The following is a 288,358-nucleotide window of genomic DNA, read 5'->3' on the forward strand; positions in this document are numbered from 1 at the left end:
AAGCTTGGAGTATTGTTTTGTTTGCTCTTTTAAATAATTTTTTTCTATTTAGATATATGAATTTAGGAATTGTTGATCTGTTTTAATAAATTTAGAAGTATTGATTATAAGATATGTAGTAGGTGATACTGATTTGGATTAATGCATAAATTAAACCCACCTCTGTCATCAGGCATGGGGGAATTGAGATATTCCCTTCCCCCTAGGCTTATAAAATTTATAAAATTTATGCATGGTAGGTCTGTTTGTATGATTTGTTATATTTGTCTTTTTTACTGCTGTTAGCCGCCCTGAGTCTGCGGAGAGGGGCGGCATACAAATCTAATAAATAAAAAAATAAAAAAATAAATGGAATTGAATTTAGAATTGCTGGGAAGATGAATGATATTAATTATTTTTACTTGATTGAAAATAGAGAATATTTAGATTTTTTTCCTTTTTTTTCTTTTCTCAAATTGAAATTTAAGATTAATAATTAAGTAAGAAATGTAGATAAGTATTAATTGGCTAAATGTTAGATGGGCTGAAATAATTTTTAAAATTTTGGATTAGATAAATGTATTATTTAGAGGGGGGGGAGTCTAAAATTTGTACATGTTTATGTTTTGTTTTTAATTTTCTTTTAACATCTGATTGGCTATACAAGGTTTTCTTGGTTTATAGAAAAATGTATAAAGAAGGAAGCACTTTGGCATAATGGTTAATAAGTTAGAAATATAATTGGTGTTGTACTTTTTGAAGGAACATTAAGGAGGGAATTTAATTAAAGGAAAAGTATGTACACGGATGACAACATTAGAAAAAAAACCTTTTGCAACTTTTTTGAAGATTGATATTAGTTACTAACAAAATTCCATATTTTATTCATGGAAAATTAGATGGTACACTGTATTATTTGAATGTATGTCGAGAGAAAAATTTAAAAAAATTTAACCCCTCCCCAAAAGTCCTTCATTCCTCCATCCCTCAATTCATTTCATTCTTCCTTCCTTGTTCCCTCCATTTCTTTTTCTTTCCTTCCTTCTTTCCCTCCTTCCTTCCTTTTCCCTTCCTTCCTTCCCTCCTTCCTTCCTCTCCTTTTCTCTTTCTCTTGCTTTCTTTCTCTCTCTTTCTCGCTTCCCCCTCTTTCTCTCTTTCTCACTCTATCACTCTTTTTCTCACTCTTTCTCCCTCTCTTTCTTTCTCTCTCCCTCTCTGTCTGTTGCTTTCTCTTTCTCTCCAAACTGGGAGCAACCTACCACTGTTTTTTAAGTTTATGATCTATATTGCCCAGAAATCAAATAGCTAAATTAATATAAAATAATATAGTAGCAAAATATCCTAGCAACCACACAGGATCTGTAGACCAAAACAATGAGGGGAAATTGAGACTGGGAAGGACAAGGACTGACAAATTCTTTCCTCATTTAGAATTTATATTGGCACCAAAACATTCTAGAAATTCCAGTGTTCACTATTCATGACAATACAGTACTGGCTTTCTTATCTCTCCAGCAAATACAATGTTTCTCAATAGGCTGGAGTGTGACCATTTTTTTTTGCTTAAACTCACCCACTGTGCCAAAAATGTCAAATAAATCATTTCCTTTTTTTACAGTGATTATCAGATGTCTCTGTTGATAGAAAATAACCTGCAGAATTGTTTTTGTATAGCAACAGCAAGAAGCAAAATAAGCTGGAAGCAAATAGCCAAATTGGTAAACATTACAGAGTTATGATTCATCATTATTAGCAGGTATTTATTCCATAATAGATTTAAATTGAGAATATTCTACCTTTTGAAATCATATAAAAATATGTTGAAGAATCTATACACCCACATACAAAATTAATTCACTTGAAATTAAGATTGATTTCAATAACTGTTTCCTTTACTCCCAATCTGCACTTCTATTCTACTACTTTTTCTCATCATTCCTATCACCCATTTCCTCCCATGTTGACTGTATGACTGTAACTTGTTGCGTATATACTAAGATTTTTATTAATATTGCTTCTTCATTGCTTATTTGACCCCTATGACAATCATTAAGTGTTGTACCACATGATTCTTGACAAATGTATATTTTATTTTATGTACGTTGACAGCATATGCACCAAGACAAATTCCTTGTGTGTCCAATCACAATTGGCCAATAAAAATTCTATTCTATTCTATTCTAAATAGCTTTTGTGTTTGTGTGTGTATATGTGTCTGTCTGTTTGATTCAGCTTTGTGACTGGTGACTGCCTGGCTTTAACTGGACAACCTGCAGGCTTTTTGGCAAAATTTTGGATGTGGTACCCAACTAGCTACTACTTATCAAGATACATAGAAAATATGGTGCTGCTTTGTATATCTTTAAAATCTTATCACAATAAGACTACATTTCTGCTCTGAATGAAAATAAAAACCCATACTATTCAGTTTTGATTTCCAGCTTCTATTCTGGCTGCATTGACAAGTCTTAATTTATAAATTTCTTTATAAAGACTGTTGTAGATTGTTTTTCTTAGTATTATAAGGAATATTTAAAGTAATTATTCCATGAAGTAAACTTTGTGCATAGATCACTTAACTTTTGAAGATATACAGTACAGTACTTGCTTTCAACATTATTTCTACATCTGTGGCACACTGTTTATTAATAATGTTGAGCTAGATGATTCTTTATGTAATTCAGTCATGTGCCAGGTGAAATTTGAATGAAAATAGTAGCTAAAATAATTACTAAGGAAAAGTGGCAGTAAACATCTTCAGTGCATAATTATCACATAAACATCTAATATTAAAAATAAATATAAAATGTTAACCAAAATGAGCAAATGTATGTTTGCAAAATGTCTCTATACTCATTGGGAGTATGTGAAAGAAAAGAACATAGATGAAGTAACAGAGACTACCACATTTTTGTTATTAATTATTCAGCTAAACACTTGAGAAATTAGTGTACATAGTATTTATAATGGATTTTATGGGAAATCAAAATCACTTATTAGAATTATTCTGCTAAATTTCCAAACAGTCCTTAGCCATAAGAAATTGCAAGATGGAAGTTCTTTTTCATTGTCAGAATTATGCAAAATTATTATACATTAATCTTAATTTTATCTCCTTGAAAATACGGAAGTCAGTACAGTTGACAATTCCATTTCTAAATGTTGAGGCTGAAAAATCTTGATAGACCATTGTAATGGATGTAATTCCACCTACAGCATTTTTTAGCAGCCACATCATCTGTGAGACTTTTGTTCCAAATTTGGAAAGGCTTTTATGGTAGAATAAAACTAGTGTTGCTCTACAAATACTGGTACTATTTCTACATTTGACGGCAAGCAATAATGTGGACTAATGGTTCTCTGCATTTAAGAAAGCAGGTCTTGTTTCCTTCCTTTTTTTCCTCAAATGTAAATTCATAATCCATCTGCACAAGCACATTATCTGCTGAATTTTTTTGTGTGTATATGTGAGTCAGTTTCAATCTGTTTTTGTTTATGTACTCTTCTGCAGTAAATCAATGGTTTACTCTTGACATTCACTAAAGTAAAGCTATGGTGAGAATTTCCTCAAGCTGCTCTTTTCTACTTTTGTTTTGTTAGAGCAGTAGAAAGGAATTCTTCTTAGTTTTGAGGAATACTACTTTTTCCATATATTTCTCCCTGCAATTACCCAAATACAAGCCACCAGACATAGTTCTAACTTCGAAGAAGTAATTTTGCACTTATTCATGTATTAACTTATTTTTTGTCTAAGCCAGTCCCTGCAATTTGGCTATTTTGCAGAGAGAGAAAGGGATCTCCACTGCACATTCCCTACTTTTGTTGAATGACATCTGCTTTAAACTTTTCCATAGGACAACAGAGCTTCCTTATTAGCACAATGGTTACAACACTTGGCAAACATGCAAAATGTCCCTGACTCAAAATGCAGCAGGATTTATTTTTCAATTATTATTTTTCTTTTCCCAAAGTATTACTTAGTCTTTCCCAGTGTATTTTGTGTGGTTTTGTATTGGAGAAGCCTCCTGAGGATACTATGGATGGCCAAGAAAACAAAAACTAGACCATTGAATAAATCAACTCAGATTTCTTATGAGGTGCAAATAACCAGACTCAAATCATCTGACTTTGGATATATTATGCAAAGACCCAATTCTCTGGAGAAGGCTGTAATGCTGGGAGAGGTGGAAGGAAAGAAAAGAAGATGATGATCAGCAGCAAGGTGGATGGAATTGGCAATAGGCACTGTAAAACCTGCATTCTGATGCTTTAGTATTTTTGGATATTGACCCTTGCTTCCTTGCAGGAAATTAGACTAGATAAGTTTAGATTATGTCAGATTCAGGGCGTGTCACATTGCTAAATTGGCTCTGCTGCAGACTCTACACAGGAATCATTTTTCTGCTAGGTCAGACATGTGAGGCTAATCCAATTTCATTTATCTTGCTGAAAATTTTCCTTCATTCTCAGGATCAACAAGGTGACAAGATAGTATATCTTGACATGAAATCATAGGGATATGACACATTAATTTACACTACTTGATAGTTGAAAAAATTCAGTACATTCAAAATTGCTGTCAGACTAATGCACAATCAATGCAAACATTCAAATAAATTAATTCTGAGGAGATGAAAAATATCTTTGCCAGCAAATCTGTCAGCAGCATTTGTTCACTGAGCATTCAGAAATGTTCACAAAAGAGCAAAACAAACAATTATGCTCTTTCCTTAATATATTAAAAGCAATATTTTATAATGAAGAGTTTACACTCATGTTCGAAGCACTGAGGCACTTCAAAGTTGAAAGGATTATCTAGTGACATCATTGTTGCCCTGAGGATGCCCCATTGGGGACTCCTTCCCAGGAGCTGGAGTGAAGGACCAGAGCTCAACTCCACCCCATGGCAGCTCTTGGGTCTCAAACACAAGCTTGCTAATTTCCTGCCCAACATTTCAGCCACTTGAGCCATTGTGCTCCCATAATGAAGAGTAAGCCATAGTCAACTATTTGGAGAAGCATAATGTTACACTGGTCTCATTCTTAAAGTTTACATTAACAAAGTAACGCTAGGTAGCCACTGGAGTAAATTCCACGGTTCTCGTCATGATTTTTAATATTTATATGCAATGCAAGAAGTCTGAGCTGGTATGTCGGTGATAAACCAAAAGTACATAGTTCTAGCAGTCCTATCAATTAGAAGTAGTGGAGAAGCTATGAAAGACTTAAAAAGGTGTTACAAAGCAGTTTGGGTATGGATGAGAGGGACTAGGCTAAAAATAATAGTTGAGATAAATAACTATAAGTAGAATAATCTGCAAACCTGAATGGAAGTTATTCATAAGGTCTGAGTGTGCAATTGGGTGTGCAGGGTGTGCATAGCAGGAGGTGGTAGTTTCAAGAACTGATTGCAGGAAGTACCCTGCTGATGGCTACAGATCACATTTAATATGGAGAGAGGAAATTAATACTCACAGCATGTGGAGTTAGGTTGCAAACTTGGAAAGACCCAAATGTTTCATGCTTAGCTAGGTCAAAATTACATATTATTTTCTCCTGTTGGAGCAGAAGTTAAAAGATGTTTTTCTAATAAGTATATTTTCTGGATTAGAACATGCAGCTCCTGTTTGAAAATGTAAGGAAGTATATCTCTTGGCAGTTAGGAAATATGAAGAGTGAATGAGTGAGTAAGTAAGTAAAACATACCCACCCACCTATCTACCTACCTACCTACATACATACATACATACATACATACATACATACATACATACATACATACATACATCTGGTTGTGTATAATAGAGACTCGGGTGGACTGTGGAAGCCCTAGGTGGGGGTTCAGCTATACTCCCAAGTGTTGCTCTAAAATTTAGCAGAACACAGATTGTTTTGGGATATTGCCTATTAACACCTAAGAATAATGCAAAATAGAAGGAAGCCTTGCCACTGAGCTTAGCTTTTTGTGGTTGGAGAAGATATGGAACTATAAAAACAGTTCAAATAGCCTGGGAACTAGATTGTCTACAAGAGGCCTACTGTCATCACTTTATATGAGACCACTTTTGAACTATTTTTGGAAGCTTCAAATGAGGTAAATAGTAAGTACAAAGTTAGCTGCACATGGAGGCTAAGCTGAGAAAATATGATATTTAATCAGCATCAAGTACTTTGGTTGGTTGTTACTTTCCAGTTCCAATTCAAAGTGCCAGCATCCTCATTTAAAGGCTTAAATGACTATTGCTTATATTGCTAGAAATCACTTTTCATAAATGAATCTCTCAGAGCCTTATGATTGTTTATGAAAGCTTTATTCACAGTTTTGAATAAAATCTGTCAAGATATAAACATGAGAGACAGGTTGTCATTTGTGAGAATTAAACTGAGAGTCAGTGATTCCCAAGACAGAGAAGTAAGTTACATAAACAGTCAACAAATCGCTCACTCATCCTCAAGGCCATGAAATATGCAAGAGTCTGTTGAAGTATAGCAGAAAAGGAGGGGTGGATTTGAATAGTTGTGGGTATCAGAGGGAATGTGTAACTTCACTCAAATGGAAGATAATTAACTCTTTATCTGGCTTCCTTCTGTGTCTAAGAGATGTAGCTGAGTTTAAACCTAGCAGCCAAACCAAGTTGTGCCAAAAGTCTGGGAATTTCTACCAGGTTTGCTAAGAAACCTTAGTTATCAATGATACCATTCCTTGCCTCATCAAGATGTGTAAAGTGTTGTGTTTTTGCTAGGCCAAAGGCCTAACTAGCTTAGCAATCCATTCTTAGGATCTACATAGTTTCCTGTCTGTGTTCCCAAATGATCTGTACTGAGACATCTTGCTCTTGAGATTGGAAAATTGGCATTACAAATAGTGGCTATTGATAATTTCATCTTCCATCATTTGATTCTGTACAGTGCATCAGTTGTGCCTGGGTTTTATGCCCTGCAACAGACTCAAACTGTTTTTAAATACAGTAATGAAGTATAGTAGTGAAGACTGATTGGTAATTGAACCATAGTAGGTCCATGCTCTGGAGCATGTGAATGAGCCCATTTGCTGGCTGTACTAGTGACTGTCAATTATAGATTAGAATAGAATAGAATAGAATAGAATTTTATTGGCCAAGTGTGATTGGACACACAAGGAATTTGTCTTGGTGCATATGCTCTCAGCGTACATAAAATAAAATATACATTTGTCAAGAATCATGTGGTACGACACTTAATGATTGTCATAGGGGTCAAATAAGCAATGAAGAAGCAATATTAATAAAAATCTTAGGATATAAGCAAGAAGTTAGTCATACAGTCAACATGGGAGGAAATGGGTGATAGGAATGATGAGAAAAACTAGTAGAATAGAAGTGCAGATTTAGTAGAAAGTCTGACAGTGTTGAGGGAATTATTTGTTTAGCAGAGTGATGGCGTTTGGAAAAAAACTGTTCTTGTGTCTAGTTGTCTTGGTGTGCGGTGCTCTGTAGCGACATTTTGAGGGTAGGAGTTGAAACAGTTTGTGTCCAGAATGTGAGGGGTCAGTAAATATTTTCCCCGCCCTCTTTTTGACTCGTGCAGTATACAGATCCTCAATGGAAGGCATGTTGGCAGCAATTGCTTTTTCTGAAGTTCTGATTGTCCTCTGAAGTCTGTGTCGGTCCTGTTGGGTTGCAGCACCAAACCAGACAGTTATAGAGGTGCAGATGACACACTCAATGATTCCTCTGTAGAACTGTATCAGCAGCTCCTTGGGCAGTTTGAGCTTCCTGAGCTAGCGCAGAAAGAACATTCTTTGTTGTGCTTTTTTGATGATGTTTTTATGTTAGGTGACCATTTTAGGTCTTGAGATATGATACTGGTAGAACCTAGAAATTTGAAGGTCTCTACTGTTGAAACTGTGTTGTCTAGTATTGTGAGAGGTGAAAGGGTGGAAGGGTTTCTCCTAAAGTCTACCACCATTTCTACGGTTTTGAGTGTGTTCAGTTCTAGATTGTTCTGGTCACACCACAAGGATAGTTGTTCAACTTCCCATCTGTATGCGGATTCAACATTGTCTCGAATGAGTCCGATCACTGTTGTATCATCTGCAAACTTCAGCAGTTTAACAGATGGATCGTTTGAGATGCAGTCATTAGTGTATAGAGAGAAGTGGTGAGAGTACACAGCCTTGGGGGGCACCTGTGCTAATTGTACATGTATCTGATGTGATTTTTCCTAGCTTCACCTGCTGCTTCCTGTCTGTTAGGAAGCTTGTGATCCACTTACAAGTGTGTTCAGGTACCGCTAGCTGATTTAGTTTGGTTAAGAGAATGTCCGGTACGATGGTATTGAATGCTGAACTGAAGTCCACAAAGAGGACCCTAGGTAGGTCATTGGAGATTCAAGATGTTGAAGGATGTAGTGTAGAGCCATATTAGCAGCAGCATCTGTTGATCTATTTGCTCGGTATGCAAATTGCAGGGGGTCAAACAGTGGATCTGTGATGGTTTTCAAGTGGAACATCACTAGCTTTTCAAAGGTTTTCATAACTACAGATGTTAGAGCAACTGGTCTGTAGTCATTCAGTTCCTTGATGGAGGGCTTCTTCGGCACTGGGATGATAGTTGAGCGTTTGAAACAGGATACTTTTTTATGATACTTTCCTCAGCTTTTATATAAGTTACTTGTTGTATTGTTGATTGTAATTGCTTCAATTTTATTTTAATATTTGTTGCCATCCAAAGTTGTTATTTGTTGACACAGACAGCCATACAAATTAATTGATTGAATAAATATATGTTAAACAATGCTGTGGGTTTTTGCAGCCTTTGTTAATATTCAACTCTTATATCTTTATAATAGTTTAGGTTTTTTTTTATTACCCTAGCTGCCTGTTAAGGATAAATATGAATGAAGGCTGCACAAATTATTGAAAAGCTCTTCTGAGTACATTGTGTCAAAGTGGCTGCATATTCAGCCATATCTTCATCAAAGATTTTAGGGTGAGATTCATAAAATGCCAGTAACAATAGAGAATATCATACTGTCTATGAAACAAAAATGAAAGTATACTAACTAAAAGTATACAGCAATTTCTCACAGTATTGTTCCAAATTCACCCCTTTGGGCCACCTGAGCAAACTATTTTTGTTTTGTTTCTTTAATTTTGTTACTATTTAAGCAACTATGGTCAACCAGGTATTTGTCTGTTTGAATTATGAAGTAGCATCTTCATTTTCTATTACTTTCTCTATTTTATGGTCCAACTAGTTCTTGCTCTCAGATAAATGGTATATCGTTGCTTTGTCATGTCATTTTTTTGGAGTTGGTCTGTGCAGTGTTCTTACAACGGTAACCAGTTTGTCCATTGTTTCTTCAGCTTCTTTGCACAAGTGGCACTTGTGTCTATCTGTCTTCTCACTTTTGCTTTTCTATGCATTTGTTCTTAGGATTTGGCCTTGTGCAGTCAGAATTAGCCACTCTTTCTCTTTCAACTTTCCTGCTCTTAAGCATTTCCAGGTCTCGTTATTATCTGCTTTGTCTGCTATTTTAATTTATTGGCCTCATAATACTTTATGTTTCCATATCTCTTTTCTGTTCTTCATTTGGTCTCTTGTAGCCCAGTGTGGTCTCTTCAGTATTCAGTAGGCCTTCCTGATCTAATAGCTTTAGTGCATCTTCTTTACTATCCTTCAAATATTCTTCCAATACCCCTTTTTCTTCTTCAGTTGTCTGGTGTAGTTACAACATTCCACCCCACCTATTTTTCTTGGTAAATAGAAATTGTCAACAAAGTTTGAAAGGATAAAGGGCATGATTCATTGGCATTATTTTTCTGATTTTCCTATCCAGGTCTTTTAGTTCTGCTTGCGTCCAGTTCACTATTCCAGCTGTGTATTTAATGACTAGATTTTCCAGGTGTTAATTACCTTTATGTATTTCCTCTACTGAGTTTGGACTATAAAATCTTCACTCTCACTTGTTATCTTGACTTAAGTATACTTGATATTGTCAGTTTGAAAGGTGCCCAGCTATTTGTAGTGATTGTCTTCAAAATATCTCCATGGCAATGAAACATCATGATCTAGTTCATTACCATATCTTTTGTTATGCAAAGTTCATCAATTAGGTGCATCTGCAACAGTAAACAGCAAACATTCCCATGAAGGACTGGTCTCTTTAATTGCCTTAGTGCAAATTTAAACCAAAACATTTTTGTTAAAAGAAAAATGATAAATATAAAAAATAAAAAATAAGACTTCCACCATATATTTTTTTTAACTTTTAAAAATCTTCTCTTTTTAAAAAAGATTCTTGAATCTTTAAATCAGTGTTTCTCTTTTTTGTTTAATTCTCTGCAAGGAATCTTATCTTTGCTGCAGAATATTACTGTAAATTACTTACTTCCCAAAGTGATTAAAATAGGAAAATGGGAGGTTTAATGTCTATATACAGTAGATTAGACCACAATTAGGAATGTAGATGATATTTCAGGACCTTTGGCAACTCAACTCCTGAAATGACTGCAGAACTCCTGTTTCTGAAGTTTATCACAAGGCATCACTGTCTGGAATGCAAGTAGTTTATCTCATGATTTCCCTTTGATCCAGGAAGATTATGTTTGCCTGAATCCAACTTTTAGCCAGTATTCTGCTTTGGATACATCACTCTGATAAAATTTGCAATTGAAAGCTCAATTTGAGGGAGGTTTGGCACACAATTAACGTTTTATAATTTTTCTAAGTATATTATTTATGTTTATTGTTTAAAATATTCAGATTATAATAATGGACAAAGAAAACACAGAATCTAATATTTTAATTCACTATATTGTATTGTATTGTATTATCTCTACCAGGCAGCATTTTTCTTTCTTTCTGTGATTTAGTGCCATAATGTTTAGCTAAATGCTGCCTCATACATTAATTAAGCAATATAAAATCAAATGAGGCTGAATGATTTCACAGAAGCATTCCCCTGGAATTTGTTTTATTGATCCAAGTGTCAGCTCTTCTTCCTTTCAGGATCTAGGAAAGTAAAACTCAAAGTCCATTGGAGCTTCAAAGAGCACTTTTACTAGACAAGAAATGAATGCAGCAAAAGTGAAGCGTTCATAGGTGTGTTCATAGGTGTCAGGTGGGCACTTTGTCCATTTGGTGTCACACATCTGGAATGCATGGCTGTTGACCTTGAGTTAGTGATAAGCAGGTCTGCTCTGCATAGCTGTACCAGGCAATGATGCTAACCCCCTCTTTCAAATGCTCCCACCCTACTGGCCTTCCGAAAGGCTACAAAGACCTGGCTTGGCCGGCAGGCCTGGGGGCCATGAAACTCACTTCTACCATGGCCAAATTATACTGAATGATATGCATCTGTGTTGCCTGGATTGATTGAGTTGTGGGTTTTTAACTGGGGTTTATAATTTTATAATTTTCATATTTGACTTTCTATTGTATTTGTATCTTTTATACTGTTGTAAGCCACCCTGAGTCCTTCGGGATTGGGCGGCATAGAAGTTGAAACAAACCAACCAACCACCCTATTCCCCCCACTATCATCATTCCTATCATCCGTTTCCTCCCACTTAGGAGTGTATGATTGTAACTTGTTGCTTGTATCCTAAGATTTTTATTAATATTGTTTCTTCATTGCTTATTTGACCCCTATGACAATCATTAATTGTTGTACCACATGATTCTTGACAAATGTATCTTTTTCTTTTATGTATGCTGAGAGCATATGCACCAAGACAAATTCCTTGCGTCTCCAATCACACTTGGCCAATAAAATTCTATTCTATTCTATTCTATTCCATTCCATTCTATTCTCAGGCAGTTTTTCACAATAAAGTCCATGGATATTTCCTCCCATGGTGCTCCCGGTCTCGCTATGAACTGCAACAGTCTTTGTGGCTGTCCCAGAGGTCTCTTTGCTGCTGTGCATACTGGGCAGCTGGCTACATATGCTTCAATGTGTTTTTTTAACAAAGGCCACCAAAACTGCCTCCTTTACTAGATGTAATGTTTTCACAAAACCAAAATGCCCTGCCACTTTGAAATCGTGGGCTCTTTCCAGAATGTTTTCTCTAACTGAAGCCAGGATGTGGAGTTTAGATCCAGACCACCCAGACCAAATTGTCCCTTAATGTACACTCCGATTAATGGACTCTACACCATTAATCTGTCTTTAGGGCTTCCACCATTTGGGATTTTAGGTTCCCCAGTATTTCTGCTTTCCGGTCCTTCTGTGCCCGGGTAACCACTGGGCATGCTAATTGCTGGGTGGGCATAACTGGCTGGATCACCTCCTGTCTGGTGCTATTGTACTGGGGCAATCTAGAGATTTTTCTAAGGCAAAGTGTTGCACCCATCAGGCCTGCCTGAGTGACAATTTCATAGGGGTTTTCAACCCTTCTAAATTTTTATTTATTTATTTATTTATTATTTGGATTTGTATGCCGCCCCTCTCCGAAGACTCGGGGCGGCTCACAACAAGTGAAACAATCATGATAATCCAATTAATTAAAATATTTAAAGATTTAAGAAAAACCCCATATACTAACAGACACACACACAAACATACCATGTATAAATTAAACGCGCCCAGGGGAGATGTTTAATTTCCCCATGCCTGACGGCAAAGGTGGGTCTTAAGGAGTTTACGGAAGGCAGGAAGAGTAGGGGCAGTTCTAATCTCCGGGGGGAGTTGGTTCCAGAGAGCCGGTGCTGCCACAGAGAAGGCTCTTCCCCTGGGGCCCGCCAACCAACATTGTTTAGTTGACGGGACCCGGAGAAGGCCCACTCTGTGGGACCTAATCGGTCGCTGGGATTCGTGCGGCAGGAGGCGGTCTCGGAGATATTCTGGTCCGATGCCATGAAGGGCTTTAAAGGTCATAACCAACACTTTGAATTGTGACCGGAAATTGATCGGCAGCCAATGCAGACTGCGGAGTGATGGTGAAACATGGGCATACCTAGGTAAGCCCATGACTGCTCTCGTAGCTGCGTTCTGCACGATCTGAAGTTTCCGAACACTTTTCAAAGGTAGCCCCATGTAGAGAGCATTACAGTAGTCGAACCTTGAGGTGATGAGGGCATGAGTGACTGTGAGCAATGAGTCCCGGTCCAGATAGGGCCGCAACTGGTGCACCAGGCGAACCTGGGCAAACGCCCCCCTCGCCACAGCTGAGAGATGGTTTTCTAATGTGAGCTGTGGATCGAGGAGGACGCTCAAGTTGCGGACCCTCTCTGAGGGGGTCAATAATTCCCCCCCCAGGGTGATGGACGGACAGATGGGATTGTCCTTGGGAGGCAGAACCCACAGCCACTCCGTCTTATCCGGGTTGAGTTTGAGTCTGTTGACACCCATCCAGGCCCCAACAGCCTCCAGGCACCAGCACATCACTTCCACCGTTTCGTTGACTGGGCATGGGGTGGAGATGTAAAGCTGGGTATCATCGGCATATTGATGATACCTCACCCCATGTCCTTGGATGATCTCACCCAGCGGTTTCATGTAGATGTTAAATAGCAAGGGGGAGAGGCCCGACCCCTGAGGCACCCCACAAGGGAGAGACCTCGGAGCCGACCTTTGACCCCCCACTAACACCGACTGCGACCGGCCAGAGAGGTAGGAGGAGAACCACTGGAGAACAGTGCCTCCCACCCCCAGCCCCTCCAACCGGTGCAGAAGGATACCATGGTCGATGGTATCGAAAGCCGCTGAGAGATCGAGGAGCACCAGGACAGAGGATAAACCCCTGTCCCGGGCCCGCCAGAGATCATCCATCAACGCGACCAAAGCGGTTTCCGTGCTGTAACCGGGCCTGAAACCCGACTGTTGGGGTCCTAGATAATCGGCTTCTTCCAAGGACCGCTGGAGTTGGGGTGCCACCACCTTCTCGACAACCTTCCCCATAAAGGGAAGGTTGGAGACTGGACGATAGTTATTAAGTACGGCTGGGTCCAGGGAAGGCTTCTTGAGGAGGGGGCGCACGAGCGCTTCTTTATAGAGTGTTGGAAAGACTCCCCTCCCCAAGGAAGCGTTGGTAATCTCCTGGGCCCAGCTCCGTGTCACCTCCCTGCCGGCCGAGACCAACCAGGAGGGACACGGATCCAGTAGACAGGTGGCGGAACTCACAGCTCCAATGGCCTTGTCCACTTCATCAGGTGTCACCAGATCAAACTCTTCCCAGACAGGTGGACAAGTACGTGCCCCAGTCACCTCGACTGACTCGTTGTCAGTCGACTCTGTTTTACAATTGGAGTCGAGGTTGGCCCGGATCTGAGCGACTTTATCAGCGAAAAACGTGTTAAACTCCTCGGCACTACTCTGCAAGGGCTCCCCAACTCCCCCCTGATTAAGAAGGGAGCGGGTCACCCTAAACAGAGCAGCCGGGCGGGATTCCGCTGAGGCAATCAAGGCGGCATGGTACGCGCATCTTGCCGCCTTGAGCGCCACTTTGTAAGTCTTAATAAAAGCTCTTACAAGTGTTCGATCAGATTCAGACCTACTCTTCCTCCATCGCTTCTCTAGACGTCTCTTTTGGCGTTTCAACTCCCGGAGCTCCTTGTTGAACCATGGGGCTCTACGGGGTCTAGCGCCACGGAGAGGTCGCAAAGGCGCAATCCGGTCAAGAGCCTCCGCAGCAGCCGTATTCCAGGCCTCCACAAGAGACTCCGCCGAACTGTGGATGATCAGTCCACACTTCAAATAGATGTTTAGCCCCCTCTAGGAAATGCCTTCAAGTTAGTAAAGCCCACCGCTCTGCAAAAGCTTCTTTTTCCCCCACAGCCCATCTTCTCTCAGTCTCGGTTAATTTCCGAGAGGTGTAAGCACAGGGGTGCAAGATTCCCTCTGCATCTAGTTGCAGCAATACCGCCGCCACTGCAACATCAATGGCATCAGCTTGGACCACAAATGGGACATCCAGATCAGGATGCTTGAGGATTGGCTCCACCGTGAATAGTCTTTTCAGTTTCTTGACAGTGGCTTGGCAATCCATGGACCACTCCAATGTCCAACTTGGCTTGGGCTTAACTCTGCCCCCGGTTTTTAGGAGATTTGTGATTGGTAATGCTATGTGGGCAAAAGAAGGAATGAACTGTCTGTAAAAATTTGCAAACCCCAGGTAACTGTGAAGTTTTTTCAGGTGTGTGGGGTCACCCATTCCAGGACAGCCCTTACCTTCTCCAGATCCATCTTCATCCCCAAATGCGATATACAGTACCCTAAATAGTAAATTTTGCTTTGATGGAACTCACACTTGGATAGCTTGGCATGCTTGGCAAGCGCCAGAATCACATGCTCTTCCATAGTTTGGGTGTAAATAAGCATGTCATCGAGATTATATAAATGCTCATATAGCACCTCATTGATCAATTGCATGAATATTGCTGGTAGGCCAAACGGGAGCACACGGAATTGAAAACATCCCAACGAGCCATTAAAAGCAGTCTTCATCTCCTTCCTTGATACGGACTCTATAGTATGCCTCACATATAGTTTAGTGAAGATTCTCCCCTTTTCTGGGTGGGCTAGCGTGTCCTTCATGAGAAGGGGATACACATTTTCAAAACAGATGGTATTAATGTTCCAGTAGTCAATGCAGTCTCAAAGAGCCATCCTTCTTGCCCCTAAAGAGGATTGGGGCAGCCACCTGTGGACTAGCCAGTTGGATTATCCCTTTTCAGATTCTTGTCAATGAATTTTCATAACTCATCCAGCTCACATGAGGTCAGAGAGTACATTTTGGGTTTGGATAGCTTCACCCCCAGCAGTATTTCAACACTGCAATCTGTGAGCTGGTGGGGTGGCAGCTTATACAAAGCCCTCTCATTAAAGGCCTCCTTCAAGTTCCAATATTCCTCTGGTATCTTTTCTTCCATGGTGATCCGTTGTTCTCTGACAGTCCCCTCTACTAGAGAACCCCTTGCACCAGTCCACGGGACCCCCCTTCACCATGAGAAATGCTCACCACACTAGTGCGCCAATTGACATCCAGGTTCCATTACCTCAACCAGGGCAATCCTAATATCAAGGGCTTGCCCATCCCTGGGCCTACAATAAAACTAATAGTCTCTCAGTGGGCCCCAATTCTCATCTCTATAGACTCAGTCTGATATCTAGATGGTTTCCCCCTGGCCGCTCTTCCATCCAACTGGCAAAAGGCAATAGGTTCTTCCATGGGCTGAAGCTTAAGTCCCATCTCCTTCACCACCTCTGGGCCAATTATGCGACGGGTACACCTTGAATCCATAAAGACTAACATTTCCCCTCTCTTGTCATGGTCAGATCATTTCCTGCTGAGGTTAGACTTTAAGGGACCCTTCCGCCACTGCAATGAGGCGGAGCCAATTTAAGTGGTTGCACCCTAGATGCCTAATAGACCTTGAAAGGTTACAGAAGGAGTTTGGGGAGATACCCGACTCCCTTGTCTACAATCTGGCTGAGTCACTAGTGGCTACCTGGAATAGGGTGGCATCTGGGGCACTGGACCGGATAGCACCTTTGCGACCTCTCCCTGGTGGTGGATCCAGGAGAGCTCCCTGGTTTACCGAGGAGCTCCGGGAGGTGAAATGCCAGAAGAGACATCTAAAGTAACACTTCTGAGAGTCTTTATTAGGACTTATTTAGTGGTGATTCAGATGGCTAAATGCTCTCATTTTTCCAGTTATTGCATCCATTGATTTGTGCACAGCCACCTTTTTAGGGTGACTCATTCCATCCTTTAATGTACAGGGAATGGAGGAGCCCATGCAGGATAGAACTGAGGAATTTGTGCAGTTTCTGTTAGATAAAGTCACTCGGATTTGGATGGACGTGGACTCTAATTGGGCAATTTCAACTGAGATGACAGGAATGGGTCTTAGTCCCATTGTGTGGGATGAATTTGAATCTGTGACTCCTGAGGAAGTGGATAAGGCAGTAGGAGCGATGAGTTCTTCCAATTGTCTATTGGACCTGTGCCCCTCCTGGCTGGTTTCAGCCAGCAGAAAGGTAACATGAGGCTGGCTCCAGGCATTAGATAACACGTCCTTGAGTGAGATATCATTTCTACAACAGGAAGGAAGTGGTTGTGTCACCCCTTCTCAAGAAGCCTTCTCTGGACCCAGTTGAGTTAAAGAACTTTCATCCAGTCTCCAATCTAACCTATATAGGGAAGGTTGTTGAGAAAGTGGTGGCATTCCAGCTCTTACGGTTATTGGATGAAACAGATTATCTAGACCCTTTCTACCTGGCTGCAGCATGGAAACTGCTTTGGTTGTGCTGATGGATGATCTCTGGCAAGCCTGAGATGGAGGTCACTCCTCAATCTTGGTGCTATTTCTCAGCTGCTTTTGATACTATTAATCATGGTATCCTTCTGGGACAACTAGGAGAGCTGGGACTGGGAGGCACCTTTTATGGTCGTTCCCCTCCTTATCTTTCTGTTCAATATCAGTGTTAGTAGGACAGAGATCGACCCCTAGACCCCGTGTTTATGGGGTGCCTCAGGACTTGGTCCTCCCCCCCATTTAATATCTACATGAAACCACTGGGTGAGGTCATCCAATGATTCACGGTGAGATATCAGCAATATGTGGATGGTACCCAGTTATATATGTTCACTCCACATCAATTCAGCTGCTAAGCACTTTGTTGCTTTACTGATTAACTAGTATTTCTTGTCCCAAATTGTCCATAAATTACACATCAGCAATGACCAAATGTGGCCCCCAGACACAGTATCCACAAATCCACTTTTTTCATCCCTTAGTCTGTTTTATATCGACAGTGTTATCTTGATTTTCATAAAATGATGAAACAATGAATCTTGCTAGTCAAATGGTATTGATCTAGGGGTTGTAATAATTCAGTACAAAGGGATTTTATCCTTTTGATCTTACTTTATTTTCACATTATTGTGCTGCATGCATTCAATTCATAAAACTATTGTTTTTAATACTAGTGTTTTTTTAAAGGAATCTGAGGCTTTGTTTTCATTCCTCATTTTATACCAGTGACAGTAAGTTCAAGGGCAATTGTTTGTATTTCAAAAGAAATTTGTATGAAATAACAACTGATGGGAGTACTCCTCCTAAGTGTCTGTTTGTACCAAATATTGTCACCACTGCTTGTTCTGAACTGCCTAGATTTTAAGAGCCAGGTTAACTGTTCTAGCAAAAATAAAGTAACAAATAAGTGGCTACATGAAAGAGAGATGTGCATATTAATTACTCTGATTTACACTTAGGCAGGAGAAGAAATGATAAATGATAGTTGATACCAAAAAAAAAAGGTTACTTACTAAGAATATTTGAAGGTGAATGGAAAGATAGTAAATGCATGGAAATTGCCTTTTTGAAACTTCATTAAAAACAGAGCATCTCCACTTTTTAAAGAAAGGAATACATGGCATCCGAAAATGCTAAATGCTGTATCACAGTGATGGAGAACCATTTTTTGCTTGGGTGCCAAAAGGGCCCTCAGGTGCAATAACGTGCATGCACATGCCCACACCCATAGTGCAACCCCCTCTGTGCATGTGTGCACAGTGCCCCCCCATGCTGCCCCCCCCCCCACGTGTGTAGGCCTCCCTGGAGCCTCCAGACTTCTAGTAGGCTGCTGGGACCTTTTTCACCATCAGCAGGCTTCAGGAAAACCTCCTGAAGTTTGGGGACAGTGAGAAATGGCCCAATTGACCTACCGGAAGTTTGTTTCTGAACTTCCGGTAGGCCCGTTGGGTCTGTTTTTCATCATCCACATGCTCTAGAGCAGAGGTGTTCAAACTTTGCAACTTTAAGACTTATGGACTTCAACTCCCAGAATTCTCCAGCCAGCTATGCAGGCTGGAGGATTCTGGGAGTTGAAATCCACAAGTCTTAAAGTTGCCTAGTTTGAAGACCCCTGCTCTAGAGGCTTTCTTGACGCCTGGGGAGGGAGAAAATGGCCTCCCCTCCCACCTGCTGGAAGCCCAAAATTCAGCTGGCCAGCATGCACCTGGGAGCCCTCAGATATGACTCCATGTGCCATAGGTTCTCCATCATGGCTATATCAGAATATTTCAACACTTTTCAGTTTGCTTTAAGGCATTTTATTTATGGAGTCTAGAATCTCTCATCCTAATAACAGGAGGCATTCACAGTAGTCAGTGCCTTGATCTTAGCTTTGTGGTTAATATAATACTGCTTTTCTGTTCTTAGCAACTGAATAGTATGAGAATAAAAGGTACAACAGAATGGTATTGTTCTGTATTCTTTTGTAAGAATTTCAGGGTTCCCTTTTATCAACAACAAAGAACAAATATGGTATAGAGCTTCCAGATTGAGGAATCCTGCCCTCCCATTCAAAAGGAAGGTTATTTATATTTCCTTCTAGAAAGTCAATGTGATAAAAGAAAAAAGATGGAAGAAAGGGTGGGAAAATGAGATTACAAATGCAATATACTTCTGTCTCGCTAGCTTTGGATATTTTTAATTGAAGAAATGGTACTGCACAAGTCTTTTGAAGACACTCCCTTGATCACTTTTCATTTTAAATATAAGATGATTTTGCAACCTTCCTTCAGGTTTATGGATAGATTGGCTGGCAATTCTGAAAGTTCCAGCCTCATCGCATTTTGGAGCACCTCAGATGAGGGTGAATATTAAGAATTTTTATAAACAGTCACTTTCGAATCAGATGGAAAGGGGAAATTAATTATAAAATATGAGCTACAAGGTCAAGGTCTATTCTTGTCCCTTATCTTTAGATTATAACCCCTGTGAAATAATTTTAAGACTATGAAGCCTTGTAATGGCATTTAGAAACAGCTTTTGTACCATTTTCTCTGTTGATTTTTAAGAACTGAATTTCTGCATATTTTGTGTTACTTTTTGAAAGATTTATGACTCCAATAAATATTTTAAGTCCATTATCAGAAGCTCAGAAAATACCAATTGAATCTGACTTGCTTAGCTTTTTCAAAAGTCAAGACAATTTGACTATGGGATAGAAAATAGAAATTAATGTCTGAAAGGGCTGTGCATATTCAGATGGTGTTCAATCTATTTATTTACTAAGAGTCTCCAATCAGATCTGTTTTCTATTCTATGTAGGGCCGCTATAGATTTGGATTGAACAGAATAACATGGTGTTGCTTAAATAAGTCTGTTTCAATCTTTCCAAAATGATTTTCTTTTATCAAATTTAGAGGTTATGCTAAATAGAAGCAGACTGTTTTTTATGTCTTCATTACTTAAATTGTACTTAGAGTTTTACAAGTAAAGTTCAAACACAATGTACTATTATTGATTACAGTTTTATTCTATAATTATACAAAACTACTAACTAGTGGTAGAACTTTAAATTTACAAATATATTTCTAAACAAATTTTTGAACTGAGCTATATAATTTTGCATGAAAACACAAATTTATTATGTTCAAAGGGATTAATTTCCTTCATCACACTACATGCAGCATGATTTGCAAATAGAAAAGTGCAATAATAATAATAATAATAATAATAATGGTATTTTACATGATAGGCAAAAATAGGAAACTTATAGAAATATGAGTTTCCTACATACATACACATTAGTAAATGTTTTCACATTTTTTTTGTTACACGTATTATAATGCATTGGACTAAACACTGGTCCTTAACATACAATAGCCTATTTTCAGTTAAAAATGTGTAGCAGTATAAAAATCCAAACAGTGTGTTAAAATGAGAAGGGCAAGAGAATTAAAAATGCTAACAAGTTTATTCCAGAAACTAGAAAAAACAACAACCAAGATTTCAAGAAGAGTGGAAGGCTACTCATTTAAATAAGCAAGATTTACATCCATTACACAAGTGGAAATATCAGAACAGGTCTTTTCCATTGAAACGTTGTACGTTTTTATTTTCATCCTCAGTCATTTTGCTCAGAAATCCACATTTTATTAAAGCAATAAAATGAAGCTGGTTGTCAGTGGTTCCAATTTTATTATGGCTATTTTTTTAGTATCAACAAACAACACTGCAGTTTCAATGTACAATAATATGTACTCCAATATTGGGTTCTTCATAGTTATCAAAAGAAAAAAACCGATAGATCTTTCTGTAATTATACATCCTTTTATTTCCCCAAATTAGTATTGAAAGTAACAGATACCACAACATTTTGAATAGATATGGTACAATCTTGAAAATATACTTATATATACATACCTCATTGCTGTGCGAACTCCATCAAGGCACTGTTACAATACTCAAGTATCTGATCACCCACTCTCAAAAGATGCCAAAAAATTGAGGAAAGAGAAGAAACACAGTAATCACTTAGTTCACAGTTAGATGTCCTATATATACAATAGGATTAAAAATCCAAAAGAAGAAACATCCATCAAGACAAGGAATAACATAATGGTGAATAAAACAATGTTAACTCTCATCCCCTTTCATTAATGTTGAGTTGGCAAGATCTTCCTGAAGGCACAGGAGGAGTGAGCTGTAAAATCTTTTTATATATTTTACAGATTAGTTGTCAAAACCAACTTTTTCATGAAAAATGAGTATGTTGTCATCTTAGGTGATAATTAAAAGTTAAAAAGCAGCCCAATTTAGGATACAAGAATTATATATTGCAAGTAGTCTACTTACTATTTTACATAACACATTTCATTGTAGTTATATTGATGATTTACATGGTGTATTGAAGGCTTATAGTGCATTTCTTTTAAACAAACTCACAAACAAGTCAACACACAATTCTGAATATTTTCTACTTTTAAGTACTAATCATTATAGGGAAACTATTGTCCTTAGATCTATACAAACTGTCAGGTCACAGCTTCCTTATTAGAATACACAGACAAAAATCTAAATGAAAGAATGTAGAATCATATTCATAAAACTAAATATCGCATAAACAATGCATTGGCTGGGCTCATACAAAAAGTAGTTAGGCAACAGATTCCTCAGTTCACACAAGGAACTTACTTGAAGATGCAACAAAAATGCTAATCTTTTGAGCTGTGTTTGACAGAGGAGTGCTTTAGATTCCAATAATACAAACAATGTAACTGAAAATGCAATTGCTTTGGGAATTTGGAAGGAATAGAAATCTTTAAAAGAAATACTGTAATCTAAATAATAGTTTGGTTATAATTGAAGATATATCAGCAGACAGAAATATGGTATTTATATTAGGAGACATTGTCAAAACAATGAACAATCCCTGAACACTTATGTACAGATAGGTAGTTGCTCCAAATGCATATAAATAAAAGTCAGAACAGATGTATTTGCACTTTATGCTATTTTTTAAATAAAATCATACATATCAGTAACTGCATTTTAATCAATTTATAAAGCATCTGAATTATGGCTGTATTCAACCAGTTTACTATTACATTTCTTACTCTAAACTGTAGCACTTTTAAAACATAATAATTTAAGGCAGGCAGGAAACTACAACTGTTGGCTACAGCTACCTTTTTCATTCTGGTATTGTCAGAAGATATTTGGAAAGTAATTCCCAGGTGTTATAAATCTCCATTTTGAAGTATTCCAACATCTTTTAAAAAAATTAGATTTGGGATGGGAGTATCAGAATCCTGAATTGAGCAAATGTAAATTATGTATCTCTAAATGAAAATTTACTATTTGGTGTAAAATATATAAATCATGTAAGATATATGCTTCTTGCTGCTCTGCAAATTGACTATAAGTCTTCAATAAATACTATATAAATATAAAAAAGCAGGAAAGTAAGTATAATGTAGCTGTGAATTGATCTATCTTTTTAAATATAATGCATGCCAATCCTGATTTGCTGAATTTACTTAGTCTTGGTAAAACATCTCAATATTTTAGCATAAATCAAGGTAAATGTGCTATATTCTAAGGCATTTGAAACCAAATATTTCTTAAACAGAAACTGAGCAGCAGATGAACCTTCCAGAGTCACTTATTTTTGGAACTACAATGTTGTTACCTAAATTATTTTTTATACAGTACAAATATTCAGATGCAGTTATGTTCAAATTGTGTAACCTGAAAGAATAAAACCAATATTAAGATACTTTTAAATTACAGATAGGATCTCATAGGTCAATCATTAAGAATTTCATGGTTAACTTAAAATAGCTTCTTTTTTTATATTGCCCAAATAGTGCACTTTATATTCCTCCGCATCTCATTATTATCATTCCTAAAGTTAAATAAACAGTTAACAGTCAACAAGAGTTTCAATTTGGGAAGGAATCGAAATACTGCTTGGCACAAAAGTGGTTTACTTTTCTGGACAGATGAAATGTTTTTCTCTCAAACAGACTAATACTATTAACGACGATACACTATTACAAACTAAGAAAAAATCCATTTAACTATCCCTGAAAATTGATGCAGTTATTACAATGTTGATTAATAGCTCACATGTTCTTAATGACCATGAACAGCTGAGTAGTTTCGTTTTTCTGCAATTATTGAATTTTATGAATTAATATCCCTTGGCATTATTTTCATATTGAAGTAAGATTAATTAAACTAAGGAAGAAAAGTCTTCGGTCAAAATTTACTTCTTTTGTTAGCATGTAGGGTTGATTATAACAAAATAGGGTCCTCAAATTCCAAACTGGTACATTCTATATTGATATTTATAATAGTGTATGACACCTTAGAACATGCAAGGCAGTTATCCAGCATTTGGAAGATGTGAAGAGGAAGTACTGGCACGTAAGCATTGTCCATGTCCTCTGGCTAGAATGGAATAATAAACTATTCCATCTGAGCCCAATCTTTTGAGTAAGGTCTGAATCTTCTGGGCCCAGTAGATAACATTGCCTCATTTGAAGCCAAACCAAGCTATAAAGATGGTCCCATGAAGACCGTAATAATTCCATTTCATAGATATTCTTCTGTCCAGATAGTCTATTTGAATAAGTAATTGATTATAAGTTGCAGGAGAACCATCAGCAAAATGAAGACATAGTGCTTGAATTGAAAGAAGTTATTATCTGGCGTTGGCAAACTTGAAGTCATTCGTGTTCTTAATGCTGTAATATCCCTATTTTTAAAAAAAGAATTTAGTTAAATCCAAAGATTGCAAATTCTTAAGTAAGCATTATAGACCCATCAAAAATTTGAAGAATGTTTATTATTATTATTATTATTATATTATTATACTATGGTAAGATGTTACAAAAATAATGTAAGAAATATTTAGAATAATTGTACAGTATACATATTAGTATATATAAAAGTAAAAAACTATAAATACATGAAGAAAAAATAGTATTAAAAATGTTTTTTTTAAAATAATACTGGAATTATAATTTTATAACAATGACTTCTCAAGCAGGGTAATTAATATACTGGAATCTTAAAATGATGAGCTTTCAAGTTCATTGGACTTTGCAATAATATGGGTCTCATGTTTATCAACTTCTAAAGTAAAATAATAAAAATAGTACAAATTATTCTAGCAAGGTATAAGACATGCTAGTTGATATGGATATATGTAAAATAAGAAGAGGATGACTGGATAGTGGAAAACTGAAAAGAAGTTGTTGAAGCATTGATCCTGTAAATTTCAAAAGGATTGTGTGGGGCAAAACCCCCCACGCTGGACTGATTGCTTCTTTAGAAAGCTAGGCAATCTACTCCATCTTTTAATTGTAGCATTTACTACATTTTAAAAACATATTCATGCAATTCTTCTCTATATACATTCAGCAATTTTTAAAAACTACATCTGATTTAGTTTTTAACCAGTGATTTATTTTCATTCCAATTATGTTTGTTTTACTATCAAACACATACTGTACAGTCACATGTTTATTAATTATAACACGAATTGGTGATAGTGCATATCTTGACCCTCAATTCCAAGTGCCTTAAAAGGGTTTGACATATAGAGGATCAAATTTTAAATATGTAATTATATAAATATTAAATATATTAAAGGTAACATAGAAATAAATGTAGCCAATAAATTGCTATGGGCTTGCATTTCCTAAAAATCCACAAATTCATTAAACCCTTACCTATCAGCATCACAATTGTTCAAAATCACATCAGAAAATCAAATAAGCATTCTGGAAAACTGCCTTGTCTGGATTCCAGAAATAACTCCCTATACCTCATTATCACTACAAGTATAGTCAATTCTGACTGGGCTCCCAGATCAGAAGCAAATTCAGATTTTAAAATAATAATATTTTGTTCTATTAGTTAACATTATAAATTTAAATACTGTATGTTGTTATTATTTTATTTCATTGGAGCATGATAAACATTTCAACATTTCATTTTGAAGGGATTAAATATTCCAAATGTCAGAGAAGATACTGAATACTGATTCAGTGTATTGAATAAAGATTTGACAAGCATACCAATGTTTCTTCTGGGGGATGTGTGTGTTAAAACAGCCAAGATAGCGTAGCAGTAGTGTGATCAAAATCCTACTCCTTTGTACACATCATAACATACAAACAAAGAAGAGCTTGAATCAAAGCCCTCAATTTTGTCTATTTTCATCCCCGAAGTGGGCATCACTGCAGTACAGTATTTGATTGTTCAACAAGGATTTTTTATCTATTAACAGGATTTTAGTTAAGTTTAGATAACAATTTAGGTTATAATACTGCAGGAGGGTTCACAAACTATCTTATTGTTGTAATTATGTTTTATGTCTATTAAAGTGTATTTAAAGAACCAAATTCATACTGTTTTTCTTTAGGACAGTACAAAGCATTTGGATCTACTTTGGAAGCTAACAAAGCAACATCTTTGGCAGAAATAATACTCATTACAAACTCAGTTCTGGATGACATGATGTCCCACAAAGCTTCTGAATGCTTTACTGAATCTGAAAGTTCAAAAGTCAACTCTTAAATTTATATGGATATTAACTCTTACTAAAAATAGTATATGCATTTAGGAAATAGTATATGCATTTAGGAAAATATACTATTTTCTATTAAAATATTTGGGAATCTCAGAACATCTCATTGTCTCATGAGAAACTTATATAAAGCCATGAAGGACAGAATATGGCAAACAGACTGTTCTAAGTCAGCAAAAGATTAAAACAAGGCTGTCTATTCTTCCTTTATTTATTTAACTATATGCTGACTCTACATTGGGAGAAGCTGCATAGCAAGAAGATGAGAATTGTTTTAAAACTTAAGGAAGAAAAATCAATAACTTGTGCTATGCTGATAACACTATTCTGGTAGTTGAAAATGTGAAGCATCTGTAAGCTACAGTAAAGAAAGTCAAGAAGAATGATTAAAAAAAATGGGTCCAACATTTAAAAAAAATCTTTAATGACAATAGGTACAGCAAACAGTTTTGTAAGTGACAGTAAAGATAAAGAATAGCTTCTCCCTGTAGCAGCAACAGTAAAGGAACCAATAGTCAAGAAATATGCTGTAGAATAACACTTGCCAGAGTAGCAGTGAAGGCCTTGGAAAAAGCTGGGATGTATCTTTGCCTACAAGTACAAAGATCAGAATAATATACATAATGGTATTTGGAAGCCACATTTGAATTTTGAAGAAACAGATAGAAGTATTTTAAAATTTAGTGTGGGAAAATAATTATGTGAATCCCATTGTTAGCCAAACAAACAAGCAAATGGATCATTAAACAAATCAATCTATAATTCTCACTTGAGGGACAAATGAGCAGGCTTATAGTATCATATTTGTGCAAAGGCCTAGCTATCTTAAGAAATTCATATTGCTGAGAAAAGTGGAAGAAAAGAGAGGACAACTAGCAGCAACATCAAAGGACTCATTGAAGGCATGATCAATTAAAAAGCAAGTTATGTTTATTTGTGCTCTCTGAGCTTGGTTTGTTTTCTTGCAGATGTTTCACTATCCAACCTGGTAACATGTTTAGTGTTGTTATCAATTTGGAAGAAAAAGAAATTGATCTCAAAATATGAAAGTGAAATCCCCATAAAGGAGAATTATTAGATGGTATAATACATATGAATGAAATTAAACAACAAGCAGCATGAAGTATTTGTGATATCATATAGGATTAAGGGAATAGAATAAAAATGCTACAAAATAAGGACCTTCAAGGAATATAAAGATATATCAAAGGTAGTGTACTTATTACCTAATCCATCTATGCTAAATCTTTTTTCCCTTCACTCCACACATTTTGTTTTGCAATATATTGAATAATGAAGGGGGAAATTTTGAAAGTCTTTGCTTTCACACCAAGATATTAATATTTATGTCCCCGTATATTCTTTTATTAAAATGTTACCTTTTTTGGCATTGATCTCTGATTTTCAGTAGTTTTGCATTTTGGAACTGAAAGGCATGATAGAAATGTTTTAAGCAGTAACTTAAAAAAATATCATGAAAATGTGTATTTTAGTCATATCTTATATTGATTTGGAGAATATAACTGCAGTATTATCTCTCACTAGAGTTTATTTAGTTATCTAGATATTTAAAGGGTCAAGGTTTGCTCTAAATCCCAGATCTCTAAATTGGCATCTTTAAGTTTTTAGTTAGTTACATTTATATAAATATACACTTAGTTATATTTCCCCCTTAATGCTCACAAGATTTCCTACCCCATCTGATTTTATTTTATATAAATAAAAAGGAGGCAGCCATGCATCAAAGCAACACTGTCAAGCACAATCTCTGTTTTCAATAATATCTCTGTAGCTGATGTAGAATCCAGAGATGTATGCTTTCAGTATAACATGGTAGATAAGGGTAGCCTAATGCTTTTTTTGGATATGTGTCCAAAAGCTCCAACAGATGTTATGCTGAGGTAGTAGAGAGCATTTTACTCTCTTTAGAGAGAATTTAGAGAGCGCAGCACGGAGCAACATCAATAGTTTTGTTATGGAATGTGATTTTAAAAAAGATACTACAAACATACCTCCGGATATCTTCCTGTGTTAACTTTATAGATTCAATGGCACTTTGCAGTTCAGCAAGATCTACTGTTTTCTTTCGGATTCTTGTGCAATGTTTGAGTTGTGCTTCAGAAGTAATTCAAAATTAGTCAAACAGATAAAATATATAAATCATATAGAAACCAAATTATTTTAGTTTACCAGATATGAACAAAAACTATTTTTCCATTTGAAAAACGATTTTACAAACCAGGACAGAAAATAACATTAAATACTAAATAAATTTAACATGAAAACCCAGTTTGGTGTAATGGTTTACGGCATTGGATTAGAAAATTGGAGACTGAGAGTCTATTTCTGCCTTAGATATGAAGCTAGCTGGGTGCTTTCAGACAGTCATTTTCTCTGAGCCCTAGGAAGAATGCAATAGCAAACCACCCTGAAAAAAATTATCATTAAACCTGCAGGGGCTAAAACAGGCAATTTCCAGGAATCAACAATAATTTGAAGGCACCAAAAGAAAAATAGTATTTTTAGTTTACAGATAATGAAATTTAGCCATGCTTGTACTTTATTCGTCATAGTTTTAGAAAGAAGGGCACAGCAAACCAATGTAGCATTTACCTTCACTTCCTGATGAGTCTGGATTATCAGGCTCTGGTGAGGAGAAGCCACATTCTTCTTTCTTAGATTTAGCAGATCGTTTTATTTTTGCAACAGTGACCTGTAATACACATTTTTATCAGCTTTATTGCTCAGAAACAAAAAAAATATAGTTATGTTTAGCACCTTTCTGCTGATATGTAAGAAACGAGTGGTAGAAATATTTGTTTACACTATCTTCTTGCAAACTCACTTAAGTTGCCATACTGGAGAACAATAGGTGACACTGAGAGGAAAGATAATTGAGATAATAAACATTCTGGCCATTTCAGCATAAAGAATTTATGAAAAGCAAATATCCAATTCTAATCCAGAAAAACAAATATCCAATTCTATACAGCAAAAATGGGCAGGGCTTGCAAATCATTTTAAAAAATTATTCATTTATAAATGATTAACCCATCTTTCATAGTAACAGTGAATCTCAAAGTAGTATTATCTGTGGCCCTGTTTAATTTTAATAGTGCAGTTTACAACAGAAAACCAGTAACAAAACTTTCCTCTATTTTTAGTTGTGAAAAAGAAACTTTTGGTGGGGAATTATGGTGGGATGAAAGAGAGCAGCTAAGAACTCTGGCTGGAAGGCAGATTCTGGATGTAACAATCTCCCTGGATCAAAGGAAAATCCTGAAATAATCCATGTGGACTCCAAACCGCAGCTCTTTCTGTGTAAAAAAGTGTAGATCAGGGGTCTTTAAAGTTGGCATCTTTAATATTGATGGACTTTAGCTCACAGAACCCCCAGCCGATATGGCTGGCTAAAGAATTCTGGGAATTGAAATCCACAAGTTTTAAAGGTGACAAATTTGGAGACCTCTGGTGTAGATAAATAAAGTTTTGCAATTTTCTCAGGATTTGACTTGCTGAGAGTCCTGGGATTCCCTGCACAGTGACAACTGCAATATATCCCATGTAAACATTAAGTTCTATGTTCCTCATTTCTTAGACACATTGGGAAGTAATTAATCTATAAATAGATATTTCCTCTGCAGCAAAGATAAAGATGCCTTGCAACATTCTTCTGCTTATTTCTAACCCTCACAATACTATTCCAGTGATGCAAACCACAGAAGCCTAATAAAGTAGCAGAATATTAACTGTTCCAAATAGAAAATGCCAGTAGGTAAAAATGTGGTTATCAATATTATATTTGTACGCAACTATTGAACATTTAAATATGTGCATACTGAAATACATACCTCAGTAACATTAGACATAAATTCAATAACTAAAGAGGTTTCTTTAGATATGGATAAATGAGAGTCATCAAACTCAACCTTTGAGGAAAGGTGAATATCTAAAAATAATATTTCTCCAAATTAATTTATATTCTGGTAGGTATTTCTGTTCAAATAACTGGAAAATATTTCCATAACAATAACTATTTATGTTATCAATAAAAGAAATCAATATAAAACTGAATTATGAAAAACAAGAAAATTTGAATTTGTGAATAAACCAGGGAAATAAATTCTTGATTTGTAAATTGTGAAGAGAAAAAGAAAAGAAAGTGATATTGAAATTATAAGTGGCAGATAGTATATTAATGGATAATGTGGCTGTTTTATTTTTTATCTGTATATTCAATTTGCATAAAGAATATGAACATCCTTCTCCAAAAGACAGGAATTTTTAAACATAATTTTGTATGTAAGATGCAAAAAAGAGAAAAAAAGATAAGGTTGTCTATCCTTTCTTATCTATTTTAGCTCCTGAGATAGGGAATAGAGACATGATAAGATGAGAGGATTGTGGTGCTAAAGATTAAATGCTGAGATATAAATAAAGACCTTTTGCAGATGATCTAGTCCCTTTAAAGAGAACTGAATTATTAATGAATAAATTAAAGAATATGATGCATAAGGTTTAAGATTAATAAACTGAAGTTAGAGAAGTTATCAAAAACATGGAAATACCAGATCAAACAGAATTGATAAATAAAATATGTTTTAAGATTGAGAAGAAGGTCAAATATTTGGATATTACTATGAGAAATATAAATTGTATACTATAAAACCTTATATTATAATTGTTATAAAACAATTATATATAGAATAAATTGATGTTAAAAAAGTTTTATTAAGGTCAGTAAAAATAGAATGGTCATTGCTGGGGACAATTTCTCTGATTCAGATGAATGTTTTACCAAGAACTTTATATTTGTTTTAGACAATAGCTGTTTTGACAACTGATCCCTTGTTTTAAGAAGAATAAATCTAAGGCAAAAAACCCACTAGTTAAATATAAAGTATTACAAAATGCTAAGAAAGGGGAGGACTGGATATATCTGATTTGAAATTATAATTTGGTGCTTGTTGTTTAGCTTGGATGAAGGAGTAGGTGTTGCTGAGAAACAGAAGGTCATTGGAGTTAGGAGGATACAATTTGAGATTTGGGTGGCACAAATTATTGTGGTACAATAAAGCTAGATTTTTAAAGTTATTACTTTAGACATGACACCACTCTGAGAATATTGAATAAATATGAATCTAAATTGTGTCCAGAGCAAGAAACATTTTATATAAGAGAAATATACTGTATTTTTCAGAGTATAAGACACACCTTCTTCTTCCCTAAAAGAAATTGATAATTTGGGTGCGTCTTATACTCTGAATGTAGCTTCCCCTTCCCCCCACCCCTAACTAGCTGCTAACAATTTCCCCAGCTCTTACCTTGCAGGCTCTTTCATTATTTCTCTGTGTGAAGAATGTTTTACAAGCCCTAAGTCTTTGCAGGGTTTTTTCATTGCTCTAACTTGCTCTGAATAATTTTTTTTCCAGGCCTAACCAGGTGCTAACAATGGTCCCAGCTCTTACCAGCTTGCAAGCTCTTCATTGTTATTCTCTGAGAAGAATGTTTTCCAAGCCCTACGTCTTTGCAGGGTTTTTCCCATTGCTCTACTTGCTCCAAAAGTTTCTTTCCAGGTGCTAATGATTTTCCCAGCTCTTACTGGCTTGCAAGTTCTTTTCTTACTGGCTTGCAAGTTCTTTGGTTGTTACACTCCCCTAATAAAGTTTTTTAAAGCCCTAATCAAGGGATAAAATAATGTGCTGAAGCTGACCACATTAAGGATGCTAGCCAGATGAATACCTAGTAAGCAGATTCTTTTCCCTATTTTCCTCCCCAAAAACGAAGGTGCATCTTATACTCCGGTGCATCTTATGCTCCGAAAAATACGGTTAGTAAGCATAAATCTGATCATGTTAAAATATATTTTATTATATTTGGTGAATGTAGTCTGAAAATGTTGGGTACAAATTTATTTATTTATTAGATTTGTATGCCGCCCCTCTCTGAAGACTCGGTGCAGCTCACAGCAACAGAACAATACAGTTAAAAACAATTTAAAACCCTTAATATAAAAAACAATCATACGTCTCATACAAACCATACGTAAAGTGGGAACGGCCCAGGAGAATCAATTTCCCTATGCCTAACGGCAGAGATGGGTTTTAAGGAGTTTGCGAAAGGCAAGGAGCAATCCTAATCTCTGGGGGGAGTTGGTTCCAGAGGGTCGAGGCCGCCACAGAGAAGGCTCTTCCCCTGGATCCCGCCAGGCAACACTGTTTCATCGACAGGACCCGGAGAAAGCCAACTCTGTGGGACCTAACCGGTTGCTGGGATTCGTGCAGCAGAAGGCGGTCTCGGAGATATTCTGGTCCGATGCCAGGAAGGGCTTTATAGGTCAAATACATTCACTATATTTAGAAGATTTTAAAGATAAATGTACTACTGAAAACTGAACCTTTTCTTTCAGGACATAGAGCAATAGGAGGGGGAAAGTCACAGAACTTTGCTTTTAGATTTGATAAATGCAGTAAAATTATATGATCAAAAGTTGAAAGATTCAGAACAAACCACAACAAAATAATGCTTGATAAAGATGATGGAACATGCAGATAATTTTTTTTAGAGAAAGACAATATCTATATTTATTGCTGGTTATAGACATTTTGCACGGAACAGAAAAAAAATAGAAAAAAATGAACTTTTGATTTGTGATGATTATAAAAGTAGATATTGGATAAAAGTGTGTTTATAATCTCAGATTAAGAGATATGTATATGTGTGATTTGTAATCATATTTATGTTTGCTGCAAAGGAAATCAGATGCTTCTATTTCTTTTGGTACTTTTCCCTTATTTTCTTCCTTTACTTTGTATTAGTTTTAAATTATTTTAAAAACTTTTAATAAAGCATATTTTTAGTAATAAAATATATCATTTTTTTTGTTGGAAGACACATTAAAAGTCGTGCAAACTATAGAATAAATAGGATTGACAGATTCCTTTATCTCAAAATACCCTATCCAAATCAGAAAAAATAAATAAGAAATCCTGGTCTCCCATTTTCTTTGCATTGTCACACTTTGTTCAGTATATGCCTTGTATCCTAACATAAAAACATAAGAACATAAGAAGAACCTTGATGAATCAGGCCAAAGCCCATCGAGTCCAGCATTCTGTGTCACACAGTGGCCCACCAATTGTACATGGGGACCTTGAGTAGAAAGTGAAGGCAAAACCCTCCCTTTCCCTTGAACCCCAAAAAATGGTAGTCAAGGGAATCTTGCCTGCCTCAACCAACATAGAGGTGGCACATGGACATCCGTTTCAATAACCACCGATACACTTGGCATCCATGAATCTGTCTAATCATGCCTTGAAGCTATCAAGGCTGACAGCTGTCACCACCTCTTCTGGAAGTGAATTCCATAAACCAATGACCCTCTGGGTGAAGAAATATTTCACTTTATTTGTCGTTGCTTTCTTACCTATGAGCTTTAGGGAGTGCCCCCTCATCCTAGTATTGTGTGATAGAGAAAGGAATTTTTCTCTATCCACCTTTTCTATCCCATGCATGATTTTATATACTTCGATCAAGTTACCCCTTAAACGCCGTCTTTCAAGGCTGAAGAGACCAAGGCGTTGCAACCTGGTTTCATAAGGGAGGTATCCTCTCATAAGCATGAACTGCAAACCCAGATCACCCAAAATTAATACTATCATTATTATTTTATTATTATTTATTAGATTTGTATGCCACCCCTCTCTGAAGACTCGGGGCCGGCTCACAACAATAAAAACAATACAAATCCAATATTTAAAAGAATTTAAACCCCTTCATATAAAAAGCAATGATACATCTCACACAAACCATGCATAAAACAAAAACGGTCCAGGGGAATCAATTTCCCCATGCCTGACGACAGAGGTGGGTTTTAAGGAGTTTGTGAAAGGCAAGGAGGGTGGTGGCAATCCTAATCTCTGGGGGAAGTTGATTCCAGAGGGCCGGGGCTGCCACAGAGAAGGCTCTTCCCCTGGGTCCTGCCAGACAACATTGTTTCGTCGACAGGACCCAGAGAAGGCCAACTCTGTGGGACCTAACCGGTCGCTGGGATTCGTGCGGCAGAAGGCAGCCTCAGAGATATTCTGGTCTGATGCCATGAAGGGCTTTATAGGTCATAACCAACACTTTGAATTGTGACCGGAAACTGATCGGCAACTAATGCAGACTGCGGAGTGTTGATGGTATTATAAAGGGTGTGCTGTTTAACTTTCTTGTTTTAAAAGCTAAATATGAAATAAATAAGTCCTCTAGGTTTTGGATAAATTTATGCAGCTTTAGAATACAACTAGTGTCATATAGTTTCCTTAATCTGTTACATTCAAGACAGACAACTTTTTGATAGAGCTCAGAATATTATTTAAAGAAAAAAAAGCTATATAAAGAAAAAATGGGCATAGCTAGAAAAAGGTTATATCTAAATATCAGGTTGAATTATAATTAACAAATTATTAAATAAAAATATTGTTTGTATAGTACAATATACTGTACATTTTACAAATATAAAGCTTGGAGCCCAGAAGAAAAAAAACTGTAAGAAAAACAAAAAGGCATAAACTTTAAAATAACTCCTGCAAGCAGTCCAGAGGTTGGGCTCCTCATAACAGTATAATTCACTTGTCAAAAAGTGGCTATTTCAAGGGAATTCCCTGTCCCTAGAGTAGTGCTTCTCAACCCATAGGTCGCGACCCCTTTGGGGGGTTGAACGAGCCTTTCACAGGCGTCACCTAAGACCATTGGAAAAGACATATTTCTGATGATCTTAGGAACTAAGACACTGCTCCTCTATCCGTCTCCAGGCAGGTCCACCCACATGCAAATAGACTATGCAAAAATAATACCTGTACCATGGGAATTTCTGAGCATGCACAGAAGTTGAATTTCTGGCATTGCGCATGCATCGCCATCTTGTTTTTGAGGGTTTTTTTGCAATTTTGTTTTAAAAAATTTGGCACTGTGCATGTATAGTGCAAGCGCACTCATGAGGCATAGCCATGCAGCACAAGAGGAAGCGAACTGGCAGTGAGGTAAGTTAGAACCTACCCCTGAGTTTCCTAATAATTTTATTATTTTATGGTTGGTGGTCACCACTACATGAGGAACTGTATTAAAGGATCAAGGTTGAGAACCACTGCCCTAAAGAAATCTCAACTTTTTAATGTAGTAATAAAAATAAGGCCAAGAACATACCATTGGTGTACGATGTCTTACTTTGGTTTGAATAATGCCATCTTTTTCAAACTGTATCATGTCATTCAGTGGATCCCATGGTCTTGTACTATACACAAAAAATGTGTACACACTTTAGATAAAGTAAGTGAGATGATTAATATGTCAGGCCCATTACTTTCAGTAAAGCAATATTTATAGTATTTTAAAAATATAGCATTTTATATAGATATTTGGCTGTTGTTAGATGTTGTTGGTCAACCTGTAATAAACATTTCCTCATCCACCCTTGTGAATGAGGCAGTCAAATTTGTGTGCATTACTGAAGCATATGCATGTACAGTGATATCTCATCTTACGAATCCCTCGTCATACGAACTCTTTGAGATACGAAGCCGGGGTTTAAGATTTTTTTGCCTCTTCTTCCGAACTATTTTCACCTTATGAACCTGCTGCTGCCACTGGGATGCCCTGCCTCCAGACTTCCGTTGCCAGGCGAAGGCTCCCCTTGTTGGGAAACCCCACCTCCGGACCTTCCATTGCCAGCGAGGCGCCCATTTTTGCGCTGCTGGGATTCCCGAGGCTCCCCTCCATGGGAAACCCCACCTCCGGACTTCCGCATTTTTGCAATGCTGCAGGGGAATCCCAGCATTCCAGAGGTGTGGTTTTCCATGGAGGGGAGCCTCAGGGGAATCCCAGCAGTGCAAAAACGGGCACTTTGGCTGGCAAAAGGGGTGAATTTTGGGCTTGCACACATTAATTGCTTTTCCATCGATTCCTATGGGAAACATTGTTTCGTCTTACAAACATTTCACTTTACGAACCTCGTCCCGAAACCAATTAAGTTCGTAAGACAAGGTATCACTGTATATGTCTTCATAGAGATACACCAAGCTGGCTTCCATGGGTAGCTCCAGCACAAACCCACAGCTGGGACAAATATGTAGCTATGTTATTTGAGAAGCTCTGATGTCTTCCAGGGGGTGTTTTTCTGCAGATAACACCTCACAACACAAGTTGTAAGGTTTGTTTGTGAAGTTGGGCTGTAGGGATCGAAAGAGATTGTTGCAAGAAACCTCCCTGCCTTAACTGCTTGAATCTGTAGCAAGATTGGCGGTTACCAACCTCCCTGCTGCAAAGAAATCTCTCTACTTGAACTGTTTCAACCTGTGGCACAAGTTATGGTAGTTGAGGACATCGATCTACCTTTCCTGCATGTAGAATGGAGAGCAGTTCAAGAATTCATGGCAACCATGGTAAACATGGACCTGATTCAATTTATCTCTGGCCCAACTCAGTTGAGGTCATACATTGGATCTGGGCAATGGTGACACAATCTGGAATTGGAAAACATTACCATCAGTTATGGACAGATTACTCCATGTTTTCCTTAGAATTCTCTGTGACTTCACACACTTTTCTACTTAAGAACCTTAAAAACAGGGAGACTGTTTTTCCGAGCTTTTTTAGTTTGTTTACTTGGAGGCATTTCACTAATTCACTGATGATGCTATCAAGTTGGGTAAGGAAACATCAGCAAGCAAATATCCAAGCAAATTGGATCAGAGAGACCAAGGACTCAAGAATTCCAACCTGAACTACTTGAATTCTTTCAGCCAGAACTGTGGAAATGGAAAAGTGCTACACCTACACAAGAAAATTTTCTTGAAGGATAAAAGCTACTCCTCTCTAAACCACCGACAAATTATATACACTGGTACAGTACCTCTACTTATGAACTTAATTCGTTCCATGACCAGGTTCTTAAGTAGAAAATTTTGTAAGAAGCAGCAATTTTTCCTGTAGGAATCAATGTAAAAGCAAATGTATGTGATTGGGGAAACCACAGGAGGCCCTGTTTCTTCCCAGGAGATTCTTGGAGAGTCCCCACAGACTGGTTACAGTTTTGGAGGTTCGGGTTTATGAGTGCAAAATGGTTCTTGAGAAGAGGCAAAAAAATCTTGAACACCTGGTTCTTATCTAGAAAAGTTCATAAGTAGAAGCGTTTGTAGGTAGAGGTACCACTGTACTTGGTTTATATTATATTTAGAAGGAACATTCTAATCACAATATAGAGCTTTGCTTGGTTTTTTGACTGATACAGGTAGAATAAATATTACAGAAACAATATGTGATGGAAGATATGTATGAGCCAAGTGGTAATGTGTATGTAATTGAACACCCACACACACACGTTATTATCTGCAGAAAAGGGGGGGAAACTCTTCTCCTCCAAGACTTACTCTGCATAACGGTAACTCCATTCTCCTGTAAGTGGATCTGGCTCAAATAGTCTACAGACCCACACTTCATCTAGCGCCTTCCTTTCCTTGGCAGCTTTCCTTTGTGCTTCTTCGAGAATAAATTTTTCTTGAGTTGCTTCTGTTTGGTCTTTATTATTTATAGCTCGAGTCACATGTTGCCAAAGTCTAACCGGTAATAATAACAAGAGTAAAAAGGTCAGATACTGGGGAGAAGAGCTTTGCTGGAAAAAAAATCCTTTGTTGTATCATTAGAATAAAGGTCTAATACAATTATAATATTTCTCCATTGGCATCTTACTTTCTTGGAATTTCTTTTCAATTCATACTCATCAATACAATCCTAGGGCAGATATACAAAGGTATCAACCAAATTATGCCTCTAAATAAACATAAAAAGCCCAAATTAAAAACAACAAAGAAAGCTACAAAAATTAATTTAACTTGAAATAAGAATTCTTTCTTAAAAGGATAAGAAAACTTATCCTTTTTGCTTTATTCTCTAACCTGATAAACCGGATCTTAGAAGGCTAGAGGGAATATAATAGAACACCATCTTTATTCAAACACATCTGCCATAGGAGCCATTTTTATGAGGGCATCCATAAAATGCTCTCAACTTTCTAAATGTGTCCAAGAAAAGCTTAGGACCTCTGCATAATCAATCAGAAAAAAAGTTTTAGAATGAACTTACTTCTCTGATTCAAAGTCACCTTGTTCCTCAAACTTCACTGTGTATCTTCTTAATCTGTGCTGCCTGATCTCAGGTGTTGGATTCCAGAATGTCTCTGAAGCATCTGTCTTCTTATCCCTAATAATAACTTCACTGTCCTATAATGTTAACATATTGGATTACTTGAGTAGGCAAAGCATTTTTCGAAGTCAGGAGAAACAAGAGTTCCTTCAGAAAGTCACTTTTCACAATTAAAAGATTTGTACTACGGCTGTTTGGCAAAAATAGTCAGGGACATCTGAAAGTCGTACTTGATATTCTATTTCCTTATTTTAGCTCCAATCATTTGAATTAAAGTAATGAATTTATTCATTCTCAGTAATATTTTGTGCTCAATTACTTTTTTCCACTGGAATTTGGTTTTATTTGCATGTGAATCTCAACACATTTCTTCAAATTTATTGGGCTACAATGAAACATATGAATGTCTGTGGAATTACTATACATTAAAAACATAGCTTTGTAATTAGTAATAGGATGGGAGAACAGCCAGGAATATCAAGACTCTATAAATTTTTAAAAAGCTAATGAAAAAAACATTTTTGTCTTATTGCAAAGACAACTATATGAATTCAGACTGGAATTATCACATTCTGGAGTAATAATTCTGAACTGAAGCACTGTCTAAATTGAAATATTATGAAAATCTGTTCATTAACTGTAGTGTAAATAACATAATGTAACATAAATAAAAGCCCATCAAGTCAGCTATTGCCTAGCCATTGATATTAATAATAATCAAAATGCTTTATCACTTCAAGATGAGATGAATTAAAAAATTATTAGTGCTTCACCTCATGCTCTTGTTCTATTCCCTGCCTGCCACCCATATTTAAATGAGGGTTTTTTTCAGAATCTTCCATGTTCTTCAGAACATTCTTCTTATCGCATCAGCAGACCCTCACATAGCGTATTTCTAGATTTTCACAATATTTTCTGGTCTATTTTTCTTTCCAACTAAAATTTGCTTTAGTAAAAATCCAGTTATACAAAAAAATAATGATTAATGTCAATAATTATTTATTTTGCTTTAGTGTTATATTAACAACAATTTTAGCTAGTTTGAAGAATAGCATTATATATTTTAAGAGAATAGGTCTGCCAATGGCTATTCATGTCAAGTTTTTACTCTCTCCTAGGCTAATGTAAATTGCCTAGAGTTCTATGATGCACTAAGAAGTGGTATGGAAATCTAAATGCTATTGCTATTTATTGTGTGTTTAATATCAATCCATTGTACTCTTATCAGTTTTATGTTTCTTTATTTGATATTGTATTACTGCATGGTAAGGACAAGAAAGCTTGGAAGCATTTCCATTTATTTATTCATATGGCAGACCTATAGCAAATGAGTGAATTTGACTTCAGAAGTTTAGTGCTGGTCTAGTCAGATTTCTGAAAAAAGTATAGAAAAATAAAGAAAAGGCTGATGCATATGTCATAACCAGAAACAATGTATATTGAACAATTCAAATATAAAAATACTACATATATCAAAATACAGTGGTATCTCAGTACTCATCAGTAATTGGTTTTGGGAGGCATTACAGTGATAAAAACAAGAAGTACCAAATAAATGATATGATCCTGTCACCCTTTGTTTTGACTAGAAGAACAGTTCAACTTACCTGAACGGTCTTTTCGATGCACTGCAAAGAAAGTCCAACATGGGTAATACTTCAGCATGTTTGGCAGGGACTGAGTTAAATTTTAGTATACAAAACAGGCTCCATCCCCCCTTAGATGCCCTAGTGGGCCAGTCAATAAAAAACGTAGGACTAGTGTAATGAATAAAGAATAATTTATTAACCACAAGTAAACCAGTTAACTCCTTGACTCAAACTAAAGGTTCAGGAAAAATATGCAATCATTAACCAAAACTCTGCGCACCTGGGCCTTAAGAGGAAGAACGGCCAGGTGGGTTTGGGCTCTCCTTGCAGTGCATCGAGAAGACTGCTCAGGTACGTTAAATGGATCTTCTCCACTGCACTGCTATGGAGAGTCCAACATGGGATATACCCAATCATATTAAACTAGGGTGGGAGAAGGTTGTACCGGGGGTGCAGGATGAACGTACACCCTTTGTAGTACTCTATGCCCAAAAGCAGCTTCAGCCGAAGCGTAAGAGTCCAGGCGATAATGTTTAATGAAGGTGGTGGGGGCGGCCCAAGTAGCCGCATGAAAAATTTCTTCGATGGGAGCCTGCATAGCCCATGCAGCCATGGTAGCCGTGTTCCTGGTAGAGTGAGCTGTGACCCCCGTTGGTAGGGGGGGTAGATAGTGCCTCATAAGCTGTAGTTATTTAGGAACGGATCCACCTGCTAAGGGTCTTGGATGAAACTCTGGACCCCTGAGACGAAGGGAGGAAAGACACAAACAGAGCTTCTGACTTCTTGAATGGTTCTGTACGATGAACATACACTTTCAGGGCTCTACGAACGTCCAGTTTGTTCCATTGCAACTCCAAAGGATGCGATCTGTGAGTGCAAAAGTCTGGTAAGATTATTTTTTGGGCAAAGAAAAGATGTATTAACTTTGGTGAGAAAGGCTGGATCCAGGCATAGTACCACCCTGTCTGGGAGGAAGATGCAAAGGTTAGGTCTTATGGATAAGGTGGAGAGCTCAGATACTCTCCTAGCTAAAGTAATGGCCACCAAAAAGGCCATTTTAAAGGAGAGAAGCTTTAGTGAGATATGGCATAGTGGCTCAAATAGCGAGTTGTAAGGGCCTGTAGGACTAGTGGTAGGTCCCAGGTAGGGAAACGGTGAATGGTGGGGGGACGGAGATTAGATGCCCCACCAGGGGAGGGAACGCTTGACCTTTGTGATAATCAAGACAATCCTTCTGGAGTGGCTGATACATGCTCTCTGGAATGGGAGCAGAAACCACTGCAGTGGTCTGGTGTGCAGTCGGGCCCAGGGGATAATATCTATACAGGAGAGGAACATCCCCAGCAACTGAGATAGGAAAGCTAGTGGTACTATCCTTTGTTGTAGTGCATGTAGTACCATGGACCTGATCCGCTCCCGGTGGTCAGGAGAGAGGTAAACCTTGCAAATTCTATGATGGAGCCCAAATGAGGAAGATGTGTTGTTGGGGTCAGATGACTCTTCTGGTAATTTATAGGGAAACCATGTCTTTGCAGGGTTTTGATGGTCTGTTGAAGGTGTTTGCGTGCCTGTTGTGGACACCTGGAAAGGATGACGATGTTGTCGAGATATGCCATCAGTCTCATTGAGCGTGTTCTGAAGTCCGCTGTCAGCACATCGAGTATCTTTGTGAATGTTCTTGGCACCAAGGACAGGCCGAATGGCATCGCCTTGTACTGAAAATGGGGCCCCTGCAGACAGAAGCGAAGAAACCCTCTGTGGTCTGGATAAACCGGTATGTGCAGATAGGCCTCCTTGAGGTCTATAGATGTTAGCCAGTCGTGCCGTCTGACGGAGGCTAGGATAGTCTTTAGTGAATACATTTTGAAACACTGGTATCATACGTAAAGGTTTAGTTGCTTGAGGTTTAGGATTAACCTGCAACCGCCTGAGGCCTTGGGTACTATGAAAATGATTGAATAGTAGCTCTGGCCCCTTCTGGCTGGTTGGGACGAGTTCAATTGCTCAGATGCCCAGAAGGTGCTGAACCTCTAGAGTCAGCATGTGTCTCTTCTGAATGTCTAGTACTTTTGGGAAGTTTAGGAATCTGGATGGAGGAGTGCAAAGAATCTCTACTCTGAGGCCTTGAGCTATGGTTTGCAAGGCCCAGGTGTCTGAGGAGATGAAATGTTGAAGACGGACTCCAATGGGAGACTTGGTGAGTCACTTGGACCTATGGTAGCCTCTGTGTTGTTGCTCTTGAATGGTCGTCTGGACTGTTGGAACTGCCTGTTTCTGTCAGTGAAGGCAATTCTGTCCGATCTGTAAGTAGACTAGCCATAAGCCCCTGCTTGGTATGGGCAAAAAGGCTGTGAGGCGGCCGTGCCAGCGTCAGATCGAAAGGGCTGTTGTTGCTGGTACGGGTTCTGCCTCCAGGTTCATCTTGGGAGAACCTTCTTTTTGTCCTTATCCTTGATAAGGACAGAGTCTAAGGATTTTCTGAAAAGCTTTGACCCCTGAAAGGGTGCAAATGCCAACCACCAATTTCATTTGGTCTCTGCTTGCCAGGAATGAAGCCAGAGCAGATATCTGGAGGACAAATTGGCTGCCAGGGAGTGAGATGCCAACTTTGCTGCTGTCAAGGTGGCATCTGCTGAGAACTCTGCAGCCACTAAGACCTTATTGATGTCTTGGCGTAAGCGCCCATCCTCTGGTCCTAATTTGGAAAGCATGTCTCTGAGCCATAGAATGGAAGCCCTGTTAAAATAGGAGGCTGCAGAGGCCGCCCTGAGGGCCCAGGTGGATGTCTTGTGTGACTTTTTTATCATGTTCTCCGCCTTCTTGTCATCGGGCTTCAATCCATTTGCCATGTCAGATGGAGCTAAGGCCATGGAGACTAGGCTTACCACAGGAGGATCCACGGTTGGAAATTGGAGTAAAGTTTCCATCTCGGGATCAAAGGTATAGAACTTTCTCTCTGAGGCCATTGGGCCCAATGCCACTGCTGGGTGCTCCCAGGGACGTTTAACATTGTCCAGGAAGATAGGAGACACAGGTATGTTATCTTACTCCTTCTGGGGTTCTGTAAGGAGTCGAGTGGCAGGTTGAATGCCTACTGAAGGTTGCTCTGGTTGACTAGCATTGTCCAAAGCCAGGATCTGTTCGGCTTTATGCAGCAAGATTTGAAAGAGGGTAGGTTTAAAGAGGCCTGTGAAGGCTGGCTGATCTGAGGGGGTGGCCTCATCCTCTGAGAGGTCATCGTCCAGTTCACTCCCTGTTTCTTGCAGCCCTGGGTCCTCGTTGAAGGAGTCATCGGGGGAATGTGTTGGAGGTGGGGCTGCCCAGACATCTCTACGCCCAGGCCTGGATGGCGTGGCATAGCATACTGTTGTGCCCCTGTGCCAACCCCCTGTGTATAGACTGTAGCTATCATCTCTTGAATGGCTGGAGACATAGCTTGCCAAGTTTCCTGGGGGTCACGTAAGACAGCTGCCGTTGGGGTGAAGGTGGCAGATGATACCGGGGGCCTCTGGTTACCTTGATGCTGAAGCCAGGTCTGCGGAGGCAGGCCTAGATCAGTTCTCAGAATATCCTGTCCCTTGGGAGACCAGTCCCTCTCGTGAACAGATGTGGCTATTTCTGGGAAGGCGGGGGGGGGCATTGGAATCAGGAGGCCCAAGTGCTGCCCTGGGGGTAGATTGGTGGGGAGGTGGCTGAGGCTTGTTTTTGAGCCGCCTCCAGTTGCCCTTCCAGGGCCTTGATCCTTTTTCTCAGCCTCTTTAAGGGCTGCAAATGATGAGCCTTGGATTTAGATTTGGTTCCTTGGCCTTTTTCTTTGGCCTTGGACCTTGTGGTATCGGAGGGGGGGGCTTGTGCTTGATCAGCCATTGTTACTTACACACTCACAGAGCAGAAAGGAAGCTGTTTATTCACTTCGTAACGGTAAGAAAATGCGATCGCAAGATGGCAACCGTGAGTGCACTCGCGAGTTTGCCTTGTTGGTGCCCTCCAATAAGGTTGCTGTCACTAGGAGAAATAGGCCTAGAAAATGGTGGGCGTTCCTTCGCCCCGCCTCCAAAATGACAGGTGTGACACTCTCGGAATGTGAGGATTACTAGTGACTCCTTATGGCCTGGCCGAACGGCATCAAGCCAATCCTGTGGCCGGCGCTCTGCTCCCCGTCGTCTCTCCCCAAACTGAATCTCTGTAGGCCATCTGTTTGGTGCTCGGGATGTTTCTTGCCCCTTCCATCGCTCCTGAAGCTGCGAAGACGAGGGGGAAATGGGGGGGCTGTGAGGCACACGTTGCAACACGGAGGCCTGGGGAAGAGCAGCACTGATTTCCCTGTGCGTGGTCTTTTGGCTCCACCAGGTGTGTCCTGCAGGACAGTGGCCTGGACCCGTGGTTTCCTGGCTTCAGGGCGGTACTCCTCAGAGCAGAGGCCCCCAACAGGAATGCAACTGATGTCCTGGTGAGTTGGAAGGCGGTGGAGGAGTAAAGGCCCCAAGATTCGCCCTTTTATCTACCCCCTGCAGCAAGACTTCTTCCTAGAAGAGAAGGGAAGAAAAAACAAAGACAAAAAATCAATTTATTATTAATGTAAATTTGAGGACAGAAGAACCCAGCATCCCTACACTATGATTGAGTTTTTGAGACTGGCCCACTGGGGCATCTAAGGGGTGGAGCCTGTTTTGTATACTAAAATTTAACTCAGTCCCTGCCAAACAGGCTGAAATATTACCCATGTTGGACTCTCCATAGCAGTGCAGTGGAGAAAGGGTAGCGAGTCACAAAGGAACTGACAATGACAAGTTCTAGCTTTGTGCATCGAGTAACAAAAAACAAGTACAGGGACAAAATTTTCACATCAAAATGCATAGATTATCAAATTTGATGAGTTTCAAAGCAGTTAAGTACCAAGGTACTACTGTGTACCCAACATTTAGAAAATGAAACAAAGCCAAACTTATTTTACTTACCCAATGGCCTTCTAGAGTGGCTAGAACTTCTTTCCCCAGTTTAATTTTTCCTATTATTTGATTTACATTTTCATTGTTCCCCAAAAATGGCTATAAAAAAAGTGAGATTTTTCTTTTTAAAAGCTGTGTAATATTCAAAAACTTAAAATTAATAATTTCCCAATGCTCATTTTATAAAAAGAACAAGGAAACTATTAGAAATTCATAAACTATTGCATCGAATATTAAAGTGGAAAGAACATTTTATTGAATTAGTTCTCCCCTCACAGCTACTACACAAGTTTGTGGGACAATCCAGAGACGCCATGAAAGGAGGACTTGGTGAAAACATATTTTCCGGAAATCTTCTGGCAATTTTCTGAAAATCAGTTCTTAGAATCAGATGACTGTTATTAGAATGTCCAGGGCTTCTCCAAATGAAGGTTTTGAACTAAATTGAGTACCGCCAACATTTTTAAAAAAATATGGCAACAAATTACATACTTCATTTGTCACATAGAGTTAGTGCAGATCATAATGCTGCCGGTACTATATGAAAATAACATGATTCTGAGAACTAGTAGAGATATTTTAATTGATTTATTTTGTATTGTTTTAATCAGCAAAATCTTAGGTTATTGCATATGCTTCAAAAAGGGAAAGTATTCATATTATATATAGTAAGACAAAGCACAAAGAATTCAAAGAACAAAATTTTTGAATAGTAAGCATCTGTTCATTTTTTAATTTTAAAATTTCTAATGCATTTGAAAAGATTCTACTAACCTTTAGCTTGAATTCAAGAACTGCACTGTATCCAGTTTTCTCACATGCGATGCTAACAGTTCCCCCGAGCTCCAAAGTCATTGTGCCATATAGAATCCCTATAAGATCAGTTGGGGTTTTTTTTGTTGGAAAGTATTCTTATATTGGATATTTCTTTTCTACAAATAAATGACTATGATATACCAAAGTCCCAAACCATTAATTACTATGTAAGAAGATGTAATTAGTTGTAAGTAACATTACTATAGAAAGTTTGTCAACATAACATCACCGGAAAAGGTAGTAAAATCAGGACATTCTACTAAAGAAATAAGGATAAAATAAGACAGTCACAAAAAGTGCATGTTTTGATAATTTCAAATAATGATTTTTTTTCAGGTAAAATCCATTAGTAAAACCTTCAAATAATCAAAGTGTGAAGTACTTCATACTTGAAGTATGAAATTCCTTTTCAGCAATTAAATTAAATATTGTCTAAAAGACTATTCATGGTTCAGAAACCCAGAATTCAAAATTAACAATTCTGCATTTAAAGATAATAGAAAAGTAAAAGTATTTTCCAAATCACATAAATTAAACAATCACTTAATTCTAATCTGTCTGAGGGGAATAATCTCAGACAATGCAAAAATAGTTAACTCAACTAGTTGGGTGTCATTGAGAAGTTATGCAAAATAAATTTAGCTTTTAGAAATGTATGAAGAACATGTAGAAATGAAACATGTTCATTTCCCACTAAAATAAGTTTTCTAAGCAACACAAGTTTATTTATTTATTATTTAGTACATTTATATAGCTGCCTATCTCACATATGTAACATATGGCGTCTGTAATATGGTAAATGATTTAGCTTTACTAGATAAATGGTCTAAGCAATGGAAACTGCAGTTTAATGTTTCCAAATGTAAAATAATGCACTTGGGGAAAAGGAATCCTCAATCTGAGTATTGTATTGGCAGTTCAGTGTTGGCAAATACTTCAAAAGAAAAGGATTTAGGGGTAGTGATTTCTGACAGTCTCAAAATGGGTGAACAGTGCAGTCAGGCGGTAGGGAAAGCAAGTAGGATGCTTGGCTGCATAGCTAGAGGTATAACAAGCAGGAAGAGGGAGATTATGATCCCACTATATAGAATGCTGGTGAGACCACATTTGGAATACTGTGTTCAGTTCTGGAGACCTCACCTACAAAAAGATATTGACAAAATTGAACGGGTCCAAAGACGGGCTACAAGAATGGTGGAAGGTCTTAAGCATAAAACGTATCAGGAAAGACTTAATGAACTCAATCTGTATAGTCTGGAGGACAGAAGGAAAAGGGGGGACATGATCGAAACATTTAAATATATTAAAGGGTTAAATAAGGTCCAGGAGGGAAGTGTTTTTAATAGGAAAGTGAACACAAGAACAAGGGGACACAATCTGAAGTTAGTTGGGGGAAAGATCAAAAGCAACATGAGAAAATATTATTTTACTGAAAGAGTAGTAGATCCTTGGAACAAACTTCCAGCAGATGTGGTAGATAAATCCACAGTAACTGAATTTAAACATGCCTGGGATAAACATATATCCATCCTAAGATAAAATACAGAAAATAGTATAAGGGCAGACTAGATGGACCATGAGGTCTTTTTCTGCCGTCAGACTTCTATGTTTCTATATGTGATTCTTTGGAACCTTTTTGACACACGGGTGGAACCACAGCAATGTTCCCAATTCTTAAAAATGCCACATAGTCTAGAACAGGGGTGTGATGGACAAATACGTCACACACAGGCCATGTCCACCCCAGCTCTGTGAAGGGGAAAACATTACAAAACACCACATGATGCCACAAATTTGACAGCTGTGGTCTAGAAGAATGCCTTGGTGAATGGTAACAAAGACCATTTGACTTAGGTAGTCTCAACCCTCTAACGTCCCTAAAGCTATTTTGAAATTTTTATAAAGCTAATAAACTTTATTATAGGTCTATGTGAAACTGAGAAGTCATAAATATCTACAAACACCTCAAATCCTGGACATAAATTGTTTCAACTTATACCCTCACATTATTGCATCTGTTCGAGTGCCCACAGCCATAATTCAATGCCTGATGAGGGAGAAAATTGCCTCTCCTGCCTCCCAGGAGGCCCTCTTGAGGCCAGAAATGGCTCATTCCCCCACTTCTGGTGGGCCTGGTAGGCCCATTTTTCACCCTCTCCAGGCTCTAGAGGCTTCCCTGAAGCCAGGGGGGGGGGATGCCTTCCCCCTCCCCCTGGAGGCCCCCCGGAAGCCAAAAATGCTCTCCCAGAGCCTCTGTGAGTGCCAAAAATCAGCTGACCGGCGCACACATGCATGCTGGAGCTATGCTAGGGCAACGGCTCACATGCCAGCAGATATGGCTCCCCATGCCACCTGTGGCATCCATGCCATATGTTCACCATCACTGCTATAGGGCACTGCACACTAGAACAACTAGTGAGTTTTCGGAGAGGGGCGGCATACAAATCCAAATAATAAACTAGACACATGGACAGTTTTGCCCTGAATGCCTTCACTCTGCTAAACAACTAATTCTCACAACACTGTCAGTTTACTAAGACCGTAATTACTATTATTCTTCTCATCCTTCCTATTACCTGCCACTTATGACTATAACTACATTGCTTGTATTTTTACGATTTATATTGTTGTTTGTTTCCTAGTATGATTTGATTGCTTATTAGCAACTTATGATTGTGTTGTATCTTATGGTTCTTGATGAATGTATTTTTTTAAATTTTCACTGAGAGCATATGCACCAAAGACAAATTCCTTGTGTGTCCAATCACACTTGGCCAATAAATAATTCAATTCAATTCAATTATTCATTGTTTGCTTATCTGCCCCTGTAAAGGAAAGATGATTCTTCTGCTTGTTATAATAAACCACTTGCAAGAACACTTTATTTTTTTTCAAGACTGATGTTTAACAAGTAGAAAATTGGTCCCAAGTATTGTCAGAGGCCTGATTGATAAGCCAAATAGGTATTTAAAACACTTAATAAAACAAAATACCTTTACAGTGTGCGTATGGCATGGTCATTACATAGTCTTCTCCTCTGTTTAGGAACATTAGTCGCCCTTCACCATCCAGAATGGCAGATAATGAATTTCCTGAAATACAAAAATGAAAGACTCAAAAAACTACATTCTAAAAAATGAAGACTAAAGAATTGTCATCTCACAAACTATGTAATCACTTAAATTATTAATTACTTAAAAACAAATACCCCCTATTTTAGTAGTGAAAAAAATCAACTGCATTCATCATAAAATCCTTCACAGAGAACTTATTTTTGTATTTCCTGAACATAGTGAAAGCTTTTAAGCACTTACCATAAAACTTGGATTTGGCCAAAATATTAGCACTAAGGCAAAATCCATCTTTTCGATTGCTTACATAGAAGGCAGATATTGGAGGATGATGAGACACCTGTTAAAAGCAATAGTGCAAGTTACTTGCTGTGAAAATCAGTAGAAATAAGCAAAGGATGTAAATTCTATAATAATTTAAGACATCAATGAAACACGTCCCAAAAATATTGATGAAAGCTACTTTGTTTAAAACATTTCCCTTGACTACAGGTAGGTTAGTTGTGATTCTCACATATCTAATTGTGCTTGCATTTCAGGCATTACTTGTTTTCAATTAAATCACTAACTAACATCTGTATTTATTCATGCACTTCAATAAACAAACCCATTTTCTCAGTTTAAACTGAATGTTCAACATAATTTACAGTTTAAAACAAAACAAAGTACAAATACAGAATCAAGTAAATACAAATCCTTATAATGCTATGCTGGTTAAACAGAAATATCTACAGATTTTCTGAAGGCAAATAAACTGATGCCTAAAACAGTTTTCAAATGAGTCAGGCCCAGACAAGATAACTCCTTCTTGCTTAAAAGTCTATGCTGATCAATTGGTCCACATCTTCACCCAAATCCTCAACAAATCACTAGAGATGTGATATGTTCCTTCTTGCTTCAAATGATCTACTATCATCCCAGTGCTGAAGAAGCCCTCCATCAAGGAACTGAATGACTACCGACCAATTGCTCTAACATCTGTAGTTATGAAAAGCTTTGAAAGGCTAGTGATGTCTTACTTGAAAACCATCACGGATTCACTGTTAGACCTCCTGCAATTTGCATACTGAGCAAATAGATTGATAGATGATGCTGTTAATATGGCTCTGAACTACATCCTACAACATCTTTAATCTCCAAAGACCTACGCTAGGGTCCTCTTTGTAGACTTTAGACCAGCATTCAATACCATTATACAGAACACTCTTCTAATTAAACTAAATCAGCTAGACACTTGCACACTTGTAAGTGGATCACAAGCTTATACTATAGAGCACAGCACACCAAGACAACTAGATCCAAGAACAGTTTTTTCCCCAAACGCCATCACTCTGCTCAACAAAAAATTCCCTCAACACTGTCAAACTATTTACTAAGTCTGCACTACTATTACCACTAGCTTTTCCTCATCATTCCTATCACCGATCTCCTCCCACTTATGACTGTATGACTGTAACCTGTTGCTTGTATCTTTAAAATTTTTATTAATATTGATTGTTTCCTGATTACTTATTTGACCCCTATGACAATCATTAAGTGTTATATCTCATGATTCTTGATAAATGTATATTTTCATTTATGTACACCGAGAGTATATGCACCAAAGATAAATTCCTTCTGTGTCCAATCACACTTGGTGAATAAAGAATTCTATTCTATTCTCTTCTTATATCACAGCACATGAAGGCAGAATCTGTCTTAAATATGATGTACAAGTATTGACTGTACACATGTGCCCTGATATATACAGGGGTAGACAAAAAAATGGAAACACCTTGAAAAATCAAATACAGCCTCAATTCTCTGAGTTATTGATTCATACAAATTGTGAATTGTTTCCAAAGGAATTTTAGCCCATTCTTCAGTTAAAGCACCCTCCAGTTCTTTTAGAGACGATGGTGGTGGAAATCGACTTCTTACTTGAATCTCTAAAATCGACCATAAATGCTCAATAATGTTGAGGTCTGGTGATTGTGGTGGCCAGATGAGATGCTGAATTTCATTAGAATGTTCCTCGTGCCATTCTTTAACAATTCTTGCTCTATGGATTGGTGCATTATCATCTTGAAAGATGGCATCCCCCTCTGGAAATAGTTCTTGAACCATAGGATGAATTTGGTCAGCCAAAATTCATAAATAGTGATGGCTGTTAATTCTTCCATGAAGGGAAATCATTGGCCTGGTGAATTTCCAAGAAATAGCACCCCAGATCATCACTGGACCCCCGCCATGTTTGACGGTTGGGAGAACGCAGTCTGGATGAAATGATTTTTTTGGCTGTCTCCAAAGGGTAAATGATGATTCGTCAGAGAAAAACACATTTTACCACTGCTCAAGGGACCATTTCTGATGGTTTCTACACTACTCTAAACGCTTTGAAACATTTGTCTTTGAGAGCAGAGGTTTTCTAATTGCAGTTCTTCCGTGGAATCCAGATTTGTGAAGCTCCCTTCGAACAGTTTTTGTGGAAACTGGGTTCTGTATGTGTCTATTGAGCTCTGCAGTGATTTTAGGAGCTGCGGTCTTACGATCCGCTCTAACAATTCACTTTAGAGTCCGACAGTCTCTCTCAGTCAACTTCGACTTTCGACCAGACCTGTGCTTGGTGGAGAACGTTTTCCCTTCTCTTTCAAAAGCAGTCATTACTTTTGAGACATTACCTCTTGAAATGCCAAACATTCGGGCACTTTCTGTTACACTAGTGCCTGCCATTCGAGCACCAACAATTGGCCTCTTTGAAAGTCTGAGAGGTCTGCCATTTCTAGAAGGTTATAACCAATTTCCTTAAATTTCTGGGGGGGGGGAAAGGTAGTTTAAAAAAACATCAAATAACAGAATTAAAAAAAACATTAAAATATGTCACATTTTGATTGAACATGTTCAAACATTATGATGCCAAAAAAAGTGTTTTCCTTTTTTTGTCCACACCCTGTATCTAAGATGATAAGTTTCCTGCTCTTCCTCTGTGAGTAAAAGCTTTTATAAGATTGTTATTTTCGGGTATCCTGTCTTCTTGTAAACAATATTTATACTATTCCCATGCTGGCTCTCCTACTTCTGAGTTAATCCTTTTGCATTTTTATGAATTTGTACAAACATGATCCTGCACTTGAAAAAGGTACCACCACGCTCCTCTGTTTTTACCACACAGATCTGCATCTCCCCTCATCTAATATCCAGAAACCTGATGTCTGCTCAAGTAGATCTTGGATAACTTTTCTACTGTTTTAATTTTGACTCTTCCCCATTGTTGCCTTCTATTATTGATCATGACCTCATTGGTTTTTTGTTGTTGTTAGGAAACTTTATAGCATTGTCATTATTTCTTACAATGTTCTGAGTGTGTTTTGTTGCTATCCTTTGTCACTGGTGTTGTCACTCACTGCCTGGCCTTGAGATTATATTTGGTTTTGACAAAATATTATTTTATGAGTCTTTCTGACATGAGTATTTATTTATTTATTTATTAGATTTGTATGCCGCCCCTCTCCGCAGACTCGGTTTACCTCGATTTCCCATCTGTGGTTTGAGGTGCTTTTCCCAGTCTTTCATATACATACTAAATCCACATAGACCATCTTCAGTCACATGTCCTAATGCCAGCTAAATACAAAATCACATCAGAAAAACTCATAAAATATTTTGTCAAAACCAAAGGGACTAATTTGGGTATGGGCCGAATGCATTAAAAACCAAATGATAAACTTTTCCGCTATCTTTGCACGTTACAGATTATTCTGTATTTCAAATGCCACTGTCAGCAGATAATACGGGAAAACCCACAAATGCATTCAAAGAGTGTTAAATCTATTCCCGTAGCAATAAATGCATTTACACTGATCTTATAATGGATAACATTCCAAATCTTTTCTAGATTAGCTGAGATGGCTGTAGCTCATTTTCAACTATATGAACATCATCACCACAGCAAAATCTGCTCATTTTCATTACCATTTGCCCCTATGTGACTATAATAAAACAATCTGTTAAGACAAAGACAGGAGGGGATGTGAAGTCACACTGACTGCTGTAATATTCAGAGTGATTGGCAGGCATCTTTCTGTTATTCAGTGTGTAAAACACTGATAGCAGAATAATGATAATTGCTTAATGACTGCATGATTTATTTAACAACTGCAGTAATGGCAAAAAGGTCATAAAATTGGGCATGACTCACTTAACAACTGCCTTACTTAGCAGTGGAAATTCTGGTCCCACTTGTGACCGGAAGTTGAGGACCACCTGTAATTGGAATCATAGTGAATTCCTTGGCTTTTTAAATCATTCTAAATAACATGAAAATGCAGCATACCTAAAATAATGGTTACTTCAATCTAATTAATAATTTTAGAATAGGGCAGGAACAATTTTTTTTTAAATCATTATGGTATTGTTTTTGAGTTAATGTAATCAACTGTAAATGTTGAAAAATGCTGGTATAATTTTTCACATATATTTCACATATTTTTTATTACATTTTCACAGTACCTGTTCAGCAATATAAAAAGTCTTGCTGTTTGTTTTTGGATGAATCCATAAACAACGAAAAGTCTCACCAAGTATAGGATTGTAAGGTTTTTTAAGTCCCTGAAAGATAGACAATATTTGTAATATTATATATATATAGGAAATACATTCTAATTCCAAGAAAGTTTAATAAGCAAAACAAGCTTTCATAAACAAAAACATTTTGAAGACCCTAACAAATTGCTTACAATTATTGTATTTACTTAATGGGAAATTGCCTCCACAACCCATTAATTTTAAACTAAATGGGAGCATTTTACTCTACAAATATGAATAGACGCTGCTGAAAACTAAGGACTAGATAAAAAGTATTACCTTTGGTTTTTTGTAGAATCCTGATAAGTACCACTTCACGACTTTTTTCATTCGATTGTAAGGATTCTCTTCAAGGGCAGCTCTAGAAAAAAAATTACACAGACTTATAATCAAAATATATTAAATTTTAATTTATGAGAGTTTATGAGAGTTTCATATTCAAACATAGTGATAAAAATATATACACCATAGAATACAGAACATAAAATAATAAGTGTTGGAAGTCTTGGAGGTCTTCTGGTCCAACTCATTGCTCAAACAGGAGACTCTATACCATTTCAGATAAATGGTTGTCCAGTCTCTTTTTGAAAGTCATGGAACACCCATAGCTTTTGAAGGCAAGGTGTTCCTTTGGTTGATTGCTCTCACCATTAGAAAATTTCTCCTTAGTTCTATAGGTTGCTTCTCTCCTTGGTTAGTTTCCATCCATTATTTATCGTTTTGTCTTTTGGTACTTTGGAAAATAGTTGAGCCTCTTGTCCTTGTAGGAACCCCTCAAATATTGGATTACTGCTATCAATTCTCCCGTAGTCCTTTCTTTATTAGATTAGAATTTAGACATACCCAATTCTTTTAACTGTTCTTTGTTTTAGCCTCAAGGCCCTAATCATTCTTGTTTAACTCTAATCATCAACTGATTTTAAAGTGACTGATTTAATCAATATATTTTTTTCTGAGGCTTCAGAGGCAACTGTGGCTAGCATCTTTGGAGACAAAGTGATCTGCTGTGCAGACCACAAGCAACTGAGTGGACTCCAGCATTTTAGAGCTCCTGTCTAATTTGGTTGCCAAATCACCAAATCCAGATGTAAACTCAACCAGTTTACACAGGGGTGGGTTCTACTTACCTTTGCCACTGGTTCACATTGTGACATTTCACACGCATGTCCTCGCTCTGCTTATGCGCACACAAGTGTCCCCTCATGCAATTCTGCTTCCCCGTATGCTCAGTAGCTATAATCAACCTGAAACACAGCTGAGAAGCTAATCAGCTGTGCTTTGGGCAAAGGAATAAAGGTAGGTATAAAACTTACTTGCTTTATACTTACATTTATTCCCACTTGGGTGGGAGGGCCCATTTTATTTATTTTTTATTTTTTAAATAAATTTTATTGATTTTCATAAAATGGACAGACAGACACACATACATTTAACATAAAAAGTGGGGTTGTATTTTCCCCGCTTATCTCAAAAGTATAAATTTGAATACAGAAAAAAGAATACATATTTAAATGCAATTCATTATTGTAATTGTTAAGAAATAATTTGTAAAACTTCTCATTAAAATTTTTCATATTTAAACTAATTCTAATATAAATTCAAAATTCTTCTCATAATAATTCTTCATATATAAACTAATTCTGATAAACTTCTAAAACTAACTTATTCTAGCTAATTCTATTATAACACATAAATCATGTCTTTGCCGAAACAATTTACTCATTTATTTATTTATCTTAACCTTCTACTGTTTCTTCTTATTTATCCATATATAAACTTTGTTCCATATTTCATAAAATTCTGTATCTTCTTGATCATTTAAGCGTCTTGTCATCATATCCATTTCAGCGCAATCTAATATCTTTGGAGTGGGAGGGCCCATTTTAAAGCAGCAGCAGCAGAGGAAAAAACTTCCAAACAGTAAAAAAATTCAACAAAAAAGATAGCGGCGCTCATAGACTGGCACCAACCGAACAGGATCTGTGACGCCATTTTGACATCACCAGTGGGTCACTACCAGTTCAGGATCTGGTCCCAGCCCACCCGAGTTTACATCTGCGAAATATCCCAGGATCAGGAAAGGCTAGGAAGGCTACTCTACTGTTTCACATCTTGTGGAAATGAACCAATGATAATTTTGAAATCCATGCAAGTAGAAAATTATTTCAAGAATTACTACAATATATTAAACACTATTCAAAGTATGGCTGTATTTTTTTGTACACAAATTATTTTTTATCTTAATTGTCAAAATTCAAAGAAGCATTATATATTTATTTTACTTTAACTTATTAAATATGTTTGCCAATATGACTCCACAGAGGAACTATAGTTCTTTAAAATGGGATAAATAATAGATCATTGCAAGCTGAATTATGCTTTAGTTCCCTTTAATTTCATCTCAGTTAATCAGAGATAAGCCTACCTGAGTCCCTTTCAAGTACTTGTTTCCCCACCTGGACTTAAGGAATATTTCAGTCCTTATACAATGGTTCTTGCCTATATTTCCCCAATTCTCTATAACTAATGCTGAAATCTAGTCAGCTTGATTCCATTTTATTTCTGCAGGCATACTCTGTTTTATTTTGCAATTTGAGATACCTTAAAAGAGGATCTCAAAGAAATGACATAAAGTGTTGGTTGAACTACACCAAAATCCATTTTATAAAAAGTGTGAACATTGTATTTCCACAGAGAAACTCAAGGATGAGTAAGTAGTTCCTAAATAACTGACTTATAAGAACATTTTGACAATGAATGCCTTAAGAGGCAACTTTTTGACTGTCACTTTTTTCAGATTCAGGAACTTATGTGTCCATCAAGTAAAAACCATTACATCCAAATTAAAATATTTCTAAAAACAATGTGCTGAACTAAAGACATACAATAAAATAAAAGGAAAAGTAAAGTGATAAAAATAAAACTGGATAAAAGAACACCAACTAATTCAAAAGTTATATAACACTATTAAAGTATTCTAAATTACTAATATAGAAGCAAAAGAATTGCATCTCATCCTGAAACATGAACGGAAAATATATTTTCCTCTACAAGAGAGAAAAAGATAAGAGCATCATTTGTGATGTTACTTTTCAAAGAGTCATCCTTCTGTGTTTATTGGAGAAGAGAGATTGGTCTTCACTTAGAAAAAGAATTCAAAGTAGATGGGTTGCTAATTGTTCTGTTTGAATATCAGAAGCAACATTTTCTTTGAAAAATCAAACGTATCAGCGAGATAGAAAAATGGCTATGTAGGAATGATTCCCTCCACCTTTAGTCACTTATGGAAATAATCAAACTCTTGCAAAATTCTAAGGTTCCAAGGAACACAGTTTTAAAAACCCTGCTATATATTTCCCTAACTGTGCTGGTACAATGCTAGTTATTTCCATGTTTTTCTACTAATTATTGTACAATTCCTTATTTTTACCTGCAAAGTTAAAAGTGTTCTATGTACATAAGCTCTTACATGCTTCCTTTTTTCATTCTTAAAAAATTTACTTTTCCCAAGCAATAATAGGCTACCAAGAAAGGGATATATAGTATACACAAGAGCACAGTGATACTTTGTCTTACAAACTTAGTTGGTTCCGGGAGGAGGTTTCGTAAGGTGAAAAGTTCGTAAAACAAAACATTGTTTCCCATAGGAATAAATGGAAAAGCGATTAATGCGTGCAAGCCCAAAACTCAGGAACCTGGAAGCCGGGCCGCCAACACCAAAGGAGGCTTGAGCCTCCCGGTCCTCCCTGCCCCTTTGCCGTGCATGTCATCCTGGGTGAAGCGCTGGGGGGAGGGAGTCAGGAAGGTCCTCCTGCTCCTCCCCAGCTGAAAACACAATGGAGGTCTGCGGCTGCCGGCGGCTTGAGCCTCCCTTTGCTCCACGCCGCTTTGCCCTGCCTGTCATCCTGAGCGAAGCGCTGGGAGGGGAGAGTCAGGAAGGTCCTCCTGCTCCCCCCCCCAGCTGAAAACACAACGGAGGTCCACCACCGCCCGCTTGAGCCAGGATGACAGGCAGGGCGAAGCGATGTGGAGCAATGGGAAGCTGAAGCCACTGGCGGTTTGAGCCTCTCTTTGCTCCATGCCGCTTCGCCCTGCCTGTTGTCCTGGGCGAAGCGCTGGGAGGGGAGAGTCAGGAAGGTCCTCCTGCTCCCCCCCCCAGCTGAAAACACAACGGAGGTCCACCACCGCCCGCTTGAGCGAGGACGACAAGCAGCGTGAAGCGGTGTGGAGCAATGGGAAGCTGAAGCCACCGGCGGTTTGAGCCTCCCTTTGCTCCACACCATTTCGCCCTGCCTGTCGCCCTGGGCGAAGCGTTGGGGGGAGGGAGTTAGGAAGGTCCTCCTGCTCCCCCCCCCAAAAACATAAAGGCGGTCTACCGCCGCTTGAGCCAGGATAACAGGCAGGGCAAAGTGGCATGGAGGAATGAGAGGAGGAAGCCGCCGGCGGCAGCGACCCACCTTTGTGTTTTCGGCTGGGGGGCAGGAGGGCCGGCCTGACACCCCGCCCTCCAGCGCTTCGCCTTCCGCCGGCCAGAAGGAGGAGGAAGGGGGGCATCTTGGCCAGCTGCTGGAAAGCCAGGGGAAAATCCCAGGCGCTTCAGCTGGCAGTCAGGAGGCGGGGAATCTCGGCGGGGGCGGGAAACGAATGGGAAATCCCATCGGGTGTAGTCACAAGGCAGGGGAATCCCTGCATCAGTAAGTGAGCGCACGCGCAGTAAGAGAGCCCAGAGACCTGGGCTCGTGTTCGTAAGACGGAAAGGGTTTTTAAGACGAGGCAAAGAAATCTTAACCCCCGGATTCGTATCTCGAAAAGTTCGTATGACGAGGGGTTCGTAAGACAAGGTATCACTGTATATGAATTCCTCATTTGCAGTCATTTGAAATTAGGCCAAGAAGCATATGGCTCTAAGTCCCATTATTTTATTTATTTGAGGCATTATTTTATCTAAGAAACCAGAACTTTTAAAAATTGAGATCTGCTATTGTTATATCACTGAACTCCTCTTGAAAATGCTTTGAAATAATAATGATATGATGCATCAAAGTAGTTCTTACTCCAGATGAATAAAAACAACTCACTCAGATAAGAAGTCTGCATGATAGTAGTAATCAGAGAGTTTGTCCAAGAAAGAACGTGTTTCCAAAATAAATGTAGGTAGTACCACTTTGGAGAGATCCATTCCAGGGCGCACTTGCTTCAACAACATCCAGATCAAACTCTTGTTCTCTTCTGAAACTATTTCTGTTTGAGAAGCTTCTCCTGCCTTCAAAATGCAAGCAGAATGAAGTAAGATCGTATATTAAAATGTATTAATGCATTTAAATAAATTGTAGGACATTTTTAGTTTGGTATATAAACATTTGCCAATGCTATTCTGATATGGGATTCAAAGATTTTTTTTTAAAGATTTTTTTTTATTTTTTTCCCCATCTTTACATAAACATCAATAAGTATACCATAATACCAAAACATAATTATTTATTTGTCCAAAATGCCATAAACAAACATCCTAAATTTACATCCTTTGTACCTTTATCTCCCATCTGTTTCCTTCAATATTTATACTACTCCTCTCCCTCTATCTCCCTCTCTTCCCTCTTCCTTTTTTTATCTTGCTCTCCCGGCTGGGAGACATTCCTTCTCCAATGGGCACTCTTTTGGCCGGGAGAAAGAGAGGAAGAGCAAGTGAGAAGTGGGTACACGCACACCCCGCAGGACTAGCTCGGCTCATCTGGGCTCTGCCTACGTCAATTTGAACACACACTTCTGTCTGCGAGGGGACAGCGAGGCAGGGATCTATGCTCTCGTCTCCTGTTCTTTGCAGACAGGAGCGCATTTCAAACTGATGTAGGCAGAGCCAAGATGAGCCAAGCTAGCCTGCGGTGTGTGTGTGCACACCATCCTCTCGCTTGTTCTCTCTCTTTCCTGGCCAAAAGAGTGCCCACCAGAGAAAGAACAAGTCCTGACTGGGAGGGTGAGAGCAAACGAGAGGCGGGTGCACACACACCCCGCGGGACTAACTTGGCTCATCTGGGCTCTTCGTACGTCACTTTGAAACGTGCTCCTGTCTGCAAAGAACAGGAGGCAAGCATAGTTCCCTGCCTCGCTGTCCCCTCGCAGACAAAAGTGCTTTTAAAACTGACTTGGCAGAGCCCAGATCAGCCAAGCTAGTCCTGCAGGGTGTGAGCATACCCACTTCTCGCTTGCTCTTTCTCTCGCTTTCTCCTGGCCAAGAATGCCCACTGGAGAAAGAATAGCTCATGGCCTGGAGAGCAAGAGCAAGTGAGAGACTGGTGCGCACATATGTTGCAGGACTAGATCGCTCCTCTGGGCTGGTTCTGGCAGCGTTTTGAAATATGCTTCTGTCTGCAAGGGGATGGCGAGGCAGGGATCTATCCTGTCTCGCCTGTTCTTCACAGACTGGAGCACATTTCAAACTGACCTAGGCAGAGCCTATATGAGCCGAACTAGTCCTGTGGTGTGTGTGTGCATCTGCCTGTCACTTGCTGTCATTCTCCTGGCCAAAAGAGTGCCCAAAACAGCAGCTCTCAGCATGTCCCCTCCTTTCCGGAGAAAGTAGTTGGAGGGTGGGCTTAGTTTCAGGGTGGGGATTATTTCAACGCATGTCCTGAAAAGCCTTGTCAGGTTTATTATCAGGACATGTCTTATTGTCAGGGAAACATGGTACCTTTTCCCCCCCTCTTTACTGTTTTTCTTTACTGTTATTTACTGTTATTCTAATGCTGCCTCCTTACCTCCTATTTCTATCACTTTTCATTTTCAATTTTCTTCCAAATCAATCGCTATAGCTTATCTTCCAGACATTCTCATTATCTCTTGTATCTCTTAATTTTAGACCGTACTCCTCCCTTACCTCAAATTATATTATCATTTTTTAATATTCTGTCATTTCTAAATGCCCTAAATTTCTGATCTCTTTTCCCATATTATATCTCCCTTTCAACTTTATTACTCAATTTTTTCTTTTAATTCAGTCTCCATATTTAAACAAATTCTAATCTCATCCCTACTCTTCCATCTGTTATTATTATTATTATTATTTATTAGATTTGTATGCCACCCCTTTCCGTAGACTCGGGGCGGCTCACAACACAATAAAAACAGTTCATGACAAATCTAATAATTTACAATTTAAAATATTTTAAAAACCCCATTGTTAAACAGACGTACATACATACAAGCATACCATACATAAATTGTATAGGCCCAAGGGAGATATCTCAGTTTCCCTATGCCTGACGACAAAGGTGGGTTTTAAGGAGTTTACGAAAGGCAAGGAGGGTAGGGGCAGTTCTAATCTCTGGGGGGAGCTGGTTCCAGAGAGTCGGGGCCGCCACAGAGAAGGCTCTTCCCCTGGGGCCCGCCAACCGACATTGTTTAGTTGACGGGACCCGGAGAAGGCCCACTCTGTGGGACCTAATTGGTCGCTGGGATTCGTGCGGCAGAAAGCGGTCTCGGAGATATTCTGGTCCGATGCCATGAAGGGCTGTAAAGGTCATAACCAACACTTTGAATGCAGACTGCGGAGTGTTGGTGAAACATGGGCATACTTAGGGAAGCCCATGACTGCTCTCGCAGCTGCATTCTGCATGATCTGAAGTTTCCGAACACTTTTCAAAGGTAGCCCCATGTAGAGAGCATTACAGTAGTCGAACCTCGAGGTGATGAGGGCATGAGTGACTGTGAGCAGTGAGTCCCGGTCCAAATAGGGCCGCAACTGGTGCACCAGGCAAACCTGGGCAAACGCCCCCCTCGCCACAGCTGAAAGGTGGTTCTCTAATGTGAGCTGTGGATCGAGGAGGACGGCCAAGTTACCAACATCCCCCTATATACAATAATAAAAAAAGAACCCATAATTATCTAAAATCTCTGCAACAAAAATCCATTTTATAAATATATAATCTTATATGAGGATCTTTAAAAATGATAATTATACAGCTCTTATTACATTCCAACAATTTCAATAATTATCTAAACCCTTTTCAACATTAAATCAATTTTATAAGATATACAAATCTGTGGTTATTCATTTATAACCTTCCAACAACTGACCCACCATAGTCTAATTTAATTCCCTTTTCTTTATTCTTTTTTACCTTTCATCATCATCAAAATTTCATCATCATCAAAATTTAACTCAAACCATTATGTAGCACTCTAATATAGAATTAACCTAAAACAACCTTTAACAAGATAATTATACTGATTAATTATACACACTTATACACAACTAATAGCATTGACACCATTAAATATAAAATAATAATTCTATTTCTCCCTCCCCTTACAATTGACCCTTCCCTTTTCATCCACTCTCTTTTGGTCTCTCAAAAATTCCACTTCTTGTAGGTTTTTGCCTTCCAACTCCTTCTCTTGACTTTTTCTTTCCTTTATTTTTATGCCAATAACTTATTTTTTCCAAATTTCTTTTTTCCATTTTAAGTATATTATTTATATACATCTACTCTCAATTCCTCCTAGTCTCTTCTCCCTATTACCCCCTTATTTTTTAATTGCTTCTGATACAAATGTTCCCCTTACCCTTTTCTTATCACTGTAAATCCCAGTGTAATTATTAATCTGTTCTTTATTTTCAGTCGCTTTTTCATCTGTGTAATCTCCTTGCTCTTCATTTCCTTCATTTTTCTTTCCCATCATTGTAAATTCTAAGTGTTCTTTATGATCCAGCTTCATTTATTTTATTTATTTATTCAATTTTTATGCTGCCCTTCTCCTTAGACTCAGGGCGGCTTACAACATGTTAGCAATAGCACTTTTTAACAGAGCCAGCATGTTTCCCCCACAATCTGGGTCCTCATTTTACCCACCTCAGAAGGATGGAAGGCTGAGTCAACCTTGAGCCGGTGATGAGATTTGAACCGCTGACCTACAGATCTACAGTCAGCTTCAGTGGCCTACAGTACAGCACTCTACCTGCTGCACCACCCTGGCTCTTTTTCTATTTTCTTTCCCTCTCTGATATCCAGAAGGCAAGAATTTATGTCTTCATAGATGTATTTTAACATCCCAGTCAATTCTTCATAGATACATGCCTCCATCTTGTTAAGTGCACAATTCACAAAGTTGATAGATTTTTTTTACTTGCAGCTTAGGTCCATATAAATTTCTTTGTTTTCAGTTCGAACCAGTTCAAAATCCTCTTATCTCCTATCACCAAAATAGTGTACCATCAAAGACACTAGCACGACATGCACTACTTTCAAGTCCTTTCAAGCTCCTAGTTATCTTCTTATAGGCAAGGTCAATCTCCAGCTGTCAGCTAGTTTGAGCTTTCCAGAGTGTTGCAATATTTTCTTTTAACCAGCAGATGGCGTTATGTTCCCAATATACCAAAACAGCACTTTTACAAGAGACTCCAAAGTATTTCAAGTCCACTTAGCACTCATAAGATAAATTCTTTACTCTTTTTCAGTCTCTATAACTTCCACCAAGTCCAATTATAAAGACATCCTCAAATTTTAAACTTGTTCCTTTAATTCTCTCTATGGCGGTGGTTCTCAACAATGTTCCCTCTAATTTTTTTTTGGTGTGGGCGGAAAAGTATAGTGTCTGAACGGCATAGAAATAAATAAATAAATAAATAAATAACAAATGCCTTCTTTTTAATTAAGACATTAATAATTTAAAAAACCCAAAATCCATTACAGTCATACCTCGTCTTACGAACCTAATTGGTTCCAGGGGGAGGTTCATAAGATGAAAGGTTCGTAAGACGAAACATTGTTTCCCATAGGAAACAATGTAAAGTCAATTAATCCGTGCAACCAAAAAAAAAAACCCGCAAAAAACTGGCATTCGGCGACTGCTGGGAAGCCGCACGGTTATTTTAAAAGGTGACAGCCGGGCTGGGGGGCTTCCCAGCAACCTCCCGAACCCCGAACCCCGAAGTTCGGCAAAGGTTCGGGATTCGGGAGGTTGCTGGGAAGCCCCCCAGGCCGGCTGTCACCTTTTAAAACAGCTGCGCAGCTTCCCAGCAGCTTCCCGAAGCCGAACGCCAAACCCGAACTTCCGCGTTCGGCATTCGCCGACTGCTGGGAAGCCGCGCGGCTGTTTTAAAAGGTGACAGCCGGCCTGGGGGGCTTCCCAGCAACCTCCCGAACCCCGAACCTGGAAGTTCGGCAAAAGTTCAGGGTTCGGGGGGTTGCTGGGAAGCCCCCCAGCCCGGCTGTGACCTTTTAAAACAGCCGCGCGGCTTCCCAGCTATCTCCCGAAGCCGAATGCCAAACTCGAACTTCCGCGTTCGGCGTTCGGAGACAGCTGGGAAGCTGCGCGGCTGTTTTAAAAGGTCACAGCCGGGCTGGGGGGCTTCCTAGCAACCTCCCGAACCCCGAATCCGGACGTTCGGCAAAAGTTCGGGGTTCGGGGGGGGTGCTGGGAAGCCCCCCAGCCCGGCTGTGACCTTTTAAAACAGCCGCGTGGCTTCCCAGCTGTCTCCCGAAGCCGAACGCCAAACCCGAACTTCTGCGTTCGGCGTTCGGAGACAGCTGGGAAGCCGCGAGGCTGTTTTAAAAGGTGACAGCCGGCCTGGGGGGCTTCCCAGCAACCTCCTGAACCCCGAACCCGGACGTTCGGCAAAAGTTCGGGGTTCGGGTGGGTGCTGGGAAGCCCCCCAGCCCGGCTGTGACCTTTTAAAACAGCCGCACGGCTTCCCAGCTGTCTCCCGAAGCCGAACGCCAAACCCGAACTTCCGCGTTCGGTGTTAGGAGACCGCTGGGAAGCCGTGTGGCTGTTTTAAAAGGTCACAGCCGGGCTGGGGGGCTTCCCAGCACCCCCCCGAACCCCAAACCCAGAAGTTTGGCAAAGGTTTGGGGTTGGGGGGGTGCTGGGAAGCCCCCCAGCCCGGCTGTGACCTTTTAAAACAGCCGCGCGGCTTCCCAGCTGTCTCCCGAAGCCGAACGCCAAACCCGAACTTCCGCGTTCAGTGTTAGGAGACCGCTGGGAAGCCGTGTGGCTGTTTTAAAAGGTCACAGCCGGGCTGGGGGGCTTCCCAGCACCCCCCCGAACCCCAAACCCAGAAGTTTGGCAAAGGTTTGGGGTTGGGGGGGTGCTGGGAAGCCCCCCAGCCCGGCTGTGACCTTTTAAAACAGCCGCGCGGCTTCCCAGCTGTCTCCCGAAGCCAAACGCCAAACCCGAACTTCCGCGTTCGGCGTTCGGAGACAGCTGGGAAGCCGCACGGCTGTTTTAAAAGGTCACAGCCGGGCTGGGGGGCTTCCCAGCAACCTCCCGAACCGAACCCGGGGTTCAGAAAAATTTTGCCTCTCCTTACGAACTTTTTTCGAGTTACGAACCGGCGTTCGGGAGGCTGCTGGGAAGCCCCGCCGCCCGGCTGTCACCTTTTAAAACAGCCGCGCGGCTTCCCAGCAGTCTCCGAACGCGGAAGTTCTTGTTTGGCGTTCGGCTTCGGGAGACAGCTGGGAAGCCGCACGGCTGTTTTAAAAGGTCACAAACGTAACTCGAAAAAAGTTCGTAAGAAGAGGCAAAATTTTTCTGAACCCCGGGTTCGTATCACGAGTTGTTCGTAAGACGGGGGGTTCGTATCTTGAGGTACCACTGTACTATTAAAACTAAAACAACCAGCAAAACCAAAAATATAACTATTAATAAAAACAAGTGAGGGCTGGGGGTTTTTTCCTCTGTTATTATTTAAGTGGTTTTACCATATGCTTTAAATCAAGAGTCACTTCTCTCTCTGTTTCTCTCTCTTTCCTGTCATTCTCTGCCTCAATCATTTTCTCATTTCTCTTTTTTTCTCCCCTTTTTTCTATCATTTCTCTCTCTCTTCCTTCCACTCTTCTCTCTCTTGCTTTCTCTCTCCCTCTTGCTTTCTTCCTCTCTCTCTTCCTTCCTCTCTCATCTCTCTCTCTCTTTCTCTCTCCCCCCTTGCTCTCTCTCTTTTTCTCACTTTCTCGTTTTTTCTCTCTCTCTCTTGCTTTCTCTCTCTCTCTCACTCTTGTTTTCTTCCTCTCACTCTTTCTCTCTTGTTCTCTCTCTCTTGCTATCTCTTTCTCTCCCCCCTCTTTCTCTCTCTCTCTCTTTCTCACTTTCTCTCAATCTTGCTCTGTTGTCCACACTCTCTCTCGTTCTCTCTCCGTTCTTCTCACAGCAGAGACCGGCGAAGGTGATTTTCAATGTCGGGCACGCGGGCAGGCGCGCGCACTCCCCATCCCCCTGCCAGCCCGCCCGGAACATTCAAAGCACGCCCGACATTGAAAATCACCTTCTCCGGCCTCCGCTGTGAGAACACCTGCCCCGCCTCTCCTGCAGCCCCCTCGCTGAGAGCCCGGGGCAAAAGCGCCCTCGGTGAAGGGACTGCGAGAGTGGCGGAGCGGGCGTTCCCAATGCGGGAGGAGCCGCGCCCCAAGGCAGGAAGCGGAGGAGAAAGAGAGGTGGATCAGGCGGGTGGGCGTGGAGCAGCGGTGAGAAGCCAGGGGCATGAGGGGGGCCAGAGGCGCAGGGGCGGCCGTGGCTCCGTGCGTGCCCTCGGAAAAGGGTGCGTGGGGGGCGTTTTTGGGTGTGCGCACACAGGTGCGCGCAGATTACGGGGAACAATGGTTCTTAACCTTTCTAATGCCGCGACCCCTTAATACAATTCCTCTTGTTGTGGTGACCCCCAACCATAAGTCTAGTGCCAATTCTCCCAACAGAGCTTTAAGCTGATTGGCAGGAAGGTCAGAGGGACACCCCCAATGTAAACGCCTGATTGGTCAGATTGTAAAAATATGTTCCAAGGTGCCAGAATAGAAGCTTTAGTTTCTAACACTGTGGGAAATTTGTCTTTTCCCAGGGTCTTAGGCGACCCCTGTGAAATGGTCATTCGACCCCCAAAGGGGTCCCGACCCCTAGGTTGAGAACCACTGCTCTATGGTATTTCCAATTGCTAGATAGCTGCTCACTCCATTTTAGAGTCTCCTTTGTCTCCTTTTGAATTTTAAATTTCTTCTTTGGTTATTAAATTGGCTGTACACTTATCCAATTTCAGCACTTCTTCACCTCTCTCCAGCACAAATGCTTAGATCTTATCACCCAGGCAATCCATAATCTCTCCATTTCAATCGTTCCGATCATGGCCGTCCCAGCTAATGGCGACAGAGTTGTCTTTCATAGCTGCTGGCCAAGAGGCTGGTGCTGGCTCCCACTGTGGTTTGCAAGCCCCCCCCTCCAGGTCTCCAAACAGCTGAGATTCGGGGTTTCCCACAAAACATGGGAGACACCCGAAGCGCTGCAACACTGGCCACGCCCCCTCCTGGATTCAAAGATTCTTCATCCCTGCAAACCCATATTTTTCCAATAGTTTCTTATCCATCCATTTTCTAAATATGAAACTTCAGATGAAAAAAAGATGATATGCAAATCCATGTGACTTTAATATTGAAGAAACAAATAAAGTGTGTCACCATACAGCATTCTGGCCCTACAGTTGATTGTGGTTAATAATGTAGCATGTAAAACAATGCATAGTAAGAAAATATGGGATGTAACAGCCATATCATAACATTTATTATTTATATCCTGCCTTTATTATTTTAAAAAATAAGTTAAGGGAGGGAGAGGGGGAGGGAAGGAGAGAGAGAAAAAAAAGAGAGGGGAGGGGGAGAGAATGAATGAAGATCAATCTAAGACAGTAACTGAAGAAAAACCAGAAATATATATACAGAGAGAAATATATGTAAAGGAACTAACAATGACTGAACTTAAGATAAAATGCGTAGCATGAATCATGACCAATAAAATATAAATCAATTAACAGATTAACTGTAACTTGCAGTAAGTTAGGCTTCATAACATTGAAATAGAAATTCTATATAAAGCCAAATTTTGAAGGTGATATCAATCCACAGTGTAACATAACAATGATAAAACATATTTTACTATCTCTTTATATTCATATTAATTTAATTCTATCAGTTTTACCAGAAGTTCTAAAATGAGCATACTATGCAGCAATAGTAGATAAAAAAACAAAAGGGAACCAAGCCATTTCACAATTCAAATATTGTAAAGTAAAAATATAACTTGTTACCTCCCCCAGTTCTTCACTGTCTTCTTCTATGTAAATTGTTTCCTTTACGTGATCAGGTTCAGGATCAATATATGAATCATCCTGTCTCTCTGATGTATCTGTGTCACTTTCTACCAAACCATCATTATCTGACTCATCACGATCATGGTCATTTTCTCTATCTGATTTATCAGAGTACATATCTGAATCTTTAAAATGATGTCTTTCAATTTCACTGTCATTTAACCTATTAAAAAGAAACATGTTAATGTTTTATATAGTAAATAACAATACATTTAGTTAATTTGTTACTTTACTAAAGTTTTGTTTACCTGAAAATTGTTTACTGAACTATTTGTTCAGAAAATATCATTGAATGTCAATGAAATTAAATGTAAGCACTTTTCATTCAAATTAATTTTATTGGGAAAATTGAAGCACAGTAAAATCATTAGGACTTACAATTCAATGAAATGTATTCAATTTGATTACAAGAATACCTGAACTTAATTCATATTATTTCCTATTCTCATTTATATCTTTATCACTATTTTAAACAGCATCTTACAGCATTCTATTTAGTTGAACATATAAATATACTAAAGAATGCAAAAACTACTGCATAAATGCAATCGAATATGATTTTCTTTCTTAGATATTCACCCTACCTCAGAGAGTGAATTTATTCAGGATTTGGGAAAACAATTCATACTCTCAGTTTCAGGTATTAAAAACACCGTTACATTTTATATGCAGTATATACAGGTAATTACCTAGAAATGCCCCTAGTTTAACAATTAGTGAACAAAATAATTTCTTCCTAAAAACATTAATATTAGTGAACATACAAGTATTATATAGAAATAACAGGGTATTTAAAGAAACCACTGTGATAATTTCTCTTTGAACTGAATGATACAAGCAGGTGAAATGACTGGAAAGTACTTGCATTGTGACACAAAAGTTAACTTAACCAATCATCACAACTATTGTCCAGACTGAAATAAAGAGCTGATACAGATTGAATATAGGCCAAATTTGTTTCCTGTTGACAACTTATTTGCAAAACAAGAATGAATTATTTATATACCCTGAGTCATATTTATTCACCTTAATTTTTGAAGTGTTTATCATAGTTTTAATCTACCCTTCATTTTCACTCCAAGTTTATCAAAATAAAAATAATTTAAAAGACAAGAAACAAGAAAAAATAATGTTAAGCTAAAAAAAAACCCTCTAATAAACTTGAAGCAGGGATGCCATAAGACAAATTCCTAGAATTATTTTCTGGAATCTATAGGGAACAATTAAATTACTTTACAATGCCTCCAGTTCTAACCATCGCTCTACCATGGAAAGATACCATAGCATTAAAAGCTGTAGTCTTAGTTTATATTGTAGCTGTGCAACATTTTGATGGCCAAAGCTGTATACTATTCATTCATTCATTTATTTTATGTCATTTATTTGCAAGATTCTATGCAGGTTGTTATAGACTTACAACCAAAATCCTGACTTAAAACCTACTATTATTTTTCATTTAATACAACTCTCCACATCAAAGGCTCTGTAGAACAGCACCATTTTAATAAGGGGCATGCTGCTACAGCTGCTACTGAGAATGTCATCCTCCAGGCCCCTGTCCCTGGATTTCTATGCTTAGGGACCTGTAGTTCTCCCTCTAAGCTGACATGTAGTTGTCAGACAAATTTCAACTAAAGATGATGGTCCTGAAGCTAGCAAGGATCCAAACTATACAGGCTTTATATACTTTGAGATAGAACTGAAAACCTAGTGGCCATCAACACAATTTCTTAGCATAGACTGCTAAACTGGTTCGTATCAATCAACACTTAGGGAGATATTCCATTCCAGCTGTAGCTTCCAAATTATTTTCAAAGAAAGCCCCTTATAGATTCAATTGCAGTAGTCTGTTGTGCTTTCTTGCCCAACAGATCACAATGGCAGCCCAGTTTTGATGATCACATTAGTACCTGCCGTTCTAGCAAGAGCCTAGAACTGAGCATAATTTTCTGATTTATTATTGGTCTTTCAGGATGGAACAAGATCACAGATATAACATTAATGGTCGTTTCATTCCACCCCATTCAAGACTCTAGAAAACACACAAAAACTGAAGAAAAATTCAGAAGCAAGCTGAATTCTGGAGTAGTCCACACTGAAGTACCCAAGGATTCTTTTTATTTCTCCTTCCCATCCTCTAGTCTCATAGATTCTCCAAAAATTACCAGTAAGTAACCATGCTTTTATTTCCTTTATATTCTAGAACATGATTCGTGCCTAATGTTGATACTCACCTGACTGCAGGGAAAGTACTCAATTTAATCTTATGGCATCTACCATGCAGAGATTAACAGAAGGTGAGTATGAGTGATCTGACTATGACAAAAGAATAATATTGTCTTCTACCTCAGATCATATATTAATTGCTTGAAGGCCAAAAACATATCTAAGAAACTGTCCTTTGTATGTTTCAAATACATGTTGGCTTGTAGTAAGAACATGTTTGTCAATTCCCATTCTATTCAGACTATATGCCCAAGGAATTGAGATCCTTCAGCATAGAGAATCTGCAGTAGGTTGGAAGTAATAGGTGAAGTACTTCACTAGTAGAATTAGTTGGTTTATAGAATCCAACATAAAATACTGCACCTTACCTCTGGCTACCTATGGAACAATTTATTTGGCTATCACCAAATTTTTCTACAATATCAGCACCAGGCTTTTTCCTTGATCTTGGTTTTAAGGCTACTTCAAATTCTCCAAGAGCCACATGGGCAGATTTCAGGTAGAGGAACCCCTCCATTCTCATTCAATCAACTCTTGGTGCCTATTCTGTTTTCTCTTCCATCATGGAAGATATGTATTTGGCACAATGCAAGTGTCCGAGTTAGGACTTACTGGGAAGAATAAAGAAATACCCTGTTTCCCCGATAGTAAGACACCCCCAATTGTAAGACGTATCGGGGGCTTCAGGGGGGTCGGCTAATATAAGCCGTACCCCGAAAGTAAGACATATGTCTTACTTTCGGGAAAACACGGGGGTATTGCCGGGGGAGGGAGCCCGATGACGTTGCTTCCAAGCTCCCCGCGCGCCCCTCGCCTTCGCCTCACCGCGGCGCCACCGCCTCTTCCCCGGCTTGGCAAAGCGAAGGACGGCGCTGGTCCGAAGCGAGCCGAGCGGGCGGTGGCTTGCAGCGAAGGCGCTCGTCCCAGCAACCGAGTCCTGCCGAGGCTCGGCTGCAAGCGGCCAGCGAGGCCGACCGGCTCCGAGGCGAGCGGCCGGAGCTGCGCCCTCCTTCGCCCGCCTCCTTTCCGGCAGGCAGGTGAGGCTGCCCAACTGCGCAGAGCGGCTCCTCCCCTCCAGACACATGCTTCCCCGACACGCGTCTGCGGCTCCACGAGTGCACGCCGCTGGGAGCCCTGAGGTTGAACTTGGAAAAGGGCTCACGAGGCTCCTATCCCACGGCTGTCCTTCTGGACTCTGGGGAGATGCCTTCGGGAACGCGACCCTTTCAATTTTTTTCCAATGTAAGACATACCCTGAAAGTAAGATGTAGTGGGGCTTTTGGGGGTAAAAAGAAAGTAAGACACTGTCTTACTGTCGGGGAAACACGGTAAGTATAGATAAAAAGCTATAGCTTTACTACAGAATAACTATAAAATTATAGGTTATCAGCATAGGATAGAAAATAAAATATTGCTTTGGAAATCACAGTGGTATAAATTAAATAGCTACTTATACTGAGAACCATTACTGTTTTTATCCTTATTTGAGATTCATCAGATATTATTTGGATGAGTCATGGATAAAGTAAAACTGGTCACATATTGCCTCTTATTGATCAATATAAGTAAAAATATTCCACAGGATTTAAACTGACTAAAAATAATATCCCACCTTCAGCTCTGGAATGGGGGATAGAGAAATCATATAAACCTCATATATGAGAATATGATTTAATGTAACACCAATATTTCTCTACCACTGACAACTTAAGAAAAGGGGCAATAACCATGTCATTCTAAAATGTGGATTCTATACTTAAAGTATAGTAAATAATAGAAAATATTATGACACAGAAATAGATGAAAAATTACCCTTGGAGTAGGGCTAAAATGATTTCTTGTGTGATTTTTATAACAAAAATCTAATTTGGAAATTCAAAAAAAAAAGTCCCCAATACAAAACCTCTACTCTTAAAAGATAATTCCTATGAATTGTGAAGGGCAAGCTATGTTTTAATAAACAAACAAACATTATGGACTTACGGGAAACTTTCAGTGCTGTGAACGTTGTTTGCACGCAGCAGGCCATAGAATGAAACATGTGTACTATCTGCTAAATTCAGTTCATGTTCTTTACCTTCTCTAATCATTGTACGTTTGAGCAAACTTGAACACTTTAAAGCTAGCTCCAATGCATCCATCCAACATCTACCTAAAGATAAATATGTTTTAAGGTATAATATTCAAAACAGGGAAAGCACAACAGGGGAATTTGCATTTCAAGTATTTGTCAGTTTTATGTATAACAGGGGTACCAAACCTGTGACGCACAGCCCACTACAGGGTGGTGGCCTATTTGCAACCAGACTTCGTGAATGGTGGGTTGGCATGTGTGCACGCAGCTCCACTTGCGCAAGTGGGGGGCACACGTGCCTGCCACTCATACAATTAAAGCTATGCACACTCCCCTCTTCCTGCAGGCACCAGGCTGCCAATCCAAAAGTTGGTGTACATCCTACACTGATGTATAACATTGATTAAAGCTTTTTAGTACTAGAAGAGACTTTTTGTTTGCTCGAATTACGTACAAATTCGAGTTAGACTGAATCAGCAACTCATTCTTACCTCTGTGTGTTTTACAAAAATTAACATAATCATATATGCACATTATATTTTACAAGCTCCAATTTCAGCAAGCTTTAAGTAAATAGTAGGTAGTATCCCATAGAGATAAATCCTCAAGTCAAAGTTAGCACTGAAAAACTGGAAATGTTTAAAAAATCAGTACAATTGCCCAATATTCTGGAAACGGGAGAAAGGATGGTAATGGTTAGGACATCATTGTGGGTATGTAGATTTTTTTCCATGAAGCTAAACATTAAAAGGAACATATGCATAAATTGGTGTTTTTTAAATTATTTTCTTTGTTTGTTCTTTCAAATATATATTTTAAAAATATATTAAAATTGAGATTATAATTGAAGCGGAAAACAGAGATTTAATGTTTCAATAAAATAATGAATTAGGGGGAAAAAAGAAAGATGGATATATAACATTAAGGCAATTTACCAGCAAATAATTTACAAGCAAATTCCTATAAGGCTATATAAAAGAATCAAGAATCAACTTGCAAGAAAAGCTAAAACAACAAAAAGTGGTTTTTCTGACCATGTCAGTAGTAAAATGAAGGAAAATGTAAAGATGGGCTTACTTCTTGGAGAGCATAGTAGGACAGTAATATGTGACAAAGAGAGGGCAGAATAACTCCTACTTTGCTTTAGTATTCTTCCTAAAGTGACCTTAAGCAGAACATGCATCTAAAGTCAATGATCCCCCATCAAGTTGGAGAAATCTCAAGTAACTCTATTCCAGTGATTTTCAACCTTTTTTGAGCCGCGACATATTTTTTACATTTACAAAATCCTGGGGCACAACACCAACCAAAATGACACAAAATGATACTCTAACACAGTACATATTATACATATAGTTAATAATCTATATGCACCATCAGGATAGACATAACTAGCTGAGGCTGAGGCTTCATCTAGTGGTGGCAACATTTACCTTCAGTCCTGACCAGGATTAGAAATCTGGACCATGGGGAGGAGTAGCAGCTTCAACTACTTGCCGCAGCCACACAATGACAAGTGTGCGGCAGCCCAAGCAGGGACCTTCCTGGGTGTGGATGAGAAGCGGCCTGCTACTGGTTCATTGACAGTGGTCAGGATGAATCCTAGAAGGTGATTGGTCAGTGAGCGTTCCCTCTGCCTCCACTCTTCCTGTTGCTGATAGCTGGAGGGATTGTGAGGGGGAATGTTTATGTTTGGATGGAGGCAGCTGGTGGTGAGCCGGATAAATGGCCTCCGCGGGCCGTATCTGGCACTCAGGCCGTAGTTTGGGGACCCATGTTTAATTTCCCCATGGCACACCTGACCATGTCTCATGGCACACTAGTGTGCCGTGGCACACTAGTTGAAAAACACTGCTCTATTCTATACCCTATGCAATTCAAAATATTTATAAATGATTTACATGGTTAGAAAGTAGAATTATCAAGTTTGCAGACAGCAGAAACAGGATGACTGCAATCACATCAATATTCTCAAAGATCTAAAAAACTGAACATAGAGCAAAAACTAGGAAATTGAATTTCCACAGAGACAAATGCGTTATCCTAGGAAATATCAAAGCCATGAATATAGAATTCATGCGGGGGTGGGTGGGCAGGGAGAAGGAATAGATGTCTTGATGGATCATGTTGCTTATGAACCAATTCTGTAATACAGCTTAAAACAACCCAAAAGCAATCCTGGATTGCATTAACTGAAGTATAATGTCAAATGGAGAGAAAATACTAATTCTTTTCTATTGTGATTGGTCAGAATAAACTTTGTTTCTAATTCTAGTTCTTCATTTTAGTAAGACTACTATAAAATGGAGTAAATCAAGATGATAATAGACTCTAAAGTAAAAAAGTAATGAGGAATTGCCAGAGGTGTTGGGATATGCTTAACTTATAGAAGAAAAGACCAGAGGGGGACATGATATTAGTTTTCAAGTATCTGAAGACTGTCAGGTAGAAGAAGATGGGCAGAATTGGACTAAAAGATGGGGAAAAGAAACAATGGGTTTAAATGAGAAGGAAGCAAACTTTGGTAGGATATTAAAAAAATTCCTAATAAGAACTGTTCAATGCAGAGGCATACCTCAGCGATATTACCACTGCTGTTCCAGACCACCACAATAATGCCAATATTGCAATAAAAAGTTAGTCATAATTTTTTTTCAGTGCATATACAATTTATATTTATACTATACTGAAGTGTGTTATAAAATTATATCCATATCTATATGTATACTTTATTTTAATAACTACTTTATTGCTAAAAAGTGCTGATCATAAACTGAGTCTTCAGTTGGTCATAATCTTTTTGCTGATGGAGTATATTTATATATATGGCAGGTCCGCTTGCCCTTTGTAGATAATATATTATCTACAAAGTGCAAGGGGACCCTGCCATAGTGCAGGAATACTAGGAAGAAGTACCGTATTTTTCTGATATAAAACGCATTGGAGTATAAGACGCACCTTAGTTTTTGGGGAGGAAAATAGAGAAAAGAATCTGCTTACCAGATATTCATCTGGCTAGCGACCTTAATCTGGTCAGCTTCAGCATATTATTTTATCCCCTGGTTAGGGCTTTAAAAAAAACACCCTTATTCGGAGAGAGTAACAATGAAAAAGCTTGCAAGCCAGTAAGAGCTGGGAACATTGTTAGCACCTGGTGAGGGTTGGAAAGAAACATTTGGAGCAAGTTAGAGCAATGGGGAAAAAATCTGCAAAGACTTAGGGCTTGGAAAACATTCTTTGCAGAGAGTAACAATATAAGAATCTGCAAGGTATGGGAAGATCGTTAGCATCTAGTTAGGGCTGGAAAAAAAAAGCTTCCCAAAAAGCTACATTCAGAGTATAAAACACTCCCAAATTTTAACCTCTTTTTGGGAGGAAAAAGGTGTGTTTTATACTCCAAAAAATACAGTAATACGTGAAAAGCACAATAAAGTGAAGTTAAATAAAACAAAGTATGGCTTTAGGGGGGAAAAGCCATATATATCCAATTTCCTAACAACGTTCTTGTGTTAAGAAGAATTGTGCTTATGTGCTATAGATCTAATTAGCTTATACAGTACTCCAAAACAAGGATACAAATACAGTGGTACCTCTACTTACGAACTTAATTCATTCCATGACCAGGTTCTTAAAAGTTGAAAAGTTTGTAAGAAGAAGCAATTTTTCCCGTAGGAATCAATGTAAAAGCAAATGATGTGTGCAATGGGGAAAACCACAGGGAGGGTGGAGGCCCTGTTTCCTCCCAGGAGATTCCTAGAGAGGCCCCACAGAGGCTTCTCCATGCCTTTTCTGGTTACAGTTTCGGAGGCTCGGGTTTTTAGTAGAAAATGGTTCTTGAGAAGAGGCAAAAAAAAAACTTGAACACCCAGTTCTTATCTAGAAATGTTCATAAGTAGAGGCGTTCTTAGGTAGAGGTGCCACTGTACTGACCTGATATGTTACTTTTATCATCCCTCAATTCTAGTAATTTGTTGGAATTAAAAATGATTCACTTGCTTCTCCATTTGAAATAAAACATATCACTTAAGAATACGTAAAACAATGTTCATAAAACATACACATTTAGAATTCTATTCTCAATGGCACTTGGCTCAAATAATCTCAAATAAAAAATTGTTCATGAGAGACAAAATAAATGCTTACCATCTGATTCCGAAGCTGCTCGAATGATTAAGTAACTACTAGGTAATGGCTGTGTTATAGAGCCAACAGCTTCACCTTTAGGGCCCTTAAAATACAAAACAACATTAATTTGATTGTATTTTAGGTCAACGTGCATTCAATCTATTCATAAATTATCTGCTTTTAAAAAATATTTTATCAGCAAGCAGTAGCTAATGAAGACATAACTTTTCGTTAGGTCTTGTAAGTGTCCTTTTCCTAGTTCACCAGATGGCAGTACAAGTAAACCTTGTATGTTATTCAAATGCTAAACAAATTATATTCAAATTAAAAACTGCATTTGTGACTGCTGACTAAACATAGATATCACAACTTATAGTAAATTGCAATATTTATTCTATGCTGCTAAAAAAACCAAACACGTGGATATAGTCATCAAGACTTAAGCTCAGTTGAGAGTATTTTGTCTTTAATTTCCCATTTACTGCACCTCCAAAAGCAAAATGTAAACATTTAAAAATATCTTCCTTCTTAACATAGTGGCTTTAAGAAACTCTATATTGCCCATTGAGTTTTGGATGAAAAATAAGTAGAATATATTAGCAATAATACTTTTAAATAAACAAGCTGATGGAAAGAACTGCAAGGACAACTCCATCTGAATGCTTATTTCCCCATAGAAATTGAGAAGCAGCTCAATCATAACAGAATTAGCAAAAGGGAATTTGCATTTACAGAGACCTGAACCCAAATAAATATGGATGCAAAGAAGCCATAGATGCAAAAGACAATTCTACTTTTTATTGTCCAATAAGCAGAAAGAGGAAATTTTGTTTTCCAAAATCAGATGCAATGTAATATTAGTAACTTGTCTGATAGAAATTTAATAAAGCAATGATAAACAGTTTAACACTGGAAGTTTTACACTATTAAAATCTATGATTTGCCATAATTGGAATACTGTAATAAATTAATAGAAATAAAAAATGCTAATAAGTGTCTGCCTGCCATCGATAGTAAAAAGTTAGATCTTCCTTTTCTAACATTTTATTGTGGGGAAAAAAAGAGTTAGATCTTCCTTTTTAGGGCCAACTGCTGCTGCGAGACGGAGTTTCCTGCACTCCTGCGGGGGAACCTCCAAATCCCTGTCAATCAGGGGTGCTGATTTTTTTGAATCAGCCCAGAGTCTCACTGAAAGGGAGGTGAAGAAGGGGACTTGGCAGGCAATATGTTTTGGGGTCGGCATACCCCACGGAGTCTCCAATGGCAGCTGAGTGATGCAGCTTCAGTCACATTAGCAGCGGGCAGCTACGTGTCAGAAAGAGTTCAAATGAAAGCTGGAAATCATCCAGAAAGAAAAGAACTGTAAGTTTTGTGCTGGAGGTTGAAGTGAAAAAGAGTACATAAGACATAGTGAGCTATTGTGCTAGAGACAAGAATTTTCTAAAGAACTGTCCTTTTGGATTTATGCAGTAAAGATAAATATAAGAGAGGGGAAGCAGCTAATTAACATCGGAAGTATTCAACTATTACTGAAATGGTTCAGAAAGCTATAGCTAAAACCCAGGTTGTTGGATTATTTCTTCTTTGGATTTATAATTTGGATTAAAAAAAGAAAGAATTAAAACAAGAAGCTTAAGATCTTTTCTTGGACCTAAAGTAAAGAAAAAAAGGCACTTATTTTAAGTAGCGATGTCATCTGCTGGTGGAGAATTTGTTCTGTAAGAAGTGAGCTGAATTTTGCTGATTTGTGGACTGTTGGACCAGATGTGGCCTTTAAGAAAGAAACTAGTGTTGATATGTAATATGTGATAAAAACAGGAATGAAAGATTGGGGTGATCTATAGGCCTCCAGGGCAATCTGAGGAATATGACAACAAGATGGTGGATGAAATTACCCAAATGGCAGTAAAGGGAGATATTGTGGTTATGGGTGATTTCAACATGCCTGATGTTGACTGGAATATCCCCAGTGCCCTTACATGCAAAAGAAAAATATAGTAGAGGCTTTTACAGGAGCAGCTCTGGCACAGCTGGTTAAGACACCGGCTAGAGGGGAGAATATTCTAGATTTAGTTTTTACGAATGGGAATTGGATTTCAGAGGTTAAGGTAGGAGAAAATTTAGGTTGCAGTGACCATCTATGTTTGTGGTTTGATGTAAAAACTGATTGTGAGCAATCCTATACCTCAACCAAAGTATTGGATTTCAGAAAAATAAGTTTTAATGTAATGGGGGAATATTTAAATAATGAATTAAAGGGGAGGGATAAAATGGCAGGAGCAAGCACCCAGTGGACTGTATTAAAAAAGGCCATCTTAAAAGCCACTGGACTGTATGTAAGGCAAATAACTAAAGGTAAAAGGAAGAAGAAACCGCTATGGTTTAGCAATGATGTAATGTTTAGTTTAGTTTAGTTTAGTTTAATTAGATTTGAATGCCACCCCTCTACGAAGACTCGGGGCAGCTCACAACAGCAATACAATATACAAAGTACAAATCCAATATAAGTTAAAAGCAATTTAAAACCCCTAAATATTATAAAACATTCATTACTACACAATCATACCATTCTCATATATTACAGGTGGTGCTAGGGGAACAAAATAGTTATTCCCCCCATGCCTGGCGACATAGATAGGTCTTCAACACCTTGTTGAAGGCGGGAAGAGTAGGGGCAGTTTGAATCTCCGGGGGGAGTTGATTCCAGAGGGCCGGGGCCGCCACAGAGAAGGCTCTTCCCCTGGGTCCCACCAAACGGCATTGTTTAGTCGATGGGACCCTGAGAAGGCCAACTCTGTGGGACTTGATTGGACACTGGGATTCGTGTGGCAGAAGGCGCATATATCCATCCTAAGATAAAATACAGGAAATAGTATAAGGGCAGACTAGATGGACCATGAGGTATTTTTCTGCCGTCAGTCTTTTATGTTTCTAAAGAAGATATTGTGCTTTTTGAATTTGAACTTTGAACGAACTCTGAAAAAAAGAGAAAGACAAAACCATTTTATAACAAAAAGAATAATATGACTCCTGCAGATGACGATATGTTAAGTTGTTGTAAAATTTGTTTTTTAGACAGCTGGAATAGTTACTTTGGCAGATATTGAAAAGATGGAAACGCAGGAGATAAAGGATTTGTTCAATTATATTCTTATATGCAAGAATGGAAATATTCAATGTGATCATATTGAATCTACAACTGAAACTAGTAGAAACCTACAGGAAGCTGTGGACTCAAAGGAGACTTATAGTGAATGTGGCAACAAAGTCACTAAATACAGAGATGGAGAAGAAAATGTTACAGAATTAGACCAATAGATGGTGGAACTCATAGAGATGGAAACAATGTTAAAATTGAATCTGGACAGATTATTTTGGACTGTGTGGAAGCTTTAATTCCAATCAAGGATACTCTAGGGAAACTGATGGGGGTAAAAGAATAAATGAACTTAAAGACTTAAAACTTTAAAATGGTCTGGTTAATGAATGGGCTATGGTCACGTTTAATTATGAGTATATTGGTATAAGCACTAATAAAAAAACAAAAGATGTGAGCAGAAGCATGGGATTTGGCAGATGATGGAAGAAATTAAGAAAAAGGGAAGGCAGAGATTGTTAAAGATTGGTTACTTGAAGAGGGGAAGAGGCAAAAAGAAGGGAAAGGGAATAAAATGGTGGTACAAAAAGACAAGAAAGAAAGCTATTAGCTTTAAACAGAAAGCTTTTGATTTAAAAAAGGAGACCAGCACTTTGAAAAGGGATAAATAGTTGGGATTTTTTCTTTTCTATAGCAATTTTTAGAAATTGTTTGGAATTTGTATTAAGTATTGGTAGTGCTATTGAGATTAGTAAATTTGTTAAACATATATAAATTGATTTGTATGAGTATTATAAATGAATTTTTAGTGAGGTATAAAATGATATAATGATAAGTATTAATAATGGCTATGAGATATACTGATTATTAAGAGAAATGGGAAAGATTTGAAAGTTGTTTGGTCTGTATGAGTATCATAAATGACATTTATTAATGAGATATAAAATGATATACTGATAAGTAGTAATAATGGTTATAAGATATATTGATCATCAAGAGAGATGGGACAGATTTTAAATTTGCTTGTTCTTTTTTTTTTTTTGTGCTTGTTAGTTTTAATAATAGTTGGTTATATAAGGGTTTTTAGCTTTTTAGAAAAATATATAAGTAGGGGAGGAGGGCTTAATATTGAAGATTTTAGAGACATTGGTGTTTTTTAAATATGGGAGGGAACATTAATGGTGAAATAATTTAGAAGACAATTGATTAATCTGGATGACAAAATTAGAAACCTGGCAACAAAACAATTGATACCAACATTAAATTTGATTTAAGATTTTTTTGTGATTATACATGATGTACTAATCAAATCGCCTTTTATTGTACTAAAAAGAGAACATATTTTGTATTGTATGTTTTATGATGGAGAGGAGAAAAAAAATTACGCCCCCACCCAAAAAAAGATCTTCCTTTTTAATCTTCATTAACTATTCAAAGCAACTGAGCAGCTGAACTTTAGAGTTTTATGCTGATCAGACAATTTTATAAAATAAATATTATTTTGGACCCATCTATGACAACTGAAAAGCATTTTGAATTAATTAATGATGCAGAGAGTTTTAATATTTATTATTTATGGGACCATCTCCTGCCACATACCTCGCAGGGACCTATAAGAACACACAGAGTTGGCCTCCTCCCGGTCCCATTGACCAAGCATGCGGGAGGGCCTTCTCTGTTGTTGCCCCAGCTCTATGAACCTAACTCCTCCCCAAGGTCGGTACTGCTCTCACCCTGTTGGTTTTTCGTAAGGCCACTAAGACCTGGCTTTGCCAGCAGGCCTGGGGCCCATGAATTTAACAACTATCATGGCCATTTATATGAATGTTATGTATGCATGTTAATGGGACTATGGTTTTTAATTAAGATTTTATAGTTTAGTGGTTATATTTTACTTCTTTTTACTGCCTTTGTAATTTTTACACTGTTATGAGCCGCCCTGAGTCCTTCGGGATTGGGCAGCATAGAAGTCTAATAAATAATAAAAATAATAATATGACAAAACATTCTGTTGACACCTACTCCATTAATAATCTTCACCAAGTCCATTACGCTCACTTACCTTAACAGCCCAGATAGATTGTTCCAAAGGATGGAAAAGTTTGAAACAGAATCCATCCTTTTTTGAAGGCCGCTCAATGAGTTCACAAGCATTCAGAAGTACAGTTCCCACCCACTGGCCATTTTTAGGTGTTTTATAAATTAGCAATACTCCTGGTTTCAACACGCACCAAAGTTTGGTCCAACTTTTCAAAGTACCACGAATCTTCCCAGAAAAAAGAAAAGGGGAAAAAGAATAAGATATTTTTTTATTATTATTTCTAATATTTTTCAGTCTTTTACTCTCAGATAAAAATATGATTTTAGAAAATATATAACAAGTTCAGAATTATAAAATTGTTTTAAATTCTAGGAACAATGCTTATAAAGCTACGCTCAGATACTACATTATATTAAATTATAATATAATTAATTATATTATTATATAATTATATTAAATTCATACAGCAGCTTTTCTTTATGCAGCTTCCCAGAGGTGGGTTCTAATTTATGTTGCTGCTGGTTCTTTTCGTCCCGTGGTGCGTGGGCATGAAGAAAAGAACCTGCAGCAACATAAAAAAGCCAAAAACAAGAAGGCAACACATGCACAGTGCTGGAAACTCAGATTCTGTGCATGTACAGAAGGAAAAAAACCCAGAACTAGCTCTGGAGCTCCCTAATAAGTGCTAACTACTAATTAACAAACTCTTCCTGAAATTAAGAATTCAGTAACAACATGAAAGCATTTGCTTCATAATTGACTGGTGACTCACAACTGTGGGGGCAGCACATTCCTTTCAATGTGTATTTACCACTGGGTGCCTGTTTACTTATTTGTACTCCCTTCCTCTCCAATGAATTTAAATATAAACATTAAACAGTGTGTGTTCTTCTTTTCCTTCCCATTTACTTTGCTTTGCAATTGTCTATGTTTTTCTTTCCTAGTTCAGATATTTGGTAAATCTTGAACAATTGTCCTAAGCAAATCTCTCTTTCTTACTCTGAGTACTGCTGTAGAAATAAAATTGTGCCCTGAGTGATCCGAACAAAGAGTAGGGAAGAAGTGTAAACACTTTTTTATTTTAATCTATGTAGAAAATTATATTTTGAATAGTAATATCCCAGATTAAATATTTATGTATTTATTTATTTTATTTATATGTAATTGACTACTATTAATTATTATTTTATATATTAATATTTTTATGATATGAAAAAAGCATTAATACTAAACAGCTTGGATTATCTGATCCCCATATTCCCTTCATAATCTTCTTATTTATTCATGCCATCTGTTAGGTTTGAGCATTTAGAAAAGAAAGACCCTTGACTTCGTTTTTTGAATTGAAAACTTTACTTTTACCAAAACCATTACAGCACAAGCAAAGCTGGGTCTGAATATTCCCACACAAAGCCTGCATTTCCCCCTTTTCCCTGGCCTTCCCCCTTGGCCAGTCAGTGCCCAATTATTGTTGAATTAGATGTTTTGGGAATGGCTTTGAGGTTTAGCACTTTTTTGGTGGAGTTTCGCATTCTTTTTCTCACAGCTCTACCCTTGATCAGCCAGTCTATTTTGGACTGACATTTCTGGTTTTTGTCACTCTGTCATTCCCCCATCCTAACTCCCAATCTCTCCCCCCTCCACCATATTTTATGGCAGGATGCCAGCAAAGCAGAGTAGGCTGAAGATGGTAAATCTGACAGCATCACTGATTTTTAGTCACTGAAAACCATAATGTTACACTATGACAGGTAAACAAGAAAAGGAAACAAGAAAAAGAAAGATAAGGAAACTATTTTTAAATTTCAGTACATCAATGATATTTCAGATGCTTGTTATTAAGGAGAATATCTTTCTGTTAGTATAATACTTAACAGATTATCAACACAATTAATCACTGTAGATTTGCTGTAACTATGGCAACCATGTTAAAGCAAACTAAATCTCTCCCTGGGTTTCTATGTATTGAATATTAAAACCTCTGGGATACAATTAATATATTCCCTAATAGTAGTAAACAGTAGCAGTTAAATACAATTTTAATTCTTTTGTTTTCTTATAGATTAAACATTCAGCAATTACAGCTTTTTATTTATCTCAATTTCTCACCTTCAGCCAATCAGCCATAACAATGACTGATGGGTCTGTGATAGTGCTAAGTAATTCTTTTGTAGCCCTTTTCTTTTCTTCCCTGTAATTTTTCTTTTGAACCTGTAAAGAGTGAATAAGAAATGAAAAAAGAAAGCAAATAAATGGAAAGAAATTAGTGAATCCAGTCAGTTTGAAAATAAAAATCAATGTCCAGCTAAAAATAGTTAAAATAGGGGGGGGGGGGGGGGAGGTGTCATTTTTTTTAAAAGTCTAACAAAAGAACTTTTTTCAGGCAATTTCACATAAAAGAATACATGGTTTTAATTTTCAGATAGGTTTACAGCTTTTGAACAATACATAGTCAATTTACATGAACTCTAAAGCTGGGGTCTCCAACCTTGGTGACTTGTGGACTTCAAGTCCAGGAATTCTTCAGCCAGCTTTCTGGAGATTAATATTCCATCAATATTCCATTGTATCTGATTAAATGAGCTGTTGGCTGAGGAATTCTGTGAGTTGAAGTCCACAAGTCTTAAAGTTACCAAGGTTGGAGACCCCTGCTCTAAATTATGGTTAGTCCAAGGTGAGAAATCTATATGCTTTCAAATTGCTTATATAAGCATATAGGTTTACCTAGATTACACATTTATCAGGAATCTATAAGAACATACCCATTTAAGTATATTTGAATTTAACACAATTTCTCTGTAGTACCTTCTATAAGTTTGAGGATTGCCCCTTCAATAGCCCCTACCAGTTTACTGCTGGTTCCACTTAACTGTGTTGTTATCCCACTTATTTACCGGTACTCTTTTTTATAAGAGGATATCCCTTTCTGAATTATGAAATCTAACCTCCAACATGATTCTAGCAATTTGATTACAAAAGTAAGCACTCTAAAATATTTCTAAAAATCTTTTAAAATTTAAATAAAAAGTCAAAATTCAAAGAAAAACAATCGTCTTCAACTGTATGTGATTGTACGTAAGCAAAAAACTTATAAATGTTTCTACAACTGTAAAAAGAGGATGAATTACTTTATATTCTTAACACATAATAGTCTAATCACCTGTGGTGTTTAGTAATATCCATGAGTGAAAATGGAATGTTTGTCGTAAATTTAGTTTTTTTAAAACTATAGGTTTCTATGGCTAAATTGGCAAGTAACCATATTTTTTTTCCTTAAGAGAATAAGTGAGACCAACGTTGTCTGTGGCCCTCCTAAGGTGAAAGAGTAATATCTGATATTACTTCAGACAGCAGATCTAACAGGTTTAATCTAATAAATAAAACTAGTATTGTTGCAAGTTACAGTTCATTTTCCTGTCCCACAGATTCGTCACATGGACCCTCAATCTTCTGCTACCAAGACTGTACACGCCCATCTTCTTCCAGCCCAGTGCTGACAAAAGATGACCTTGAAACTCTAAAAGGAATTTATTTTGTCTCTCTTTAACTCCTCATGCAACTGCCTCTCCCTTCTTCCCACAGCAAGAAACATTCCCAAAGAACATAGCATAATGTGGCAGGCCTAAACCTCTAAGCCAGTGGTTCTCAACCTGGGGGTCAGGACCCCTTTGGGAGTCAAACAATCATTTCACAGGGGTCGCCTAAGACCATAGGAAAAGACAAATTTCCCATGGTGTTAGGAACTAAAGCTTCTATTCTGGCACCTTGGAACATATTTTTACAATTCGACCAATTAGGCGTTTACAGTGAGGGCATCCCCCTGACCTTCCTGCCAATCAACTTAAAGCTCTGTTGGGAGAATTGGTGCTAGACTTATGGTTGGGGGTCACCACAACATGAGGAACCATATTAAGGGGTCGTGGCATTAGAACCAATGCTCTAAGCATTCTGGCTACAGCCTGACACCAAATTTATTAGAGCAATTCTCCAGATGCCTCATTGTTTGTGCTTTAAAAGCACTCCTACACTTGGAGGACAGAATTGATAAAAGGTTGAAGCTGCAGTTTCTTTAAATATTGGCTAAACTTAATTTCTTTCCTTAAGATCTTCTACCATTAATCCCCCAAGATAAATTCTCCTCTTTAGGGATTAAGGCTGTTGAGTTCAAACTTGCTCAACTAGATTTTCTCCATCCTCAATTGGACAACAACCAAGCAAAACAAACCCTGAGACAAAGGACAGAGGATATAGTGAAGCAAGTGGACAGAGAAAAGTCCACTGTTTCTGACTCCAGATTATATTAGATATACTGCCACCTCTGACAGTTACCATAGCTAGTTAGAGATAATGAATCATTGAAAAGTCTTTTCACTTGCATGATGTTATGTATTCCCCTCAACTGTTTCTTGATGGAAAATGTAACAGATTCTGTCCAGTGATTCTGGAAAGATGGAAAACTCTGGACATGCCCTTCTTCACCACTCCTTTTATAGAGACATTTGAGCAAAATGTATTTTCCCTGTAATTACTGGATATCCCTGGCTGTTCTGATATCATTTATCTTCAGCGGTTGCTTGAAGATGAATGGAATGTAGTCACGGTGCCAGGTAACTAGATTCTGCACAGCAGCACTAAAGATTAATCCGAGCTTGATGAATAAATCAATCATAATCACTTTTTATAAATAATAATGCACCAAATATTTTGATATTATCATCTTGTTGTATTTTAGTATCTAGTAACTATAGGCGTTCACAACCTAAGGATTAATATTTCATAACATTTTCAGTCGCACTCCTGTTTGTGTGCAGTTAAGAAATAGGCTGCCAAATTAAGATTTTAACATAGATTTTATTTGTTATTATTTTATTGTAACATTTTTGAATTTGATACACTTAAGTATTTTTAATTCTATTGGTCCTTGACTATAATAAATATTTGATATTTGATTCGATACAGCTTTATCTAATGAAAAAAATGGTTAAGAATATGTTGCACAACTTTTATGTGACATAATTATGTGAGAACCAGTTTGGTTTAGTGGTTAAGCCACAAGAGGAAAAAGCCATGAAAGTCAGCTGGGCAAATTTGGACAGGTCATTTTCTTTCAGCCCAGCTAACCTCACAGGGTGGTTGTTGAAGGGAGAATAGGAGGAGGAAGGTGTGTCAGATATGTTTGTTGCTTTGAGTTAAAAATAATAAAGGCGGGATGCAAACAAATAAATATTTGCTGAAGCATCAGAGTAGAGGTTCCAAATCTACAACTAATTGGGGCAGATGCAATATGAAGATTTGGGTATTCTGATCCCTGAAAATAACTCACCTTAAGGGACTCCTTCTTTGTGAGTTTGGTGGTGGGAGAAGAAGCAGACATGTCCTTTTCTGATCCATTATATATCTTAGATTCTGACTGAAAATACAAATTACACAAGAAAGCTATGAAAATGTCCCACTGTAGTACCAAATCTCCCTCACCCCAGTCTTTCTGCAAATACTCTCTGCACATAAAAAGAAATGAAAAAGGTCTAATTAATTCTCTGAATAAGAATATGCTATTTTTGAATTTAATAATTCCATTGTCCTTTTCCTTTTAATTCTTTTCCTGGTTAGATACAACATCCCTTCCACTTTTCTTCATCATGTTTTCCTCCAACCCTTTCTTTCTCCCTTTATCTAGTACTGTTATTCCTTCCATTTGTTTCATAAACATCTTGTTTACTTCTTGGCTCTTTCTACTCAAGAGGGACCTTTATAATGGTATACTTGGGAACAGTTTCTCTGTGTAAATGAAGACAGAGAATCCATTGATTTGAGAAAAGGGAAATATTTTAATTAATAAATTACCATATGATTTCATTACAAAGCAGTGTACAAATAATTCAAAATAAATATAAATATTAATTTCTTTTTGTATCCTGTATCTGCCTTTTTTGATCCCTGAATAAAGACCAAGACAGATACACTGGGGGGAAAGAGTATTTAGTCAGACACCAATTGTGCAAGTTCTCCCACTTAAAAAGACGAGAGAGGCCTGTATTTGACATCATAGGTAGACCTCAACTATGAGAGACAACATGAGAAAACACATCCAGAAAATCATAGTCAGATTTTTAATGAATTTATTTACAAATAATGGTGGAAAATAAGTATTTGGTCACCTACAAACAAGCTAGATTTCTGGCTCTCACAGACCTGTAGCTTCTTCTTTAAGAGGCTCCTCTGTACTCCACTCATTACCTGTAGTGATGGCACTTGTTTGAACTTGTTATCATTATAAAAGACACCTATCCACAACCTCAAACAGTCACACTACAAACTTTTGGTCAGACTTTTGGTGAAGTCCAAAAGAGCTGTTGAAGGCCACCAGAAACAATATTGTAGCCCTGCACCAAATTGGGAAGACTGAATCTTCAATAGGCAAGCAGCTTGGTGTGAATGAATCAACTGTGGGAGCAATAATTAGAAAATGGAAGACATACAAGACCACTGATAATCTTCCCCGATCTGGGGTTCCATGCAAGGTTTTACCCCGTGGGGTCAAAATGATCACAAGAACAGTGAGCAAAAATCCCAGAACCATACGGGACCTACAGAGAGCTGGGACCAATGTAACAACGGCTACCATCAGTAACATACTATGCCGCCAGAAGTTCAGATCCTGCAGTTGCAGATGTGTCCCCCTGCTTAAGCCAATACGTCTGGGTCCGTCTGAGGTTTGCTAGAGTGCATTTGGATGATCCAGAAGAGTAGGTGGGAGAATGTCATATGGTCAGATGAATCCAAACTTGAACTGTTTCGTAGAAACACAACTTGTGTTTGGAGGAGAAAGAATGCTGAGTTGCATCCAAAGAACACCATACCTACTATGAAGGATAGAGGTGGCAACATCATGCTTTGGGGCTGTTTCTCTGCAAAGGGGCCAGGGCAACTGATCCATGTATCTGGAAAAATAAATGGGGCCATGTATTTTGAGATTTTGAGTGCAAATCTCCTTCCATCAACAAGGGCACTGAAGATGAAATATGGCTGGGTCTTTGAGCATGACAATGATCCCAAGCACACCACCAGGGCAACAAAGGAGTGGCTTTGTAAGAAACATTTCAAGGTCCTGGAGTGGCCTAATCAGTCTCCAGATCTCAACCCTATAGGAAACCTTTAGAGGGAGTTGAAAGTCTGTGTTGCCCACGACAGCCCCAAAACATCACTGCCCTTGAGGAGATCTGCATGGAGGAATGGGCCAACAGACCAGCAACAGTGTGTACCAACCTTATGAGGACTTAATGAAAATGTTTGACCTCTGTCATTGCCAACGAAGGATATATAATACAAGTATTGATATGGACTTTTGTTATTGACCAAATACTTATTTTCCACCATAATTTGCAAATAATTTTGTTAAAAATCAGACAACATGATTTTCTTGATGTCTTTTCTCATATTGTCTTTCACAGTTGAGGTCTACCTGTGGTGTCAATTACAGGCCAATTGTTGTCTGACTAAATACTCCCCCCCCCCCACTGTATATGTATAGACAAGTAAATGCCTCACATGCTGTAATTAATGCCATAAAGAAATAAATACATCTAATTGGTAGGGTAAAGATACATACAGTAATTGTACTTACCTTACTTTTTGTCATTGATTGTGAAGAATCATCTTTATTCTGTGAAGCATCATCTTTCCCTCTATCAAAACCTTTAAAAAATGAATGAGCTTACAATTTATACACAATAAAATTATAATTAGCAAGTATACATTCTTTAAAGACAAAAGCATTAAATTCTGATTAAGCATGTTAGAAACAACATTCAAATATCCCAATAGTAACAACAATTTTAATCCTCTAAAATATTGTTTAGCAATAAACAGTGTTTATTGGAAAGCGCGCCCCTTACTACCTCAATTCAATCCAATTTCAATTCAACTCAATCCAATTTCATTCCTGAACACAAATTCAATCTCAAATGTAAACTAATCAATGCAAGAAGTATAATCAACAAGTTGTCTGAATTCCTCCCACTACTTGACACCAACATATTTGACATAATCTTTGTTTGTGAAACATGGCTGAATACATCCTATCCCGACTCCATCATCACACCAAGTAACTACCTTGTTTTCCGGTCTCACCGTGAATCCTGCAGAGGAGGTGGTGTAGCTATATTCTATAAAAATTCACTCAATCTAAAAAACATCCAAGTTGCACATGATCTTATCCTTTCTAAAACCTTAATATGTTATCTTTCCCTCAATACTACACTCCGCTTCCTACTTTGCTACAGAGCTCCAAATTACGACATTACTCATGCAACAAAATTAACCTCCCTACTAACGTGGCCAATCTCCTGCCCCTATCCCATTATCTTCCTTGGTGAACTCAACCTACCACACATCAATTGGACCCTAAACGAATGTTCCACAGAACCTATACATACTGCCCTTTACAATGCCATCACCAGCTTGGGACTTGAACAATTAGTATCAAACAATACCAGACTCAACAGCTGTCTTGACCTCATATTCTGTAATAGCAAAAGCGCTATCTATGGACTGCATATAAAAGAACCCTTCTCCAACAGCAATCACAGTATGATTAACTTCAACCTCAATCTACACCATCCTAACACTCACCTGAATAACATGACACCTAAGTACAATTTTAGGAAAGCCAACTATGAACTCATTGATGCCAATCTCTCAATTCTTAACTGGCAATCTTGGTTCTCTAACTGCAACACCATTGATGATCTCTACAACACGTTCTTACTCCAAATTAAAAGACTTATCAGACTACATGTACCACTCATGTCATCCAGATGTAAAAGAAAAAATAACTTACCTGTCTCGACAAAGAAACTACAAACCAAACAAAGATCTCTCTGGCATAAAAGCAAAAAAGGCCAAGTAACCAACTTCAAAAGCCGATGTAAAAGCATATGCCAACAAATAAAAGCAGAATGTTTCAACTATCACAGCAAACAAGAGGAAAACCTCCTTCGCACCAAATCTAACCGAGCCTTCTACAACTTCGTCAACAACAAACTCAATGACTCTAGACCTATTCCACCTCTCATAGGACCCAACAACAAAGAATACCATGATGATGCATCCAAAGCTAACCTCTTCAACTCTTTCTTTGGCTCTGTCTTTGTTAACAGTAATGGCTCATCCCACATCTTTGCAAATTGCACCTCAAACTCTCTCAACCACCTAGTCCAAATCGACTTCACTGTAGACCGCATTAAAAAAGCAATCCGTGACCTCAAACCTTCCCTATTAGTCGGACCAGATAGTCTTTGTGCATACTTCCTAAAAAAGCTTTCTTCTGCTATAGCTGAACCTCTAAGCATTATCTTCCAAAAATCCTTCAGGACCAGCACACTCCCCAAGCTATGGTCAAAAGCAGTAGTCATCCCCATCTTCAAAAAAGGAGACCCTTCTCTCGTTGACAACTACAGATCAATATCACTATGCTGGGTCTCATGTAAAATCATGGAATCAATTATAAATCAATCAATCAATCACCCTTTACTTAGAATCTAATAACCTACTCTCTAACAAACAATTTGGATTCAGAAAGAAATTATCCTGCAACCTACAACTACTTCACTGCAAAAACATATGGACTACCCACCTAGATCAAGGAAAATCCATTGATGCAATTTATATTGATTTTTGCAAAGCCTTCGACTCAGTGGTCCACGACAAACTATTCCTAAAACTCAAATCCTATTACATCTCAGGATTCCTCCACAGCTGAATTACTGCATTCCTGTCAAATAGGCAACAAGTTGTCAAAATTGGAAATGCCATTTCCACCCCGTCCCTGTTAAAAGTGGCATTCCCCAGGGCAGCGTACTAGGTCCTACTCTTTTCATTCTCTACATCAACGACCTCTGCGATCATATCACAAGCAACTGTGTTCTTTTTGCCGACGATGTAAAACTTTTCAACACCACGGACAAACACGGACCTTGACTTTGTCTCAGATTGGTCTAACACCTGGCAACTTCAAATATCAACCAACAAATGCTCTACCCTCTAGATCGGCAAAAAGAATCCAAACCTCATATATAAATTGAATAAACAAAATCTCACAGCCAACCCCCACTCAGTAAAAGACCTTGGAATACTAATATCAAATGACCTAAGTGCTAAAGCCCATTGCAACAATATCGTCAAAAAGGCTTCTAGAGTTGTTAACCTGGTCCTACGTAGCTTCTGCTCTGGCAATCTCACACTCACTAGAGCCTACAAAACTTTTGCCAGATCCATCCTTGAATACAGCTCATCTGTCTGGAACCCATGGACCTCAACACTCTCGAAAACGTCCAAAGATACTTCACCAGAAGAGCCCTTCACTCCTCTAGAAACAGAATACCCTATGAAAATAGACTAACAAGCCTGGATCTAGAAAGCTTAGAACTACAATGCTTAAAACATGATTTAAGTATTGCACACAAGATCATATGCTGCAACGTCCTGCCTGTCAATGACTACTTCAGCTTCAACCACAACAACACAAGAGCACGCAACAGATTCAAATTTAATATTAATTGCTCCAAACTTGACTGTAAAAAATATGACTTTAGCAATCGAGTTGTCGAAGTGTGGAACTCATTACCGGACTCAGTAGTGTCAACCCCTAACCCCCAACATTTCTCCCTTAAGCTATCCACGATTGACCTCTCCAGGTTCCTAAGAGGTCAGTAAGGGGTGTACATAAGTGCACTAGTGTGCCTTTCGTCCCCTGTCCAATTGTCTCTCCTTATCTTATATATCATATATCTTTTCTTCCTTTCATATATCTTCTCCTCTATTTTTATATCTTTTCTTCTATCTTTTTCTTTATATATAATATACTTTATGTCTATTCTCTTCAATATGTATTGTGTATAAATAAATAAATAAATAAATAAAGTGTTTGAGTCAACACAGTTAAGGAGTGTGCAGAGTGACCCCCGAGTTGTCAAGAATGTAAATGCACAAAGGAAACGTGGAATTCCAGCAGATATTCAAGAGATATGAGTAATGATTCAGTCATACAAACTAGATACATTAAAGTGTATAAAATAGTGTTTACTTTTAGAAATAGTACAGTCAAGTTAAACAGTCAATATCTCTCAATACAATAATAATATTACAATCCTATCTTTGTCTTATATATCAGACATACATTACAGCTTACAAATCCATCAAACTAACACAGAGCTTACTACATCAGTCACAGGGAATCAGCAGAAAGAATAGAGAGCAAAGGGAGAGAATCAGGCTTTCTGGCTCCCTCTTATGGCAATTTGCAACACTACCTCTTAAACTACAGTACTTCAATGCAAACAAACATTCATTGTTAGTTTGTTTATATATTGCCAATCCAACTGTTATGTACAGTGTACTAACATTCTCCCCTTTGGGTGGTCAATATATAACACTTTACGTTTTCAGGTAATAATTTTCACAACATTCTTTATGCTTAATAGCACTTTGAACCTTTGTAATTGATCTGCAATATTGTTTTCACTTGTACAATATTCTAACTTTGTCATATTATTTTGTACACAGTCTAACATTTAGATACCTGATGTCAGTATGTTATGATCTTGTTTTTACAGCTAAACTATTAGCCATACTAATTGCCGATCGATTGTCTTCATACACAGTAAATGGCTCTTGTACAGTAATTCTTGTATCCTTTAATAATTGTTTATAATACACCAATTCTGTACACATTAATGATAAACTTGAGAATTCTTATTCCATAGTAGATAATCTAATATTTTGTTGCTTAATAGATTTCCATCCTATTAAAGCAGGGGTAGGCAAAGTTGGCTCTTCTATGACATGTGGACTTCAACTCCCAGAATTCCTGCGCTAGCATGATTGTCTCAGGAATTCTGGGAGTTGAAGTCCACAAGTCATAGAAGAGCCGACTTTGCCTACCCCTGTATTAAAGCATTAACCAACGTTACCACTGTACCTGATGTTGACTTTCAAGTCATTGTATCAGTAACAAAACTTGCATCAGCAAATACAGTTAATACTAGTTCATTTCTTGATTCTAAATATAAAGAATAATATATTGTGTGCTTTAAATATCTAAGTATTTGCTTAGCTATTTGCCGATGCCTTTCATGTGGTTCAGCATTACATCTAGGCAATTGATTTAGGCTGTAAAATATATCTGGTCTAGACCAATTACTCAAATGTGAGAGACTACCAATTAGAGATTGATACATTTTCTTATCAAATAAAGGACATTTAATATCACTATGTGTAAATCCCTGATCCATTGGTGTTATAGCAGATCTACAATTCTCCATATTATATCTGTTTAGCAATTGGCTAATCTTTTTCGCTTGCTAAATTTTGAAAATTTTATTTGTCTTTATTATATCAAGACCCAAATAATGTTTAATCTCCCCTAAATTTCTAATCCTGAACTTCCTCTGCAATTCAGAAACAATATCATTTGCTTCTTGTTCAATCTTTGTTATAATTGCTATATCATCTGTAAATAATAGCAACAGAGAAATTAAACCATCTTTCTTTCTCTGAAATAAACAAGGATCAGCTATATTAGCTTTAAAATCCATAGAAACTAATTCTTTTACAATACACTTATTTATTCATAACCTGATTGCTTTAAACCATAAAGATTTTTCTTTAATTCCCAATAACCAGTTTCTCCATCATCTTTAAAACCTAATGGCCTTTTCATATAAATGGTATGTTGTAAAGGTGCGTGTAGATATGCAGTTCCAACATCTACATGATTTACAACACATCTATTCTTGGCTGCCCACACCAATGCTGCTTTCAAACTATTTGCTCTTAGACTTGGTGCAAATACCTCATCATAATCCTTGTCTGACTGAGCAAATCCCTGAGCAATTAATCTTGCTTTATGGGAAACAGTGCAGGTAACAGATTCATAGCTTCCTGTCAAGCTTTCTTCCTTATTCATAGCTTCCTGTCAAGCTTTTTGATCCTTTTCAGGATACAACCATATCTCATTAAAATTAAAAGATTCTACATTTACTTGGCAAACAATACCAGCCGGAAATCTATCAGGTGGTCGTCTCTCTCTAGCACCTCTCCTAGGCAAATTGGTACTTGTACTAGGAATTTCCTCTCCTTTCCTTCCATCTTTACCTCCCCTATCGAATCTCTATCACCATTCACAGACGATTCTCCTACTGATGAATCTTCAATTGAAGAGTTCTCTTCAACATTATTTTCAACATATCTACTAGTAGCATTACTATCTTTAAACATTGAAGTCTCAGCAATAACACTATCCTTCATTCTATTATCTTCCTGTTCTAGCCTATTCCAGACAACATACTCCATAAACTTAGCACTTACACTAATATATGTGGTTTTTAGTACCTTTCTCCCAAAATCTAAATACCCTATGATTTTTTTCCATAGCCAACAAAATACAATAGCCTAGCTCTATGCTGTCCTTTTCTTCTTATCTGAGTAACAATATGCACCCAAGCTGGTGCACTAAACGTATGCAAATAACTTAAATCAGGCTTTCTTCCATACCACCGAGTGTATGGTATTTCTCCACTTGTTGCATTAACTACATTGTTAAGAACATGGTTAGCAGACATAACAGCTTCACCCGAAAGCTGGTCTGGCAAACCAGAATCAGAAATCATAGTTCTAATCATAGCTTGCAATGTCTGACTTCTCCTCTCAACATAAGCATTATGTTGAGGTCTGTAAGGAGCAGAATACCTATGTTCTACTGCAGCTCTTTGCAACCTGGTTACAAACCTATTATTAGTAAACTCTGAACCATAATCAGTGGCAACACTTATAGCTTTCTTATTCATTTTCCTTTCCACAAATCTTAACTAATTGGAAAAACGTTGGTACGTTTCTGCTTTAGATTTCATCAAATAACAGAAGTCAAATCTGGAATAATGATCAACTGTGCTAAGTATATAACAGGCTCCTCCTAAACTAGGTTTCTTGGGACCAATGATATCAGCAAATACTACCATTGTACCTAGTAATGTAACCTACTTTTGTGACAATAGAAAAAATAGAAAACAAACCTTGAAAGACTGGTGAGAGTTCACTGCATCCTCCAAATGAAGCATTCCGGACAAGCTTTCGGCTATCAGTTCGTGGAGAAAGTGAAATCCCAGCACCTAGAGAAAACCTACGCCTCATAGGACCTTCTTCCTTTATGAGTTAGATGCTTTATATAATTATTCTTGGCATTCAAAATGCTGGTAATGAGAATGTTGCAGAGAAAGCAGTTGCAATCATTAGCAACCTGCAACTAAGAGAGTAATGTATGTATTTGAAAAAAGGAAGATGGTATTTAAGGATGTTGGTAATAATGTCAAGTTGTTGCCATTGCTCTATCAGTAATATCTCCTATTTTAGTTAGTATGCTCTAACTCTAACACAAGCTGTTACACTACATTGTTTTAAAATTACAGAGAATTGGCATGATCAAGTACCTCAACTGACCGAAATAATTCTTCTATTCCCTAATCATTCAAATATCTTAAACCACACAGAGCAAGCTCTAAGGGATATATTTCCAATATTGTGAAAGAAACAGAAAATTACAGTTACTAAATAAACTGAACTTTTCAATAATAAAAAAATGTCTAGCACTTCATCTTAATAGTACTTCATCTTAATACAGCAAACCAAATAGCAAACCAAAATGTCTAAGAATACTAGATCACAAAAAAGCCAACTGGAAAAATGTCCATTGCGTCTTAAAATATTACAAAAATATTAATAATGCAGATTGAAATTTATATTTTAGAAAAAGGTGCTTTATTATTTAAACAATTATCATTCAATAATAGAGATCCTTGCTAAACTAATTTCAAATAAAAAGACATGGCTTTTATATGAAGATTGGAATAATTGGAATAATTAGCCTGAAAAAAAGACGGAATCTTTCAGCTTTAGGATTTCTTTCCCCCCTCCCCCCGCCCACATTAAACAGTCTGATGTATTTTCAACATGCAGGTAATTACTAGAAGTAAACTATATTAATTGTTCAATAAATAAAAATCAACTATATTTTAACAGGAATGTAACGACACTGTTACAGGTAGTCCTTGACTTATAACAGTTCATTTAGTGACCATTCAAGGTTACAGCAGCACGAAAAGTCACTTACACCCATTTTTCACAGTTACCTTTTCAGCATCCTCACTATCATGTGATCAAAATTCAGATGCTTAGCAATTGATTTATCTCTATGACCGTTGCTATGTCTCAGGGTCAGAAGGTCATACCTTTTGTGACCTTCTGACAAGCAAAGTCAATGGGGAAGTCAGATTCACCTAACAACTAGATTACTGACATATCAACTGTATTGATTCACTTAACTCTGGCCAGAAAGATCATAAAATGGGGCAAAACATACTTAACAAATGTTTCACTTAACAATAGAAATTTTGCTTCCATTATGGTCATAAGTCGAGGACTACCTGTATAACCTCTCAGTGAAAGTTTAAATATCTGTTAATTTAACTGATTTGGATGCTGATCATCTAAATTGCGTATTTAAGTGGCAAGGATGTATACAGTACTGAAGAAAAAAAAGTAAGAATGTGAGCTGACTACAAACAACTAAAGCTTTGCCCTCTTTTAATATGTGGTTGGTAGTCAATTGCTGCTTTTCATGAAAAACATAACATTTTCATTGGGTCAGCTGTATACACATAATCTGTATACTAAAACTCTCCTATTTATGTGCAACCTTTAACTAGCAAAATAGTGTATCATAAAGCAACAATTTTGAATCAAGGTATCTCAAATGTGCTAACTTATAGAATGTGTTCAAAATCTGGGACCCATGACTCCCATGAATTAAAACTTTGCAAATTTTATAAAACATTTTATAATATAAAAAGAATCATAAAACATTTTATGACATAATGCAAAATGTCATAAAACATTTCTTGTTTTTCCTCCTGATGTTATGCTATACAGTTCAACATGGACTATTTTTGATACATCCCTGAATGTCTCCCTAAATTTTTATAAACTTTTGCAATGAAGATAGTAAATTAAAAGCTATGCCATTGTTGATATTGAGGAATCTGGTAAGCAATTGTTTCAAAAAATGACGCAATATATTGTCTAGAATTTTTAAAGCTGTGCCTTCCATAGCCATTGTTTTTTCTGCCAGATATTTTGGATAAAAGGCAAACTCTTAATTTTCTGAGATTAGATGGTTTAAATCATGGGTGTCAAACTGGTGGCCTAATGGCTGGATGAGCCACATGAAAGCCAGGCCCACCCAAACTCTGCAAAGGACAAAACACCATGATATGGCAATGTGACAGTGTGAGTTGGACACCCATGGTTAAAAAGCATACACACATACAGTACACACACCCATTATCTATATGCTCAAAATGAATGTCAGCAAAATTTCTAAAAACTTGTTCAAGATAAAGCTGAGCTAACAGATATTTTTTCTAATCAATTCTTTCATAATTCAATCAAAAATCTAGCTCTTAGTTTTTTAAACTTTATTAATCACCATAATACATACTTCTGTAGTGAAGTTCACAATTAGTATAAAGACTTAGATTTTAATATCACTGTTTTCTTATATGTTGATATATTCCCTATATTAGAATGAATAATTGTTTTAAAACAATAAGGAAAATAATCCACATTTTCTGGCATCATGAGACTGTATCATAATTTCAAATTACAAAGGAAAGCCAACCAAATTCAGCCTCTTCCTTTCCTTCCATAGCTGCAATAAGGATGCAGGACAGTGCTAAGTATTCCCCATCAAAATCTGCTTTTATTCCTGTTTTACACTTTCTTTCTTATATTATTTCTATAAACTAAATTGTGTACAGAGCTTACCGCACCATAAACACTAACTGGAGCTATAGTAAATTTCATTTCTTTTGCATGTAACTTTCATACCATGTTCTCAGGGATGGGCTGTAATGGGAAAATGTACTATCTGAAAAAGTTCACAAATTGCTGCTTTGTCATTAATATGATGGCACACATTCATAACAAAAAGAGAGAATCTGTTGTGTAGAATAGGAATCTAAGGGTTGTGCTAGATGTTACAATGGAAACAATGGTTTCCCTAGTAACACTGAAGCAGATGGGTGAATAACTTCAGAAAAGAATCTGAGTAGCATTGGGGTAATATACTCTTTATTCATGTAAACTAAAATTTTGCTTATTCTAGTAATTTTCATTAGTATTTCCCCAGGCAATTTGAGAAACTGAAAATTCATCTAAAAGAAAATGGAATCTACCAGAAAGTATGTAATGAATATAAGGAGTAACAGTGGTAATGCTGGTTAAATGTCTTGATTTCTTCTCAGCTGAATATGTCAATCCAATGCCTTCCCCTCCATTTCATTCTGGTTCTTCTGGCAAACATACTTAAACACGTGTGTTCAACAAATAACACAATCAGCTATCTACAAAAGTGTGATAGTGTGTTCAACAAATAACAAAATCAGCTATCTACAAAAGGCATTGGTTAAGGCACAGCACTAGAATAAATTACATATTGTCAACCAACAATGTAGTATTATTATTTTTGTAAGCAATACTAATATTTTCTATAATCATCAAAACAAATATTTACTACGGTCAGAGACTACCATATATGCATTATAGATTATATATCTATAAAGAGTATAAATATCCATTACAGTGGTACCTCGAGATACGAGTTTAATTCGTTCCGGACCTGGGCTCTTAAGTCGAGCAGCTCTTATCTCGAACGACTTTTCCCCATAGGAATTAATGTAAATAATTTTAATTGGTTCCAGCCCTCAAAAAACTCACAAAGTTAGTCTAAATTATGCAGAAAGACATGTTTTTAATGAAGAAATGTACATGTACATATAAATGAATAATGAAGTTTCTTTCACTTAACTTGTAAACTTTCTTAAACTTTTAAATTTACATATGTTCAACTTCTCTGCCACCCAATCCTGTAGGACAGAGGTCCCCAACCCTTTTTGCACCAGGGACCGGCTTTAAGCGATCAAGAGAGGAATGGGTGAATGAATGGACGGAGGGTGGGAAGGAAGGAAGGAAAGAGGGAAGGGACAGGAACAGAGGAAGGAAGCAAGGAAACTTATGAAAGGGGAGAGTAAGAGAGGAATGAGTGAAGGGAGGGAGGGAGGGAAGAAGGTGGGAAGGAGAAAGAAAAGAAGAAATAGAGGAAGGGAAGGTAAAAGAGAGAAAGAAAAAGAGCAAGAAAGAAAGAAAGAAAGAAAGAAAGAAAGAAAGAAAGAAAGAAAGGGGGAAGGGACAGGAACAGAGGAAGGAAGCAAGGAAACATGAAAGGGGAGAGTAAGAGAGGAATGAGTGAAGGGAGGGAGGGAGGGAAGAAGGTGGGAAGGAGAAAGAAAAGAAGAAATAGAGGAAGGGAAGGTAAAAGAGAGAAAGAAAAAGAGCAAGAAAGAAAGCTGCAAGCACCCCCCCGAGCCCCCCAGGCCGGCTGCAACCTTTTAAAACACGCGCGCCGCTTCGCAACTGTCTCCTGAAGCCGAACGCGGAAGTTAGCGTTTGGCTTCAGGAGACAGCTCCTTGGCGCTTGTATCTCGAATTTGGGCTTGTAAGTAGAACAAAAATATCTCTCCCCTCCCAGCTCTTATCTCGAGTTGCTCTTAAGTAGAGCAGCTCTTATGTCGGGGTTCCACTGTACTGTAATATTTCTTTAGCATGTTATGTAATAAGACTCCATTGTATAATCCTTCTCACTTTACAGAGTTGCTGTGATTTGAGGAGAGGTAATTTTTTTTGCAGGGGCTTTATGAAGTTACCTGAATTGAGCAGTTATTCCTTTGGAATATTTAATAGTGTAATGGATTTTTGATATGTAAATAAGAAACAACTATTTCTGGTAATGTTTAATATTTTTTAATGTTCTTTTTGCAATGTTTAACTGTTGAGATAGGGACAAATGGAATTTAGACTAAATAGAAAGGGGGATTGTATTCTTATAAAGTATTCTTTTTAATTTGTATTGGAGCTTTTTCGATTAATGAGAACTGAAGATTTAGAGATGAGCTTATAGAAAATAGAGTTAATTTCATAGTATGGGTATACTGTGTATATATGTACAATGACAATAATAAAGTAATAAAGTAATTAAAATTAAGAAGTATGGAATGAAGACGTATTTGGATGTATTTTAAAAGACAGTGATGAACTGTTAGGGAAATGCTATACCATACTTCTTAGGCAGCTTAGACAGACAACTATTTATTTCTGTCCTACACTTTGAAAGAATGTAAAAATTAAGATAAAATATTTACATTTGAGAATGTTAAAAATACAAGAATAAAGGTTTTGGAAGTATGATAGCAATAAGCCACAAGTTAAGCAGGCAGACAGATTCATCTGAAGAAATATTCACTGAAGGGCATGGGGTAAAACTTCTTCACTACAAAATCTCATTGTAATTTGAAGAAAATGCTATTGTAAAGTTATTTTTTCTATCTATTCTTGGTAGGTTTTTTTAACCAGCAACCATGACAACTTAGAAAATCTATACATAAACTTAAGAGCACTCCTCTCCAATGAAATCTAGTGTTTTTCTTTTTATAAATACTGTCATTGGAAAAGCGTAGCAAATGCTTTTCCAAACTACATTATATATTTTTTCAGTTATGCAAACATCCCTGAGGAAAATTCTACCTCTGGAGATTAGAACTGCCTCTGCCCTTTTGGCTATTGGCTTGATACCTGGAGGGAGGGAGCTCATGGAGTAAGACGAGGTAGATGGAGGCAGCTGATGGAGTAAGACGACCTCACTGCTTTCTGTCCATCTCAAATTTAGGTTTTAATACAGTTTTAATAGTATTTTAATCTAGTTTTCATATTTTAATTACTTTTTAATTGTATTGTAACTTAAAATCTTCCCAGAGTCACTTGGTAAGGGAGATGGAGAGCATAGCATAGCATAAAATATTAATAAATAAAATAAATAAACAACATAAATTTGCAGAAGTCTTCCTTAGAGGATATGTACACACATTCAGTATTTTTCATATACTGAAAGCAAGTGTATGACTTAATAACTTCCTTCAGTGTTAACAGACTAATTTGCCCTACAGGAAGCTGTGAGATTTAATACATTTATATTTTTAAATCAGTCAGTTTTATATAATAAAACTTTATATTGCGATGTGTTGAAATAAAGTTTATAATTGATTATCAATGTGGATTCAGACAACGCGACAAGTCATACTTAATCACAGATAAAAGCGAATGCTTCTGAAGTCTTTCTTGTGTGCATGCTGGAGCAGATGAGACAAGGCTGAGTTCAGTAATGTATGATTTAATTGACATCTAAATTCAACTCTTACAAGTAATACTTTCCTACTTTTTGCTCATTTATTGAATATCCTACTAGCTCAGGAACTCTGTATCTTGTGTTATCTCTTCAGAGGTACAACATATCTACTTCCTTGTTCAACCACTACATTTCCACCTCCCAATGAAATACACATATGAAGTACGTGGAAGCCTGCTATCAAAGGCAGCTTAATGAACTGATATAGTGCATGAAAATGGCGGCGCCGGACTTACCCGGCAGCAGGCTTTGCTGGAGGGACCGGGAGACACCGGACCCTCATGGCGGCCGCCATCTTGGATCCCGAGCGAAGTCTCGCGAGGCGAGACTTCGCTCAGGAGTTCGGGCCTGACTGGCCCGGCTGCTGATTGGTCCGGGCGGGGCCTGCTTGCCCTATATAAGGGCGGGCAGGCCCGAGGCTCAGTCTTTTCGCCCGGACAGCAGCCATGAGCAGACACTTGTCAGTCTGCTCGCGGCTGCCATTTTGTGTCGGCCTCGTGCGGGCCGCCATTTTGTGGCCTCGACTGTCGGTGGAAAGGCCTCCCGAGCTAGTGGAAGCAGCGGACCCAGCATCGGCTGGGCTCCGCTCTGGTTTGGAGCTCCGTTGCCCCAGGGGTGTGGGTGTGGGGTGTTTCCCTTCGTTGGCCTCGGGGGCATACAGGAGTCCTTGGGGGAGGGCGGCCTTGGGTATAAAAGGTCTGGGGTTGCAGTGGTGGGCGGTGAGGCCTTGCTGCCACCGCTTTGGAGGGGGGAGAATTGGGCCTCCTAGGGCTGCATTGTGAGGCCTACTGCGTAGGGTAGGCCTTGCTTGGTGGGTACAGGCTCCTTGGGGGTTAGTTCCCCCCCACACTTTTTATATTGTTAATAACAGACCTATTAACAACGGGTCCCATGGCCCCTAAAAAGAGGCAAGCCCCGGCCCTTCCGGCCCAACCTGTGGTGCGGCCTAGGAGGGCGGCGAGGCCTTCTGCTCGGGCTCGGGCCAGTGCGGAGAGGCCCCCGGGGGTGGTCCCGGCGGCAGGGGGGTGGGATTCATGCCCACAGTCCCTCAAACCGAGGTTTCTCCTTCTCTCTCTTGGGCCAGGGTCCTGGAGAGGCTCGATGAGCTGGAGCGGTGGCGGTCAGGAGCAGGCCCGGAGGGGCTTCCCATGACTGCCTCCGCAGCATGGGGTAACGACCCTGAAGAGGAACCAGCCCAGGATGGGCCGATGGCCCACACCGCGCAGCTGGCCCATACCGGGCAGAGGGCCCATACCGGGCAGACGGCCCAGTCGGGGCAGTGGTCATCATTCCAGGGCCCAACTAGGATGGGCCCCCCGTGGATGGCTTCCACCCCTTATGGGGCAGGTGAGGTTGCACCACACTCTGGCACTACACCGCTCCTCCCCGTGCAGGGTCCAGGGTTTATCCCGCCCGCATTGGGGAGTGGCACTAGCTTTCTGGGGGCCACTGCGGGCACATGTGGGCAGGTTTGGTCCCTGCCGGCCCCGCCGGTAGTGGCGCCAGTGGTATCTTTCCCACCTGGGGCAGGGGTGGGGGGTTGGATCCCTCCTCCGCCGGCCATTATGCCACCGCCCCCTTTGGTGTACCCACCGGGGCTTGGAGTGCTGGGGACGGGGGCCACCACGGTGTGGGACCCGTTCGCCAGCATCAAGCCTGGGGCCATCCCTTGTGGGTTGCCCGCGACACCATTGGGCTATCATCTCCATCCATCGGTGAAGGAAGCGATCTGGCGGGGGGAATATGTCGACCTTTTCTCCCTTTTAAATAGGGAGGTCCCCAAGCAGGACAAGGAGGTGGTGCCTGGGGAGAAGGTTAAAAAAACGAAGGTCACAAAGTGTTTCAGCTCTTGGCTGTACGCTTTTTTGACCTTCGCTTCGGTACTGATTCAGAGGCAGCCGGGTAGGGCCGCTGCCTTGCTGAAATACATAGATCTAATAGCGAGAGCCCACTTTGAGTACGCAGGTACGATCTGGAGGCACTACGATAAGGGGTTTAGGATGCGTATCGACCATGACTCCTACTTGCCCTGGTATATGGTGGTCCCGGACCTTTGGTTCCAGGCCACTCATATGTCCGGTAAGGAAGGATGTGATAGGACCGACAGCGGTCATTTTATGGAAGAGGAGCCCATGATGCCCGCGCCGGCCAAGGCCGCGGCGGGTGGAGCAGGAAAGGGGGCCTCCCCGGTGTGCCACGAGTTTGCCGCAAAAGGGGCGTGTTTTCGTCCCTTTTGCAGGTTTCGTCACGCATGCGGGAATTGTGGGGGGAACCATTCCTCAGCCGTGTGTCCCCGCCCCAAGAAGGGGGCGGAAAAGAAGGGCGGGGGTCCCCCAAAGCCTCCCCCACCTGTTGGGGGTAAAGGGGCCCAGTCCAATCAATTTACAAGTGCTTGAGGGTTGGTTGGGTGACTACCACCCTCGCTCGAGAGCGGCCGCTCTCTTGCTAGGATTCTTGAAGGGATTTAGGATCCCTTATATGGGTGTTAGGAGGGCCTTCATGTCTGACAACCTTAGGTCGGTTGTTGGTCATGAAGACATTGTTAGGGAGAAGATTCGGGCCCTTCCCGGAGCCGCCCTTCCCGAATCTTCGTGTGTCTCCCTTAGGTGTGGTCCCCAAAAAGGTGAGTGGTGAATTTAGGTTGATTCACCATTTGTCTTTTCCAAAAGGGGAGCCAGTGAATGACTTCATTCCTGACGAGCTTTGTTCAGTCCGGTATGCATCCTTTGATGCAGCCGTGACTATGGTTAGGAGGTGTGGGGTGGGAGCCCTTATGGGTAAATGCGACATTAAGTCGGCATTCCGGCTCCTCCCCATACACCCAGATGACTTTGAGCTGTTGGGCTTCCATTTCAAGGGTGGTTATTACGTGGACAGAGCTTTGCCTATGGGTTGCTCTGTCTCGTGCTCTCTTTTTGAGAGTTTTAGCACCTTTTTGGAATGGGCGCTCAGGAGGCACAGTGGTCTGGGTACGGTCGTTCACTACCTTGATGATTTCTTGTTGGCGGGGCCTGCGCATTAGGAGCAATGTTTCGCTCTAATGTGGGACTTCGAAGCCCTTTGTGCTCAGTTAGGGGTGCCTTTAGCCTCGGAGAAGACCGAAGGCCCCGCCACCAGGATTACCTTTCTGGGTATTGAATTGGACTCGGAGGAGCAATCTTCCAGATTGCCCCTAGAGAAGTTGCTCAAGATCAGAAGAAAGCTCGATGAGGTGCTGGGCTGCCGGAAGGTTACCCTACGGCAGCTTCAGGAATTGGCAGGCATTCTTAATTTTGCCTGTCGGGTGGTTGTTCCTGGTAGGGCTTTTTCCAGAAGGTTATACGACGCGATGAAGGGGCTCCGTTTGCCCCATCATCGTACCCGCCTCTGCGCTGGGGTCAGGGCTGACCTCGGCGTGTGGCGGGATTTCTTGGTCAGGTTTAATGGTTTGTCTTTCTGGAAGCACGAGCTTCTTTTGGAAGCTGAGTTGCAGCTCTGCTCTGATGCCGCGGGGACTTGTGGTTTCGGGGTAGTGTTAGGTGACCAGTGGTGCTGGTCGGCATGGCCTCCGGAATGGAGTGCCTCTTCGTTGGTTAAGGACCTTACGTTCTTAGAGCTCTTCCCCTTAATAGTGGCCTTAGAGCTTTGTGGGGAGCAGTTTAGGGACAAGACCGTGCACTTTTGGTGTGACAACCTAGCGGTTGTCCATGTGGTGAATGCCCTGTCCTCTAAGAGCGACAGGGTCATGCGGCTTGTCCGCCATTCTGTGCACAAGTCCTTGTCCCTAAACGCATTGTTTTTGGCTAGGCATGTCCCCGGGTTGGATAACGGGGTCGCTGATGCCTTGTCCCGTGGTCAGTTGTCCAGGTTTCGGACCCTGGCCCCGTGGGCCCGAGAGTTGCCAGAGGCGTTCCCCGGCCACCTCTGGAGTCTGGGGGGGATCCAGAGTGGTGGAGAGACGAGGCATCCAGGGCAATCTCCTTGTCTGTAGCGCCCGGCACCCTCAGGGCATACCAGCGTGCAGGTAAGGAGTTTGGGGATTTCAGGCAGGGCAGGGGTTACCAACTTAGTTGGCCTGTCCCGGTAGAGCACCTGGCCGAGTTTTGCGTCCAGCTTAGGCAGCGTGGCCTGTCAGTTAGGACGATCCGTTCCAGGTTAGCCGGCCTCGCCTTTCTGTCCAAGGCAGGAGGGTTTGCGGATTTTTCGGGTGACTTCCGCATCCGGAAGATGCTGGAAGGCTGGCTGAGGGAGCAAGCGGGGGCCCCTGGTGACACTCGTCGGGCTCTGACGGTGGAGCAGCTGTCTTTAATTAACGGGGTTTTTGACAGTCTGTGTGCCTCATTGTACGAGGCCCGTCTTTTTAGGGCAGCGACTTGTGTCATGTTTTTTGGGGCCCTCAGGGTCAGCGAGGCCATGGCTTCGTCTCAGGCTGACACTTCGCTCCGAGCCTTCCAGTATGCTGATCTGGCCTTTAGACAAGGGTGGGTGTCCCTTGTAGTAAGGCAGTCTAAGACAGATCAGCTACACAGAGGGGTTAGCATCCAGCTTAGTGCGGCCGCCGACCAGTCGATGTGTCCGGTGGCCGCCCTACAGCTTTATTGTAGCTTGCGGGGGTCGGGGCAAGGGTACCTGTTTAGGCATTGGGACGGTACCCTTCTGACCCGTTACCAATTTTGGGTGTTAGTGTCCAGGGCAATGGCCCGGGTAGGCATGGATCCCGCCGGTTATGGAACGCATTCGTTCCGCATCGGCGCCGCCACTAGCGCGGCACTTTCTGGTTTCCCGGCCCATCGGATTTGGGAGATCGGCCGCTGGCGGTCAGCGGCATATTTGGGTTATGTTAGGCCCGCTGAGGATCCTAGGCAGGGCTTAGGCTAGGTAACCTCTCTGTGTGTGTCCTCTTGCAGGTCCCCAGGCTAACGCGAAACCACAGCATGATATTTTGGGCCGGCCGCTCAGCAGCCAGGAGCGCCATCGGGACCCAGCTGTCCTTAGGGCGGTGGGTCAAGGTTGCCTGGATGGGCCGGAGAGGTATGCGGTGGGAGGGTCTCCTACCGGCGTTGCTGGGTGGTCAGCATTCTGGGGCTGCGCCCGGCAGTATGGTGGGGGCGGCTCCTCGGGGTTGTGCCCAGGTGGGTTTGGGTGGGCAGCGTCCCGTGGCCGCACCCAGGTGGCTGGTATTGCACTTAGGAGGCAATGACCTGTGCATGCTGGGAGGCCTGGCGCTGATCATCCAGGCACGCGAAGACCTGCGAAGGCTTCGTGAGGTGTGGCCCACCACGCAAGTGGTGTGGTCGGAGATCCTACCTAGGATCGTGTGGAGGGACGCCACTTCCCTTAGGGCCATTCACCGGGCGAGACGTAGAGTGAATAGGGCCCTGGGCAAAACAGTTAGGGAACTAGGTGGGGTTGTAGTGGCCCATCCCCTCATCACAATAGACCGGCCATGGCTTTACCGGGCCGACGGCATTCACCTGTCAGAACAGGAGAACGCCATTTTCTTACAGGACCTGCAGCAGTCTCTGCGTGAGCTGGCACAGCTAGAGGGGGGAGTCGGGGGCCCAAGATAGAGATCTGACCCCCGCTCCGTGGCAGGTTAGGGGCGGAAAACTGGGGGGTGGTTTAGCAACCGCGCGTTCTCCCTTGGGCATCTTTGGGGATGATTGACAGGTTCTCCGCAAGCTCATGGAGGGAGCGACTGCCTGAGCAGCTGGGGGGAACCTGTCTTTGGGTCCTGCACCTTTAATTCCCGGATTCGGGTTAGCCGGTGGGACCCCCCTCATGCAAAGCATGGCAGGGTCGCAGGTGATGGAGTGGTCCCTCACCTGGACTTGCATCGAGATACGCCCATGAGTTGCCCAGGAAGTTTTTTGTCTTAACGTCATTTCCGCCCCGGAAGTATTTGTTTGACCCTGCAGGTCCATTTCCGGGCCATAGTTGATTATGCTAATATATGCAAATTTAATGAATAAATTATGCAAATTTATGTTAATAAAAATGACCCAGTTTAAATCCAGCTCTTGTGTCCGTGTTGTTACTCCGTCTCTCCAGCAATGGCGGCGCCGGACTTACCCGGCAGCAGGCTTTGCTGGAGGGACCGGGAGACACCGGACCCTCATGGCGGCTGCCATCTTGGATCCCGAGCGAAGTCTCGCGAGGCGAGACTTCGCTCGGGAGTTCGGGCCTGACTGGCCCGGCTGCTGATTGGTCCGGGCGGGGCCTGCTTGCCCTATATAAGGGCGGGCAGGCCCGAGGCTCAGCCTTTTCGCCCGGACAGCAGCCACGAGCAGACACCCGCCCGCCCTCCCTATTTTGCAGTGTGCTTAGGGGTCGCCCTTAGGGGGCCGAATGGGAATTTTTTGCAGTTCTGCCTCTTAGCCGGGCTGTTTTTTCGCCCATTCCACACTGAGGAGATGGATGTACGGTTAGGGGGTGCTTGCATTTATTAGGTTAATTGGCTTACCTTTGGTCATTTGGGTAGGCAGGTTAGGGGCGGAAAACTGGGGGGTGGTTTAGCAACCGCGCATTCTCCCTTGGGCATCTTTGGGGATGATTGACAGGTTCTCCGCAAGCTCATGGAGGGAGCGACTGCCTGAGCAGCTGGGGGGAACCTGTCTTTGGGTCCTGCACCTTTAATTCCCGGATTCGGGGTAGCCGGTGGGACCCCCCTCATGCAAAGCATGGCAGGGTCGCAGGTGATGGAGTGGTCCCTCACCTGGACTTGCATCGAGATACGCCCATGAGTTGCCCAGGAAGTTTTTTGTCTTAACGTCATTTCCGCCCCGGAAGTATTTGTTTGACCCTGCAGGTCCATTTCCGGGCCATAGTTGATTATGCTAATATATGCAAATTTAATGAATAAATTATGCAAATTTATGTTAATAAAAATGACCCAGTTTAAATCCAGCTCTTGTGTCCGTGTCGTTACTCCGTCTCTCCAGCAAAAGACTTACCCATACATTCAGCATTTTCCCAACTCCTTTATTACACAATGAAACCCAGATACCTTTAACCACTTTTCTTTTCCAAATTAGAGAAATATCTCTGCTGATTTTGGGGCAAGATACAAAACTAAGTTATGGTTTCTATAAAACCAATTCTCTTGAAATTGTCACCTGTACAGGAAGTGTTCTAGGGTACTTTATTTGATACTTTATTCAACAAAATGGCACTTACCATGGACTTGCCCTGGACTGAAAGAAAGTTGGTGTAATTCTTTGGTTGGAGTAAGATACCCTTCTTTCCCATGATGCTGACTCATCTTTCCTGGAGTAGAAGTATGAGATTCATCACTGCTTGCTACTGTAGCTGTAAAATAAACATTAAAAATGATGAGTTACGACTTTACACTGAATATAGTAGAAATTGTCTCCACCCTAAGGAATTTACATAGTAAAATGCAACACAGAAAAAGGAAGGAAATGAAGGCTAAAGTAAAATGGCAAATATATGATTCCCTCAGCTACCTACTGTAAAACTAATTTGTAATAAGGCATCTATTGGGGAAAAGGTTTCACTGTAAAATATCAGGTTTAAAGATTTGAGAATGTATAATTTACTTAGAAAGGGTGAATAAAGAAGTAGACTGTTAAAATGGTGCCGAGGCTCCATCAGGAAATATATAAATAGAAAGAAGGGAGAACATAGTTTTAAAAGTGTTTTGAAAATAAGACATTGCTTTATTTGTTTATTTTGTCTTTTATGTCACCCAATCCCACAGGATTCAGGACAGCTTACAACAATATAAAATTACCATATAAAATTACTTTATGTTTGACAATGGTAAAAATGTTATGTAGAAATAATATTCATTAATATCCATTCAAAAAGTTTAGAAGGTTGAATGGTTTTGAATATTTAAAGTAGAAAATTGAGATCATTTTAAATTATTTGATTGAAAAAATTTCAACATAAGAGCTACATGCTGTGCTTCCACATTCAAGCTCCTCTCCCTTTCGTTTAAATCATTGTACAAAGGTCTGATTAACTGGACATGCTAGCTTTGATCTAATACATCTGGAGAGCATGAAAGAAGATTAACATGGGATAACATGAAGCAATTGCAACATGACTTCTTTTCATATTATAGTGGCAACTTTTCCATGATCTGCAGGTCCACTTTAAATCATTATAAAAACAGCATTTTAATCTTGCTTCATGTCATTATTTTATGGTATCTTTAAAACAGAAATTTCCTAAATTTCTGAAAATTATCAAGCTGTATATACAGTATAGCCATCATGCATACTCATCTTTCTGACTACCAATTCCAAACATAAATTTCCTTAAGCAATGTATTTGAGATTCTAAACTAAAAAGCTATATGTTCTATAGATTCACCAATCCAAAATCAAATTCCTAAACATATTTATTTCTGATTTTTTTTGAGATGTTAATCCTCTTTTTCTCTCAATGATATTTTACAATCACAGAGCCCTCTAAAAATATTGTTTAAAATGTAAGCTTTCTAAATTCTCAATTACTAGATTGGGCTCCACAGATGGAAAATCTCACAACTCTTGAAGCTGTCATGCCTAATATAATCCAGGAGCCCTATTTATAACAACAACTAGCAAATTAAATAGTAGAGGGAGTATTAGCAGACAAAGCAACACACTATCAGTCTACTCTGCATAACCTCTCCTCTTTCTTTTCAGTCTCATCGCTATACTGCAATGTCACTGCAAAGTAGTCAAAGAAGATTATGTATACGACTTTTGGGAATCTATGAAACAAATTATTCCAGGGAAATAATGATTTAAGAAAAGGACTAACCAGACCACTTTATTCTTCATTCTTACATTCCCCTAAAATTATCTTGACAAGTTGCAGTAATGCAGAAGAAAGCTAAGACATGCTGGGGGAGAAATGCATTTCACATTACCAGAAAAATTATGTTTTGAAATGTACACAAACCTAAAGTATGTATGATTTATAATATTTATTTTTACAAAAGGACAAAATGATAGATAAAGCTAAGAGTAATGCAAAATGTGATGGTAGGTGATGATGGCAAGTGAGTCAATCAGGGAAGTCATCTCTTTTACAAACAGAAATTCAAAGTTCAAAAACTCAAAAGAAGGCAATAGCAAATCTGTAGTCCTGTGAGGAAAATATATGGGCAAGGCTAAATAATGTAATCAAATTTGGGTACCAGATGCCTTTCCAGAAGGAATACTTTCTACCGAGAAAGCACTTCAATGAATATACTTGTAGATGATGCCATGATCAGACCAAAGCATAAGAGAGTACAGGTAGTATTCGACTTAAATACAGTTCATTTAGTGACCATTCAAATTTACAATAGCACCAGACAAAGGGACTTATGACCATTTTTTACATTTACAACTGTTGCAGTATCTTCATGATCATGTGATCAAAATTCAGACACTTGATGATATATGATGGTCACAGCATCCTGTGATCATGCGATCACCTTTTGTGACCTTCTGACAAGCAAGCCAATGGGGAAGCCAGATTCATTTAAGAACCACGTTCCTAACTTAACTCCTGCAGTCATTCACTTAACAACAATGGAAAGTAAGGTCATAAAATGGGGTAAAACTCACTTAACAGATGTCTCACTAAACAACAGAAATCATGGGCTCAATTGTGGACATAAGTTGAGTACTACCTGCACTATCAATGACGATGCCAGGATTAAATGAACTTTACACTTCATTTCATGTATGTATAGGTATGTATTTATATAGTATGCATTTGTTTGTTGTATTTCATTTCAGAAAGGTCAATATAATTGGAACCTTAAACTTAAATATGAACCTAGGAAAACTTGAAACCGTCAAGTGGAAATGAAGAACATTAATTGAAAACAGATGACTAGATGATATACTATTAAGGACATGAGAACATACAAAGAAACAAAGAGGCACTGATACTGTAGATCTGTGATAGTGAACCTATGGCACGTGGGCATGCCAGCTGTTACCCCAGCTCAGCTCCACCATGTATATGCACAGCTCCCACCAGCCAGCTGGTCTTCGGGTCTCTGCCATGCATGCATGGGGGTGGGCCTTTCCCAATCCCTGCAATTCCACCCTCCCAAAGTGCCTCTCCATGGCAGGAATGCAGGAGAAAGCTGCGGGGAGACATGCAAAAATCTGGGAAAGCACAGAAGGCAGGAATGCAGGAGAAAGCTAGGAGCGTTGGGAGGAGAAATCAAAGATCTGGAAGGTACACAAGGCAGGAATGCAGGAGAAAGTCATGATGCCCTGGAGGGAAAAATGCAAAGATTGGGGAAGGCACGCATGCAGAAAAAATTGTGCTTCACTTTCTGCACACAGTGCTCTCCAAGCACAGCTGTGCTTTAGGGGCGTAGCAGGCAGCACTTCCACCAGGCAGGCTTATGCAACAAGGCAAGCTAACCGTCCAACTCACAGAGTCGGCAGAAGCCGCACATTTCAGTTCCTCAGAAGTGGCAATTTTGGCATATGGCAGGGTTCTGAGGAGTTTAATCCAGTTCTGCACAGAGAGCTTATTACTGTGGTGAGGGCTTATGAAGGGCAGAAGAACGTACATCAGTTTCCTTTTCATGGCAACTATCTTAAGAGCTGGGTGCGAGAGAACAGAGAAAAAAGCCTCTTGATTCCTGTGCATGTCTTTTCACTTTTCATGCCTGGGGGTGAAGGGGGCATCACATGGGTGTGGGCACGTGGATGTGCAACCCCACCCCTCACGCTCTCCCTGCTTTTGTCACACGATGACAAAAAGATTAGCATCACTGCTGTAGATGGTCCTTGTTAAGTATATGCTGGGTTACAGAATCTTACCTGTTAGAATTACTTAGCACTCAGAAAAAAACTATATTAAGCAAGTTTATGTCATTGCTAAAGAGACAATAATATAAGGCACTGAGAAAACTGTAGGACAAGCAAACAAAATGGGAATATAATGACTAACAAGTAACTGGAATGTTAAAGCTGAGAATTGGAAGAACCCAAAATTACAGGAAGTGAATAAAGTAACTGCAACAATTTGGAGATATATATAAAAGAGCATTCTTTATGTACTATCTATTCATTTTCAAGCAATTTAAATGCAATCTCCACATCACTAGAGGAGCAATATGTGTGAACCAAATAAACTACAGAAAATAGTCTAATTCAGTCCAATAGGATTTTCCTTTTTAAAAATATTTCTGTAGTGTTTTAACAATAACTAGACAATCCATTTCTTGTTGGGTCCTTGTTCTGGAAATATTTCCTTATCTAAAAAAGTAGTTGGGACAGGAGCCAGTTCCTTTTCTTGTGGGAATCTGGTGATGGAATTTCCTTTCCCTTTCCCTTCTCTTCCCTTCCAGCAGAGTATTTTATTTAATTTATTTAGTGTACAGCATTTATAGAGGTCATGCAAAAATTGATATACAACACTAATAAAACACATTATATGTAAACATTATACATACAGACAAAAATAAGTTGAAATAAAGTACTGTACTATCAAATAAACAAACAAGTGAAACTCGAAAAATTAGAATATTGTGCAAAAGTTCATTTATTTCAATAATGCAGCTTTAAAAGGTGAAACTAATATATGAGAGAGACTTATTACGTGCAAAGCAAGATAGTTCAAGTCATGATTTGTCATAATTGTGATGATTATGAGGTACAGCTCATAAAAATCCCAAATCAACCTCAGAAAATTAGATGTAACTAATTACATGTATTAATTACAAGGATTGCACCTAGAAAAATATCGGACCTCTGAAAAGTATAAGCATGCATATGTACTCAGTACTTGGTTTGGACCCCTTTTGCAGCAATTACTGCCTCAATGTGGCATAGCATGGAAACTCTCAGCCTGTGGCACTGCTAAGGTGCTATGGAAGACCAGGATGCTTCAATAGTGGCCATAAGCTCTTCTTCATTGTTTGATCTCATGTCTCTCATCTTTCTCTTGGCAATGCTCCATAGATTCTCTATCGGGTTCAGGTCAGATGAGTTTGCTAGCCAATCAAACATAGTAATCCCATTATCATTGAACCAGTTTTTGGTGCTTTTGGCAGTGTGGGCAGGTGCCAGGTCCTGCTGTAAAATTAAGTCAGCATCCCTATAAAGCTCATATGTGGAAGGAAGCATGAAGTGCCCCAAAATTTGGTAGATGTCTCTGTTGACCCTGGACTTAATGAAACACAGTGGGCCAACACCAGCAGATGACATGGCTTCCCAAATCAACACAGACTTTGGAAACCCCCCATTGGACTTCAAGCATCGTGCAATTTGTGCCTCTCCATTCTTCCTCCGTACTCTGGGTCCTTGGTTTCCAATTGAGATGCAAAAAGTTGCTCTCATCAGAAAAGAGGACTTTGGACCACTGAGCAACAGACCCGGTCTGTTTTTCTTTAGCCCAGGCAAGACACTTCTGATGTTGTTGGTTGTTCAGGAGCGGTTTGACAAGAGAAATATGACATTTGAAGCTCATGTTCAGGATCCATCTTTTTATGGTGGCTCTTGATGCACTGACTCCAGCTTCAGCCCGCTTCTTGTGAAAGTCTCCAACATTTTGAATGGCCTTTTCCTGACAATCCTCTCCAACATATGGCCATCCCTGCTGCTTGTGCACCTTTTCCTTCCACACTTTTCCCTTCCACATAACTTTCCATTAATGTGCTTTGATACAGCACTTTGAGAACATCCAACTTCGTTTGCAATTACCTTTTGAGGCTTTTCCTCCATATGGAGGGTGTCAATGATGGTTTTCTACACAACTGTCAGGTCAGCAGTTTTTCCCATGATTGTGATTCCTACTGAACCAGACTGAAAGACCATTTAAAGGCTCAGGAACCCTTTGCAAGTGTTATGGCTTAATTAGCTGATTAGAGTGGGACTTCTGAGCCTGGAATATTGCACCTTTCCATAATATTCTAATTTTCTGAGATTGTAAATTTGGGGTTTTCATGAGCTGTACTCCGTAATCATCATACTTATGACAAATCACGGCTTGAACTATCTTGCTTTGCATGTAATGAGTCTCTCTGATATATATTAGTTTCATCTTTTAAGTTTTATTACTGAAATAAATGAACTTTTGCACGATATTCTAATTTTTCTCGAGTTTCACCTGTATGTATATATACTATGTACATATATGTATACATATACATACATACATATATAAACACATACACACACACACACACATATATACTGTATATGTATAAAATATGTGGACAATTCATGAGATAAAATATTAAATAAAGGTAAAACTGTAAACATTATAATATGGTGCCTGTGGAGTCATAATAGGATAGATGTCATATTTCAATACCTAAAGATGTTAACCGTCTAACTGCTTCTGGTGTGGCTGCTATTAAGTTTATACTAGATGTGACTTCAGTTCTTTATTAAAAATCTGTTCAGGGTCAAACAGTTACGCTTATAGTTGCATAACAAAGCTGTATCTGCAGGCATGTTTTCTGAAAGTTGATAAAAAATTAGTATTTGCTGTTTCTTTGGACATTCCATGTGTGCTTGAGGAAAGTATATATTTGTCATTGTAAGTTTACAATTATTGTTTATAATTACTATTTTTATTATCGCTATTATTTAATCCTGTCTTTTATACCATTCAAGGCAGCATACTTAATATTCCTGTCTCCCATTTTATATATTTTATTTCTTTCTGAATTTATTAAATATCAGAAATTGCTAATAATATGAAATAAAGATATGGCCCTATGGAGAAAATAGTTCTTTCAATGTTCTTGCAGAAACTACTTACCTGATGTTCCCTGCCATTCTTTGATATCACCATGATGCTGCAATTGAGTACGGAGAATGGCAAACAAAAGTATCCAGGCCAAAAGAAAAAGAGAAGGAGGAACACAGCAGAAAAAGAACAAGGAAAATAGCAGATTAGTTTAAAACTAAAAAGACAACATGCATATCAAATTTGATAGTTATTTTAAAGAAATACTTAAATTAAAATTTTTAAAAAAGAATAGGCAAGTATATTTAGCAAAGCTACAGTAATTATTAGCTTATTATTTTAACGGTAAGGCTAATACTATTTGGAAATTCATATTTTTCCTAAAGTTCTTGTAATTTATTCATCATACAATATTCCTGTTCCAAGTATTACCTCTCACAGGAAATTAGGAATGAAGCATGGCTACACTTGTTTTTAGAAACTTGAAAGAAAATATTTCATCAACGGATGAAGTTAAAACCACATTAAATATATATTAAAGATAATGAATGAATGAATGAATGAATGAATGAATGAATGAATGAATGAATGAATGAATGAATACAAGCACTTTGCCTTCAATTTAACAACAACCAAGTCAGTGTTGCTACTTGTATATATTTTTCGGTTGCCCCAAATTTAGCAAGTAAAGATGGAAATAATATAGATTGAATAATTAAACTGGAAGAAAACAAACATCAATAAATGGAAGCAAAACGCAAACCATTAAACAGAAATCTTCAAAATATGCAAACCCTACAATCCTATGTTTGAAGATTTAGATACTTTTCAGTTAATACCAACCGCAAAATACAAACTCCCAAACCTGAAAAGGAATTTCTTTGTGAATTTCCAATATGTACTAAGGGTAAAGAAAGAGAAACTTAACTGTGGGAAAAGATAATCAACCTTGCTAAATTTCAAATAACTTATTTTAAGCACTCCATAAAGAGGAAATAGGATTTGGTAACATTCTTTATAAATGAAAAGAAAATAATCCTCCTTGCAAAGAGGGCTAGCTGGAGACTGGATAAAATGAGGCGGCTTAATGCTGAGCAGTATGAAGATATAAGAGTCACATGGCTCAATTTCCACTCCAAACTATCCTATGAATGAATTCAGGTGCCTTGGAGAATATTGTCAGTACTGAATTAAGATTTTATTGCCAATATATTCAATTTTAAATTAAATTGAGAGATTGAAATATAATGAGGAGGACACAGAATTTAGAAAAGAGTTGGATAGCTGGATGGATAGATGAAGTAAAGCCAAGATGCAAAAACACAGTTATAGAATACAGTGAACCAATAGGCTAACGTGGTGAACTAATTTAGATTACAGCTAGTCTGTGCTTAATGACCAATCATTTTATGACCGGTAACTTAACAACTGCCATATTCACTTAACAATAAAAAAGATTATTTATTTTACTTTATTTTCTCACATGGGGAAAAATCATCTGGAGAGAAGGCTATATTGAAAATAGAATTGCAAAAAAAAAACCCCAAAACACAAGAAGCTGAGCAGTTGTTTCCTTGATATTCCTCTGCTGAAACTGACAACTTGCACTGACTATTGGGGGTAGGGAGGCAAGAGGGACAAGGAACAGAAATAAGAAGCACAGCTAACTGTACTGAATTAATTTTTCAACAGCTTATGTTTCAATGGATGTTGAAAACATGAATAATGTAGAGTTACTACATAATCTGAACTTTCTAAACATGTTTATGTTTAAGCACTGAATATGTGAGCCTTGTGTTTTTTATTCTGTTCAATTATTTTCATTACTTGCAGATCCTTTGCATTTTCAGCTATTAGAGTATAGCAGTTTGCTGAAGTCCTGTCCTCCAATTTTAAAACAATGTTCACTTTCTTCCAGCTTCCTAAATATACAATCATGTGAAAAATCAAAGAATACCCTCTTTGAATTCTATGGTTTGTTTGTCAGAACACTGCCAGTATATAGGGGTTCAAGAATTAGAATAGACATGATAAAAGGTCAGCCAATGGGGACTGTTTGGTGACAGCTCAGAGCCTGGGCATGGCTTACCATATATATATATACTCTGTGTGTTTTTGTGTTTTTGTGTGTGTGTGTGTGTGTGTGTATGTGTGTGTATCAAGTCACCCTGGTATATGGAAGGAGCATCACAGCTTTTTGCCTTTCAGCCCCACAAGGGGCCATATTCCACGGCAGATAAGCTTTTTTATAGTCAACAATTACAATCTATAAGTGTAACATATTTTTGCTTTTCATTATCATTTCATAACACACACACACACACACACATATATATATCATATATATAACACAGTTAGTCTCTTCAGTCTTTCTTTGTGCTCTGGGCCCATAACCTGTCAGAGTTTGCAGCACATCTGACCATCACACAAGTAAATGAACTTCAGCAAGATTCAATTATATATAAGAATTTTTTTTATATACAATACCATACAAAATCCAGTAGTACAGAATCAATGATCACAGAAGTAATATTCACAGAAGCAAGATATAATACAGAGGCAATATAATAATACAGAGGCACTCATAAAGAAGTTTCTTATATATAATTGAACCTTGCTGAAGTTCATTTGCCAAGAGCCAAGAGACTAACTGTGTTAAAAAAGAAACCAGGCAGAGAAGGCATGCAGGATGGCTGTTGGTTTTGAGAACTTTCTACATCGATTGGGACAGAACAACTATATAATTTGGGCTGCAAAGATGGAATGTTTCTTGAGGGCTAAGAAGATCTGGGATATTGTTGTTAATTCACCCCAGAGGACATTGGCAGCTGCAGAGCAAAGGCAACATGATAAAGCAATGGCCTACATCATCTTCAGTTTAGAAAATGAACAATTTATCTATGTGGCTAATCTAAAGACTGCAAATAAAGTTTGGCTGCACTTGAGAAGTGTGTGTGAGTGTGTCAGCATGCAGTATTGTGCAATTATCAAGAAAGTTATACAGAACAGCTTGAACCACATGATTCTGAGGTGCAGCATCTTGTAAAATGGACCATTGAAGTCAGCTTCTCCATAAAGCTCATCTGCGAAGGAAGCATGAAGTGCTCCAAAATCTCCTGCCAGACAACTGCATTGATCCTGGACTTAGTAAAGCACAGTGGACCAACAGCAGCAGATGAAATGGCTCCCAAAATCAATACAGACTGTGGACACTTTTGCATCTCATTTGGAAACCAAAAACCCAGACTATGGAGGAAGAATGGAGAGGCACACAGTGCAAGATGCTTGATGTCCAGTGGGAGGTTTCCACAATCTGTGTTGATTTAGGGAGCCATGTCATCTGCTGGTATTGGTCCACTGTGGTTCATTAAGTCCAGGGTCAACACAGTCGTGTACCAGGAGATTTTGCAGCACTTCATGCTTCCTTCCGCAGACAAGCTTTATGGGGATGCTGACTTAATTTTCCAGCAGGACCTGGCACCTGCCCACACTGCCAAAAGCACCAAAACCTGGTTCAATGATAATGGGATTACTATGTTTGATTGGCTAGCAAACCCATCTGACCTGAACCCCATAGAGAATCTATGGAGCATTGCCAAGAGAAAGATGAGAGACATGAGATGAAACAATGAAGAAGAGCTTATGGCCACTATTGAAGCATCCTGGTCTTCCATAACACCTCAGCAATGTTAAAGATTGAGAGCTTTCATGCCATGCCACATTGAGGCAGCAATTGCTGCAAAAGGGGTTCAAACCAAGTACAGTGGTACCTCTACTTACAAACTTAATTCGTTCCGTGACCAGGTTCTTAAGTACAAAAGTTTATAAGAGAAGCAATTTTCCCACAGGAATCAATGTAAAAGCAAATAATGTGTGCGATTGGGGTAACCACAGGGAGGGTGGAGGCCCTGTTTCCTCCCAGGGGATTCCTAGAGAGGTCCAACAGAGGCTTCTCCCCACCTTTTCCAGCCCTGTTTCCTCCCAGGAGATTCCTAGAGAGGCCCAAAAGAGGCTTCTCTCCATCTTTTCTGCCCGTTTCATCCCAGGAGATTCCTAGAGAGGACCCATGGAGGCTTCTCCCTGCCTTTTCCAGTTACAGTTTCGGAGGCTCGGGTTTGTAAGTGGAAAATGGTTCTTGAGAAGAGGCAAAAAAACCTTGAACACCCGGTTCTTATCTAGAAAAGTTCGTAAATAGAGGCATTCATAGGTAGAGGTACCACTGTACTAAGTACATATGCATGCTTATACTTTTCAGAGTACAGTAATACCTTGTCTTACTAACTTAATTGGTTCCGAAACGAGGTTCGCAAGGTGAAAAGTTCGTAAGACGAAACATTGTTTCTCATAGGAATCAATGTAAAAGCAATGCGTGCAAACCCATTTTAAGGCTTAAAAAAAAGCGGCAGGCAGACAAAATGAAGGCTAACGGAGTGGAGACAGACAGCGAGGAGAAGTGAGGAATGGAGGTCCTAATGAAGGCTAACGCCGCCCCAAATCTCTCCAAAAATTGCTCTCCCAAAAGCTTCATTTCTTGCCCCATATCTCTCCAAAAATAGCTCCCCCCAAAGCTTCATTTCTTGCCCCAAATCTCTCCAAAAATCGCTCCCCAAAAAGCTTCATTTCTTGCCCCAAATCTCTCCAAAAATCGCTCCCCCAAAAGCTTCATTTCTTGTCCCAAATCTCTCCAAAAATCGTTCTCCCAAAAGCTTCATTTCTTGCCCCAAATCTCTCCAAAAATCACTCTCCCAAAAGCTTCATTTCTTGCCCCAAATCTCTCCAAAAGTCGCTCCCCCAAGAGCTTCCTATCTTGTTCCAAATCTCTCCAAAAATCGCTCCCCCAAAAGCTTCGTATCTTGCCCCAAATCTCTCCAAAAATCGCTCCCCCAAAAGTTTCCTATGCCAGCTAAATCGAGGTCCTAACGAAGGCATATGGAGTGAAGAAAGGCAGCAAGGAGAAACTAGGCATTTTGAAAGGAGAGGTGAGTTTGGAAGACTTTGGAAGTGATTTGGGGTAGCTTAGGAAGCTTTTGGGGGAGCAATTGGAGAGATTTGGGGCAAGAAATGAAACTTTGGGGAGAGCGATTTTTGGAGAGATTTGGGGCAAGAAATGAAGCTTTTGGGAGAGCGATTTTTTTGAGAGATTTGGGGCAAGATACAAAGCTTTTAGGGGAGCGATATTTGGAGAGGTTTGGGGCAAGATACGAAGCTTTTGGACTGGTGATTTTAGCAGCGAGATGGAGTGAAGGAAGCGGCAGGCTAGGGGGGATTTTGGCAGCAGGATGGGACGGCTGCGGGGAGCAGAGGAAGTGGAGGGCAAGAGGGGAAAGTGGCAGGGAAATGGGGCAGCTCCGGCATTCCCCGCCTCAGATGCAAGCAAAAGGGGGCAAGGAATTCCCATGCAAGCAAATGGGAAATCCCGATGGTGACAGTCACAAGGCAGGGGAATCCCTTCGGCAGTCAGATAGCTCTTGCGCAGTAGGAGAGCCCACGGACCCAGGCTCAGGTTCATAAGACGGAAAGGGTTTTTAAGACGAGGCAAAAAAATCTTAAACCCCGGGTTCGTATTTTCAAAAGTTCGTATGACGAGGTATCACTGTATATGTACAATCCTTGTTTTATTGATCACCTGTAATATTCTAATTTTCTGAGGTGGTGAATTTTGGGTTTTCATGAGCTCTACCACATTATCATCACAATTATGACAAATCATGGCTTGAACTATCTTGCCTTACATATAACAAATCTCTCATATATTAAGTTTCACTTTTCAACTTGTATTCAAGTTGAAACTCCATTTAGAATGTGTTCAACTTCAGTTGGTTTACTCAATCAACATACTTAGCCTCTGATTTGCCAAATACTGTTGCAATAATTATATTTTGAATTAATGGGGAATTCTTTTACAACCAATAGTTCAGGCTTTGCTAGGAGTTCTCTGAAAGGAATTTTGGAATTAAGTTAAGTTCATTGCCAAAAATAAATCCAGTAACATTTGACAAGATCCAGTTAAATACTTCCCCCCTCTTTATTTGTTGTATAAAATCAACATTTTATGAGATTCATCAATAAAATACGTCTGCTTTGAATGGAAGAATCTTAAGATAGCTGTGGAAATATGTTGGACAACACCTAAAAGTGCTTAAAAGAGGTTAAAATTAATTATGGAAAGGAATACAGTGATCCCTCGGTTAGCGCGGGGGTTACGTTCCAAGACCTCCCGCGCTAACCGATTTCCGCGTTATACTGGATGCGGAAGTAAAAACACCATCTATGCATGCGCGCCATTTTTTTTCATGGCTGCACATGCGCAGATGGTGGAGTTTGCGTGTGGGCGGCGGGGAAGACCAAGGGAAGGTTCCTTCAGCCGCCCAACAGCTGATCTGATCCGCAGCGCGGAAGCAGCGAGGAGCCGAAGATGGGGTAAAGGCAAAGGGGAAACTGAAGCTTTCTCCTGTGACAGGGAGGGAATTCCGGACAGCCCTATCCCTTCAACAGGAAGGCGGGACTGGCACCGCTTCTTCTTCTTCTTCTCGCTCGGGAAGATGAGACAATCGCCGTCGCCCGTCCTCGTTCCCGCCCTTTCCCACCCCGTCCGTCTTTTCCTATCCAAACGCGCTCTAGTCACGAAACTTCTGGCAAGTCGTGCTCAGTTGGCAGCCTCCGATGCCCCCGAAGGTGCAACCCCGAGACGGGAATTGTGGAGGAGGTTGGACGTCCGAAACAAACGTGCTGTGTGTGCGTGTGAGGAGAGGGTAGGTGGTGGATGGTGCGCGTGCGTGCGGGAAATGATCCTCGCAAGCTTTTAAATTAAAGAAACATAGAAACATAGAAGACTGATTATTATTTTGATTATTTTATTATTAATTATTTTTTAATTAATATTTTTTGAAAAACCGCGTTGCAGCGTTTCGCGCTAATCGAGAACGCGCAAATCGAGGGATCACTGTATATGGTGGTACCTCTACTTATGAATTTAATTCGTTCCGTGACGAGGTTCTTAAGTAGAAACGTTTGTAAGAAGAAGCCATTTTTCCCATAGGAATCAATGTAAAAGCAAATAATGTGTGTGATTGGGGAAACCACAGGGAGGGTGGAGGCCCTCTTTCCTCCCAGGAGATTCCTAGAGAGGCCCCACAGAGGCTTCTCCCTGCCTTTTCTGGTTACAGTTTCAAAGCCTTGGGTTTGTAAGTGGAAAATGATTCTTGAGAAGAGGCAAAAAAATCTTGAACACCCGGTTCTTATCTAGAAACGTTCATAAGTAGAGGTGTTCTTAGGTAGAGATACCACTGTAGTTTTGTACATATGCATATATTTTAGGAAATTCCTTGTCTATGGATATATTTCTTGCCAACTACTTTGTATAGAATTACTCACCAAAGCTCTATCAGAGTCCCCCTCAAATGAAGCAATTTCCATCCTGTGGGCACAGCTTTTCTTTCCACTAAAGTTCTTCCATTCTTCAGTCTATAAAAAAAATATGGAGGAAATAATGATAGAGCTTCTTTGAAGGATAATGGTGTAAGGGAAATCACCAAAAAAAGATACAGAAGTATTATAAGATTTCCTTCAAGAAACCAATGATATGACAATGTAAATAACATATATTTTCTAATTGGGACAATTAACATGCTTTAGTTTGGAACATGTAAAATTTTACAATGCTAGAGCTTTCTGATTCTTCTAAAAGATCCAATCAGATTAGTTAAATGGGTTACCTGCATATCACCAAAGTTTATTGTCAGAACTGCAAGCAATTCAAGCAAGAGGAAGCTGTTTGCCTTTCCATCACCACCACATAAATTTTCTCTCTTCCCACACACATGCATATACAACATCCAATTTCTTGCCTACTTCTGAACTATAACAAACATGTTCCAAGGCATTAAGTAGAAAATGCTATTTTAAAGGGCAGGTGAGAAAGTTAAAAGGAACTATGGCTTTCGGATGGTGAGAAACATTAATCCTAACCTCACAGGGAGAACTTAAAATCCAGCAAGTGTTTCTGATTTACTTGGCTGCATAAAACCAATCAGGATTGATTGATTGATTGATTGATTTCATTTGATTTGATTTGCATGCAGCCCCTCTCCATAGACTCGTAGGATGAGTCCCTCTTCCTGTGTAAATCTTTTTCCTGATTTAAATCTTATTACACTTTATCCTAAAAGAAGTAAAAAGAGACAATATGGTTTTAAAAGAAAAAAGAAAAAAAAGCCCAAAAACTACACATTTCTGTAAACAATGTATCTCTCTTTACCTTGCAGACCCATTTCTGGCTAGTGTATATGTGCTTCAAATCCTATAGTAGTGAAATTTCCTCCAGAATAAACATACTGTATATCAAAACTGTATTTGCAAATGATGGAAGAGGATGAGTGCTTAAGTGGCTTCAGCAAGGAAGTTATAATGAGGGGGGAAAATCCAATTTAGTTTCGCTACATTAATCCATTATTTCTGATTATGCTGCATGTCATGTTTATGCATGACATACTATTAGCATTTCTAAGTAAAAGAAGTTTTCTAAGTGATATCACCAAATGATTCGGGTGCATAATTATCAACTTCATAATATTAAACTGTCTTAAAACCCTTTTTAAGGACATATCTGCTAAATGTTGGAAATGTCATCAGATACCTGGTTCATATGATCATATGTGGTGGATATGCCCAAAAGCAAAATAATATTGGACAAAAAACATTTCTGTTTGGAAAAAAAATGATAAAGCAACATATAGATTTAAAACCAGAAATGTTTTTTTTGAGCATTTTATCTGATAAGTATAACAAGGGGAATACATATTTGATTTTACATGTATTAACTGCAGCTAGAATTGTATTTGCACAACAATGGAAAAGTCCAGAGATCCCTACAGATGAAAATATGATTAAAAAATAATAGAATGTGCATAAATGGATAGACTAAAACTTACAATTAAGGAAAAGAAAGAAACTGAATATTTTTTCATGGGACTTATTTTATCAATGGCTAGCTAATAAAAACAGAAGTTAGAAACACATAAATATAAGAAAAGAACTAATGATACAAGGGAGATTTGTTAAAATGAATAAACAATTATCTTTTATTCATTAAACATGAAACTCAGTCAACTGAACATTTAAAATGTATTACAAATATAATTGACTGGTGCTAATGGTTGTTATGGGTTGGTGCCAGTGTCCTAGGTATCAACAAAATACCTTCTTAAGATGTATCATGTTCCTAGTAGCAATGTTTTCTGCAGTTCTGCTGGTGTTATTACAGGAAGCTTCAATTTCTTTATGTATTATATAAAATTCTTGGATATGGTATCACATGTTTCATCCATAATCAAGTAGTTTTGATGTCCAGGTTGCAATATTTCATGATTTTTCCCCGTTCTTTTTCTTCGACTCTGGCGTACAGCGTCCTGCTACAGTGCTATCAATAAATTGTATGCTTCTGTTTTCAATAACTGTGATATCTAGCATGTTGTGTTCCAAATGATGAGCCATCTGTATTCAAAAGTTCCATAAGATCTTCACCTCATTTTCGATAACTTTTTCAACTTTATGTTCCAATCACTTTTTGGATATAAGTACCGGTAAATTGTATTTTTTACTTACTGACTAGTGGATTAATTTAGCAACTCCGTCTTGTCTAACTTTGTTTGTGCAATTTTGCTGCATTCACATATTAAATGTAAAACACTTTTGACTTTGTCATTGCAAAGTCAGCAGTTTGGATGTCAGTGGATTTTTGTATCTTCACTTTCATGGCATTAGTTTGTAGTGCTTGCTCTTGAGTAGCAAATATTAAACCCTCCATTTCTTTCCTGATAGTTCCCATCTTAAGCCATGCACCCCTGTCAAGTTGTTATCACATTTTCCTTCAATGTTTTTCAAGTGTTGTCCATGCAAAGCTTTGGTTTTCTATCCATTTAATCTGTCATCTGTTTTTCCTTATATTCTGCCTTTTTTTCTGGTTTTTTTTTTTGTTTTCAATTTTAGAGCCTGCAGCAATTTTTCTGTACTTTGACTCATATAGTTATTCAAACTTCATTTTTCTTCTTCTACAATTCGATGGATTTGCAATAGTCTTTTGCTCCTTATTCTTCTTAGCAGGCTCAACCTGTCAATGTCACTTTGTGGATGTAAAGCATGGTACATATTCAAAAGTTTGCTCATTTTCCAGTCCAGGTTTTCCAGTTCCGCCAAAATCCAGTTGATAATTCCAGCTGGGTATCATATCACTGGAACTATTCATGTGACTTTAATTATGTTTCCAGCATTCAGCTTTCATTTTAATATTTTGCAGACCACCCTGGTGTGTTTATTTTGTGTTTTGACTTTTCCATTCAACAGTTATCTGCTTCCAATATACCTAGGTATTTGTAACCATCATTCTTTGCTAATATTTTCACTATGCTTCCATTTTACAATTTTATTCATTCTATTTTTTCCATTGTTTCCTGATTGCATGTATAATATATAGCACATTTTTCAAGTCCAAAGTTCATTTTGATGTTGCTGAACTGTATTAAGTATTGATGTAAGTTTAGTGGGGCTTTTCACATAAATTTTTAAGTCGTCAATGTATAGATGATTTATGTTGCCATGTTGACTTGAGATTTGTTATTCCGGTGTTATGTTTCATAGGATTATTGTCAGTGGAATTAATGCAATGTTGAACTGTAGTTAAAATGAGTCCCCTTGGAAGATTCCTCGTCTGATGTGACTTCACCATACATCCTGTATGTTGTTTTCCTCCGCTAGTTGGCCAGTTTGTTCACGTGCTGGAACAATTTCTTCAACTTGTTCATCATTACTTGTTGTTTTATTTTAGCCAATGTTTCTAGATGTTGCATTTCCACAACTGTAAAAGTTTTATTATGGATATTGAAATGTCTTTGATCCATTAATTGTTGTTCAGTTATGTCACTTTCCAGGTGTTTTTCCTTTCACAGTTACATCATTTTTTGGGAAATCCCCTTGCTGTTGGTTCTGCCTGGTACATTTGATTATTTCTCAATTTTCTTTACTTGTCCAGGTTTTGCGCTTTTGTTTCAGTCATTTTACAGTTACACACCCTGGTTCCCCAGTAGAAACAATTGAGCCCTGTAGCCCATTTTTTGACAGATTTATTTATGTATTTATTTATTCAATTTTTTAATGCAGCCCTTCTACTTAGACTAAGGGTGGCTTACAACATGTTAGCAATAGCATATTGCCCCCACAATTCGGGTCCTCAGATGTCCAGAGCCACAGCATCTGACGCGGCCCTTATTGACCTGGATGACAACTGATCTGGTGTGGAATTTTGTTGTTTTCTTCTCATCACTGATGATGGTAGATGCCAGGGTTGGTTCACAGTGGCTAAGCCACTGCTGATCTAAAGACAGTAATCGCATAACCATAGGAACCGCACCAGATAGCCATCCATGCCCAGCCATGGCAGTCCAACTGCCCTTTGGTATCAGGAAGGCAGGGTTATGTATGGGTGGGGGGAAAGCAACCTGACTGCCCTCTGGTGGTTATTGTTGGTTATTATAGAACTAATGCCAATGTAATGAACATTGTTGTAAACACTTTATTATTTCCTAAAACTATTTATACCCAGACCATACACCGTTTAACGGAAAGTCTATGGAGAGGGGCGGCATACAAATTTAATAAATAAATAAATAATATAAAATAAAATAAAATACTTTTTTTGTATGTTACAAAAATAAAATTTACAAAATAAAAAATATTTTTAAAAACCTTGTTCTAAATCTAGAACAATGCCTTCATCTTCAGCAATTTAAAATGTGTGGACTTCATGCTGGCTGGAAAACTCTGGGACTTGAAGTTCATACATCTTAAAGTTGTTGAGGTTGAAAAATGTAGTTCTGGAATATTAACAGTAAATATAATAATTAAACAGGACACAAATAAACCTACCTTGCATATACTTCTTTCCACACAATTAAACTTAGTAAAACATTATTTATAATTATGAGTTTTCTCCATATAATTAATTATAAAAATGAAAAAGAATAAATGAAGCAAGTTTATTTTTCCATAATAAGAATATTTCTCCCATGCTCTTTCCAACTTTTGTTATATTAATACTAGGTATAAAGGAATAAAATAAGTGCCTCCATAGCACATAATGCAACAACAAACTTGAGCAAAAAGTCATTCAGTAACATTTCCTGTGTTAACTTGCTATTTCAGTTTTGAGCATCCTGTTTACTGACTTCAAAAGTTGACTCTGCTATCTGCAGTCATAGGAAATTGAAACGTATGGCATTCTCTGTATCAAACAATGGTAATATCAAACAGCATTTAATATATGGTACTTCACTATAAACATAGTTTGCATGAGTCATATGCTGGTAATATTTAGTACTACAGTACATTTTCATCCCAAACATTTTAAAGCAATATCCAAAGGAAATTATATTACATAATCTGTTTCATCATGGCAATCATAGTAAAAAGACAGATCTCAGCAGGAAATCACTGCATGGCACATAAACAAAAACATGTTTATGAACATGTGAGTAGATTAAATTGAGTAGATTAAAAACAGACTACAGTAATACATTTTTAAGGAGCAGATTAATAAATAGGCAACTATACATCTTTTTCATAGGTAGTTCCCTTCTTGACTAAAAGTAACCAGTGCAGTTGCAATTGAGATGTCGGCCACTTAATCCAATACAGCAGTAAAATGAAGAGAAAATATTTTCTCATCTTTTTAATATCTGGCCATATAAATTTGCTCATATAAAATAGCTAGGTGCTGTCTTCTTTTCAAGTCATTTCTGTAAGTTCTCCACTATATGAGCTATCAATTTGTGCTTATACTTCCTAATTACTAACAAAACTAATTATACTATAAAGGAGCAGATAATTCAAAATGCATATTATATCCCATTTTGGGGGGAACCACAAATTAATACATGATCAGTCATCAAACTTACTGAATAAACCACAGCTTTAAATATTTAGGGATTTTGTTTAGATAAGAAATTGCTAATATTTAATGGGGGGAGGAATCCATCTATATATTTTCCTGAAAAAAATTGCTTTGTGGTGGCAAGGATTTATCTTACCTCTGTGATATATCTAAAACAAATACAGTGGTACCTCGTCTTATGAACGCCTCATCTAACGAACGTTTTGCGATACGAAGCCAGTGTTTAAGATTTTTTTGCCTCTTCTTCCGAACTATTTTCACCTTACGAACCCAAGCCACCGCCACTGGCATACCCCGCCTTTGGAATTCCGTTGCCAGCCGATTCCCTTCATGCTTTGAATCCCAGTGAGGGGAGCCTCAGGGAAATCGCAGCATCGCAAGAACACGGAAGTCTGGAGGTGGCGTTTCCCAGGGAGGGGAGCCTCAAAGTGAATCATAGCATCGCAAAAACAGGTGCTTCGCTGGCAAGAACACGGAAGAACAGAGGTGGGGTTTCCCAGCGAGGGGAGCCTCAGGGAAATCACAACATTACAATAACACAGAAGTCCGGAGGTGGGGTTTCCCAGGGAGGGGAGCCTCAGGGGAATCCCAGCAGCGCAAGAACAGGTGCTTTGGCTGGCAATATAAGTCCGAAGGCGGGGATTCCCAGCGGCATAAGGCAAAAGGGGTGAGTTTTGGGCTTGCACGCATTATTCGCTTTTACATTGATTCCTATGGGAAAGATTGTTTCATCTTACGAACTTTTCACATTACAAACCTTGTCACGGAATGAATTAAGTTCCTATAGGTTCCACTGTAATTCTATTTATAAAAGTAGGCATTCTAGATGTTACATACAGTATTGTGTATGGCAAGGTGTCAAACTCAAGGCCCACGGGCCGGATTCAGCCTGCAGGCTTAGATCTGGCCCACGGGGCCACCTGGAAATGGACTGGCCTGTGGTACTTCTGCCAGTGAAAACGGAGCTTGGGAGGGCTGCATGCAGGTCCTTCCAAGCTCAATTGGGTTGCAGGAGGCCATTGCAGCTAAAAATGGAGCTCAGAAACCTGTTTTCTCTGGCAGAGGGTTGAGGCCACCGCAGGCACCCCAACATGAGTGATGTCACACCCACCCTGGCCATGCCCATTCCAGCCCCCACTCCCCAAAGTCAAACCCAACCCTGATGCGGCCCTCAATGAAATTGAGTTTAATACCCCTGGCTCTGCTCCATATGAATTGAATAATAACTATCTTCATTATGGAGCCTACTTTGCTTATGTAAGCTCTTTTCTTTATCATGAAAACCACTTATCATTTTGCATAGAAAACACAAAGTTATAATTGTTTATAACAGTACAGGAAATGTAAATCAATTCTCGGATCGCAAAAATGAACTAGGAAATTACTATGAACACGCTTAAAGCAAATATTATTAACACTTTTCTTCCTAAATAACTTGTTAAATTGTTAAAAATGGTGTAGTGGAAATTTATTTATAACACAAAAAACCCCTGTTTTAAGATAATTTTTCTTCCTGTTTAAAGCAGGAAGAAAGAAGAATCAGAATCAGAAAATTTATAGAATGCTATCTTTTGATAAGTGTCAGTCTCCACACTGCCTGCTTGCTATAACTGCTACAGAAATATTGGAGGGGGGGGAGAGATTAGGTATTTGGGAGGGAGGAGGCTGTGCAGGAGATGTCTCTTCATATGCCTGATTATGAGTTTAGGAAGGAAAGTTCTCATCACATACTGCCAGGCTGCATAAGAAATTGCTAATATTTAATAGGATTTAATGGGGAATGCTCAAAGTCAACAGCTTCAACTGACCAGATGTGGAGGCTCCATCTGGACCTGTGCCCACATGACATCTTGGAGTGCCAGGATTGAATGATTTGGCAAAGGGGGATTATGTGAGGAGAGATTTAGGATTATTTCCATATGCAATTTATGCATCGTTTGCCTCAGATCTTGCTTTCATTTTGTCACTATCAATTCTTGTCTAGTAAAAATGCTCTACTCTATCATCCTGAAGTTGGGGTCTTTCTTTCCTGGACTTTGAAAGAAAGCACATCTGACATTAAGTAAGTTCTAAGGCAAAAGGCACATAAAATACATGCCTTCTTTTACCCAGATAGAATTATAAAATTGTTAATACTACATATGCACAGAATCAGAAAGAGAGATTCAGAGTATCTTCAATATGTTGCCACAATGTTATCACTTAAGTTAGAGTTACTTAACCACCTAGCTGGTGGGCTGTTGGCAACATTACATTGGTTTGCATGATAATCTTTAAATTAGAAAACAGAATGAGCATGTTTTGAGTAAGACAGGGCTTTGGAACATTATGCAACATTAACCGGAATTTAAGAAAAACATTATGCAACTTTAACCAGAATTTAAGAAAAATGACTGTCACTATGTTGTGTTAGTACAAAACGTAGCAGGTGGTTTTGATATACCTAAGTCTGACAACTTAGTTCTTTCTTTTATTAAAAATATATGAAGGGTTTGGTTCAACAAACCTATAAAGGTAAAATGACACTAATATTAGTAGGTCCATCTGCAGACAAATGAAAATTATGTAAGATATGTAAGAATAAATGCTACTGAGAATGGATGAGCAAAAAAAATGGAAAAGAAAAAATAGGTATTAGAAATGGAAAATATTTGTAGATATTGGTGGTGGTTTGTTCTCCAAGCTTCCTGTTCAGTTTCCGAACAGTTCATCACCAGGCTAGATAATATCATCAGAGGAACTTTTCCTGAAGTGTCATTTCAGTTCTCTTCTGCTTTTATATGCCTTATATAACTGAAGGGAGTGAACCATGCCCCCTCTTTGAAACATTGTCATATTTGGATACTGAAGAAGCACACATTTTCTTTCACAGCCCCTCCCCTATGGAATAACATGTCCACCATAGATGCCAATGGCTCTCACTCTCCAAATGTTCTACAAGTCTCTTGAGACCAGACCTTGTTTCTAGGAATGTGTTAGGGCATTTATGGATATTCTGTTGAATCTTCTATGAATCTTATTGATATGGTTTTGTCGTGTTTTTTAAGCTATGTATTTTAAATATTGTCGGCTATCCTGTTTTTGGAATTGGGTAGCTTAACACTCAATAAACTAAATTATATCAAATTATATTACATAAAATTGTGTAGAATATATACCTGAAAAAGAAATAATTAGTGATGGGCGAACCCAACGGTGTTCGGGTTCGGCAAATTCGGACAAACTTCACGCAAAATTTGGCAGAACCCAAACCGAACCCGAACCCGGAATCCCACCAAGAGATTCTGGGGGCGGAGCTTTGACATCACATATACCGGCAGGTTGCTAAGGACACCAAGATGATCACTTCCTGGATTCCATGGAATCCAAGAAGTGATCACCTTGGCGTTCTTAGCAACCTGCCAGTATACGTGATGTCAAAGCTCCGCCCCCGGAATCTCTTCGTGGGAGGGATTCCCCAGCTCCTTTTGTGCCTCCCTCCCATCCTCCCAACCTGTTTGCCTTCCTCGGCCGCCACCGGTGCCCAGCTCCTCCTCCTCTTCTCAGCAGATGGCAGCCAGGCGGTGGCTTTTGCGGTGTTCGGCACAAACGCTGAACTAAATCTCGAATTTTTTTAAACATTTGGGTTCGGGTCCAGCATGCCGAACACCACAAAATTCAGTACGAACCCAAATTGTGCGGGTTCGGTTCACTCAATACTAGAAATAATCTTTTAATCATGAACAAATACAGTACAATATATGAAGCTATACCATCTAAACTGTAGTGGGTATGTACGAAAGAAGTAATTTTTAAGTTGATAATCACATGTTATACTCTCATGAATAAGATGGAAAGAAAATTGCCCAACATTGTGAATGAATGCAGTCAGGAATGGGGATACTATCTTTTAGCTTGCATACGGATTGCAAGGATGAATGGGAGAGATGATATAGAAGAATGATCGAGTGATTCACAAAACTAAGAATAAATAAGAATATTAATAGAACAAATTGTGGTGACCCGAGGTTCTACTGTAAATGTGTAAATTTATATTTAAACTAGGTATTCAAATAAACCTTTTACTAAACAGATATATTGCTACAATGTTATCATTTAAGTTAGGGTAGCAACATATCTGTTTTTTAAAAGGTTTATTTGAATACCTAGTTTAAATATAAATCTGCCCATATACAGTAGAATCTCGGGTCACCACAATTTGTTCCAAAACGTTGGTTGCAACCCGATTTGGTCATGACTCGAACCTAATTTTGGAAATTTGGTGCTTACAAAAAAAATGGCAAACCCAATTTGGTCATGGTCAGAAGTGTTCGTGACCATAGGTTTTACTGTACATTGCAAATAAATGAATGTAACAGCATAACTGATTTGACTAGATAATTAATGAAGCTAGATAATTAATGAAGGTTAAGAGTAGAGTACAAAGTTCTGAATATGAATAGATCATTATTTGGTAATGGGACAGGATGAAGGAAGGAATACACATTAAAAATATTTCTGAAGGAATGAATGTCAGAAAAGAAAGTATGAGTCCAGAATGAAAAACATCAATTTGCTTCCCTAGAATGAATGGGAAAGTTGATTTTAAAAAGATATGGAAACTTCTTTGAATAAAGTTAAAATATTGCAGAGTACCACACAAAAGTGTCAAGTCATATTAAAAAAATATGTTTGATGTCTCTATGAAGTGAAAAGAAGCTGTGGGTAAAAATCTTGAGTATTATTTCTGCAAAAAGTCAGTATTAAAATGTGTATATAGAGAAAAACCAGAATCAAAGACATTAAAATGATAAAGAGTTGTCTAAAAGGAGGTTAAAAGGGCTATCCAAGGAGCAAAAAAAAAATTAGAAGAATTAAAGTAATGACATCATTTTGGAGGAAAGTGAAATGGGAGAATGGCAGATGGAGTATTTTATAGAGATTTTGTATGGGAATGATGGTGCAATGTTTGAAGAGTAACCACATTCCTAGCTCGATATTTTTTCATATATCTTTTATACTTGTGGTCTTAATGTTTTTCAACTTTCTCATAGCAAATTACATCTTTGCCAGAAAATAGAAATCTGTTATCACTGTTTTCTTATACAGGTAATTCTCAACTTATAATCACTCATTTAGTGATCTTTCAAATTTATAATAGCACTGAAAAAAGTGACTTACAACTTATGATAACAGCAACTCCATAGGCATATGATCAAAATTTGGGCATCAGATAACCAGCACGCATTTTCTATCTGGCTTCCAAAAGCAAAGTCAGTGGAAATAGCTGGATTCGCTTAATGACCACATGATTCATTTAACTGCAGTGATTTGCTTAATAATCATAGCAAAAAAGTTATAAAATTAGACATGGCTCACTTAACAACTGACTTGTTGGTCTTAAGTTGAGAATTACTCATACAAATGGAAAAGTAACAAGAGCATACAACAGCAACAACAACAACAACAACAACAATAATAATAATAATAATAATTTATTAGATTTGTATGCTGCCCCGCTCCAAAGACTCGGAGTTCTTTGGTAGACTTCCCCTTTCATAATTTTTCATTAGAAAACTTTGAGAAGTACAGTGCAACTTCATATTCTAGTAAAATAAATCATACTACATGCCTCCCTCTTAGAATTGTTCTATTGTAGAATAATACAATGAGGGTACTATGCTAAAAACATTAAGAGAATTAAATACAAATATAATGTCTTGTGTAATCATTAATACCAGAGAAAAAACAAAGAAAATATTGTATAGGTGGCCAAATCTACAAAAAAATTACTAAATGTTTTTACAATTCATTTTAGTGGTATAACTAATTTTCTCTGGAATTCTTTTTCTTTCATTTTTGAAGTTATATTTAATCATAAAAATAAAGCAATAAAAATAGCAATAGTCCAATTTAAAATTGTAAGGACATTCTAGAAAACCAAAGAATAACCAAGTTCAGCGTACCTTTATGAAAAATCCTATAATTCCTCAGCAAATCCTTAAACCGAAAGTTCTAAAAAAATAAGCCTATTTTCCACTAGGCAAGATTATTAATGTAACAAAGCATATGTATTCAATAAGAAAATTAAGTAATTCTATCTATTGTACAGAAGACATGGCATTTCAAGAATTATTCTATAAATAAACAGATAATTTACATTCCATTAAAATATCTGTAAAGTCTCCTGAAAACCGCTGAAAGGATTAACTTGTATTTTTTTAAAGTGTGTTACCAAATACAACGCTCAATCTGATATACTTGAGAAATCTAACAGGAAAAACTATTAAACTTATTTCTTTGAAATCTCTTTATTGAAAGACATTTTGACACACATCTCAAGAATGCAATTCAGCAAAGGATGATGGGTACTTTTTTATTCTTTATATAATGAAGGGCAAAAAAGTATGTAAATGCAATCAAATAATGGAAGGTTAAACTATATCCATATGATTTTAGATGTATGGACCCTTCTGTATGTTTTTAATAATTGGATAGTAAACAAAACAATGTTTCTAAGAACTCTTTTCATACACTGTACTGCATAGAACTATGCAGTTTAAAGCTATACATGTGGAAGATTCTAAGCATGTCTGATTCTAAAACAGTATTTAAAGTTATAGAACATAATACAATGAAAGTAACAGTCTTTGATTAATTTATTTATATTATTATGCAAATATTCCAAATTGTGTAGCAAAAGTTATTATTATTATTTATTATTTATTAGATTTGTATGCCGCCCCTCTCCGCAGATATAACATTTAAAATATGAGATTTCTTAATCACTTCAACATGATCTTGTTTATAATCCATTTAACTAAAGTTTCTGATCTACTGAACAATTGCACACAGCACAGAGCAGGAGATATGAAGTGCATATCACAAACTTTAACAGGGATGAAAAAAAAGGAGAAGACAGACAGAGATAATGAGACAAACATAAGTCTCCCAAAAGCTAAGAAGAGGAAATATGATGTAGCGCTTAGACTTCACTGTGACTACAGTGGGAGACGAGGAAAGATCGGTATGTTTACTTGTCTAAAAAAGTTGGCAGCGGACAGATGAAGCAAAATAAATTAAGGTGTCACTTAAATACATTATACCCCAATCACGCTGATAAGCCACTTGAGTTTTTTCAGTGAAAATGTGCTGAATACTGCAAACAATCCTCTTGGCAGAGAGTTGGAGGCTCCCAAAATGTTTACTTATTTCTGGGGGGAGGGGGGAGACTAACAGAAAATAATTGAGAAACCCTGGCCTAATGGCCTACTTCAACCCACTCTAGCCAGAGAAGAAAAACGTGGGACAGGCAAAATTCAGGGTCTCCTTATATTCCATACTATTAGACAGGATGTAAGCAGATTTCTACTTCAGAAAAGGGATAGGAGGCAGCATGTTGGCCAAGTCTTCAAGAACTTGACTATGAGGGGAAGTGTGATTCCTTGCATGAAGGAGGGCAGAATCCCACCTTCACCCAAACAGCAGGAACACAGATGCACTCCTGGTACAATTTCTGCAAGCCAGCAAACTACTGTTTGGAGCCTGCAAAACTATCACTTTAAGACTCAGGCAACACTTGGGAGCTATGCTCAGATAGTCCCTAAGCACAACACTGCCCTCTCTTTTTTTCTGATACTAAATTACCACTTCCCCCTATAAATTCCCAAGGGACTGGTCCCAGTTTCTATTCTAGAATGCTCACTTCCCAGAGATGACAATCTCTCAGAAGTTTAGGCTTAGATTTGAAACTTGATAGTCTCCCCTCCAAATCTGCAGACATCCTTGTTATTATCACCAAAAAACACCAAATCCATTGCTGTTTCCCCCAATGCATTGTATTTTATTAGTAATTTTTTACTATGAATTTTATTTAAAGCAATCAAAAAGTGAGCTGGATTTCCCTCATCTTATTAGTTGATAAGTAAAAATTAAAGACAAAATATTTTTTCTTTGTAAATTCTCAATATCATTTTTATTTTTTGATGCAACTAGATATAATATTGCCATGTTGTTTCTCTTGAGAGGATAAATGTTACCACATTTTACATTACATTCAAGTTTTTTATCTTTTCCTCATATTACATTGGTGTTGTGGCTAGTGAAAAAAAAACATAGCTAGATAAGTGGCCAAAGTGTGTATTTAATGCATTTATCTTTACTTAATAGTATAGTGCAATGCTTTTCATCTTTGATTCAGTAGACATTGTTATCATGAAAAGGCTTAATTGTTGTTGCCTTCAAGCTAATGAACAATTTGAGTTTCAGCTACATGATTTAGTTTAGATTATAACTTCAAATTTTCCTGTGCTTCCAACTCTATTAAAATGTGCTTTGAATTATGGCTAACATGGAAACAAGAAGCACAAAAACAAAAGCATTTGCTTCTGCGTACATTACCATGCAATCAACAGCTACATGTATCCATAATGATTTACAAAAACTGCCATGTATCTTGGAGAATAAGCTATTTGTAGTGATGCAGAACTGGGCAATGATTAATAAAAAGGAAAATAGTAGTACTGTAAGTCAAATTATATGACTGACAATTTTATCTGGTATTGGCAATAATAGAAACATAGTCTGCTGCTTTTGTGCAATTGCACAATATACCTGCTTGCCTAGTTCATTCAATGCAGCAAATTAATGTACAGTCATTTCTGAATTATAGTTTTGTTAAATTGAAATGCCCATTATGGCTTTAAAACGCCCATTATGGCTTTAAAAGCTTGTCTCACACATTTAATAGGGAAACTATTAAACCCTACAGTATCTATAGTTATCAAAACACCAGGGCGAGAATGGGGTCACCTTTATTTATTTCCACAACAAAAAATTATTAACAGGAAACCAATCTAAACGAAGGGATGGGAGAGCTGTGGCATTAAACTCTCTTTCACATCCCAAGCCGTCACAGCTTGAATCATCACCAGCATCCCAAATATTTTTCGCCTTGATAGCTATCAGAGCCGTCAGAACCAAGAGACGTGCCCAAGGTCATGCAACACAGCACACGCGCCAAGACTACAGCAAAAAGCTCCGCTCAGGAACGATTCTGCCTCGCCGCCCACGCCTCCTCCCTACCGGACCGGGCTGCGACGCAGCTTGGTGGGGCAGCACTTCGCCTTCTGAGTAACGACACGAGATTGGTGCTACGCTTCCCTCCGTCCCGCCCCCTTACCTCTCTTTCTAGGGGTCCAGAGGCAAGAGGGAGGAGTGATCCACCGGTTCCGGACCCTCCGGCTCCGGAAAGGGGCAGGGCCACAGCGCCCAGATGCTTGAGAAACGGGCAAAGCTTTTGTAAGTCGAGAGGATCCCGTTGGCGCGTGTCGGGATGCTTGCTCTTTGTCCCTTGCGGCTGAGAAACCGAGCACGCGTCCCCCCACACCACGTCTATCTGGCGCGCACGCAGCACTTCTCGCCTTCTCCCTCGCTCGCTGCCGTTACTGCTCAGGACGTCGCCGCTTGATTCTCTCATCAACGGCCGCCACAACTAGCCCTCGTCTCCCGCTCGCGGACACCGCGAGTTCAGTGCTGGAAAAGGGTGGTCTTTCATACCCAACCACGCCCTTCTAGAAAGTCACGTGACTGAAGTAACAGCTGGGAAATGCCGCCCTCTGCTTCTGCGGAGCCCTGAGCGGAAGGCCTTCTCTGCCTCGCTCAGCTGTAGTGAGTTTAGTCTGTCGAGCGGTTTTGCATCTTTCCCTAAGTCAACGGTTATTTCGTTTTTTAGATGAACGTAGTGTTTCAGAAGAGGTTGTGCAGTGCCACCGCAATGTGTATGTGTATGTGTGTGTAGATATAGATATAGATATATAGAGAGAGATATATAATGTATGTATGTTTGTGTGTGTGTATGTATGTATGTGTGTATATATGTGTGTGTGTGTGTAACCCTTCCCTGGTGCAGAGCTGAAGGGATTGGATACTGTAGCCTAGAGGATAATTCTCTGCCTTACAAGTCCCAGTGGCTAGCTGATGAGGCCAAAATAAGGCCAAAATAGATCTATCCTACTCTCCCTTAATTTTCAAATTCAGCAAAAAGAACATGTCACACACACACACACATATATATATATATGTTTTTAATGTCAAAAAACATGTGAGAGATTATATATATATATATATATTTGTTTTCGTAAATTTTCACGGGTATATGTATGTAGATTGTTCTAAGGAATACCTCTCAGGCCAATAGTCAGTTCTACAGGCTCCCCTCTACAAAACCTTGCCAAATTTTTAGCCAAATACCTTCAACCATATACAGAAACGATTACCTCATATGTTCAAAATTCATTCCACTTTACACAAATAATTAAAAAACAAAACCTACAACCCGATGACCTACTTGTGAGTTTTGATGTCGTGTCCCTTTTCACACAAATACCTATTAAAGAAGCCTTGACAGCTATCCAGGACAAACACAAACCCCCCAAATATATCCTAGACCTTACCAACCACTGCCTGACCAATACATACTTCATCTATAACGAACAAAGATATAAACAGATAGAGGGAGCCCCCATGGGATCACCTCTCTCACCGGTCATCGCCAACCTCTATATGGAATATTTCGAAAATAATGCATTAGAGCAATCCAAATACAAACCTAAACTCTGGCTGAGATATGTTGATGATACCTTTGTAATTTGGCCACATGGTAAGGAAAAACTAGACAATTTCCTCACACATCTTAACAGCCTACACCCCAAAATACAGTTTACTATGGAAACAGAAATCAATGATCAACTTCCCTTTCTAGATGTACTGGTCTATAAAAAACCCAATGGCAGCCTAGGACACACTATCTACCAAAAGAAAACCCATACCAACCGTTATCTAAATGCACACTCACACCACCACCCCGCACAGATCACCTCAGTGGCCAAAACTCTCATCACCAGAACCAAACGCTTAGCTGACCATGAGCACTTAAAAACTGAATTGAACAAACTCAAAGATGTATTAATTTCTAATGGATTCGAAGGGAAAACAATCACAAACTTAATCAAAAAAGAGACACCCCCCAAAAAACAAGATCAAGAACAGGACAATGGTACCACCATCCTCCCTTACATCAAGGGCACCACAGACAAAATTAGTAAAATTCTGCACAAACATAACATCAAAACTTCATTTTGCACTAACCAAAAAATATCTAATATCCTAAGGAGCCCCAAAGATAAAATCCAATTGGAATACCAAGGAATCTATGAAATCCCTTGCAAAACATGTGCAGCCACATACATTGGACAAACCAACCGAAGAGTGAGCCAACGCATTGCAGAACATGTGAATGCAGTTAAAAAAGAATAAAAGACTTCCTCCCTTGTCCAGCACATTAAAAAAACAGGGCACGAAATTGACTTTGAAAAAACTAAATTACTTCACAAAACAGAGAATTTATATAGAAGAATTGCTCTGGAAGCCATAGAAATTGAGAGGAGCCCCCTTTGCATAAATAAAAGAGATGACACGTCCCGCCTACCAGAAATTTGGAAACCAGCCTTAAACAAAAAAAACACTTCATAAAAATCACCATGTCAATCCTTCTAATAATTATGATTTTGGAATTTTGAAATTTGAAAACCAGCCTTAAACAAAAAACACTTCATAAAAATCACCATGTCAATCCTTCTAATAATTATGATTACACCAACCAATCAGATCACTAAAACATAATCACCCAATCTATTTGCTACATTCAAACCAAATCTCCACCCCCACACTATATACTAGGAAGAAATGACAGTTGCAAACATTCCATTTTACAACAGCACGAAGCTTGGAACTTCAGCCTGATGATGGTGAATGTGATTTCACCGAAACGTCGCATAGACATGCAAAATATTACACAGGGCAAAACCCGAACTCAGAACAATCTACACACACATATATACATATACATATACATATGTATATGTATATGATGTATATGTATATGTATATGTATATGTATATGTAAAGGGAACACTCAAATAACACATCCTAGATCTGAATGAATACTGTATTTTCATTGAATACTTTGTTCTGTACAAAGTTGAATGTGCACAACAGCATGTAAAATTGATTGTCAATCAGTGTCACTTCCTAAATGGACATTTTGATTCCACAGAAGTTTGATTTACTTGGAGTTATATTGTGTTGTTTAAGCATTCACCTTTTTTTTAGCAGTATATATATATGTACATATTTGTTTTCGTAGATTTTCATGGGTACAGGTATGACGGTCTTGGTATATTCGGGTTTCTTCCCGTGTAGGATTTGGAAATTTCTGGCGACGTTTCGATGAGGTCCCACTCATCATCTTCAGGCTGGTGTTTCTGTCCTTGTTCTCAGGCGAACACTGCGAGACCTGAGCTGCCTTCCTTCTATAAATACTGGTGGCTGGGTGTGGTTTGATGGCTCAGCAATTGCCTGCTGTGTAGAAACTTCCTGGTGAGTCAGAGGGGTAACAATTGGGGTCGTTGATGTAGCTGAGGTATGCTGATTAGTCAATGGTTGTAGACTAGGCGTGTACTCAGGACATCACGCCTAGTCTACAACCATTGACTAATCAGCATACCTCAGCTACATCAACGACCCCAATTGTTACCCCTCTGACTCACCAGGAAGTTTCTACACAGCAGGCAATTGCTGAGCCATCAAACCACACCCAGCCACCAGTATTTATAGAAGGAAGGCAGCTCAGGTCTCGCAGTGTTCGCCTGAGAACAAGGACAGAAACACCAGACTGAAGATGATGAGTGGGACCTCATCGAAACGTCGCCAGAAATTTCCAAATCCTACACAGGAAGAAACCCGAATATACCAAGACCGTCATATATACATATATATATACAGTATATATACATACACACAGAATATATATATACACACACACACACACACATATGCATACATAAGTGTACCACCGTGCCTTCTGTCCCCTGTCCTGATGTTTCTCTCTTACTAGTACTGTATTATGTATATAAACACTGTTATTTCTTTGTTTACTATCAATAAGTACTTGAAATAGCAAATGTTCGACTATCTTAATAGCATTTACTTATATACTGCTTCACAATGCTTTACAACCCTCTCTAAGCAATTTATTGTCCCCAACAAAATATATGGTAATAACAAAACTATCTGTCGGACAAGTGTGGGTTCTGAAATATTAATTAGACAAAGGATAATCAATGTTATGGTTATTTGAATGTGTAATATACTAAAATGCAGTCACATTTTACCTTACTGGTATATACATATGGATCTAGCCTTTCCCAAGACTTTGAAACTCATTTGGAACCTTAAATTATTACAGAAAGTTTACAAAAAATAGAACATTTAGTTACTTGAAACAAGAGTACCTCAGATTAGCTAATTGCTGACAGAAGGGAAAAATAATTTAGTGTGTGTTCTATGTCTTTAAATATACTTCTTGGAAAGATGTTTGATTTGATATGGTGCACCAACCACAATAATAGGTAGGCAAACAATCAATACAAACTCAAGGTAAACCACTCCTAACTCCATTTGCAGAAAATACCACTTTAGCAACAGAGTGGTCAACATCGACTGTTGTTACAGCATCAAACCCTCACAGCTTCAAGGTCAGACTGTCTACCTTTGACCTCACCCAATTCCTAAGAGGCCCATAAAGGGGACGTGCATAAGCGCACCAGCATGCCTACCATCATTGTCTTACTGTTTCCATTTATCTATACAGTATTTACTTTGTTTATGATTATACCTGCTATCTTGTACATATTTGACAAAATAAATAAATAAACCAAATATTTATTCCTTTGTTGCATTCACTTGTGTTAGCTATACATCTATTTTTTAACTCTTCTCTTTAGCTGCACACAGCTAAACTAAAAAGTTTTTAAATGAGCATCTGGGATTGAGTTACAAGTTGAATGAATGATTTGATAGAATGTTTAAGTTCTAATGCTGTTAATTATAATTTTGCAATGGATTGCTATGATTGGAACAGTTTATAACACTGATTAGCAGAACTAAAATTAAAACATCCAAGCTGCTTGTTTTAAAAATGTGTGCAGAGGCATTTTGTATGTTACTTTAATGCTTCTCCATTTACACCTTTTAAGATAGCCTCAAGAGGCTATTGTACATGAATAAAAAGCATTTTTGTTAGGCTTTAAAAGAAAAATGTGTTGCATTTAAGATGCCAAGTATCTTCCAATTACTTCTCATGTTAGCGTAAAAGAAAAAAAAAGTTTAATTTAGTAATATAGTAAAGTCTTTCGAATTAGCATTTTTGTTGCTATAGTATCTGTTACCGCTAATAATATTTTCAGGATTAGCAATAATGTATTCAGAATAGTGGTATGTCAAAATACTTTTACAATAATGTTCATTGACCTTGTCCCAACAAACCACAGTTCATGTTTAAATATGCTATTATACAGCTATCTAAGTAGGACTATAGACAAAAGAATTCTACCAAAAAGACAAATATGTAGCAAATATGAGATTCCCTCTTTAAGAAATATGAAAAGATTTGCATCTAATTGTCTCACCATCATAATAAACAGCACATCTGCAATTTCCCTTTATTTAGGAAGCTGTTAACTATGAGTTCTTAGAGAATTATTAATACAACTTTCTTGATCCAGCATTTGCTGACTCAATTCAATATTTTCCATTTACCTTACTTAGAACTCGAAGTTGAGATTCCTTAGCTGTGAGAACTATCTCCTACCACTTGTACCTGACTAGATCAGCCATACTATGGTTTAATTTTTGCTGTGCATGTGTGGTAAAACGATTTCAGCTATTACCTTAATTTACATATTGAAGGAAACTAATTGGCATAAATAATATTTTTTTGATAATTAGTTGATTTGCATAACATACTTAACTATAAATAATTTTGTTCACATAAAATATTAAGCCATAGCAAACCATGTTCTTGAGGCCCTAGTTCAGTGATGGCGAACCTATGGCACATGTGCCAGAGATGGCACGCAAAGCCATATCTGCCAGCATCTGAGCCGTTGCCCTCTCAGTTCCAGTGCGCATGTGTGCACTGGCCAGCAGATTTTCGCCTTGCACAGAGGTTCTGGAGGGGTGTTTTCACCATTTTAGCCCTCTTTAGACTCCAGGAAAACCTCTTGAGCCTGGGGAGGGCAAAGAAATGGGCCTACTGAGCCCACCCGAAGTCAGGAAATGGGTTAGCGTGGGGATTGTGCAAGCATGCATAGGGGACAGGGCAGCATAGGTGGATCACATGCGCATGGGCAGGAAGGCATTGAATTTTGGGTGCGGACACTCACGTGTGCAATAGTGTGTGAGCACATTATTATTATTATTATTATTATTATTATTATTATTATTATTATTATTAATTAGATTTGTATGCCGCCCCTCTCCGTAGACTCGGTGCTTTTGGCACCCAAGTAAAAAAAGGTTTGCTATCCCTGGCCTAGTTGGCCTACCCTTTTGGCAACCTGACTACCCTATTAGCAGCCTATTAGAGGCGCTTATAAGTGAGACATGAATTAGCCTCAGCCAGAACTGTTCCATCTTAATAATTTCATCTCTGTTCTTGCCTGATACATCCATTGTTAGAATCAACAGTTAGTTAGCACGTGCTTTAACACTTTAACTAAAGAAGTTGATCACAAACATCTCCTACATCAGTATCAGTCTACCTGAAGATTGGGGTATATTATGCACCTACATTTCTCCAGCATGAAAATTTGGGCTTTATTTTACATTTTTGCTGATGCAGTGCTAACCTTCTAATTATAAATAACATTTACAATCTAAGTATTTAAACCACCCAATTAGAATTGTGCCAAAAGCAATGCATTACAAGCATAGATGTGAACTCACTGAGACAGGTACATACCCGACATCACAAAACAAAATACAAGTTGATTCAAGAATAAATGGAATCCATCAGCCTCCATGGTGGAACAAACTACAATTTTGCTCTTGCCCATCTCCAGGCATCTTACCCCAAAAAACTTTAATCTTATGTGATTTGCAATCATTTTGGAATGGAACACTCAACAGGGAGAAATAACCCAGTCATATAATGCAACGTCTGCATAACACCCACATATGAAACTATTGTCAAAAGTATTATTGTTAAGGTATAGTCATCCATAGAAAGATTAAAGTCTATATTAAAGTGTGTATGTACATTAAGGTATGGATGGAAACCATATTAACTCTTCCAGTCTTCTGATAATTCTCCGGTGCTCCAATACCTTTGAAAGATATTTTATTTATTTATTTTGTCAAGTACACATTTGATAATATACATAAGTATAACATTATTTGAATACATAAGATGGGTACAAACACAAGGGAACATTTGGACAGTGATAGTAGGCATACTGGTGCACTTATGCATGCTTATGAATATCCAGTGGTTCCAAGATCACATGATGTAATTGATCTGGTCCTGGAGATTTGAACTTTAGAATGGATATTCTTGCCTATTTTAACTTTTTAAAACTATTTTGACTTTATTTTGGCCATTTTTATCGTAGTTACATCAATATTACCCTTGCTTTCTATTTCTAATTGCACTAATTTTCATTTGAAGTGTTCAGTTTTGGGAAGGGTTGTTTCCACTCCTACATAATTCATTTTAAAGTTTTCATAGTAATAATTATTACCATTTTGGTGAAGGATATGTTTATTAGGCCTTGTGACATGCAACATATAACAGCAGACCATCATCTACAGCGCGGGTCCCCAAACATTTTACACGGGGCCAGTTCACTGTCCCTCGGACTGTTGGAGGGCCGGATTATTAAAAAAAACTATGAACAAATCCTTATGCACACTGCACATACCTTGTTTTAACTCTGCTGTTCTGTTCGAAAAAACTTCCTAATATTATGTTCCCGGGTCTATTTGACCCGGACTGCAAATTGATCATTTTAGGTACTTATATTTGGTCTTTTTGAAAGCTTTTTTCACCTGGAAACATGTTTGAACATTTCTGCACACAATGGAATGAAAATTGAACTGAAAAAATTAATCCTTATTGGTTTATTTTGCACATAAATGTGCCTCCCCCCCCGTTTTTGTGAAAGTTTTTTTCAATTTATGGATAGTTTTGCTTGCAAAATGCAGTCTATTTTACTAAAGTTGGTGTGGGATTGGTAGCTTGAACATTTCTGCACACAATGATATGAAAATTGAACTGAGAAAATTAATCCTTATTGGTTTATTTTGCACATAAATGTGCCTCCCCCCGTTTCTGTGACATAGTCTTCACTTTATGGATAGTTTTGCTAGCAGAATACATTCAATTTTGCTAAAGTTGGTGTGGGATTTGTAGCTTGAACATTTCTGAACATAATGATATGAAAATTGAAGTGGAAAAATTGATGCATATTGGTTTATCTTGCATATAAAGTTATTTTAATTTATATAAAAATTATGCTGTTAATTTCAAACTTACATACTTTTTTTAGTAAAATGGATTTCTTTCATAAAATTAGTTATCTGGCTACAATGTGGTTGATTTTCAAAAGGATATTCCAAATATTTCTAGACAAATATGTATAAACAGTGACAATAATGGCACACAGCAAGGCTGGGGGGGGGTCCCTTTTGTGGCAAAAATAAACCAATAAGAACCATTTTTTTCAGTTCATTTATATTTTTCTTATATTCAGAAATGTTCAATTTAGTATATCAAACCTTTTGGGGGAAAATTCCTTAGGGATTTGTAGCCTTAAAAAATAGAAATTGACACGAAATTCAGAAAGGATGGGGGGAGGGGCTTTTTGATCAAAATAAAAATATAAGTCTCAATTTTTCCAGTTCAATTTTCATATCATTATGTTCATAAATGTTCAAACTAGTTTTCCAGTTGAAAAAGTTTTCAAAAAGATCAAATTCAAGTACCTAAAAAAAATATTTTTGGTCCGGTCATATACGAACAGAAACAGATTCGAAGTTATGATTTTTTTTTGCCCAGAAAACAATTAGCCACCACCCCAAAAATATTTTTTGATGATCAGCATTGTTAAATTGAGTAAATGGATGCCTAAGATTTTAAAGAATATTTCGGATTTGGAGCATTAAAAAAAAAAAGTGAAAATGGTTGCAAGCAGCCGAGGGGGGGGGGGGCTTATTTCTGATGTTAAAAAACCAGTAAGAATCATTTTTTTCAGTTCCTTTATATTTTTCTTATATTCAGAAATGTTCAAGGTACCATTCCCACACCAACTGCAGTAAAACAGACTGCATTTTGCAAGCAAAACTATCCATAAATTGAAAAAAACTTTCACAAAAACGGGGGGGAGGCACATTTATGTGCAAAATAAACCAATAAGGATTAATTTTTTCAGTTCAATTTTCATTCCATTGTGTGCAGAAATGTTCAAACATGTTTCCAGGTGAAAAAAGCTTTCAAAAAGACCAAATATAAGTACCTACAATGATCAATTTGCAGTCCGGGTCAAATAGACCCGGGAACATAACATTAGGGAGTTGTTTTTTTTTCAGCAAGAAAGAAACCTCCCCCCCCCCAAAAAAAAATTCTCATAGAGAGAACCCCTGAAATGATGAAAACTCATGAAATTTCAAGTTTCAGATATGCAGGGAAAATTTTTTACAGGGACTCAAACTTGGCTTCGGGTCACATACGACCCGAACAGAACAGCAGGGTAAAAAACAAAATGGGAACGTACTATTTAGAGGGGGGGGGAGACGTCTGAAATTCATATATGTTTATGTTTTGTTTTTAATTTTCTTTTGTTAACATCTGATTGGCTATACAAGGTTTTCTTGGTTTATTGAAAAATGTATAAAGAAAGAAGGAAGCACTTTGGCATAATGGTTAATAAGTTAGAAATATAATTGGTGTTGTACTTTTTGAAGGAACATTAAGGAGGGAATTTAATTAAAAGAATAGTATGTACCTGGATTACAACATTAGAAAAAAAACTTTTGCAACTTTTTTGATGATTGATATTAGTTACTAACAAAATACCGCATTTTATTCATGGAAAATTAGATGGTACACTGCATTATTTGAATGTATGTTGAGAGAAAAATTTTAAACAATTTACACCCCCCTAAAAAAGTCCTTCCTTCCTCCCTCCCTCCCTCCATTCATTTCTTCTTCCTTCCTTCCTTCCTTCCCTTTCCCTCAATTTCTCCTTCCTTCCTTCCCTCCCTCCTTCCTTCCTCTCCTTTTCTCTGTCTCTCTCTTGCTTGCTTTCTCTCTCACTCACTCTCTTTCTCTGTCTCTCTCTTGCTTTCTTTCTTTCTCTCTCTCTTTCTTTCTTTCTCTCTCTCAATTTCCCTTGCTCTCTCTCACTCTCTCTCTTGCTATCTCTCTTCCTCCCTCCCTCACTTTCTCTCTCTTTCTCCCCCTCCCTCCCTCCCTTCCCTCCCTCCCTCCCTTCCCTCCTTCCTTCCTCTCCACTTCTCTTTCCCGCCTTCTTTTTCCCTTCTCTTTCCCTTTTCTTTGTTTCTCGGCACTGGAGGGGGAAGCTCCTGAATCTCCCATCCACTCACTGCGGTCTGCTGCTGAGCGTCTGGCAGTGGCGAAGAGAGGTGGATAGCCAAGGGACGGGAAGGAAAGCGGGCCTGCAATTGGCCCCTTTCTTTCTCGCCTTTAGGGAGAAGAACTGTTGCTGCTCTGCCTGTATTTTTATATATACAGAACTTCTGAAATTTGAAAATAAATTACAGTATTTTCGGTGTATAAGACGCACCTTATTCCTCCCTAAAAGAGGCTGATAATTAGGATGTGTCTTATACTCTGAATGTAGCTTTTTTTCAGCCCTAACTAGCTGCTAATGATCTTCCCAGCTCATATCTTGCAGGCTCGTTCATTATTTCTCTCTTCAAAGAATGTTTTCCAAGCACTAAGTCTTTGCAGGGTTTTTTTCATTACATTAACTTGCTCTGAGTAAGTTTCTTTCCTGCCCTAACCAGCTGCTAATGATGTTCCCAGCTTTTACCAGCTTGCAAGTGCTTTCATTGTTACTCTCTGCCAAGAATGTATTCTGTATCCTGTCTTTGTACGGGTTTTTTCATTGCATTAGTTGTTCCAGATATTTCTTTCCATCCCTAACCAGGTGCTGTTCTGGTTTCTGGTAGAAGTAATTACAATAACTCTCATTAAATGCATCATTTAATGAATAAAGCAATTCCATTTATTTCTCTGCTCTCTTGTACTTCAACACATTTCCGACATCAATCGGTCCATTATCTCTCTTCTAGCCGCATTCCTCACATTCTTTTTCCTGCTTAACTTAGACAAGATTTATTACCTAACTACATAACTATAAAAAACAGCCACTCTGACTAAATACAATACAAAATACTTTGGATTATGTTAGCGTGGCGAAAACCCCCCTCCATATTTCTGTTTGGCAATGTAGAAACTCCACCCTTCTTCTCCACTAGCCCCCTAACATGCCAATTACCTCACTAAAATATTTAACCCATTCCTCTCCTTAATATCTTCTTCCAGACCTTTGCTCTCTATGTTTCTGAATTCTTCTGAATTTAGCATTAACCCAGCATGCATCTGATTCTCCCTCGCTAGATCCTGAACTCATAGCCCCATCCTGTGGCTGGCCTCCCACCTGTTCTACTACCTGTAACCCCGGAGCCCCCACTACTTCATAAACACTATCTGAATCTGAGTCCTCAATATCTTCATCATCCTCCAACTGATCAAGAGTATGTACAACAGGTGCTATTAATGTACCCAAGCTCTTTCATTGTTACTCTCCTTAAAGAATTTTTTCTAATCCCTAAGTCTTTGCAGGGTTTTTTCCATTGCTCTACTTGCTCAGACTGTTTCTTCCCAGCTCTTACTGGCTTTCAAGCGCTTTCATTGTTACTCTCTCAAAATAATTTTTTTAAGCCCTTAACCAGGGGATAAAATAATGTGCTGAAGCTGATCAGACTAAGGATGCTAGCCAGATGAATACCTGGTAAGCAGATTATTTTCCCTATTTTCCTCCCCCAAAATTAAGGTGCATCTTATATTCCGGTGCGTCTTATACTCTGAAAAATACGATAATCGTATTTCTTAAAAATTCCACAATGCTAGCAAAGAGAATGAGGAAAACTAAAGCTTGGTAGAAATTGATATGCATATGTATTTGAACTTTAAATTTGAATTTATATTGGCAAATTGCTATTCTACATTTCTAGAATACACTTTTATGTTTGGAAAATTTGTTAAAACTGTGAATTTACAGCACAAGGAATCTCTGAAAATCATTGCAGTCATTAGTTTAATTTTCAAAAGATAGCAACTTGGTGCATACAACTTCCAGTCGTATTATGCAACGTAGAAAGGATTATCTAGACTGTGAAGAGAATATTAGAAAAATCAAAATGAGATGCTTCTGATTTTGGTTGTTTGCAAAGGGAAGGATCTTCCCCATGGTCCCACCAACCAACATTGTTGGCAGACGGGACCTGGAGAAGGCCAATTCTCTGGACCCTTATTTGCTGCTGGGAAGTAAGGGATAGCAGGCAATCCCATAAATAGACAGATATTAATGACGGACAGATGGTATGGTCTTTGGGAGGCAAAACCCAGAGCCACTCAGTTGAGCTTGAGCCTGTTGATTCCTATCCAGACCCTTACAGCTTCCAGGCACCAGCACATCACATCTACCACTTCACTGAATTGATGCAGGATAGAAATGTACATCTAAGTATCATCAGCATACTGCTGGTACCTCATCATCCCATACCGTTGGATGATCTCACCCAGTGGTTTCATGTAGATATTGAAAAGGAGAAGAGAGAGGACCGAGCCCTGCGGCACCCTGCAAAGGAGGGGTCAACCTCTGTCCTCCCACTAACACTGGCTGCGACTGACTGGAAAGATAGGAGGAGAACCACCACAAGGGGGTTCCTCCCACTCCCAATCCCCCCAGTCGTTGCAGAAGAATACCGGGTCAATGGTATTGAACACTGCTAAGAGGTCATGAAACACCAGGATAAAGGACATACACAAATACATTTATAAAAATCTGTTAGAGATTTGTGTTTTCTTATACATCTTTAACCTCAGGAAGATTTATTTTTCACGATAGTTGAAATGTGCAAAATGCAGAAGTAGTTCTCTCTGTACTGAACACACATGCATGCACACAGACACACAGACACACACAAACACGATGCAATATTATGCTAAAATCACCAGCTGCTATTAGACAGGCAGGTTTAGACTTCCTTTCTGTTCTACATGAGGCTGCACTTAAAAAGACTATTCAGAAACCGTAACTACTCCAGAATGCAATGGCCCACATACTTGCTGCCTTCAATGGTTGGGGGCACACAACAGTTTCTGCAGGGCCTGTACAAATTGCCATTTGATTTCTGGATAGAATTAATATTCTGATATTGATTTATAAAGTCCTTTGTGGATTGATACCTGAGTATCTGCAGCACCATTTGCTCCAGTCAGAAGCACTTATCCCTTAGAACTTCTATGGAGAAACTGCTGATAATAGCACACTTCTGGCAAGTGGGGGAGAATGCACAGTTAAAATGCCCTAATTTTCTGCAGTAAAAATGGTACTGCTCTTTTTATTCTTCATTTTAAGAACATTACAGTACATTGATCTTAAAGAACATTAAAGAACACAATGCTGTTTAAAAAAACTAATGTTAAAAACATTAAGTTGTTCTTAAGGTATTCTTACTCCTTTTAATCATATTGTGGATCTGTTACTTTTTGTATATTGTATACCCTGTAAGATGCTGAGATTTCAATGGGGATTGAGCTACATTTATGTAATTTATTTTATTTAAGTATAGTTATTAAATAAACTTATATCCCACTGTAATCAAATCAAAATAAAATGTTAGAAGTTTTGAAAGAAGCCATGTCCTTTGTCAAATACGTAATTTCCAGAAGGCCTGGCATCTACAATTCTTTATATAGCTATTTCCATGTTCCCTTCCAACGCAGATAGACTACTGTAACTTTTATGGAAATATTTTCAAAGAGCACAATAGTCCAATTTCCTCCTCACAGTGTTGTGGCCGTAATAAATAGATTTTTGTGAACACTGATTATATCTTTCCATTCTTTTTGTTTATTCAAAAAAATGTTTCTGTCAATGGCTTGATGGAATAGCTCAAGGACCGAAAAAACCCTTTTATGTAGCAATGATCCTGGAGAAACAGAAATTGAAGTAGAGCTGACAAATTCAGTAAGAGAATCGGGGTTTTTTCTGCAATATGCATTCTGTGTAGCTAAAATTAATATCAATTCTGATTCCCCTTTAGTAATTTGGGGTAATAATTTATATTCATTTAATTCCCCTTCTCCTTGTGATAAAAACAAGCAACTCCATCTTTTACTAGCTGCTTCTGTATTTAGCTCACAGTGAGTTCTGATTCTGAGTTTTAAAAATAATAATTACTATATTCAGAATTAGACAAATTGTAGCTTATTACCTCCAATGTCCTTCTGAATTCTAGTGAAATTATTTCACATGCTCTTCCTTATATTTTCAAAAGGACTCAAAGGTCCATTCATGAGCTGAAAAAAACTTTTATTTCACTGTATTTTGTGAATATGCTTAGCTTCCTATTATCTATTAGCTTACTCAATACATGTCCAATTTATAAATTATTTTTTTCTTACTGTTCTAGTTTTGCCTAGCCTTCTTATTTTCATTGTCCCAACTAAATTTCAGAGCAGAATTCCATGTTCTGATTCTGACAGAAACTGAACCACAGTAAATATGGTAATTATAATAGTGATAAGTTGAAACTCCTCACTCCAGCTTTTCTGCAAAGAATTTCAAACTTGATGTTAGAAAATTTTAAAATCACCTGAGATATTTCTGTCAATGCCCTGATATAAAATGAAAAAAAAAATGATGTGAACATCCTAAGAACATAATAGATAGCTGTACAGATGTAAAACGCTATATCCCAGGAAGATTTCATGAGATGTTCTGTCTTTTTACCAATGAAACCAAATCTCTAAATCTAAATAGAAGTTAATTGAAAAAATACAGAATACCTCCCCCCAAAAATATCTTTAAAAATTTAAATAATTTTTAGCATGCAACATTATCTTCCCAATTAAGATCTCAGGTTAAGATTAAATTCACATATCATGTCAAAAGGATGAGGCATGAGCTGGGCTTTATGCTTGGATGCTGTTAAGCAGGCTCTTGCTTCTGATGCCAACGAGGGTCTCCCTTTATTATGTTGTATCCTCAACTTTAAGCTAGGATTACTTCCCTGGCAAACCAGTACTTATCTGCCCAACAGCTTTTTAATGATCCTCTAATTCAAGATTTTCCAAGCTCTGAGGTTGAGGGAGATGTAGACTGAATTTAGAACCTTTTGCTTATACATTGTTATAGTAAATTCTTTTCCACGCTTTTCCTTGTATTGTTTTCATTGTTCATTTGTATTAATTTTGGTATTTGGATTTTTGGAGGAGTTAAATTAAGATTACCCTAATGAGAGTAGTGGGTTATGAACTGGAGGAAATACAGGGTGCATTCCAAAAGTAATGCAATTATTATTTTTAACTAGTTTATTGAACAGATTTGCACAAACACTTAAAATTTTTCAAAGTACTGTCCTTGGGCCTCTACACATTTTTTTCAGCGACTCTGCCATGACCGGTATGCACCCTGGAAGGTGTCTTTGGGGACCTCTCGCAAAGTTTTTGTCACGGCTGATTGGATCTCATCTATGGATGAAAAATGGGTTCTTTTCAGGGCTGGGAACAAAAAGAAGTCTGTTGGGGTGACCTCAGAACTATGGGGGTGGGGGGGTCAGCGTTGGCATCTGGTGTTTGGCCACGAACTCGTGGACTCGTAGCGCATTGTGGCAAGGCACATTTTTTGTCTATAGAAGAGATCCAATCAGCCGTGACGAAGACCTTTGATAATTTCTACTATGTGGTTGTTGAAACAAGCCACTTTTTAGATCTTAATCTCCCCAAATTGATGGAAATCCAACAAAAATATTGTGGCACTTTATTTTGTAATATAATTTTCTTTTGTACAGGTTTTAGGTTACTAAAATTGCTTTCTGGAAAAATAATATTTTGGGTCAGGCTAGGAGAAGTAATATAAAAAGAGATGAAAAGAGGAGATGCAAACATCCTAGATATAGTAACCATTCACAAAACAGTCATGATATGAGATAAAGATTGTGTTCTATTTTTTTTCTAACAAGCCATTTGTGTGCTGTAAATCAGTCAATTGTGATTTGTAACCCTAACCCAATATGCCCAAAGATGACCAATTCCCAATGAAAGGAAGATTGTTGCCAAATGTACAGATAATAAAAATAAAAGAATCAGATTTTGAAGTACAGTATTTGTAAACAATTTTATAAAGAGAATATGTAAGTAGTAAAAAGAAAAATTCAAAACAGATGACAAAGAAAGCCGAATTCTAGTTTACAGAAATTCAGTTCATTACATTTCTCCGTAGCTATATTTTGCATTCATATCTTTATCTGTCTGTCTGTCTGTCTCGCTCGCTTGAAAATAGGATTATTATTTTTATTAATTATTAATAAAGAGGAAAGAGAACAATACCAATGCCATGATATATGTAGATATCATTATACAGCTATTTTTAACAGCTGTATTATTAGGATAGTTTCTCTGAACCCAATATGGGATTGGTTGCTGAGCTGCTGCCCAACTGTCTCTCACACAGCTATGCATTAAGGGATCCCCCCCCCCCCGGCCTGGTTTCAAACTTATCTTTCTTTTGCCCCTCAATATTCTCATTCCTATTTTAGGAGCAATCTTGCTATAGACAGCCATACAGAGACTGGTTCTCCTTTAAAAGTACTAATCTCCTTTTATTAATAAATAAAATTGATTTCCCACATCATGTTTGGTTGGAAAGAAAAAGACAGGGAAAGCACACAGAGCTCAGACACTGGAATTCTTTCCAATCCGTAATACCGTAATAGCATTACTGTTGGCCAGATAACAAGGAAGGAAGCAAGAAGGGCATACAATAGAACAATAACATTCTGTGCTGCTGCTAAAGTGCCTCTCTCGCACTGATGAGGTGGTTCCCCCCCTTTCTGCAGCACCTGAAAAAATGGACTGAATTCTAAGCCCTTTACATTTTTCTGTAATAATTAATTGGAGTGAAAACACAGAGTATGTTTTTTCACCCAAACCACTTGACATTTGGACAATTAGAAACCTTTTATCCAGGATGGTATAAGGACTCCTGCCTTGGGAGGAGGTTAGACTAAAAGACCTCCAAGAACCCTTCCAGCCCTATGATTCTGAATATTATCATCCTTTCCCATTACAGATTCAGGAAGAGAGATGGGATTTAGAATGGATTAGTTAGAGGCATTTCAAGTTGTTTCCTAACAGACTCTCCTATAGGATGTTTTGGGAGATTTTGTTTTAAAATAGTTTTCACTGTTGTTGCCCAATGGACCTGGCTCATTTTTTAATTTAATATTTCTTTTGTTGGCTTCTCACATTATAGTACTGTACACCAAATATGATCCCATTCTGTATCAGAAGACAAGAAGAAACAATCAAGATATACCAAGCTCCCTTTACATCAGGGCTGTCAAACTCCCAGCCCGCGGGCTGGATGGGTTATGCTCTGCCACGTCCATGCTATTTAGTGACGGAAGTGAAAGTCCTAATATGTCACATGACACCACCATTACACCGTGAGTTTGACACCTCTGTCAATTTGTATGCAATTCTATATCGGGTTGAAAAGAGAACAAATTGGAACTATAGGGCTACTTCTAACATCTAAAAGCAGGAACTTAACCTGTCTTTCTTTCTTCCTCAGTTTATGTAGACAGTTAATATAACAATTTACCTATAATCTATCAATACTTGCCTTCCATAGTACTAGACATATTTATTATTCTGTCTCTAACATCTTTTGCAAGTCTAGGAGTCTCTGAGCTGCCTTCAGGCCTCTCAGTTCTCCCCTCCCTTTTGACTGGGATGAGGCATCTTCCATGACCCTGCTTTGATTAGCAGTCCCATTACTAAATCATCAAAGCATAATATCAGCATTGGGGTAATAAATCTGATTTATTGACTATATTTTAAGAAACCTTCTGAAAAATTGTCATACTGAAAATTAACAAATTATTAATATTGGAGCAGTACTTTCCCTAGCCCTGCATAAATTATACTTTAAATCCAGCTCTTCACCCCTCCAATGATATACAAAAAGAGCAAAACAATGTAAAACTAGATTAAAATGCAGGGTCCTAATTTCTGGATGCACAAGTTTTGTGCATCCAGAAAACATAGTTTGAGAAGTATAGTTTATAGCTTTATTTATAATGCAAACCCTATGAATTTTGGCTTTCACAATTCATACTGGGTTATGTGAACACAGCCAGAGTATGAGTTCGGGTCGCTTGCATCCAAAGCATCCTAACTCACTTTTCAGCCTAACTCACCTAACTCACATTTCAATATCTAACTCATCCTAACTCACTTTTAAATCCCTTTCGAGATTGAACCCATATTTGTAAGGTGTGTAAGGGGCGTGCATAAGCGTGCCTATCGTCCCTGTCCTAATGTACCTTTTTTTTTGTACGTATTCATGCCATGCATATATGTCAGGTCATGTATTCAAATCATGTTTATACTTATATGTACTATCCATTACGTGTTTGACAACACATACAAACAAATAAGATAACTCTCAAATCCGTCAGTGTCCTGCATACTGAGTCCTGTTCCCGTCCTGAGGAGTTGGGGAAAACGGCCCGATCTGATAGATAGGGAAGGATAACCCGAGTTTGGCCCGGATGATTATCTACCGTATCTATCTATCTCTTTCCCTCTCCCCCAACTTCCTAGTACAGTACTCCATCCATCAAGATAAAAGCATTTCTGTGCGCAAATACAAAGATGCCGTACGCTCCGCAGAAGAAGCCTGGGAATTTTGCGCTGGCTGCAAAGGGGCTCCGATTTCAGTCGTTTTTATCCAATCCGCGGCTCGCCTTCCTCCCCCCAACACTTCCAGCCGGGCTGGCGCTGCCCACCCCTCCCCGCCCGCACTGAGAGAGAAAGAGAGAGAGGAGAACGAGAGAGAGAGAGAGAGGTCGTGAGGGAGCGCGTTACCCGGCATGCAGCAGGCAGTGCGTTCGCACCAAGATGGCGGCGCCTCTAAATGAGTACGAAAAAGAAGCAGGCTGCGTTCCTATTTTGCACTCTGAGGTGAGGCCCTGTGGGTTTTCGGCTGCTTTGCAGCTCCGGTTGAAGAAGAAAGATCCGGTCGAGCGAAGGACGGGGGAGGAGCAGACCCTGGTGGTTGCTGCCGCCTTCCTTGACACTCCCTTCCCTGGCGGGGGCGGAGGATGGCCCTAAGGCATAGGAGGAATTGTCAGGGAGAGAGAGAGAGAGAGAAAGAAAAGCGGGCGGGATCCTTGCTTGGTAGTAAGATGAAGGGAAGTGGGTGTAGAAACCGTTGTTCCATGTAAATAGTTTGAGAGATATTTTCTTTCCAGGTGTTCTTTTTATTCCGCGTGGAAGTGGAAGGAAGTTGATTGAGGTGGCTACTCTAAGCTTGCGAGTTCCCTTTTTCTTTGGTGTCCGAAAGTGTGAAAGCTCCTCTATTCTCCCAAAGATGTATATGGGGTGCTATTGATGGGGTTGTGCTCTATCTGTTGTGCTTTTGGAGGTGTTTCAGATTCTCATCTTAACTCTCATCTTAACTAGCAGTACCTACAGTTAGATGCTCTGTATATGTTTCTTTAGTTTATTGCCTAGAAAAAGACTTCAACTTTTCTGATCGTTTTAGCAGGGAGTTAATACAATTTATCTCATCCTGAAGATTTCAGAGTTTTAATTTCTGTGTCTGACAAATGGGAAAGTTCTACTTCAAAAAACATTCCCTGATTTCGTAGGATTATTCATCTACTTTCTTATAATGTGTTACACATAGAGATGAGGCCTGGTGGTGTTATGTCTTGATCCATGTTATTTATAAGCATGATTTAAAGTATGTAGAAATAAATATTACCTGATGGATCTTTAGAAATTAGACAAATTTGTTTCTCCAAAACCAGTTACTAGTAAACAGTGGCCATTTTATTCCATATATTTTTGGTTAGAAAAGGGATTATTAATTGAGCACCTAATGGATGATCTTTTATGTTACCTATATTTGGTACACCTGTTGCCTGCAATTACATTTAAAATAATAAAAACCTCAGAAAATTATATTTATTTTTCTTGCAGAAGATCATATGTCATATACAATTAAAACATCTGCTCTGCATTGAATCATAGAAATTAGCTTAATTCCTTCTAATGTTGAAATCTATGGCTTGTGCTAACAAAACATTGTAATAGTTTTTGTAAGAATTTTCACTATTAAGTTGATCTGAAACTTGATTTTAGCTGTCTGAGATTCTTTAGGAGTCTAGCAGTTGCTTTTACAATATGGTAAATGTCTGGAAGACTTTTTTGTTGTTCTTAATAGCACACCACCACCACCACCACCCAAAAAAGAAGAAGAAGAACATGCTTCTGCCATTAAAATGATATTCTGATACTCTGCCAAATATCAAGGAATATGTGTAGAATATATTTATTTATTTAATTGGATTTGTATGCCGCCCCTCTCCGAGGACTCGGGCCGGCTCACAAGAAGTACAAAAACAGAACAATAATATGAATAAGATTAATGCAGTTAAATTCAATTAAAAGAAAACCTATCAAACCAATCATTCAACAATCATACTGAAAACATTAATTGGTCAGGGGGAAGATCTAAAAGCCCCAAGCCTGTATGTATGTATGTATGTATGTATGTATGTATGTATGTATGTATATGTATATATTCCTCAATAGTTTCAAGTTTCATTCGAGACTATTTAAATTTGGGGATCTTATTTTGCAACTTGAAATTATCTATCTTGAATAAGTCTTATGGAATTCACTTATTTCTGAGAATGCTTATACAAAATTATCAGTGAAAATAGTACACTCCAGTGGACCTACTTTAATCATACTGTAATAATGTCATACACAATAATTCCAGAATTATAACAAGTTTTTAAAACTAAGTTATATTTTATATTGTTAGAATGTAGCAATTCTGTTCACTAATATACAAGAATCGTGGAATAGAAGATATTGTCTTGAATACTTAGTTCAGGTGTTGTGAAAATGTGAAAATATTTGGAATATGGTAGGAATATTATTTTTTCCACAAATCAGAATTTTTTAGAATTGTGTCCTAGTACCACCCAGATCTAGAAGGAAAAAACTGACTTTAACATTGGGACATATTACACACATCTCTACATCACAGTTTCAGAGTATTCTGCATTCTGTAAGCTTTAGTGACATCATGAGTAATTGCTTGTTACAATGAACCTTCAGGGGTCAATTTCCATATGCTAGAGACAGCTACAGTTCTGAGTCCTAATTTACAAAGGGAAGAAAAATGTAATTCAATGGGAAGAAGGATTATAAAGAAGCTGCAAACCAAGCATACATTTGTATGACAATTTATGCTTGATTTGGAGTTCATGAATATTATTCTGGATAAGTTGATAAGTTACCACTTATGAACAATTTATTTTTTAAAAATTTACTCATTGCTTGGAACTAGATTATTGTTATCTCAATAAGCATTAATGCTAGATGTTACATGTCACATATATATGCAGACGCTCCTCCCGCCTTCCCCCCAGTGGTACCTTGATACTCATAGTTAATTGGATCTGGGAAGTACAAAGAGTACCAAACATGGTGAGTACCAAACAATTTTTCCCCTAAGGGATAATGTGGTGAGTCACAAGGCAGCCAACCCCAATAAATTCTAGCTTGTACATTGAGTACCAAACAAACAATGAGTACCAGGACAAAAATTCCTTATCAAAATGTGTTGAGTACAAAATTCAATGAGTTTCAAAGCAGTTGAGTATCAATGTACAACTGTACAGGGTTCAGTTTTCAATTTTATATAATTTACATCATGAATATTTATGTTTTCTATATTTAAAATACGGTAAGTGAATTCTGCAGTATGAATTTGTATGGGCGTGTTGATTCTTCAGGCTAAATACAGTGTTTGGATAAAAGTCTCTAGTCATATAACTATTCACCTGATTGCTGTATAAAAATTGTATAATAATGGCAAATAAGAAAGATTAATGCAGTTAAAAGACTGAATAAATTACTTATGCTAATTAGCTTTCAGTGTCTTAAAACAAATATTTATTAATGTTCTATACGTTCAAAAATATGCAGTTAGACTTCAATAAACATTTCAATAGCTGTTTATCCCAATTTTTGCAGTTGTTTTTTACAATTCTTTCCCTTTAAAGGAAGTAACAGCTGATCTGAAGCCAGGATAGTTTGATTTACAAATTATATATGTAGTCTACTTACATTGACTTCATTTTACTGGGTAGATATTCTTTGGGTACAATTAAGCCTGGAATTTGGGTCGTCATTCTAGCTGTTAAGCAAAATGTCTATGGGACCGCTTTGTTCAGTGACCACAATCCCAGTTCCCTCATTGCAGTTCTTCAGTTACTGTATGGGATGCCTCAGAGTGGGAGGCCCTGAGAGGCCTAGCATCTGTGGCATATGGAAACCTGCCATGGGGCAGTAGGTCACAACTATTTAGGGCTACCAGTGCATGATACAGCACTCCATGAGGGTTCACTTATTTTCTCTTACCTTCTGCTGCTACGACATAGCTGTAGTGTGGAAATTTAGCCAACAAAATGTTTCTGAAGGTAGAAAGATTTTCCAAACATCATAAAACTGACATTTGTTTCATGATGTTTTTGAGGCTCTTTGTACCTCTGGGCAAAAGGGAATTGCAGCCTGGGCTGGAGAAAAGAAGCTCAGTTTTTTGGGATCCCAGCTTTTTTCCAGCTCAGCACTGGAGTTTTCCTCTCCTCTGTGCGTAGAATGGTTGCATATGGCTGGATTTAAAAACAAAATCAATCTTAAAGGCAGCCACACCACTCCCTAAGATGATAGCTGAAAAACTACATGATGAAACCCAGGTTCAATTTTAATATGGGGCACTTGCAGTACTAATTCCGAATGCCCCATGCTGCAATCGTCCTATGATAAAATTCCTCTTAGCTTACGCCATGAACTTTTCAGCCAGCATCTTTGAGAGCAACAGGGCTGCTTGGTGGAGATATTCTATCCTGAGTTGGGTAAAATTAATCTGGAAGCAGCTCTTCTGTTTTTTAAGCCAGAGGTTGGTTCAAAAAGGTCCTTTCCAAAATGACTTCAATGGAACTTTTTCAATCAGACTGCAGGAACCAAGCAGCAGTGATTTGCAACCGTCTCTGTCATTTCCTTCATTGACTTTCTGGGCAAATATAATCATGGGGCACTTGGCAGCTATTATAAGTGTGAGTACATTACCTAGAGTGCAGATTTCAGTCAAGTGACTATGGGGAGCAGGGGAAGGCTGCAGCTGCCATAATGTTGTACTACCCTTTGATCAGCATTCTAATTATTTTGAGTAGTCACTGAATGAATAGTTGTTAAGCAGAATCTGCCTATAAAGGCTTTTGGAGAAACTTGTTTTTGAGAGAAATATTAGTAACATATTAATGTTGTCATTCTTCCTTCTCTGCTTTTAGATGCCCGGAAACATATATATAAGAAAATGATAAGTATCTATCTAGTTAGCTAGGATTCCTAATAATTAAGCTTCCTTTGCCCTAAGCACTTGCTGAAGTTCAAGATCATAATTACACACACACACACACACACACACACACACACACACACAGGAAAATTAATTATTTAGGATTCTGGCCATTTTTTTCCAATCTTGGTTGATCCCAAAAAACTAAGAAGTGTAAAACCTAGTTTATACTTTGGATCAAAGCCAAGAACTGTAGGCCACTTTGCACAATTAAAAAAAACCCTTGCAGAAGTCAAGGACAATCTGCTTTTTTATTGTTACCAAAAAAACCATACATGGAGAAGATTTTGAAGTCATCAGGAATAGAACTTGATTTAGTGGAGATTATCTTACATAAATTAAAATCATTTAAAGTTAGGTTGTGGTTTCCTTCCTGAGAGAAAGAATTTTTAGGTTCAGCTGGCATCTAAACAGTGCAAAAGTAAAGATTTTCATTTCAGATTTTCTTTGACCAAACAAGACCCAGAGTTTTCTGATTGATATATGAATGTTTCATGGAATATGAGAAAATGACTAGGCAGCTAGTATGGAGATTTAATTGAAAATTTACATTGGTTAATTGCTGGATCTTTTTCATTTCTTGTCTTGTAAAAAAGTCTAAATTGAATAATGTCTGAAGGCTTCACTGTATTGCATTTAAAACATACTGTATTATTCAGATGCACCGGAGTATAAGACACAGCATATTTTGGGAGAAGGAAAACAAGGGGAAAAGGCCTCTGCTTCCCAGCAATTTGGCAAATAGCAAACAGCATAGATGATATACATTGTTTGCTGTATATTTCTGTGCATGTGTGCCTGACCCATAGGCTTAGCAAAGAATTGGAGAAATGTACATTATGGCAGTATCTTAATGTCAGAAACTTTTCTTAAATGCAATCATACTAACTCCTCCCAATTATTTCAGTAGATCTACTCCAAACATGACTAAGTCAGGGTTAAACTCAGCTGCCTTATCTTAATATTAAACAGGATGCTGTTACATTTCAGACTATACTTGTACAGATACTGTTAAAATTGATATGGCGTTCTGGAAGTATAGTTATTCGCTGCTATTTAAAAGAAAATATAATAGCACTGGGCCTCTTCAGATCAAGCATATATTTAAAAAAACTTCATTTTGCTAAGTTGTCTTGAACAATAATAAAGCAGTCTTTTAAAAATAAGTCTAATCATTTGAACATTCTACAGACATTTATAGTTAATGACTTACCCCTCTGCATCCAGTTTTAGCAACTTTATCAAGCACAAGAAAATAAAATTCTGCCTCTGCCTCCCAGCAATTTATCTCATTGCAGCTTTAGTTTCACTTTCATTTTAGTACTTGGCTTGCCTGCAGCTTCAATCAGCTGAGGGTCGGGAAGCTGATAATCACTTGCTTGGCTTAACAAGCTCTGCGCTCTGTTGCAAGAAGGTAAATTGCTGGGAGGCAGAGGCCAAAGGATGGGTGTGGCTGGGTGGGTGTGGCTACATTGGGTTATAAGACGCACCCAAGTTTTCACCCTCTTTTGGGGGGGGGTAAAAAGGTGTGTTTTGTGCTCTGAAAAATACGGTAGTTTTAGCTTTGAAAAGCTTGATGTCGGCAGGTTAGTTCTTGGATTACCACAACAATTGGGATTGGAATTTCGACTGCTAAATGATACAGCCATAAAGAATGATGTCATGTGACAGCATCACTTAGTATTGGCAGACTCTTTTATCACCTTAAAGTGAGGATCTCAAGTCATTAAATGAGATCACATAACCATGACTTGCAGATTTCCATAAGCAAAGTCTCTGAGGATGCCAATAGGAACTCACAAGTCCTGGTTGGCTCTCTGGCAGGTGATAGGTGCTATAGAGGGCAGCTGGGCCGAGGGGTGTTGCAGCACCATGAGAATGCAGCCAGGTAGGGCATGAGGTGTTGTGGTATTGTGCAAGTGCAATTCGGTGACAGGACTGTTGCACACGTATGGTCAGGCATATGCAATGGAGTAGAGGTGGGGGGATGCTATGGGCAGGAGTGCACTATGGTCTACAGAATCTCGTAGTTTATAATGGCTCCTTGGGAGAAAAAGCAGCAGGAGCAATTTAGATTGGTGACTTGTGACTTTTTCTGCTGGCTTCTTCATTGACTTTGTTTGGTAGAAGCTGGCAGGGAAGATTGCAGATGGTGATAACTTGACTACAGAATGCTGCAATTGTCATAAGATTTGAAAATCCCTGAATTATGATCAGTGTCTCTGTGGGTGTTGTGATGGACAGAACTTTGGGGACTCATGAGTATCACATGTTCAGCACCATCAGTACTTTAAATGTTTCTGAAAGAATGGTCATTAACCAAGGATTCTATATGTATCTGCCTCCTTTAGTATAACCCAATTTTTTATTATTTCCAATGCAATGGTCTTAGAGCAGTTGATTGTAAAATCTTCCTTCTTACAGTATTCTGTTCAGGCTGCAGACTTTTTCTGAGGTCTACCTGTGCAAGTGAAATAATTGCTGCATCATAAGAATAAACAATATTGCCAAATACCTGTCACAGAGATCAGGAGGATGGAATTATGTTTTGATTAAAGCACCTATCATTGAATTCAAATAGATATTAAATCCAGGAAAGCTATTGTAGAATACTGTTTTTTCACTCCTTGATAGATTGAAATGTCTGCAAGTAGATGGCCAGCTTTTTCATATCTAACTTGGATGACTGTATTTTTTTTCTTTTTTAAAAATAGTTTGGATGACTGTATTTTCATATAGAGAAAGAAAGTTTCCACCACCAAAGCTTCCATTCCCAAAGGGATGGGATTGGTTATAGAGCGGATCTAGTCACCTGGTATTTGTCATCTAGTGTTGCTGTCAGGGAAAAAGGATCACAACTGGGGGCTTTCTCACTTTTTAGTCAGTTAATTAGTTTATGAATCTTCGATTAGGGAACCTGGGCCCCAACTAGGGGTGCTATGCTGTGCCATCATTAGAGTCTAGCAGAAACAGTGAGCAGTCACTTAGCAGTTGTTTAAAAATTTAGCAGACCCTCCCCCCCACTTATGACCTGGTCCCAAAGTTGACATTTACCATTACAGCTGATTATAAGGATGCTACAGCTATCCCCCATCCTCCGCACCCCATCTCCATAGGTTTTGGGTTTATTTTCCATCCCACCAAGCCCCACATTCTTCTTTTCTCTTTCAAAGATTTCTAGATCTCGGATTACAGAAATGTTGAATTGTGGATGCTTGGAAAATGGTGGCTATTGGAAAATTGTAATTTTATTCAAAATTATAATTAAAAAGAACAAATAAAATATAATTTCAAAAAGAATATAAATATATGAAGAAATTACTTCCCTTTCATCACAATCATTTTGTAACTTGCTACCTTCCCTTAAAATGTAACAAATGAATTTTTTCTCTTATCTCTTCTCTTATCTACAAACCTATTTTATATCTTAAAGCCTTGCCATTCAATCCTGATTAGCAAAATATCAGCAGAGATTACTTATCTATTTTAACCTTGATCAAATAAACCAATTTTATTTTCCTTTCTTTTACACTTATGAATCTTAATCTAGTTCCTTCTAATGCCACAGAACTTGATTTCTTGATTTCTTTTTCTGTTTTTAGTGCTTCTCACAAAATTCTTCAAAAATCTACTTTGTAAATGCAATATGAAGTTTTCCAGGTTATATTTATTTATTTATTTATTCATTCATTCATTCATGCGCACAATCCCCCCTACCCAGGCATGCGCACAGGCTCCACTGAAGCCTGGGACGTGAAAAAAACAAGCAAAACGTAAGTTCAGAAAAATAGACTTCCAGTTTGCCCGCTGTGCTGTTTTTTGCACTCCGGGGTTTTAGAAAGCTTTCCTGAATCTCTGGAGTGCAAAAAACAGCACAACAGGCAAACTGGAAGTGTGTTTTCTGAACTTCCGGTTTATCCACTGGGTGGGGTTTTTTTGTACTTCCCGGAAGCATCCGGAATGCAAAACAGACTTCCCAAAGGCTGAAAAATCAGCTGGCCAGTGCGTGCATGTAGGCTGGTACTGACATAGGGCAACATCTCGTGTTGCCCTCCGATATGGCTCCGCATGCCATAGGTTCGCCATCACGAGTCTAGATAATCCATTTCATCCAATGACCATAAGAGCTGGAGTGCCACCACTTCTCTACAACCTTCCCACAAAGGATAAGTTTGTTTGTTATTTGTATGTCAGTGTAGCATGTTTTTCTGTAGCATTCTTATAACCTGTCATTTTAAAATTTACTTTCAGGGCAGTCCCAAGCTTTTTAATAAAACTTGCTCATCCTCCATAACATATGTACAGTATTTTAAACATAATCTTCAGTATTTTAAACATAATCTGCAGAGGGAGACACTTTTAAAATTAACTTCTGGATGAATTGTTCAAATATATCCTTCAATATGCTCAGTATTAAAATATTTTACTCCATCTGCACTATGAAGTGAAATTTAAGTTTTCTTCTCCTTTATTTGTAATTATCAATTCCTTCTGGTTGCCTTCTGACATCAATTGTTCAAAGTTTAATCCTGCCATTGTTTTTAAAAATAATTCAAAACAAAAGCATTTTAACATGGGAAGGATTCTTATAGTCAATTCCAAAATCTTATTTCAAATCCATTTGGAATCTTACTCTGCTTGCAACTTTTCAAAATCAAAATTCTGAGCATTCTTTGGCTGCTTATTCCAAACAATTATTTACATTCTTAAACTTTTGTTTAAAACTTTTATTGTTAAGTATTTAAGAAACACACCAGTTGTTTTCAGATTTGTCAATCCAAAGATTCCTAATAACTGAAAAGAGGTTCAAAGGTAATTTACGCAAGTAATTAGAAAAGGAAATATATAAACCTAATGTTCTTCTGAAGGCGCCAACCTTGGTTTGAACAAAAAGATGATTATTCCCTTGTCTGCCATAACTTTAAAACTGCCAGATACCAATGTCTTACATTTTGTTTTCAAAGAGCAACTGTTTGGAGCACTTTTTTAAAAAAAATCTCCATCCTTTCCTTGTCCAGAGAGGAATTAAGAGTCTGCCTACTCCCTTGGTTCTTCATTGCACTAGTCTTTAGTTTTTTTAAAATCTTTTCTTCCCTGGAGGGTTGTCAGGGTAGCTGAGTTAAATTATATAGAAGTAATAAGCTATATAAATAAACTTTTTTCTTTCTTTTTTTTTCATCTAAAATTATGCTATCTAAACCATTACCTTCCATGGTCTCATAGAGCTCAAACCTGAAAAATAGGCATTTTATAGTTGACTTCCTACATCTTTGATTCTGATAGATTTTACAATTGTAAAAATGTTAGGGAATCTTTTTTCTTTATAAGGAATGGACCTATGATTGATGTCTTATTTGTTAAAAATAGCTATTTTAAGCAAACTGACTTGAACACATAATTATTCCAAAATATATCCCAGGTCAATTACTTGGCAACACAATACTTCTTTGCATATTAATCAGGTGATATTTCCAACTATCAATATTTACTGACCCCTCGCATCCAGGACATACTGTTTCAACTCTTACCCTCAAAACGTCGCAACAAAGTACTGCACACCAAGACAACTAGACACAAGAACAGTTTTTTCCCGAACACCATCAACCTACTAAACAAATAATTCCCTCAACACTGTCAAACTCTTTACTAAGTCTGCACTTCTATTTCTACTAGGTTCTTTTCGTCATCATTTCGTCCCACTTAGGACTGTATAACTCTAACGTGTTGCTTGTATCCTAAGATTTTTATTAATATTGATTGTTTCTTCACTACTTATTTGACCCCTATGGCAATCATTAAGTGTTGTACCACATGATTCTTGACAGATCTGTATTTTCTTTTATGTACACTGAAAGCATATGCACCAAGACAAATTCCTTGTGTGTCCAATCACACTTGGCCAATAAAGAATTCTATTATTAATAGTATATTAATTTGAGAATGTTGTAACTGTACAGAGATTTTGGTTTAAATTATTTTTCTTCTATAGTTTTATTTCAATTTGCTTCCATTTTCTACTGACTAGCTACCAAGAATTTTGTGTCAGTATATCCTTTGGAATTCTTTGATGTTGTAATTGGTTACTAGACTTTACAGTTCTCATTTTGAAGGATTCATTTATCTGCATTGGCTCTTTAAACTGGGATTTTCTTGTTAATTTTTTGAATTTGAAAGCATTCAGAGTGAGTAAATGAAACTGGATTATAAAAGAATTCCCACTTTAAATGAGGTACATTTGGAAAGTTTATAAGTAATGAACAGGTACAAGCATAGTGTAGCCAGTATGCTTTGTGTGCCTCAATCTATTTTAATATGTGTGTAAAATTGCCTTGAATGAGATTCAGGTTTACTGGAGAGTTATGTGAAAAACATGGAAATTTAGAAAACTTTGGCACAGTTAAAAGGAGAATCAACATGATATAATGGTTGAATTGTTGAACTAGAAGCAAAAGAGTTGAAACTCTAATCTGCTTTCAACCATGAAAGTTTACTAGGTGATTGAGATCAGTCATTCTCTCTTAGCCCAATCTACCTTACAGGAATATTGCTTTGAGGGAAAAAATAAGAAAAGAGGAACCACTTTCTATGCCTTTCGAACTCTTGAATGAAATGCTTTGTATATGTCTAATAATATTAAGCAAAAGAATTGTGTATCTTTTCATCTTTTTTATGATCATGTTTTAAAGTAGTTATTTTAATTGTACATCTATTTGCACAGTAGATAGTATTGTAACTAGAGTTATTAATACAGACAGTACAGTATATATACTGTGTATATATGGTTGATTTTCTGTCAAAATCACCCTGGTGTCCCCAAATATGGGAGGAAGCAACTTTGCTTTCCTTTTGCCTCTGTGCCCCCAGCAGGGGCCATTCCAAAGCAGTTAATTTTTTTAAAATAGTCAACACTTATCAGCAAAAATATGTAAATATATACATATATACAGTGATACCTTGTCTTATGAACTTAATTCGTTCTGTGATGAGGTTCGTAAGTAGAAAGGTTCGTAAGATGAAACAATGTTTCCCATAGGAATCAATGTAAAAGCAAATAATGTGTGCAAACCTATTAGGAAAATCCAAACTTTAAAACTTAAAAAAAAAGCAGCGGGCGGACAAAGTGAAGGCTAATGGAGTGGAGATGGACAGCAAGGAGAAGTGAGGAATGGAGGTCCTAACGAAGGCTAACGCCGCCCCAAATATATGGATATATGGATATAAATAAAACAGTGGTTACATCAAAATAAGCTACATTGAAACTAATGTGCAATTTTTGCTGAAATTGTTGATGTAAGTGCTTCCTGATTTACAACAGCCATACGGAAACCCCAGATTTAGCAACAGTGTGCTTGGATATCATTTGGGGATTAATAATGAAAGAGGATTGCTACTGTCATCCAGTTTGTAATCTGTATGGAAAAAGGGGGTAATCAGTGCTCCATAAACTACACGTAGCCTCCCAGATCTCAATTTATGACATCTATGACATCATGAGATTTTGTAATTTCAGCAGTTTGTTTTAAAATAGAAGTCAGGATGAGACCAAGATGTTCTCAGAAAGAAAATGACTTCTATCTGAATTATTTAAATTATCCTCAAATCAGTCCAAAGTCATGCATATGGAATTCCAGAGTAATATGACCACATTTATGATGTATCATTTCAGACTGCTTTAGGGAGAGGGAGATCTTAAGGATGGCAATGGGATCAATTTGTTTATTCCCACTTTTATTAATATTTTAAAAACAGAACAAAATGGGCTGTCTCTGAGGCCTTCTTTAATCCTCAAGTCTGGAAACTTGAATTGCAAAAATTGCCCATATTTGGGCAATTTTAGGGATATTCGAGAGGGATAAAGAGTATATTGAGCTAAATGGATCAGCAGTCTGATTTAGTGGCACTGATACTTTTCTGTTTTAGACATTTAATATATTTCATATAGATTAATAAAACTACTTCTTTTCAGGAAATCAAATCTCAAGGTCACTATAATCATGGATACAATGAAACTCTTGGACGCAAAAGCCACATTGATGATTACAGCACATGGGATATTGTCAAAGCCACACAGTAAGTGTATGTTTTTAGTCGGCAAATAGGTATTTATTTCATGTAGAAATCAACACTTAAAGTATTCGTATATACTCGAGTATAAGTCGACCGGATTATAAACCGAGACACCTACTTCTGCCACAAAAACTGGGAAAATTTATTGACTTGAGTATAAGTCGAGGGTGGAAAATGCAGTGGCTACTGGTAACTTATAAAAATGGAAACCAATAAAATTACATCAATTGAGGCATCGGTAGATTAAATGTTTTAGAATATTTATTTCAAAGAAAACCAGTAAACTAGCTCTGTAACTTTAAAAGAGGGTAAACAGGTATATATCCCCCCAAGGCATGTAAAGACAAAAAAAAAATGCAAGTACTTACCTCAATTCCTCGCAGCTCCCGCTGCTTTGGGTTAGGGTTACAGAGGGGGGAAGGGGAGGAGAGTGGGGTGGGGGGATTCCTGTCTCTTTCCCCTCCCGTTCACTCAAGACTGGCGGATGTGAGTCACACACCAGTGCCCTCCCTCCCCCTCTCCGCCGGTGGAAATTAGCGGCAAAGGGGGCACTAGCTCACTTCAGCAGCGGTGAGAAGGAGGGGAGTCCTGCCTGCCCGCCGTGCGCGTAAACCAAGTGCAAGAAAGCGAAAAAGATGGCGTTGAGAGTTGGGCTCCCGTTTTTTTCCCCCTCCTCAGCTCTGGGAATTTGGCTTTTTCTTTTACCCGGCTCTCCGCCTTCGCACCTGTCCGAGTCACTTTCGCAGCCGCAACTGCAGTTTGCCTTGGGCCAAGGCAGTCCACCTGAGGGAGAAAACTTTTCCTTCCTTCCTTCCTTCCTTCCTTCCTTCCTTCCTTCCTTCCTTCCTTCCTTTCTTCCTTCCTTCCCTGTCTTCCTTCCTTTCTTTTTTTCTTTCTCCCCCCTCCCTTGGGTAAATTACACAGTCAATACTGTGCTGGTTTTTATTTAAGGTTACAAAGCAAATGAAGAATCATTTTGAGTATTCTCTAAAATTTCTTCAGTGGGATCCATAGCTTATCTGGAAAATGATTTTTCACCTGGCAGGAGCCTTGGTGCGGGGCAGGCAGAAAGTGAAGTCCCGGCAGATGGGTGGCTGGCGAAGATCATGCGCTCTCATCCACCCCTTGCTCTGTTTGTTTCAGAGGAACCCCAATCACCCGCTCCAGTAATTTTGTTTTGGAAAAATTCCTTGCTGCAATCCCAGCTGCTCAGGTTTTTTTAAAGTTGAGCAGCTGGGATGGCAGCAACGAATCCCAGAACAGGCGGGGGAGGTTCCTCTATGGACACAGTTGCCTTCCTTTGTGATTGCTGTCTGCTTGGAGCCCCCACCCCTACCTGCTCTGGCAGCCGCTCAGGTTTTTAAAAAGGTGAGTTGCTGGGATTGCAGCAAGGAATCCCAGAGCGGGTGGGGGAAGTGCCTCTATGAACACAGTCGCCTTCCTTTGCGATTGCTGCCTGCTTGGAGCCTCCAACCCCAACCCCGGCAGGTCCGGTAATTTTCTTGCAGCAAGGAATCCTTTCAAAAGAAAATTACCGGAGCTGGTGGTGGGGGCTTCATGGTCACATGCACCCTCCTGGCTTCGCTCCCACCCAGGCCTCCGCTTCTGTTTCGTTATTTGCAGGGATTCAGAAACTCACAATGGTGCGCATGCCAGGACTCTGCATGCTATCTCTGGCATATATGCCATAGTTTCGCCATCATGGCTATAAGCTACACAATCCCACACATGTTTCATTGATTCAGTTGGCTTCAATTATGGCACTGCTTAGTGCCTTAGGACTTTTGGCACTAAGCCTCTTCTAGCTATCCCTGTGAAATCTGGCAGCAAGCCTTTTCAAGCCATCCTCCTAGTGAGCTGTCCTAAGTCTTTTTGCTCTAGTTACCCTAACCCTCTTCATAACTGAAGCTTTAGCTTTCTCTTTTATCTTATAACTTCCTGGATTGTAACACAATTCTGCTTTTCCTCAAAGATTTTCAGCTCTCTTCATTCTCTTCCACTAGCTTGAACTGCAGGATATTTGGGGTGGGGTGGGGGGCTGATTCTCCATTTTCTTCAATCTCTAAATTCCATTCTTGCATCTTACCTCTGCTACTAGCATAACTAGAAGAGGCCATTTAAAAGGAGCAGACAAAGGGTGTTTCTTCCCCTGTGTTACACAACTTGTTGTTCCACAGGTGGTATAAACTGAGTCAATGAAATTGCACATGTTGAGAGTGCACTTTTTAAATCAGGATTGCCAAACTCTCTGTGTTTTCATTCTGAATGTATTAGAAATTTAGAAGAGCTTATAAATAATACATTGATGAAAGGTGGAGAAGGAATAGATGAAAGTAATGGTGATGAATAGTTATTTTCTCCATGATTTACAGATAGTCCTCAAGCTATGACCCTAATGGAGCCTTCCCATTAGGGTTATAAGACAAAATTTTGTAAAATGAATTGGACTCATTTTATAACATTTTTTAATTTCGCTCATTACTGTAAGTGAATCAACTGGATCTCTAAATGATCGAAGATTGGGCTTACTGTTTGCTTTGATTCATTAAATGATCCCTGCCATCCTTAAGTGAACTGAGAGGCTAAGGAATTTGCCGGGCTCCCCAACTGGAGACTATAGAATGAATGCTGCTGCCTGCCCATCAGCTGTTCTGGCAAGGCCAGGTTGTCCTTTACTTCTGAACTGCAGCACCTTCAGGCAAGTGCACAGACTTAAATTGCAATGGGGGTAAATTGGCTCCAGGTCAAACTGCCCACCCATCAGCTGTTCTATATTTCACGCTAATCCTCAAAGCAAATAAGCACAGTACAATTGACTAGAAAGTATCTTTCTGCAAGCAATCTTAAACTGTGTGCAACAGTGCAGTTGTTAGGCAGCCGTTTCTACCTCAAGGACTACTTGTAATTATCTAGTTGCATCATTACGAAGGACTAACACCCACACATATTTTACAAAAACTAGTTATTGCTTCCTTGTCCTCAAGTAAGTATTATAATAATAATGAACAGTCATATAGGGCAGCTTCATTAAACAAAATGGTTTTTGTGATCACTTTGATTAATAGCCTAAAAAAGTTTTCCTTGTAAAAATGCAAATACAGTAGCAATAGCATTTAGACTTATATGCCACTTCATGGTGCTTTACACCCTCTCTAAGCAGTTTTACATAGTCAGCATATTTTTCCCAACAATCTGGGTCTTCATTTTACCGATGTTAGAAGGATGGAACGCTAAGTCAACCTTGAGCTGGTGAGGATTGAACCCCTGGCAATCAGCAGAATCAACCTGCAATACAACATTCCGACCTCTGCACCATCATGGCTCTTAATTCTTAAATCTAATCTTGGTTTACATAATGAAAGTATATCAAGTTTTTACTGATATGTAATATTGATTATATAGGGCAGAAACAATAAGATTTCACCTTGGAAAAACAGGGAAGTATATCTGCATTGCATTTTAAATGTAGAAGTCATTTGGAAAAAGAAAATAAGGGAGATGTCTGCCTTTTTTCTGTATTCTATCCAGTGTTCAAATTCAAATATTGATTAATTCAGAATTACTAATTATATTTTTCCTCAAGGTATGGAATATATGATCGTTGTTGTGAGTTGGTAGAAGCAGGCTATGATGTACGGCAACCTGATAAAGAAAATGTTACACTTCTCCATTGGGCTGCAATCAACAACAGATTGGATTTAGTGAAGTAAGGGCTACTTTTCTACCACAATCAATTAGAACTATTTGCTCAATAAATAAATGATCATAGAAGTTGATAAAAATATCAATTTAGGATTTTCTACAGATTTTGATAACCTTTTTTTCAAATAATTATAATGGTCAAAACAATAGTTTGGCAATAGTTACATTTCTATCATTTTAGATTAATAAATTAAAAAATATAGTAGCTGTTTCATTTTTCATTTTTCTCACTAATAAATGCTAAAATTACTATTTTCATTTCCATTTTCATTTTAGTCATTACTGAAACAATATGTAATGCCTTGAAAAAGCTTAATTTGTTTAGTTTGAAATCTAAGGAAAGCTGTTTTTAAAGAACAAATGAAACTAATTTATGTTCATTAAAATAAATGCTTATTATGGAAAATGATGCCAAACTGATTAAAGACATTTTTAGAGAATTGTGCCTCTGTCAGGCTAATGGTATGCATTATTTTTATGAGATATTTGAATTATTTGGTATTGTCATGTTGAGGATTACTGTCATAACGTTTAAATAAGAATATTCTAGAACATAAAATACAAATATAATATTTTAATATGTTAATATACATATGCACACTATACAGTGATCCCCCGCTCGTTGCGAGGGTTCCGTTCCAGGAACCCCCGCAACGAGCGGGTTTTCGCGAAGTAGCGCTGCGGAAGTACAAACACCATCTGCGCATGTGCAGATGGTATTTTTACTTCCGCAGCGCTAGCGAGGAGCCGAAGATTGAGGACTCAGCTCGGAAGCTGCACGGGTGTTTTAAAAGGTCTCCGCCGGCATGGGGGGCTTCTTAGCACCCCCCCAAACCCGAGTTGGGGGTTCGGGAGGTGGTAGGAAGCCCCCCATGCCGGCGGAGACCTTTTAAAACACCCGTGCAGCTTCCGAGCTGAGTCCTCAAGCCAAGCGCAGAAGTTAGCCTTGAATCCCTTTGAATCCCGCCGCTTCTGCTGGATACGGGCGATGGGGGGGCGAGCTGCCACAGCCCCTGGCTTCCGCGCCGCTCGTCCCACCCACCGCCCGTATCCAGCAGAAGCTGCTGGATTCAAAGTGCTGCTGGGAGCCGCAGGCGAAAGGAGCTCGGGCATCGGAGCGCGGCGCCAGGCATTGTTCTCCGGACCCCGCCCGCTCAGCCCCGCGGCGTCCCTTTCCCTCTCCAGGCTGCGGGCGGGGTCCGGAGAACAATGCCCGAGCTCCTTTCGCCTGCGGCTCCCAGCCCACCGCCTGTCTCCTGCTGCCCGGTTTAGCCAGGACACGAGCGGCGAAATGACTTGGAGGAATGTGAAGCTGAAACCGGCCGGTTTCAGCTTCACATTCCTCCAAGTCATTTCGCCGCTCGTGTCCTGGCTAAACCGGGCAGCAGGAGACAGGCTTTGAGTTTTGGCTGCGGGGGGGAGAAGTAGGACTTTCCTAACTCCCTCGCCCCGCAGCCAAAACTCAAAGCCTGTCTCCAACGCGCGCTACGATCTTCCGGGCGAGCCAGGCTCAGCGGATCAAGGCAGCCGCTTGGGCCGAGAGGAGCCGGCCTTGATCCGCTGAGCCTGGCTGGCCCGGAAGATCGTAGCGCGCGTTGGCTGCACCGGCGGCGAAATCGCTCGCCGCTGCAGCCAACGCGCGCTACGATCTTCCGGGCGAGCCAGGCTCAGCGGATCAAGGCAGCCGCTTGGGCCGAGAGGAGCCGGCCTTGATCCGCTGAGCCTGGCTGGCCCGGAAGATCGTAGCGCGCGTTGGCGGATCAAGGCCGGCTCCTCTCGGCCCAAGCGGCTGCCTTCCGTCACTGAGCCTGGCTCGCCCGGAAGATCGTAGCGCGCGTTGGCTGCACCGGCGGCGACATTGCTGCCGGCTTGGCTTCGCTCGCCGCTGCAGCCAACGCGCGCTACGATCTTCCGGGCCAGCCAGGCTCAGTCACGGAAGGCAGCTGCTTGGCCCGGGATGCTGGGCCGAAAGGAGCCGGGCTTGAAGATCGCAGCGCGCGTTGGCTGCGGTGGCGAGGGCTTGCAATAGAGGGTGGAGGAAGCGGCCATGGGAGGGCGAGCTGCCTCAGTGAGGAGGATCGGGCGGGACCAGGTGGGGGCTGGAATTTCTCCGCCAGGGCGAAGGGCGGGCGAGCGGCGAAGGGCGGGCGAGCGGGTGCTGGGGAGGGCTTCTCGCCCTCCCGACAGCAAGAGGGGGGAGCGAACGGCGTGGCCAGGCGAAGGGCGGGCGAGCGGCAGCGAGGAGTTTGCGTGGGCGGTGGGGAAACTCCTCGCTGACGCCAGCAAGAGGGGGAAGACCCAGGGAAGCCGCTGCCATCTACGCATGCGTGCCCGGCACGCATGCGTAGATGGTATTTTGACTTCCGGGTTGAAAAATCGCGAATTACCCTGTTCGCAATGGTCGGGGACGCAATAACCGGGGGATCACTGTACTGTATTACATATAAAATAAATGCTAACAGTTTTGAAATCCACACATAATTCATAAAACTTTTGCTTATAAAAGTAACATTTAAATGTTTAAATATATTTAAAATCTCTTCAGTCCCATTTACTTGACATAACTATAAAATTTCAATCTATTGCTTTTAAATACTATAATTGATGTTCTTTTATCAGCTGACACCACCTGCAGTCTGCAGTAGATGAAATGGTACATAAGAAATTGGACAGAAGCCTGTCAGCTACTGTAGCTGTTTATGTAGCAATGAAATGCTGAAGACAAAAATAGCTTTTTAATAGTCAAGGAGTTCATAAAGAAATAGGATTGCTATGCATGTTGCTTGGAGGAAGCTTTCTTGCTTTATGAACCTGTATAGTGCTTTTCATTCTAAGATTGCTGGGTAATTTACAATATTAAAATGTACTGTAGCATAAAACTACAAAAATGTCACTTGCTTTAAAAAGAAGAGAAACAAAAATATTTTTAAAAACTTAAAAGTCATTGGCACTGAAAAGCTGACAAATTAGGCAAATGAATCACCACAAATGAAACTCTTTCCTGGTAATTATCTCCTTTCATAGTAGGATATGATGCAGACAAGAATACGGAAGATAAAGTCAGTTAAGGGGGATTATATGTACATTGCCTTTGAAATGTTTCATTCCTTTTGAGCAGTGATTCTGCAGATTACTGTTTGGCCTCCCAATAGTGAATATAAAGTTTATTTAAACTAACCTAACACCTAAACTCAGTGAAGGTTTGCAGTTGACAGCTTATCTTAGTCTCTGCTTTTTTTTAATCTGAAAAACTAATGGTAACTGCATAAATGAACACACATTTAAAATATTTTTACCAGTTAATATTTGTATATACCGGTAGTTATGTAAGCAACAGCTTTACTTTAAAAGTCAGTTTTCTGATTAGTCATTGTTTTTGAGAACTGTATTCACCTTAAATGCTTCCCCTAATCTTTTACTGTTTAAGAGGAATATATAATTTAATCCAAAAATATAATGAATATAAAATACTGTTTTCTATTATTATAAAAGCTCTTTCCGTATCCTGCATTTCAATGAAAGTATTATCACATTCATTAGATTTATATTTATTCTTTGTCTCTAGGTACTACATATCAAAAGGTGCTATTGTTGACCAGTTAGGAGGTGACCTGAACTCCACACCACTCCATTGGGCAACTAGGTGGGAAAAATTAGCTGTTTTCACTTAATTTCATTATTAATTAATGATTATAAAACAGTTTTGCAGCACTGTACTGCAAATTAAATCCAGCAAGAAAAAGTTGCTGGTTGACATTGAGTCTCTATATCATCTCTGTCAGAGACTGAGGAAGCAGATCTGCAACTTGTACTCACAGCTACTGTTTGCTGGGCAGGTATAGGCTATAGATAGGTCAGCATTTGATCCAGGTTTGTTTTTTGGGTTTTTTTGTTGTGTGTGTGTGTAAATCAACTGTGCTCCTATCCATAACAGAAAGACATGCCTAGAATAACTCATATTATTACCACTCATTTGTACTGGTGCAATGTTCAGTGCAAGGGCTGGTTTTGAAGAACATCTGGAATTCACAGTTGATTTGAAACCTGACTGTTAGGTTGTAGAGCACACATTGCCAGGAGCACATTTACTGAAACCCCTGCATGGGCTTTCAATAAGTTTATCGATGCATTTCAAAATGTTGGTTTCCATTTTTAAGTCCTGTATAGCTTGGCACAATTACAACTCACCTGAGTGACTCAGTTGTCTCAGAGAAGATGTAGGTAGTATTCCATTTCCACAAATGGGGGGTTGAGTGATGCACAGAACTACTACTTTTGTAATAATACTGGCTTTTTGGACAGTATCCTGATTGACATCTTCAGTGTACAAGTAGTGCTTGACTTACAACCATTCTTTTAATTACCACTTGAAGTTATAAGAACACTGAAAAAAGTAACTTATGACCAGGTTTTGCAACATAATTGCAGCATCCCCATAGCCACATGATCAAAATTCAGGTGCTTTGCAGCTGGCATGTATTTATGAGACTTGCATTGTCCCATCATCATTTGTAACTCCCTGCTAGCTTCCAACTAGCAAAGCCAATGGTGGAAGACAGATTTGTTTAATGATTACACGATTCACTTAGATCTAGTGATTCATTTAACTGTGGCAAAAAGGTCATAAAATGAGGCAAAAGCTACTTAATGGCTGCCTTGATTAGCAACAAGAATTTTGGACTTTCTTGTGGTTGTGAGTCTAGGACTCACTGTATTTATTTCAGAAGACACTGAAAGTAGATGCTCCAAAGAGTAAGTAGCTTCCAGTTGGGTTCTTTTGTTACTGCTAAGTTTGTTTTGGTTTTAGTTTGGGACATTGACATTTATCTGTTATCTATACATTCACTGATACACTATTTGTTGAGAACCAATTTTTAAGAAAACATAGCAAAATATCTAAATGAAAGAACAAACTATATGACTAAGGAATGTAAAACATGAAAAGGTTCTATGTGCTCATGGAATATTCCCATGTTTTAATTGCTGTACGTAAATCAGATTTTCCACAAATTTGTGCCACCTAAATGTATTACCATATATTGTAATTCTCATCATTTCAAAATGTAATGGTTTATATGAAAATGTGACGGTGCATTTTTTAGTGGCTCTTGTTTTATCAGAGGTGCAGACCAGGTGGCTGTCTTATCTGTAGATCTAGAGAAATTTAGATTGACAGGACTGAAGAAATTATGGATTTTTCATTATTCCACATTAACAATTTGGAATAGCATAAAAATTATTCAGTCAAGTTGTTCAGCTGGCTAAATAAAGGTAAAATTCTGACTTTAAAGAAATACAAAGTAAGCAACATTTTGTAATTTGTTGTTGTTGTTGTTATTATTACATTGTTAATTGATTTTGAGAACAAAGGATCTTGTAAATAGATAGACTTAAATAGGTCTGTATTTCTCCTTTAGGTGAAATAATTTAAAAATAAAGGAAAAACTACATTACAAAATTTAATGCTGTTTTTATTGTTTTAGACAGGGTCATTTATCAATGGTTGTACAGCTTATGAAATATGGTGCAGATCCATCATTAATTGATGGAGAAGGATGTAGCTGTATTCATTTAGCAGCCCAGTTTGGACATACATCTATTGTTGCTTACCTAATAGCCAAAGGACAGGTATGTACATTTTTTTCATAACTTTAGGAATGATAATTACATATTCACATATATTTTATAATTGCATTTATGAGACTAACATATGCAGAACTATGTATAACTTCCTGGATATAATTCTTTGAAATCAACAGAACTTACCATTAAATAGTTGAATATAGTAGTAATAAATTGTTTATGTTATCTAAATGGACTCAATTGCAAATAGGGAATTTAATTGGTTTAATTGGAGATAATACACTAAAGAGAGGGGCGGCATACAAATCTAAATAATTAAATAAATAAATAAATAAATAAATAAATAAATAAATAAATAAATAAATAAATAAATAAATAAATAAATAATTAATAGAGCTGGGTAGAGTGCTGTACTGCAGGCCACTGAAGCTGATTGTAGATCTGTAGGTCAGTGGTTCAAATCTCATCGCCGGCTCAAGGTTGACTCAGCCTTCCATTCTTCCGAGGTGGGTAAAATGAGAACCCGGATTGTGGGGGCAATATCTGGCTCGGTTAAAAAGTGCTATTGCTAACATGTTGTAAGCTGCCCTGACTCTAAGGAGAAGGGTGGCATAAAAATTGAATGAATGAACGAACGAACAAACAAACAAACAAACTATACTTTGTACCCTATGGCTACAACCCACCACAAGGTCGCTGCAGTATCTTCCCAACTCTCTTCCTCCATCCCATCCTGCTGGAATCCTGCAAAGCTTGGGCTTCCATCCCATACATCTATCACGTCCCACACTTACCTTCTAAAGGTTTTCAGGCCTTAGGTTGTTGAAGTAGACAGACCATGTCAGACAGACCATGACCAGACAGACCCCAAGGAGGGCTGTGTAGCAATGATCCAAATGCGGCCACTATTTTGTCTTGTCCATTTGCGGTCAGAACAAAATGGACACCAGAATTTGCTGCATTTTGCTGCCTTAGATCTGCACAGTTTTGCAGAAAGTTTCTGCAACAGTTGGTAAGGCAGTAGAACAAAGTACCGTATATACTCGAGTATAAGTCGAGTTTTTTAGCCCAAAAAATGGGCTGAAAAACCCGACCTCGACTTATATTCGGGTGACTGACTGGTCACCACAAGAGGGCGCAAGCGGCTTAGGGAAAGACAGCCGTCTTTCAGCTTGAAAGAAGCGGCAACTGCCTGGTTAAGAAGGGAGAATCCACCCCCTAGCCAAACAGCTTTTTTCCTGTTTAGCGCTCGAACGCTGCGCTAAACAGCAAAAAAGCTGTTTGGCTAGGGGGTGGATTCTCCCTTCTTAACCAGGCAGTTGCTGCTTCTTTCAAGCCGAAAGACGGCTGTCTTTCCCTAACCCGCTTCCTGGAGACCGCTAAGGATAGCGCTCTGGGAGAGGGGGCAGCTGCCCGGTTAAGAAGGGAGTATCCACCCCCTAGCCAAATGGCTTTTTTTGCTGTTTAGCGCTCGAACGCTGCGCTAAACAGAAAGAAGCGGCAACTGCCCGGTTAAGAAGGGAGAATCCACCCCCTAGCCAAACGGCTTTTTTACTGTTTAGCGCAGCGTTCGAGCGCTAAACAGGAAAAAAGCTGTTTGGCTAGGGGGTGGATTCTCCCTTCTTAACCGGGCAATTGCCGTTTCTTTCAAGCTGAAAGACGGCTGTCTTTCCCTCAGCCGCTTCCTGGAGACCACTAAGGATAGCGCTCTGGGAGAGGGGGCAACTGCCCGGTTAAGAAGCAAGAATCCAACCCCTAGCGAAACGGCTTTTTTCTTGTTTAGCGCGGCGTTCGAGTGGTTGGCTCTTGCGTGCAAGCAAAGGAACCTGCCAACCACTCGAACGCCGCGCTAAACAGGAAAAAAGCCATTTGGCTAGGGGGTGGATTCTTCTTTCTTAACCGGGCAGTTGCCCCCTCTCCCAGAGCGCTATCCTTAGCGGTCTCCAGGAAGTGGCTGAGAGAAAGGTGGTGGTCTGCCTTTCCTTCAGCTCGAAAGAGGCGGCAATTTCCCCGCCTTCCTCCAGCCGCTTAACCGAGCGCTTCAGGAAGGTGCCGCCTCTTTTCGTTGTAGGAAAGGAAATCGCGACCTGACGGTGATGGGGGTTCCAAGCAGGCAGCAATCACCAAAAGAAGGTGATTATATCCACGGAGGCACCTCCCCCGCCCGCCCTGGGATTCCTTGCTGCAATCCCAGCTTCTCAGCTTTTTAAAAAAATGACCGTTTGGGATTGCAGCAATGGATTTTTCCAATAGAAAATTACCGGAGTGGCCGATGGAGGGAGGTTGTCCTCTGAAATGGCCAGGGCAAGGGGCGGATGGGAGCGTGTGGTCCTAGCCAGCTATCCATTTGCCGGGACTTCACTTTCTGCCTGCCCCGCACCAAGGCTCCTGCCAGGTGAAAAACGTTTGCCAGACTGCATGATCCCCCTCGTCTCAGTGGGAAGGGGCTGGCTGGGTGGAAAAGCAGTGAGCCATTCCCTCCCGATATTCCCTTCCCTCACTCACTCGCCTTTATTTTGCCGACTTGACTGCCTTTTCATTCTATTCCCACGACCAACTCCGCGGGCGCCCGCCCCCTTCGCCCACACTTCCCTCCCGGTGCCTCTTGGGAGTTGTAGTCTTTTCGAGGAGGCGGGCTCAGCCGCTCTGCCCAAAGAGACACTACGGCTCCCAGAAGGCTAAAGGGAGCGTGACGTAAACTGTGGATGCAGCCGAAAGAGACACCGGCAGGCATTCTGTCAATGGGTATTTCCGTGGTGAGAAGGGGGGAGGGGGATGCCAGGCTGAGTTGTTTTTCTAGAATGAAAAGCACCGGTGCTCAAGCCTTCCAGGAAAATTACGGTAGTTCTCTGCATCTTTCATTTGGAGACTTAGCCCTGCTTTGTGCTCTGCACCTGAGCAGGGGTGCCCCCCTCCTCTGTCTTAAAGTCCCAGTCTTATACAGTTGGCATTTTACTCATTGCCAGTGTCAAGGCATTTTAAGGGTTATTTATGCATTTTATGCTATATGCTGTTGTATTGTTGTTACATTTTATATTGCTTTTTAGTTGTTGTGATTGTTGTGAGCTACCCAGAGTCCTGTTGGAGTTGGGTGGCAAGGAAAGAGGGAGGGAGAGAGGGAAGTAAGGAAGGAGTTAGGAAAGAAGGAAGACAGAAAGAAAGAAAAAAAAGATGGTAGAAAGGAAGAGAGACAAAGAAAGATGGTAGGAAGGAAAAAAGACAAAAAAGGAAAGGGAGGGAGGGAAGGGACTGAAGAAGGAAAGAAAAAGGAAAGAAGATAGGCAGACAGAAAAAGAAAGGGGGGGAAGAAGGAAGAAAGGAAGGAAGGAGAGACAGACAGACAGACAGACAGAAAGAAAGAAAGACCTATGACCACAATTGAGCCCAAAATTGTGGTTGTTAAACAAAAGCGTTGTTCAGTGAGAATCACCACATTTTACTCAATCCATGGCATTTCCTAGCTCTAACAATGATGTGCAAGCTAGGGAAGTACTGGTACATCTGAAGGTACCATATGTGTAATGTTCTAGTTATGGTTAAATGTGTGGCAGAAAGTGGACTCTGGGTTTGTTTTTCCTATTACAGTAAGTGAGGTTGAATGTACCGTATACAGTATACCGGTAATTTTACAAGAGCTCCCTCCCTCTCTCTCTCTCTCTGTAAATATACCGTACATATACAGTTTATATAGTAAACAGTGTACGGTATATTTTTGTGTGCCTGTGTGTAATATGTATGTATACATATGGCATATATACATAGAATTAAATAGTATATTTTGGATGTTCAGTAATAGTAAATAGAGAGGGAAATTGTATCTCTTTGAGGCAAGGAGAGGCCAAATATCGTAACCCTAACCCAAACCAGCAGGAGCAGTGGGGGCTTGAGGTAAGTACAGTACTTGCAATTTTTTTGCCTATACTGCCTTGGGGTACATATACCTTTTTACCCTCTTTTAAACTTACAGAGCTAGTTTACTGGTTTTCTTTGAAATAAATATTCTAAAACATTTACTCTACTGATGCCTCAATTGATGTAATTTTATTGGTTTCCATTTTAATAAGTTACCAGTAGCCGCTGCATTTTCCATCCTCGACTTATACACGGGTCAATAAATTTACCCCAATTTTGTGGCAAAAGTAGGGGCCTCGACTTATAGTCGGAGCGACTTATACTCGAGTATATACGGTAGCTTGACCCCTGGCTGTGTGGCAGCGACTTAAATGTGGCCCTCTTTTTGTTCTCATTCACCTAACTATGCCCACGGTATGCAGCCCTAATGGGCAGGATCCATTACAGTTGTATCTGGAGGACTACCTGTATAAATTCAGATACTGTATTCCTCAACAATAGTTCATTTAGTGACTGTTCAAAGTTACAACAGCACTGAAAAATGTTACTTATGGGCATTTTTCACATGATCATTGCAGCATCCCCAAGGAAATCAAAATTCAGATGCTTGACAACTGACTTATGTTTATGTCAGTTGCAGTGTCCCAGGATCACATGATTACCTTTTGTGACTATGACAAGCAAAGTCAATGGGGAAACCAGATTCACTTAACCATATTACTAACTTAACAGTTGCAGTGATTCACTTAACAACTGTGGCAAAAATGTTACAAAATGACCAAAATTCACTTAACAAATGTTTTACTTAGTAACAGAAATTTTGGATTCAATTACCTGTACTTTGATTTGCTGAAATTACTAACCTTAAACAGTAGATGGTGCTCTTACACCTACAACAAACTGATCAAATACACGCACACAAAATTGTTTAATATAATCTGCAAAAATATAAAACCTTCAGTCAACACCTAAAATACTTCATAATAGCCCAGTTTCCTTCAGAGGAGGTATGCAGATACTTTCCCTTGATATTCTCTTTTTATATGTGATTATTTCTGTTTTTCTCAGGATGTTGACATGATGGATCAAAATGGAATGACACCTTTAATGTGGGCAGCTTATAGAACACACAGGTAATTTGCTCATTTAAGCTTAAACTTGTAGGCCATTATTATTAATATTCCAATAGCATACATAATATAAAATACATTATAATTTTGTATTCTTAAATATCATTTGAAATAAATGGTTTATACCTCACAGGTGCATAGCAGTCTTCTACTGTTGGTTAAAGTAATTCAACAAAGCTAGCAAACCTGGAAAAAAGAGCCACTTCAGTTTCCAGAAAAATATTGCCGATAGGATAACATAACAAAAGTTGAACACCGGTCAAAGTAGTTCTTATGTTCAACATCATAATTAATGTTAAGCTTTTTCTTATACTTGCCCATGCTACCTCTAGTCTCTATGAGCTGACATTCTATTTTACATCGTTTTTTCTTCTGGTGTCTCTTGGTCTGTTTGATATTATGTCAAATTTTTAGAGCAACAGGTTATTTTTTCACTTTTCATAGAAACCTGAAAAAGTAATTCTGCTTTAATAAATAGCTGAGAAATACATAAGGATTGACATACTCCTTTCAAATTAATTTGAAACTGTGCATGTTTTATTGTTTATAGTATAGTATATCTATGCCACATCACATTATTATATTGATAATACTTCTTTCGGCTGTGGCGAGGAGGGCATTTGCCCAGGTTTGCCTTTTGCACCAGTTGCGGCCCTACTTGGACAGGGAGTCATTGCTCACAGTCGCTCACACCCTCATCACCTCGAGGTTCGATTACTGCAATGCTCTCTACATGGGGCTACCTTTGAAAAGTGTTTGGAAACTTCAGATCGTGCAGAATGCAGCCGCAAGAGCTATCGTGGGGCTTCCCAGATTCGCCCATGTTTCTACAACACTCTGTGGCCTGCACTGGCTGCTGATCAGTTTCCGGTCACAATTCAAAGTGTTGGTAATGACCTTTAAAGCCCTACATGGCTTTGGACCAGAATACCTCTGGAACCGCCTTCTACCGCACAAATCCCAGTGGCCGATAAGGTCCCACAGAGTTGGCCTTCTCCGGGTCCCGTCGACTAAACAATGTCGTTTGGCAGGACCCAAGGGAAGAGCCGTCTCTGTGGCGGCCCCAGCCCTCTGGAATCAACTCCCACCGGAGATTAGAACGGCCCCCACCCTCCTTGTCTTTCACAAATTACTCAAGACCCACCTATATCGCCAGGCATGGGGGAACTGAGACACCTTCCCCAGGCTTTTATATTTTATGTTTGATATGTATGTGTTGTATAGTTTTAAATGATGGGGGTTTATATGTCTTTTCTCTTTTAATATTAGATTTGTTCCATTGTTATATTCTTTTTTATTGTTGTGAGCCGCCCCTAGTCTTCGGAGAGGGGCGGCATACAAATCTAATAAATTATTATTATTATTAGCTCTTGCTCCTTATTATCCAGTTCCAAGCAAATATTCAATAGCTTGGACATCATTGAACTCTAATGACTAAGCAAGGAAAAGAACATGAAATTAAATCCAGACAACATCGCAGTTAGACTGTGGGACTGAGGAAATGAACAATTAATGTCACTGAAGAGCCCAGATTTGTCAGTATACAGGGATGATCAGACCAATGAAAAACTTTATTTCTCTGCTGTAATTGTATCCTCAGAACAGCTAGGAAAATTGACTGCTTGCCCCTGAATCATGTTTGGAAGTGTCTTCACAGATAAATTCCTGACATTTGATCCAGATTCAACAGCTTTTGGACAGTCTAGTGCAAACTCAGGGCATCATGTTGCTGTCACATGACTTTCATGACTTTTTTCCCTTTGCAAGTGGGGTTGGCATGGCCTATGTGTGACATATCCAGCCCATGGTCCACTGGTTGGACATCCCTACTCTAGTGCCATGACTAGAGAAATATTTTGTGGGATCATTTGAGACTCTCTTGAATTATCTTAGTTTTGGTGGAGGAAAATAGGGAGAAAATCTACCTACCAGTTATTCATTTGGCTAATGTCCTTAGTCTGTTCAGCTTCAGCACATTATTTTATCCCCTGATTAGGGCTGAAAAAATCTTTTTCAGAGGGAATAGGCATGAAAACAAGCCTGCAAAGATTTAGGGCAGGGAAAACTGCTTTGGAGGGAGTAGGAATTGTTTAAAAATGCTGCAAGTCAGGAAGATCATTAGCACCGTGTTAGAGCTGAAACAGCCTCTTTCAGAGGGAGTTGGAATGAAAACAAGCCTGCAAAGACTTGGGGTTGGAAGAAACCTTCTTTGGAGGGAGTAGGAAGCTGGGAAGATCGTTAGCACCTAATTAGGGCTGGAAAAAAAGCTTGGAAAATGCTACATTCCGAGTATAAGACACCCCCATATTTTATAGGGAAGATGATAAGACTTCAGTTACAACAGATTACCAGATGACCATGATATTTTTCAGGATTGCTTCTGAGGGTTGGGTTCTGCTTTGATAATTCTCCATGCATGGGTGATTCCGATGAATAGAGGTTGTTGTGGTTGTCGCTAGTAATAAATCACTCATTGGTTTTTAAATTCAGAAACAAACCTGATGTAGTATGAAAGAATATATACTCTTTCTCCAAGGATTTTTTGTCTAAATGAACATAATAAGTCTTTGTTTATATATTGTTAATTTTCCAGTGTGGATCCTACTCGGTTGCTGCTTACTTTTAATGTTTCAGTGAATTTGGGAGACAAATATCATAAGAATACAGCATTACACTGGGCAGTTCTAGCAGGAAATACTACAGTGATTAGTTTACTGTTAGAAGCTGGAGCTAATGTTGATGCCCAAAATATCAAGGTAAGTCTGTCTTCATGTAGTAGAAATTTCACATTTTGTTGATTATTTTTTAACAAGAAAAAGATTCAGTTCTAACTCATACATTCAGTAAAAACTCTCTTCTGCATTACAGCTACCTTTGGCTGTTTCCCCATATCCAATGCCCGGTGTTCATTTTGCTTTTCAACTGTTTAATTCTTCACAGATAATCCCTCCATCCCTTTGTTGTAGTCACAGATTTATTATTTACTTGTTTTTCTTCTGTCACTTACTGCCTTATATTTAATACCATTGCTTTATCTGTGGCATGATTTCCAATCTTATGAAATCAGTGCTAAAGAGTATATAAATACTTCATTAAAATTTCCTTTGACTTAACGTTTTCTACTGCCCATTCCTTCAATGAATATTATTTTTTGAAATATTCAGAGATCCCCAATATTTTTCACAAAACTTTTCCATAAGGCAAACTAGTGTGACTGGTTTCCTTTCCCCAGAGATCTCAGTTTAACATCTCAGTTTAATTTAGCTATTTTTTCTGGATAGGTGGATACTCTTTCAAACCAAGCACTAAACTACAAACAGCATTCATCTCATTCTCTAGGAATATTTTTGAAAATATTTTGTAACTATTGACATTGTTTGGACCCGTGAAAGTAAAGTATTCATATATTTATTAAAGAAAAAGCGAACTGCCCTGTAACGTCTTGAGAACTTCTTAATGTTGTTATTAATGTAAACTTTTGTGGGACTATATTTACTTCATTAGATTGTTTTTTCATCAGACCTTGCAACATCATTCTGATTAATCTTTAAGGTACTGTGAGACCCTAGTTTTGTTGTTAATTTTGTTAATAGCAAAAGTATAATAAAATGATGGATAGATTTATCTAAAAATAGTTTCCATAGTCTGGAACATCTTTGTTTTCTCTTCATTATATGGCAAGCAGCACTTGGCCATGAACTATTTACATGTTTTGGTTTTTTTGAAAACTGCAAAGTAACAAATATAAAATCTTGTAAAGAATTTTGTGGAACCTTAAAAATGAATACAGATACTATAACCTATATTTTCATCAATTGTTTTCAGTGAAGTGAATGTAAGGCACATTCACTTCACTGGGATTTAACAAATTAATCTTTACTAAGCACAGTTTTTCTTGTGCTTTTGCTGCAGCAAGCTGACATATCCAGGTATAGAATTACTGTACTTGTTTTATACTTTATGGAAGAGGGAGAAGGTAATTCAGAAACGCCTGCAATGTCTGGACAGTAGCAATTCCAGAGGAAAAAATAGAGTCAATTTTTCTCCAATGTGTATCTATAAAATGAAAAGGGCATAAAAAACATTATTCAGCAATTTGAGCTGAATACTCTCAAATAAGATATTATTTAAAGAATTAAAAGATCTTTTTTAGAGTATCCCTTCAAAGCCATATTGGATATAGCTGAATGCTAAATATTGTTAAATATTGTCTCCCTTCCAGTCAGTAAAATAAAAGAAATTACATTTCTGTGTCTTGTGCTGACTCAAGGTGAGAATCCAGAAACTTTTTGTGCTTGAAATATTCAAGTACATGTTCCAAACTCATATGCATTCCTTACCCCCCCCCCATTTTTTTCTTTAATTAACCATGGGGAATGAGTAATGGAAGATGACATCTTCTACACTGTAATCTGATATGGTGGATGGTTTACTTTCAACCACCTGTGTTTGTGTTTTAAGTACTAGGAACTGTCTTTTAGAATGCTGGTTTTGAATAATGTATCTGTATCTTATGGGTGTTAGGTGAAAAACATAGATTCAGATGTGTCCTCAATCATGGAAGTTTACTGGATTCTTTGGCTCAGTCACTGTCAGCCTTGTGTATCTCATAAGTTTAGTTTAGTTTACTTTATTGTCATTGCACATCGTACAATGAAATTAAATGCCATCTTCAGTGTACATTATACATAAAAGTAAAACAAAAGCACACATCCTTTACATTCCATACAATTGAATTAAAAAACCCTGATATTGCATTAATATTGCAATATCAATATTGTTCTGGGATACAAACTGTTTTTCAACTTATTTGTCCTTTTATTATCCTGTACTGTCTGCTGTTGTACATACTCCTGGTCAGTTGGAGGATGATGAAGATATTGAGGACTCTGATTCAGATAGTGTTTATGAATTAGTGGGAGGCCCAGGGTTACAGGTAGTAGAACAGGTGGGAGGCCAGCCACAGGATGGGGCTATGAGTTCAGGATCTAGCGAGGGAGAATCAGACGCTTGCTGGGTTAACCCTAAATTCAGAAGGGCCCAAAAACATAGAGACCAGAGGTCTGGAAGAAGATATTAAGGAGAGGAATGGGTAGTGATGTATTTGGCATATCAGGGGGTCAGTGGGGAAGAAGGGTGAAGTTTCAACATTGCTGATGAGAAAAATTGAGGTTTTTCTTGCCATTCTCAAGTAAGAAAAAGTATTCTGTGTTGATTAACAGTCAGGGCTGCTGTTTTTAGAGATCAGGCTGTTAGGAAAATAAATCTTGTTAAGTGGAGAAGGAGAAGGAATGTGAGAAATGCGGTCAAGGGAGATAATGGACCAACAGATAAGTGCGTGTGTGAAATGTGTTTGAATTCCAGAAGAGCAGAGAAAAAAATGGAGTTTCTTTATTCATGATATTTGTGATTGCTAAATTTCTACCAGAAACCAGAACAGTCTGCCAGATGGTTAAAAAAAAAAGAGTGTCCAGGATGAGATATTGTACATTGCCTTAGTGGACCTCCAAAGAATGTGGAATAAAAACTCTCAGATCTTCATGTCATTGTCAAAGTCTAATGCTGTTAAAAGAACCTGTTCTTTCACCATTCCAAAGAATCCAGATAATGATGGCCAACTTTAAAGCCCTTCTGAGGGTCTGGTGTAGCAAGTAGGAATTCATTTGGCATCACCAAGAGTGTTTATTAATGTTGGGAGGAAGTTTTTCTAAAATTGAAATGCTCCAGTATTCAATAACAATGGGCAAAGCATATAATTTAGAAACAGAATATTCTAGATAACTCCTAAACATTGTGTTTCTTCATGCTTTTTTTCTTATCCAATTTAACGAGGGATGTGGGTTTAATATTTTAATTTTTTAAAAGGTGAAATGGTTTAAAACAGGTTATCTAATATTGAGAGGGAAATGGATCTAAAGGGCAGCTTTGAGTCCTATAAAATTAGTATAATTGTATCTTTCTAGGGATTTTTTTTGTTTTTTTGTTTTTATTTTACAGAATTGAAATTGCCCACTTTGAAGTTCTGATCAAAAGATCAATTAGAAATCCTACATGAGGACAGTAAGTGGGAAAGTACTGCTATGCTCAGGATTGCTGCAGTACCGTATATACTCGAGTATAAGCCGACCCGAGTATAAGCCGAGGCACCATTTTTGGCACAAAAACTGGGAAAACTTATTGACCCGAGTATAAGCCGAGGTTAGAAAATGCAGTGGTTACTGGTAACTTATAAAAATGGAAACCAATAAAATTACATTAAATGAGACATCGGTAGATTAAATGTTTTACAATATTTATTTTAAAGAGGGTAAACAATATTTATTTCAAAGTGGGTAAATAAAAGCAATCTGATATTTACAATAAATTAAATAAAATTAAATAAATTAAAAAGTAAAAAAAGTAGTTCAATCAGCAACCAAGCTAAAACCTATGAGTCAAAATCCCTCAAAACAGTATTTTAGAGACTTAATTTTTCTCTCTATAATCCAATGATAAAGTAGAGAGAAGAACAAAACAATATTTTTTCAAATTCAAATTGCACAATAATTTCACAAAATTCTTTTTCCCATCTAAGAATAAAAGATTTTCAGAGACATAAAAATTGCATAACATTCTACCAAACTACCCCAAGCCATGCAGCCAAGTTAATTACTGAGTAAATTTATGTACAGGATTGCATATTAAATCAACTCTTTATTCTGAGTTAAGCATTACAGATTTCAATAGGACTTACTTACAGGCAACTGCACAGATGGACTGCAGTTTTAAGCATATCTATCAGCAAGTTCCCAAAAAACTGAGACTTATTCTGAGGTAAATCCACACAGAAATAACAATAGATTTAAATCCAAGAGGTAAATATTAATATTATTTAACACTAAAACTTAATGCTAAGTGAGTACAGAAATGCTAAACATCTTAAGTATTCATGAATCTCTAGAGTAGAAGAAAGCAGCATAATGTATCTTATTTTTACAATCTACTGGCAGGCTAAAATTAGTACGATTGTATATTACTTGTACCATAACAAATCTACAGAATGAATCCAACAAAGCCCTTAAAAAGTACTCAATTCCTTTTTCTTTTTCTTCTACCCTTCTTCCTTCTCTCTCTCTCTCTCTCTCTCTCTCTGTCTCGCTCTCTGTGTCTCTTGAGGGAGGGGGGAACTTTATCAAAGTTCTATAGAAAGGAGACTTTGAAAAAAAGCAGAGAGAGAACTTACCTCAAAATCTAATCAGGGAATTAGTGCAGTAATTGTACAAGCTGGAAACTTTGCTGGACCCGGGGAAGGGAAGGCCGACAGGAGCTCCAAGAGGGAAGTAAAAGGGGGCTCCGAGTGACGCAGCAAAGTTGCCAGCCAACTTCTCTGACCTTGTAATCCTCGTGGCCGAGGTTTTGCAGGCGCTGTTTGCCTGAGGGGGGCCGGATTTCCACGCCGCCGGCCGGGGGCTCCTTCGGGGTTGCCTCCGCCGGAGAGTGCTGTTGCTGGGGCTCCTGGTGGTCCCGAGATGGGGCGCGGTGGGCTCCGCGCTGCCCCACGCTGAGCGCCGCGAAGTCCAACGTCTTGCTCTCGAAGGCGCCCTCCACGTTGCAGAACATCCCGCCATACTTCTGGCGGGGCACTTGGTCGGCGGTGCCCGGGCGCGCCAGGTAGACGGGCAGATCTTCCTCCCCCGCCGCCACGGGATCCGGCCGCTCCCGGCCTCTCCGCCCGCTGTGAGAAGACATGGCCGGGAGTCACTGGGGTAAGTCAAGCCGGCGACTCCGTCTGCGAGGCAGAGAAAAAAGGGCGGACAGGCGGGAGACTTCCCGGGCGCCGCTGGCTCGGCTCAGGCGCGGAGTGACTGATGACTGAGAGAGAGAGAAAAGTCACTCCGCGCCTGAGCCGAGCCAGCGGCGCCCGGGAAGTCTCCCGCCTGTCCGCGGAGGAGGGGAGTCTCCCCCCGGCGAGGGATGGAGGAGGAGGAGGATGGGTGGCTTTGCGAGCATGGCTGAAGGGGGGGGGTGTTAAAAGACGCCGCCTTACTCCAGATGCACGGGTGTGGAGGGGGATGCTCGGACCGTTTGCCGGAGAGTCAATCCCGCCCTCCCCGGGGGTGATGTGCACTAGATGGGAGCGCGGAGAGAGACTGGCGTGCTCCGCCCCAAAAAGCATCTTTCCGTCCTCCTGAACACTACAGAGTTTGGATATTGGGTGGGTGGGGTGGAGAGAAGATGTGGCCCCGCACTTCTATCCGGACTGCACCGAAGGTGTGGCGGCTGGCGAAGTGGGGGTGGGTGGAGGTTGTGTGCTTTAGTGGCGGTTACAAGCAGGGCGCTCTATTTCCCGAGGTTTTTAATTCTTTCCTCTTGACGCATGAAAAAAACCCCAGTCACTTAATTATACGCGCGGGGCGTTTACTCTGAGGCGGGCGGCATTTTTTAAAAAATAAAAGTTCGAGGAATCTTGTGGTTTACAGGGGTTGAGTTTTCTCCTGGCAGTTTCCCCGATTCGCCCCTCGCGTGTGTTTTGCAGCTGCCGGGCTCCCGCGGTGCGCCCTCTTGTGGTCACCCGGCGCCCTCTTGTGGTGACCCGAGTATAAGCCGAGGTCGGGTTTTTCAGCCCATTTTTGGGGCTGAAAAACTCGGCTTATACTCGAGTATATACGGTAGGTACATTGTGGTGTATTAGATGATAGTAGATTCATCATCTTGATCAATTTATCTAGACTTATCTGATTCTGATGCAACATCAGTTGGTTCAGATACTAAAGCAAGTCACTGATCATTTGATTCTTCAGTTAGAGAATGATTGATAGCTAGGTTCTTTGTCAATTTGGAAATAGGAATAAACTTTTTCTGTCATGCTTTTTGACTGATTATGATTATGTGCCATCAGGGCATTTTCAACTCTTTTTTTTGGGGGGGGGGGTGTATAATTTTTTTATTTTTCTCCTCCTTAAAATAAAACATATGAATACAAACACTTCAATAGTACTTTATTGCAAAACATTTGTACGAGACATTTTTTCTTTTTTATATTAAAGAAGGGAAAAAACTTATACTTTGACATTTTACCTTATCAAATTTATATTGTAAAAAAATTCTATATGTTTCTTTAAAAATGCTATATGTAGCATTTTCGACTTTAATTATCACAGTGACAGATTTTCTTCATTATGATCTGTCTCATCTCTACTGAGTCCATGTACCTTGCTGCTGGTTTTCTATTCTCTTTTCTTTCATCTTTCCCAGCATTAAAGGTTTCTTTGGGAAGCTAGGTCTACACATAATTTGTCTGAAGTAGGTTAATTTGATCCTGGTCATTTGTACCTTGAGTGAGAACTCTGCATTGATTTGTTTGCTGATACATTTGTTTGTTTTCTTGGCTGTCTCCAGTATTCTCAGGAATCTTCAGCACCAGAGTTAAAAAGCATCAGTACTCTTCGTATCTTGCTTCTTCAAAGTCCAACTTTCACTTGCATTGAGTGTTACAAATAATTTCATGGCTTGTATGATTCTGATCTTTGTAGGTCAGGGGTAGGCAAAGTTGGCTGTTCCATCCACCCCAGTTATCCATTAGTTAAAAAGCCCCCCCCCAATAATTAGCTAAAAATGGATTACATTAGCAATAATTAAAACAGTAATAAAATATGTCACAAGTATATAAGATGTAAAAATATAAAATTCATAATAAATTAATATTGATGAATATAAAATCAGATCAATAGATCAATATAAAATCAGGATTATACTGGACTAAGCTTGTACACTTTAAAATGCCAGGTGCGGCCTTGTCATCTGTGTTGTCTAGTAAGAGCACTGGATCTCTGACCCAGCATCCAAAGATCCAACGTTTCCTGTGAGGTGCATCTAACATAGCGCCACCAGTCATTCATTGCTACTGTACATGAGACCTGCCAAAATGTTGCGGTAGGGGATTGTTCTTCCAAGCTTTTGTCTTCATCCAGCCCACCCTTTGAAGAAGTGGTGGCATAAAGTTGATCTGCACTGAGTGCTACACATTTACATCAAAAGGACTGAAGGGTTTTGCAAATCTGAATCACTCTTTTTCTCCTTCCAACCTTCTTCGATGGCCCTTAAATTGTCGCCTTCAACGGTTGGATGTTGGATAAGATCAGCTATATCCAGGGCTTACGAGATTCAATCACAACTAGTGCCACAGAGTATAACAGTGCACTCTATCACAAGTGCAGCTACATCAGCAGTATGGGTGACTCAAGCACCCATTGAAGAAGTCTGCAGGGTGACAGATTTCACATACTCTTCCTCCGCAACAGCAAGGCTACCAATGTTACCCGCCCATGTGAACAGCTAGCTTTGGTATGTCCCATTCCTGGATGCTATGTCCCTCTGGAGGGAGACGGGGGTGTTGTTCTTACCTGGTATGCCTCTTCTCCAAGTAGTGGATTTAGCATCCAGCCCCACCCAGTGTAGTCAATGTCTATAGTTGACTTCAGGATCATGGAGGATTATGTTCATTTGATTTGGCACAATGGGGTCTGTCGCTTTGCGTCTTCATTCAAGCTGTCAAGCATAGTAACAAGGGCAGGACCTGAACAGCTTTTGACAGACTCAGTCCAATCACAGAGTAGACAAATTTAACTGATTCCTGGATGCTATATCCACTACTCGGAGAAGAGGCGTATCAGTTAAGTCCAATGCCTTATATGCAAAATCTTTGCTCTTTCCATATAAGTGCTTTTAATTTACTCCCAACTATATACTAAGAGACAGTTTAAATCTCAGACCAGAAAGCAGGAAACCGTTAGTCATGAAAGCCAGTTGGATGAACTTGGGCCAATCACTCTCTCTCAGTCATAAGCTGGTAGTTATGGGGGAAAATAGCAGGAGAAAGGTGTGTTGAATATATTCAACACCTTGAGTTATTTGTAAAAATAATAAAAGCAGGTTACACATAAATAAATACCGTATTTTGGTAGTATAAGACGCACCTTAGTTTTTTAGGAGGAAAATAGGGGAAAGAATCTGCTTACCACATATTCATCTGGCTAGCATCCTTAGTCTGGTCAGTTTCAGCCAGTGATGGGCTCCTACGGGAACGGTCAGGAACGCAGTTCCGGTAGCAAAATTTGGAGCTCCACACCAGAACACCAAATTTGCACTGAAAGATGTTGAAGCAAAATACATAAGCCACGCCCACAGTGTGGTAGTAAAAGTTTGGGTAGCCCAGCACTGACTTCAGCACATTATTTTCTCCCCTGGTTAGTGTTCTGATGGGCTCTCTGGTATGAGACTCCCAAAAATTCAAGGGTACAAATTTCAGACACACACACATTCGAAAATTCAAAACAATGTTCTTTATCACAAAATTCAAAATAAACTAAGCGCTCTTTTTGTATTGCAAAGAGCACTCATCCCAAAACAACCGGGTAGTCTGTACAATTCCCTTAATCAGTCCTTAAGTACTTAGCTTGCAGCTGTGAAGAAACGTCACAGCCCTTCTTCTTCCACGAAGTGAAACACACACACACTTTGCTCTGCTTTGGTATCAAAGTCGTGAAAAATCAACAAAGTCCGGAAACAGCAAGGCAGTCCTGAAGAACAACGATCAGATAATCTTCCACAATGGCCAAACCCACACGCTGCTATTTATATCAGCAGCATTAATTACTGGAGCCCCACCCAAACACAGGTGGACTCTCTTATCTCCTGTAATATGTCCTCAATTGGTCTCTTCTATGCATAACTCTGCGCCTGCGTGGGTCCAAGACTTCCGCATCCGAATCGACCGAAGATAATGGAGATTGACTTCCTGGGCTGTGTGCCAAGCCCCCCTCTTCCAAGTCACTCCCACCTTCTTCGTCTGAGGAAACTGAACTACCTGACTGTCGGCAATAAAACATGTTGAAGTTTCCTCCGCATCTACCTCCACATTCCCTGGGGCAGGAGCTGGCCCAGAGCCACCCACAACAGTTAGGGGCTTAAAAAAAAATTTATTCTGAGAGAGTAACAGTGAAAGAGCTTCCAAGCCAGTAAGAGCTGGGAACATTATTAGCACCTGGAAAGAAACAGTCGGAGCAAGTAGAGCAATGGAAAAAACCCTGCAGACTTAGGGCTTGGAAAACATTGTTCACAGAGACAAACAATGAAAGAGCCTGCAAGAGAAGATTGTTAGCAGCTAGTTAGGGTTGGGGGAGGGGTTGGGAAAGCTACATTCAGAGGTACCCTAATTATCAGCCTCTTTAAGGGAGGAAAAAGCTGCGTCTTATACACCGAAAAATACAGAAGTTACTTTTAACTGGATAGTTGAGAAAGGGAAAAATTATTTTAATCTTTTCATAATGTATTTGTGATCCAGATTAAGAGTTCTGTCTGGAAACTAGGGCTTGTAGAATTTATGTTTCTTTTTTCCTTCTTAACCTTCTCATATGGTTCTGATATTAAAACTGAGGTAGAAAAGAAAAACTGCAATTCAGACTGTTTTATTTCAATACATAAAAAAAGAGTACTAGTATTTCCTGCTGCTCTAGAAGTTCATAGATTATTTCTGCTGCTTTCTCTAATATTTTCTGTAATTAAAATAGAGTAGTAAAACATTGAAACTGTACTTTCTAGTAGGCTAGTTAGGAATCATCCATATTTGTATAAAAGTTCATCCTCCAGTGAACAAACTTTGGTTCTAAATTGTTGCAGTGTTCTAGTTTGTCTTCAGGTACCAAAGCAATTAAGCAGCTGTAAATTATTATTATATTTGCACAGTCTGAAATTCTATTAGGTAGAACCACAATGAAAAGGCGAACCAGAGAAAGTTTGGCTTTGTACAATGTGGCATATCCAGATTATATAGGTATTGATTTCTTTGAAGTAGGTGATGTTTCAAAAGAGGGGTAAACTCCCAATATCTTGGAAGTTTGGTGAAGTACTTTTTAAATGAATAGTGGAAATGCAAAGAAACTCCTCCTAAGAACCATAAAATACTGTGAGCTGATTTTTATTTCTGTTGCAGTCTCTCATGGTGATTTATTGACTAAGATTTTGATACAACTAATACACAGGCTTTTGTGTTCAAATCCTAACAATAGAAATTACCTGCCTACTTCTCTGTATGTCTAGTTTCTATTGATGCTGGAATACATATGTGTAATCCTTGCAATTTTTACTTTGTTTCAAAGGATTTATACCTTTTTGGGGTAAATTTCAGTTTCTGGTACCTGTTTCATTTTTTTTTAGGCGGGGGCCAAACGATAGAGGATTCAACCATTTTTCAAGCTTCCATGAATATTTGTTTAGGAGGGGAGTTACCTTCAGTAGAAGAGAGGAGGAGTGCAAAACTGGAGCTGAAGGTACCTTCAGTTGGTTGTCCTTGCCTCCTCTGTTCCATAAGAACTTTTCTTTCTTTAAGTGTAAATGAGGTCCCAAGTCTCTGACAGAAAACTATATTGCAGGTTTATTTTAATTTTTTAGGCATTGGAAGGATTTCTGTATTTCATGATGAATTATATAAAGAGATTGCCACAATCTCAAAACGTTTTGTTATGTTGTGCAAAATTTATGAGATTTGGAGATTAAAGTGTTCAGGACCTATTATTAATGTAGTGTATCTCAGAGGAAGGATGAAATTTTTTAATTATTAATTTTATTTCTTAGATCTGTTATATCAATGATTTTGAAAACTAAAACATTTCTTATAGTTTAAATTTCATACCAGTGTCAGAAAGTAGTCTTTAATTTATAACTGGTCATTTAATGATTCTTCAAAGCTATAATAGATCTCCCAAAGCTACTTACAACATTTTATGAGGGCTGCAACCCACACCCTCTGCAGTCATGTGATTTTGGGTGCTTGACCACTGGCTCACCTTTACAGCAGTTTGCTGTTCTGTGTTCAAATGGCCAGAATTTATAAGTGTTTTTTCTGGTTTCCAGTATTTTCAGCAAAAAGCCCCTTGAGTAAAATTGATTTGCTTACTGTTTGCAGTATTTATTTAACCGCTGCATTTGCTTAATGACTGCCGCAAAAAATGTTTTTAAAAATCAGGTCCAGTCATTTGATGCCTTGATTTTACAATGTCAATAAATTACAACCATAATTTCAAGCTCAGTTAGAGTTGTAAGTCAAGAACTATCTGTAAATAATAAAAAACTCCCAATTGTTTAGTTGTTGGATTAATCTTTACAAAATACCCATAGAGAGAGAAATATGTAATCTTTATGCAATAAAATACTGTACATAAAACTATTGATGGAATCTAGGTGTGCAAAAGCACATATAAGTACTAGCCCATATATTTAGTTCAAAATGTGAACATTTGGTGGGAGCAAATTGATGGATATAATTCTATTACATCCCTTATAATGATGCTTAAACATACTTTAATCTCCAATTGATTTGCGGTCAATCTATTGCAGGGGTGTCAAACTCACGGGGGCTGGATCCCACGAGTTGCTTAGATCTGGCCCATGGAGCTGTCCTATGGTGCCTCTGCCAGTGAAAATGGCCCTCGGGAGGCTTTGCTTTTGGCTGCAATGGCCTCCTGTCTCAATGAGGTCAAATACAACCCAGCTGCAGCCCTTGAAATCAAGTTTGACACTCCAATCTAATGTATAGAGTAAACATCTACATGATATATTGATAATACACAAATATGTTACTTAAATCCTGTTAACTGATGAAATTGACTTTTTCTTTGCCTCTGCTGCTTGTTAATATGTGAAAGAGAGCCTTATGTTCCAGACTAATGAACTACATAATATAATGAACTAATTTAATATTTATTAAACTTTTATAAATATAAATAATATAAACTTTTAGATTATTAAACTTTAAATGAAATTGTTACATATTTTCCACTTTTAATCTAAAATTATTTTAAATCGTTTTATATTTTAATAGGGAGAATCACCACTTGATTTAGCAAAGCAAAGAAAAAATGTTTGGATGATAAATCATCTACAGGAGGCAAGGCAAGCAAAAGGCTATGACAATCCATCCTTTCTCAGGAAGCTGAGGGCTGATAAGGTAAGAACTATACAGTAATACCTCATGATACGAACTTAATTGGTGCAAGGAGGAGGTTCGTAAGACGAAAGGTTCGTAAGACGAAACATTGTTTCCCATAGGAAACAATGTAAAGTCAATTAATCCGTGCAACCAAAAAAAAACCCGCAAAAAAAAAGGCTTTCGGCGACTGCTGGGAAGCCGGGTTCGGGGTTCGGGGGGTGCTGGGAAACCCCCCAGGCCGGCTGCGACCTTTTAAAACAGCCGCGCGGCTTCCCAGCTGTCTCCTGAAGCCGAACGCCAAAGCCGAACTTCCGCGTTCGGCTTCGGGAGACAGCTGGGAAGCCGCGCGGCTGTTTTAAAAGGTCGCAGCCGGGCTGGGGGGCTTCCCAGCAACCTCCCGAACCGAACCTGGGGTTCAGAAAAATTTTGCCTCTTCTTACGAACTTTGTTCGAGTTACGAACCGGCATTCGGGAGGCTTCTGGGAAGCCCCACTGCCCGGCTGTCACCTTTTAAAACAGCCGCGCGGCTTCCCAGCAGTCTCCGAACGCCGGTTCGTAACACGAAAAAAGTTCGTAAGAAGAGGCAAAATTTTTCTGAACCCCGGGTTCGTATCACGAGTTGTTCGTAAGACGAGGGGTTCGTATCTTGAGGTACCACTGTATTTAAAAACTGATAAACTTTGGTTTTGTTGACATGTAATTTCTTGAGATGATGTCAATAGGTACTTGAAATCTTGTGCTATTGCATTTTTTAATTTACTTTCTAAAAAATAATTTTTCCTACTGGGGAGAAGTGACTGACCATACTTAGGCCTCATATATTTCAGTGCACATAGTTCTTATTGGACCTTTTAAAATTAAAGTTACTGTGAAATATTTGAATTGTTACATATTATGTTAAAAATTATATTTTTGCAGTGTTTCATTTAAAAAAATAGAATAATTAATATTTACTATTTTTTTGTAGGAATTTCGTCAAAAGGTGATGCTAGGAACACCATTCCTAGTTATTTGGCTGGTTGGATTTATAGCAGATCTTGATGTTGATTCTTGGCTAATCAAAGGACTAATGTATGGTGGTGTTTGGGCTATGGTTCAATTTCTTTCCAAGTAGGTATCCTCAAAAGTTGATTTGCTTAGTATGTAATATGCTGTTAGATATATTAAGATGCTTCTTTTGAAAGGAATTAGTTTTATTTACTTTCATTCTTTCTTTATACATTAATATTAAGAAGAAGAAGTAATGAAACATAGAAAATATTAAATGTCTTCTGTAAGGAAGTGTGCTGTTATGTTCTTCATATTTGCTCCTGTTAGATGCTACAAGTGGCACTCATAATGTAGCTTTCAATGGGAGTTTTACCAGTTCAATCAATACATCTATCATTATTCCATCGTGCAGTATGATAGTGAAGAAATTAATCAAAAGTGGTTCCACGTTCACAATTTTGGCTTGATTGTCTGTTAGCCATAAATTTTGACTTCTCCTTATCACTTTTCTTGTAGCAGTGAAAATATTTTTTGCAATATATGAAGAACTTCTTTGTTTCCCTATCCAGTTTTCTCAGTAATCTTCTTCTTCTTAGTTTTTCATTGATCATTTTCAAAAGAGAATGTGAAATTTTTGTGAAGTGAAATTTTTGACATAACAATTGACATTTGTAAGCTTTACTGGACAAATGTTTAAAAATTCATCCAGATGGTTGCTGTTGTTAATACATGTGCTAGACAAATTAATCATTACACTGTTAATTACCAGCATCAGTCATGGTAGATTCCAGTTTTGAAATTGGCTTAATTGATACATCGTGTGAAGATCGCAGGCTGAACAGATGCGGTTTCTGAATCAGTCAGTTGTGAACCTGGCAAGCATTTATCAAACGATATTACTATATTTTTCAGACTATAAGATGCACCAAGATTTCAAAGAGGTAAGTAAACAAAAGACGTTTTTGTCCTCCCCGGCCACCAGGAGCACTCTGGAAGCCTCCCAAACCCTCTGTGCATCCTGTTTTTCACAAAAACAAATCTGTTTGTCACCGGAAGGGGTTTTTTTTTGCAAAAATTGGGCGCACAGAGGGTTTGGGAGCGCTGCAGAGTGCTCCTAAGTCTGGGGAAAGACAAAACATCCCCGTTTTTTCAAATTACAGCCTGCTTTTCATCCATTTTTTCCTGTTTCCCCCAGGAGCATTTTGCAGGCCTCCCAAACTCTCTGTAAACCCCATTTTTTTGCGAAAAACAGGCCCATTTTTTGCAAAAATGGGAGAGGCTTCGGGAGGCCAAAAATTGCTGTTTTCGGTGTATAAGACGTGGAGACATTTCCGCCCTCTTTTGGGGGGGAAAGGGTGCATCTTATACTCCGAAAAATACATTATATATTTTTTCCCAGTCAAATGGTCTTTATTTTAATCTACGTGACCTTTTAAACATATTCAACTATTTTCCTAGCAATCAGGAATATGTAGCATGTATCTTCTTCTTGTGCCATATCTGTCATTGGATGTTGGCAATCATGTTGACAATTTTATTTTTATCAAAGCCGCACAAAAAAGTGCTGCTGAGTTTTGTCCAAACCAGTCCCTTAGATTTTGAAGCCATGATGTTCTTCTGCCTGGACCTTGTTTGTCTTCAATTTTTCGCTGGAGGATTAAGTGAAGTATGCTGTATTTTTCTGGGTGTTGCATCCCATGTCCAAAATATTATAACTTTTGCTTTTTTATGGTTTTGATGATTTCCCTTGGCCTTCCCAGGTAACATATCACCTCCTCATTTCTGATTTTGTCAATCCAGCTTATAACAGTTGTCTGTAAATCCACATTTCAAGTGCTTCTAGTAACTTCAAGTGGCTTTCTGTCAAGAGACCAACTCCGTAGAGCAGGATAGAAAAGATATAATATCTGACAAATCTGATTTTCAATCTTAATGTAGCATGTATACTAATCAATTATGTAATGTTGTTTCTCTGTCCTGCAGATCATTCTTTGATCATTCCATGCATAGTGCTCTGCCTCTTGGAATCTACCTAGCAACAAAATTTTGGATGTATGTGACGTGGTTTTTCTGGTTTTGGAATGATATCCTTTCTCCTGATCTCAGAAAGACTGTTTAAGTGTATGGAAATAAATAGTGCAGATTTTCTTTGATAATATATAACAGGAGTAAGAATGGTTTTTTTAAAAAACCTATAAAAACATTGGTTTAAATTATTCCAGGCACAACATTAAGCAAAATTTATCTGGCAAAAGGGCAAAATGAAATTTATCCAGCATGGTTTATAAAATTCTTGGACCTCTCGTTTTAGTAACTTCCTTTTTCTAGATTCCATAGGTTTTTCTCCTTTTTTTTTAAACCGAGTATCACATTTGGTTGAGTAAGAGCTGAAATCAGTAGAACATTGGCAACCCAATTTTACATTGGAATTTAACAGTGGCTGAAGCCCTGGTATTTCAAGCAAGCTACAGCATGTGACTAAGAAGAGATGATTGCCTGCCTTGCCTGATGGAGAGTATGATTGTGGAAGTGGTCCAGAGGGAGGAAAGACGATTAGGACAGAACCAGGAAGAGGGTGGCAGGCAGTTCATCAAATGGTCCTCCACTAGTAAATCTTTTTTTTAAAAAAATCACTTAATCCCACTTGCCTGGACATTTTTTTCCAATTTCCCATCTTCCCGTCTTAGGGAAAGTGATAGAAAAGGTGGTTGCTTGGCAGCTTCAGAGGGTCCAGATTCTCTAGACTAGGAGTTCCTGATGCTTGGGTCATGGACTTGTACTAGTGCGCAGCCTGTTGTGAACTGGGATGTTTAAGTGGCAAGCAAGGGTGTAAAGCTTCATTGCGCATACATGGGAGCTTGGTTGTGCATGCGAAATCATCTCCCATGCAAGTGCTGTTGCTGCTGCTCCATAGAGCCAGAAAAGTTGGGGACCACTGATCTAGACCTGGTCCATCCAGGATTTAGAGCTGGTTATGAGAGGAGAAACCTGTATTTATCAGGGACATTCTTTGGTATCTACAGTAGAAGTAGAAGTAAATTAAATTAATTAAAAAGCTTTGCTTTGAAGGACAGTGTGATATGTTAAAAATAAATGTTACATTAATTTGAACATAAATTTACATTCCTTAATGACTGTACATCTCAGTTTTCTCTTTATCCACCTTCCATTTCTTGCTAATAGTGTTGCACTTTTCTATAATTTTGGGAAGTCCTGGAAATCAGATCCAGGAATAATTAAAGCCACAGAAGAGCAGAAGAAAAAGGTAACAAGATTTGTATTTGTTAATAAATAGTGAAATGTGGTTTCTTAATTGAATAGTTACTTTCTTGATTGAAGGTTCTTTCTTGATTGAATATAGCATAATTTCAGCCTCATATGACAAGGTTGATGATTTCTCAGTTTCCGCCCATCCCTTGTCTCAGAGATTATAGGCCGAGTTCCTTAACCTTTCTCTTATATATAAAAATAAACAACAGCAACATTTTTGTGCTAATATGAAGAATTATTAGCAAAGATCACTGAATCAACTCACCATTTATAATGTTGGTAGAATTGTTATTTTTCTGCAGAAAGTTTCTGGTATTAAATATATTTTCCTTGAATATTTGTTTGCTTTCTTGAATATGTCTATAATGCATTGCTATGATTAATAGCAGTGATTGTAGGATCCCTATGGGTGGTATATGTTTGTTTTTGTTCCTGTCCAATTTGTCACATTTTATTTCCTTATTCTTGTATATTGTTACATGAATCTATTCCTTTTAATGTTATAACACTCAATATGTTAAAATGAATAGTAAATAACTATTTTAGAGTTTAAAACAACAGTAAAGTTACTCATAATTATGAGACCATCACTAAAAAATTGTGAGCTTATGAACTTTAATAATATTGTGTCAACTGAGATCTAAATGTTTAAGAGACTCATAGAAGTGCAGACAGTCTTTCTAGTGATGGATACAAAACATATAGCACTCAATAATAACAATCTTTTAATTGGACCCAATCTAGCAACAAGAACAGCTGATTAGAATCAATGTTAACATGCTTTAATTGCTCAAGCAGCAGAAGCAGCAAAATTGCATTTGATTTACTTATCTGCTACTCAGATGGTTTATATGCTAATATGTCTGTTTATAAAAATGTACATATTAAACAGTGTTAACAGTGCTATTGCTAACATGTTGTGAGCCGCCCTGAGTCTGAGGAGAAGGGCAGCATAAAAATCAAACAAACAAACAAAACAAACAAATAAATAAATAAATATTATGTATAAAGTCAGTTCTTAAAAGATTTAATATGTTTTTTGTTTTATTTTTCTTAAAAAATTTAATATGTTTTTCATTTTATTTATTTTGTTTTTCCAGACAATAGTGGAACTTGCAGAGACGGGAAGCCTGGATCTTAGTATATTCTGCAGTACCTGCTTGGTAATATACTTTTTCATTAATCCATACAGAAACATTTAATTTACTTGAATTTAACAAAATATTTTAATGTTGAATGTTTTTAAAACATATATTTTAGGATTGCAAAATATATATTCATATAAACAGGGTGTCCAGCAAACCTGGAAATCAGGGAATTATCAGGGAAATCGGTAGTTTGGGCAATATCAGGGAATTCATGAAAAAAATGGAATAAATCAGGGGGAAAAACCAAACTATTAAAATATTTAAAAGTCAGGGAAAAATCATGTAAAAAAATTAAAAAACTGATCCTGCTGCCAGAGACAAGCAAAAATGAGCATAACTTTAGCAACAACTTCTTCCTTAGCTACCGATATTTCTCCATGGCTTAGCCTTTTGGTGTGACATCATCTACGATTGCACCTTAACTAGATCGCATGTTACAGGGAAATGTCGGAAATATCAGGGAATTTCAAAATGCTTTCCCCCTGGACACCCTGTATAAAATTCTGTTCATTTATAATTCAAATATATGAAAACCATAGAGTGGTTTCAGTATTCTTGTTGCTATGAAACTTCATACTCTTGCAACATGTAAAAAATAGTTCAGGTGACTCTAGTTAGAAATTTGAATTAAATTATATGTAACATTTTGTAATGAACTGTATTAAATTAGATAGATAAATTCTGACAGATGGCTCTACCAGGAGTTCAAGACTTTCCAAGACAAAAAAAAAGCTCTAGAGAGAAAACCATATGAAACTACAGGATTAGGGTTAGACTTATTTACGGTAGTTAGTTTTGAATACCTTTCCTAGTCACTAGGATTGGAACAAGGACTAGGAAGAAAAATAATATAAGCAATGTTTTTAAAAAGAGTTGATTTTCCCCCCCCAAGATTGCCAGGGTAGAATGGGCAGAATCATGCTTGGTAAAGTGATCTCGGAAATTTTAGTGCCATTCCATGTAGGGTTTTATAAATACCAATTAGCACTTTGAATAAAATTTGGAGGTTTGTCTCGCCAGTGCAACAGCTGAAGTGTGCCTAAAATGTGTAATTCTCACATAGCAACTTTCCTCAACTGATAATCTACTTTCTCAGCAGAACTATGCCTCGCATAGTTCTGCTAAGAAATGCCTTGCACAGCTGATCAGCTTCCCAGCTGTGTTTCAGGCTGATTATAGCTACTGAGCCTGCGTGGATGCAGAATTGCACAAAGGGATGCGTATGATGCGAACCAGTAGCAAAGGTAAGTGGAAACCACTCCTGACTGGGTCCCAGATAATGATTAGAGTGTATCATACATTTTCTGTCTTAGGCCTGCTTCTTTCATTTTTCCTTTAGATAAAGGGAACTTTCAGACTATTACAGGAGTTTGTTAACATGTAGATGTTCCCTTTCTGCAGCTTATTTTCTCTCCTAAATGTTCAGTATGCATAGTCTAACTATGAACTATCAACCATGAACCATGAATATACTGTATTTCTATCAGCAATTACAGATGAAGCTTACGGCTTTATTATAGTTCAGTAAAACATATGCACTGTGCTTTTTGTGTGGAATTATGCAGCATATGAGTTTAAGATTAATCTGAACCATGAACTGAAACAGAAAAAGCACAACTATGATAGATCAGAGTTGGATGCTTTTTGAGTGATTTGAGTATGTAGGACTATTGCAGAAACTCCTACAATTTCTGCAAAATATACTTCTATTTACGAACTAAAAAATGAGTATGGCACTGCAGGTGACAGAATGTTAATCTTGATAGTTTTGAGATACTTTATATAATTTTTAGATTAAGAAATTAAAGCTTAATTTTGTATTTCCTGCACTAATATTTTACTTCATTTGTATGTATGAAGTAACAAATAATATTTGTTTTGATGAAATATGTTCACGTATAATATTGAAACTATCTCTTGTTGAATTTTTTTCCTTTGTAACAACATTTATTCATGGGTAATTAGTTGTTCCTTAGGTAACAATACATTTCCTTAAGATTTCATTATTAATTAGTAAAAAAAAATCATTATTAAAGTCTTAGCTTTTTACCGCAAGCCTGTCACAACATCAGATTTCTGTTGTTTACAGCTTAAAGAAAGAGTGAAGAGAGATGGAAGTCCAGTTTATGTTTGTCTATTTCTTATCCAGATATCAGTTTCAAATTATCTTTATTCTTTTGAACCAGTGGTCTCCAGCCTTGGCCAATTTAAATCTAGAGGTCTTCAACTCCCAGAATTTCCCAGCCAGCTGGTTGGAAGTCCTCCAGGCTTAAAGTAGTCAAGGTTGGAGACCACTGATTTAAACTATTGAATTTATATAAAAAGAAAGAGAGCTAAAGAGAATATTCTCATTCTCTTTAGCTTTCTGTCTCATACATAGCTACAAAGATCGAATCTACAATTCTTGGTAACTTTGCATATTTAAAACTTCATATATATTTGTAAAGCATTTATTATATACTATGCATGTTAAAATCTGTCAAACAGATACGGAAGCCAGTGAGATCCAAACATTGTGGTGTATGCAATCGATGTATAGCCAAGTTTGACCATCACTGTCCTTGGGTGGGTAACTGTGTAGGTAAGTATTGTTTAGAGATACTGACGAGTGTTTTAATTTTATCAAATATGTTTTTTATTTTAAACAAACATTGTACTTCAGTTTTTATATACCTAGCAATGCATTTTTATTCTAGACAAATAAGTGAGCATAGCCAATCTTGTGCCTGTGCATTTGGTATATATAGAAGTCCAGAATGTTCCATTTCAACTCCAGGTCATGCTAATCTGGCTGTACCAGGTATGATCCAATAATTTTCAAGACTGCTTTCTTTCCGGAATATATGTTTGTTTATTTAACAATATTTTTAAGTTGCCCCAATCTATACTTGCTCTGGATGGCATATAACAAATCATAATATAATGAAAACAAAATTAAAATATGTTCAAAAAGATCAACAAATTAAAAGCTCAGTGTCATCTACCAATTGAGCAAGCTTTCTCTAGGGGCACCTGTACTTTAAGCAGTTAAAAAAATCCATTTACTGGGGGCAATCACAAAGAATATCTATTGCCTGATCTTCATCTCAGGAAATCTATTAGGAGGAGGGACTTTAAGCAGACCCGTCCTTGGTGTGTGGCCTGGACAAGCAAGATGTTGAGAACTTAAAAGATAACGATTAGCACCTTCAATTAGGCTCTAAAGCCTATTGGCAACCAATCCAGAGTTTGTTTATACTAACTGATGATAGTGTGGTCAGCAATTTTACTGCTGTATTTTCTACCAATTGCAGCCTCCAGGTTATTTTCAAAAGAAGTCTCACAACTTTTTAAAGCAGTCCATTGGATTGGCAATTAGGGTATAAGAAACTATCAGAAAGGCATTTTTGTGAACATAAGAACATAAGTGGTCATCAGCCAAAACTGGACAAAGGTCCCCATTTTCTGTTTAGCGGGAGTCTTTTTTTTTAGGGGAGCAGATAATATAACCCATCCATAGTATAATTATTGGGCCTGTGGTGGATGTTCATAGATCAACAGCAAGTCCATTCTAGAAGTATTCACCTCAAGAAGACTTGCACCTGCCTAAAATAGCCTAATCTATATTCTCCAGAACATTTTATCACTGAAATGGAACATTTTGCATATATCTACCATGCAGACTTTTTCAGAATTAATGTGAACAAGCAAGAAAATGGATGTGCATACTGTTTTGCAGCTATTTCCATTATTGGAATAATACAGAAAAATATATAAGAAAACAGTTATGGGAATGATGTACCACAGACCTTTTATATATGTTGTCCGCTGGCGGTCTGCAGAGCTGGCAGCAAACTTGGACAGTGAGGAGGCTGGGAAGGAACATTGGCCAGCCCAGGAGTCTGGGGAAGGCTCTGCGTCGTAGACAGAGATGGGGGCAGGGCCATCTGGCAGTTATGTGCTGATTCCGGAGTCTCCAGAGGTTGACAACAGCGAGACAGAGAAACAGGGGAAGCCTGTTTCCAGTGCACGTATGCGCAGAGCTGCCAGATGGCAGGAACTGCTAAGACAAAAAGGTGACTCGGGAGTAAGGCTTCAAGATGATTGGCTCCTCCCATAAGACATAAAGGAGGAGCAAAGGAATCTGAGCCTTTGCTGGAAGCAACTTTTGTTCATTTTGGTCAGTTTAAACTCTGAAGCTCCATTTTGACTTTGTGCTAGATTTGGTCTTGCCAAGATAATTGGCAATTAAGTCTTTGGCAACATTTCAAGGATGATAAAGGTGGGCGCTTATCAACCTTATCCTGAAATCTGTCAGACTATTTACAAACTGCATTGGACTCATTGTGGTTCTGAATGACTATGAAAACATTAACTATTTCATGTTTATGCTCATTACTATTTTTATTAATTTTAGTTCATTAGTTCCTTAAGAGACTTGTGATTTATTTGCAAAGTGCATCTGATGAGGTGCACTTTCCGGCTAAAACACAACTATTTTAAATATTATAACAGAAAAATTAGGCCTTCACATTATCTTTGTTGTACTGTTAGTGTAATTCAAAAAAAATGTTTTATTGCAATACTTTATTTTTTCCTCAGGGGCAGGCAATCACCGTTATTTCATGGGATATTTATTCTTTTTACTCTTCATGATTTGCTGGATGATTTATGGCTGTATCTCTTGTAAGTTTAGTTTGTTTCACATATTTCTAATTGCCTAGCCTTTTCAATGTATCTGTTTTCTGCATCAAATTTGTAAGTTTTTATTGTTATTGTTTTATCTGATTTTTATCACTAAATACTTTCATTTTGAAACTGTTTTCATACAGTTTACTCTTGGAGCAAAAATAAATATCCATTTAAATGCTGTAAGGAAAATAGTATGGAGCTATTTTGAAAAATATCTCTCTCTCTCTCTCTCACACACACACACACACACACCAGCCATGGGCAATATCTTCACATCACGCTGTTTTAGAAAGATGCACAACATTCTCAGAGATTCTTCTCATCCTGCTTACAATCTTTTTGGACTGCTGCCTTCTGGCAGAAGATACAGAACAATTAAAACTGAACCACATGTTTTCTGAACAGTTTTTATACCAGAGCTATAATTGCACTTAACAATGTACTGGGGGGGTCACTATCAGTGGCCTGCTGGACAATACTACTTGGTCTGTTGTGTGGATGTTGGGTGGTTCGTGTGGGAAATTGTGGTGGGTTGAGCATGTTCTTTTGGATTGTTATGTGTGTTGAGATTGGTGTTTGGCGTCATACAAATTTCATTGCGTGGATATACTGTGTCGATACATACAATGATAATAAAATATGTATGTATGTATTTATTTATTTATTTATTTGTTTACTTGTTTATTTCAGATTGGGGAATTCACTGTCACACAAGTTATACAACAGATGGCTTTTGGACATATATTACACAAATTGCCACTTGTTCGCCTTGGATGTTCTGGATGTTTTTGAACAGTGTGTTTCACTTCATGTGGGTTGCTGTACTACTAATGTGTCAAATGTATCAGGTAAGAAAAAACAACTTTCTATGTAAATAGTGGAATCTTCTGTGGAATATATGCACTATATCTTACCATAGAAAATAAGTAAATGCATGAAGAAATGATAGGGAGACCGAGACACGTTATTTCTATCTATTTTTCAGTTCAATATAAATTACCAATTTTTAAGTGAGTTGATTTCAGAAGTTTGGATAGCACCAAATTTAACACTATTTCTGTAGGATGTGGTCAGTTTGGTAGATCAAATGATAAGGGACAAATTATGATTTTAAATCTGTTCTCATGGATCTTTTATTATAAACTTATCCTAAATGGAAAAGACAAGTAAGAAGCTGAAGAAAACGTAAAAGAAGTACCTACTTGTTCTGCTGGGCTCTCTGATAGGAGCCTCCCGAAAATTCAAGGGTACAAATTTCAGACACACATTTGAAAATTGAAAACAATGTTCTTTATCACAAAATTCAAAATAAACTAAGCACCCTTTTTGTATTGCAAAGAGCACTCGTCCCAAAACAACCGGGTAATCTGTACAATTATCTTTAAGCAGTAATTAAGTACTTAGCTAGCAGCTGTGAAGAAACTTCACACCCCTTCTTCTTCCAACGAAGAAGTGAGACACACACACGTTGCTCTGCTTTGTTTTCAAAGGCGTGAAAAAGCAACAAAGTCCAGAAAACACAGGATTCCTGACGAACTGCAATCAGATATTCTTCCACAACGGCCAAACCCACATGCTGCTATTTATAGCAGCAGCCGTAATTACTGGAGCCCCACCCAATCACAGGTGGCCTCACTTATCTCCTGTAATACGTTCTTACTTGGTCTCTTCTACGCATAATTCTGCGCTTGCGTGGGTCCAAAACGTCATCATCTGAATCAATGGAAGATAAGGGAGATTGACTGCCTGGGCTGTGTGCCAAGCCCCCCTCTGCCGAGTTACTCCCACCTTCTTCTTCGTCCGAGGAAACTAAACTCTGAACTGATTCTGTCGGCAATAACACAGGCCTGTGACATGTTGAAGTTTCGCCTGCATCCACCTCCACATTCTGTGGGGTAGGAGCTGGGCCAGAGCCAATCACAACACTATTGGATCTTTCTTTGTGAAAGATAATATAATACTATCAGTAAAATTTTGATCCCAAAATTTCTGAGAACGTGAACATTTACGGGACCGCCTTCTGCAGCATACCTCCCAATGACCAGTTAGTTAGGGCACACAGGGTTGGCCTTTTCTGGGTCCTGTCAGCTAGGCAGTGTTGGTTGGCGGAGCTACATGGCATTCTCTGTGGCGGTGCCAGCTTTCTGGAACCAACTACCCCTAGAAGTCCAGACTGCCCCCACCCTACTGGCCTTCTGGTAGGTCGTGAAACCCTAGCTTTGCCAACAGGCCTGGGGTCGTTGAGCAATATGATAACATCTAGATCTGACCAAAAGGATGTGAATGATTTTAATTTATGCATTTTTAATTGTTTTTAGATTGCTTTTATATTGTTGTATGCTGCCCAGAGTTCAGAAGGAATTGGGTGGTCTATAAATTTAATTAATAAAACAAACAAATTGAAACAAGGATCCTAAAACACAGGTCTGGAATCTGCTCTTGGAAGTATTCCTTTTAGTAAGAGTCATTAATTTGGTCAAGCTCTGTCTGAGTAATATTTTAGTAGTTGATTTCAGTGTTTTGGGTTGTTGTTTTTTGTATGTGTGTGTGTGTTTGTTAATATTGCTGATCCTTGAAAGTTCAGCTGAATGTTTTTTTTAAAAAAAATCCTGAGGGTTTTGTTTGTAGAATTTAGTTTTAATTACTATTTTAATTTATTCAGAAAATGTACATATCTTCTTGTTAACTACTATTTACATTTAGTAAAAAGCAAAATACAGCTAGATGAAGAGAACTTTTTTAATGAAAAGGGAATAATTTAATGCTAAATAAATGTTATCACAACCCCTGTTTTAAGTTCCATTACAATTCAATGTTTTCGGAAATATGTGAGTACAGTGATCCCTCGATTAGCACGGTCTCGATTAGTGCGAAACGCTACAACACGGTTTTTCACAAAATATTAATTAAAAAATACTCCACGGTTTTTTTGCTATACCACGGTTTTTCCCACCCGATGACGTCATACGTCATCACCAAGAGTCACTTCTCTGTCTCTTTCTCTTTCTTTCCTGTCACTATGCTTCAATCATTTTCTCATTTCTCTTTTTTTCTCCCCTTTTTTCTATCATTTCTCTCTCTCTTTCTTCCTCTCTCACACTCTCTTCCTCCCTTCTCTCTCCCCCCCTCCACTTGCCCACGAGAAGAAAAAAAGCAACCTCTGCCGGGCAGCTCCCCTTGTGCCCCCGCTTTGTGCCTGCCTCTTTTGGGGATTTTTTTTCTTTTCTTTTTTGCGCTGGCGGCGGGAGCTGTTGGGGAGGGCTCTGCCGGGAAAGGCTGTGTCAGCGGCGAGGTGGCCATGCCGTTTTTGTTCCTTCTAAGCTGCTTGTGCGACCACCTTGCACAGAAACATTTGCCCCTTTGCGCCGCCCCACCACCCGTTCCTGCAAGTAGAGGTCGGGTGTGTTACCGGGAGCTGGAGGTGGCGTGGGGCCGGACACTAGGTGCTGGGGAGGACAAAGGAGTGAACGTAGCTACTGCCTCTCAGCTGCAGAGCCGAATGGGGGCGGAGGCAACAGCGGAGCCCGGCGCTGGGGCCATGCGAGGCTGTTCATCCAGGGGGGCGTGGACTGGCAAGTCGCCCTCCTTTCTCTCTCTTTCTCTCTCTTATACCACACCGGTAACAGGGAGAGAAAGAGAGAGAGCGGAGGGCACCTTGCCGGTCCACGCCCCCCTAGATGAGCGGCTCCGCATGGCCCCAGCGCCGCCCAGGCAAAGGGGAAACCCCAAGATCGCTTGCCGCTTGCCGTATTGCAGCGAAGGAGGCGAAGCAAGGCTCCAAGCTGCAATACGGCAAGCGGCAAGCGATCTTGGGGTTTCCCCTTTGCCTGGGCGGCGGGAAGACCAAGGGAAGGTTCCTTCAGCCGCCCAACACCTGATCCGCTCCGCAGCGCGGCAGCAGCGAGGAGCCGAAGATGGGGTTTCCCCTTTGCCTTTACCCCATCTTCGGCTCCTCGCTGCTTCCGCGCTGCGGAGCAGATCAGCTGTTGGGCGGCTGAAGGAACCTTCCCTTGGTCTTCCCCGCCGCCCACATGCAAACTCCACCATCTGCGCATGTGCGGCCATGAAAAAAATGGCGCGCATGCGTAGATGGTGTTTTTTACTTCCGCACCACTATAACGCGGAAATCGATTAGCGCGGGAGGTCTTGGAACGTAACCCCCGCGCTAATCGAGAGATCACTGTATAGTAACTGCCTGTAAAAGACTGCCTGTTCCTGAAAGGAGTCATGGTTGTTCCATGAGTCACTGGTTCAGTGGATTGGATTCATACTAGGTTTTGAATGTCCTTTGTTCAATCTTATGTCTTATTACTGATCTCTTTTACAAAGGAAAATATTGACTCAGATGTTGGCTCGGTGTTTACCATATTTTTCAGTGTATAAGACGCACTTAAGATTTTAGAGGAGGAATAAAATACCAGTGTAGCAGAATACCTTTACAACCATGGACATTTTTTAAAACCATGTACACTTTTTACAAACTTCACAGCTGCAGGACTTGTGGACTTTAACTCCCAGACTTCCTCCACCAGTCATGCTAGCTCAGAAATGGGAGTTGAGGTCCACAAGCCTTAAACCTGCCAGGTTTGAAGACCCTTTTACTCCTAATCCTAACTTAGAGGTCTTCAAATTTGATAGCTTCAAGACTTGTGGACTTCAACTCCCAGAATTCCTCCACCAATCATGCTATTTTAGGAATGGGAGTTGAAGTCCACAAGCATTAAACTTAAACAAAGATCTTCAAACTTGCCAGGTTTGAAGACCCTTGCACCCCTAACTCAGGGGTCTTCAAACTTGGAAGTTGGTCTTCAAACCTGTCAGTCAGCTTGCTGTCAAACTTGGAAGTTGGTCTTCAAACCTGTCAGGCGGCTTGCTTCAGACAGCAGAGGCGGTGGCAGCTCCTCAGCTTCATCCAGCGGTGGCCAGCAGCGGTGGCAGTTGCAGTCAGCAGTGGCAGCAACTTTCCCATAGTCTGGCGGCAGCGGCTTCTCAGCAGCTGTAGTGACAATTGTCAGCAGCAGCGACAGAAGCTTTCCTGTAGTCTGGTGGTGGTGTAGTCAGCAGTGGCAGTAACTCCTCACAGGCTTTGAGCAGGAATGGCCGCAGCATCAGCTCTTTCTCCGCAGCTTTCTCGTGTTTTAGCGGCCGTGGTAGCAGCCAGCCACCAAACTGCATGAAAAGTTGCTGCCACAGGACTACAGGAAGGCTGATGCCGTCACTGCTGACCATTGCCCAACCTCCCCCCCGCCATACAACATTCTGTGTATAAGACGCACCCAGTTTTTGACGCACTTTTTTTGAGGTAAAAAGGTGCGGCATACATACCGAAAAATACGGTAACTTGATTCAGAATAGCTAATATGGTACCTACAATATAGTGAAAATATACTTTATGTTTGATAACATATTCTTTTAAAATATACCGTATATACTCGAGTATAAGCCGACCCGAGTATAAGCCGAGGCACCAATTTTTGCCACAAAAACTGGGAAAACGTATTGACCCGAGTATAAGCCGAGGTTAGAAAATGCAGTGGCTACTGGTAACTTATAAAAATGGAAAACAATAAAATTTCATTAATTGAGACATGTTTTAGAATATTTATTTTAAAGAAAACCAGTAAACTAGCTCTGTAAATTTAAAAGAGGGTAAACAAATTAACAATATTAACAATAAATTAAAAAGTAAAAAAAGTAGCTCGATCAGGAACAAAGCTAAAACCTAAGAGTTAAAATCCTTCAAAACTGGATTCCTTCTCATCATTAATTGGATTTACATTATTGTTCTGTTTTTATATATGCTGTGAGCCACCCTGAGTCCTTGGAGAGGGATTGCATACAAATCCAATTAAATAAATAAACAAACAAACAAACAAACAAACAAATAAGTGTATCCAAAGAAGAGCTTCAGCATTAGCTGCTGTGAGGTTATCAGCATAGAAAACCAAATAGATAGATAGATAGATAGATAGATAGATAGATAGATAGATAGATAGATAGATAGATAGATAGATAGAAATAGATAGATAGATAGATAGATAGATATAGATAGAAAGATAGATAGACAGACAGACAGAAAAATAGATAGATAGATAGATAGATAGAAATAGATAGATAGATAGATAGATATAGATAGAAAGATAGATAGACAGACAGACAGATAGAAAAATAGATAGATAGATAGATATAGATAGAAAGATAGATAGACAGACAGACAGATAGAAAAATAGATAGATAGATAGATAGATAGATATAGATAGAAAGATAGATAGACAGACAGACAGATAGAAAAATAGATAGATAGATATCGATAGAAAGATAGACAGACAGACAGACAGAAAAATAGATAGATAGATAGATAGATAGATAGAAATAGATAGATAGATAGATAGATATAGATAGAAAGATAGATAGACAGACAGACAGAAAAATAGATAGATAGATAGATAGATAGATAGAAATAGATAGATAGATAGATATAGATAGAAAGATAGATAGACAGACAGACAGATAGAAAAATAGATAGATAGATATAGATAGAAAGATAGATAGACAGACAGACAGACAGATAGAAAAATAGATAGATAGATAGATAGATAGATAGATAGAAATAGATACAGATAGATAGATAGATAGATAGATAGATAGATAGATAGATAGATAGATAGATAGATAGAAAGAAAAATAGTTAGATAGAAAAATAGATAGATAGAAAGATAGACAGATAGAAAAAGAATTCCTGTCTAGCTCTGCCTCACAACACATTATTAGATCATATCCAAGCAAGGACAGCAACTACCACAAAATACCATTTTTTAAACAGTTTAAATCCTTTCAAAGGAGGGGGAGGAGAATCTGGCAGCAGGGGGCCTTTTTAATCCGACTCACCATTGCAAATGGCTGCCTTCTTTGCTTGAGTTAGGGAGAGGAACTACGGCGTGCCAGAGGGGACAAAAGCTGGTGCCTCCTCGCTCTGGCTCAAGCAATGGCGCCCTCGTGTGGTGACTTTGTCAATGACCCGAATATAAGCCGAGGCTGTGTTTTTCAGCCCATTTTTGGGGCTAAAAAACTCGGCTTATACTCGAGTATATACGGTAATTGGAAAGGATAGCACATTTTCATTATCATATGTAACCATGTTTAAATGAATATTGGTTCTGGTTTTCGTTGCTTGATATTTCTATAATTTCAATACTGCTAAATATTAATTGGCTATTTTAATTTTTTTCTAGATTTCTTGTTTAGGTATTACTACAAATGAAAGAATGAATGCCAGACGATATAAGCACTTTAAAGTAACAACAACATCTATTGAAAGTCCATTTAAGTAAGTACAATGTGTTTAATGTTTATTTAAATGTTTACATGATACTCAAGATGAAACAGATTAGATATGACTGAAAGTTAACTAGTCAGTTTGTGTAGATTGTTTAATTATCTTTTTAACTTTTCAGTCAAATATAATAAATCAGTATTTTAGCAGGTTTATGTGATGAAGGTATGGAATTTTTACCATTGAAGAAAAATAGCCGAGTAGTCACAAAATAGCTCATTGATTAAGTATCTATTTTTACTAGCTATTCTTCCGTTCAAATTGACGAGCACTTTGCGATTGAATTTCAACTTTTAAAAAATAAATCTTTTCAAATTATAATCTTAATAATGACAGATTTTGGATCCAACCAGGGTTGTAATAGAACGGTAGGAATAATTCATTGAGAAGTTTCATTCACTATCACAGCAGGAGTGTCTCCTGAATATGCCCATCCATTCTCCAAGCAGTCTAGCTGCATTGTAGCATAGTGTACGTACAGAGGAATGCTTCATTTGTGACTGAAAGAAAGTTTTCACGTGTCCTGGTCCAGCATGTAACACTAAACTGCCTTTATATGGCATACAACAGTTTTAAATTACTTCTTTATGACCCGTGATAGTGTTATTTTTTAATATTCCCTTGAATTCCTCAAACTTTGTCTAGTTTCAGTTCACTCTACCTTCTATTATCTCATTTATCTATCTCAAACACTTTGAAATTCAAAATTTACCTACAGTAAAATCAAATAACAGTAATCTGATTCCATTAAAAATTAATAGTCTGATGGTTGATTCCAAAAATATTACTTGTAAAATATAAAAACACCTATGAATCTACTCAGATTTTCAAGTGTTCTTTTCCAATAAAATGCTAGAAAAGATTACAGAACATTTGATATTTTTTCTTAATTCTCTTTTCATTTTCTCAGTCTTCATACAGTACTCCATTTTTAGTACTAACAACTATTCTGGGCTTCTTTCTCACAGCTGCTGTCATTTTTGTAATTTGGTTTCTATCACTAATGCTAAATGACATGTATTACTCCCTGGATATAGTACCAGTCCCTTTTGAAACCTGGAATAACAGATTAGCAGCATGTTCCCATTACAAGGCTGAAAAAAGGCAGATGTATGTAAGATTTGTTATTTGAATCTGGTATTCAATTAATAGCCTGTAAACTGTAGCAGTTCAGTAATAGCAAATATTGTCAGTACCAACCAGCACAATAATTACTGTGGATATCATCCATCTTATTATTATGGGTAACTTTGTATTTGTTAATTGCAATATTAAGTACTAGACCTTTCTCTCCCCCCCCCCCCCTTTCTCTTTTTAGCCATGGATGTATAAGAAATATTATAGACTTCTTTGAATTCAGATGCTGCGGTTTATTTCGTCCTGTTATCGTGGACTGGACACGGCAATATACAATAGAATATGACCAAACCTCTGGAACTGGCTATCAGCTGGTTTAATTCCCACTTCCAATCTGTGAGCATATCAGATCTGAGTGGTGCCTGGAAGTTTGTTTCTTTTGAATCGACCTCACTTGAACAGTAGCATGTTATGAATAGAGCTAACAGTGAATCCAATGGTACCTTCTTTGCATCTGTTTTATTAACAGAAGTTTTAAAAAGGACAGAATAAACTGCCAATCCTGACAATGAGGAAGAAGAAGGGAATTTTAACTGTTCTTACTACAGGAATAACTCAGAAAGACATATTCACACAATTATATTTTAGTTTCACAATGAAGCATGAATTGTTAAAAATACAAACAGAATGAAGTCATGCTGTGCTGAAGATTCAATATTTATTTCATAATTTGAACAATTTCATTTGAAGTTAAATTTTTTGAAGCTTAACAGGTCTTAAGATCATTGTATTATATTTACTGCAATGAAATTTTGTATAGATTTGCTGTAGTATTATGTGCATTGAAAAATGTACATTAAATACTGTAATGAATTATGTAGTTTTGTTGGGGTCTACCATAAATTGTGAAGTTGAGGATGTTCGTCACAAAACTCTTACCTAAACGTAAAGATAATTATTATCAGTTGTTAGGTTTGATTTATTTCTGATACACTAAATTACTCATAATAAAACGTATATGAAATTATATATCTTGGGCAGAAAAACCAACATAGAGGAAATAAACTTCTCTGCCTAACGCAAAACACCACTTAATTGCATGATGATAATTTCTAAAATTAGACTACAAAATAAAATATGATCTGCAAAAATTGAAGAAAAATGTAATATATGCTGTTAATACAACTTTGTTTCATAAGTAATGTGAGACATTGTGCATGATATATTCTACTGTCATTAGAGAATTGATAAACAAAATGTTATATGGGAGCCAAAAAAAAATCAAAGGTTAAATTCTTAGTAATTAGGATATGATTGTTATTATATTGGATGCAGTTTAAAGAAATATAGCTTGATCAAAGTAATGTTAAAAAAAATTAATTTAAGCTAAATCTACAGTGGTACCTCTACTTAAGAACTTAATTTGTTCCATGACCAGGTTCTTAAGTAGAAAAGTTTGTAAGTAGAAGCAATTTTTCCCATGGGAATCAATGTAAAAGCAAATAATGTGTGCAAACCCATTAGGAAAGAAATAAAAGCTCGGAATTTGGGTGGGAGGAGGAGGAGGAGGAAGAACAGGAGGACAGTCGCTGCCAAAGGAAGAAGGTTAGGTGAGGGGAATTTAAAAAATCCAAAACTTTAAGGCAGTGAGGAGGAGCACGCGCTTCCCATACACCTGGCGTGAGGCTGCGCCAGAGAGAGAAATCCAGGCAGGCGAGAGGGTGGAACCTTCCGGTCCTTTGACCAAAAGGTGGCGGCTGCTGCTGCTACCTGCTTCCTCTTCCTACCCATGCTGAAGGGCTCCCCTCTCCTCTCACTCACCCACTTTGTAGCTGGCGCCTTTCCTTCACTGTGGTGACTCCTCAGTTTGGCTGACGCCGAGTTGATCCTCCCGGGGCAAAGCACCCCCTTTTGCCTTTGCGTGCCCAGATGCTCTGGCAGGCAACCTCTCACCGGGCATATGGGAGGAAGCGTGAGGGAGTCACCACAACGAAGTGGTTTATTCCCTCTCCAAGCGCCCAGAGAAAGGAAAATGCTTTGTTCACTCTGAGCTGTCAAAATCTCCTTAAGCGCCATTGAAAGCTCCTCTGGCAGCCCAGAAAAGCCCGAGATGGCCAAGATTAAAGGGAGAGTGGCAGGAAACTGGCCAGGCCTTCGTGCCGCTCTCAAATTTCCTGGGAATTTTTTCCGGGCTCAGGTTCTTGAGTAGAAAATGGTTCTTAAGAGGCAAAAAAATCTTGAATACCCGGTTCTTATCTGGAAAAGTTCTTAAGTAGAGGCGTTCTTAGGTAGAGGTACCACTGCATTTCTTTGTAGCACATGTAAGTTAACAATGATATTACAAATGTCATGAATTATATGGTATGTTGGTAAGTGGAAAAATACAATAAATTTAGTTTCAAATTATGAAATTTGAAAGGCAAGGAGTAGTGTAACGTCACATTCCAGAAGCAATTTTTTTGTTGTTGAATGTGATGCACTGATTTTCAGTTACAGCATTTTTATATATTCCTTGTGAATTTTTCACTGCTTCCTTAAATATTGTTTACAGAGAGACTTGAAATATGTTTAGGTTCTCTTTAAGTGCTGTAGCAGTATAGTGGTTCAAGAATCCTGTGAGGAGGATCTAGGGAAGGAATCTTTAATACAGAAGTAGAGACCAGTGTAAAGAATGTGTATCTGTATATAAATAATTTATCAATTAGTTTTTTGTAAGTGTGTGTGTATGTACATGTGTGTATGTTAGAATATTTAAAAGCTGCTCATTTCATTTTATTCCACACAAAAAAATAGGATAATATCTAATGGGCTTTTTAGTAATGATCAATATTGCTATTAATAGGCACTATATCCTGCAACTTCACTGCATGTTTGATGCTTGGCAAAACTAGCATTTCCTGTAATATTGAGATTACAGGTATTAAAGCAATCCAGTGGTATTCCCACCCCTTGCCTTAGAAAGAGGAGCAGTGAAACTGTAAATAGTTGATGTTCAGTATTTGCAAGTATGCTTTCCCCCCCTTCAAGGTATTTCTTTGATTGCCAGGTATCCATAGTTTGCAAGTACCAGATATCAAGATTTACAGAAATGCAACCTTAGTATAATTTGGATATTTTAATATTGGGAAACTTCAACTAATCTCTAATACACTATGTTTGAGGTTATGAAAATGAAGTTATGCAGTGAGGTAAAAGGCCTATGCCAGTTTGGAAGATACATTTTAGAAAAAATACTAAGAATATATTATTCATGCATCATTTCCTCTAACTTTTAATGTTAAAGCTAAAAGATTAAAAGCTAAAAGATTACCCAGCACTTGATTTCATTTTTTAATACCGCAACTTTTAGCAGGTTTGAGAAGCCCTATTTATTTTCTCCTTTAATAATCATGTTTTCTTCTTTAATAATCATGTTTAGAATCTTAATACCCTTGATTCTGCTTTGGGAAAAATGTATTTTCTCATAAACAATTGCTTTTGAAAGGGCTCAGAAGATGAATATATTTGTAGCTCTTCTGCTATATCTAAAAATGTGTACCATATAGAGTCCTCGTCCAAATACTTGTCCTTCATACAATAAAAAGTGAGGAAAAGTATTACTGTATTTTTCGGAGTATAAGACACACCAGAATATAAGACGCACCTTAGTTTTTGGGGAGGAAAATAGGGAAAAGTATCTGCTTACCTGGTATTCATCTGGCTAGCGTACTTACTCTGGTCAGCTTCAGCACATTATTTTATCCCCTTGTTAATGGCTTTAAAAAAAATTTATTCTGAGACAGTAACAATGAAAGAGCTTGCAAGCCAGTAAGAGCTGGGAACATCATTTGTACCTGGAAAGAAACAGTCGGAACAAGTAGAGCAATGAAAAAAACCCTGCAAAGATTTAGGGTTTGGAAAACATTCCTCACAGAGAGTAACAATGAAAGAGCTTTGAAGCTGGTAAAAGCTGGGAACATTGTTAGCACCTGGTTAAGGGCTGGAAAGAAATATTTGGAGCAAATCAAAGACAGGGTTTGGAAAACATTCTTTGCAGAATTAACAATGGAAGAGCTTGCAAGCAGTAAGAGCTGGGAACATCGTTAGCACCTGGTCAGGGCTGGAGTAATGGGAAAAAAAACCCTGCAAAGACTTAGGGCTTGGAAAACATTCTTCACAGGAGAAACAATGAAAGAGCCTGCAAAGTAAAAGTTGGGAAGATCGTTAGCAGCTAGTTAGGGCTGGGGGGGGGGGGGTGGAAGCTACATTCAGAGTATAAGCTGCACCCTAATTATCAGCTTCTTTTAGGGAGGAAAAAGGTGTGTCTTATACACCAAAAAATATGGTAATTTTCTTTTAATTGTCAGAGAAAATAGTAGTGAAAGATAAATGTTCAATATTTAAGGCACCTAGAATTATTCTTTTGCCAGAAATTTTGAAATGCATAGTCTGCAACCCAAAAGGGAGAAATACATAGAATTTTTTTTTTTTTGCTTGAATGTATTGCAGCACCCTAAGGCCTCTGTGAACCCAATTTAAAAGATTAGAAGTACGACATTCATTGATATACTAAGGATTAACATGTGACCTAGAAAAATTATACATATATTATGCAGGTTTTACGTTTTCCCATGCACAACTCCCCCCCCCCCCGGGTTTCTTTTTCAACAATTAACATGCATTAAAAGTGCATCACTGTTTTAAATTGAATATTTTGTTTTTCTAATTTATTTATAACTGTGCCAAGTATTATTTTATTGTTATGACTGATGTATTACATTGTGAACAAAATCTGTAAAAGGTTTAATAAAATAGTTCCCCTTCCATAAAGCTGTCGTTTTTGTAAGTTATTAATCAAATAAACATTTGTCTCCTAGATACTACTGCTTATGTTGGTTTTTGCCCTTGCTTTGCTTATTCTGATTGTTTTGCTCCAGTGGCCCAGCTCTGGATATCTCTTTTTAGTTAGAGATGGAGTCTGATTGAACCCAATTTAGGAGGGACAGTAGAGTCTTGTTTATCCATCCTTCGGATATCCAACATTCCGTATCATCCAATGTCGTAGCTGCTTGGGGGCATGGCTGTAGGCATTTCCACGCCATCAGACATTCTCCCAAACATGGCAGCTGCGATGGAGAAGCATTCCCCAGGATGCCGAGAAGAGCCGGGACAGGGGAGATGCAGGCTGCTGCCCCACAGAATCAGTTCGGGTCTGCTGTCTGGAACTTCCTTCCCCACTTCCTTCTTTAAAGTCCCAGTTGGGAGGTGGTGGAGGTCTTCGCCCCTCTCTCAGCCTGTAAAAGCCCACCACGTCCTGGAAGTTCCCGAGATGTGGGTGAAGACTGCCGTACAGCTTCCATACGGCTTCCTTGGCATTGTAGTGATGGCAGGGTGGGTCAGCATGCTGTAAACCAAGCTGCTGCAGGGCCCAATCCTATAGTCTATGCCCGGGCTTCCTCGGAAGATGTCGGGGGATCCGAAAGGTTCAGAGCGTCCCCGTCAGAAAGCAGGCGAGACCCCAGTCTGGCATCACCCCAGCCCGAGGACCAGACCATGAAGGCGTTCAGGGGCTGCTTCATCTTCTCCAATGGCAGTGATGGTGTTTCAGGTTGGGCTGAGTCGGATTGGGACAGGTCCGCTGCCACCATACTGTAAAAACCCGGGTCCACCCTTCCGCCTATCAGAGGTAGGTGCAACTAGAGAGCCTTGAGAGATCCAATTTCTCCCCGGATCAGCCGGCAAGATAGGGAGCACCATGGCGGACGGAATACTTTCATCCCAGGACCTCCTATTTATTTTTCTCCTGCCTTTACAGTAGAGTCAAGTGTATTTCCTTTGTAGACAATTGCACACAGGCCAAGAGCTATCTAAACCTTCATACAGTAGTAATGTAAAGCATGTATGTGTAAAATTGCTCCAAATGGGTGCAGATGTAGATTTATTTAGTTGAGCAGTGTATTGGCTAGAATCAAATCAAAATATACATTTAAGCATGCTAATATGTTGAGTGAAATCCTAAAATAATGTAAAATTCCAATTCATTAGAACACAATGTATTCACCTTTCTTCATTCTTTTATTTTTGCTTACTACAGTGAAACCTCATCTTACGAACGCCTCTTCATACAAACCGTTCAAGATACGAACCGGGCGTTCAAGATTTTTTTGCTTCTTACAAATCATTTTCGTCTTATAAATCTCGCTTCTCTCTCGGCTGCTGCTGCTGCGAGCAGTGGCCAAAACAAGAGCTTTTAAGTTTGCAGGCTCTGAGGATCGCAAGGGAACTGGAGCCAGGCAAAGCATGAAGGCAGCATCCGAGGAGCTCTCCACAATTGCCCCATCTCACTGCCAGTTTCCCCTCTCGCCTGCCGATTCCCCTGCTCAAAGGTGAGCGGAGGAAGCGGCGGGCGAGAGGGGATTTCCCCCATCTCCCTGCCAAAATGTGTCGGTGGGAGCCCCGGCCATCCATCGCCCGCCGCCCCTTCCTGCCAGAAGGCTGCGGGGGCCAAAGTCCCGTGTGGGGAAGGGCGGAACTTTCGGCTCCTTGCCCGTCTCCCCCCCCCCCCACACGCCGAGGCCGCCCGGGAGCCCTCGCTGCTCAAGCCCCTCCCGCACAGGAATGAGGCACCAATTTGCTGGATGGTGGTTTAATATGACTCTTCACGATGACTTAAATGCAGCAATAAACTCCATCCTTCCACCGTTTTTTTTGTTGTTGTCTATCTTTGTTCAAAAAACCCCTTTGGAGTCTGCAATGCCAATGGGTATTTTTCTCCACCCGGCCTCTGTTTCCCTTTATCTCGAAGCCCAGAAGGAGAGGACACCTTTCTTTTTAGTCTTTTTGAAAGAAACACCTGGGATCTTCCGGATGGAAGAATTGAAATAAAGCTTCTGGCAGGAGGAGGGGTGGGCGAAGGATGGCCAGGGCTCCCACTGACACATTTTGGCAGGGAGATGGGTTCGCTGCTTTTTTTTTTAAGCCTTAAAGTTTTGGATGTTCCTAATGGGTTTGCAGGCATTATTCGCTTTTACATTGATTCCTATGGGAAACATTGTTTCATCTTACAAACTTTTCAACTTACGAACCTCGTCACGGAACGAATTAAGTTCGTAAGATGAGGTACCACTGTATTTTTAAGTGCTTACATGTTCTGTCGGGCTCTCTGGTAGACTCCTCCCAAAAATTCACAGGTACAAATTTCAGACACAGACACGTTTGAAAATTCAAAGCAATGTCCTTTATAATGAAAATTCACTTAACCTAGGCCCTCTTTTGGTATAGCAAAGAGCACTCCTCTCCAAACAAACTGGTAATTTGTACAAGTCCCTTATCGGTTCTGTGATACTTAGCTTGCAGCTGTGAGGCAATTCACAGTCCTTCTTTCACAAAGTGAAACACACTTTGCTCTGGTTTAGTTTCAAAGCGGGGAAAAATCAGCACACAAAAGGTCAAAGTCAGTAAAGCAGTCGCAAAACACAACGATCAGATAATCCTCCACAATGGCCAAACCCACAGGCTGCTATTTATAGCAGCCTCACTAATTACCACAGCCCCACCCAACCACAGGTGGCCTCATTTTCTTTGATAATAATCTCTCAGTTGTTGTTGCCTATGCATCGCTCTACGCATGCGTGGCTGTATCATTAACTCTTGTTCTGAATCCAAGGAGGAGCTAGATAATTGATCTCCTTCTGAGCTGTCTGCCACACTCTCCTCCCTGTCACTCATGTCTTCTTGGTCAGAGGAGCCTTCATCAGCAGATTCCATCGGGGGGGGGGCAAAACAGGCCTGCAGCATGTGGATGTCTCCCCCACATCCACAGTCCTTGGGGCAGGAGCTGGGCCAGAGCTAACCACAACATTACATGATTTACACAATCCAAATAGTATAAATATTCAGCAAGCATCACTTTCCATATCTCTAGGAATATGGATCCTTAGGTATATCCCTTGAAAAAGCCAAACACACTGTATAATTTTGATTACAATCATAGAAACATAGAAACATATAAGTCTGACGGCAGAAAAAGACCTCCTGGTCCATCTAGTCTGCCCTTATACTATTTTCTGTATTTTATCTTAGGATGGCTATATGTTTATCCCAGGCATGTTTACATTCAGTTACTGTGGATTTATCTACCACGTCTGCTGGAAGTTTGTTCCAAGGATCTACTACTCTTTCAGTAAAATAATATTTTCTCATGTTGCTTTTGATCTTTCCCCCAACTAACTTCAGATTGTGTCCCCTTGTTCTTGTGTTCACTTTCCTTTTAAAAACACTTCCCTCCTGGACCTTATTTAACCCTTTAATATATTTAAATGTTTCGATCATGTCCCCCCTTTTCCTTCTGTCCTCCAGACTATGCAGATTGAGTTCATTAAGTCTTTCCTGATACGTTTTATGCTTAAGACCTTCCACCATTCTTGTAGCCTGTCTTTGGACCCGTTCAATTTTGTCAATAGTTCAATTTTGTCATCTTTCTTTTAGGATATAAATAGTTGCTGTCAGTAGTTCAACTGAATCACGCCTGTCAAACTGGCAGGCCATTCCCAACCCAGTTCCACAAAGGATATGTCATGATATATGACTCGATTGAATTTGATGCCTATGCACTAAATGCATCAGTCTTAAGTAGAACTTCAACATCCAGATTCTTCTGGGCAATATGCTGACTCTGTAAACCCCTTAGAGCTATGAAGCAGTATATAAGTCTTAAGTGTTATTGTTATTTCTACCCAACCACAGAAAGATTTGCTTTGCCCTTATCCTTCTTCCTATGTGGACTCCCAGTTTTTAGCTTAGTGTCTTTAACCATTACACCAGACTGTTTTTTTTTAAAAGAGGTTCGACCATGTTATTTGTTGCTAATGTGACACGTGGCAATGTGACAATGAGATTTTTAAACATTTAGTTTAATTAATCTCTTCAGAATGCTGAAATTGAATATTAATTAGCCTGAATTATAATTCAGGGAATATTTTTTATATCAAAAGTTTTTAAAACTACATGTTCAATGCACACAAGTAATTTCTGTTTTATTTTCTGCAGCAAAAATTGTATAATTGGAGGATGCTAGGGACATCACACCTATTTTCCTGAACTTCTGGAACACTTATATGATACAGCCCAAATATAGTTGTATTAGATTACTATACTTTTTACACCAATTTTCTATGATGCTATAAAATATATGCATGATGTATCAAAGGAATTTTAAAAAGGAAGTTGCAGTTATTTAAGCAATAGAATATGAATGATTTTTACATCAGACATTTCAATGCAAATGAATGTCTAAATACAAAGCTTTATTGAAATTGATTGACAGGTTATTTAAAAATCTGCTTCAAGACTGAAATACATGCGGTACCTAAGCAAAAGCAGTCGCATATGCCAAGAGCTGTTTCACAGTAAATGGTAGCATTTTAAGTTGTGCCTTGGAAAAAGGGAGCTCTCTCTGTGCCAAATAACTAATGTGTCACTGAGCGTGAACAAGAGCACCAGCGCCTTGGCCATAGCCAAATCCTTTGGGGCCAAAGTTCTTTGCATAACAAGCTGAAAAGACAAAGAGTAAACTATTAGTTCCATTCAACTATAAATATGGTGTTTTTAAATATATAGGTACAGAAAATATTGGTTTATAATGTGCTTTTACAGTTGCTAATATGAACCAATCTCCCTACACAGTGTATCTTGTGCAAATGTTACATAGAATATACATTATATAGAGATCTCTCACCATTCAATAAAGCTGTCTCATATGACAGTGAAAGGAGCACTCTCTTATATTGTCATCTACTTAAGCTAAATCAGTGTGATAAATGACATTAAACTAGCGGTAATCCCATCTTCTTTTTAGATTTAAAATTACATATCTTACATCGGAACAATGACTAGAGGGGTTGGGAGTGAGAGGCACCATTTTATGGTGGTTCTCCTCCTGCCTCTCTGGTTGTTCATAGTTGGTGTTAGTGGGAGGACAGAGGTCGACCCATAGACCCGTCCTTTGTGGGATGCCGCATGGGTTGGTCCTCTATCCTCTCCTATTCAATATCTACATGAAATCACTAGGTGAGATTAACCGACCAGCATGGGATGAGGTATCATCAGTATGCTGATGATATCCAGCTTTACATGTGATGTGCTGGTGCCTGGAGGCTGTGAGGGTCTTGATGGGAGTAAACAGATTCAAATTCAACCCTGACAAGATCGAGTGGCTATGGGTGATGCTTCCAAAGGACTATACCAACTGTCCGTCCTTGGTCTGAAGGAACAGTTACCCCTCCAGATCAGCCCTGCAATCTGGGTGTCCTCCTAGATCCACAGCTATGGCTAGGGGGACTTTTGCACAGGTTCATCTTGTGCACCAGTTGCAGCTTTATCTGGACCAGGAGGCTCTCTGCATAGTCACTCATGCCCTTATCACCTCTTGTCTCGACTACTGCAATGCATTCTACATGGGGCTACCCTTGAAAAGTGTTCAGACACTACAACTGGTACAAAATGCAGCCGGGCGAGTGGTTATGGATGCACCTAGGTATACTCACATTACACCAAATCTCCATAGGCTGCACTGGTTGCCAGTTGGTCACCGAACGCAATTCAAGGTGTTGGTTATCACCTATAAAGCCCTATATGGCTCAGGACCAGATTATCTTCAGGACTGCCTTCTGCCGCATACTTCCTAGCGACTGATAAGAGCCCATGGAGTCGGCCCTCTCAGGTCCGTCAAATAATGGCCTTCTCAGGTCAGTCAAACAATGTTGACAGGTGAGCCCACAGGGAAGGGCCTTCTCTGTGGGAGCTCTGACTCTATGGAACCAATCGCCTCTGGAGATTCGCACCCTTCCCACCTTACTGGCCTTCCGTAAAGCTGTGAAGACCTGGCTCTTCCGGCAGGCCTGGAACTGTTGAGTGAATGGAACCTAGACTTGGCTAGGCATGAGATTGAGAAAATATATGGTTGGATGGGATTTTTATTAATGTTTTTATGCTGTTTTTATGTATTGCTCTTATTTATTGGAAGCCACCCAGAATCCTTCGGGAATTGGATGGCATACAAACATAATAAACGAACAAATGAATGAATGAACGAATGAATGAATGATATTTTTACCTTACCTTTACAATATATTTCACCCTCCTTCTCGGTCAGAGTTGTTGACTCAAGGCTTCTACCACACTTGGCACAACGAAAACAATTTTTGTGCCAAGGCTAAAAAGAAAACAAAGTATTTCAAATTTCGGTGTTTCATTATTTTCAATAGATGCACATAGTCTTTTTCATGGAGAAAACCTATGTGTTTTTCATGTTAGATTGCTTCTTTTTAGTAGAAAGCACTTACCATAGATACAAAATCATTTGGGAAAATGAACTTGTTCCTATTCCCAGGTGTTCTTTTTCACAAAATTCATTTTAAAGCAAACAAAACCAATTCTAACAGGTCAAGGTCATCACTTCCAATTAAATCACCAAGCAAGTCCAGAATAGTTTTGCCAGGACATTTGCAAACTATTGCATGTCACCTTACCTTTCCAGCCCCCATTACTTTCTCAGCTGCATACACAGAGTCACCGCATCTAGAACATTTTTCTGCCCCTCCAAATTTCTGAGCAAATTTTGAAGTATTTGGATTTGTTGTCGGTCGATGAGAAGGTATGCTAGAGTGAAAAGAACTGCTGAAATGAGTGAATCAGTAATGAACAGGCAGGCTAGACTGAGTTCACATTAACAGGGTGCAAAATCATTTTATTTCTTTCTCTAAGAGCTATTATAACTCTACAAAGAACCATGGCCTTTATCAATCCCAGGAGGGCCATAAGTCAACTTCAATTGTGACAAGAAAAAAAGGAATCTTTAGATCTTGAGCAAAATGGGCAGCAAAGGATATAACATAGATCAGTAAGTCTTTCCTCAGTAATGCTTTGGGTATTATTGTTACTAAAGTTGTCCGTTGCTTCTGCTGCCAGAAAAGGCAAAAGCTTTTTAATTCCATTTTTATTTAAGGTGGTCTTGATAGTTTGTTTTTAATAATTAATATACAGTCATACCTCGTCTTACGAACCTAATTGGTTCCAGGGGGAGGTTCGTAAGACGAAAGGTTCGTAAGACGAAACATTGTTTCCCATAGGAAACAATATAAAGTCAATGAATCCGTGCAACCAAAAAAAACACCCGCAAAAAAAACGCTGCTGCCCGGCTGTCACCTTTTAAAACAGCCTGGGGGCTTCTCAGTGACCTCCCGAATGCCAAAGCCAAACCCAAACTTCCGGGTTTGGCGTTTGCGAGGCCGCCGAGAAGCCCCCAGGCTGTTTTAAAAGGTGACAGCCGGGCGGTGGGGCTTCCCAAGCAGTCTCCGAACGCCGAATGCAGAAGTTCGGGTTTGGCGTTCGGCTTCGGGAAGCTGCTGGGAAGCCGCCCGGCTGTTTTAAAAGGTCACAGCTGGGCTGGGGGGCTTCCCAGCAACCTCCTGAACCCCAAACTTTTGCCGAACTTCCGGGTTCGGGGTTCGGGAGGTTGCTGGGAAGCCCGCCAGCCCGGCTGTGACCTTTTAAAACAGCCGGGCAGCTTCCCAGCAGCTTCCCGAAGCCGAACGCCAAACCCGAACTTCCGCGTTCGGCATTCGGAGACTGCTGGGAAGCCGCGCGGCTGTTTTAAAAGGTGACAGCCGGGCTGGGGGGCTTCCCAGCAACCTCCTGAACCCCGAACCCGAAAGTTTGGCAAAAGTTCGGGGTTCGGGAGGTTGCTGGGAAGCCCCCCAGCCCGGCTGCGACCTTTTAAAACAGCCGGGCGGCTTCCCAGCAGCTTCCCGAAGCTGAACGCCAAACCCAAACTTCCGCGTTCGGCGTTTGGAGACTGCTGGGAAGCCGCGCGGCTGTTTTAAAAGGTGACAGCCGGGCTGGGGGGCTTCCCAGCAACCTCCCGAACCCCGAACCTGGAAGTTCGGCAAAAGTTCAGGGTTCGGGAGGTTGCTGGGAAGCCCCCCAGCCTGGCTGCGACCTTTTAAAACATCCGGGCGGCTTCCCAGCAGCTTCCCGAAGCCGAACGCCAAACCCGAACTTCCGCGTTCGGCGTTTGGCGACTGCTGGGAAGCCGCCCGGCTGTTTTAAAAGGTCGCAGCCGGGCTGGGGGGCTTCCCAGCAGCCTCCCGAACCGAACCCGGGCTTCAGAAAATTTTTGCCTCTTCTTACGAACTTTTTTCGAGTTACGAACTGGCGTTCGGGAGGCTGCTAGGAAGCCCTGCCTCCCGGCTGTCACCTTTTAAAACAGCCGGGGGGCTTCCCAGCAGCCTCCCGAATGCCGGTTCGTAACTCGAAAAAAGTTCGTAAGAAGAGGCAAAAATTTTCTGAAGCCCGGGTTCGTATAACGAGTTGTTCATAAGATGAGGGGTTCGTATCTTGAGGTACCACTGTATCTAATATCTCAAGATAGACCTAAGGCAAAGATATGGGTATTTTCTACATCCAGTTATTTGCTCCAGTTCAAACTGCAGCCAGCTAGAGGTAAATAACTGATATACCTACTTGTCATGTTTTATGCCAAGCCTTTCTCCTCTGTCCATATTGAGAGTGCCTGCTCCTTGCCCGTAGCCATATCCTTTGGGGCCATATTTTTTCCCATAACAAGACTTGCAGTATATTTCTTCATCATGCATGGCCACAGTTGTGCTATCCAGGTTTTTCCGGCACACCACTAAGGAAGAAATAACATGTGTTTATTGCCTAAAAGTACCATATATACTCAAGTATAAGCCAAGTTTTTCAGCCCAAAAAATGGGCTGTAAAACCGGGCCTTGACTTATACTCGAGTCCCTGATGGTGCTCGGGCGCTGCGATGGCCCGAGCACCGTCAGGGACTCCAGTTTAGAGCAGAGAGTGCCCACGGGAGACCGGAAAGCATTGGCGGCTTGGGCAAGTGAGCTGTGTAGGGGCTGGGCCGTTACAGCTCCTGAAAGGCAGGTGCTCCCGAAGCACTCTTGGGGAAGCGGCTGGGCAGGTGCCGGCTCTCCCCGCTGTAGGAATGACAGGCGCCTGCCTTTCCTTCAGCGGGGATTTGCGGCAACTGCCCTGCCTTCCCTCAGCCGCTTCCCCAAGAGCGCTTCGGGACAGTGCTTCAGGAGTGGCTGCCTTTCCTTCAGCGGGGAGAGGCGGCACCTTCCCAAAGCACTCGGTTAAGCGTCTGGGGGAAGGGCTGGGCAGTTGCTGCCTCTCCCTGCTGCAGAAAAGGCAGGTGCACCCAAAGCACGCGGGGAAGCGGCTGCAGGAAGCGCAGGGCAGTTGCACCTTCCCAAAATGCTGGTTAAGCGGCTGGGGGAAGGGCTTCCCCGAACAACACATGGGGCAATAAAGGGAGACGGAGGAGGAGGGAGGATCAGGGGTGGGAGGGAGATCCAGCCAGTGAGCCAGCCAGCAAGCTAAAGGGGGTGGGGAATGGCATGAACTCTCTACAGGCTTTAGAAGCCCCCAGCTGGAGAGAGAAGCAGATTTGCTAAAGATATCCACTTGGAACGGCAGCAGGGAAAGGAGGAGAAGGAGGAGGAGGAGAGCCAGAGTAGCCTGCAGCCACAGAGGAAGAGGAAAGGAAAGAAGAGACTTCACTCCCCTCTTTTGCTGTCAGCTGCTTTCCCTTCTTCTCCTTTCTTTTCTCCTGTTAGTTGAAAAGGAGGAAGAGGAAAGAAAGAAGAACCCTCGCCTCTTTTCTTTCCTCCTCCTCCTCTTCCTCCTCCTCCACGGCTGCGGGCTACTCTGGCTCTCCTCCTCCTCTCCCTGCTGCCGTCCCAAGTGGATCTCTTAAAGGCAGCGCCTTGGCACCAGCATCGTCCCTCCACGCCGCCCTTCTTTCCTAATTGGAAGTTGAAGCTGCGGAGGGTAGAAAAGTGCAACCTCCACAGCCCAGTCCCTGTGTGCAGGAATTCTGGTAGTTGAAGTCCACTAGTCTTAAAACTGTCAAGCTTAAAGACCCCTGGGTTAGGGTTAGAAGTGCAAGGGTCTTCCACTCCCACTCCTGAGGTAGCATGGCTGGTGCAGGAATTCTGGGAGTTGAAGTCCACTAGCCTTAAAACTGTCAAGTTTAAAGACCCCTGAGTTAGGGTTAGAAATAGGTTTTAGTTTGGTTGCTGATTGAGCTACTTTTTTTACTTATTAATTTATTGTTATTACTAGATTGATTTTGTTTACCCTCTTTTAAATTTAGAGTTAAATGTTCTAAAACATTTAATCTACTGACTCAATTTATGTAATTTTATTGGTTTCCATTTTATAAGTTACCAGTATCTGCTGCATTTTCCACCCTCGACTTATACTGGAGTCAATCAATTTTCCCAGTTTTGTGGCAAAAGTAGGTGCCTCGGCTTATTGAGTATGTTGAGGGATAGATGGAATTTTAATGAATCTCGGCAGACAGGAATCAAAGTAAAATAAACTTTATTTAGAAAGTAAATTGTGCCAGGAGCAGCACTTATCAAGTAGCCGGAACATGGCTGAACACAGAAGAGAATAGATTGGAATGTGCCTGCTTACGTAGGCAGGCGGATGTGACATGTAGGAAAGATATGAATTGTGGGAGAGATGTATGAGGGGGTGTGATCAGAGGGGAAAACACACATTAACTCTTTAACTACTGAATGTCTCTGTTGGCTGGCAATTCTCAGCGTGACACCCCTTCTTTGGTAGTCATCAGGGACATTGGTTCACATAAGGCACATTTTTTCGGAGAGATATTTGTGTTGGTCAGCCGGCAGTGGTTTATTCAGCACGTCAGCGATCTGTTCATTTGTAGGCACATATTGTAGTTTCACGCTGAGAATTGCCAGCCAACAGAGACATTCAGTAGTTAAAGAGTTAATGTGTGTTTTTCCCTCTGATCACACCCCCTCATACATCACTCCCACAATTCATATCTTTCCTACATGTCACATCCGCCTGTTTACGTAGGCAAACATTCCAATCTATTCCATTCTGTTCAGCCATGTTCTGTTAGGCTGCTTGATAAAGTGCCGCTCCTGGCACAATGTATTTCTTTTTACTTTCTAAATAAAGTTTGTTTTTACTTTGATTCCTGCTTGCCAAGACTCATTAAAATTCCATCCATCCCCAACATGGCAGCAGAGGATGGTTTTGTTTATCCTAATTAACCGGCTGAAAAGCCTGCAAATAAAGCAAAGATAACTTCTCTGCTTTTGAAGGAAAAAAAATGGATACCTCAGCAGATGCACACGCTGCTACAGAAAGATTTATAACTTCAGCCGAACAGCTGCCTAGCTTCGCTCAAAGCAACAGACAAGGAATTTTTTCTCAAAGAATCTTATCTCTGATTCCAGATAGAGCTCAGCAAAATGTGAGTAACAATGACGCTTCTAACAATGACTCTTTTACAAAAATTTATTGCTTGCCAGAATTAAAAGACAGTCAAACTGTCCCTGATGTTCCTAACTTCTCTGCAAAACAATGTTCTCTAAAGAATCATGCAGGCAATATTAACTCAGTGGCATTACAGAAAACAAATGTTTTGAATCTTGAACATAGCAAGCAGGCTAATTTAAAATGCTGTATCGAAGAGACAGAAAATGTTTTGAATCCTTATCACCAAGAAAATATGCCAAATATTCTTGAAGCTCTGCCAAAGCTCAAAGTTAATGAGAACCAGGTGTTAATAATGAATTCTGAACAAGCTTCACAAGAATGTCAGTCCTTCTTACAATGTATTGATATGCAGACTATAAAAATCTTAGCAGATTATTTAAGATTTGATATTAAAGAAATGCAGATATGTTTATCAGATTTACAACTAGACAAGAAAGCAAATGATTTACCACAGCATAAGAAGCATCTTATAGACTTTTATACTGCTGAATTAATCAGAAAACATATTAAACTTGATCAGATAACAAGCATGCAATTAATGTTTTGCCAAGGAGAAATATGTGGTTTACCACAGTGTTTTTCAACCAGTGTGCCATGGCACACTAGTGTGCCGCGAGACATGGTCAGGTGTGCCGCGAAGCTCAGAGAAAGAAAACAAGAGAGAGAGAGAGAAAGAGAAAGCAAGCAAGAGAGAAAGAAAACGAGAGAAAGCAAGCAAGAGAGAGAAAGCAAGAAAGAAAGAGAGAAAGAGAACAAGGAAGCAAGCAAGCAAGAGAGAGCAAGAGAGAGAAAGAAAGAAAGCAAGAGAGAGAAAGAAAGAGGGATGGAGAGAGAAAAAAAGGAAGGGAGAGAAAGAGGGAGAGAGAAATAGAGCAAAAGGGAGGAAGAGAGATAATTTTTTGTCCAATATATTTTTAGCCATGGTTTTGTAAATGTAAAAAATGTGCCGCGGCTCAAAAAAGGTTGAAAATCACTGGTTTACCAGAACAAAGGCAAAAAATGGCGTCTGCCCAAAAACAGTCTGATGAGGTCACGCATTCCTTAGCATTCAAGGAACTAGGTGCAGCACCACCCAGTGGCCAAATTGAGAAAATACCCAGTTCAATTTATCCTCAGGAATTTGGCTCAGTTCCAAGCCAGATCCAAAATGCGCCACCTGGTGGCCAAATTAAGCAACTGCACCAACTGCACCAAAATGTTGTTTTATTGCCAGAGAGCTCAGAAACGCCATCCAGTGACCATTTTAAGCAATGCAGGTCACCAGAAAATTTAGATGGCCAGAAAATTGTTGATTTGCGCCAGAAGGATTTCTTTTCAGATTTCCAAATAAATAAAGAAGCTTCAGCAGGACAATTCTACTCTGCAGACAAAGAAAGGTTTGTACCTCAACAGACATTTTCACAACAAGTACCCCAACCAAGTCAAGGGGTGCAATTATCACAGGTACAACCGCCACAAGTTCCTGCTACGCCCGTGCAACTGGTGCAAATTCTACTTCAGTCGGCTCAGCCATTATTGGCACCACGTCCTCAACTACAGAAACAGATGCCGGCTGCAACTCAAGTGCAATTTTCTGCCTTGCCACCATTAAAAGAAGAAGTAGTCATTAATTTGGAACGCAGGAGTCCCAGTAACTCCAGATCAGTTCAACGAGATTCCGAAGGCGAATCACACTCTACAATCAATACCGTGCTTCTAAAAAATGTTCCTGATTCAAATTGTGAGTACAGCATAAAACATTTATGAACTTTAGACAGCGGAGCTGCTTTTCACATTACTCACCAAAAAGAACTTTTTACAGAATTACATGAATCTGACATAAAGGAGGTGTATGGATTCTCAAATAACCTATCCCGAGTCAAAGGAGAAGGAACTATCTACATAGATGAACTGGACCAGATGATTCCACGCGTTCTCTACATTCCAGAATCTGAAAGCAACATACTCAGCCTTCACCGCCTAAACCAAGACTTAGGCTACAAAGCTATGCTCCTGAACTATGATATCCATATTATTAGAAATGGAACTGTTGTCGCACATGCCACTCCGATTGGTGGTGTTTTCTACCTGAAGCCAAATTTTCATTCACTGTTAGATGTAAGTATAAGCGTTCCAAACCATGAAAGCGCAGGCCCAGAGAGAAAACCTGCTGCTATTATAAAATCAGAGGCTCATAAAGCCAATGTACCTCAAGGTGTTCCGCGTGATGTTGCAAATACTAAACCTGTACTAACTAATAAACCTTTTCATTCCAGGTGCATCCACCGTTGGCATCAACGCTTGGGCCATGCTTCATATGATGTTTTATCCAAGATGCCCGAGTGCGTGAATGGTTTCAAAGTCGATAGTAATTGTCCTATTTATCTCGACTGTTTTGTTTGCAATAAATCTAAATCAAAGGCTTCCCCCATTGCTAAGCATGCCCTTCATTTGTCTTCACACATTTTCGATTTGGTTCATACCGAATAACACCTACAGAGGTGTTATTTCCAATTCAGCAAAATTTGAGGAAGATACAAATTGGTCCAGAATACACAGTAATGATACTTCAGTTTATTTTCCTAAAGATGTCCAAGGTACAGCGCAACCTGATTCTCAGATAGCTGTTCCAGATGTTCCAGATGTTCCAGTTGTTCCTGATGTACAGTCTTCACCAGTCGCAGATGATGTTACTAGCGATGTAAATGAAGACGGAGATGTCCAAAATGAATGGACCACGGTTCTAAGACATTCCAGGAGAACCACAAAAGGAGTTCCTCCTCAGAGATATCAAGCGCAAGTAACTCAAAAGTTTCCTGTTATTTGCAACAATGTTTTACTTCCTCCCGATAACTTTTATCTTTTTTTTAAAAAAATTTTTATTACAAATATATACACATTTACATACAATATATGTTTTATATTAATACAAGGCTAAATCAACGCGTAACAAATAAACGAACAAACAAACATGACAAACAAACAAACAAAAATATTCTTAAAAAAAGATCTAATTGCTTATTTAAGTACATTAATAACAATAACTATTCACTTAGCATATTTTATAATATTTGTACTTGTATTCCCTTCAGGAGGTAAGTTTTGAATGATTTTTGATTTTAAATTATTTTCTGGTGAAGCATGTTGTGTCCTCAGCGTATACCATTTTCTCTTGTAGGTTGTCACTGTTCTTTAAATCATTTAATTCTTTCTTATCCGCCTTCTTTTATTCATATTCAATTTCTTTAATGTCATACAGATCTTTTTTTATAAAAAGGTTTTTGTATATATGTCTTTTGTATTTTTTTTTCTATGTAATGAAAAGGATATAAAGTATTGTTAATTTGATTTTTTCTTTTGAATTTTATTTCTTTTCTTAAACCAGTTATAAAGATGTATCCAGGTTTTATCGTGTTCGGAATCCTCTTTATTTTTTAATTTAATTGTTAGTGCGTCAAATTCAGCACAGTCTAATATTTTTTTAATTATCAAATCGTCTTCAGGTGGTTCGGGTTGCTTCCAATTTTGAGCTATCGTTATTCTAATTGCTGTCAATATATGAATTAATAAGCAGTGTTTGTTTTTTTCAATTTTTTGATCTATAATTCCCAGGAGAAAGGCTTCAGGTTTTTTATTTATCTTCATTTGTAAAATCTCTTCTATCCAATTCTGCATTTTGTTCCAGAATTTTTTCATTTTTGAGCAGGTCCACCAAATGTGGTAGTATGTCCCCATTTTTTTACACCTCCAACATTTTGGGCTCGTTCCTTTATACATTTTGGCTAATGTTGCCGGTGGAAGGTGCCACCTATAATACATTTTGTATATGTTTTCCTTATAAGCTGTAGATTTTGTTAATTTATAGTTTTTGGTCCAAATTGATTCCCACTTATCTAAATTTATGCTATAACCAAAATTTTTGCCCCAACTATGTATACTATTTTTAACGATATGTTCCTCCATTTTATAGTGTAGCATATATTTATATATTTTGGAAATCATTTTTTTTTCTTGGCCTAAAATTATCTTATCTAATTCTATCTCTTTTATTTGTATTTCCTTCTTTTTCCCTTCTTGATATTTTGATTTAATTACGTTATACGCCCACCAGTCGATTTTGATTCCAATTTCTTCTAATTGTTCCCTAGTTTTTAATTCCCCATTTTTTTCTAATGTTTGATAATAATTTAACATTTTGTTTAGTTCTCTTGAGTTTGGATATACCGTCGCCTCTAAGCTCGAGTACCATTTGGGAGTTTGGTGATAGTACATTTTTTTGATTTTTTTCCAAGTTGTGTATAACGAGTTTCTTATTATATGTTGTTTGAAATAACTATGTGTTTGTTCTTTATTTTCCCACAGGATAGCATGCCACCCTATTCTCATATCGTGTCCTTCCAGTATTAGAAGTCTTTTATTTTCCAATTTAAACCAATCTTTCAACCAATCCATAATTGCTGCATTATAATATAATTCGAAATCTGGTAGTGCAAATCCTCCTTGTTTGATATTATCTTGCAGATATTGTATTCTAATTCTAGGTTTTTTCCCGGCCCAGACGAATTTTGTAATCATTCTATTTAATTTTTGAAAAAAGTCTTTTCTTAATATAATTGGAATCGTCCTAAATAGATATAGAATCTTGGATAAGATGGACATTTTTATTGTTGAGTTTCTACCTATGAGCGAAATAGGCAATTTGTTCCATTTTTCTAATTTCTTTTTTATTTCTTTTATTAAAACCGTGTAATTATCTTCCTTTATTGTGATCGCTTTTGCTGTTAATTTTATTCCCAAATACTTAACTGTTTTTACTATTTGTAGGCCTAATCTGTCTTCTAATATTTTCTTCTCTGTATTTGTTAAATTTTTTGTCAGTATTTTGGTTTTTTGTTTATTAATTTTAAGTCCTGCTACTTTTCCGAATTCAGTAATCTCCTTTAATAAAACTTCCCCTGATTCAATTGGATCTTCTATATTGAATACTAGATCATCGGCAAATGCCTGAATTTTGTATTCTTGTCCTTTCAAATTTAATCCTTTAACATTTTTATTTAACCTTATCTGATTTAATAAGATTTCTATGGCCAAAATAAATATTAATGGGGAAAGGGGGCATCCTTGCCGTACTCCCTTTTCTATTTTTATATTTTGCGTTAATTGGTCGTTTATTATAACTTTTGCCGATTGTGTAGAGTATATCGTCTTGATTGCTTTTATAAATTTTTCTTTAAATTTCATTTTGGTCAGTTGTTTAATGAAGAAGTTCCAATTCAAATTATCAAATGCTTTTTCCGCATCTAAAAATATTAATGCCAAATTCTTTCCTGGGTTTACCTCATAGTATTCTAAAATATTTATAATGTTTCTCAAATTATTTTTTATATTTCTGTTTGGTAAAAAGCCGTTCTGGTCCGGATGTATGATTTCGTTAATTATCCCTTTAAACCTTTCTGCTAATATTGTTGTAAAGATTTTGTAATCTGAGTTTAGTAATGCAATTGGTCTGTATTGTTTTATTAAATATCTTTGTTCCAAATCTTTTGGTATTAGTGTTATTAACCCTTCCTTCCAGGATTCAGGCATTGCTCCTTTATCTAACACCTCATTCAACATCTGTAGTAATAATTTTTTGACTGGTTCATATATTTCTTTGTAATATTCGGCTGGTATTCCATCTACTCCTGGGGTTTTGTTATTGTTTTGTTTTTTAATTGCTAGCTCTAATTCTGTCATAGTTATGGTTTTATCCATTCTATCAATGTTAGTCTCCGATATTTGGGGTAATTCAATCTCGTTCAAATATTGATCTATTTCTTCCTCTTTTATCTCATCTTTCCTATATAGCTGTTCAAAATAGTTTTGTATTATCTTTTTTTTTTCTTCTATATCAATTTGTTTTTTTCCCTTTTCATCTTCCAGTTGTTGGATATATTTCTTCTCTTTCTGTTTTTTAATTTTATAGGCAAGCCACCTTCCCGGTTTGTTTGCATGTTCGAAGTAATTTTGTTTTACACTTTTGATTTTTTGGGCTATTTCTTCCTGTGCTATCAAGTTTATCTTATGTTTAATTACATCTCTTTTTTCTTTTAGTTCGATTTTTTTTGGATCTTTTATCCATTCGGCTTCTATTTGTTCTAATTCTTTTTGATTTTCTCTCATCTCCCTATTTTTATCCTTATTTTTTTTACTAGTGTATGCAATGGTTATCCCCCTTATATATGCTTTGGTTGTGTCCCATATATTTTGTATGGTTGTGTCTTCATTCCAATTTTTTTCTAGAAAGATATCTAATTCTTTTTTTGAAAATTCTTTGTATTTGTTTTCTTGTATAATTTTTGTATTCATTGTCCATCTATTTTTTTTGGTTTGGTTTCCTCTAATTATAATACTTACTGGGTTGTGGTCTGCCCAAAAGTTGGGTTCTATTTCTGCTGATATTATCTCTTGTTGTAATTCTATGTTTGTCCATATCATGTCCAATCTGGACCATGAGTCATGTGGATGTGAATAATAAGTATACTTACATTCATCTCTGTGTCTTTCCCTCCACGTGTCTTTTAGTTTAAATTCCTCTATAATATCTTTGAGTTTTTCTGGTATTGTTTTTTTCTTTTTACTCTTTTCTTTACCTTTATAGTCTTTGTCGTAATCTATTATTATATTGAAGTCCCCAATCACACAGATGTTTCCTTTTTCAATTTTTATTATTTTTTGGTACAACGTTTTATAAAAAGATTTTTGGTCTTTGTTGGGAGCATAAATCACAATTAAATTTTTTTTATTATTATTAATTTCAATTTCTGTTATGAGTATTCTACCCTCTTCATCAATGTCAATTACTTTTGGATTTAACCAGCTTTTAATATATAGTGCAATTCCCCTTTTTTTTTCGTTTGCAAGTGATGTGAATAGTTTCCCTAGTTTCGGGTGTTCCAATACTTTCTTATCCTTTTTCCTTACATGAACTTCCTGAAGGCATATTACATCTAAATTTTGTTTTATTAATTTTGTAAATGTTTGTCCTCTTTTTTGAGGAGAGTTCATTCCATTTATATTCACCGAAAATAATTTAATTTCCTTATTCATTCTTCGTCAACTATCTTGCCCTTTTGCTACTTCTAAGCTCTCTGTAATTTTCTGTTTTCTCCCCTTTCCCCTTGCTTATCTTGTCTGTTCTCTCTTCCTCTATCTCTCCCTCCTCTTGGCTTGTTGTCTCCAGTTCCGTGCTGCTTTCCCCTTCTTTTTTCAGGTGTTCTAGAATAAATGTATCTGCTTGTTCTAATGTTTCTATATTTATTTTCTTCCCCTTCCACGTTACCATCACCCCCTCTGGCACTAGCCATCTAAATTGTATCTCGTTTTTTATTAATTTGTTTGTAAAGTAATGGTAATCCCTCCTTCGTTCCCTAATTCTTTTAGGTATTTGTTTCAACACAATTATGTCTTTCCCTTTGTATGTTAAGACCCCTCTGGTATTCCTATATATCTCGTCTCTCAGGGGTTTTTTTGTAAATCTAAGGTGGACCTCTCTGGGGAGTTGGTGGCGACGTGCGTAATTGGTTTGCACTCGATATACCTCGTCTACGTGGTTAATTAGTTCACTATCGTTTATTTTTAACTCTTCCGCAAAGAGTTCAACTACAGTCGCAAACAGGTTCTCCCCTTTTTCTTCGGGTATATTTTGTAGCCTGAGATAGAATGAGGCTTTTTCGAATTCTAATTGGGCAATGGCCCCTTCTAAATCTTTATTTACCCTCCTAAGGTCTTCTTCGTTTTTAGTTAATCTCAACTTGTTCGCTTCTGTTGTCTCTTCCACTTGTTGTATTTTAATTTCCTGTCTGTCTACTGCTTCCTTAACATCTTCTATTATACTGTTAAATTTGGCAAAATTTTCATTTACTTCCTCAAATTTTTTTTGTGTCTCCTGGTGGTTTTTAATTATAGTTTCTTGGGTTTGATTAGAGGATTCCTGTTGTTTTATCATAAATTCTTGAATTTTGTCTAGGGAATTTTGTAAGCTTTGAAGCGAGGGTGCCTGATCCTTAATTTCTCCTGTAACTATATCGGAAGTTGAAGAGGATTTCTGCACAGCTGGTGATAGTAGGGTTAAATTACCCCTTCTCATCGACTTGGTTAATGTTTGTTGAGTTGCCATTTGTAATAAGTTTTAACCTTCTAATAATTAAATCAATATCTAATCAATCTATTCTATATCTAATCAATTAATCAAATTACTCTTTAACAGTTAATTCAGTATGTAACCAGTCGAACCAATCAATTTATACAACTTATTTTTCAAAAGAGAGAAAGGGTAGAGTTAATGCTTTCAATTATTATCGGTGTTTCAATATTTAAACAATATTTAATCTAACTTAGCTTATTCTTTTCTGACTTATGTTTGATATTCTAACTTATATCTTAATATTTAATATTTAATCCTTAATATCTAATATCTTAATATCTAATAATATCTAATACTTAATGCTATAGTATTTAATACTTAATACTTAATCAATATTCAATATACAATATATAATACACAATTAATTAGTTAATGGTTAAGAGATCAACAGTTGAGTAGTTAAGTAGTTAAATAATAGTTGAATAAATCCTTATAAATATTATATATGAACAATTTTTAAGAGTAGAGGTAGAGGTTTAAATAATAATAATATATTATAGCTTTAGCAAGTCCTTACATCAATTAATCACTTAATTAATTTGTTAGTTAATTACATTTATTAGTATTATTAGTTAATAACAGCAATTACTTTGATTTCATCTAATTGTATTCCTGTCCAGTCTAGTTTCTGTCCTTTATTTTCCTCTAATTTTATATATTGTCCAGTATACGTTTCTTGATCCTAATATTGGTTTTAGTCCAGACTATTGCAAAAGTAAGTGAATTTAGCAGTCCCACATTTAATATTCACAGTTTAGTAGATTGTAGTTTAGTGTCTGGTAGTTTAATTTCGCGTAAATTCCTAGTTTCCTATGGGAGGATCTGCTGTGATGACGTTGAAAAAAACCAGCCCAGTCAAGTTGATATCTATTCGAGTCAGATTCCTGTCTCTTTAAGGTTATACCTAAAGGTATAAGGTTATACAAGAAGGTTATACCTTCTTGTGTTTTATGGGATTTTAAGTCGTTGTGTAGTCCAAAGGCAAGCGCAAACCAGATAGACCAGATAGACCAAAAGAACCAGCTAAACAAAACGAAGGGGCGTAGATCTCCACGATGTTATCTTGCTGTTTCTGCTTCCTGTTTTCGTAGCTCTATGTTTCTGGAAGAGGGGGAGGCTTAAACACGTAAATGTAATGTCTCACACCGGGGGAGGTTTTTTAAATCCCCGCTTTCGCTGCTCTTATTCCACCTGGTGTTCCTGGTATTCCAAATATTCGTGAAATAAAATCATATCATCCCCCGGTTATATCCGTCTTTAGTTCCCGATTTTTAGTTCCCGATTTTTCAATCTGCCTCCGTTCCGTCTCCGCCCCTCGACCCAGCTCTCCTGTCACACACCCGATTCTCCTGTCACCGCACGCTGTCTCTTGCTTCTCCTGTCGCTCAACCTTTTAATCGCCGCTTCTTTCGATTTTGAGCTTTTCTATCTTTTATCGTCTTTCCCACAGTTGTTCTAGTACACAAGAAGTTTCCGAATTCAAAGTATGTTGTTTTAGGGTACTTGCTGAGGTTCACCGATCTCCTCTCACTTCCTCCTCGATGTTTACGGGGCGGCCATGTCTCAGGGCCAGCAAACGCTGGCTTCTTTTTTGCCCGGTCCTGGCGGTTCAAAAAAGCTTGTGCCGGTGTGAGCTAGCGACTCTCACATCGGGCACAGCATAACCACCTCTTACGACACCCTTCCCTCCAAGTTGGGTGTCTGATCTTATATTTAAAGGCAATAAAAGTCGTGCTGGGAGAGCAGCGGTTCACTCACCAGCTCCGCATCGACCAAGCCCCGCCCCGGAAGCCCCGATAACTTTTATCAAATAAGACATTTACCTGAACCCGAACAAGAAAAATGGTATGATGCCATGCAAGCTGAACTTGACAGTTTAAAGAAACTTAAGGTGTACAAACACGTTGACCCTCCAGAGCAGTGTTTCCCAACCTTTTTTGAGCCGCGGCACATTATTCACATTTACAAAATCCTGGGGAACATTGAGCGGGGGGGGGCCCTAAAAAGTTTGGGCAAAAAACGCTCTCTTCCTCCCTTTCACCCTATTTCTCTCTCCCTCTCTCTTTCTTTCCCCCCCTCTCTCCATCCCTCTTCCTTCCTTCCTCTCTTTTTTGCTCTTTCTCTCTCCCTCCTTCCCTCCCTCTTTCTCTCTTTCTTGCTTTCTCTCTTTCTCTTGCATTTTCTCTCTCTCTCTCTCTTGCTCTCTCTTTTATTCTCTCTTTCTCTCTCCCTTGCTTTCTCTCTCTCCCTTGCTTTCTCTCTTTCTCTCTCTCTTGCTTTCCTTCCCTCTTTCTCTTTCTCTCTTGCTTTCTCTCTCTCGCTCTCTTGCTTTCTCTCTCTCTCTCTTTCTCTTTCTTGCTTTCTTTCTCTTGCTTTCTCTCTCTTACACACTTTCTCTTTCTCTCTCTCTTGCTTTCTCTTTCTCTCTCTTGCTTTCTCTCTCTTTCTCTCTCTTGCTTTCCTTCTCTTTCTCTTTCTCTCTTTCTTTCTTTCTTTCTCTCTCTCTCTCTCTCTCTCGCTCTTCCTCTCTTTTTCTCTATTTCTTGCTTTCTTTTTCTCTCCCTCTCTTTCTTTCTTTCTTTCTCTCCTGATTTCTCTCTCACACACACTCTTTCTCTCTCTCTCTCTTCCTTGCTTTCTCTCTCCCTCTTGATTTCTCTCTTGCTTTCTCTCCTCCTTTTTTTCTCTCTCTCTTTCTCTCTCGTGCACCACACCAGCAACAGAGAGAGAAAGAGAGAGAGAGAGCGGAGAGAGAGTGGAGGGCGGCTTGCTGGTCCGCGACCCCCTGGATCAGCAGCCCCAGCACAAACTCCGCCTTCGCCTCCGCCTAAGAGGCAACAGCCACATTCACCCCTTTGCCCTCCCAGGTGTCCATGGCGCTCAGCGCCTGGCCACGCGCCTCCTCCACCTCCCGGTACCCCGCCTGACTTCTACCTGCAGGAACGGGTGGTGGGGTGCCACGAAGGGTGGCGCTTGAAAGCCATCACGGCGCCGTTGTTGTCATCACGGCGCAAAGCCACACAGTCCCGGATCGCTTGCTTCTCCGATCGCTTGCTGCCTGGGAAAGCGGTGCGCTTTTAAAACGCGCGTTTTTCAAATGCGCCGCTTTCCTAGGCAGCAGACTTTGCTGGTCGGAGAAGGGAGCAATTCAGGAATGCTGATCTAGATGAAGAAATCTACGTGAAAGGTGCACCCGGATTCCAGGACCAGGAAGGACGTTTCTGGCGCCTGCAAAAGAGTCTGTACGGATTGAAACAATCTGGTTTAATGTGGCACAGATGTCTAATTGACAAGCTAAATTCAATGGGGTTTATTAAGTCCGACTCTGATCAATGCGTGTTTACAAAAGGGCAAGGTAATGTTTATGAAATTGTTCTTGTTTATGTTGATGATATTGTTTACATTAGTCCAAATCAACGTATGAGTGAGATTTTTGCAAAAGGTTTAGAAAAACACTTTACACTCAAAAGCTTAGGACACATTCATGATTAGTTAGGAGTTCAGATTCAGAAAACGCAGAAGGGGTTTAGCCTCTCACAAGCAAACAAGATTGATCAACTTTTGCAACAATGCAACATGGCTGATGCACGCCCATGTCGGTCTCCAATGCAGACAGACTTTTACAAGTTGACATACCGCTAAATCCTGTGGCAGCAAACATGCTTTGGGGGTTTGGCTGGGGGGGAGGGAGTTAGGAAGGTCGCACTTCTTCTCCCCCCCAGCCAAACCCCCAAAGCATGTTTGCTGCCACACGATTTAGCGGTGAAGGGACGTGAAGGAATGGAAAGCTGAAACAGCCCGGTTTCAGCTTTCCATCCATCCACGTCACTTCGCCGCTAAATCCTGTGGCAGCAAACATGCTTTGGGGGTTTGGCTGGGGGGGAGGGAGTTAGGAAGGTCCTACTTCTTCCCCACAGCCAAAACCCCAAAGCATGTTTGCTGCCACACGATTTAGCGGCGAAGGGATGTGAAGGTCCTACTGCTTCCTCCCCCAGCCAAAAACACAAAGCCAGGCAGCCTCCAGCCGCCAAAGGAGCCTCCTGATTCTCCCCGCTTCTCTGTCCTGCTCATTACCCGTGTCCGGCAGAAGCTGCTGCCCGATTGCTCTTAGCCGGCGGGATGCAAAGTGCTGGGGTGGGGGGGGGTGTCCTGACAGCCCCCCCACCCCAATGCGAGCGGCGGGGAGTCACCCATGGCCAGCAGAAGATCGCTCTTGCTGACCTGATGCCTCGCAGTGAAGCCGGGCAAGAGCGATCTTCTGCCAGCCATGGGCGACTCCCCGCCACTCGCCCATGGCCGGCAGTAGATCGTTCTTGCCCGGTTTCCCCGCGAGGCATCAGGTCAGCATTCTGGACGGGCGGGCGGCGGGCGAGGATGGGGGAAGCCTCGCGGGGAAGCCGGGCAAGAGCGATCTTCTGCCGGCCATGGGCGAGCGGCGGGGAGTCGCCCATGGCCGGCAGAAGATTGCTCTTGCTGACCTGCTGCCTCGCGGGGAAGCCGGGCAAGAGCGATCTTCTGCCGGCCATGGGCGACTCCCCGCTGCTCGCCCATGGCCGGCAGAAGATCGCTCTTGCCCGGCTTCCCCGCGAGGCAGCAGGTCAGCATCCTCGGCGGGCGAGCGGTGGGGAAGCCGGCGGCTGTGGCAGCTGCTGCAAGAGGCTTCCCCGCCTCCTCAAAGCAGCCTCCCAAGCCTGAACTTTCGCTGAGAAGCCCCGCCACCCGGCTGTCACCTTTTAAAACAACCGGGGGGCTTCTCAGCAGCCTCCCAACGCCGAAGCCCCCAGGCTGTTTTAAAAGGTGACAGCCGGGCGGCAGCGGTTTTTTGCGGGGGGTTTTTGTTATTGCACGGATTAATTGACTTTACATTGTTTCCTATGGGAAACAATGTTTCGTCTTACGAACCTTTCGTCTTACGAACCTCCTCCTTGCACCAATTAAGTTCGTATCATGAGGTATTACTGTATTAAATTTTGTTCTATTAATACGTTCTGTCCTCTTTGGCTTTATGATTTGTATTTGTAGATAGGAAACTTGACAAAGTTTAATTTGTGAGAATATGAAAGAAACATTTTTTTTCTTTTTCAAACCTTATAGAATTATTTACATCAGTGCCAATAAATTTAATCATGCAAGAGTTTCCAAGAACATGATACCTTTGCAAAACATCTACAACTTTATTAAATCAAGGACTGTTTTCCTAACTCTTTCATTAATACTTTTGTGTGAAACAGCTAAAATACATGTAGAGCCAATTTAAATCCATATCCATACTAGCTTATTACTTATTCCTCTTTTAGATTAATGTTGTTTGTTTAGTTGGCTGGGAAACAAGCAAGTATCTCAGTATTAATGAGCAAATAAAAATGGTTTTTATACAATCACAGTTCTGCATTACAGTGTTCCCTCGCTTTTCGCGGGGGATGCGTTCCAAGACCGCCCGTGAAAGTTGAATTTCCGTGAAATAGAGATGCGGAAGTAAATACACTATTTTTGGCTATGAACAGTATTACAAGCCTTCCCTTAACACTTTAAACCACTAAATTGCAATTTCCCATTCCCTTAGCAACCATTCAGATTATTACTCACCATGTTTATTTATTAAAGTTTATTTAAAAAAATATTTATTAAAGGCAGACGAAAGTTTGGCGATGACATATGATGTCATCGGGTGGGAAAAACCGTGGTATAAGGAAAAAACCCACAAAGTATTTTTTAATTAATATTTTTGAAAAACCGTGGTATAGACTTTTCACGAAGTTCGAACCTGCGAAAATCGAGGGAACACTGTATACGCATTTTATGAAAATTAAGAGTAAAACAATTCAATTTAGATTTGTTGAAAACAGTATTGCTTTGAGTATTTGACCAAAAATACTATAGAATTCTAGATTCTAGAATGTAGTAGTGGACCATAATGGTTGCTTAGTAAATTAAGATTCCTCTACAACTAAGATTATAACAGTTGAAACATTGGTATCATAGTCAATCCAAAAGGAAGATCCATTCTAAAATTTCAAGCTAAGGGCATAGAAATAGGTGGTATGAAAATTAACCTCTTTATTGGAATTAAATGTGTCTCTGTTTCCTTTCCTCAACTAGGTTGTTGTTGGCAAATTTTATTGAAGACACATTTCCATTGTGATATCATCTCTTGAAATAACTTTTTCCATATTAAAGCTGAGCTGTATCACTGCAATAACTTTTAGAAATGGTTATGTTTTTGATTTTGGTATCAGTTTTTGTTCAGATACTTATATTGGATTCCATGCTTCAGTTTAAATTGTTGTAGTTACTGTAATTGTGCATAGTATCAATATGTTTTATACTTCCCTAAGAGCAGGGGGTGGGTTCTGGACTCTGCTACTGCCTGTTCACTCGGGTATGCACCGCATGGACGGGTACGCTTTTTGTGTGCACACATGTGCAGTACTAAATAAAAAGCTTCCGTGCATGCGCAGAAGCATATAACAAGATGGCACTGCCCAACTAGCTCAGGGGTGTGGCAGGCCTGGATCGCTGCTGGTTTCAGCAACCCAGGCCACCAAGTTATTAACGGTTCTACAGAACTGGTCCAAACCTGTAGAAAACCACCTCTGCCTAAGACGCTATCATGTTTCAGATTTTGCAATTCATTGGATTTACCAATTATAAGTTTAACAGAAATTCTTGAGCTCAATTCCACACTTAGATAAGCTAAATTATGTATTCCTTTATCACTGAGTATAATCTGTATATTTTAGAAATGTATTCCTTCTTGATGTTCAATTTTGTAAAATGTGAGAAAGCAATCCTGAAAGCAGATGATAAAACTTTAAAAGTATTTGTTATTCGTCTCAACCCTTGCCATTCATTGCATGGCTTTTACTGTAAGCATTATCTTTCATGATAATGGAAACTTGATCGAGCTTCTATTTAAATGTACTTCATTAAAAATTCCAAATGCAACTTTCAGTTTAATTTAATTTAATTTTATTTTATATCAGTTATAATTAGCATATATCAAATGATGATGAGATGTCATGAACAGTACTGCTCATCAGCCAATTGTTTGAAATAATTAGAAGATACAAAAATTCAGCATCTTAACAATCTGCTAAGTTGAACAATCATATCAATTCCATACTTAAAGACCCTCTACAACCTCTGACAAAGCCCAAGAAAATTTTGTCTCCTAGGCTGAAATTAGAAGATCGACTACTGTTAATCGCATCATTACTTTATTTGATATTAGCATTGAATAGAATCAAACTAGTGAATGATTTCTCATAATGATGTTTAAAATGTAGATTTCTAGAATAGCATACCAAATGAGAACTGCATCTTGATGGAATAATTCTGTATTCTGCTACTAATTTTTTGTCAACAGAATAAAGCTGAGTTAATAAGCTTTATATTTAAAGTTGTCCACATGAATCAAAGTGTCAATATTGTGTATCATTAGTAGATATGGTAATATATTTTAAAAATATATTCTTTTATAGTTGCCAATGTTAGTCAGAGCTAAATGACTACCTGAAAGCATTCTTTTAACCATACATATGTTCTGCAAAGTTAAGAGTCTGCATGAATCACATGGGAGATATGGAATACAAACTTGCAAAATACAATCTTATATCATTTTATATTCTGATCTTTGTTCTTTGGAGACCAAGATGGCAACTATATAGCTCAAAGCTAAATGTAAAGTTCTTGCTATTTATAATCTTATGATCCATACTGCTCAAATACCAGTAATTCATTGAAAAAGAGTTTCACAGATACTTACTACAAAGAAAGCAACATCTGTGGAAGCTTCTCCCATCACACTGGACTTCTTCTGCATGGTATACTATTCTGCCACAGGCTCCACATTTGTTTCCACCTCCCCAGTTTGGCATTTTGAGTCTGCAGAATAAATGCTAACAATTAACAATAGAATAGAATAGAAAGAGAATAGAATTTGATTGTCACTTTAAATGTACATTAATCAGCATACCTTTAAAGGAAATTTAGTTGCATTCAGCTCTCAAAAGACAGCCATTATCCATATACACGCTATGTATACATGCCCCCCACCCACCCCCCGCCCAAAAGATCCCTGTGAATTTACAAGATGGATGGCATAGGGAGCAAAGCTGTTACAGAATCTAGTAGTCCTGCTATAAATATTTTGAAACCTCCTCCCAGAGGGGAGCAACAGAAACAGGTTGCGAGGTCTCTAACAATGCTGCGAACTTTAAGCACATAGCTTAAAATGTGTTCCCACTAAGGCTTTTTGGCCCTAACCCCCAAGCATAATAATCCATGCTGTAAACTGGCTTAAAGAAGTGCTGACCATACTTCCAACCCTTATTCAGTCTGAGTAACAGAGAAAGTGGGTTCTGTCTACAAAAGACATTGAGGGAGGAGTGAAAGTAATGATCACTGCCTTCCTCTGGTGCCAATTAATTACTGGCTGCTGAAGACCAACTTGATAGATGGGCAAAGATGAGTCCATGGGAAACAGAGGCTTTAGACGCATTTGCCCACCCTGGAACATTGTCAGCAGAAGAATTTGCGTCCTATTCATTTGGAAGACTGGTAAACCTTTGTCCAATAATGAGTGCAAATGTTGGGATGAAGGAACAGTGCTGGATGAAGCTTCCAGCTGTCCTCCACTTAATTGTTCTTTCAGCACAGAGATTCACCAGTATTACAGGCATCTGGTAGACATGTTTACTGTTCTTTCTGCTGCTTAAGTGAAGAATAATAGAATAGCCTGAAAGTGAGATTCGGTTTATGATTTACTTTTCCTCTAGACTACATTGAGGAGCTGCGAAGGAATAGTTGCTTAGATGTAATCATGATCGGAATGTGGTTTGATTAATAATTAGTCCCAAATAAAACATATTCACCCATTTGTTGCATTGCAGCACATGCATAATTTAGTAGCAGCATGCCAGTAGTGCTATATTTTTGAGAATCTTAGATAACAGCATAGGGGTTTTGGATCATGTAATGATCAAAAGGAAGTGAAAAATGACAATGTGCCATATACTTCAAGTACTTGTACTTTTTTATAACTCCACACTAAAAATGATACATTTACCCCATAGTTTTGTTTCATAGTATTACTCTTCAAAAACTTTCAAAGTATGAGCCCAAGACAGGCAAATATGTTTCAAAGTCTTAGCATTAGAACATTTTGTGGTATCTCCAAAAGATTAGAAGAAGCTTGTCATTCCAGTTTGTTTTTACAACAAAGTAACCAAGAATTATAAACAAGGTTTCCTTTTGTTTGCAACTAATAATTCATTGATATTATTACAACTAATTAAAATTGGTGTTCTTGTACATTTGCGGTTTTATTAGGAATATTTGTTACTTTTCTTTAGCAAGATATCACCAGCAGCCTTCATCCTGCAGCCGTTAGCAAGACGTATATTTTGATTACTTGAAGCTAGCTTAGCAAAACGCTTTTTATCATTAACCAAACAATGTGTAGCTCCACTATCAAGTATTTTTTTTCCTCCATACAAACTTTGTCAATACATTTCAAAATACCTTCTATTCATGTTACAATAAAAATCGTGTTAGTACAAATATAATCACCTGAAAAAAAATACTGATTCCAAATTACAGTAGTTTCTTTCGGTATACAGTGGAACCCCGACATACAAGCAGCTCTACTTACGAGCTACTCGAGATACGAGCTGCGAGATTAGAGAAATTTTTGCTCGACTCACGAGCTCACATTCGAGATACGAGCCGAGAAGACCCGGGCTGGCTTGCTTTGCTTCCGAGCGGAAAAGCCGTGCGTGTGTTTTAAAACATCGGAGCCGGCATGGGGAGGCTTTTAATCAGCCCCCGAGCCCCCAACCCGGACTCGGGGGTTGATTGAGAGCCTCCCCATGCCGGCTCCGATGTTTTAAAACACACGCGCGGCTTTTCCGCTGACTCCTAAAGCGGGGAAGTTCGCCAGGAGGCAGCAGAAAAGCCGCGCGTGTGTTTTAAAACATCGGAGCCGGCATGGGGAGGCTTTTAATCAGCCCCCGAGCCCCCAACCCGGACTCGGGGGTTGATTGAGAGCCTCCCCATGCCGGCTCCGATGTTTTAAAACACACGCGCGGCTTTTCCGCTGACTCCTAAAGCGGGGAAGTTCGCCAGGAGGCAGCAGAAAAGCCGCGCGTGTGTTTTAAAACATCGGAGCCGGCATGGGGAGGCTCTCAATCAACCCCCGAGTCCGGGTTGGGGGCTCGGGGGCTGATTAAAAGCCTCCCCATGCCGGCTCCGATGTTTTAAAACACACGCGCGGCTTCTTTGCTGACTCCTGGCGAACTTCCCCGCTTCAGCCGACGTCTTTTCCCCTCAGCCCTCGGGCTTGCACGCATTAATCGCTTTTACATTGTTTCCTATGGGAAACAATGTTTCGACATACGAGCTGTTCGACGTGCGAGCCTCCTTCCGGAACCAATTAAACTCGTAAGTCGGGGTTCCACTGTACATCAAACCTCCAAACCTTGGCCTCTAATTTTGTCATCTAAATAAACAATTTTCTGCTAATTGAATTCAACATTGTTTCCTTTTGATCTTATTCATTAATATCATTATTCAGTTAAAAATCCAGATAGGCCGTCATGCCTACTCCTCCTTCTTATACATTCTTCTTAAAATAAATTAAAAACCCTTATACTGTACAACCTTTTCCTAACTAGTAGGAAAAAAATCTTTTTTTATTAAAAATAATAATAATAAAACAAAACCAAAATCTATTATTATTATTATTAAAACTAAAATATCAGCAAAAACAAAAACTCAACTATTAATAAATCCATGCTTTTAAATCTTCATTTCTTAATATTATGAAAATCTATCTAAACATCAATGCATCAATTAATATATTTCCATATTTACTTTTCTATAATTTCATTAAATATTTCCAAACTCAATTAATTTTCAGGCACTTAGCATTTACTATTATTAACTTCATCAATCTTCTACATTTTCAATTATACAGTATTCTAAATTCATGTTGCAAAGTCATAAAATTATACAGTACATATCATAAACCCCTTATGTATCATATGTATATTCAATTAATTTTATCTACGTAATTCTATATAGTTCTGTAATTCTAATCCAATTTTACAAAATATTAAATATATCTATTACCATTATTCCATAGTCAATCCATATTTAATAATCAATCATCCCTCCTCAAATTGCCACCCCCCTTGTTAAACCCCCAAAGCTTTTTTCTTTATCCTTTTATAATCAATTTTTATCTTTTTTTAATCCATTGATTTCTTCTTTTCCCTTTTCCTCCTTGAATATAGAATTTCCAAATTTTTAAATTACCGTACTAATTCATTTCTTACTCTTCCAACACCTATTTTCAATTTTATTAGTGCTTATCTTATAATCATCATCAAATATGTAACTATCAACCCCCTCTTCAATCAAACCAATTTCTAATTCATTTATCTTTTTGCATCGCTTCCCATCTTCTTCCACCTCATTAAGTATTAAGTCATCTAAATTCTCAATTTTGGGTTCTTTTGTCTGTTCCTTTTGAAAGTGCCCATTTTGTGGCATTTTTTTATTTCCATTATTTTCTTTATGTTGATGAAACTGTTCAGCATTCCTCTCTTCTTCTCCGCTTTCTCTGTATTCCTGACTCTTGTCATATTCCTCTTGTATTGAAATTCCTTTGCATTTTTAAAGGTTTCAATGAAAAAAGTAATGTTGTTTCTGCTTTATTCTCTCCACTCTTTAATATCTCTGAATATATCCTTACATAGATCTCTTATTTCTTCCATCTCATCCAAGTTTAGTATGCAAAGGACTTCATCCGGCTGTCCAATTTATCTTTATGCAGCCCAAAAGCCAAAATGCCTCAAAAGAATCACCCAATCTTTCTTTTGTTTTCTTTTTTTCCTTCTTCCCCCCTTTTAGGTTCAACTAAAGTTCCAGTCAAAAATATTGTCCTCCAATTCTCAATCCTTCTTTATCACTTATTATGAAAACAATATGCTCGGTTCCATTGAATCAAGGTCATATATTCAGTGAATAATATATCCAACCGAATGCCACCTCAACTTCACCAGCAGATGGCCACAATAAACAGTCTCACAGTTGCTTTTCCATCCTTTTGTATTCTTTTGAAGTCTTTTAATTTCTAAAAAATCTCCAATAAACAGTCAATTTTTTAATGTTGATTTAGTGCTAATTAAAGAATTCTGAAAGCAATACAGCCACTTTTCCTCTTCCACTTTAGCTTAAATTGCAAAGAAAAATATCAGCTCTTTAGCAAGGTTTTCCTCCGGCATAATAGCTCACCCTTTCTTCCAAGGTCTTTTTCTCCTCAACCTCCAGCACAAAAAAACTTGTGTTAACTCTCCTTCCAGATGACTCCCGATGTTTTAACTCTCATTTTATAGCACTTAGTCGCCACAACAATGGTGACTGAGGCTGCCCCGCTCCGCTGACGGTTGAGGTCTGTTGTCAGAACTCCATGGGATATGCCGACCCCAAAAATGGAGGGCAATGAGACCCCTTCTTCACCTCCCCTCCAGGGAGGTTCTGGGCTGATTCGACAGGAATTGGCATTCCCAAAGAACAGGGATTCGGCACCCCCCCCCCCCCGCAGGAGCACAAGGGATGGTGTCTTGCTGCGGCAGTGATCACGCCCCTCTCCAAAGATATCACAATCTCTGTAATTCTTCAGAGTCTAAGAATCCAGATATTTAAAACTTGAGAGAGCTCTCAATCTTCAGCAGTGTTTCTCAACCTTGGCCACTCGAAGAGGTGTAGATTTCAATTCCGTTGAGATCCACTTCAAGTGGTCCAGATTGAGAAATACTGATCTAAAGTATTCCCTGGATGATTTTACAAATTCACAATTTCATTTCTGTGACTCAGGCAAATACATGTTAGGATTTAGTGCTTCAGTCTGTCTTGGTGTTTCAGAAAAGTGTTCTTCATGAAGCAATTTAGAAATACAATGACTGCCCCCCCCACGCATGCACGCAGGGCTCATTGAAACCTCCGGAGCCTGTGGATCGCTAAAAATGGATTCCATCTGATTTCTGGTCTTCCGGAGGGCAGGGGGAGGTTATTTTCACCTTCCCCAGACTTCAGGAAAGCCTCCAGAGCCTGTGGATGTCGAAAAACAGACCCAACAGCCTACTGCAAACTTCCAGTTGAGCCGTTGGGCCGTTTTCACCCTCCCCTGGGGAAATAGAAAATGATCTCACCCCAATCTCTGGAAGGCCGAAAATCAGCTGGCCAGCGTGCATGTGCGCACTAGAGCTGACATATCCACCCCATAATATAGTGAGTAACCAGTTCAGTTCTTTATAGTTTAATAGATAATAAGTACGATCAGATTTTATATCACCAGAAGAAAATGTATATAAACTTAGAGATTGACAACACAGAAAGGCTATACTGTATTCACACAACGCTCAGTACCCATGGTTAATGGAATTAATCAGATTTTCTAGGTTTTCACATCATACTGAACTATAAACTAATCATATTGAGCCACAAACTGGTCAACACCTTTTAGCTTACAATATTTTGTGAATCCAGGCAAAAGAAACATATATCTCTCTATATAAAAGCGGAAATCACTCACACATTAATCACAAAATCTCCAGAACTATAAAGCCTACAAACTTGAAATTTGCCATGTAGGTACCTCTTGGCTTCTAGATGCTCATTAAGAAAGGATTTTTCAAAATAACCATTGGAGCATGAGTATTTATTATATTAATATTAACAAGCTCTGATGCTAAGGAGTTCTACTACCCCCTCCTCACCTAAAAAGAAATCTGATCCAAATGCAAAACACAAGCAGAGTAGTTTCATTTTCGCTTTTGCTTTCACAGAAGCAAGCATCTTTATGCAGAACAGTTGCACTAAGCCATGCACACTCCTTCCTATCTCCTTCTTGCTCACACAGCAAATACTGTCTGAGTTTCCAAACACCCCTCAACCCTCTCACACATTAACAGGACCCTAGCTAGATGAATAACAATGGATGCTGGTAGGCAGAGACATATTTTCCCCCTTACTTTCCTCCTCAGTTCAAATGAATTTGTTCCTTCTACTGTAACACCAGTTAAAGAGAAAATAGGCAAAAAATGCAGGAAAAGATTTACAGATTAGAAAAACACAGGTAAAGGAAGCTGCCTGTTTCTCCCATGGCCAGTTCTACATGGCATGCTCCAAAGTGTAACAATTTTCTTTTAATGTAAAAATATAAAAAACACTCTCACAAAAGAGAAATATGGGAATCTCCAGCAGATAGACTGCATTTTTTTAAAAAAAGGACAGCTATTCTGTAATCACTTCCATTTTAAATTAATATTCAACCCAAGTGGGTATTCATCATAAACCAAGAAATCTCAAACATTTCCTTACTAGCACAGGCAAGTGCACTAAAGGAGATGGTGTTTTATTGAACTTTTAACATGTATCTCAGTGATAAATATGAGCAGTGCACCTTTTAACAGCAGTTTGCTGGCAGAAATAAAGCTGATGAGCAAGAATGTGTAAAAGTGGATGCCTTTTAATAAAATGGGTGAATCTGAAAAAGTGTTACTAAACTCTCAATTTTTAGCTAGAGACTACAATTTCACATATAATCTGCTTTCTCACAAACAACAGAGTTTACAGAGACTTCATAAATAGAATCAAGATAAATTAGAACACAGAATAGCTCAAAGGTCTTTTAGTTCAACCCAGTCATCAAGCAGACCACTATTCCGGACCAATGATTGTTTGATCTCTTCTTGAAATGTTTGTTTTCTTTTTTCATTCCATTAAGCTATATACTCACAGCCTTTTTGCAAAATGCAACTCTCTTCAGGCCAGGATGCAATAGATTCCTTTAAGAAGATTAATACTTCTTAATTAAAAATAACATTAACTTTCCCCCAATACGTTCCTGCAGTTTTCATGGCAATACAAAACTTTTGCCAGACCCATCCTTGAATACAGCTCATCTGTCTGGAATCCATACCGCATCTTGGACATCAACACCCTCGAAAATGTCCAAAGATACTTCACCAGAAGAGCCCTTCACTCCTCCACTCGAAACAGAATACCCTACGAAAATAGACCAACAATACTGGGTCTAGAAAGCTTAGAACTACGACGCCTAAAACACGATCTAAGTATTGTCCACAAGATCATATGCTACAACAACCTGCCTGTCAATGACTCCTTCAGCTTCAACCGCAACAACACAAGAGCACGCAACAGATTCAAACTTAATATTGACTGTAAAAAATATGACTTTAGCAATCGAGTTGTTGAAGCGTGGAACTCATTACCGGACTCAGTAGAGTCAACCCCTAACCCCCAACATTTTCCCCTTAGACTATCCATGATTGACCTCTCCAGGTTCCTAAGAGGTCAGTAAGGGGCGTACATAAGTGCACTAGTGTTCCTTTCCTCCCCTGTCCAATTGTCTCTCCTTTATCTCATATATCTTTTCTTCCTTTCATATATCTTCTCTATTTTTATATCTTTTCTTCTATCCTTTTCTTTATATATATTACTACATGTCTATTCTCTTCAATATGTATTGTGTATTGGACAAATAAATAAAAATAAATAAATAAACGTTCAGAAGGGGAGTCCAGTGCTTGATCTAAAAACCCATGAAAAGAAAAGTTCAGCACCCTCCAGTCTAGAGCAAGTCAAACCAGGGTGGACGCTGAGATCCTCCCTGAAGTTAAGGGGGAAAAAAGTTAAGCGAAGACATCTGGGTTGAATGAGTTCCTTATTAGTGCAATTAATGAAGGGTGGGAACCGGAGAGGAGAATGCAGGAGAAGAAAACAAAGGCAATTACCTACTTAAGGGAGGAGACAAGATTTAGAAAGATCAATCCTAGACAAATCACGAAAACTCCTACAGACACGGATGTTCAGAGGTTCTGCACCCACCCTTGACTTGGTTACTGAGGGAGCCTTCTCCCAAGCTAAAGAAATAATTCATTCCAGCAGACGTTTTAAACAAAAAAACCCAAAAAACCTCGCAAAACCTTCCATTTTGGAGTACGCATCTTTGGAAACGCCCCCGCTAGAGGTGGTCGCGTTTGACGGCCTTTGCCGTCATTGCCACCGGTCGGACCTCAGTGAAGCCTCCCCAGCAGAATCCCTCGGATTGGCCGGGCGGCAACTAACCTCAGGAGCCTCCAAACGGAGCTGAGGCGCAAAAGCGAAGATGGTCGAGGCGGCCGAGGAAAGCAAGTCGAAAGAAAAGCCCCGGCTTTTTGTTCCACTTGCTTCTCTGTGTAAGCGCGCTACGCGCACTCGCTTCACCACTTACCTGCCGCTTGCAGAGGGAGCCCTCCCCCCCACCTCAGCTGCGGCTCTGGAAGAAACGAACCTAGAATCTCCTCTGTGGCTGTTTATAGGCTTTCGTAAGGAGGTGGAGCAATCGGACGGCTTCTCCAACCGAGCCACCGCCTCTTCCTGACGTTCGCCAGCTGCAGTAAAATAATCCTCTCACGTTGTCTTTCGTGGTCGTAGTAGTGGTTTTGGGTCGTCTTTTTTTGTTTGGCCGCGCGCCAGCTTCTGAAGTCTCCTCTGGAAGGCCACCCCACTTGCATTTCACCAGAAGAGTAGGCAATCTTGGAATTTAATAATCTTGGGATTTCAGAGTGAAGTAAACTTCAAATATGAAATCCCTGGCTAGCTAAGTGGAAACATTTCTACATATTCTCTCAGCATCCCAATTAGGAATAAAGGGCATTTGGGATACAGTATACCGGTAAGCTTGTATTTAGCTTTGAATAGTGATGAAATATGGATATTGCACTCAACAATGTTGGTTGTCAGGATGCAGGGAAGAACCTTCTTCGTAGTGGCTCCCACACTTTGGAACTAACTTCCTCCAGAGATCCGCATTATCTCCATCCTGCCAGCCTTCCTGAAAGCTGTTAAGACTTGGCTTTTCTGGTGGGCCTGGGACTATGAATGATTGAGAGTATGTATGGTTTTTATAGACTATTGTTATCATTTTATATTTTTACTGTTGTTGATATTGCTACTCTTTTGTACACCACTTTTTAATTGTTGTTACTATTGTGAGCCGCCCAGAGTCCACTGGAGTTGGGACGGCATATAAATTTTATTAAATGAATAAATAAATAAATTAAATAATAATAATAATAATAACAACAACAACAATAAAAATAATAATAATTTATTAAACTTGTATGCCACCCCTCTCTCCAAAAACCAGGGACGGCTCACAACAAAATAAAGAAAGAAATAATTATTAGAAAGCAATTACAGTGAAAGGGGATATAAACTTCTTAGTTGTATTTAGCTATGTCCATTGTGATAATTGGGTTCTGAACTCAGATCTTTGACTTAAACATTATGACCTTCCTTTCTTTATCTTTTGTTCTATGTATAGCCTGCCTTGGAGAGTATATCAACCATTATTTTATTTTCATAGTCCTAAATCAGATTAAAGATGTAAAGATCAGCCCACCTCCTGAACATCTTTATCAAAACAGCATTACTTGAAGTAATTACTTGCCTTTATCTATCCACAATATCACCAGTTAAAAAGTTTCATATATTGTGGCTTGCTTCACATGAGGACATGCAAAACCACTGTGGGATATTAACCAAGTTGTATGTCCTGCTTCTCCTCACCCACAATGAGCATATCTCAGCTTGTAAGAGAACCTGAAAACTGCCATTTTCGTTTGCAGAACTGACACCTGAAAACAAAGCTGCTCATTGACTGTTCAACTGGAACCTTATACAATCTTGTGGTAGAGAATAACCTGTATTGTTTCACTTTATACAAATGTGTGGCTCTCGACAAGTCCATGGTTATGACAGCTGTGATGGCCTCCCCATATTTCCTTCGCCCCAAGTAAACTTTTCAGTTAAATGAGAGTTCAGGGTGGCTCCCCCATATCCCATTCCTGACCTTAAGCTTTATAAAATATTTTTTATAAAGAACTTTCATTGTTGTCTTGAGAAAATGGCAATTATTAAGATTATTTTTCTCCCTCTGAGAAAAATTTTGCCTTGTTATTTTGCAAGCCTTTGCTAATTATAATTTAATCTAGTTTTGTGAAAGATAAATCTCTATCCATACTGGATTAAAGATTTGCAAAAGAGATCTGGTTCTATATTCTTCCTTGGCCATACTTTCAGAAAACTACTTTCCTGTATCAAGGCTGCCTTCTTAATTAGACTAAAAAGCATTAATTCAGTTTGCAAGGGGAGTACCAGTGTTTGTATCAGCTGAGTAGTTTTTCGAAATACAAGGCCCTCTTTGTTTTATTTTGTCATATAGGCATAATTTCCAAATAACACTGTAATAGAAAACCATTGTTTTGATTTGAAGGTAGGCATATTTTCATGAATCATTCAATTGCTTTCTATTTTTCTATTGTAAGTTTGAATTGTAAAGTTCCAAATATGCATAGCACATACACAATTTCATACTTTATAGTTAGCCTGTATAAAATTAATGTTCAAAAATTAATATTGTATCATTTAAAGGTCCAAAATGAAGTTATTCATTAGTAATTATCAGCCGTGGTCAATAGGAACCAGTGTAAGAACCAGAGCCTTAAAACAAGAAGTTTAAAAAAAATAAAAGTTGGAAATTAGTGAGCAGGGTTTTCTTATGAATAAGGCTTTAGAAGTTTGTTGACAATAGGAAAGGGCATTGGTCTTTAATATAAGTCAACATTCTTAAACATGGTACTCTTATACTGAATTAGTTCTTTTCCTTTCAAAATTCCTGTCCTTCAGAGCTATTTGCCATACTTTCTACAGATTGTGAATATTGAAAATCTTGCATTTGTGTTGGATACCAGTTTGGAAAAGATTGATGTAGACTGGATTCACACATCTTACTGATTTATAATACTATTTGTTTGATTTGGGCATAGTCTTTAAAAGCTATAGATATTGAACTACAACGAAGCAGTGGAAGTGATGTGCCGGTGCCTGGAGGCTGTTGGGGCCTGGATGGGTGTCAACAAACTCAAACTCAACCCAGACAAGACGGAGTGGCTGTGGGTTTTGCCTCCCAAGGACAATTCTATCTGTCCGTCCATTACCCTGGGGGGGGGGAATTATTGACCCCCTCAGAGAGGGTCCGCAACATTAGAGAAACACCTTTCAGCTGTGGCGAGGGGGGCGTTTGCCCAGGTTCGCCTGGTGCGCCAGTTGCGGCCCTATTTGGACCGGGAGTCATTGCTCACAGTCACTCATGCCCTCATCACCTCGAGGCTCGACTACTGTAACGCTCTCTACATGGGGCTACCTTTGAAAAGTGTTCAGAAACTTCAGATCGTGCAGAATGCAGCTGCGAGAGCAATTATGGGCGTCTCTAAGTATGCCCATATCACTCCAACACTCCGCAGTCTGCATTGGTTGCCGATCAGTTTCCGGTCACAATTCAAAGTGTTGGTTATGACCTACAAAGCCCTTCATGGCACCGGACCAGAATATCTTCGGATTGCCCCCACCCTCCCTGCCTTTCGTAAACTCCTTAAGACCCACCTCTGCCGTCAGGCATGGGGGAACTAAACATCTCCCCCTGCCCATGTTGTTTTGCCATTGATTGATTGACTGTGTGTCTGTTTTTATATACATTGGGATTGTTTTATGAATTTATTAATTTTAAACTGTAATTAGATTGGTGGGCATTGGATTTGTTATTATGTACTGTTTTTATTATTGTTGTGAGCCGCCCCGAGTTTGCGGAGAGGAGCGGCATATAAATCCAATAAATCTAATCTAATCTAACTATGAAAACTGAGGTTTAGGACAAGAAGCTAATAATAATGACAGTCATTATCTCTAGTCCAAACATCTCACAGGGTTTCTGATGGAAAAACTTAGAAGAAGTGTTAAGTTTACTTCATTTCCAGAGTAAAAGAGGGTAAAAGATAAAGGGTTAAGCAAAAAAAAAAGAGAGATGTGAACTTAATCCATTGTAATTTATTCTCTATATAACAATTTCAGTGTGGTTTTAAAGTTTATCAATTAATGTGGTGTTGTGATTGTAAGGTACTTAAAAATTGTATTGCAGAGTCTTTGATTCTTGGTGTATATCTAATTAGGTACTTAAAATGGTGCTAAACATTCTGCTGTGGAAATATATAATAATAAATTTGAAGAATTTTAAATTGGCATTGGCTCCAGAATGTCTTATAGTTTTGCCTAAATTAATATGATGCTTCTTATATATATTTAATTTCCTCCATGAACTATTATGTATGATAACAGTGTCTTAATGAGTTTCAAGAGACTCTTAATGTAACCTTAAAAGTGAGTGATTACATAATGTCTAGTCAGCAAAGTCTACAGTCTTATTATGAAAGTGGTTGTTGATTATATAGGTGAACATAGAGGGTTTAAAAAAACATCTTTTAAGCAGTTACAAAAACCACAATCAGAAACATAAGATCTTTAAAAAAACATATTTCTTTTGCTCATAGTTATGACTATATACAGGTATTAAGCAGATGTGTCTAAAACAAGAACGAAGTACAGTTTCAAATGTAATTAGCGAAAATGTGCAGTGCAAACCAATGATTGCTGATTCTTGTTTTCCTGATTATGAGTATATCATGCTATATTTTCCCAAGGAAACCTGAGCCAAGATAGACCTTCCAAGGAAACCTGAGCCAAGATAGACGTTTTTATTCTTAATGAGCTACTCAGATTCTCCTTTTCTAGGTATATCAATAAAATTGAGCATGAAAGTGCTGTGTTGTTGCAGCCAACTAGAGCTGCAAGTACAACTGAGCAGAAAAGAGATGTGACTATTCACCACTACTAAATAAATAAAGTGACCTAAAGATATAATCAATGGAGAAGGAATAGAAAGGGAGACTAGAAACAGAACTTAACTAGACAGTTAAAAAAAAAGGCTAGGTAGGAAATTTGGGGTGAATCTATCAAGAGAGTCATCATTCTTAGATAATAATAAAGTCTGCACTTACTAAGTCTGCCCTACTATTATTACTAGTTTTTCTCATCATTCCTATCACCCATTTCCTCCCACTTATGACTGTATGACTGTAACTTGCTGCTTGTATCCTTAAGATTTTTATTAATATTGATTGTTTCTTCATTGCTTATTTGACCCCTGTGACAATCATTAAGTATTGTATCTCATGATTCTTGACAAATGTATATTTTCTTTTATGTACACTGAGAGCATATGCACCAAAGACAAATTCCTTGTGTGTCCAATAATAATTGGCCAATAAAGAATACTATTCTATTCTAAACTTTCCTCATGTGCCAGAATGAAGGCTTTCACAACTGAAGTCTAATCATCTACTGGATCTAATAATCACCCCAAACTAATGTTTATCTCAGGCAAGACTTTTTGGCCCTAATACTTAAATACCTGTGGAACTTTTTCAAATCATTACCTCACATAGGTGATTCAGTTTTTATAGTGTTTGTAATTGCATCATTCTCCTTGCCTCTACTACAATACTGAGTGACAACAACTTTGTACCTAAAGGGCTACTTGCTAAAACACAGCCGTGGTAATAGTCCCTTCTCACTGAAGAAGTTTAGTAGAAGAATGACAAAGACACTAAGAATCTCTTAAATACTATAGCAATCAGTCTACGGAGAGGGGCGGCATACAAATCTAAATAATAATAATAATAATAATAATAATAATAATAATAATAATAATAATAATAATAATAATAATAATATGTTATCAACGTTTGCTCAGTAATTGTTCCCAGCAGTGCCACATATAAAAAACATGGTTATGTAGCACATACTAATGTATCATGGTGATAGCATCATCAGATGAACAGAACATAGATTAAATTTCTCTTCAACTGGAAAAACTTTATATAGAAAAGTAAAGTCAAACTGTGCCTGAATTTTGATTTGACTCAGAATGTTTAAACTGAATCAGAGAGAAAAAATAGTGGTGTTGCATGCCAGGAAGCCCTGGATTAGTGTTGAAATAGAACAATTTAAAACATGCAATTCTTTGCCATAGGCTATGCTTATTATCTACCTGTCAATCTAATTGTACTTGGCGTGGCCTTTTCCAGAATACAAGTCCCTGTTCCTGAGAACTTTTAGTCTTGTCTTCTGATAGCTTACAAAACTAATATAAGTATTGTTCCTGTAGCAGTAGTAATAACAATAACATTTAGACCTTTATCCTGCCCCATTCTGCTTTTACAGCACTCTCTGGACAGTTTACAATGTAAGCATATTACCCACAACAATCTGAGTCCTCATTTTACTGATCTTGGAAGGATAAAAGACTACATCAAACCTTAAGTCCTGTCAGGATTAAACTCCAAGCTGTGGACATAAGGCATTTTAAGTATTGTAGTTAAATGATAATTGGGAGCGGGAAATACACATATATCAAGTGAAATTTTACACAAACATATAAAGTGACATTGACATTCAGGCAGAACAAAGAGCTTTTTTAAAAAAATCCTTTCTTAAATGCTCTATTACTTTTTAATGTCCTTTAGAACTTTATCATGAAATCTGGATGCCTCCCATCCTTCTGGCATTCTGAAGAATCATCATTCTGGCATTCTGAAGAGCCATCATGAGAAGAAGAGACCACAGAATTATTAAGCAAAAGATTCTTAGTCCATCATGTTAAACAGCTTGGTAGAAAGAAATGAAAAGACCCATTCTTAGTGAATCCATTAAAAGAGAGGAGGGTTGGAAGAATCCTATATGAGGTCTCAAAAGTCTGTATTCTAACGGTTTTATGGTTTTTACCATAAAATCTTCAGGAAGATTGGTTTTTTGTTTGATTGTTTGGTTGATTGTTTGTGATCAGCACTTAATGGGCTTGAAACTAAGCAAATAATTACATTGTAACTTAATACATTGTATGATTCTAGCTGTCACCAGACGCTAGCTGTTATACATGCTATTTCCTATATTTATTTCTCTACAAAGATATGTGTTTTGTTAATTCCATAAAGTTAGTTTTTATTAATTGAATTGATACATTCCAACTTGGATAGATCTTTATTAAAATTACCTCATCCCATTGTTGTGCTTTGCTTTTATTAACAAGCTATGGCTCAATTCTACAGGAAGCTGTCCGAGTTGTTATTTGTTGCCTCAGTTATTCTTACTTCCCAAAGGAGGAAATAAAATGTGTCAATACGGATTTTGCAAAAAACAAAACAATATCCTCCAACAGGTGACTTATCTGCACTATACAATATTAACACATCACTAATGTTTTGTGAATACTTGCTAATTGTGAAAATGGGAATATTTGACTTATGCAAATACAGTGATCCCTCGATTATCGCGAGGGTTCCGTTCCAAGACCCCTCGCGATAATCGATTTTTCGCGATGTAGGGTTGCGGAAGTAAAAACACCATCTGCGCATGCGCGCCCTTTTTCCATGGCCGCGCATGCACAGATGGTGGAGTTTGCATGGGCGGCGGGGAAACCCCGATCTTCGTCTGCTCGCTGCTGCTGTGGCTGCCCAGCAGCTGATCTGCTCGGCGGCAGCAGCGAGGAGCCGAATCGGGCTTTCCCCTTTGCGTGGGCGGTGGGGAAACCCCGATCTTCGTCTGCTTGCTGCTGCTGCAGCAGCAGCGAGCAGACGAAGATCGGGGTTTCCCCACCGCCCACGCAAAGGGGAAACCCCGGCTCCTCGCTGATGCCTCTGCTCGCCCGCCCGCCCGCCGCCCGCCAGCAAGAGGGGGAGAGATAGAGAAAGAGAGAGAAGGAAAGAAAGAGATGAGAGAGGGAGGAAGAGAGTGTGAGAGAGGAAGAAGCAAGATAGAGAAAGAGAGAGAGAAAGAAAGATGAGAAAGGAATGAAGAGAGTGACATCATCGGGTGGGAAAAATCGCGATATAGCGTTTCGCGAAGCTCGAGATCGCGAAAATCGAGGGATCACTGTACATGTATACTAGCTTTAGTCTTTAAGACTAGCTACATTTCTATTTTTTCATTCCTGTTCTCAGGACTTTACCTTACTTTGAGCCAAAATTAAAAGCTGCTTTTCATTGCTGAGCAGATTCAGATATTACATGTGGCTCCTGGTTTGTTGTTTAATGACACATGTGAATCTAGTCAATTTTGGTTTGCTCCACAAAGTATACTTAAACAAATCATAGCTTAACAATGATTTTTGAACCAAGCTACACATCAATTAATGTAATTTGTAAATCAAGGTCCTTCTCTAGTAACTGTTATTCAGTAATATGGATTGATTCTGCTAATTTATTTTTAAATATCCTTCTGATAACTCTGATATTAGAACATAGTTTTTGGATTGTGTTTGAAATTCTATGCATGCTTTCATGAATCATACTGGATCAATGACATTTCCAAATTAACATGCATAGAGTTCTCTCATCACTGGTGCCCTTCAGATAATTGAATTTCAGCTCCAGGAATTCCAGCTACTGTTGTCTTTGTTCAGGGACGTCAAACTGCCAACCCACGGATTGGAAGCATCATGCACAGGCCATGTCCACCCCAGCTCCACAAAGGCCAAAAACATTGCAACACATCATGTGACTTCATTGTGAGCCGCCCTGAGTCTTCGGAGAGGGGTGGCATACAAATCTAATAAATAATAATAATAATAATAATAATAATAATAATAATAATAATAATAATAAAGTTTGAAACCTGTGTTTTTGATCATACTGGGAGTATTTAGTCTGGCATACATGTGAGCCGCCCAGAGTCTACGGAGAGGGGTGGCATACAAATCTAATAAATAATAATAATAATAATAATAATAATAATAATAATATTTGAACATTCTTAGTTCAGAAGGGCAGCACGATGGCTCAGTTGCTAAAACACTATACTTGTCAGCTGGAAAGGCGGCAGCCCAGGTTTGAGACTCAAGCTTCATGTTACAGGGTGAGCTCCCATCCCCAGCTCCTGCCAACTTAGTAGTTCAGAAGCATACAAATGCAAGTAGATAAATAGGTACCACTGTGGTGGGAAGGTAACAGCACTCCATAATAGCATGCTGGCTACATCAGTGGTCCCCAACGTTTTTTCCACCAGGGACCAGTTTCAGCAAGACAATTTTTCTATGGCCCGGTGGGAGCGGAAAGGGGTGTGGTTGGGGGCGGGATTAAGCATGGGGGTGCTGGTCCTCCCCACCCCTCTTTACCGCCATCGCTCTATGGCTGGCAGAACCTGCCTCCCAAGCCCTCTTGCCCAGCGGGAGCTAAGCGCTGGAGAGAGGGGGTCAGGCTGGCCCTCCTGCCTCTCCCCAGCCAAAAACGCAAAAGCGCCCCGCGGCAGAAGCCAAAAGAGGCTTGAGCCTCTCGGTCCTTCCCGCCCCTCTGTCTCATCCATCGTCCTGTGGCTGGCAGAACCTGCCTCCTGAGGCCTCTTGCCCGGCGGGAGGCGAAGCGCTGGAGGGAGGGGGTGGCGGCATGAGGACCGGCAGCTGCTGACTCCACGGACCGGTGCAACATGCCCCGTGGCCCGGTACTGGTCCGCGGCCCGGTGGTTGGGGACCCCTGGGCTACATGACCGAAGAAAAATCTTCAGACAACTCTAACTCAATGGCCTTGAAATAGAGATGAACACCACCCTCTACAATCAGCAATGACTAGCAGAGTAAAACCTGCAGGGGCCTCCTAGTTCAGAAAGGCAATGCTTAATGTTTAGTAAAAAGTATCAGTAAAACCAAGAAGTTGATTTCAATAGTACTTATTGTGATGTGTACATGAGATCAGAGTATGTATTGATGATAGTATAGACAAATTGCCTCCCTGAAGCAGATGGGCAGTTAAGAAATATGTAATATAAATAAATAAAGTGGAAACAAGATTAGCTCTTGAAAGAGAAAATACATGTTCATTTTTAAAAGGCTGATTTTGATACACACACACACACACACACACACACACACACATACATGGTTACATATTTTTGCTGATAAGAGAAAAGAAAGGGAGCCTAGTATAGATCTATCATATCATACATACAGTATATGTTTTCTTTATTTAAATATAAACAAACAAACACTTAAAAACATTGGACAATGTGTGAAAGTCCTGTTTCTTATTTCCTATTGTGATGTTTCTATATTCCTATAATTACTATTATTATATATATTATATACATTGTATTATGCATATATACTTTTGTTCCACTTTCAACTGATCCTCTTTTCTTTGGGCTTCCAATATTTAATTTAGTTGACTATATATTTTGTCCAACCAAAAATAAAACTTATTCCAACATTTATAATATTCTGACTCATCTTTTATCTCCATTGTTAATTTATCCATTTATCCATAATGTACTGTATTCTCAAATGCATTGAAAGAGTATTCCCATGTATGTTTTTTCTATCTCAGCAAAACTGACAGATTTGGCCTAAAGAATTTTGAACATAGTTTTTGTTTGGATAAGGAATTTCCCTGTCTCGTTAGATAAAAAGAAATAAACCTTTATTGTCATAAGGATTCAGTTACAACTTGAATATTCTTGTTGAAGAATGTTGGTAATGAATCTAATAATGAAATATTATACATATCTACTTTGAAATATATCTACATAGCTAATTCTCTAAAATGTAGCAGGACCATGCAATTCCTTCCTTCCTTCCTCTCTCCCTCCCCTCCCTCCCTTCCTTTACTTTAGCAATTTCAACAGTCCCCTTATCATCACTGTGAGTGAATCCATCCACCTTGTGGGGGTCATCTTCTAATTTCTTTTTTCCCCCAGCATTCGAAGCTTCTCCAGAGACCCAAGTTTTCACAAAATGTGTCCAAAGGATAATCTGAATTTGGCTATTTGTGCTTCAATTGATTTCATTATTCAGTGATCCATTTGTTTGTTTTCTTAGCTGTTCATAATATGTCAGGAGTCTTCCTCAACCTGTAGGTCAAAAATTTCAGTATTCTTTCTATCCTGCTTCCTACCATTGCTTGCCTGATTCTGATTTTTGTAGATATAGACACATCATGGTGTTTTAATATTTTTTCTTAGGTTTTCATGGCTGCTCTACCAACTGTGAGTCTGCAGTGTACTTCTTAATTGCTTGTTCCTCTAGTGTTGATTAGAGCTAGATAATTCTTACTAAAACTACAGCAAACATGTTTTAACAATATTTGTTCAGAGTTTATAATTAATGAAGTCATTTCAAATGTGACTCACCTTTTAAACTGGGGGGGGGGTTGAAAAAGAAGATCCAATTACATGAGATTACATTGTTATTGCTACAGTGATTATAACTAATTATATTCTTTTGGATTAACATTAGTTTTTTTAATCACTTCTTTTCTCAAACTTACATGCAAACTTACTGTTGAACCCCTCACTAAAGACATAATATATTTTGCATTGCATTCTAATCTAAATATTAGTAATAATATATATACACTTGGGGAAGAAAATTATTTTACAATTAAGTTTGAAAATTATATTTTGTGAAATTTACAGGGCTAAGTTTCATAGATTCATCCATCTATAGTTTTGTTAAGAAAATAGACACAGTGACAAGTTTAATAAATTCTCTATTGTCTATATTTTGCTTTGTTTTTCTTTTTTAATAGTTATATGGATAAAGCATTTCATCAAGGATTGATTAAATGAGAACTGTAAGGTTCAGTTTTTGATTTCTATACAGTATGTGTATTTATTTTATGTATATCAGTAGTGGGTTGCTACCGGTACTCAAGAGGACGGTACACCACTAGTGGATGGTTCACCGCTAGCGAACGGTGCGCTGTGCATGCAGCTTCAGTTCTCTTGAGTGTGCATGTCCCAGCGTGTTTTTGCTTCTGTGCCAAAACAAAGTCTCGTGAGGGGACGTGTGCGCACAAGAGTTTTCAGTGATTTTTTGCTTCTGCGTATAATCTTCCCTAATCTATAACTTCCACTGTCAAACCCAGTGTAATAATCTTCCCTAGTCTATATAGCATTGTCATTCTCAGTGTAATAATCTTCCCTAATCTATTTGGTTTCACTGCCATTCACAGTGTGATAATCTTCCGTAATCTATGTATCTTCCCTATTCTATAGTATCTTCCACTATCAAATTCAGTGTGATAATCTTCCCTTCATGACTATTCTTGAATAACTCACAGAAGGCACAACTAATATATGTAGTAACACATAATCAGAAATTGTGAAAATATTGTAATTCTTTAGCTGAGACATTTGATGAACCTACATTAACTTAGTACTCTCCAAATGTGTTGAAAGTTAACGACCAGAGGTTTTATACACTGTAATCACTGGCCGTGTTAGCTGCAGATTATGGATAACATAATCAAATATAACATAGGCACAACTATGCAGCAAATATGGGTCCTGTAAGAGTGGTTTTGGAGGTTCCACATAGCAGGAAATATGGAGATGTGGTGAATTATGTATTCATTTCTGTGCATGCGCAGAACCAAAATATCGCTGTGGCATGCACGCACACATGTATTCCAGCATGCGCAGCTCCATTTACACTACCAGTACGGATTGTTGCCTGTACTGGCTAGCAACCCTTTACTGGCGCTATCTAAGAAAATGAAATTCAATGGTGAAAAAAGTAAGGTTCTACATTTAGGCAAGGAAAACAAAATGCACAGATACGGTATACAGTGATCCCTCTATTATCGCGAGGGTTCCGTTCCCAGACCCCTCGCGATAATCAATTTTTCGCAATGTAGGGTTGCGGAAGTAAAAACACCATCTGCACATGCGCGCCCTTTTTCCCATGGCCGCGCATGCGCAGATGGTGGAGTTTGAGTTCCCCGCCGCCCACGCAAAGGGGAAACCCCGATTCGGCTCCTCGCTGCTGCTGCGCTACCGAGCAGATCAGCTGTTGGGCGGCCGAAGGAACCTTCCCTGGGTCTTCCCCTCTTGCTGGCGGGCGGGCGAGCGGCGGGCATCAGCGAGGAGCCAGGGTTTCCCCTTTGCGTGGGCGGCCGGGAAGACCCAGGTTGGGAGTTTGGGGGGGTGCTGGGAAGCCCCCCATGCCAGCGGTGACCTTTTAAAACAGCCGCGCGGCTTCCCAGCTGAGTCCTGAAGCCAAACGCGGAAGTTCGCCTTTGGCATTTGGCTTTAGGACTCAGTTGGGAAGCCGCGCGGCTGTTTTAAAAGGTCGCCGCCGGCATGGGGGGCTTCCCAGCACCCCCCCAAACCCCCAACCCGGGTTTGGGGGGGTGCTGGGAAGCCCCCCATGCCGGCGGCGACCTTTTAAAACAGCCGCGCGGCTTCCCAACTGAGTCCTAAAGCCAAACGCCAAAGGCGAACTTCCGCGTTTGGCTTCAGGACTCAGCTGGGAAGCCGCGCGGCTGTTTTAAAAGGTCGCCACCAGCATGGGGGGCTTCCCAGCACCCCCCCAAACCCCCAGCCCGGCGGCGACCTTTTAAAACAGCCGCGCCGCTTCCCAGCTGACTCCCGAAGCCAAATGCGGAAGTGGGGGTTTTTTTAATTAATATTTTTTTTTAAATCGCGATATAGCGTTTCGCGAAGATTGAGATCGCGAAACTCGAGGGATGACTGTATGTGGTACCTTGCTCAATAATAGTAACTGTGAGAGGGATCTAGGAGTCCGAGTGGACAACCATTTAAATATGAGCCAGCAGTGTGTAGCAGCTGCCAAAAACAAGCACAATTCTAGGCTGCATTAACAGAGGGATAGAATCAAAATCACGTGAAGTATTAATACCACTTTATAATGCCCTGGTAAAGTGACAGTTGGTATACTGCATTCAGTTTTGCAATGTAAGAAGTATGTTGAGACTCTAGAAAGAGTGCAGAGAAGAGAAACAAATATGATTAGGGGACTGGAGGCTAAAACATGAAGTACTGGGTATGTTAAGCAGGGGGTTATACTAGAAGACCTCCAAGGTCCTTTTCAACTCTGTTGTTGTTGTTGTTGTTATTATTATTATTATTATTACTATGTCTAGTTCAGCTTCTCAAATAATGTAGCATGCTGCGTGCCCTTTTTTGAGCATTCTGCAGGACTTCCAAATCCTCTGCATACCCCGTTTTTTCCAAAAATGAAACAATTTTTCACCAATTTTTGCAAAAAAAATGGGGCACACAAAGGGTCTGGGAAGTGCTCCAGGGGGCGTGGGAGAAAGGCAAAAATGCCCTCGTTTTTGCAGGAAATGGCCTGTTTTTACCCATTTTATTCTTTCCAAAAATGGGATGTGAAGTGGGTTTAGAAAGTCTGCAGACTGCTCCTGGGGGCTAGAGAAAGGCAAAAATGCCCCAATTTTTGCAAACAAAAACACTCCATTTATCACAAAAATGGGATGCAGGGGCAGGGCTTTAGGAGGCCAAAAATGGGTGTATTCAGTGTATAAAATGCATCAACATTTCTACTCTCTTTTAGGGGAGAAAAAGTGTGTCTTATACTCTGAAAACTACAGAAGCTTTAATCTACTTGGTAGATCTAATATTAAATTATTTAAAGTGAAGTTGAACAAACACGAGGGAGAGAACATTATATTATTGTACCATTTGATATTTCCTTAACCTATCCACATTTTAACCATTTGATCCCATGTTTTAAAAGATAGTAATATAAATTTAGCAGGAGCTTATTTCAATTTGGCCTCTTTAGCATATATTCAATACAGAATTCATAAGAAAGATGTGGGAATTGCTTAACTAAGAGAGTAGTAAAGAATTTCTAAGATCAGTATAAAATTGCAATATAGCCAAATACAGTAAATGATTGAAGGGCCCCAAGTCTGTGTGAATAGAATCTTTTAAATGTAGGGAACATCTTATATCTTTCTTTTGGAACTACTAATGGAAAAATATTAAACCAGAGTAATGATTTTTTAAAAAATATTTAGCAATTGTTAAGCTAAATATCTTGCTGGCTTGAATAAATCTGTATGAACTGTATGTGAAGCTGCGCTCCTTAGAGAAAAAGATGTAAATATTTAAAGATGATACAGTATTTATCATATTAATACTGAACATAATCCATACTCCACTCTATTATTAATTGATTGAAAATTTCATGTAAATGTGTAATGTGAAAGATGTACATTAATGTATTTTTCAGAGTATGCAACTAATACAAACATATACTAAAATTATTTCATTTTTGCTAGATCTATATAATTTACTAAACCAAACACTTTACATATATGAAGTAGGCAAATATTTTTTCCATATTCACCCCTATGGAATTCTGGAACCTCTGGAACTCTTGATTGTGGCCTGAATTGAATCACTTTGTTTCCTGATAATTACTGTCCAAATGCTATCAGTTCTGGAAATCTACATGTATCAATCCAAGAATAGTTATATACATTTACTATATACTACAGAACTTTCCCAAGCCCTGACTGCAGTCCTTGTTTTTATCGCTATAGCCACAGTAACAATACTGGATAGGAATTTAATGGATTGAGCAGAAAATGATTGATGAGCATCATGGTTAACTGATTAGCTACTGGGATTAATTTACTTAGAAAAATAAATTGCATTAGGTTTGTTGATATATTTCACAGAATATAGACTATTTAATTTGTTCCTATTTGTCAAATTCTACGCTGATGGCCCTTTGATTACACAAGGCAATCTTTTGTTAGTACTGTGGCTTAAACAGCAAATGCTGGCCTTTAGCATTCACTATGAGAACAGATTTTCCATACAAGGGAGATTTTCCATGTCATAGTTATATTCACAATGTTCAACTTTATTAATAGTAGTCTTGTTACCATAAATTCTGAGGGAGTAAATTATAATTTGCCACAAAACTGTAAACTGGTAGTAATCCAAGTGCATTGATTCTCAGAAACATATTTTCCATAGACTAGCTGGTAAATTTTAGTCAGGAAACAATATAACTATTATCAGTAATGTCAAATGCCGTCTACAGTAACTCATTTCACAGCTTCATTTGTACCAATTTTTATAACTGTTTGATGCTTCAGTTCATTCAATGCAAGGGCAGGTTCTTCTTACTTTCCTACCGATGTGCTGCATGTGCATTGTGATGTTTCGAGCATCCCCTAGCATGATTTTGCTTCCGCACATGTGCAGAGAGACAATTTTCCTCCTGCGCATGTTTAGAGAGCCGAAAAATCACCCAAAATTAGAAAAAAAAGATGGAGGTACGCACAGATCGGCAAAGACAGCACCACAGCCATCATGTCAAAATGCACAATCTGCGGGCTGCTATCAGACCACATCGGTAGGAACCCACTTCTGATTCAATGGTACTTTTAAAGGTAAATATGCTCATGAAGGATGTAAAATCAAGAGTCTTAAGTACTATGAACTAAAATTATGCTCGCTTCCTTTGATATCTATATCACTTTAAAAATGACGTTCATCATTACAGACATTCATATAAGAAAAGGAATAAAGTGAGACAATATGTGGTTTTTAAAAAGGTGACATTTAAAGCATTAATTTTGTAAAGCACCCATTGGGTCATCATATAAGAATTACAGTATTTCCTTACCGGATTCCTCAATCCTAGGGATGTTAAACTTGCATTGTAACGGTGGCATCACATGATGTATCACAACTATTTTCTCCTTTGCTAAAGTGGGCATGGGCATGACCAGCTTATGATGCATCTGACCTGTGGGTCACATGTTTGATAGCCCTGCTCAATGCCTTGAGTGGCAGAGCTTCTTAGGTACTTGGCTATTTTTTGAAAATTCAGGGAGATATCGCACAGATATATCTGCCTTGAAAGTATTGTAGCTCATGTTGAACTGCACAGCTCAGTTGTATGCAGCACAATCAAAGCTCAGCAGTTGATCACAGCATATGTTTTATGACATATTTTATGGCATATGAAATTGCTTTATGACAATTTTTATGTTAAAAATTTATAAATTATAACATTTTCCAAATTTCAATTCTGCACATGGGTCATGGATAGGAATCATACTACTTGAGGTACCGTACTTGGTTGAAAAGGTTTTTCCTATGATACACCTTTTTGCCAGTTATAGACCAATATATAGATATATAAGAGCACAAATGCTCATATGTATACAAACCTGCACACTTACATTCCATTGAATTCATTGGGACTTATCCCCAAATGTGCCAGATTAGATGCAGTCATTTAATGCCATTTGTGTAGATATATACTACTCAAAAAATAAAGGGAACACTCAAAAATACATCCTAGATCTGAATGAATGAAATATTCTCATTTAATATTTAATATTTAATTTGCACAACTATTCTAACTATTCCACAACTAACGGCATGTGAAATTGACTGTCAGTCAGTGTTACTTCCTAAGTGGACAGTTTGATTTCATAGAAATTTGATTTACTTGAAGTTATAGTCTGTTTTTTAAGTGTTCCCTTTATTTATTTATTTTAGCGTTCCCTTTATTTTTTTGAGTGTTTCTCTCCCTGCATCCCTTAAGTGTTATTGCAGAAGAGATTTCAACTACGAGTTGGCAGAGAAAAGCAAAGCCAAATATTTATTTAGTACTGGTATATCATAGAACCCATTTTCTTTTATGGAAACTTTCTAATGAGATTCTGCAAAACTGCACCTATTTATCTAAAATAGATACTGTACTATATATTCTATAAATCTATTAATTAATCTGTTTATTTAATTAAGGTAAACTTATGGGGTTTTTTCATGATATGTTTTGAGTAGGTTTCCATAGAGACAAAGAAACATTTTTAGGAAGTAAAGATGGTGGGCACTGGTAGCTTCCATTTCATTACAGAAAGCAACAAGATTTATTTATTTATTCATTCATTCATTTGTCCAATACACAAATACATAGGAAGAAAAATAGACATGTGGTAATATATATGGGTAAAAGTGAACTTAGAGGAGAGGATATATGAAAGGAAGAGAATATATATGATAGGTGAAAGAAAGGAAAGACAATTGGACAGGGGACAAAAGGCACACCAGTGCACTTAAGATCCCATTAGAGATCTGGTAGGAGGGAAGGCATAGAAATGACTGTGAAGAATTTAGTGAAAAATTGAGATAAATCTAGCATAGTGGTAGGAAGAAGAAGAGTTGATATGGATGCAAAAAAATAGGATAGCAGGAGGTAGTGACCAGCTTGTGCGTGGGAAGAAATGGCTAAGGGTTACAGAGAGCAGGCGAATAGACCTGACAGTAAGGGTAAGCGGCCTGTGAAGTGAGGGCCCAGAAGTGAGACACAGTGAGTTTGGAATTTGATTCTGAATGAGAGCTAGAACTTTATTCAAATATTGTATGAACATTATATAAATTCAAGTTCTGTTATTATATGCGCTTAGGAAATACATAGGAAGCCTTGTCTTCCTAATGAAGAAGTGGTAATTGGTATTTTCTTGAATTCTTCACAAAAAAATAAGTTTAAAAATAAATAAATTTTGGAATACTAACTTTATGGTACTCTATTCCACGAATGATATTCTTCTAAAGAGGTTAGCTGATGTCAACTAAATTTTATTTGTAATTTTGCATAGATTCTCCTTATTGTAATAGAAGAGTAATTATATGACAATGATTACAATCATGAATTGTTGGCTTTTGAAACTCTGAATTTGACAATCATCCAGCCTTCCTTGCCTTTGGCTTTTCCGACCTTCAGTGAATTCTTTTAAAACGGAGATAACTGAGAAAGCCATAGGACAGCAGCGGATGTTCAAACAAAAAGATCAGAGTGGAAAGTCCTTCAGGATCATACATTGAAATTCTGTTTGGGGAAATATCAATGACAGAAAGCTAGGAAAGATTCTGAACCAGATTCTTTATAAAACACTAGAGGACTTATATGTCTATTTTGATTAGCAGAGTCTACACTGAGTGCCAGGAAATAGTTATTCAGGATTTCAGGTGGGAAGCTCTCTGAGTTCTAGAGATTATACAAACTGGACTAGAAACCTAATATTATGTCACCAACTATTAGCTTGCTTTTGCTGTGCCTCTTTTGCAATAAAATTTAATATATTCATCTGAACGTTTATCACATCACACCAAAGAGACATAACTCATGAAATTACTAGCTTCTTTTTTTTAATGTCTTTGATAGTTTTTAATAAATGCGCATAAACTATAAGTAGCAGATGAAATTTACTCATTTTCCGCAGTAAAAGATATGTTTTACTACAGAATAAGCAAATTCTTTATTGTGGTTTCTGTAATTTGGCCTGCATAAATTCTCATTTAGAACATTCGGGAGCTTATACATTTTTGGTGAGCGTTCACCCCTTCCTGTCTACCACATTTACTTAGGTGTGGTTAATGTTGATCTCCTTAGTCTGTGTTGAGTGGCCTGTTTATTGGCAAAGAATGCTGCTTTCATCCACCAGTTTTCTTGATAAAGAAACAGATAAAAAGTACAGATAAAAAGAGGATGAAAGAGATGAAATAAGAAATCAGTTAATTTCTACCGTGTTTCCCCGAAAGTAAGGCAGTGTCTTACTTTCTTTTTATCCCCAAAAGCCCCACTGTGTCTTACTTTGGGGGTATGTCTTATATTGTCCAGGGCAATTTTTTAATTTCTTATTTTGAAATATGTAATAAATAAAATCTAGACTTTACAATTTGCGGGGGGGGGGGGGAATGTAGCCTGCATGATAAATCATTTAAGTATACAGTACTGTACCTCTTTTAAGGACTCAGAAGCGGGAAGATTTTGGTCTTATTTGGCCACCGTAGCTGGTGCTAGGAAGTGCTGATTGGTCCTTTGAGCTGCTCATCATCCTTGGTTCGGGGAGCTTGATGAAAGAAGTGGCAGAAGCGTGGGTGAGTGGAGGCGGGCAGGAAAGGCACGAACCGAGGGTTTTAAGCAGAAGGCGGGGGCGGTTCAAGCAGCGTTCCACCGCCGCCGCCGCTCCTGCGTCTTTCGCGGAAGTTCTTGAATGGTGGCGGCAGCCCTTGATCGCAGCCGATGAGGTTCGGCTTTCTTCGCTTCTCCTGCTGCTTCCTTTGCTTTTCCGCTGCTGACTAAGGCGACGCCGGCCGGGCAATTGGAAGGTACCCGATAGCCCTTTTCGTCGCCTTTCCCAGCGGGGAGAGCAAAGGCGGCGGCGGGAGTAGCGGAGGCGAGGCGGAGAAGAAAGAAGCAGCGGATAGCTGGCGAGGCGCCGGCTAGAGGGCTGGACCCCGCCGCTTTGCCGCCGCTCCCGCCGCCGCCTTTGCCTCTTGCCCGGCGGGAAAGGCGACGAAAAGGGCTATCGGGTCCCTTCCAATTGCCCGGCCGGCGTCGCCTTAGTCAGCAGCGGAAAAGCAAAGGAAGCAGCAGGAGAAGCGAAGAAAGCCGAACCTCATCGGCTGCGATCAAGGGCCGCCGCCACCATTCAAGAACTTCGCTTCTCCTGCTGCTTCCTTTGCTTTTCCGCTGCTGACTAAGGCGACGCCGGCCGGGCAATTGGAAGGGACCCGATAGCCCTTTTCGTCGCCTTTCCCGCCGGGCAAGAGGCAAAGGCGGCAGCGGCAAAGCGGCGGGGTCCAGCCCTCTAGCCGGTGCCTCGCCAGCTATCCACCGCTTCTTTCTTCTCCGCCTCGCCTCCACTACTCCCGCCGCCATCTTTGCTCTCCCCGCCGGGCAAGAGGCTGGGCGAGCAGGCCGAGGTGCTGGAACTGGGGCTGCCTGTCCTTGGCGTGAACGGTGAGCAGGTGGTGCTCGGCACCCGGAATCCCGTCTTCTCGCCACCGCCCGAGCTCCCTCCGGAGCCTGCTGCCGCCGCGGCGCTTCCTCCGCCGGCCGAGGAGTCCTTATCTGCGCCGGGTTTGGGAGACTCTCCTGGGCGCGAAGCTCCCTCGCCAGCGCCGCGAACTGCTCCGACGCCTCCCTCGCTTTTAGTACCGTGTTTCCCCGAAAGTAAGACATATGTCTTACTTTCGGGGTATGGCTTATATTAGCCGACCCCCCTGAAACCCCCCATATGTCTTACAATCGGGGGGGTCTTACTATCGGGGAAACACGGTATGGCCTTGAAGGCTCCATTCCGCAAGTGCTAAAGTTGCAATAAGATGCTTTCACCCTTTCGTGGTTTTGAAAAGAGAATATCATATAGGCCTGTAAGTACAGTAGTACCTTGTGATACAAACCCCTCGTCATACGAACTTTTTGAGATACGAACCCGGGGTTTGGAATTTTTTTGCCTCTTGTTATGAACTTTTTTCACCTTACGAACCTGCCACCGCGAACGCCGAACCCGGAAGTTCAGCAAAAGTTCGAGTTTGGTGTTTGGGTTTGGGAGAATGCCGAGAATCGCCGCCACCCGGCTGTCACCTTTGCAGAAGAGCCATGGAGCTGTCGGCCGGTCGGGAGGCTCAAATGGAGGTGGGGAATCCCAATAGGGAATTCCAGGGACGGAGCTTTGACGTCATGGAGATGTCCTTCCTGGTCGGCCGAAACGTAGACGTCAAAGCTCTGCCCCTGGAATTCCCTATTGGGATTCCCCACCTCTGTTTGAGCCTCCCTACCGGCCGACAGCTCCACGGCTCTTCTGCAAAGGTGACAGCTGGGCGGCGGCGCTTCTCGGCAGCCTCCCGAACTCGAACACTGAACCCGAACGTTTGCCAAACGTCTGGGTTTGGTGTTCGGGAGAACGCCTAGAAGCCCCCCGGCTGTTTCGGGAGGTGACAGACGGGTGGCGGCACTCCTCGATAGCCTCGGGAGAACGCCGAGAAGCACCCGGCTGTTTCAAAAGGTGACAGCTGGGTGGCGGCGCCCAGCAGAGCGCCGTTTTTGCAATTTATTTTTTGCTTGCACGCATTAATCGGTTTTACATTGTTTTCTATGGGAAACATTGTTTTGTCTTACGAACTTTTCACCTTACAAACCTCCTCCTGGAACCAATTAAGTTTGTAAGATGAGGTATCACTGTATTTCTATGTCTTTACTAAAAAAAGCCTTACTATAACCATCTGTCATAAGAGTAAGAAAGAATTCTTGGGAACAGACTTTGAAAAGGTCAGGCTACAGCAATTTCAACCTCTGATATTTTTCTCATTTTAGAATAATTCTTAAAGTAGGGGTGATTATCCCCAAGTAGGTAGTTTGGCAGAATCCTTAGAGTAATGGAACAATTTGTAATTGCCTGTTTGTGAATAGAGGATCCAGTATGGGACTGTGGATGCTAGATATTCTTCTATAATAACAGAATTTGATGTTTTGGTAGGAATGATGACATTATTTGAGACCATGAAAAGGAATAATTCTATCAAATAGTTTAAGAACCATTGGTATCTACCGTGTTTCAGAAAAACGTTGTTCATCAGATGGGGTTTTAGGCATACAGAAATTAATGTCTTCCTGTAGGATGTTTACTTACTTATTTATTTACTTACTCCAAAGTACAAAACCAGGGAAATCATTGAAAAAGCAGTCAAAATCACCAAAGTGGTCAACCCATTCCAGTCAAAGTAAAAAAGCAAAAAAGAAGACTAAGTGTGATTTCTATCCCATCTTGTGAATACGCACTGTACATCAGACCAGATGTCAGAGCAGTCATCTCAGGTTGTGACCTGTGATTTTTCTCAAAATTGCCTAAGTAGAATCTTCCATTCTCTAGCTGACAACTAAGAAAACCAAGGCGATATCTTGAAAAAGAGGCGATATCTTGAAAAAGAGATCCTGGAGACCCTATAAATTTGGCTGGGCGGCTGCCTGAGTCCAATTTTTTTAATGTTTATTTATCATCAGTGTCTAGATCTGCATTCTCAGAAAATATATCTTGAATTGTCTTCCATTAGATAAGGAACTGACTACTTGCCAATATACAATGATTACAATGAAGAAGAAATTAAATTTTTTCAAATAGCCATCTGTGAATTCCTGTAATGTGCCCCAATTCCTTTTCTGGTTATGGTTACATTAGTTATTGTGATTTAGGTATATTCTTGATATTCTCAGAAGATAAGAGGTTTAGTAGAAACTTCACCTGCTAATGTATGACATGTAGAGAAGGCAAAAAAATATGTAAGCTCTAGAAAATTCTGAATATAGTTTTGGGTAATTGCACAAATAACCATTAAAAAAATGTCAGATATACAGAAGGAACGAACTCTTCTTCAATATGTGTGTTATCTAGTCTGCTTTTATTTTAATCAAAACTTTCTTCTGGGTTGGCTTTCTTCTGGATAGCCTGAGAACAGAATGCCACTGATTTTTATTTATGGTAATATAATTTCTGCTAAAAGGATGTATTGCCTTGGAGATGGATAAAAGTTGTAGTATAAATCAACTGATGCAGAATCGTTATTTAAATTTGTTTGATAATCATATATTTTGATTAGATCTATCAAAGTATTCTTTTCTCCATTATTATACAAAAAGACACACAAATCTCGTATGATTATATGAAACTAGCCTTCTTATGACGTCCAATTAACAATGCTTCTAATGTTGTAATTGTTTTCCTCATAAACTACTAACATTTCTAAGATGTGCTGCTGAAATGAAAAACCTGAATGTTAATTACACACTTGGAATATACTAAAATATTCAGTAATGCTAGAATTTGTATATTATAGGCAAAATTGCATTTTATATATATGGAAAGTTATTTGAAGCTTATACTAAATAAACAATAAGGATTATTATCTTTATGAACCAAACCTAACAGCAAGTTCTTGAAACAATTTTTTTAGGTCTGTGAAGTATACCATTTTAACATATACATATGTAAACAACCTTTTTTAAAAAAAATAACATTCCTTGCCTAAGTTTGATCCTTTCCACAATTTTCTTAATTTTCTAACTAGATTCCCCCACTGCTAGTGTAATTAAAGACAAGCCAGATTAAGCTGATTAGCATAAATTACAGCCATTTTACTAATTTGTGAGGGCATATCCCTATAAAAGATAACAGATACATTAAAAGGCTAATTAGGCCAAAATTGTTTGCTAATGAATCTTAGCGTTAAATCCTCTTACGAAGGGACTTTTTTGTATAATAAGTGTGAAGGTGTAATTCATAAAAAGGTTATTACAAGAAATTTTATCTTGAATTTTTTTCTCTTGGTATAGAAACATAAAATAGAGAACTCTTTTTAGTTGAAAAGTAAATATGAAAAAGAGAAATGGGGATTGTTTCAATATTGAGAAGACAAAATTAATTTCAACCTGCATGTTCAATGAACTCTCAGTTAATGGCAAAGAAATAATTTATTTTCTTAGGCTTAAGAGCAGTTAAAATATGCTGAGAAATTAAAAAGCAGATGGGTAGGTGGTCATGTGACTGGGTGGGCATGGCCTACTCGATGTCACTCACGTCGAGGGATGCCTCGTCGGCCTCTACTTGCCCCTCTGAGCCACTTCTTGTCTTCTCCACCTGGGCTCCTTTGGGTTCCTACAGGAAGTACCCCTGTTTCCCCGATAGTAAGACACCCCTGATTGTAAGACGTATCAGGGGTTTCAGAGGGGTCGGCTAATATAAGCCATACCCCGAAAGTAAGACATATGTCTTACTTTCGGGGAAACACGGGGGTATAGCCGGGGGGGAGCCCGATGACGTCGCTTCCAAGCTCCCCGCGCACCCCTCGCCTTCGCCTCGCCGCGGCGCCACTGCCTCTTCCCCGGCTTGGCAAAGCAAAGGACGGCGTTGGTCCGAAGCGAGCTGAGCGGGCGGCGGCTTGCAGTGAAGGCGCTCATCCCAGCAACCGAGTCCTGCCGAGGCTCGGCTGCAAGCGGCCAGCGAGGCCGACCAGCTCTGAGGCGAGCGGCCGGAGCTGCGCCCTCCTTCGCCCGCCTCCTTTCCGGCAGGCAGGTGGGGCTGCCCAACTGCGCAGAGTGGCTCCTCCCCTCCAGACACACGCTTCCCCGACACGCGTCTGTGGCTCCACGCATGCACGCCGCTTGGAGCCCTGAGGTTGAACTTGGAAAAGGGCTCACGAGGCTCCTGACCCGCGGCTGCCCTTCTGGACTCTGTGGAGATGCCTTCGGGAACGCGACCCTTTCAATTTTTTTCCAATGTAAGACATACCCCGAAAGTAAGACGTAGTGGGGCTTTTGGGGGTAAAAAGAAAGTAAGACACTGTCTTACTTTTGGGGAAACACGGTAGTTGTTGGAGCTAAGAAGCAAGAGTTGGCAAAACCACTGGCTCAGTTCAAATTGGATCTGGCCAAGAGGGAGGATTACAAGCATAGACTTTCCAAGCAGAGGAAAGACTTGAGAGAGTGCAAGACAAGGTGCCAGGGCCTGGAGGCTCAGCTGGTGAGGTAGTCAGCCAGTTCCAGGCCATGATGCAATCCCACTGGAACAAGGCTCTATGGTTCTTTGCCACCAAAAGCGCTTCCCTCCAACCTTTATCCAAAGCCCTGCACCAAGAGGCTAAAGCAGACCACAAGTTGAAATTTCTGTCCACCTCCGACCTACACAAAAAGACCCCAAGAAGAGAGATTCTCTGAAGCAACACAAGCGTCTGTAGTTTGAGGACTCTTGATTTAGTGCAATGTAAAAAATGCAAATAATTTTTCTGTGGATAACTAAAATTTTCTCGCAGACCATCAGTGGTCCACAGATCACCAGTTGGTGAGCGCTGCCTTAGAAGAACCAATCAAATGCCCTTAGATGAAATAAGGGTTGTTTGCTTCCTTGAGGTAATGATTAGCAAAAAACAGAAATTCACATATGTTGGCAAATAATGCAAGCATATGATAAACCAAAACAAAAGAAAACAAAAACAAGAAACTGTATTCTTGATAAGGTCTAGGGAAGAAAAGAAACACTAGATAACTGGATGTAATGGTCTACTGGATCTTACCCACTGGATATTAGCAATAGTACTGTACTTAGACTTATATACTGATTTACACTGCTTCACTGTCCTCTCTATAAGTATATGTTGTTTACAGAGTCAGCATATTGCCTCCCAACAATCTGGGTCCTCATTTTACCCACTTCGGAAGGATGGAAGGCTGAGTCAACCTTGAGCCTGGTGAGATTTGAATTGCCAAATTGCAGGCAACCACTGCAATCACTGAAAGAGGCTTGTTCTAGTTTTCTCCCATTCAAATGTTCACAAAGTAGTACTTATATGTTACAGCTCACACATTGTACTAAATCAAAGTAAGCAATTCACAGGGCTGTCCATATAGAAAATAGTAAGCAGCACTGGAAACTGTGGGCTAGCAACATCTGGAATATTTTGAGTTCCCACAATGGCAGGGTTCAGAAAATATGTGAAGTAAAACCATCACATTATGGTTTGTTGCATTGTGTGACCCTAATCATTTTCTGTTGTTGCTTAGTTATTTCATTGCTAAAATTCTGTTTTGTTCACAAGACAAGGGTTGCCTTGGATGCAGTTTGAATCCTGGTGCTGACAGTAGAATGAAGAGAACAAATATACCATAGAATGAATAAAAATATAATTTATGTTATATTATCTATCTCTGTATAATTATAATGTAAATTCATTTATAAAATTAATTTAGTCTGACTTTAGCATTTATTTTATATTTGCCCTGTATTTGAAGATGTTTTGCAAAATATTTAGGAAAAATCTTTTATCTTGGGCCTTTTTTCATAGTGTATGTGTATGTTCAAGCCTCAGAAAAAATAATTCAGTCTACTTTAAACTGAATAATTGCTTTGTTCCTAATGCAATTTTGGAAAACCTCAGGGCAGTGATGATGAACCTTTTTTGGTTTGTATGCCAAAAGGGTGTGTGTGCATGTGCTAGCAAGCATGCACATGCCACACCTATTCTCTTCCCCCATGCATGTGCATGCCTCATGCTACCCCTGCGCATGTGCAGATGTCTCACTGAAGCCTGGGACGATGAAAAAAATGGGCAAACCAGACGTTTGGAAAAATGGACTTATGGTTTGCTCGTTGGGTGGTTTTTGCACTCTGGGGCTTCAGAGAAACTTCCCTGAAGCCTTTCCCAAGGCCAAAAATCAGCTGGCTAGCACATGTATGCACACCAGAGCTGACATAGGGCAACACCTCACATGCCCTCCAATATGGCTTGGCACCCATCTGTGGCATGCATGCCATAGGTTTGCCATCATGGCCCTAGGGGATATACAGTGTTCCCTCGATTTTCGTGGGTTCGAACTTCGCGGAACGTCTATACCACGGTTTTTCAAAAATATTAATTAAAAAATACTTCACGGTTTTTCCCCCTATACCACGGTTTTTCCCGACCAATGATGTCATATGTCATTGCCAAACTTTCATCTGCCTTTAAAAAACATTTTTTTAATAAACTTTAATAAATAAACATGGTGAGTAATAATCTAAATGGTTGCTAAGGGAATGGGAAATTGCAATTGAGGGGTTTAAAGTGTTAAGGGAAAGCTTAGGATACTGTTCATAGCCAAAAATAGTGTATTTACTTCCGCATCTCTATTTTGCGGAAATTCAACTTTCGCGGGCAGTCTTGGAACGCATCCCCCACGAAAATCGAGGGAACACTGTACTTGGTACATTCTGAAAATAATAAAGATTTTCAAATTCATTCCATTTTTATTTAGATTATGTGATATGAGTTCTGGCTCTGTAAGCTAGGCTGAGTAGGGTAACCAGATTATACATAATTGATGTATAACATTGTATACATTGTACACTGTTTTATTATTGTTGTGAGCCGCCCCGAGTCTGCGGAGAGGGGCGGCATACAAATCTAATAAGTAAGTAAGTAAGTAAGTAAGTAAGTAAGTAAGTAAGTAAGTAAGTAAGTAAGTAAGTAAGTAAGTAAGTAAGTAAGTAAGTAAATAAGTAAATAAGTAAATAAGTAAATAAGTAAATAAGTAAATAAATATAAATTAATAAAATTGTAAGGCCATATATCCAATCTGACATTATCATTTGCATATAATCTTTATAGGGTGATAACAATTTTTTTTGTGTGTGTTCGTGTGTGCATGAATATATATGTTAAACATAGCCATATATCTTCATAAAATGATAGATACAAGAACCAAGTTCTCCAATAATGTAAGACCCTGAAAGAGCAGACTCTATTAGCAATGTGTAGGCTGGGATTTAGGTGTAAAAAACTGATATATGTAGAAAAACCAAGGCAAGTTCTGTCAGTGTAATTCCAGTGCCATTTTGATGCAGTTTATTTCTTGTGTTTAATTTGTGAATATAGCTTTTGTCTCCTGTGGGTTTGCAAATTAATTTTAATTATAGTGGGAAAATAAAATAGAACCTGCCAACTGGTTATGCTGAAAACTTGTTTTGAAGAACAAGTGTGCTATTTAAAAATAAGCTTGAAAATCCAAAGAAATGAGTGTCTGGTGCCTCTGTGATTTCACAGACCTAAAGGAACCAAAAGACAGACAAACATGCTCCTAAATTCAAAAATTTGAATATGTTGTTGAAGCAACAGGGGTACAATAAAAAATTAGCCAACAAAGGTACCTCTGTTAAAGAGCTTTCAGACAAAAGAGGCATGTTTTCCAGTTTTCAAGATGCAAGAAACCTCATATATGATGGCAAAAGATTTTTCACTACCCATAGATAGCAGTGATGGCGAACCTATGGCATGGGTGCCATAGGTGTCACGCGGAGTCGTATCTGCTGGCACATGAGCTTTTGTACTAGCTCAGCTCCAACATGCATGTGTGTGCCAGCCAGCTGATTTTGGCTCTCACAGAGACTCTGGGAGGCCATTTTTGCTTTCTAAAGAGCCTCCGGTGGGGATGGGGGAGGGTGTTTTTACCCTCCCTCAGCTCCAGGGAAACTTTTGGAGCCTGGGGAGTGTGAAACACAAGCCTATTGGGCCCACCAGAAGTTGGGAAACAGCCATTTCCAGCCTTCAGAGGGCCTCTGGGGGGCAGGGAAAGCTATTTTCGCCCTTCCCAGGCATTGAATTATGGGCGTGGGCACTCATTTATGTGCGAGAGCACACCCATGAACTCTTTCGGTACTCAAGGAAAAAAAGGTTTGCTATCACTGACCTATAGTATTTCTGAGTTGTGTGAAGCATAGACAAAAAGTATTTTTTTAGTAATATTATATTCACCCATTACTTCTATGTATATTCTATTTATGTCTGTGAGATGAGGGGATGGGTAAAGAGAATTACTGCAGTAAAAACAATCTAAACCCTTCTTAGTTTATAGTATATGTAAGAAAACTATGTCATTGGCCTTTTCTCTTTTTAAATCTGCAGTACAGTCCTTAAGGTGTCTTTAAAAAGTGAAGTGTGCAAAATTAGTGTGTTTTAAAGTGTTTGCTGCGTTTGCAAGCAAGTTGCTAATCCCTTCATCTCCTGGCCCTATTGAAAGCACACTCCCATCTCATAATCTGCAGAAGTTTCAAAAGAGTGGCCTAGTCACTTGTTTCTTGATCTTTGCCACAGTCATCAGCTCCACTTTTGCAGAGGCATCTTTGGTTTGCCCTGAAAATTTGAGATAGCAGAAATTGTTAATTAGAAATCCTTCTCTTTTCCTTTCTGGTCTGTAAATAGTTTGAAAACAAAGTGTCTGAAAACAATATGCTTGTTAATTTCATAACCTGAAATTCTGCATATTAATAAGAGCAGACCAAAGAGCTGTGATATTTTGACTATTTGTTTAATATATAATTTTCAAGATATATGACATTTCTCTGTTCTTATGACAAATTACACATTATTCCTGCAGTTAATAGTGCATTCGAACCATATGTTTCTTATTTTCTTTGCTTACCAAATTTATATTTTAAATTTTTTTAAATGGCCTTTGTTAATAAAATAAATTTCCTTTCTGGTCTCACAGTGTGCCGAAATGGATAAACTAACAAAGGAAATACAAGAAAAAGAGAAAACAGAATAGTACAAAGTATGGGAAAAGTGTTATGAGCGGTTAGAGAAGAGAGATAAAAGATAAAAGAATAACATAAAAAAGAGGACAAAGGAGTTACTAAATGGTATCAAACATAAATAATTATAAGGGAAATAGAAAATATGGTAAAAATAGAGTACGGTATTAAATGATGTATATAAACAGAATTGTGAAAATATATGTATATAATAGAAATGAATAGAAATAGTAATTGAAGAGGAAAAAACTAACACATAAAATGTTTTAATGATGTTAAATTGTTGTAAAGAAGGAAATTGTATAAATTGTATAAATGTTTGTTTGATTCATACTTGACTCTATCTGTCCTTGGTTTTGAGAATCCTGAATTGGTTACTCAGAGCTGTCCATGAAAATTGGGAACACGTAACCACTTTGTCATGAGCCATGTGTGACCTTCAACAGCACATTTCTAGTTTCCAGAGCACGTCCACATATCTTAAAGTTGCCGAGTTTAAGAGACACCGAACTAAAGAAAACTGGAGGTCCATACATGAATGACAAGGGTACATTGACCTACTTTGAAAGAAGGCAATTTTATTCTTCTGCTAAATTATTTTATAAGGCTGCTCCTTTTGTCTACTTAATATACACATCTTTGGAGACAGGATTCATGATGACTCTTCAGACAATGAGACAGGGAGAAAAAGATCCTTGGGATATATTTTCCTAAGATGATATTGATTTGTCACAGAAAAATCACTATATTTAACGCTGGTAATTAATTATTTTGGGACTAAGGATTTGTCCACACATCCTCTAAACTGCAACTTAAGCATGCCTTAATGACTCCTACCACCTTCAACTCACCCCAAGCCATAGTTAACACATTTATCAATCTGTCTATCTGTCTAATATTAAAACCTTGTTTTCTATCTTTTTCTGCTACAAGCCTTGCCATATGCATGATGTCTAATACTTTGATGATGACCATGGTGACAGTGTGGTCAGGAATTGGAATCTGTCCAGCTCCAATTGGCTGCTTTGGTTTGCTGTGGACACTCTTTTTTCAGTTCAGAAGTGCACTTTCATAAAGTGATTAATGCTGCAGCTTTTGATTGTCATTCTAGCAATGGGAGTAGCAGAGATGACAAGCTGTAAGGCTAGGATTGGTGTGTGTGTGGCATGTAGGGAGTCCATTTGACAGCTTTTGTGTCAGCTTACTATCTCTAACGGAATAATATAGACCTTTTTTAAAGTACTCATTAATTTTCAAAGTTTAAATGTCAATTTATCAAGCCACATCACATAGTTTCACAGTGAAGCACAGGTACCAGCTAGTAAATAAAAAATAAAAATAATCCAGTAGCCTTTTTAACCTTGTAGTTTCCTAGGACAGTAATTTGAACCAATTTGGTGAATAGTAAAGTTTAGAAAAAGTGCACTAAAGTCTGCAACAGACAGTCCTGCAGTGGTTTAGGGATGCAGTCTTAGAATATTTCAGGTATATGTGTCAGGAAGTGAGGTGATCACCTGGAAAGAAATCTCAAAATTCAGACAGCAATTTGTCTATGTATTTTTTTTTAAAGCATGCGATTATAAGTGTGTGGTATGTCATAGAAACACTACTGCCATCCTGTGGTGAGCCCAAGCATATCCTTCGTACAACAGAATAGGAACCACATTCTTCAAAAAATTATATTTGAGAATGAAATAATTTTTTTATTTTTGTTTCCAGTTTCTATAAGCACTGGATTTCCGTTTCATAATGAAAAGCTTTGCTTTACAAAAGTTAACCAATTTAAATAGAACTTTATGTCAGTGAAAAAATAATTAAAGGAGTCAAACATTAATGTTTTTAAGGCATTTAAAAGACCAACTATAGTGTTTACATTTACAGAGTTGTTTATAATGCCTCAAATAAAGACCATGTGTTTAACTTGAACTACTTGTGTTCAAATTGTACAGTATAGCAAGGAATTCATGTAATTGCATGATTTGTATTTCATCTAGTTACCAAAACGCAGTTGTTACAATGAACCAGAATGAACAGTGGCCAGTGGATTTATTTAATATTTTTTTATTCGTGGAAATATTACACATGGAAAAGGAATTAATAAAAGAATAAATATTTTAGGTTGACGAGGAGAAAATTAGTACAGAATACTAAGAAAGAGAAACGGGACTGTGTTGCAGACAATC

General features: G+C 38.9%; 3 protein-coding genes across 11 annotated transcripts; 1 reads left to right on the top strand and 2 right to left on the bottom strand.

Moving 5' to 3' along the window:
- Positions 1 to 20,317: 20,317 nt before the first annotated feature.
- Positions 20,318 to 155,717, bottom strand: OSBPL8 (oxysterol binding protein like 8). Of its 4 annotated transcripts, XM_070755749.1 has the most exons (25): positions 136,757 to 137,165; positions 122,028 to 122,117; positions 114,726 to 114,762; positions 108,162 to 108,293; positions 88,284 to 88,354; positions 85,983 to 86,069; positions 82,769 to 82,870; positions 80,681 to 80,884; positions 75,540 to 75,624; positions 71,306 to 71,474; positions 67,034 to 67,259; positions 58,050 to 58,234; positions 53,251 to 53,332; positions 52,897 to 52,995; positions 48,652 to 48,748; positions 48,331 to 48,429; positions 45,296 to 45,393; positions 44,531 to 44,620; positions 37,924 to 38,060; positions 37,212 to 37,397; positions 34,990 to 35,077; positions 28,414 to 28,513; positions 27,813 to 27,915; positions 27,180 to 27,226; positions 20,318 to 23,961 (listed from the first exon to the last, which is right to left on the bottom strand). In XM_070755749.1, the coding sequence occupies exons 1-24, from the start codon at positions 137,051 to 137,053 to the stop codon at positions 27,205 to 27,207; spliced, it is 2,886 nt and encodes a 961-aa protein (XP_070611850.1). In that variant the 5' UTR covers positions 137,054 to 137,165; the 3' UTR covers positions 20,318 to 23,961; positions 27,180 to 27,204. The 4 variants fall into 4 exon arrangements, with proteins under 4 accessions (XP_070611850.1, XP_070611851.1, XP_070611849.1 ...); XM_070755750.1 differs by lacking the exons at positions 27,180 to 27,226; positions 136,757 to 137,165 and adding an exon at positions 155,663 to 155,717 and having other exon boundaries at positions 20,878 to 23,961; XM_070755748.1 differs by lacking the exon at positions 27,180 to 27,226 and having other exon boundaries at positions 20,878 to 23,961.
- On the top strand, positions 155,661 to 217,174 carry ZDHHC17 (zinc finger DHHC-type palmitoyltransferase 17). Of its 3 annotated transcripts, XM_070755752.1 has the most exons (17): positions 155,661 to 155,758; positions 168,202 to 168,305; positions 171,886 to 172,008; positions 175,570 to 175,647; positions 177,488 to 177,632; positions 182,508 to 182,572; positions 185,163 to 185,325; positions 197,427 to 197,552; positions 198,502 to 198,644; positions 200,508 to 200,608; positions 201,665 to 201,789; positions 202,895 to 202,957; positions 205,430 to 205,523; positions 207,524 to 207,607; positions 208,304 to 208,461; positions 214,846 to 214,940; positions 216,265 to 217,174. In XM_070755752.1, the coding sequence occupies exons 1-17, from the start codon at positions 155,696 to 155,698 to the stop codon at positions 216,401 to 216,403; spliced, it is 1,869 nt and encodes a 622-aa protein (XP_070611853.1). In that variant the 5' UTR covers positions 155,661 to 155,695; the 3' UTR covers positions 216,404 to 217,174. The 3 variants fall into 3 exon arrangements, with proteins under 3 accessions (XP_070611853.1, XP_070611854.1, XP_070611855.1); XM_070755753.1 differs by lacking the exons at positions 214,846 to 214,940; positions 216,265 to 217,174 and having other exon boundaries at positions 205,430 to 205,507; positions 208,304 to 208,390; XM_070755754.1 differs by lacking the exons at positions 207,524 to 207,607; positions 208,304 to 208,461; positions 214,846 to 214,940; positions 216,265 to 217,174 and adding an exon at positions 205,639 to 205,724.
- An 8,112-nt stretch (positions 217,175 to 225,286) lies between these two features.
- Positions 225,287 to 256,930, bottom strand: CSRP2 (cysteine and glycine rich protein 2). Of its 4 annotated transcripts, none has more exons than XM_070755759.1 (6): positions 256,826 to 256,930; positions 248,291 to 248,409; positions 229,524 to 229,692; positions 227,531 to 227,675; positions 227,121 to 227,214; positions 225,287 to 225,554 (listed from the first exon to the last, which is right to left on the bottom strand). In XM_070755759.1, the coding sequence occupies exons 2-6, from the start codon at positions 248,400 to 248,402 to the stop codon at positions 225,478 to 225,480; spliced, it is 597 nt and encodes a 198-aa protein (XP_070611860.1). In that variant the 5' UTR covers positions 248,403 to 248,409; positions 256,826 to 256,930; the 3' UTR covers positions 225,287 to 225,477. The 4 variants fall into 4 exon arrangements, with proteins under 4 accessions (XP_070611860.1, XP_070611858.1, XP_070611859.1 ...); XM_070755757.1 differs by having other exon boundaries at positions 227,531 to 227,660; positions 256,826 to 256,907; XM_070755758.1 differs by having other exon boundaries at positions 227,531 to 227,660; positions 256,681 to 256,836.
- Positions 256,931 to 288,358: the final 31,428 nt, after the last annotated feature.

Source organism: Erythrolamprus reginae, chromosome 6 (assembly GCF_031021105.1).
Source record: "Erythrolamprus reginae isolate rEryReg1 chromosome 6, rEryReg1.hap1, whole genome shotgun sequence".
In the NCBI taxonomy this organism is placed as follows: Eukaryota; Metazoa; Chordata; class Lepidosauria; order Squamata; family Dipsadidae; genus Erythrolamprus; species Erythrolamprus reginae.

Bases quoted from the DNA above. Each gene is read 5' to 3' on its own strand.
- OSBPL8 (XM_070755748.1), bottom strand. From the start codon at position 137,053: ATGAGAGAATCAAGCGGCGACGTCCTGAGCAGTAACGGCAGCGAGCGA. The intron at 82,871-85,982 runs GTGAGTTATTTT...CACTCTTTACAG, and splicing joins CAAAGAAGGAGTCCCTTAAG to GTTCAAAAGAAAAATTACAG. The intron at 48,749-52,896 runs GTACTGTGAAAA...TGCTTTTAACAG, and splicing joins CTTTTTATATTGCTGAACAG to GTGTCTCATCATCCTCCAAT.
- ZDHHC17 (XM_070755752.1), top strand. From the start codon at position 155,696: ATGGCGGCGCCTCTAAATGAGTACGAAAAAGAAGCAGGCTGCGTTCCT. The intron at 201,790-202,894 runs GTAACAAGATTT...TTGTTTTTCCAG, and splicing joins CAGAAGAGCAGAAGAAAAAG to ACAATAGTGGAACTTGCAGA. The intron at 205,524-207,523 runs GTAAGTATTGTT...TTTTTTCCTCAG, and splicing joins TTGGGTGGGTAACTGTGTAG to GGGCAGGCAATCACCGTTAT.
- CSRP2 (XM_070755759.1), bottom strand. From the start codon at position 248,402: ATGCCAAACTGGGGAGGTGGAAACAAATGTGGAGCCTGTGGCAGAATA. The intron at 229,693-248,290 runs GTAAGTATCTGT...TTTCTTCCTTAG, and splicing joins CAGATGTTGCTTTCTTTGTA to TGGTGTGCCGGAAAAACCTG. The intron at 227,676-229,523 runs GTAGGTATATCA...TCATTTCAGCAG, and splicing joins CTTGGCATAAAACATGACAA to TTCTTTTCACTCTAGCATAC.